Below are 288358 nucleotides of genomic sequence, written 5' to 3'. Positions count from 1 at the left end.
AATCATGTTGAAATACAGAAATAAACACTTTTCCAAAAACAAGCTCTAAATCATGTTGAAATACAGAAATAAACACTTTTCCAAAAACAAGCTCCAAATCATGTTGAAATACAGAAATAAACACTTTCCCAAAAACAAGCCAGAAATCATGTTGAAATACAGAAATAAACACTTTTCCAAAAACAAGCTCCAAATCATGTTGAAATACAGAAATAAACACTTTTCCAAAAACAAGCTCCAAATCATGTTGAAATACAGAAATAAACACTTTTCCAAAAACAAGCTCCAAATCATGTTGAAATACAGAAATAAACACTTTTCCAAAAACAAGCTCCAAATCATGTTGAAATACAGAAATAAACACTTTTCCATAAACAAGCTCTAAATCATTTTTGATGCACTCTAAGTGAATTTTTTTCAGTACTGTTTAAACTGGATGATAGGAACACTGTGGACAGTTTTCAGCAAGTTGCAACATTGAAATACAGAAATAAACACTTTTCCAAAAACAAGTTCTAAATCATGTTGAAATACAGAAATAAACACTTTTCCAAAAACAAGCTCCAAATCATGTTGAAATACAGAAATAAACACTTTTCCAAAAACAAGCCAGAAATCATGTTGAAATACAGCAATAAACACTTTTCCAAAAACAAGCTCCAAATCATGTTGAAATACAGAAATAAACTCTTTTCCATAAACAAGTTCTAAATCATGTTGAAATACAGAAATAAACACTTTTCCAAAAACAAGCTCCAAATCATGTTGAAATACAGAAATAAACACTTTTCCAAAAACAAGCTCGAAATCATGTTGAAATACAGAAATAAACACTTTTCCAAAAACAAGTTCTAAATCATGTTGAAATACAGAAATAAACACTTTTCCAAAAACAAGCTCCAAATCATGTTGAAATACAGAAATAAACACTTTCCCAAAAACAAGCCAGAAATCATGTTGAAATACAGAAATAAACACTTTTCCAAAAACAAGCTCCAAATCATGTTGAAATACAGAAATAAACACTTTTCCATAAACAAGCTCTAAATCATTTTTGATGCACCCTAAGTGAATTTTATTTCAGTACTGTTTAAACTGGATGATAGGAACACTGCGGACAGTTTTCAGCAAGTTGCAACATTGAAATACAGAAATAAACACTTTTCCAAAAACAAGCTCTAAATCATGTTGAAATACAGAAATAAACACTTTTCCAAAAACAAGTTCTAAATCATGTTGAAATACAGAAATAAACACTTTTCCAAAAACAAGCTCCAAATCATGTTGAAATACAGAAATAAACACTTTCCCAAAAACAAGCCAGAAATCATGTTGAAATACAGAAATAAACACTTTTCCAAAAACAAGCTCCAAATCATGTTGAAATACAGAAATCAACACTTTTCCATAAACAAGCTCTAAATCATGTTTGATGCACCCTGGAAGTGATTTTATTTCAGTACTGTTTAAACTGGATGATAGGAACACTGCGGACAGTTTTCAGCAAGTTGCAACATTGAAATACAGAAATAATCTTTTTTCCAAAAACAAGCTCCAAATCATGTTGAAATACAGAAATAAACACTTTTCCAAAAACAAGTTCTAAATCATGTTGAAATACAGAAATAAACACTTTTCCAAAAACAAGCTCCAAATCATGTTGAAATACAGAAATAAACACTTTTCCATAAACAAGCTCTAAATCATTTTTGATGCACTCTAAGTGAATTTTATTTCAGTACTGTTTAAACTGGATGATAGGAACACTGCGGACAGTTTTCAGCAAGTTGCAACATTGAAATACAGAAATAAACACTTTTCCAAAAACAAGTTCTAAATCATGTTGAAATACAGAAATAAACACTTTTCCAAAAACAAGCTCTAAATCATGTTGAAATACAGAAATAAACACTTTTCCAAAAACAAGCTCCAAATCATGTTGAAATACAGAAATAAACACTTTCCCAAAAACAAGCCAGAAATCATGTTGAAATACAGAAATAAACACTTTTCCAAAAACAAGCTCCAAATCATGTTGAAATACAGAAATAAACACTTTTCCATAAACAAGCTCTAAATCATGTTTGATGCACCCTAAGTGATTTTATTTCAGTACTGTTTAAACTGGATGATAGGAACACTGCGGACAGTTTTCAGCAAGTTGCAACATTGAAATACAGAAATAAACATTTTTCCAAAAACAAGCTCCAAATCATGTTGAAATACAGAAATAAACACTTTTCCAAAAACAAGTTCTAAATCATGTTGAAATACAGAAATAAACACTTTTCCAAAAACAAGCTCCAAATCATGTTGAAATACAGAAATAAACACTTTCCCAAAAACAAGCCAGAAATCATGTTGAAATACAGAAATAAACACTTTTCCAAAAACAAGCTCCAAATCATGTTGAAATACAGAAATAAACACTTTTCCAAAAACAAGCTCCAAATCATGTTGAAATACAGAAATAAACACTTTTCCAAAAACAAGCTCCAAATCATGTTGAAATACAGAAATAAACACTTTTCCAAAAACAAGCTCCAAATCATGTTGAAATACAGAAATAAACACTTTTCCATAAACAAGCTCTAAATCATTTTTGATGCACTCTAAGTGAATTTTTTTCAGTATTGTTAAAACTGGATGAGAGGAACACTGTGGACAGCTTTCAGCAAGTTGCAACATTGAAATACAGAAATAAACACTTTTCCAAAAACAAGTTCTAAATCATGTTGAAATACAGAAATAAACACTTTTCCAAAAACAAGCTCCAAATCATGTTGAAATACAGAAATAAACACTTTCCCAAAAACAAGCCAGAAATCATGTTGAAATACAGCAATAAACACTTTTCCAAAAACAAGCTCCAAATCATGTTGAAATACAGAAATAAACTCTTTTCCATAAACAAGCTCTAAATCATTTTTGATGCACCCTAAGTGATTTTATTTCAGTACTGTTTAAACTGGATGATAGGAACACTGCGGACAGTTTTCAGCAAGTTGCAACATTGAAATACAGAAATAAACATTTTTCCAAAAACAAGCTCCAAATCATGTTGAAATACAGAAATAAACACTTTTCCAAAAACAAGTTCTAAATCATGTTGAAATAGAGAAATAAACACTTTTCCAAAAACAAGCTCCAAATCATGTTGAAATACAGAAATCAACACTTTTCCATAAACAAGCTCTAAATAATTTTTGATGCACCCTAAGTGATTTTATTTCAGTACTGTTTAAACTGGATGATAGGAACACTGCGGACAGTTTTCAGCAAGTTGCAACATTGAAATACAGAAATAAACATTTTTCCAAAAACAAGCTCCAAATCATGTTGAAATACAGAAATAAACACTTTTCCAAAAACAAGTTCTAAATCATGTTGAAATACAGAAATAAACACTTTTCCAAAAACAAGCTCCAAATCATGTTGAAATACAGAAATAAACACTTTCCCAAAAACAAGCCAGAAAACATGTTGAAATACAGAAATAAACACTTTTCCAAAAACAAGCTCCAAATCATGTTGAAATACAGAAATAAACACTTTTCCAAAAACAAGCTCCAAATCATGTTGAAATACAGAAATAAACACTTTTCCAAAAACAAGCTCCAAATCATGTTGAAATACAGAAATAAACACTTTTCCATAAACAAGCTCTAAATCATTTTTGATGCACTCTAAGTGAATTTTTTTCAGTACTGTTTAAACTGGATGATAGGAACACTGTGGACAGTTTTCAGCAAGTTGCAACATTGAAATACAGAAATAAACACTTTTCCAAAAACAAGCTCCAAATCATGTTGAAATACAGAAATAAACACTTTTCCAAAAACAAGCTCGAAATCATGTTGAAATACAGCAATAAACACTTTTCCAAAAACAAGCTCTAAATCATGTTGAAATACAGAAATAAACACTTTTCCAAAAACAAGCTCCAAATCATGTTGAAATACAGAAATAAACACTTTTCCAAAAACAAGCTCGAAATCATGTTGAAATACAGAAATAAACACTTTTCCAAAAACAAGCTCCAAATCATGTTGAAATACAGAAATAAACACTTTTCCAAAAACAAGCTCCAAATCATGTTGAAATACAGAAATAAACACTTTTCCATAAACAAGCTCTAAATCATTTTTGATGCACCCTAAGTGATTTTATTTCAGTACTGTTTAAACTGGATGATAGGAACACTGCGGACAGTTTTCAGCAAGTTGCAACATTGAAATACAGAAATAAACATTTTTCCAAAAACAAGCTCCAAATCATGTTGAAATACAGAAATAAACACTTTTCCAAAAACAAGTTCTAAATCATGTTGAAATACAGAAATAAACACTTTTCCAAAAACAAGCTCTAAATCATGTTGAAATACAGAAATAAACACTTTCCCAAAAACAAGCCAGAAATCATGTTGAAATACAGAAATAAACACTTTTCCAAAAACAAGCTCCAAATCATGTTGAAATACAGAAATAAACACTTTTCCATAAACAAGCTCTAAATCATGTTTGATGCACTCTGGAAGTGATTTTATTTCAGTACTGTTTAAACAGGATGATAGGAACACTGTGGACAGTTTTCAGCAAGTTGCAACATTGAAATACAGAAATAAACACTTTTCCAAAAACAAGCTCTAAATCATGTTGAAATACAGAAATAAACACTTTTCCAAAAACAAGCTCCAAATCATGTTGAAATACAGAAATAAACACTTTCCCAAAAACAATCCAGAAATCATGTTGAAATACAGAAATAAACACTTTTCCAAAAACAAGCTCCAAATCATGTTGAAATACAGAAATAAACACTTTTCCATAAACAAGCTCTAAATCATGTTTGATGCACTCTGGAAGTGAATTTTATTTCAGTACTGTTTAAACAGGATGATAGGAACACTGTGGACAGTTTTCAGCAAGTTGCAACATTGAAATACAGAAATAATCTTTTTTCCAAAAACAAGCTCCAAATCATGTTGAAATACAGAAATAAACACTTTTCCAAAAACAAGTTCTAAATCATGTTGAAATACAGAAATAAACACTTTTCCAAAAACAAGCTCCAAATCATGTTGAAATACAGAAATAAACACTTTTCCAAAAACAAGCTCCAAATCATGTTGAAATACAGAAATAAACACTTTTCCAAAAACAAGCTCCAAATCATGTTGAAATACAGAAATAAACACTTTTCCATAAACAAGCTCTAAATCATGTTTGATGCACTCTGGAAGTGAATTTTTTTCAGTACTGTTTAAACAGGATGTTAGGAACACTGTGGACAGTTTTCAGCAAGTTGCAACATTGAAATACAGAAATAAACACTTTTCCAAAAACAAGCTCTAAATCATGTTGAAATACAGAAATAGACACTTTTCCAAAAACAAGTTCTAAATCATGTTGAAATACAGAAATAAACACTTTTCCATAAACAAGCTCTAAATCATGTTTGATGCACCCTGGAAGTGATTTTATTTCAGTACTGTTTAAACAGGATGATAGGAACACTGCGGACAGTTTTCAGCAAGTTGCAACATTGAAATACAGAAATAAACACTTTTCCAAAAACAAGCTCTAAATCATGTTGAAATACAGAAATAAACACTTTTCCAAAAACAAGCTCCAAATCATTTTGAAATACAGAAATAAACACTTTTCCAAAAACAAGCTCCAAATCATGTTGAAATACAGAAATAAACACTTTTCCATAAACAAGCTCTAAATCATGTTTGATGCACTCTGGAAGTTATTTTATTTCAGTACTGTTTAATCAGGATGTTAGGAACACTGTGGACAGTTTTCAGCAAGTTGCAACATTGAAATACAGAAATAAACATTTTTCCAAAAACAAGCTCCAAATCATGTTGAAATACAGAAATAAACACTTTTCCAAAAACAAGCTCAAAATCATGTTGAAATACAGAAATAAACACTTTTCCAAAAACAAGCTCCAAATCATGTTGAAATACAGAAATAAACACTTTTCCAAAAACAAGCTCCAAATCATGTTGAAATACAGAAATAAACACTTTTCCAAAAACAAGCTCCAAATCATGTTGAAATACAGAAATAAACACTTTTCCATAAACAAGCTCTAAATCATGTTTGATGCACTCTGGAAGTTAATTTTTTTTCAGTACTGTTTAATCAGGATGTTAGGAACACTGTGGACAGTTTTCAGCAAGTTGCAACATTGAAATACAGAAATAAACACTTTTCCAAAAACAAGCTCCAAATCATGTTGAAATACAGAAATAAACACTTTTCCAAAAACAAGTTCTAAATCATGTTGAAATACAGAAATAAACACTTTTCCAAAAACAAGCTCTAAATCATTTTTGATGCACCCTGGAAGTGATTTTATTTCAGTACTGTTTAAACAGGATGATAGGAACACTGTGGACAGTTTTCAGCAAGTTGCAACATTGAAATACAGAAATAAACAATTTTCCAAAAACAAGCTCTAAATCATGTTGAAATACAGAAATAAACACTTTTCCAAAAACAAGCTCCAAATCATTTTGAAATACAGAAATAAACACTTTTCCAAAAACAAGCTCCAAATCATGTTGAAATACAGAAATAAACACTTTTCCAAAAACAAGCTCTAAATCATGTTGAAATACAGAAATAAACACTTTTCCAAAAACAAGCTCTAAATCATGTTTGATGCACCCTGGAAGTGATTTTATTTCAGTACTGTTTAATCAGGATGTTAGGAACACTGTGGACAGTTTTCAGCAAGTTGCAACATTGAAATACAGAAATAAACATTTTCCCAAAAACAAGCCAGAAATCATGTTGAAATACAGAAATAAACACTTTTCCAAAAACAAGCTCCAAATCATGTTGAAATACAGAAATAAACACTTTTCCATAAACAAGCTCTAAATCATGTTTGATGCACTCTGGAAGTTATTTTTTTTCAGTACTGTTTAATCAGGATGTTAGGAACACTGTGGACAGTTTTCAGCAAGTTGCAACATTGAAATACAGAAATAAACACTTTTCCAAAAACAAGCTCTAAATCATGTTGAAATACAGAAATAAACACTTTTCCAAAAACAAGCTCCAAATCATGTTGAAATACAGAAATAAACACTTTTCCATAAACAAGCTCTAAATCATGTTTGATGCACTCTGGAAGTTATTTTATTTCAGTACTGTTTAAACAGGATGATAGGAACACTGTGGACAGTTTTCAGCAAGTTGCAACATTGAAATACAGAAATAAACACTTTTCCAAAAACAAGCTCCAAATCATGTTGAAATACAGAAATAACCACTTTTCCAAAAACAAGTTCTAAATCATGTTGAAATACAGAAATAAACACTTTTCCATAAACAAGCTCTAAATCATGTTTGATGCACTCTGGAAGTGAATTTTATTTCAGTACTGTTTAATCAGGATGTTAGGAACACTGTGGACAGTTTTCAGCAAGTTGCAACATTGAAATACAGAAATAAACACTTTTCCAAAAACAAGTTCTAAATCATGTTGAAATACAGAAATAAACACTTTTCCAAAAACAAGCTCCAAATCATTTTGAAATACAGAAATAAACACTTTTCCAAAAACAAGCTCCAAATCATGTTGAAATACAGAAATAAACACTTTTCCATAAACAAGCTCTAAATCATGTTTGATGCACCCTGGAAGTGATTTTATTTCAGTACTGTTTAATCAGGATGATAGGAACACTGCGGACAGTTTTCAGCAAGTTGCAACATTGAAATACAGAAATAAACACTTTTCCAAAAACAAGCTCCAAATCATGTTGAAATACAGAAATAAACACTTTTCCAAAAACAAGTTCTAAATCATGTTGAAATACAGAAATAAACACTTTTCCAAAAACAAGCTCTAAATCATGTTGAAATACAGAAATAAACACTTTCCCAAAAACAAGCCAGAAATAATGTTGAAATACAGAAATAAACACTTTTCCAAAAACAAGCTCCAAATCATGTTGAAATACAGAAATAAACACTTTTCCATAAACAAGCTCTAAATCATGTTTGATGCACCCTGGAAGTGATTTTATTTCAGTACTGTTTAAACTGGATGATAGGAACACTGCGGACAGTTTTCAGCAAGTTGCAACATTGAAATACAGAAATAAACACTTTTCCAAAAACAAGTTCTAAATCATGTTGAAATACAGAAATAAACACTTTTCCAAAAACAAGCTCCAAATCATGTTGAAATACAGAAATAAACACTTTCCCAAAAACAAGCCAGAAATCATGTTGAAATACAGAAATAAACACTTTTCCAACAACAAGCTCCAAATCATGTTGAAATACAGAAATAAACACTTTTCCATAAACAAGCTCTAAATCATGTTTGATGCACCCTGGAAGTGATTTTATTTCAGTACTGTTTAAACAGGATGATAGGAACACTGCGGACAGTTTTCAGCAAGTTGCAACATTGAAATACAGAAATAATTTTTTTTCCAAAAACAAGCTCCAAATCATGTTGAAATACAGAAATAAACACTTTTCCATAAACAAGCTCTAAATCATGTTTGATGCACTCTGGAAGTGATTTTATTTCAGTACTGTTTAAACAGGATGATAGGAACACTGTGGACAGTTTTCAGCAAGTTGCAACATTGAAATACAGAAATAAACACTTTTCCAAAAACAAGCTCCAAATCATGTTGAAATACAGAAATAAACACTTTTCCAAAAACAAGCTCCAAATCATGTTGAAATACAGAAATAAACACTTTTCCATAAACAAGCTCTAAATCATGTTTGATGCACCCTGGAAGTGATTTTATTTCAGTACTGTTTAAACAGGATGATAGGAACACTGCGGACAGTTTTCAGCAAGTTGCAACATTGAAATACAGAAATAAACACTTTTCCAAAAACAAGCTCTAAATCATGTTGAAATACAGAAATAAACACTTTTCCAAAAACAAGCTCCAAATCATGTTGAAATACAGAAATAAACACTTTTCCAAAAACAAGTTCTAAATCATGTTGAAATACAGAAATAAACACTTTTCCAAAAACAAGCTCCAAATCATTTTGAAATACAGAAATAAACACTTTTCCAAAAACAAGCTCCAAATCATGTTGAAATACAGAAATAAACACTTTTCCAAAAACAAGCTCCAAATCATGTTGAAATACAGAAATAAACACTTTTCCATAAACAAGCTCTAAATCATTTTTGATGCACCCTAAGTGATTTTATTTCAGTACTGTTTAACCTGTCTAGGATCAGCGTGGCGCTAGCGGCACACCCCCCCCCCCCCACTGAAAAACCAGTGCCGCGAAATTCAAAAAAAATATTTTTTTAAAATATTTAACTTTCACACATTAAAGTCCAATACAGCTAATGAAAGACACAGATCTTGTGAATCCAGTCAACATTTCCGATTTTTAAAATGTTTTACAGGGAAGACACAATATGTAAAGATGTACATCTATTACCTAAAAACACATTAGCATAATCCACCATCTTTTATTTGTCCACCAACACCAGTAGCCATCACCAATTCGGCTAAACTAAGATATTTATAGCCCCTAACCAACAAAAAAACTCATTAGATGACAGTCTGATAACATATTTATGGTATGGGATAGGTTTTGTTAGAAAAAAGTGCATATTTCAGGTAGATGGCATAGTTTACAATTGCACCCACCATCACAAATGGACTAGAATAATTACAATGAGCAACGTGTTTACCTAACTACTAATCATCAAACATTTCGTAAAAATACACAGCATACACGAATCGAAAGACACAGATCCTGTGAATACAGACAATATTTCAGATTTTCTAAGTGTCTTACAGCGAAAACACAATAAATCGTTATATTAGCTTAGCACATAGCAATTAGCAGCCCAGCATTGATTCTAGCCAAAGTGAGCGATAAAAGTCAACATCGCCAAAAGATATTAATTTTTTCACTAACCTTCTCAGAATTCTTCCGATGACACTCCTGTAACATCACATTACAACATGCATATACAGTTTGATCGAAAATGTTTATATTTAGCCACCAAAATCATGGTTAGACAATGTGAAATGTAGACAAGCTGGTAAAGAAAAAGTCCTTGCGCCACTTAGACAGTGATCTACTCTTATACATAAATACTCATAAACGTGACTAAAAAATATAGGGTGGACAGGGATTGATAGACAATTTAATTCTTAATACAATTGCGTTATTACATTTTTTAATTTATCCTTACTTTTCAATACAGTTTGCGCCAAGCGAAGCTACGTCAAAAAACATGGCGTCCTAAGCCACTAAAATGTTTCGACAGAAACACGATTTATCATAATAAAAATGTCCTACCTTGAGCTGTTCTTCCATCAGTATCTTGGGCAAAGGATCCTTTCTTGGGAGAAATCGTCTTTTGGTGGAAAGCTGTCCTCTTGCCATGTGGAAATGTCAACTGCGTTCGGGATGAACTGAAAAGCGTGCCCAACTTTTCACATCGTTGCAAAAATAAATGTCCCAAAATCGCACTAAACGGATATAAATTGCTATAAAACGCTTTAAATTAACTACCTTATGATGTTTTTAACTCCTATAACGAGTGAAAAGATGACCGGAGAAATATAACAGGCTAAACTAACGCTTGGAACAGGTGCGCGCCGGTGTCCTCTAGGCTCATGACGCAGCTCCCAAAGAATGACTAGCTTCAGGGTTTTTTCATTTGTAGGGCCTGTGAACGCGCAATCGACCCCGTTGGAATCGTCATCACGTAAGGGCATCCAGGGGAAGACGTAAGAAGTGTCCGTATAGTCATAGCAACGACAGTGCCCTTTTAACTGACTTCAGAAGAGTGGCCAACATTTCTCAAATCTGACTCCATGTCAGGGAAATTGCTGTAGAATGGGCTCTGTTCCACTTAGAGACAAAATTTCAACTCCTATAGAAACTATAGACTGTTTTCTATCCAATAATAATAATAATATGCATATTGTACGATCAAGGATTTTGTGGGAAGCCGTTTAAAAAATTAGCCAAATTAGCATAAATAGTCTAAACAGCGCCCCCATCCCCAACAGGTTAAACTGGATGATAGGAACACTGTGGACAGCTTTCAGCAAGTTGCAACATTGAAATACAGAAATAAACACTTTTCCAAAAACAAGTTCTAAATCATGTTGAAATACAGAAATAAACACTTTTCCAAAAACAAGCTCCAAATCATGTTGAAATACAGAAATAAACACTTTCCCAAAAACAAGCCAGAAATCATGTTGAAATACAGCAATAAACACTTTTCCAAAAACAAGCTTCAAATCATGTTGAAATACAGAAATAAACTCTTTTCCATAAACAAGCTCTAAATCATTTTTGATGCACCCTAAGTGATTTTATTTCAGTACTGTTTAAACTGGATGATAGGAACACTGCGGACAGTTTTCAGCAAGTTGCAACATTGAAATACAGAAATAAACATTTTTCCAAAAACAAGCTCCAAATCATGTTGAAATACAGAAATAAACACTTTTCCAAAAACAAGTTCTAAATCATGTTGAAATACAGAAATAAACACTTTTCCAAAAACAAGCTCTAAATCATTTTTGATGCACCCTAAGTGATTTTATTTCAGTACTGTTTAAACTGGATGATAGGAACACTGCGGACAGTTTTCAGCAAGTTGCAACATTGAAATACAGAAATAAACACTTTTCCAAAAACAAGTTCTAAATCATGTTGAAATACAGAAATAAACACTTTTCCAAAAACAAGCTCCAAATCATTTTGAAATACAGAAATAAACACTTTTCCAAAAACAAGCTCCAAATCATGTTGAAATACAGAAATAAACTCTTTTCCATAAACAAGCTCTAAATCATTTTTGATGCACCCTAAGTCATTTTATTTCAGTACTGTTTAAACTGGATGATAGGAACACTGCGGACAGTTTTCAGCAAGTTGCAACATTGAAATACAGAAATAATTTTTTTTCCAAAAACAAGCTCCAAATCATGTTGAAATACTGAAATAAACACTTTTCCAAAAACAAGTTCTAAATCATGTTGAAATACAGAAATAAACACTTTTCCAAAAACAATCTCTAAATCATTTTTGATGCACCCTAAGTGATTTTATTTCAGTACTGTTTAAACTGGATGATAGGAACACTGCGGACAGTTTTCAGCAAGTTGCAACATTGAAATACAGAAATAAACATTTTTCCAAAAACAAGCTCCAAATCATGTTGAAATACAGAAATAAACACTTTTCCAAAAACAAGTTCTAAATCATGTTGAAATACAGAAATAAACACTTTTCCAAAAACAAGCTCTAAATCATGTTGAAATACAGAAATAAACACTTTCCCAAAAACAAGCCAGAAATCATGTTGAAATACAGAAATAAACACTTTTCCAAAAACAAGCTCCAAATCATGTTGAAATACAGAAATAAACTCTTTTCCATAAACAAGCTCTAAATCATTTTTGATGCACCCTAAGTGATTTTATTTCAGTACTGTTTAAACTGGATGATAGGAACACTGCGGACAGTTTTCAGCAAGTTGCAACATTGAAATTCAGAAATAAACACTTTTCCAAAAACAAGTTCTAAATCATGTTGAAATACAGAAATAAACACTTTTCCAAAAACAAGCTCCAAATCATGTTGAAATACAGAAATAAACACTTTCCCAAAAACAAGCCAGAAATCATGTTGAAATACAGAAATAAACACTTTTCCAAAAACAAGCTCCAAATCATGTTGAAATACAGAAATAAACTCTTTTCCATAAACAAGCTCTAAATCATTTTTGATGCACCCTAAGTGATTTTATTTCAGTACTGTTTAAACTGGATGATAGGAACACTGCGGACAGTTTTCAGCAAGTTGCAACATTGAAATACAGAAATAAACACTTTTCCAAAAACAAGTTCTAAATCATGTTGAAATACAGAAATAAACACTTTTCCAAAAACAAGCTCCAAATCATGTTGAAATACAGAAATAAACACTTTCCCAAAAACAAGCCAGAAATCATGTTGAAATACAGAAATAAACTCTTTTCCATAAACAAGCTCTAAATCATTTTTGATGCACCCTAAGTGATTTTATTTCAGTACTGTTTAAACTGGATGATAGGAACACTGCGGACAGTTTTCAGCAAGTTGCAACATTGAAATACAGAAATATTTTTTTTTCCAAAAACAAGCTCCAAATCATGTTGAAATACAGAAATAAACACTTTTCCAAAAACAAGCTCCAAATCATGTTGAAATACAGAAATAAACACTTTTCCAAAAACAAGCTCCAAATCATGTTGAAATACAGAAATCAACACTTTTCCATAAACAAGCTCTAAATAATTTTTGATGCACCCTAAGTGATTTTATTTCAGTAATGTTTAAACTGGATGATAGGAACACTGCGGACAGTTTTCAGCAAGTTGCAACATTGAAATACAGAAATAAACATTTTTCCAAAAACAAGCTCCAAATCATGTTGAAATACAGAAATAAACACTTTTCCAAAAACAAGTTCTAAATCATGTTGAAATACAGAAATAAACACTTTTCCAAAAACAAGCTCCAAATCATGTTGAAATACAGAAATAAACACTTTCGCAAAAACAAGCCAGAAATCATGTTGAAATACAGAAATAAACACTTTTCCAAAAACAAGCTCCAAATCATGTTGAAATACAGAAATAAACACTTTTCCAAAAATAAGCTCCAAATCATTTTGAAATACAGAAATAAACACTTTTCCAAAAACAAGCTCCAAATCATGTTGAAATACAGAAATAAACTCTTTTCCATAAACAAGCTCTAAATCATTTTTGATGCACCCTAAGTGATTTTATTTCAGTACTGTTTAAACTGGATGATAGGAACACTGCGGACAGTTTTCAGCAAGTTGCAACATTGAAATACAGAGATATTTTTTTTTCCAAAAACAAGCTCTAAATCATGTTGAAATACAGAAATAAACTCTTTTCCAAAAACAAGTTCTAAATCATGTTGAAATACAGAAATAAACACTTTTCCAAAAACAAGCTCTAAATCATTTTTGATGCACCCTAAGTGATTTTATTTCAGTACTGTTTAAACTGGATGATAGGAACACTGCGGACAGTTTTCAGCAAGTTGCATCATTGAAATACAGAAATAAACACTTTTCCAAAAACAAGTTCTAAATCATGTGGAAATACAGAAATAAACACTTTTCCAAAAACAAGCTCCAAATCATTTTGAAATACAGAAATAAACACTTTTCCAAAAACAAGCTCAAAATCATGTTGAAATACAGAAATAAACACTTTTCCAAAAACAAGTTCTAAATCATGTTGAAATACAGAAATAAACACTTTTCCAAAAACAAGCTCCAAATCATGTTGAAATACAGAAATAAACACTTTCCCAAAAACAAGCCAGAAATCATGTTGAAATCCAGAAATAAACACTTTTCCAAAAACAAGCTCCAAATCATGTTGAAATACAGAAATAAACACTTTTCCATAAACAAGCTCTAAATCATTTTTGATGCACCCTAAGTGATTTTATTTCAGTACTGTTTAAACTGGATGATAGGAACACTGCGGACAGTTTTCAGCAAGCTGCAAAATTGAAATACAGAAATAAACATTTTTCCAAAAAAAAGCTCCAAATCATGTTGAAATACAGAAATAAACACTTTTCCAAAAACAAGTTCTAAATCATGTTGAAATACAGAAATAAACACTTTTCCAAATGCAAGCTATAAAATCATGTTGAAATACAGAAATAAACACTTTTCCATAAACAAGCTCTAAATCATGTTTGATGCACTCTGTAAGTGATTTTTTCCCCAGTACCTCTAAAGCCTCACAAACCCGGATCCGGGAGCACCCCCATCAAAAAAGCTGACTAGCATAGCCTAGCCTAAAGCCACAGGGATATCATATAATAAAATGTTCATGAAATCACAAGTCCAGACACCAAATGAAAGATACACATCTTGTGATTTCAGCTATCATTTCTGATTTTTAAAATGTTTTACAGGGAAGATACAATATGTAAATCTATTAGCTAACCACGTTAGCAAAACACACCACTTCTTTACTCCACCATTTGTTTTACTCCATTAGTAGCTATCACAAATTCGACCAAATAAAGATATAAATAGCCACTAACCAAGAAACAACTTCATCAGATGACAGTCTGATAACATATTTATTGTATAGCATATGTTTTGTTAGAAAAATGTGCATATTTCAGGTATAAATCATAGTTTACATTTCAGCTACAATCAGAAATTGCACCGAAAGCAGCCATAATATTTACAGACACCAACGTCAAATACCCAATTACTCATCATAAAACATTTCTGAAACATACATATTGTACAGCAATTGAAAGACAGGCATCTTGTGATTCCAGAAAATATTTCAGATTTATTAAATGTTTTACAGCGAAAACAAAATGTAGCGTTATATTAGCGTAGCCAAAATAGCCAGAAACTCTTGGGCGCCGACGACCAGTTCACATGCGCGACAGATATTAGAAATAGCATCATAAAATGTTTTTTACTTTTGGTGATCTTCCGTCAGAATGTTGGACAAGGTGTCCTTTGTCCAGAACAGTCGTTGTTTGGATCTGGAACGGTAAATTTCCCTCTTCATTTAGCATGGGCGCTTGCCAAGTGGCACGGATCTCTCCAACGTCAACAAAGTCAGAGAACGGAAAACGGAAAACTCCCGAAAAAATTTCAATAATCTGATTAAACTATATTGAAAAAACATACTTTACGATGATATGTTCACATGTATCAAATAAAATCCGAACCAAAGATAGTAGTCGTCCATAACGGCAGCTAAACAGAAGGCAATCCCACTGTCCAAATGGCGCTGCCAAGAGTACCGGAAATGAGGGACACGTCATACAAAGAGCTTGTATTCCAATTCAGAACAAGATGAACACAAAATTTCTTCTCTCACAGCCTCTTGACAACCAGGGGAAGGTCTATGAAGTGTACGTAGACTCTTACGTTTTATGCCCATGTATAGGCAGGAAGTTGAACAGAGCATTGATTTCAGACATTCCACTTCCTGGTCAGGAGATGTGCTGCAGAATAAGTTCTGTTTCACTCAGAGAAATAATTCAAACGGTTTTAGAAACTAGAGAGTGTTTTCTATCCAATAGTAATAATAATATGCATATTGTACGAGCAAGAATTGAGTACGAGGCCGTTTGAAATTGGCATCTTTTATCTGGCTACTCAATACTGCCCCTTGCAGCCATAAGAAGTTAAAAGTATTTAAAAGCATTTTAAATATATGCACCTGGTAACCCAAAAATAATACCAGGTTCACGGAAGGGAGGATGAGTACAGACATTTTTTAGAAAAGCTCCATAAATCCCTTAGGCCGGTCCCCATGTACTTGGGGCTGTATAATGGTGTTCACACAGTGGGCACCGGTGTATATAGGACATTTAAAAGCATTTATATTAGTTTTGAACATATGCACCTGGTAAGCCGAAAGTGGGCACATGGAATATTTTCGATAGGAAAAAACAGCCGAAATTCTGAAAAGTTCAACATAGAATATTTTCACACATTTTTTTTTAAACTCCATAAATCCCTCAGGCCGGCCCCCATTGACTTGTGCCCTCAGTATGGTGCTCCCATAGCGGGCACTGATGTATGTAGCCCATCTAAAAGCATTTAAAAGCATTAAAAAAATATGCACCTGGTAACCCAACATAACATAAGGTGACGTCAGTAGGGAGGATGAGTACAGACATTTTTTAGAAAAGCTCCATAAATCCCTTAGGCCGGTCCCCATGTACTTGGGGCTGTAGTATGGTGTTCACACAGTGGGCACCGGTGTATATAGGCCATTTAAAAGCATTTAAATTCGTTGTGAACATATGCACCTGGTGACCCAAAAGTGGGCACATAGAATATTTTCGATAGGTTAAAAACATAGCCGAATTTCTGAAAAGTTCAACATAGAATATTTTCACACCTTTTTTTGGAAAGCTTCATAAATCCCTCAAACCGGCCCCCACTGACTTGGGCCCGTAGTAAGATGTTCCCACGTCGGGCATGTAGGTATGTAGCCCACCTAAAAGCATTTAAATTCGTTCTGAATATATGCACCTGGTAACCCAAAAATATTACCAGGTGCACGGAAGGGAGGATGAGTACAGACATTTTTTAGAGAAGCTCCATAAATCCCTTAGGCCGGTCCCCATGTACTTGGGGCTGTAGTATGGTGTTCACACAGTGGGCACTGGTGTATATAGGCCATTTAAAAGCATTTACATTCGTTTTGAACATATGCACCTGGTAACCCAAAAGTGGGCACATAGAATATTTTCGATAGGAAAAAACATAGCCGATTTTCGGAGATGTTCAACATAGAATATTTTCAGGACCTTTTTTGAAAATCTCCATAAATCCATCAGGCCGGCCCCCACTGACTTGGGCCCGTAATATGATGTTCCCAAAGCGGGCATGGGTGTATGTAGCCCATCTAAAATAATTTAAATTCGTTTTAAATATATGCACCTGGTAACCCAAAAATAATACAGGTGCACGGAAGGGAGTATAAGTACAGACATTTTTTAGAAAAGCTCCATAAATTCATTAGGCCGGTCCCCATGTACTTGGGCCCATAGTATGGTGCTCCCATAGCGGGCATGGGTGTATGCAGCCCATTTAAAAGCAATTACATTCGTTTTGAACATATGCACCTGGTAACCCAAAAGTGGACACATAGAATATTTTCGATAGGAAAAAACATAGCTGAATTTCTGAAAAGTTCAACATAGAATATTTTCAGACCTTTTTTTGGAAAGCTCCATAAATCCCTCAGGCCGGCCCCCACTGACTTGGGCCCGTAGTATACTGCTTCCATGTCGGGCATTGAGGTATGTAGCCCACCTAAAAGCATTTAAAACCATTATAAAAACTATGCACCTGGTAACCCAAAAATAATACCAGGTGCACGGAAGGGAGTATGAGTACAGACATTTTTTAAAAGCACCTTAAATCCCTCAGGCCGGCCCCCACTGACCTGGGCCCGCAGTATGGTTGTTCCATAGCGGGAATTGAGATATGTAGACCATCTAAAAGCATTTAAAACCATTATACAAATATGCACCTGGTAACCCAAAAATAATACCAGGTGCACGGATAGGAGGATGAGTACAGACATTTTTTAAAAGCTCCATAAATCCCTCAGGCCGGCCCCCACTGACTTGGCCCCGTAATATGATGTTCACATGGTGGACATTGAGGTATGTAGATAATTTAAAAGCATTTAAATTCGTTCTGAAAATATGCACCTGGTAACCCAAAAGTGGGCACATAGAATATATTCGAGAGGAAAAAACATAGCCGAATTTCTGAAAAGTTCAACATAGAATATTTTCACACCTTTTTCGAAAAGCTCCATAAATCCCTCAGGCCGGCCCCAACTGACCTGGGTCCGTAGTATGGTTCTTCCGTAGCGGGTATTGAGGTATGTAGCCCACCTAAAAGCATTTAAAACCATTATACAAATATGCACCTGGTAACCCAAAAATAATACCAGGTGCACGGATAGGAGGATGAGTACAGACATTTTTTAAAAGCTCCATAAATCCCTTAGGCCGGTCCCCATGTACTTGGGGCTGTAGAATAGTGTTCACACAGTGGGCACTGGTGTATATAGGCCATTTAAAAGCATTTACATTCGTTTTGAACATATGCACCTGGTAACCCAAAAGTGGGCACATAGAATATTTTCTATAGGAAAAAACATAGCCGATTTTCTGAGATGTTCAACATATAATATTTTCGGACCTTTTTTGAAAATCTCCATAAATCCCTCAGGCCGGCCCCCACTGACTTGGGCCCGTAGTATGATGTTCCCAAAGTGGGCATGGGTGTATGTAGCCCATCTAAAATAATTTAAATTCGTTTTAAATATATGCACCTGGTAACCCAAAAATAATACCAGGTGCACGGATAGGAGGATGAGTACAGACATTTTTTAAAAGCTCCATAAATCCATTAGGCCGGTCCCCATGTACTTGGGCCCATAGTATGGTGCTCCCATAGCGGGCATGGGTGTATGCAGCCCATTTAAAAGCAATTACATTCGTTTTGAACATATGCACCTGGTAACCAAAAAGTGGACACATAGAATATTTTCGATAGGAAAAAACATAGCTGAATTTCTGAAAAGTTCAACATAGAACATTTTCAGACCTTTTTTTGGAAAGCTCCATAAATCCCTCAGGCCGGTCCCCACTGACTTGGGCCCGTAGTATACTGCTTCCATGTCGGACATCGAGGTATGTAGCCCACCTAAAAGCATTTAAAACCATTATAAAAATATGCACCTAGTAACCCAAAAATAATACCAGGTGCACGGATAGGAGGATGAGTACAGACCTTCTTTTGGAAAGCTCCATAAATCCCTCAGGCCGGCCCCCACTGACTTGGGCCCGCAGTATGGTTCTTCCATAGCGGGAATTGAGATATGTAGCCCATCTAAAAGCATTTAAAACCATTATACAAATATGCACCTGGTAACCCAAAAATAATACCAGGTGCACGGATAGGAGGATTAGTACAGACATTTTTTAAAAGCTCCTTAAATCCCTCAGGCCGGCCCCCACTGACTTGGGCCCGCTGTATGGTTGTTCCATAGCGGGAATTGAGATATGTAGCCCATCTAAAAGCATTTAAAACCATTATACAAATATGCACCTGGTAACCCAAAAATAATACCAGGTGCACGGATAGGAGGATGAGTATAGACACTTCTTGCCACTAGGGGGGTGCCATTTCGACATAGCACAAAATCGTACCCAATTTAAACGGCCTCGTACTCAATTCTTACAATATGCATATTATTCTTACTATTGGATAGAAAACACTCTCTAGTTTCTAAAACCGTTTGAATTATGTCTGTGGGTGAAACAGAACTCTTTCTGCAGCGAAATCCATGACAGGAACTGCGAAGGTCTGAAAACTAGGCTCTGCTCTCAGATCAGTTTAAAGCTCTGTATGTATCCCATGGGTCGACATGAACTGCACCCGCCTTCCCCTGGATGTCAGTAACCAATGAGAAGTGGAATGGACTTTCTACGTAGTTCTCAGAGTTTATAAAAGACCAAGGAACGAGGGGACCTATCTTTTCAACGCTCTCCATTACGCAAAGCAAGACCTCAGGATGGCATTTTGAAACGCTCAGTTATCGACGTTAGATATATCCGTCTGTAATTTAATTCGATATAGGTGTTAGAAACATCATAACGTAGTTATTTTAGACCGAGTTATATCAGTTTATGCGAGTATATTGCTATTTTGGGAATTTCCTTAGTATGAGTTTGAGGATTCGGGCATGCTGGGGCCACATAGCTACTGTTAGCTGCTACTTCCGAAGTTGAACACGACGTTTTACAACCAAGCAAAAATTATTTTGGAAAAAGGACCACTTGGCCAAGATTCTGATGGAAGCTCATCCAAAAGTAAGAGCTATTTATGATGTTATTCCGTATTTATGTGGAAAAATGTAAACGGATTTGTCCGCCATTATTGCGGCACTAGTCTGGCTGTAACGCACACTGTATGTCTAGTAACGTTAATTTTAAAAATCTAACTCAGCGGTTGCATTAATAACTAATGCATCTTTCATTTGATGTCCAACCTGTATTTTTTTGTCAATTTTACGATTATTTATTGATTAGACTAGGTGCCTTTCCAAGATGGCGCCGGCCAGAATGCATGACCTGTTGCTTCTAATCACATTGTATAACCACGATTTGTGCTGCTAAATATGCACATTTTCGAACAAAACCTATATGGATTGTGTAATATGATGTTACAGGACTGTCATCTGAAGAATTCTGAGAAGGTTAGTGGAAAATTATTTCATTTTGGTGGTGAATACGTTATCGATATGTTTGGCTGGAATCAATGCTGTGGTCTGGTTTGCTATTGTGGTAAGCTAATATAACGATATATTGTGTTTTCGCTGTAAAACACTTAGAAATTCTGAAATATTGTCTTGATTCACAATATCTGTGTCTTTCATCTGCTGCACGCTGTGTATTTTTAAGAAATGTTTTATGATGAGTAATTAGCTAATACACAATGGTTTCTGTGGTTATTCTAGTCATTTTAGTGAGAGTTGTGATGGGGCTGCAATGGTAAACTATGATTTATACCTGAAATATGCACATTTTTCTAACAAAACATATGCTATACAATAAATATGTTATCAGACTGTCATCTGATGAGGTTGTTTCTTGGTTAGTTTCTATTTATATCTTTATTTGGTCGAATTTGTGATAGCTACTGATGCAGTAAGAAAATGGTGGAGTTTGGGAGTGGTGTCTTTTGCTAACGTGGTTAGCTAATATATTTACATATTTTGTCTTCCCTGTAAAACATTTTACAAATCAGAAATGATGGCTTTATTCACAATATCTGTATCTTTCATTTGGTGTCTTGGACTTGTGATTTCATGAACATTTTATTATATGACATCCCTGTGGCTTTAGGCTAGGCTATGCTAGTCAGCTTTTTTGATGGGGCTGCTCCCGGATCCGGGTTTGTGAGGCGTTAGAGGTTATAATTAACCTGTTGGGGATGGGGGCGCTGTTTAGACTATTTATGCTAATTTGGCTAATTTTTTAAACGGCTTCCCACAAAATCCTTGATCGTACAATATGCATATTATTATTATTATTGGATAGAAAACAGTCTATAGTTTCTATAGGAGTTGAAATTTTGTCTCTAAGTGGAACAGAGCCCATTCTACAGCAATTTCCCTGACATGGAGTCAGATTTGAGAAATGTTGGCCACTCTTCTGAAGTCAGTTATAAGGGCACTGTCGTTGCTATGACTATACGGACACTTCTTACGTCTTCCCCTGGATGCCTTTACGTGATGACGATTCCAACGGGGTCGATTGCGCGTTCACAGGCCCTACAAATGAAAAAACCCTGAAGCTAGTCATTCTTTGGGAGCTGCGTCATGAGCCTAGAGGACACCGGCGCGCACCTGTTCCAAGCGTTAGTTTAGCCTGTTATATTTCTCCGGTCATCTTTTCACTCGTTATAGGTAGTTAATTTAAAGCGTTTTATAGCAATTTATATCCGTTTAGTGCGATTTTGGGACATTTATTTTTGCAACGATGTGAAAAGTTGGGCACGCTTTTCAGTTCATCCCGAACGCAGTTGACATTTCCACATGGCAAGAGGACAGCTTTCCACCAAAAGACGATTTCTCCCAAGAAAGGATCCTTTGCCCAAGATACTGATGGAAGAACAGCTCAAGGTAGGACATTTTTATTATGATAAATCGTGTTTCTGTCGAAACATTTTAGTGGCTTAGGACGCCATGTTTTTTGACGTAGCTTCGCTTGGCGCAAACTGTATTGAAAAGTAAGGATAAATTAAAAAATGTAATAACGCAATTGTATTAAGAATTAAATTGTCTATCAATCCCTGTCCACCCTATATTTTTTAGTCACGTTTATGAGTATTTATGTATAAGAGTAGATCACTGTCTAAGTGGCGCAAGGACTTTTTCTTTACCAGCTTGTCTACATTTCACATTGTCTAACCATGATTTTGGTGGCTAAATATAAACATTTTCGATCAAACTGTATATGCATGTTGTAATGTGATGTTACAGGAGTGTCATCGGAAGAATTCTGAGAAGGTTAGTGAAAAAATTAATATCTTTTGGCGATGTTGACTTTTATCGCTCACTTTGGCTAGAATCAATGCTGGGCTGCTAATTGCTATGTGCTAAGCTAATATAACGATTTATTGTGTTTTCGCTGTAAGACACTTAGAAAATCTGAAATATTGTCTGTATTCACAGGATCTGTGTCTTTCGATTCGTGTATGCTGTGTATTTTTACGAAATGTTTGATGATTAGTAGTTAGGTAAACACGTTGCTCATTGTAATTATTCTAGTCCATTTGTGATGGTGGGTGCAATTGTAAACTATGCCATCTACCTGAAATATGCACTTTTTTCTAACAAAACCTATCCCATACCATAAATATGTTATCAGACTGTCATCTAATGAGTTTTTTTGTTGGTTAGGGGCTATAAATATCTTAGTTTAGCCGAATTGGTGATGGCTACTGGTGTTGGTGGACAAATAAAAGATGGTGGATTATGCTAATGTGTTTTTAGGTAATAGATGTACATCTTTACATATTGTGTCTTCCCTGTAAAACATTTTAAAAATCGGAAATGTTGACTGGATTCACAAGATCTGTGTCTTTCATTAGCTGTATTGGACTTTAATGTGTGAAAGTTAAATATTTTAAAAAAATATTTTTTTTGAATTTCGCGGCACTGGTTTTTCAGTGGGGGGGGGGGGGTGTGCCGCTAGCGCCACGCTGATCCTAGACAGGTTAACTTTCACACATTAACAAGTCCAATAGAGCAAAGGAAAGGTACACATCTTGTGAATCCAGCCAACATGTCCGATTTTTAAAATGTTTTACAGCGACAACAGCACATATATTTATGTTAGCTCACCACCAAATACAAAAAAGGACAGACATTTTTCACAGCACAGGTAGCATGCACAAAGCCAACCTAACTAACCAAGAACCAACCAAACTAACCAAGAAACAACTTCATCAGATGATGTTATACAACATGTTATATAATAAATCTATGTTTTGTTCGAAAAATGTGCATATTTCAGGTATAAATCACAGTTTACATTCCAGCTACAATCAGAAATTGCACCGAAAGCAGCCATAATAATTACAGACACCAACGTCAAATACATAATTACTCATCATAAAACATTTCTGAAAAAGACATAGTGTACAGCAAATGAAAGACAGGCATCTTGTGATTCCAGCCAATATTTCCGATTTATTAAGTGTTTTACAGCGAATACACAATATAGCGTTATATTAGCTTACCACAATAGCCAGAAACACAAGCCATTTCCCAGCAGTAAAAGTTAGCGATCGTAACAAACCAGTAAAAGATATATATAATTTTTGACTAACCTTGATATTCTTCATCAGATGACAGTCCTATAACATCAGGTTATACATACACCTATGTTTTGTTCGAAAATGTGCATATTTAAAGCTGAAATCAGTGGTTATACATTGTGCTATCGTAGCAACTTTTTCCACAACGTCCGGATATTTTTCTGACACTTTTTCTGACACACATATTCTTACCAAATAGCTATTCATAAACATAACTAAAAAATACATGTTGTATAGGAAATGATAGATCCATTAGTTCTTAATGAAATCGCAATGTTAGAATTCTAAAAAATAACTTCATTATGACATCAAGCTTCGGTATAGCTAGAGTACCCAAAAGTTGGGCGCCAACGACTAGTTCACATGTACGACAGATATATGAAATAGCATCATAAAATGTTTCTTACTTTTGCTAATCTTTCATCAGAATGTTGGACAAGGGGTCCTTTGTCGTGAACGATCGTTGTTTGGATTTAGAACGGCCACTTTCCCTCTTGAATTAGCAAGCACACTAGCCAAGTGGCGCGAATCTCTCCATCGTCAACAAAGTCAGAGAACGGAACACAGCAAAACTCCCGAACAAATTTCAATAATCTGATTAAACTATATTGAAAAAACATACTTTACGATGATATGGTCACATGTATCAAATAAAATCAAACCCGGAGATAGTAATTGCCTATAACGGCAGCTAAACAGAAGGCAAATCGAGGTACCTCCTCGCGCTCTCCAGAAAACAGTAAATGGGGGACACGTCATACAAAGAACTTGTATTCCACTTCAGACCAAGATAAACACTCAATTTCTTCTCTCACCGCCTCTTGACATCCGGGGGAAGGTCTATGAAGTGCATGTATACTAATACGTATCATGCCCATTTATAGGCAGGAAGTAGAACAGAGCCTCGATTTCAGACTATCCACTTCCTGGTCAGGAAGTTTGTGCCAAATGAGTTCTGTTTGACTCACAGATATAATTCAAACGGTTTTAGAAACTAGAGAGTGTTTTCTATCCAATAGTAATAATAATATGCATATTGTACGAGCAAGAATTGAGTTATCTGGCTACTCAATACTGCCCCTGCAGCCCAAACAGGTTAAGACCCCAAAGTATTCCGGTAAGGCGGATTGGGAAGCTTTTCATGCTCAGTTTGAACTGTTAGCTCCTTCCAGTCAGCACTGGGGACGCTACGGCGTGTGCTGGAGAGGGTGGCTGCCGCAGGTCTGAAGCTCCACCCCAAGAAGTGCCACTCCATGAGGAGAGGTGTCCTTCTTGGGCCACCGAGTGGGGAAGGAGGGGATCAGCACCATGGAGGACAAGGTAGGGGCTGTCAGAGACTGGCCCACCCCAACCGACCATCATCAGCTGAAGAGCTTTCTGGGCCTGGCCTCGTACTACAGGAGGTTTGTACGGGGCTTTTCAAGCGTTGCTGCTCCCCTGAACCGCCTGCTGCCGAAGGACAAGGCTTTAACTTGGACAGTGGAGTGTGAGGAGGCGTTCAACACCCTCAAACGTGCACTGATCGAGGCCCCCGTGCTCGCACCCCCTGACCTCACCTTGCCCTTTATCCTGGACACAGACGCGAGCAATGTGGGCATGGGTGAGGTGCTGGCCCAGGTGGGGCCAGAGGGGGAGAGAGTGGTGGCGTACTTCAGCAAAACATTTGACAAACATGAGCGCCGCTACTGTGTCACCCGGCGGTAACTCTTGGCTGTTGTGGCTTCCGTCAAACACTTCAAGTACTACCTGGGTGGTCTGCCCTTTACTGTAAGGACTGACCACTCTGCTCTCCAGTGGCTCATATCTTTCAGAGAGCCAGAGGGGCAGGCTGCCCACACTGTGAACGGAGAGAGGGACGGGAGAGAGAGCTGTGTGCAGAGGAGGGGGTCTGTGCCACAGTGTGTCGGGCGAGCGGGCCTGTCTGCTGTGAGCTGTAGACTGTTGATGTGGCTGAATGGGGACAGCAGCAGGGACGGGACACAGACCTACAGCCAGTGCTACAGTGGGTAGAGGCGCAGGTGAGGCCACCATGGGAAGAGGTGACAGCGCTCTCACTCGCGGCCAAAGGGTTGTGGTCAAAGTTTGAGAGACTGCGGCTGGCTGACGGCATAGGCCTCAGGCCATTTTGTGAAATAGTCCATGGCCGTGAGAACCCAGCGGTTTCCACTGTATGTGGTGGGGAACGGCCCAACTACATCCACTCACATCCACTCCCACCATGGGGGGGTGGGGACTGGACACTTTGGGGTCACAAAAACACTGCGCTGTCTCCCTCAGGGCTTCTACTGGGGCCAGCACAAGAGGGATGTGGAGGACTTTTGACGCCGCTGTGACAATTGCACAGCGAGAAAGGGCCCCCCAGGCCGCTCTCATGCTCAGCTCCAACAGTTCCCAGTGGGGGATCCCATGGAGAGGGTGGGAGTGGATGTAGTTGGGCCGTTCCCCACCACATACAGTGGTAACCGCTGGGTACTCACGGCCATGGACTATTTCACAAAATGGCCTGAGGCCTATGCTCTGCCTGACCAGGAGGCAGAGACCATCGTCGACGCCCTGACAGCGGGGATGTTCAGCAGGTTTGGAGCAGCAGAGTCCCTCCACAGCGACCAAGGCAAAAATGTTGAGTCCCGTGTGCTCGCCACCATGTGTGAGAGGCTGGGTATGCACAAGACCTGCACTACTCCTCTCCATCCTCAAAGTGATGGCCTTGTGGAGCGCTTCAACAAAACGCTTGGACAGCAGCTGGCCATCGTCTCTTCCAAACACCAGCGGGACTGGGACAAGCACCTGCCTATGGTCCTCATGGCATGCCGCTCAGCTGTCCAAGACTCCACCTCCTGCATGCCTGCCCTCCTCATGCTGGGGAGAGAGATCCACACCTCTGCGTAGATGGCGTTTGGTCGGCCCCTGCATAGCCCTCATGTTCCCCCGGGGCCGGAGTATGCCCGGAGACTCCAGGACCGCCTGTAGACAGCCCACACCTTCGCCAGAGAGCAGCTGGTGAATACAGGTGTGAGGCAGAAGAGGAACTATGACGTGCACACCCGGGGAAGGCACTTTGTGGCTGGGGAGCTGGTCTGGGTCTACAGCCCCCTAAGGAAAAAAGGCAGATGCCCCAAGTTGGACAGTCACTGGGTGGGACACTGCAGTGTCCTGGAGATGGTAGGGGAGGTTGTTTACCGGGTGCAGCTTCCTCCCAGGGGGAGAAAGGTGGCACTGCACCGGGACAGGTTAGCCCCATACAGAGGGGCCTCTTCTCCCCAAATCCCAGGAAGCCCCACAATTCCCCTCTCTGGCAATGACATTCTCCAGGCACCCACCCCCAGGTGCCGCAGACAAGGCTACAGACAGCCCACTCCCCCTGTCTCCCCCCCTGTGACACCGCGTGGTTCCCCAGAGCCACGGACTGTATTACCCGTTCCCGCTTCCTTGTCCCCCATATCCCTGCCTTCATCCCCTGGTTCCCAGAGGGGCACTCTGCGACCATCACGGCCACGCAGGCAAAGAAGACCTCCGGGTCGCTTCAGAGATTTTGTTTGTTCCCTCTGGGACGAGGGACTTGGTGGTGGGGGGGCTGTGTAGCGACCCGCACAGACAGCTGTGTGTTATGTGTTAGGCTAGTAGGTGGTTGTGGTGTACTGACCAGTACCCAGTGTTCGCGGGGTCCGAAATATGTCAAAAAACCTGCTATCTGCCAACCACGGGAATGCCTGGAATGTTCTGATGCCGGGCATCCTGGCGGTTGGTGGAGTGGCGTGGAGGGGGGTTGGGCAGGGATGGAGCATTGGAAGTTAACCTGTTGAGGATGGGGGCGCTGTTGACACTATTTATGGTAATCTTGTAATTTTTGAAACGGCTTCCTACAAAACTCTTGATCGTACAATATGCATATTATTATTATTATTGGATAGAAAACAGTCTATAGTTTCTATAGGAGTTGAAATTTTGTCTCTAAGTGGAACAGAAGTCATTCTACAGCAATTTCCCTGACATGGAGTCAGATTTCAGAAATTTTGGCCCCTGATCTGGAGTCAGTTAAAAGGGCACAGTTATTGCTATGAGTATACGGACACTGCTTACGTCTTCCCCTGGATGCCTTTACGTGATGACGATTTGAATGGCGTCGATTGCGCGTTCACAGGCACTACAAATTAAAAAACCCTGTAGCTAGGAACTCTTTTCTTGCTGCGTAATGCGCCTGGAGGACATCGACCCGCACTTGTTCCAAGCATTAGTGGAGGGAGTAATATTACTCTGGTCATGTTTCTACTCGTTATGGGAGTTAAAAACATCATAAGGTAGTTAATTTAAAGCGTTTTATAGCAATTTATATCCGTTTAGTGCGATTTTGGGACATTTATTTCTGAAACGCTGTGAATTGCTGGGCACGCTTCCAGTTCATCCCGAACGCAGTTGGCATTTCCACATGGCAAGAGGACAGCTTTCCACCAAAAGACGATTAGACCCAAGAACGGATCCTTTGCCCAAGATACTGATGGAAGAACAGCTCAAAGTAGGACATTTTTATTATGATAAATCGTGTTTCTGTCGAAAAATGTTAGTGGCTTAGGACGCCATGTTTTTTGACGTAGCTTCGCTTGTCTATCATTGTCTATCAATCCCTGTCCACCCTATATTTTTTAGTCACGTTTATGAGTATTTATGTATAAGAGTAGATCACTGTCTAAGTGGCGCACGGACATTTTCTCACCAGCTGGGCTACATTTCACATTGTCTAACCATGATTTTCGTGGCTAAATATAAACATTTTCGATCAAACTCTATATGGATTGTGTAATATGATGTTACAGGAGTGTCATCTGAAGAATTCTGAGAAGGTTAGTGAAAAAATTAATTTATTTTGGCGATGTTGACGTTATCGCTCTCACTTTGGCTAGAATCAATGCTGGGCTGCTATGTGCTATGTGCTATGCTAATATAACGATTTATTGTGTTTTCGCTGTAAGACACTTAGAAAATCTGAAATATTGTCTGTATTCACAGGATCTGTGTCTTTCGATTAGTGTATGCTGTGTATTTTTACGAAATGTTTGATGATTAGTAAGTAGGTAAACACGTTGCTCTATGTAGTTTTTCTAGTCCATTTGTGACGGTGGGTGCAATTGTAACCTATGCCATCTACCTGAAATATGCACTTTTTTCTAACAAAACCTATCCCATACCATAAATATGTTATCAGACTGTCATCTGATTTTTTTCTTGGTTAGGGGCTATAAATATCTTAGTTTAGCCGAATTGGTGATAGCTACTGGTGTTGGTGGACAAATAAAAGATGGTGGATTATGCTAATGTGTTTTTTGGTAATAGATGTACATCTTTACATATTGTGTCTTCCCTGTAAAACATTTTAAAAATCGGACATGTTGGCTGGATTCACAAGATCTGTGTCTTTCATTAGCTGTATTGGACTTTAATGTGTGAAAGTTAAATATTTAAAAAAAAAATTTTTTTTTAATTTCGCGGCACTGGTTTTTCAGTGGGGGTGGGGGGGGATTGCCGCTAGCGGCACCCTCATCCTAGACAGGTTAAGACCAGGTTTAGCCTTTGTTATCCCTCTTACGTCTGGGCTTCACAAGAGAAGGTCACGATTGGCTTGTGGTTATCGTTCATTTATTTGGCATGGGCTACGGTCAAACAGTAGCCTGTGTAAAGTTGGTTTAACTTCTTGTCAATATGGGGGCGCTGTTCCACTTTGTAAAAAATCGTGCCCAAATTAAACTGCCTCGTACTCTATTCTAGATCGTACAATATGCATATTATTATTACTATTGCATAGAAAACACTCTCAAGTTTCTAAAACCATTTTGACTTATATCTGTGAGTAAAATAGAACTCATTTTGCAGCAAACTTCCTAACAGGAAGTGAAAAATCTGAAATCAAGGCTCTATTCCAGGGCCTTCCTATTCAATTGCTTGAAATCTATGGATATACATGCACTTCATACGCCTTCCACTAGATGTCAACAGGCAGTGGGAGGTGGAATGGGGTGTCTAGCTTGATCTGAGGTCGAATAAGAGCTCTTGGAATGACAAATTTCCTTTGTCTACCAAGGCGCGGGAAGGACATCAGCATTGGCTTCTGAAAAGCGTTCGGGTATAGACGGCTGATATCTCCGGCTTCGATTTTATTTGATACGTGTGATAATATCATCGTAAAGTATGTTTTTTCTATATAGTTTTATCAGATTATTCAACGTTTATCGGGAGTTTTGGAGTTTTCCGTTCTCTAGGTTAGGTGAAGATGGACATCTTCACGCCACTTGGCTAGCTAAGGTTGCTAATTCGACAGGAGAAGAGGACATTCTACAACCAAACAACAAATTATTCTGGACAAAGTACTCCTTGTACAAGATTCTGATCGAAGCTCAGCAAAAGTAAGAACCATTTATGATGTTATTTCGTATTTCTGTGGAAAATGTTTGGTCCTATTTTCCTTCCTTTTTGCAGGCGCTGTCTCGCTATAACGTAAGCTGTTTGCTATGGTAAAGTTATTTTTAGAATTCTAACACGGCGATTACATTAACCTGTTTTGGCTGCAGGGGCAGTATTGAGTAGCCGGATAAAAGGTGCCCATTTCAAACGGCCTCGTACTCAATTCTTGCTCGTACAATATGCATATTATTATTACTATTGGATAGAAAATACTCTCTAGTTTCTAAAACCGTTTGAATTATATCTGTGAGTAAAACAGAACTCATTTGGCACAAACTTCCTGACCAGGAAGTGGAAAGTCTGAAATTGAGGCTCTGTTCTGGGTCCTGCCTATAAATGGGCATGATACATATTAGTATAAATGCGCGTCATACACCTTCCCCTGGATGTCAAGAGGCGGTGAGAGAAGAAATGGAGTGTTTATCTTGGTCTGAAGTGGAATAAAAGCTCTTGGAATGACATGTCACCCATTTCCTGTTTTCAGGAAGGCGCGTGGAGGGACCTGGATTTGCCTTATGAAAAGCTTTCGTTATAGGCGACTACTATCTCCGGCTTTGATTTTATTTGATACATGTGACCATATCATCGTAAAGTATGTTTTTTCAATATAGTTTAATCAGATTATTGAAATTTTTTGGGAGTTTTGACGTGTTCCGTTCTCTTCCGTTTGTTGACATGGAGAGATTCGTGCCACTTGGCTAGTGCGCTTGCTAAATCGAGAGGGAAAGTGGCCGTTCTAAATCCAAACAGCGATTGTTCTTGACAAAGGACCCCTTGTCCAACATTCTGATGAAAGATCAGCAAAAGTAGGAAACATTTTATGATGCTATTTCATATATCTGTCGTACATGTGAACTAGTCATTGGCGCCCAGCTTTTGGGTTCTCTCTAGCTATACCGAAGCTGTATGTCGTAATGAAGTTATTTTTAGAATTCTAACACGGCGATTTCGTTAAGAACTAATGGGTCTATCATTTCCTATACAACATGTATTTTTTAGTTATGTTTATGAATAGCTATTTGGTCAGAATATGTGTGTCAGAAAAAGTGTCAGAAAAATATCCGGACTTTGTGGGAAAAATTAGCTACGTTAGCACAATGTATAACCACTGATTTCAGCTCTAAATATGCACATTTTCGAACAAAACATAAGTGTATGTATAACCTGATGTTATAGGACTGTCATCTGATGAAATATATCAAGGTTAGTCAAAAATTATATATCTTTTGCTTGTTTGTTACGATCGCTAACTTTTGCTACTGGGAAATGGCTTGTGTTTCTGGCTATTGTGGTAAGCTAATATAACGCTATATTGTGTTTTCGCTGTAAAACACTTAAGAAATCGGAAATATTGGCTGGAATCACAAGATGCCTGTCTTTCATTTGCTGTACACTATGTATTTTTCAGAAATGTTTTATGATGAGTAATTAGGTATTTGACGTTGGTGTCTGTAATTATTATGGCTGCTTTCGGTGGAATTTCTGATTGTAGCTGCAATGTAAACTATGATTTATACCTGAAATATGCACATTTTTCGAACAAAACATAGATTTATTATATAACATGTTATAAGACTGTCATCTGATGAAGTTGTTTCTTGGTTAGTTTGGTTGGTTCTTGGTTAGTTAGGTTGGCTTTGTGCATGCTACCTGTGATGTGAAAAATGTCTGTCCTTTTTTCTATTTGGTGGTGAGCTAACATAAATATACGTGCTTTTTTCGCTGTAAAACATTTTAAAAATCGGACATGTTGGCTGGATTCACAAGATGTGTACCTTTCATTTGCTGTATTGGACTTGTTAATGTGTGAAAGTTAAATATTTAAAAAATATATATTTTGAATTTGGCGCCCTGCACTTGAGCTGGCTGTTGTCATATTGTGGGCGGCCTCGGGCTTACAGCCAGAAGAAGTTTAGAACTAGTGTATCTTTCATTTGCTGTCCAACATGTATTTTTTAGTAAAGTTTATGATGAGTTCTTTGGTCATATTAGGTGACTGTCCAAAATATTTCCGGATAATTTGGTGAATCGATGCTACATATTCACAACTTATAACCACGGTTTGCAGCTCAAAATATGCACATTTTCGAACAAAACATAAGTGTATTGTGTAACATGATGCTACAAGACTGTCATCTGATGAAGTTGGTCAAGGTTAGTTATTCATTTTATATCTTTTGCTGGTTTTTGCGAATGCTATCTATGCGTTGAATAAATGCGTTTGTGTGTTTGACTATTGTGGTAAGCTAATATAATGCTATATTGTGTTTTCGCTGTAAAACACTTAAAAAATCTGAAATATTGTCTGGATTCACAAGATGTTTATCTTTCATTTGCTGTACACCATGTATTTTTCAATAATGTTTTATTATGAGTAATTAGGTATTTCACGTTGCTCTCTGTAATTATTCTAGCTGCTTTTGTGCTATTTGTGATTGTAGGTGCAATGTAAAACTATGATTTATACCTAATATATGCACATTTTCGAATAAAACATTTATTGTATAACATGTTATAAGACTGTCATCTGATGAAGTAGTTTCTTGGTTAGTGACTAATTATATCTCTATTTGGTCGGTTTTGTGATAGCTACCTATGCGGTAAAAAAATTGTGAAAATATGCGGTTGAGTTTTTTATTGTGCTATTGTGGTTAGCTAATAGAAATACATATTGTGTTTTCGCTGTAAAACATTTTAAAAATTGGAAATGATGGCTGGATTCACAAGAGGTGTATCTTTCATTTTCTGTATTGGACTTGTGATTTCATGATATTTATATGCTAGTATTTACTTGTGGCGCTATGCTAGGCTATGCTAGTCAGCTTTTTACTGATGAGAATGCTCCTGGATCAGGGATGGTGATGAAGTAAGGTTAATATACAATTTGCAAACTCAATCCTCTGTCTGGACAATTGTTATTTTATGATCTAGTCAGGTCATTACAGAATGAATGTGGAAGGGGTGTGTCATTTACCGTCATTCACATCCCACCATTCATTTCCGGAAGTCCTCAAAAAATGAGTGAACTCTTACTCACCTCATTTTGTTATAACATCTTTGGTCAAACAGACGATTACGTGAACCCAGAATGCATTGAATGTCAACTAACATGGCTACACAGCTGGAATTAGCTTAGCTCATCATAATCAGTACAACCTTCAAAAAAGTATTTTACACACTTAATATGTGCCCATTACAATCTGTGCAAGAATCGGAATGCATGATTTGTCACCTAGATTTGAAAACATGTGAATAAAACTGTAAATACACAAATAATTGCCACACAAAACATTTTCTGATTGTGATTTATTGGTACAAGTGACGCGTGCCGGCAGTCAACCACGTACCCTCTCACTCTAAACCATTCAGTGTTGTTGTTTATGTATGTAGCTAGTGAGCTAAGCTGAAGCATTAGCAATGTCTTTCAAAAGGAGACAACAAACAAATATGGAAATTCTGGAGATTTTTTAAAATTCTGACAATGAGTCTGAGTATGAAAGTCAGGAATCAGATTCTGACAGTGACAGTGAAGAGCTGCCCCCCAACCTTGTAGCCATTGAGAACCCTGAATCTGAATTTCCCTTGTCCACTGACAAAGTCCCAGGTCCCTTTGCAGATGCTGGTGGTGATGGAGGCATACCAACAGTGGATGAAGTACAGGAGTTCTGTGGTAGCTGGAAGGCCACCAGTCATTTCACCCCTCCTGGCCCTGCTGTTTGCTTTGACAAGTCCCAGTCTGAAGTCCAACTGCCCTTGCCATTTCCAACTGAGGCAGAGTGCTTCAAGTTGTTTCTGACAGAGGAGCTGGTGGGAGACATAGTAGAGACCAATCACTATGCCTTGGAGCTACAGGATAAGAGAGAGCCAGGGTAGTGTCAAAATACAACATGCCAATACAATACTTCTGACGCATTTAGCATTGTTTTACAGAGCTAATATAATAATGTAACTAGCTACATAAGCACGGTTGAATATAACACCATAAAATGTGAGTAACATGAGTAACGTTTCCTAGCGTGTCCGCAGTTATAAGGAATATACACAAATAGATTATGCTCCATACACACAGTGAGCTACAGTAGAAACGGTATAACACGACACAAACTATTATAACGTAATTAGGCACTTACTTTGATAGAAACGCAGTCTGGATTTGAAGATGGGTGTCTGTAGTGATGCCTCTAGCACTGAGACGCTGTGCGACTTGGGAGTCATAAGGCCAGGGTAGCTTCAAAATACAACACATGCTAATACTTCCCTGACGCAATTAGCATTGTTTTCCAGAGCTAATAGAATTTAGCTAGACACCTAAGCATTGAGTATAACACCATAAATGTTATGAAATGAGTAACGCTACATCGCGTGTCCGCGGTAATAAGGAAAAACATGATGCTACAGTAGAAACGACATAACCCGACATGCAGAAACAATTATAAAGCAATAAGGCACTTTGATAGAAACGCACACATTTCCAAAGTTATTATTGGTAACGAAAACAACTTTGAATGCGATGCAGGCGACAGGTGGAAAATATGAACACGTGTATGCAGGACGGCAGATGAATAAATGTCTGCAGACTTGAACTGCACAAACAATTGAGAAGTGTTTGGGGAATTTTGTCTTGGTCAGACATGTCTAAAAAGTTAATTGGTCCGCAAAAGTAAAAATGACTAATTTTATGTGAATAAATGAGGCGGAACACACCTCATTTCAAACTGTTATTAGAAAATAATTTAAAATTGACAAATATAAACAGGCTGCGTGCTTTGGTTTGAGGGCAGCACGGATGAAATGTACTGTTACATAACAATCACATTCTGGAATGGAGAGAACGTTCTAACATCACGTGCATAAAAAAACTCACGCTGGGGCGACCGTTAGATATATTTGGAACTCACGCATGAAAGGGTTAAATGGTGTAGGAGGAGTGTCTCCTCATGATTTTGGCAGTGCAGCGTCTGCGAGTATCCTAGCCAACGGTTCCGTTTTGGAATATCAGTATTGACACAGAGAGCTGTTAGTGAAGAGCAGGTGAGGGTTTAATTAAATCACTCTCCCTCGAGAACGGTAGACCCAATTTAAAAAGCGTTTCCGTCTTTGAGAAGCAGAGAAGTAGTGGAAAATTTAAACCAAACTATGTTTGTCTGACTGTTTGTTTAGTGGTCAAAACGATATTTAGTTGGAAACTAATGAATTGCCTTGATGCTGACATGATTTACAGACACATGAAAGAGAGGCGATAGGTTACGAAAACGCCTCTAGTTACAGATTGGTAGCCCCGATTGGAAATCCGACTTTGTCTATGAAGAGCAGAGACGCAGGGGAAGATTTTAGCATGCGGTACTAGTCCTCAAAAAAGCTCCGAAAGTGGTCAAAACGACCGTTGTTTGTGAAAGTTTGAAAAACACGTGGTAATGCAGTTACAAAAACAGCTGTACCGTAAGTTCCGTATGGAATATTTTGATTCTGCACACAGCTATGAATAGCATAGAAGTAGACGAATATCCCATAAACTCTAACTTTTTGTCTAACTTGTTGCAGTATTGGTCAAAATGGACACTGTTTGCCAAAATGTTACAGAAGATGATGTTGGTGCTGTTACTTCATTTGCTGTAACTTTCGATGCAAATATAATTTTTCTCTCCAAACTCCAGATTTGAGTAGCAGAGAAGTAGACGAAGCTTTAAAACTTGTCAAATTTTGTCTAAGTGGTTGCAAAGTGGAGTTATTAGCTGATTTGTGTCAAAAGTTGCTTGATTTTACTTACAGAGAATGTCAGTTGGAATTGATGATGTCACAATGGGGCAATTTAGTATCTTGAGAAATTCAATGAAAGCGGATGGGGGACAAAAAGATGATAAGAAAGTGAATAACGGAAAAAGTATAACAGATATAAAAAATTCTATACATACAACTCGGTCGAGACTGTTGCGGAATTGTTGATATTGGAACGGCTTTTCTAGCTTAAATGGTGTAAGAGGAGTGTCTCCTCATGATTTTGGCAGTGCAGCGTCTGCGAGTATCCTAGACAACGGTTCCGTTTTGGAATATCAGTATTGACACAGCGAGCTGTTAGTGAAGAGCAGGTGAGGGTTTAATTAAATCACTCTCCCTCGAGAACGGTAGACCCAATTTAAAAAGCGTTTCCGCCTTTGAGAAGCAGAGAAGTAGTGGAAGATTTTAAGTCAAACTATGTTTGTCTAACTGTTTGTTTAGTGGTCAAAAAGATAGTTAGTTGGAAAGTAATGAATTGCCTTGATGCTGACATGATTTACAGACACATGAAAGAGAGGCGATAGGTTACGAAAACGCCTCTAGTTACAGATTGGTAGCCCCGATTTGAAATCCGACTTTGTCTATGAAGAGCAGAGTCGCAGGGGAAGATTTTAGCATGCGGTACTAGTCCTCAAAAAAGCTCCGAAAGTGGTCAAAACGACCGTTGTTTGTGAAAGTTTGAAAAACAATTGGTAATGCAGTTACAAAAACAGCTGTACCGTAAGTTCCGTATGGAATATTTTGATTCTGCACACAGCTATGAATAGCATAGAAGTAGACGAATATCCCATAAACTCTAACTTTTTGACGAACTTGTTGCAGTATTGGTCAAAATGGACACTGTTTTTCAAAATGTTACAGAAGATGATGTTGGTGCTGTTACTTAATTTGCTGTAACTTTTGATGCAAATATAATTTTTCTCTCCAAACTCCAGATTTGAGTAGCAGAGAAGTAGACGAAGCTGGAGAACTTGACATATTTTGTCTAAGTGGTTGCAAAGTGGAGTTATTAGCTGATTTGTCTCAAAGGTTGCTTGATTTCACTTACAGAGAATGTCAGTTGGAAGTGATGATTTCACAATGGGGCACTTTAGTATCTTGAGAAATTCAATGAAAGCGGATGGGGGACAAAAAGATGATAAGAAAGTGAATAACGGAAAAAGTATAACAAATATCAAAAAATTTATACAAACAACTCGGTCGAGACTGTTGCGGAATTGTTGATATTGGAACGGCTTTTCTAGCTTAAATGCTGTAAGAGGAGTGTCTCCTCATGATTTTGGCAGTGCAGCGTCTGCGAGTATCCTAGCCAACAGTTCCCTTTTGGAATATCAGTATTGACACAGAGAGCTGTTAGTGAAGCGCAGGTGAGGGTTTAATTAAATCACTCTCCCTCGAGAACGGTAGACCCAATTTAAAAAGCGTTTCCGTCTTTGAGAAGTATTGGTCAAAATGGACACTGTTTTTCAAAATGTTACAGAAGATGATGTTGGTGCTGTTACTTAATTTGCTGAAACTTTTGATGCGAATATCATCTTTCTCTCCAAACTCCAGATTTGAGTAGCAGAGAAGTAGACGAAGCTGGAAAACATGACATCTCCAATCCAAAATCAAATTTAGAATCGGCTTCCTATTTTGCAACAAAGCATCCTTCACCCATGCTGCCAAACATACTCTCATAAAACTGACTATCCTACCGATCCTTGACTTCGGTGATGTCATTTATAAAATAGCCTCCAACACTCTACTCAGCAAATTGGATGCAGTCTATCACAGTGCCATCCGTTTTGTCACCAAAGCCCCATATGCTACTGACCAATGCGACCTGCATGCTCTCGTTGGCTGGCCCTCGCTTCATATTCGTCACCAAACCGACTGGCTCCAGGTCATCTTTTGGTCTTTGCTAGGTAAAACTCCGCTTTATCTCAGCTCACTGGTCACCATAGCAGCACCCGTAGCACGTGCTCCAGCAGGTACATCTCACTGGTCACCTCCAAAGCCTTTTCCTTCAGCTGCCTTTTCTTCCAGTTCTCTGCTTCCAATGACTGGAACGAATTGCAAAAATCACTGAAGCTGGAGACTCATATCTCCCTCACTAACTTTAAGCATCAGCTGTCAGAGCAGCTCACAAATCACTGCATTTGTACATAGCCCATCTGTAAACAGCCCATCCAACTACCTCATCCCCATATTGTTAATTATTTATATTTGTTTGTTCCTTTGTACCCCAGTATCTCTACTTGCACATTCATTTTCTGCACATCTATCACTCCAGTGTTTAACTTCTTTTGTATAGGGGGCAGCATTTTCACTTTTGGATGAATTTCGTGCCCATAGTGAACTGCCTCCTACTCTGTCCCACATGTTAATATATGCATATTATTATTACTATTGGATGGAAAACACTCTGAAATTTCTAAAACTGTTTGAATCATGTCTGTGAGTATAACAGAACTCATATGTCAGGCAAAAACCTGAGAAAATATCCAACCAGGAAGTGGGAAATCTGAGGTTTGTAGGTTTGCCTTTCTAGTATACGGTGTCTATGGGGTCATATTGCACTTCCTAAGGCTTCCACTAGATGTCAACAGTCTTTAGAATGTTTCAACCAGGTGTCTGGCAGAGTGCCATGAGCTCACTCAGGCGTGCCCCTGTGATAGGTAGCTGCGTTCCTTTTCGTTTCTAAAGACCGGTGTAACGGCAGCCTTCCTCCTCTTCGTCTGAAGAGGAGGTGTAGCAGGGATCGGACCAAGACGCAGCGTAGTTTGTGCTCAACATATTTAATACAGACGATAAACGTGAACACTTAAAAAATACAAAATAACAAATGTGGCAAACCGATACAGTCCTAGCTGGTGCAGAGAAAACACAAAGACAGGAAACAACCACCCACAAAATCCCAACACAAAACCAGCCACCTAAATATGATTCCCAATCAGAGACAACACAAAACACCAGCCTCTGATTGAGAACCATATTAGGCCAAACATAGAAACAGACAAACTAGACACACAACATAGAATGCCCACCCAGCACACGTCCTGACCAACACTAAAACAAGTAAAACACACAAGAATTACGGTCAGAACGTGACAGTACCCCCCTCCTAAGGTGCGGACTTCGAACGCACCACCTAAAACTGTAGGGGAGGGTCTGGTTGGGCATCTGTCCGCGGTGGCGGCTCCGGCGCTGGACGAGGACACCACTCCACCATTGTCTTTGTCCCCCTCCTTAGCGTCCTTTAACCTGTCTAGGATCAGCGTGGCGCCAGCGGCACCCCCCCCCCCCCCCCACTGAAAAACCAGTGCCGTGAAATTCAAAAAAAAATTTTTTTTTAAATATTTAACTTTCACACATTAAAGTCCAATACAGCTAATGAAAGACACAGATCTTGTGAATCCAGTCAACATGTCCGATTTTTAAAATGTTTTACAGGGAAGACACAATATGTAAAGATGTACATCTATTACCTAAAAACACATTAGCATAATCCACCATCTTTTATTTGTCCACCAACACCAGTAGCCATCACCAATTCGGCTAAACTAAGATATTTATAGCCCCTAACCAACAAAAAAACTCATCAGATGACAGTCTGATAACATATTTATGGTATGGGATAGGTTTTGTTAGAAAAAAGTGCATATTTCAGGTAGATGGCATAGGTTACAATTGCACCCACCGTCACAAATGGAATAGAAAAACTAAGAGCAACGTGTTTACCTACTTACTAATCATCAAACATTTCGTAAAAATACACAGCATACACGAATCGAAAGACACAGATCCTGTGAATACAGACAATATTTCAGATTTTCTAAGTGTCTTACAGCGAAAACACAATAAATCGTTATATTAGCATAGCACATAGCACATAGCAGCCCAGCATTGATTCTAGCCAAAGTGAGCGATAACGTCAACATCGCCAAAAATATATTAATTTTTTCACTAACCTTCTCAGAATTCTTCAGATGACACTCCTGTAACATCATATTACACAATGCATATAGAGTTTGATCGAAAACGTTTATATTTAGCCACCAAAATCATGGTTAGACAATGTGAAATGTAACTCAGCTGGTCAGAATATGTCCTTGCGCCACTTAGACAGTGATCTACTCTTATACATAAATACTCATAAACGTGACTAAAAAATATACGGTGGACAGGGATTGATAGACAATTTAATTCTTAATACAATTGCGGAATTACATTTTTTAATTATCCTTACTTTTCAATACAGTTTGCGCCAAGCGAAGCTACGTCAAAAAACATGGCGTCCTAAGCCACTAAAATGTTTCGACAGAAACACGATTTATCATAATAAAAATGTCCTACCTTGAGCTGTTCTTCCATCAGTATCTTGGGCAAAGGATCCTTTCTTGGGAGTAATCGTCTTTTGGTGGAAAGCTGTCCTCTTGCCATGTGGAAATGCCAACTGCGTTCGGGATGAACTGAAAAGCGTGCCCAACTATTCACATCGTTTCAAAAATAAATGTCCCAAAATCGCACTAAACGGATATAAATTGCTATAAAACGCTTTAAATTAACTACCTTATGATGTTTTTAACTCCTATAACGAGTGAAAAGATGACCGGAGAAATATAACAGGCTAAACTAACGCTTGGAACAGGAGGGGGTCGGTGTCCTCCACGCGCGTTACGCAGCAAGAAAAGACTTGCTAGCTACAGGGTTTTTTCATTTGTAGGGCCTGTGAACGCGCAATCGACCCCATTGGAATCGTCATCACGTAAAGGCATCCAGGGGAAGACGCAAGAAGTGTCTGTATAGTCATAGCAATAACAGTGCCCTTTTAACTGACTTCAGAACAGTGGCCAACATTTCTGAAATCTGACTCCATGTCAGGGAAATTGCTGTAGAATGGGCTCTGTTCCACTTAGAGACAAAATTTCAACTCCTATAGAAACTATAGACTGTTTTCTATTCAATAATAATAATAATATGCATATTGTACGATCAAGGATTTTGTGGGAAGCCGTTTAAAAAATTACCCAATTAGCATAAATAGTCTCAACAGCGCCCCCATCCCCAACAGGTTAACCTTTCACGAGCCTCAACCCCGGATCCGCGAGCACCCCCCACCCCCCCCACACTGATTAGCATCGCTAGCATAGCGTCACAATTAAATAGTAGCATCTAAATATCATTAAATCACAAGTCCAAGACACCTAATGAAAGATACAGATCCTGTGAATAAAGCCACCATTTCAGATTTTTATAATGTTTTACAGGGAAGACACAATATGTAAATCTATTAGCTAAACACGTTAGCAAAAGACACAATTTTTTTACTCCAACAGTTTTTTCCTGCGTCAGTAGCTATCACTAATTCGACTAAATAAAAATATATATAGCCACTAACCAAGAAACAACTTCATAAGATGACAGTCTGATAACATATTTATGGTATAGCATAGTTTTTTTTTGAAAAATGTGCATTTTTCAGGTATAAATCACAGTTCTACATTGCAGCTGCAATCTGAAATAGTGCCGACGCAGCCAGAACAATTACAGAGACCAACGTCATATAACTAATTACTTATCTTAAAACATTTCAGAAAAAATACACAGCGTACAGATATTGAAAGCCCAACATCTGGTGAATCCAAACATTATTTCAGATTTATTAAATGTTTTATAGCGAAAACAAAATGTAGCGCTAAATTAGCATAGCCACGCCAGCCAGAACCAGCTGGGCGCCCACGACCAGTTCACATGCACGACAGATATATGAAATAACATCGTAAATTGGGTCTTACTATTGCTGATCTTTCATCAGAATGTTGATCAAGGTGTCCTTAGTCCTGATGAGTCGTTCAATCCATTCATAATGGCAACTTTCCCTCTTCATTTAGCATAGGTACTGGTCGACTGGCATGGATCTGTCCAAAGTAAAAAAAACTCACAGAACGGAACACGGCAAAACTCCCGAAAAAATTCTAATAATCTGATTAAACTATATTGAAAAAACATACATTACGGTGATATGGTCACATGTATCAAACAAACTTCGAGACGGAGATAGTTTTCATCCGTAACGTCAGCATAACAAAAGACAATGGCACCTCTGAAAACGCGCATCTCAGAAACCGGAAGTTGTCGGTCACGCTAAAGAAATAGGTCTTATTTCACGTCAGTACAAGATAAACAAAAAATTTCTCCTCTGACGTCTTCCAGAAACCCAGAGGAAGAAGAAGGAAGTGTGATTCGGGTCATAGGTGGCGTGACCATATATAGGCAGAGCGTTGAAGCGAGCATACACATCTTGCAATCTTCTTCTGGCTCAGGGAAAGTGCTGTCAAATGACCTGTGTTTCACTCAGAGACGAAATTGAAACGGATTTAGAAACCATAGCTTGTTTTCTATCCAATGGGATATGGTTATATGCATATAGTAACAGCAATAATTGAATAAGAGGCAGTTTAATCTGTAGAGGCAATTATGCTAATGCGAAACAGCACCCCTGTATTCTCAAGAAGTTAATAACTGGTTGATCCTCCTTTGGCAGCAATAACCTCAACCAAATGTTTTCTGTAGTTGCGGACCTGACAACGGTCAGGAGTAATTTTGGACCATTCATCTTGACAAAACTGTTTCAGTTCAGCAATAATCTTAGGATGTCTGGTGTGAACTGCTCTCGAGGTCATGCCATAGCATTTTAAATCGGGTTGAGGTTAGTACTCTGACTGGGCCACTCTCCAGAAGGAGCATTTTCTTCTGTTGAAGCCATTCTGTTGTTGATTTACTTCTGTGTTTTGGGTTGTTGTCCTGTTGCATCACTCAACTTCTGTTGAGCTTCAATTGTCAGACAGATAGCCTTACAGATAGCCTCCTTCAAAATGTCTTGATAAACTTGGGAATTCATTTTTCCATCGATGATAGCAAACTGTCCAGGCCATGAGGTAGCATGGCTGCCCCAAACCATAATGCTACCTCCAGCATACTTTACAGTTGGGATGAGGTTTTGATGTTGGTATGCTGAGCGTGTTTTTCTCCACAAATAGTGTTGTGTTCCTTCCAAACAACTCAACTTTAGTTTAATCTGGCCACAGAATATTTCGCCAGAAGCGCTGTAGAACATCCAGGTGCTCTCTTGCAAACTTCAGACATGCAGTAAAAAAACATTTGGACAGCAGTGGCTTCTTCTGTGGTGTCCTCCCATGAACACCATTCTTGTGTAGTGTTTTACGTGTCGTAGACTCGTCAACAGAGATGTTACCATGTTCCAGAGATTTCTGTAAGTCTTAACCTCTACCGAGCACCTACCCCGGGTCCGGGAGCACCCCCCACCCCCCCCACACTGATTAGCATCGCTAGCATAGCGTCACAATTAAATAGTAGCATCTAAATATCATTAAATCACAAGTCCAAGACACCTAATGAAAGATACAGATCCTGTGAATAAAGCCACCATTTCAGATTTTTATAATGTTTTACAGGGAAGACACAATATGTAAATCTATTAGCTAAACACGTTAGCAAAAGACACAATTTTTTTACTCCAACAGTTTTTTCCTGCGTCAGTAGCTATCACTAATTCGACTAAATAAAAATATATATAGCCACTAACCAAGAAACAACTTCATAAGATGACAGTCTGATAACATATTTATGGTATAGCATAGTTTTTTTTTGAAAAATGTGCATTTTTCAGGTATAAATCACAGTTCTACATTGCAGCTGCAATCTGAAATAGTGCCGACGCAGCCAGAACAATTACAGAGACCAACGTCATATAACTAATTACTTATCTTAAAACATTTCAGAAAAAATACACAGCGTACAGATATTGAAAGCCCAACATCTGGTGAATCCAAACAATATTTCAGATTTATTAAATGTTTTATAGCGAAAACAAAATGTAGCGCTAAATTAGCATAGCCACGCCAGCCAGAACCAGCTGGGCGCCCACGACCAGTTCACATGCACAACAGATATATGAAATAACATCGTAAATTGGGTCTTACTATTGCTGATCTTTCATCAGAATGTTGATCAAGGTGTCCTTAGTCCTGATGAGTCGTTCAATCCATTCATAATGGCAACTTTCCCTCTTCATTTAGCATAGGTACTGGTCGACTGGCATGGATCTGTCCAAAGTAAAAAAAACTCAGACACTCTAGAATTCTTTTTAACCTCATTGAGCATTCTGCGCTGTGCTCTTTGAGTCATCTTTGCAGGACAGCCACTCCTAGGGAGAGCAGCAACAGTGCTGAACTTTTTCCATTTATAGACAATTTGTATTACAGTGGACTGATGAATATCAAGGCTTTTAGAGATATATTTGTAAACCTTTCCAGCGTTATGCAAGTCAACAATTCTTAATCTTAGGCCTTCTGAGATATTTTTTGTTCGAGGCATGGTTCACATCAGGCAATGCTTCTTGTGAATAGCAAACAACATTTTTGTGAGTTTCTTTTATAGGGCAGGGCAGCTCTAACCAACATCTCCAATCTCGTCTCATTGATTGGACTCCATGTTAGCTCTCTCCTGACTCCAATTAGCTTTTGGAAAAGTCCTTAGCGTAGGGGTTCACATACTTTTTCCAACTAACACTGTGAATGTTTCAATTATGTATTCAATATAGACAAGAAAAACACAATAATTTGTGTGTTATTAGTTTAAGCACACAGTGCTTGTCTATTGTTGTGACTAAGATGAAGAACAGATCAAATTATATGACTAATTTATGCAGAAATTCATGTAATTCCAAAGGGTTCACATAATTTTTCTTGCAGCTGCAGGTCCTGGATGGCAGGAAGCTTGGCCCCAGTGATGTACTGGGCCGTACGCACTACCCTCTGTACCGCCGTACGGTCGGAGGCCGAGCAGTTGCCATACCAGGCGGTGATGCAACCGGTCAGGATGCTCTCAATGGTGCAGCTGTAGAATGTTTTGAGAATTTGGGTACCCATGCCAAATCTTTTCAGTCTACTGAGGGGGAAAAGGTGTTGTCGTGCCCTCTTAACTTCTCTGCGCTACGGATCCCTTTTACGGGATCATTTTCCTAAACAACCGCTGAATTGCAGGGCGCAAAATATTACTAAGAATATTTATAATCATGCAATCACAAGTGAAATATACCAAAACACAGCTTAGCTTGTTGTTAATCCACCTATCGAGTCAGATTTTGAAAATATGCTTTATAGCGAAAGAAATCCAAGCTTTTGTGAGTGTATCAATCAATGCTATAACAGCTAGCCCCAAATTAGCATGGTCACAAAAGTCAGAAAAGCAATAAAATGAATCGCTTACCTTTGATAATCTTCGGATGTTTGCACTCACGAGACTCCCAGTTACACAACAAATGTTATTTTTGTTCGATAAATATTACTTTTATAACAAAAAAACGCCATTTGGGTTGCGCGTTATGTTCAGAAAACCAAAGCCTCGTTCCGTTCGACGAAAATTCCAAAAAGTATCCGTAATGGTCGTAGAAACATGTCAAATGTTTTTTATAATCAATCCTCAGGTTGTTTTTAACAAACATACTCGATAATATTTACACCGGACCGTAACCTATTCAATAAGAGAGAAAAAGAAAATGGAGAGCTACCCCTCTCGCGCGCAGGAACTAATCAGAGGACACCTGACTAGTTTAGAAAAATCTAGTTTTGACTAGTTTTGAAAAATCGCTAATTTTTCAAAATAAAAGCCTGACACTATGTCTAAAGCCTGACCACAGCCTGAGGAAGCCATTGGAAAAGGAATCTGGTTGATACCCCTTTAAATGGAAGAAATACGGGCCAGGAAACACAGATAAAAAAATAAAAAAGAATAAGAACTTCAGGGTTAGATTTTCTCAGGTTTTCGCAGAATCAGTTTTGTTATACTCACAGACAATATTTTGACAGTTTTGGAAACTTTGGAGTGTTTTCTATCCTAATCCGGAAATGATATGCATATTCTACGATCTAGACCTGAGAAATAGTCAGTTTACCGTGGGAATGTTATTTTTTTTAAAAAGAATCTGACCCCTAGCGTCAAGAGGTTAACGTGATGTGGACACAAAGGAACTTGAAACTCTCGACCCGCTCCACTACAGCCGATCTAGACCTGAGAAATAATTGGAAATAATAGACCCGATGATAATGGGGGCCTGTTCCTTTTGTCCAGGTGGGAACGGGTATTATGGAGTGAGATCAAGATTGCTTCACCTGTGGATCTGCTGGGGCAGTATGCGAATTGGAGTGGGTTTAGGGTATCTGGGAGGATGCTGTTAACTTCTTCTGGCTGCAGCCCGGTGTCGGTACACTTATGACAACAGCCAGCTCAAGTTCCGGGCGCGAAATTCAAAAGATATTTTTTTAGAAATATTTAACTTTCACACATTAACCTGTTTGGCGTGCAAGCCCGACGTCGGTACACTTATGACAACAGCCAGCTCAAAGTGCAAGGCGCGAAATTCAAAATATATATTTTTTAAATATTTAACTTTCACACATTAATCAGATTATTGAATTTTTTTCGGGAGTTTTGCCGTGTTCCGTTCTCTTCCGTTTGTTGACGATGGAGCGATTCGTGCCACTTGGCAAGTGTGCTTGCTAAATCGAGAGGGAAAAAGGCCGTTCTAAAACCAAACAACGATTGTTCCCGACAAAGGACCCCTTGTACAACATTCTGATGGAAGATCAGCAAAAGTAGGACCCATTCTATGATGTTATTTCACATATCTGTCGTACATGTGAACTAGTCGTTTGCGCCCAGCTTTTGGGTACTCTCTCGCTACACCTAAGCTGGATGTCGTAATGAAGTTATTTTTTGAATTCTAACATGGCAATTGCATTAAGAAGTAGTGTATCTATCATTTCCTATACAACATGTATTTTTTAGTTATGTTTATGAATAGCTATTTGGTCAGAATATGTGTGTCAGAAAAAGTGTCAGAAAAATATCCGGACGTTGTGGGAAAAAGATGCTACGTTAGCACAACGTTAGCACAATGTATAACCACTGATTTCAGCTCTAAATATGCACATTTTCGAACAAAACATAAGTGTATGTATAACCTGATGTTATAGGACTGTCATCTGATGTAGCTTATCAAGGTTAGTCAAAATTACATATCTTGCTGGTTTATTCGCTATCGCTAACGTGCCTATTGCTATCGCTAACGTGCCTTGATGAATGAATGCGGTAGTGTGGTAGGCTATTGTAGTAAGCTAATATAATGCTATATTGTGTTTTCGCTGTAAAACACTTAAAAAATCGGAAATATTGCCTGGATTCACAAGATGTTTTACTTTAATTTGCTGTACACCATCGATTTTTCAGAAATGTTTTATGATGAGTATTTAGGTATTTGACGTTGGTGTCTGTAATTATTCTGTCTGCTTTTGGTGCAATTTCTGATTGTAGCTGCAATGTAAACTATGATTTATACCTGAAATATGCAAATTTTTCGAACAAAACATAGATTTATTGAATAACATGTTATAAGACTGTCATCTGATGAAGTTGTTTGTTGGTTAGTTAGGTTTGCTTTGTGCATGCTACCTGTGCTGTGAAAAATGTCTGTCCTTTTTTGTATTTGGTTGTGAGCTAACATAAATATATGTGGTGTTTTCGCTGTAAAACATTTTAAAAATCGGACATGTTGACTGGGTTCACAAGATGTGTATCTTTCATTTGCTGTATTGGACTTGTTAACTTCTTATGGCTGCAGGGGGCGTATTGAGTAGCGAGATTATATGTGCCCATTTCAAACGGCGTCGTACTCAATTCTTGCTCGTACAATATGCATATTATTATTACAATTGGATAGAAAACACTCTCTAGTTTCTAAAAACGTTTGAATTATTTCTCTGAGTGAAACAGAAATCCTTCTGCAGCACTTTTCCTGACCAGGAAGTGAAATGTCAGAAATCTATGCTCTGTTCAACCTATACAGCCTATACATGGGCGTGTGACGTAGGAGTCTACAAACACTTCCTACGCCTTCCCCTGGTTGTCAAGAAGCGGTGAGAGAATAAATTTTGTGTCTATCTTGGTCAGAGGTGGAATAAAAGGTCTTTGTTTGACGTGACCGTCCATATCCTGTTTCTGGAGCGCGCGAAAGAGGACACGGATATGGCTTCTTTTTAGCTGTCATTATGATAGACGAACATCTCCGTCTTAGATTTAATTTGATACATGTCACCATATCATCGTAACGTATGTATTTTCAATATAGTTTAATCAGATTATTGAAACTTTTTCGGGAGTTTTGCCGTTTTCCGTTTTCTAACTTTGTTGACTTTGGAGTAATCCGTGTCACTTGGCAAGTGCCCATGCTATATGAAGAGGGATATTTGCCGTTCCAGATCAAAACAACGACTATTCTGGACAAAGGACACCTTATCCAACATTCTGACGGAAGACCACCAAAGGTAAGAAACATTTTATGATGTTATTTCTAATATCTGTTGTGCATGTTGACTGGTCGTGGGCGCCCAAGTGTTTCTGGCTATTGTGGCTACGCTAATATCACGCTACATTTTGTTTGCGCTGTAAAACATTTAATAAATCGGAAATATTGTCTAGAATCACAAGATGCCTGTCTTTCAATTGCTGTACACTATGTATTTTTCAGAAATGTTTTATGATGAGTAATTAGGTATTTGACGTTGGTGTCTGTAAATATTATGGCTGCTTTCGGTGCAATTTCTGATTGTAGCTGAAATGTAAACTATGAATTATACCTGAAATATGCAATTTTTTTGAAAAAAAAACATATGCTATACAATAAATATGTTATCAGACTGTCATCTGATGAGGTTGTTTCTTGGTTAGTGGCTATTTTTATCTTTATTTGGCCGAATTTGTGATAGCTACTGATGGAGTCATAAACTGATGGAGTAAGAATATTGGTGTCTTTTGCTAACGTGATTAGCTAATAGATTTACATATTGTGTCTTCCCTGTAAAACATTTTAAAAATCGGATGTTGGCTTGATTCACAAGATGTGCACCTTTCATCTGGTGTCTTGGACTTGTTAATGTGTGAAAGTTAAATATAAAAAAAAAAATATCTTTTGAATTTCGCGCCCTGCACTTGAGCTGGATGTTGTCAGAAGTGTACCGGTGTCGGGCTGCACCCCTAACAGGTTAATGTGTGAAAGTTAAATATTTCAAAAAAATATCTTTTGAATTTCGCGCTCTGCCTTTTCAGTGGAATGTGGGAGGAGTTCCGCTGGCGGAACGCCAGAGCCAGACAGGTTAACTCACAGACAATATTAAGACAGTTTTGGAAAATTTAGAGTGTTTTCTATCCTAATCTGACAATTATATGCATATTCTAGTTTCGGGGGCTAAGAAATAGGCAGTTTCAAATGGGTACGTTTTTTAGCCAAAAACGAAAATACCGCCCCCTAGTCTTAAGAAGTTTTAAGGGAGTATACCACTGTGAGTGAGAAGTGGTGGCCAACCCTATGCTACTCAACCAAGCTAGTTCCCCTCTCACCGCTTTGTGCATGTGTGTGTGCTTGTATGTGTGTGTTAGCGTGTGTGCGCATGTGTGTGATCTTGACTGGTGAAGATCACACACATACAGCCAGCAGTCTTATGTTTGCCTCCCCTCACTCACCATCACATAGCTGTGCTTACTAATCCTGCGCTTATTCATTCTATCTGCTGGAATTTAACTGGTTAATTTGACAAGCCACAAATCATATATTGTTATGGAAATGTGATTGTTGGTTGGATGACTAGGTGAGATCTGTCTGCGTGACAGCAGGTGATGTTGTGGGGGTTAACGGTAGTGGTTTAGGTTGGATAAGGGATAGTAGGGGATAGGAGAAGGACGGGAGCAGAGAGCGAACTGAACTGTCCCTAATTTAGTTAAGCTCTGGGATTTGGGGATTACCTTTGGCCATGAATCTTGTTACGTGTCTGTGCACAGTGAGAGGAGGACAGCAGATGTAGGAAGGTCGGAGTGTGTGTGGCATAATGCAGCCTTGCAGGGAGGTATGCATATGCATATTTAACAGAGCGGGTCTTGTGTGCATGTTAGTATGTGTGTGTGTGTATGTGCATGCATGTGTGTGTGCCAACAGCCAGCCTGTGATGGAGTCAGAGGGATTAGTGATGGACACAGTGGGCATAAGAATGAGAGTTTCACTGTACCTCATCACACTCACGCTATGAACCAAGAGAGGAAGGAGGGACGGAGCGAGGGAGGGAGAACAAGATAGGGGACACGGAAGGGAGGAGAGAGATAGAGTAACTGATGAGAGAAAGGGTTGGTGAGAGGGAGGCAGGGGGTGAGGAGGGAGGCATGGAGGTAGATTTTATTTTATTTAGGATCCCCATTAGCTGAAGCCAATGGAAAAAGCTAGTCTTACTGGCGTCTGACACATAATGAAACAGACATTACAGACAAAAATACTTTACAATGTAACTTACATTTAAAAACATTAACATGTAGACATACCAGATGTGTGTGTGTATCTATCAGTTACACATACTGTACATGTCAGTACATACACACAAAAAGTAGGAGAGAGAGATAGAAAGAGAGCTAGAGGGAGACAGATTGGAAGCCGAGGCAAAGCCTTATCCCTTAGGCTTTGTTTTAAAAGAAGGGACAACACAAGAGTGTTACGACTTCCGCCGAAGTCAGTCCCTCTCCTTGTTCGGGCGGCGTTCGGCGGTCGACATCACCAGTCTTCTAGCCATCGCCGCTCCACCTTTTGTTTTCCATTTGTTTTGTTTTGTTTTTCCGCACACCTGGTTCACATTCCCTCATCTGACTAAATGTATATATCCCTCTGTTCCCCCCATGTCTGTGTGTGGAATTGTTTGTTTGTTATGTGTGGTTTGCATCAGGCTGGTTTGCGCCGGGTATGTGTTTGACCCGTGTGTTTTGTTTATTGTACCGTTTGTTTACTTTGGGCGGTATCGCTGTTTTCCTTGGGAATGAATAAAGTGTGCCTGTTATCACCCATCTCTGCTCTCCTGCACCTGACTTACCTTCAACCAGTTGAGCACATCGTGACAGAATTCCACACCATCTATGGAGACAGCAGGAGCAGGTACCCCTGTTGTAGGGGTCGAGGAGCGCGTCCGGGAGCACACAGCGATGTTCTACCATCTCGGCGCTGTCATGGACCGCGTCGTCCAGACAATGGATTGCTGGGAGAGACAGGGATACCCTCCAGCGCCCTCCCCAGCACAACAGGGGTCTCCACTACTCGGCTCTCCTGCACCCGGTCCCAGTGGGATTCGTCTCGCCCTTCCCGGGGAGTTTGATGGGACGGCGGAACACTGCCAGGGGTTCCTGCTGCAGCTGGAACTGTATCTGGCGACCGTCTACCCGGCTCCTTCGGGACGTGAGAGGGTGTCCACCCTCGTCTCGTGCCTTTCGGGGAAAGCCCTGGAGTGGGCCAACGCAATGTGGGTAGAAGGAGATGCGGCGCTGGACCACTTTAAGGAGTTCACACACCGCTTCCGGGCAGTCTTTGACCACCCACCCGAGGGTAGAGCGGCGGGTGAACGTCTTTTCCACCTGAGGCAGGGGACGAGGTGCGCCCAGGAGTTCGCCTTGTGACTTTCGGACCCTGGCCGTCGGAGCGGGATGTAATGACAGGGCCCTGATCGACCACTATTGCTGCAGCCTGCGCGAGGATGTCCGTTGGGAGTTGGCCTGCAGGGACACCACCCTCACGTTTGATCAGCTGGTGGACCTGTCCATCCGGCTTCTGAAGTCCACCCTACTCACCGAATAACTCTGAATAAGTTAAATTGGCTTTTTTACAGTGAAGACAAACATGAATTTGTATTTTGACTCAACAAGTTTTTATACATTCAGCTTTGTCACGACTCATTTTACATTTACATTTAAGTCATTTAGCAGACGCTCTTATCCAGAGCGACTTACAAATTGGTGCATTCACCTTATGATATCCAGTGGAACAACCACTTTACAATAGTGCATCTAACTCTTTTAAGGGGGGGGGGGTTAGAAGGATTACTTTATCCTATCCTAGGTATTCCTTAAAGAGGTGGGGTTTCAGGTGTCTCCGGAAGGTGGTGATTGACTCCGCTGACCTGGCGTCGTGAGGGAGTTTGTTCCACCATTGGGGTGCAAGAGCAGCGAACAGTTTTGACTGGGCTGAGCGGGAACTGTACTTCCTCAGAGGTAGGGAGGCGAGCAGGCCAGAGGTGGATGAACGCAGTGCCCTTGTTTGGGTGTAGGGCCTGATCAGAGCCTGAAGGTACGGAGGTGCCGTTCCCCTCACAGCTCCGTAGGCAAGCACCATGGTCTTGTAGCGGATGCGAGCTTCAACTGGAAGCCAGTGGAGAGAGCGGAGGAGCGGGGTGACGTGAGAGAACTTGGGAAAGTTGAACACCAGACGGGCTGCGGCGTTCTGGATGAGTTGTAGGGGTTTAATGGCACAGGCAGGGAGCCCAGCCAACAGCGAGTTGCAGTAATCCAGACGGGAGATGACAAGTGCCTGGATTAGGACCTGCGCCGCTTCCTGTGTGAGGCATTGTCGTACTCTGCGGATGTTGTAGAGCATGAACCTACAGGAACGGGTCACCGCCTTGATGTTAGTTGAGAACGACAGGGTGTTGTCCAGGATCACGCCAAGGTTCTTAGCACTCTGGGAGGAGGACACAATGGAGTTGTCAACCGTGATGGCGAGATCATGGAACGGGCAGTCCTTCCCCGGGAGGAAGAGCAGCTCCGTCTTGCCGAGGTTCAGCTTGAGGTGGTGATCCGTCATCCACACTGATATGTCTGCCAGACATGCAGAGATGCGATTCACCTCCTGGTTATCAGACTCCTACCGAAGGTGGCTCCTCTCCCTGTTTGGGTGGCGCTTGGTGGTTGTCGTCACCGGTCTACTAGCTTCCACCGATCCCTTTTCCCTTTTCTGTTTGTTTTGTCTGTTTAGTTTCACCTGTTCCTTGTTGAGCTTGATTAGTTGGGATATTTAAGCCGGTAGGCCCGCCTGCTCTTTGTGCGGGCTTAACTATTTTTCCCACTGTGTTACTGTGTGGCAGTACATATTGTGTTGGGCATTTGTTATTGTGCGCCCGGTATTCTTGGCGAGCGCTTTTTTTACCCTGTGCGTAATAGACGCTATCCTGAACTTTCTGCCTCCTACGCCTGACTCCGCACCCACTACGTTCAGATCGTTACAAGCTTACTGTGAGCAAAGTTTGTTGAGTGAACAAACGTTCCCTCATTAGCTCAATTTATTGTCTTTCTTCTGTCCACCAAACTCACAGAATAATGCTGATTAAGCATTGTAAGAAGGGCTATATAAATACATTTGATTTGATTAAGCAGTTGGTTAAGTTGGCTTTTTTACAGTACAACCCCTGGACCGGACGCTATTTTATCACAGGGCCTTACCTACCAATCTGTCTTTTTAAAGCTGAGTGCCAAGCAAAGGTGCATTGACTCAGTTGACTTACCATGTTTCGGGAAAAATGGTATGACTCAGCAGGGTACACTTTAAAATAAAGGTGCAAGTTGGAACAAAATAAGGTTATTGAGAGTAATTCCATATGGTAACCATTGTAGGGTCTCTAGAAAACCTTGAATGGGATGGTTGTTTGAAGAATCATACAAAAATCCCAAACCAGAAATGTTTCGGCCCGAAAGGACTGCAATTTAATAGCCCTGCTGTAGGGTTTAAGACTTATTTGCATATTTCCCAGGGCACCTTTCCAGTGAATTTTTGTTACTTGTACCATCTATGACTGTGTTTGCTGGTGACAGAAACATGGTTGATGCATTCATTCATTTTCAATCCTGAGGCCTTCAACAAGTGAGACCTAAGTGAATATGCAAAAATTGACCTGCAATAGAGCATGCTGGGGAATATGATAATAATATCAACAGGTTCTTAAATGGGGGAAAGTTCTCCAAGGAACCTTAAGAGCTGAGGAAGAACCATTTAAACAACATTTCATTTTTTTCAGTGGATCGAACTCCCAACCTTCCAGTCTCCGGGCAGACACTCGAAACAAACAAGGCCACTGAGTTGGTTAGCAGCAACCCTAACCCTATCTAGTTTACTTACTTACCCGGATGTTTAGAAATTATGGCATATTAAAATGTTTATTAAACTACTCGAAAGTGATTGCTTTTTTGTCTCCTCTGCCTTTTAGCTGAGCTGCGATGCGATTGGCCAGTGTGCAAGCGCGGCCCCGTCGGGTGGCTGAGGAGAGAGAAGAGCCGCCCCCAGGCCCCGCCCCTCTCTCCACTCATCACTCTGACCACCAATTCAAGAATATGAAGAGCAAGTTCTTCAACGAACTCACCCACATGCCAAGTGAGCCCTGAACACAAACACACACACACACACACACACACACACACACACACACACACACACACACACACACACACACACACACACACACACACACACACACACACACACACACACACACACACACACACACACACACACACACACACACACACAGTCTTGTACAGCTAACCTTGTGGGGACATACAATTCAGTCCCATTCAAAATCCTATTTTCCCTAACCCCTAACCCTAAACCTAACCCTAATCCTAACCCGTACTCTTACCCTAACCCTAACCCTAACCCAAAAACCTAAACTTTATCCTAACCCTAAACCTAACCCTAGCTCCTAACCCTAACCCTACAACTAACCCTAGCTCCTAACCTTAATATTTAACTTAATTCTAACCCTAACACTAATTCTAACCTCGTTTACTATTCTTGTAGGGACTTCTGGTCCCCACAAGAACAGTTAAACACGTCCACACACACACACACACACACACACACACACACACACACACACACACACACACACACACACACACACACACACACACACACACACACACACACACACACACACATCCATCGCTCATTCTGTGTGTGTAATTTCGTTTCACATAATGTCCTCTCATCATTTCTTCTCTTTCATTTCATACCCTGCTTTTCCTACACTTATCACAGATCATAAACTCAAAAGTAAGTTAATATTGTTTTCCCATCGCTTTTGCTCTCCTTTCCATCCCTCCTCACAATAACATGTCAGATATCATTGTTCCATAACATAAGGCTACACGAGGCCATGTTGTGTTATACACTAGGTGTACAAAACATTAAGGACACCTGCTCTTTCCATGACATACACTGACCAGGTGAATCCAGGTGACAGCTGTGATCCCTTTGAATGTTTGTTTTACAAAGTCTTTGTATAATGTATAGTCTGTATTCCCCTGACTGTCTGTAATGTTTGGATACTCTGTTGTATTATCTGTTTTTCTACATTGCATATTTTGGGTTGCTTAAAAAAAAGGGTAAAAAAAATACCTGATCCCTTATTGATGTCACTTGTTAAATCCACTTCAAGCAGTGTAGATTAAGGGGAGGAGACAAGTTAAAGAAGATTTTTTAAGCCTTCAGACAATTGAGAAATGGATTGTGTCTGTATGCCATTCAGAGGGTGAATGGGCAAGACAAAATATTTAAGTGCCTTTGAACAGGGTATTGTAGTAGGAGCCAGGTGCACCGGTTGGTGTCAAGAACTGTAAGACTGCTGGATTTTTCCACGCTTATTAACAGTTTTCCGTATGTATCAACAATGGCCCATCACCCAAAGGACATCCAGCCAATTTGACACAACTTTTGGGAGGCATTGGAGTCAACATGGGCCAGCATCTCCCTGTGGAATGCTTTCGCCACCTTGTAGAGTCCATGCCCTGACGTATTGAAGCTATTCTGAGGGCAAAAGTGGGAGGGTGAAACTCAATATTAGGAAGGTGTCCTTAATGTTTTGTACACTCAGGCCTTATGTAGGGTTATGACATATACACTATGTACAGAATGTTGTATAATAGATAGCATAAGACTACATAAGTAGTATATGTATGTTATATGTATGTTGTCATGTATGTTGTATTATAGATGTCATAAGGCTATATAAGGCCTATGTCTCTCTCTCCCCCAGTGCCCATGTGGGCAATAGGAGCCATAGTGGTGGTGGTGCTGGCTCTGGTGGCCTGTCTAGGTTTCTGTATCTGGAAGAAGAGTATCAACAAGGGCAAGAAGCCCAAGAAAGCACGCGAGAGGAAAGGAGGCCGAGGCAGAAGAAAGAAGGAGGGAGCCGGAGAAGGAGAGGAGGGCAAGGTGAGAGGAGACAGAGGGAGGGAGGGCAATATAGTGTGTGGTGTAATGGGTTCAAGTACCTCATTTGCAACTGGGTTTGAAATTATCTGAAGTGATTTCCAGATGTAGTGTCAGTAACTGTGTGAAGGGAGAGACTAATGCAGTGGATGTGTAATGATACCTGTGATAAATGATTGATTTGATGTTCTCTCTCATTAAGGAAGGAGAGGGTAAGGAAGGAGAGGAGGAGGAAAAAGAGAATTTCGGAAAACTGGAGTTCACCCTGGACTACAACTTCACTGACAACCAGGTGTGTGTGTGTCTGTGTGTCTCTGTGTGTGTGTGCATTCGTGTGCATGCGTTTGTGTGCATTTCTGTCTTGTCCTCCTTGACATTTGACCTCCTTGATGTGAATTGTCTGACTAATAACACGTCTAAAGGCTCTCTGACCTCTGTTCTTTGTCTGCTCAGCTCTCAGCTTTAACCTCTGACCTCTTATTTGTGTCCTCAGTGACCTATGACCTTTTCCTCTTAACGGCTGAGCATTAAGCTGTGACCTTTAGAGGGGACATTTTCTATCCGCTCAACCGCTCTTACATTTAAAAGTCAGTTTAAGTGTACTGCGCTATTATGCAACTTGAATTGGATCCCAGTAAACATTGCATATATGTGACAAATGAAATAATTTGGGGGATGAAGTCCTGTGCTGTTGTTTTGAAGAGTTCCGTTTGTGTTTGGAAAAATCTCAGGTTTAATTTTGCTGCATTTCCGATTGAGACGTAATTTTCAGCATTTATCGTTCCCTTTAAAAGCTGCATTGCAATAGCCCTATATGGATTGAATCCCAGCCGAAATCCGCCTAAATTATCACTGTGTTCAGATCTTACGGACATTGATAAAAATATTTTGACTGCCGTTGCTTACCTCTGACCTTTTCCCCCTCTCTGCCCCCTCTTCCAGCTGATCGTGGGTATCCTGCAGGCTGAAAACCTGCCAGCCATGGACATGGGCGGCACCTCAGACCCCTATGTCAAGGTCTACATGCTGCCAGACAAGAAGAAGAAGTTTGAGACCAAAGTCCAGCGCAAGAATCTCTGCCCCGTGTTCAATGAAACCTTCATCTTCAAGGTCAGTATGGGGTGCTGGAGAATAGACAGTGATAGAGAGATGTGGTATTCATTCATGTGTATATGTAAAATCCTTAGAAAAGCTCTTACAGTACTGAGGTTTATGTAGTCGAGAACACTCTGTCCTGACCGTCTCCTTCCTGTTCTGTGTGTTCGTCCACAGATCCCCTACCAGGAGCTGGGGGGTCAGACTTTGGTCCTACAGGTTTTTGACTTTGATCGCTTTGGTAAACACGACGTGATTGGACAGATCTCCATCCCTATGAACAGTGTGGACCTGGCTCAGCCACTCCACGAATGGAGGGATCTGGTAGGAGGAGAGAAAGAGGAGGTGAGGACGGATGAATACAGTCTGTTTGGGTTTAGGGTGCATGTTTTTTTTTATGTCTACCTGTCTGTGTCTGTCTGTCTTTGCATATCAAACTATATCAAACTGTCTATTTTAATACATCTTTCTATCTTCGTGCCTGTTTGTGTTTGTCTGGTCACAGGTAGAGAAGCTAGGAGACATCTGTATCTCTCTGCGCTACGTCCCCACGGCCGGTAAACTGACCATCAACATCATGGAGGCCAAGCACCTGAAGGCGATGGACTGCGGAGGCTTGTCAGGTGACCTTCTATTAGTTCTTACACTCTCCTAGTCAATACTAGCCATGCTGTGACGTTTCTCTCTTCTAGTCAAAACTAGACATTCTGTGACGGAAAACTCAACTAGTTAATACTAGCCATGCTGTGACATTACGCTATCCTAGCCAATATTAGCCATGCTGTGACCTATTAATGACATCTGGTTGCCTACATTTTGTTGAAGTAATTCAACTTAAACCATTGGGCAGCATTACAGAGTTGCAGACACTACACATGAATCTACTGCACAATCATTTGTCCTCAATGTTCTTCATCCAAGTGGCTCACCCTCTGTTTGACCTCTGTAACTAACTTTCCTCTCTACCCCATGCCTTTTCCTACCAGATCCCTTCGTTAAAGTGGTGCTGCAGCACCAAGGCAAGCGGCTGAAGAAGAAGAAGACAACAGTCAAACAGAACACTCTGAACCCCTACTTCAACGAAAGCTTCAGCTTCGAGATTCCCTTTGGCCAAATACAGGTATGTACAACAAACTTCCCATAAGGAAGACATCTTGGGGTCGTGATAACAGGTTTTCCTGTGGGTTGGGCGACCTGTGTTTGAGGACTCTCCCGGTGTTTCTCTAGAACATTGCACTCTCCTAACATTTCCTGCTGTATGTTGAACAACACTGTACGTGTGGTGGTATTTTGATTTCATCTGACTTTTTTAACTTGATGCTTTTTCCGCTCTTCCCTTTCTTCTTGCAGAAAGTCCAAGTGTTGATCACAGTGTACGATTACGACAAGCTGGGCAGCAACGACGCCATCGGGAAGGTTTGGATCGGCTTCGGTGCTTCAGGGGTGGGCCTTCGCCATTGGTCAGACATGCTGGCCAATCCAAGACGTCCCGTGGCCCAGTGGCACGCCCTGTGTCCTGAGGAGGAGGTGGATGAGGCCCTGAAGAAACCCATCCGCTAAACGTTCACTGACACGTCACTGAACATTCTTGTACATGTTAAAACAAACAACATAAGACCTGAAAACTACACAACAGTGGATAAGCTTCACCCAAAAGACCACAATAGTGCTGATCATGACATTACGCACTACTGACAGTAGAAACTCAAAGAAAGCAAATTTAACTACCACTCAAACACTACAACCCACCTGATATTTCTGATAATTTTTTGGGGGTACTCTCTCCTTCCTTATTATTCTCCATAGAAAATCAAAAGAATGAACTTTTTTTTTGCGTATTAACTAATTCTACTGTATGTTTTAACTTTTGTGTCCATTTTGACCATTTTGATGTTAACCTGTCTAGGATCAGCGTGGCGCTAGCGGCACACCCCCCCCCCCCCCCACTGAAAAACCAGTGCCGCGAAATTCAAAAAAAATATTTTTTTAAAATATTTAACTTTCACACATTAAAGTCCAATACAGCTAATGAAAGACACAGATCTTATGAATCCAGTCAACATTTCCGATTTTTAAAATGTTTTACAGGGAAGACACAATATGTAAAGATGTACATCTATTACCTAAAAACACATTAGCATAATCCACCATCTTTTATTTGTCCACCAACACCAGTAGCCATCACCAATTCGGCTAAACTAAGATATTTATAGCCCCTAACCAACAAAAAAACTCATTAGATGACAGTCTGATAACATATTTATGGTATGGGATAGGTTTTGTTAGAAAAAAGTGCATATTTCAGGTATATGGCATAGTTTACAATTGCACCCACCATCACAAATGGACTAGAATAATTACAATGAGCAACGTGTTTACCTAACTACTAATCATCAAACATTTCGTAAAAATACACAGCATACACGAATCGAAAGACACAGATCCTGTGAATACAGACAATATTTCAGATTTTCTAAGTGTCTTACAGCGAAAACACAATAAATCGTTATATTAGCTTAGCACATAGCAATTAGCAGCCCAGCATTGATTCTAGCCAAAGTGAGCGATAAAAGTCAACATCGCCAAAAGATATTAATTTTTTCACTAACCTTCTCAGAATTCTTCCGATGACACTCCTGTAACATCACATTACAACATGCATATACAGTTTGATCGAAAATGTTTATATTTAGCCACCAAAATCATGGTTAGACAATGTGAAATGTAGACAAGCTGCTAAAGAAAACGTCCTTGCGCCACTTAGACAGTGATCTACTCTTATACATAAATACTCATAAACGTGACTAAAAAATATAGGGTGGACAGGGATTGATAGACAATTTAATTCTTAATACAATTGCGTTATTACATTTTTTAATTTATCCTTACTTTTCAATACAGTTTGCGCCAAGCGAAGCTACGTCAAAAAACATGGCGTCCTAAGCCACTAAAATGTTTCGACAGAAACACGATTTATCATAATAAAAATGTCCTACCTTGAGCTGTTCTTCCATCAGTATCTTGGGCAAAGGATCCTTTCTTGGGAGAAATCGTCTTTTGGTGGAAAGCTGTCCTCTTGCCATGTGGAAATGTCAACTACGTTCGGGATGAACTGAAAAGCGTTCCCAACTTTTCACATCGTTGCAAAAATAAATGTCCCAAAATCGCACTAAACGGATATAAATTGCTATAAAACGCTTTAAATTAACTACTTTGTGATGTTTGTAACTCCTATAACGAGTGAAAAGATGACCGGAGAAATATAACAGGCTAAACTAACGCTTGGAACAGGAGAGGGTCGGTGTCTTCCACGCGCGTTACGCAGCAAGAAAAGACTTGCTAGCTAAAGGTTTTTTTCATTTGTAGGGCCTGTGAACGAGCAATCGAGCCCGTTGGAATCGTCATCACGTAAAGGCATCCAGGGGAAGACGTAAGAAGTGTCCGTATAGTCATAGCAACGACAGTGCCCGTTTAAATGACTTCAGAAAAGTGGCCAACGTTTCTCAAATCTGACTCCATGTCAGGGAAATTGCTGTAGAATGGGCTCTGTTCCACTTAGAGACAAAATTTCAACTCCTATAGAAACTATAGACTGTTTTCTATCCAATAATAATAATAATATGCATATTGTACGATCAAGGATTTTGTGGGAAGCCGTTTAAAAAATTAGCCACATTAGCATAAATAGTCTAAACAGCGCCCCCATCCCCAACAGGTTAAGTTATGAGTATGGCTGACTGTTTTGTGCTTTTTGTGAGCGAGAGAAGGCAGTATTGTGTTTATGAATGTGTGTGCGTGTGTCTGTGCGTGTGTGTTCGTGTTAAACCATAGTACATGAAAGCTTTCTCTGATTTATCTCCTGAATGTAATGTGAGTGGTTGTAAATAACAAAATAAATAATTTCCCAAATTACCAGATGGAAGGTCAGATAGATTTGCAAGCTTAAGTATTTATTTATTTAACCCTTATTACAGATGAGCCCTGAATTACATTCGATCACACCGACAGCGTCATTGCGTTTTGGTACACCAGAATTACATTTATTTCCAATTAAACGCTGTGTTTGCCTTGCAGCATTGCTTTGCAGAGGTAGTTGCAGTGTCGGTGTGGTGCATACGTTGGATTTATCGAACGTATGTGTCAAACTGTATATGTAGACAGCTTGACAGAAATGGTAGCAGATGTTGAATGTTGAACTTTTGTTGCATACATATCCAGATGACGCTGCGTACTATTTTTCGCAAGGAAGCTGTCGGTGTGTTCGAAGCATGAAGCTCACTGAAAAAGAAATGGCATTCAAACTTAAATTTGATCCAATCCCATATCATCATACTATTACTATTTATTTTCTATTTATACAAGTAATCCCACTTAGATCAAAAGAGGGATACCTCACCCAAAATGACAGCATACACATTGGTGGTCATTAAAACAATTTAGAAAGTGTGTTCAGTACTGTATCTTGTAGTATTTTCTATCTTGTTAAAAAAGGGGGGTTGAATTTTCCAAAGTTGTCAAGTTATATTTACAACTTGAGCAGCTGAGCGAAATCTGTGGGATGGCTGGATCATTTCTACGTCCTCTACACCCCCCCCCCCCCCACCCCCCCCCCCCCCCCCCCATGGTCAAACTTTCCAAGCTATAACAAGTGGCAGTTTGGTGACAAGAGTTAAGGCTCTATTCAATCAGTTTTGTGGAAATTCAGTGTTACAGCGTGATTGAAATTTAAAGACAAAGTTATTGCGTTAGCGGAAACCGCATTCACGGTAAATGCTGCATATGTCGGCTCAATCAGAAATGACCTTTACATTTCTATCGCAGAATCTGTTATGCTTCAGTGATACAGATTGAATGGAGCGTGAGTTTATGTGTTCCTCCACACATGTGAGACAGTGTCATTACTGAGCTCACTGCAAGTAGATCAGGCCTATAATTCCCTTCTGCCTGTCTAGTATGTAGTGATGATTACTAGTGTCTGCTGTAATAATGGTTTCTAGTGTCAGGTAATATGTGTGTTGTGTGTTTAAACCAATGAGTGTGTCTAATTAGTGGTTACACATCTCTCCAGCAGATGGCAGCGTTTCCCTAGTTGAGTAATGTGGGAGCAGGATGACGTTGGCCAGTTAGACACTAATACAAGGTCGATTTTGAGTCATTATACTTTCTCCCATGCTCCCAATAAAGTAATAAAAGTGTGTGTGTGTGTGACAATTTCCAGAGGAACATCAAGCTAGCAATCTCAGCGAGTGTACACAATTTTATTATCAATACATTATTATAACTTGTATAATATTACATTACATTATTATAACTTGTATTTTTCAAAAACACATTAGGACATGCAAAAGAAGAGGGTGGCCATAATAAGAGAGGAAAGAGGGAAGAGGGGATGGTGGGATCTCCCTCCTTTCTTGTTCCCTCCAAAGTTGTCTTCTCCCTTTGGCCCTATGAGAGCGGGAGCTTCTTTACTTCCACCGACCGCCAACCTTCCCCCTTTTTTTGGGGGGGGGGGGATCAGCTTAATATTGCGGAAAGAATGTTGCTTCCAATGTAATTGTCTGCATCATTTCCAATCCCCCATATTTTTTGGGGGTAAATATATATCCATTCACATATGCATACATATACACATATATACATACACATACCTACATAGACATACATACTTTTTTTAAAGAGTATACCTTTATTATTATTCCCCGCAAACCCTACCACCGATCCCCCAATTGGAGTAAACTGATAAGCATTTCTGTTTTTACCTTCAATTTATACATCTTATACACATTTTACAGACACAGTCTACTTTATAATAGTTCTCTCTTGTTTGTTCTTAGTCCTTCCTCTATTTCTGTTGTCCATCCAGTTTGATTTCCACTTGTAACTGTGCTATTTCACAATAGCTCTGCACCTATACACATTTCACAGATCCCGTATGCCCTACATTGTTAATCTTGTTATTAGTCCCACCCTTCAGCTCCACTCAACCTTTCCCATCTATCTTCCAACATCATCCATTTCGGATTTTTATTTGCCATATATTTTTCAACTGTGCTGTGATGCTTCACAAAAGATTTGAATCTTCCTATTCTCATAGCTTCCACGGATTGTAAATTAAAAATAAACATTTTTGCTAAAATAATTATTATATTATTGATTGATTGACTATGGCTTTTCAAATGCCCCAGTATTGCTATCTGTAGCGTTAGTTCTACGCAAATGCTGCAATTCTTCAACCATTCCTGGACCTGTGACCAAAAACGAGCTACATGCGGACAATACCAAAATAAATGGTCTAATGACTCTGCCTCCTCACAGCAGAATCTACAGAGCTGAGAAGATTGTATCCCCCATATAAATAACATTCTATTAGTTGCAAGAATTTTGTACAATAATTTAAATTGAAAAATTCCAAGTTTTGAATCCGGCGTTGTTTTGCGTATCAATTCATAAACCATGTGCCATGGAATGGGTACATCGAAAATCTCTTCCCAACTATTTTGCAATTTATATGGCACAGCTGTAAGTTTTTTGGTCCTTAAATGAAATTGGTATATGTTTTTATTTATCACACTTTTCTTTAACCATTTATGTTCTTTAATATAAGGCCGACATACAAGTTCCTTACTTTTATCCCCTTCAACCTGCCTCTTCCATTTTTGTGGTAATGCTGCAATTAATTGGTTGTAATTTTGGGTAGAGCAGACATTTCCATATGTCTGTGTTAGCTGCATGTGTGACATTACTCCACCAGTCCTATTTATGATATCATTCACAAAAATTATACCTTTTTTAAACATTTCTTCGATAAAAACAGTTTTTTTATCAATTACTATATTTGAATTTAACCACAAGATTTGTTGTACTATTTGTTCCGTCCTTTCAGGTGGATTAAACTGAAATTGCAACCAACTTTCTAAGGCTTGTTAAAAAATAAAGATATTTTGGAGATGATTTCCTTTTCAAGCAACCGAAAGTGAGCAGGTGTAATCTGAATAAAGGGAAAAAGGCCCTTCTTGAACATAGGATGAGACATTCGTACCAATCTACTAGAGAACCAGTTTGGATTTAAGTATAACTTTTGTATGACTGATGCCTTTAGTGAGAGGTCTAATGCTTTAATATTTAATAATTTCTGCACTCCAAATTCATATTCGTTATATAAATAGGCCCTTTTAATTTTATCTGGCTTGCCGTTCCAAATGAAATTGAATAATTTTTGTTCATATAATTTAAAAAGCAGGTCACTAGGTGTAGGCAAAACCATAAGCAAATAGGTAAACTGTGATATGATTAAAGAGTTAATCAGGGTGATTTTCCCACAAATAGACAGGTATTTTCCTTTCCATGGTAGCAAGATCTTATCTATTTTTGCTAACTTTCTATAAAGATTTATTGGAGTGAGATCATTTCTTTCTTTTGGGATTTGTATACCGAGTATGTCCACATCACCGTCAGACCATTTAATTGGTAAACTACATGGCAATGTAAAATGTGTATTTTTTAGTGATCCAATACGTAATATGGTACATTTATCATAATTTGGTTTTAATCCAGAGAGGATAGCAAATGTATCTAGATCCTCTAAGAGGCCGTGGAGAGATTCTAGTTGTGGTTTTAAAAGAAAACATGAATCATCAGCGTACAATGACACCTTAGTTTTTAGGCCCTGGATTTCTAATCCCTTAATATTAATGTTTAATCTAATTTTAACAGCTAACATTTCGATGGCAATAATAAATAGATATGCCGATAGTGGACAACCTTGTTTTACTCCTCTAGATAGTTTAAAACTTTGAGATGTAGCCATTATTTACTATTTTACACCTAGGGTTACTATACATAATTTTTACCCATTTTATAAGAGATTCCCCAAAATTGAAATATTCTAGGCATTTATATATAAACTCCAGTCGTACTTTATCAAAAGCCTTTTCAAAATCAGCTATGAAAACCAGGCCTGGTGTCCCCGATATTTCATAGTGTTCCATTGTTTCCAGTACTTGCCTTATATTATCTCCAATGTATCGTCCATGTAAAAAACCTGTCTGATTAGGATGAATAATATCGGACAAAACTTTTTTTATTCTATGCGCCAAGCATTTTGCTAGGATTTTTGCATCACAACACTGAAGTGTAAGAGGTCTCCAATTTTTTAAATGGACTGGATCTTTATATATACCACTTGGGTCCTGTTTCAGTAATAATGATATCACACCTTCTTGTTGCGTGTCTAATAATCTATCATTTATATAGGAGTGGTTAAAACAAGCTAATAATGGTCCTTTGACTATATCAAAAAAAAATTTGTATACTTCCACTGGTATGCCATCCAGTCCTGGAGTTTTCCCATCCTTAAAGGTCCCAATTGCATCAAGTAATTCCTCCTCTGTAATTAGGCCTTCACATGAGTCTTTTTGTACAGATGTTAATTTTACATTATTATTAGGGAAAAAATCCATACAATTAGTTTCAGTTAGTGGAGATGGAGGAGCCTGAAACGAAAATATATTCTTAAAGTACTTTACTTCCTCTTTCAAAATATCATTTGGTGAATCATGCGTGACTCCATCATTTGTAACAAGTTTTAATACGTTTTTTTTGGTAGCATTTCTATATTGACGATTGAAAAAGAATTTGGTGCATTTTTCCCCATATTCCATCCAGTTCGCTTTATTTTTGTAATATATTACACTGGATCTTTCTTGAACAAGTTCCTCCATTTCTTTTTGTTTTTCCTCTAACTTATTCTGTGCCTCTATGGTACCGTTTTTATTGTTATCTAACTGTACTGTTAGTCCTTCAATTTCCTTTGTTAATATGGACTCTTTTGATCGAAATTGCTTTTGTTTTATAGATGAGTACTGAATTGCATGGCCTCTAAAGGCACACTTAAAAGTGTCCCATACAATATGGGGATCTGCTGTACCTATGTTATGTCTAAAAAAGTCAGTTATAAATTCTTCTGTCCTAGTTCTAAACAATTTATCATCTAGTAGGCTTTGATTAAATTTCCAATATCCTCGCCCACGTGGAAATTCTGTAAGAGTAATATATATGCCAATTATGTGATGGTCCGACCGCATTCTGTCCCCTATCAAACACTTTTTAACTTTTGGTGCCAGAGAGAATGATATAAGAAAGTAGTCAAGGTGACTAGCTTGATTAAGCCTCCGCCATGTATATCTCACTAGGTCAGGGTATTTAAGTCTCCATATATCCACTAATTCCAATATATCCATGACATTCCTGATTTCCTTAAGTGCCTGAGGGTGATAGTTTGTAGTGTTATTTCCTTTCCGGTCCATAGAGGTATTTAAGACCGTATTAAAATCTCCCACTATAATAAAAGAGTCTAGTGTTGCTTGTAGAGTTGATACATTCTTATATATATTGTCAAAGAAGCTTGGATCATCATTATTCGGACCGTATAGGTTAATAAGCCATATATGTTTATTGTCCAATAACATATTTAAAATAATCCATCTACCTTGAGGATCTGTTTGGACAAGTTGCACATTTGGATCAAAGTTATTATTAATTAAAACCATCACCCCTTTTGAATTTCTTTGCCCATGGGAGAAATATATTTTGCCCCCCCAGTTCTTTTTCCACAAAACTTCATCTAAAACTGTCGAATGGGTTTCCTGTAAACAGTAGATATTATAATCCTTCTCTTTTAGCCAGGTAAATACTGATCGTCTTTTCTTATTATCTGCTAAGCCATTACAATTGTAACTGGCTATACTTATTTCACCACTTACCATAATGAGACACACCTTTCAATTATTTTTATCAAAATATATGTTTGTAAACGTCCTATTAAAAAGTAACATAATGATTGAGTGTCTATATAGTTGTACCATGACATTTGCATCTCCACTAAGCAAACCTCCAATTGGTCCCCACTATTCCACCCGCCAAAAGCCCCCATCTCGAGTTGGGTTGTCATCCCAATGCCCGGCAGACCACCCCCGACCCCCCCGCATCGCACAGCCCCACAAATTACATGTAACTATAAGTTCCTTGAATTTTCCTTCGCTGGTGCCTTTTCATTATCTGGATAGACACTTGTGGTTTCTAGCTAACGTTACAGCAATCAAAACAGTGGAGCGTGTAGTAAAGCATAACTTTAGTGGTCAAAACCATTCAGACACAGGGGGAGCGTGTTTGCAAAATGCCATCATGTCACGCATTTATACCATTTATGAAATGGTCAAATATATATATTTTTAAATACAGACTAGCTACAAAAATAAGTAAACATTTACAAATGATCCAATCTGATTATAATTTTCTGGTAAAAAAACATACATTTGCACCCCCCATGTAACGGGTGACGCTCTCCTCATCCTCGGAAGAGGTGAGGAGAGAAGGATCTTCAGACCAAAACGCAGGCTCAGGGAAATAAGCCATCTTTATTATAAATTACGATGGCACACGAAACGAAACAAAACACTTTCCAAACTACAAAATAAGAAAACGACGTTGACGCAACCTGAACATAAACTTACATAACTAAACATAAACTTACGTACAGGAAAACAGACGACATCGAAACGAAACGAAACAAACAAACGCTACAGTCCCATGTGGTACGAACAGACATACGGACACAGGAGACAATCACCCACAAACAAACAGTGAGAATGCCCTACCTAAATATGACTCTTAATTAGAGGCAAACGCAAACCACCTGCCTCTAATCAAGAGCCATACCAGGCAAACCAAAACCAACATAGAAACAGATAACATAGAATGCCCACCCAACCTCACGTCCTGACCAACTAACACACAAAAACTAACATAAATAGGTCAGGAACGTGACAGTACCCCCCCCACAAGGTGCGAACTCCGGACGCACCAGCACAAAGTCTAGGGGAGGGTCTGGGTGGGCATCTAACCACGGTGGTGGCTCAGGCTCCGGGCGCGGTTCCCACCCCACCATAATCCATCCTAACTTCCTCCCTCCAAGAATGTCCACCCTCTTTTGACCCCCACAAAATTCCCTTAACAACATATCCAATAGGGACAACACCGGGACAGAGAGATAAATCAAGAAAGAGGGATAGATAAGAATATAGAGATAGATGAAGATAGAGAGGGAGATTAGGATAGAGGGGCAACTCCGGACTGAAAGGCAGCTCCGGACAGAGAGACAGCTCTGGACTGATGGGCAGTTCTGGGTATCCAGCCTTTTCAGGCTGAAGGACAGCTCATGGCTGACTGACGAATCTCGATGCTCATGGCTGGCTGACGGCTCTCGACGCTCATGGCAGGCTGACGGCTCTCGACGCTCATGGCAGGCTGACGGCTCTCGACGCTCATGGCAGGCTGACGGCTCTCGACGCTCATGGCAGGCTGACGGCTCTCGACGCTCATGGCAGGCTGACGGCTCTCGACGCTCATGGCGCTCTGACGGCTCTGGCTGCTCATGGCGCTCTGACGGCTCTGGCTGCTCATGGCTCTCTGACGGCTCTGGCTGCTCATGGCTCGCTGGCGGCTCTGGCTGCTCATGGCTCGCTGGCGGCTCTGGCAGATCCTGTCTGGTTGGCGGCTCTGGCAGATCCTGTCTGGTTGGCGGCTCTGGCAGATCCTGTCTGGTTGGCGGCTCTGGCAGATCCTGTCTGGTTGGCGGCTCTGGCAGATCCTGTCTGGTTGGCGGCTCTGGCAGATCCTGTCTGGCTGACGGCTCTAGCGGCTCCTGTCTGGCTGATGGCTCTAGCGGCTCCTGTCTGGCTGACGGCTCTGTAGGCTCATGGCAGACGGGCGGCTTTGCAGGCTCATGGCAGACGGGCGGCTTTGCAGGCTCATGGCAGACGGATGGCTCAGACGGCGCTGGGGAGACGGATGGCTCAGATGGCGCTGGGGAGACGGATGGCTCAGATGGCGCTGGGGAGACGGATGGCTCAGATGGCGCTGGGGAGACGGATGGCTCAGATGGCGCTGGGGAGACGGATGGCTCTGGCCGGATATGGCGCACTGTAGACCTGGTGCGTGGTGCCAGAACTGGAGGCACCGTGCTAAAGACAAGCACCTTCCTACTAGTGCGGGGAGCAGGGACAGGGCACACTGTATTCTCAAAGCCTACTCTACCCCTGATGCGTGGTACCGGCACTGGTGACGCCGGGCTGAGGACAAGCACATCAGGATTAGTAGGGGGAGAATATACAGTGTGTACAGGGCTCTGGAGACGCACTGGTAGCTTAGTGCGTGGGGCCGGAACTGGAGGCACCGGGCTAGATACACGCACTACAGGGAGAGTGCGTGGAGGAGGAACAGGGCTCAGGATACGCACTGGTAGCCTAGTGCGTAGTGTAGACACTGTAGGTACTAGGCTGGGGCGGGGAGGTGGTGCCGGAAATACCGGACCGTGGAGGCGTACTGGCACTCTTGAGCATTGAGCTTGCCCAACCTTACCTGGTTGAATACTCCCGGTTGCCCGACCAGTGCGGGGAGGTGGAATAACCCGCACCGGGCTATGTAGGCGAACCGGGGAAACCATGCGTAAGGCAGGTGCCATGTATGCCGGCCCGAGGAGACGCACTGGAGACCAGACGCGTTGAGCCGGCCTCATGACACCTGGCTCAATACTCAATCTAGCCCTACCAGTGCGGGGAGGTGGAATAACCCGCACTGGGCTATGCACTCGTACAGGAGACACCGTGCGCTCTACTGCGTAACACGGCGCCTGCCCGTACTCCCGCTCTCCACGGTAAGCCTGGGAAGTGGGCGCAGGTCTCCTACCTGCCCTTGGCCCACCACCTCCTAGCCCCCCCCCAAGAAATTTTTGGGAATTACTTACGGGCTTTTTCGGCTTCCGTGCCAGACGCGTTCCCTCATAGCTCCGGTTCCTCTCTCCGGTAGCCTCCGCTCTCCTCAGTGCCTCCAGCTCAGCTTTGGGACGGCGATTTTCTCCTGCCTTAGCCCAGGGACCTTCTCCATTCATTATTTGCTCCCATGTCCAGAAATCCTTTCTCTCCTGTCCCTTACTCCGTTTAGTTTCCCTTTGCCGCTTGGTCTTAGCTTGGTGGGTGATTCTGTAACGGGTGACGCTCTCCTCATCCTCGGAAGAGGTGAGGAGAGAAGGATCTTCAGACCAAAACGCAGGCTCAGGGAAATAAGCCATCTTTATTATAAATTACGATGGCACACGAAACGAAACAAAACACTTTCCAAACTACAAAATAAGAAAACGACGTTGACGCAACCTGAACATAAACTTACATAACTAAACATAAACTTACGTACAGGAAAACAGACGACATCGAAACGAAACGAAACAAACAAACGCTACAGTCCCATGTGGTACGAACAGACATACGGACACAGGAGACAATCACCCACAAACAAACAGTGAGAATGCCCTACCTAAATATGACTCTTAATTAGAGGCAAACGCAAACCACCTGCCTCTAATCAAGAGCCATACCAGGCAAACCAAAACCAACATAGAAACAGATAACATAGAATGCCCACCCAACCTCACGTCCTGACCAACTAACACACAAAAACTAACATAAATAGGTCAGGAGCGTGACACCCCATTTTAATTTGCTTCATCAGGCAGCCAAAACAAAGGCACAGCCCTCATTGGAGCAGGATCATACAGTCTCAGTCCTCCCCTCTCGGAACAGCCGTGTCATTGAGGCCTCGTAGGTGAGGCAGAACATCTTACGATCCTGGGAGACAAAGATAAAGGGAATATTATCAGTATAATTATCTGAAATTATCAGTATTTTTCTCACTGTTCATGGATGGTAATTACGATAATTTTTTTCAAAGCTTAGCATACAGTACGATATTTTATTATACAGTAATAGCCCATTTCTGTAGTAGCTTACTCTAATTCCATTCCTAGTTGCAAGATAAATTGTGTTCTTGTATTATAACACATTTTATTCAGTTGTAGTAGTCTAATAATGTTAGCAACCTCTTAAACAAACACTTGTGTATTATTTATTTTATTTCACCTTTATTTAACCAGGTAGGCTAGTTGAGAACAAGTTCTCATTTGCAACTGCGACCTGGCCAAGATAAAGCATAGCAGTGTGAACAGACAACAACACAGAGTTACACATGGAGTAAACAATAAACAAGTCAATAACATGGTAGAAAAAAAATAAAAATTAAAATTAAAAAATTATGTAAGAGTAGGAGAGGAATGATTGTTTCCTTGTCAGAAGGAATGCAAGAGACTTTTACTAAAAGTCAATAACACCAGTGGCATGACTTCAACTAGTCCCTGGTCTTTCCAAAAATTCCTAACAGTCTGACATCCTGTTTGAATAGTGAGAGGGGATAGGAGAACTGTGGAAGATACCATGTCAAGTGGTATTAGAAGGGAGCCGGCAGAGAAGGATTCAGAAGGCAAATTTAGCTACTTATCCAAGACTAAAGCACGCATGAAATTCAGTGCTGAAATAAAAATAGATAAATAAGCGGCCAAATAAATCAGCTACAGGTATTTTTTTATGTGCTTGAGATACAGTATGTGTGATGGAGAAAAACGTTATTCTTGGGTAAGTACTCACATCTGCCTTCTGAATGTGTCTTTCAAAGAGTTTAACATTTGCCAGCGGAATCCAAAACTGTATTAGAATAGATAATATTCATAGGGACCAGCAACTTCACTTTGAGTTCCATTATTTTTTTTTAGATGGTCTTTAAGACCGAGCATTCTGTTGCAACTAGTGTGGTCACAAAGACGGCAAGTAACGCCAAGATCGCCCATCAAACTGTGCCTGGAAAAGATATCTTGACAAGATTGAAATACTCGGTTGTAATCCATATCTTGCGCCTTGCACTTAAAATCAGAAACAACAAAAAACACTCCCCCCATACCATAGATGCAGCTAGCTAACAGTGTGACATTACTGACATAGCTACTAGCTACCACTAAGTCAGCTAACGCAACCTTTTCTGACAAACAGCCTGCTTAGCTTGTTTCATTCACCCTAAAGTTGTAGACATGCTGCCCCTAAATTAAATGATCAGAAATCAGCCTGTATATCAGCATGTTTCTCCACAATTGCTACTTTTGATCAGCTGTGCACAGCAGCAGCTCACGGGACGCCACTGCAGTCGCGGCAACAGGCAGCTGCTTCGTGAAAACTCATAATAATGTTAGCTAGATAATAACTTAGCAACAGAAGCTAGCTAGCTTTTGTTGTAAGAATTCAACACTGGGTTAGCTGGTTAGCAGCATCCCTTTTGTTTCATACGAAGTATGACTGGCTGGCTCAGCTAGCTAGCTAGCTTAGCCAACGCTAGTTAGCTAGCTTAGCCAACGCTAGTTAGCTAATGTTGGACAAATCATGCTAGCTTTCGTGATATTGTCAAACTTCATAAATACTGCTCATTGGTGCACAAAACACCTTAGATGTAAAATGGTACAACCAAGATTTCCTCATCAAAAAATGTAATATTATTTTCAGATGTATTGTTTTAGCTTAGATTAATTCAGTGTGTTTTAGGCAATGGACTTCAATGAACGACGGCGTCCTAAAGATGGCGCTGCAACGCTGTGTTACGTCACTTGGAATCTATGATGGGGGCAGCCATAGGGTATTCTCAATGTTGTATATATGTTCTAAGAATGTCCTGCTGTATATATGTTCTAGGGATGTCCTGCTTACCCTGTAGTAAGATAGCTGCAGAGCCAGCTGAATGAAGGACATCCCCTTTAACTCCCCCTGTAGTTAACTCCCCCTCCCCCTGTAGTAAGCTAGCCAGGCACATGCAGGTAGCCTAGTTGTTAGAGCGTTGGACTAGTAACCGAAAGATTGCAAGATTGAATCCCCGAACTGACAAGGTAAAAATCTGCAGTTCTGCCCCTGAACAAGTCAGATAACCCACTGTTCCTAGGCCGTCAATGAAAATAAGAATTTGTTCTTAAGTGACTTGCCTAGTTAAATAAAGGTCAAATAAAAATATAACCCAACCAGTGCACCTGCCCTGTTGCCCTTCTATGAAAAAGTGCCCAGGTGGATTTTAATTTATGAAATATTCTAACATTTTATTTTAGAGTCTCCTTTACATTTTTTACAATTTTAAAATGTAACGAATTGCTAATTTAATTAGCTTGAATCTGAGAAAATACCCCCTCCCCCAAGAGCACCAGCACCCCCAATGGTCTGAGCACAGTCCTGAAGCTAGCTGCAAAGCCAACTGAATGAAGGACATTCCCTTTAACTAACCCTGTAGTAAGCTAGCTGCAGAGCCAACTGAATGAAGGCATCTGGGCTGATCTTCAGCTTCTTGATGCGTCCCTTCCCAAAGTCCCTGAAGGGGAAGACATGACAGTCCACATCCTCAGCTAGGGCCTGTGCCACAGACAGAGAGATGGACACCTGCTCCTGAACCTGAGGAGAGAAAGATGGAGAGATGAGGGGAGGAAAGTGATGGAGAGAGCAGGGGAGGAAAGACATGGAGAGAGAGAGCGAGAGAGGGGGGAGGCACTTAAAAGCTTGTTCATTTTTATGAGTTTATTTCATGAAGACCTCTTTCATAACTACATTTTATCTAGACATATCTTGGTCACTCACTGACCAGATAATCCTTTCAGATCTAGTGTCTAGTTAATCTCTCTCTGTCGAACCGTCTGGTTTCCAAGCGCCTCAGAACGGGACTTGACTGGAAGCCTATGGCAGGAGCGGACGAAACAACGGCAGGTTTTAATTGGCTCATCTCTGTCCATCACCATCTAGCGCAACCCTTAGAACGTCCCCATAAGTGTGCTACATCCGGGGGCCAGTATTGTTTTTGTGTTCGTGTGCAACAAATAGAACTTGGTTATTATTTTCTTTCTCAAAATAAACTGCATATTCTTTCCAATTCACAGCTGCTTTTGTAGTATCTTCTAAGAAGAGTTTGACACTTTTCTCAAACTACCAGTGGCAAGCCATCTCCCACAGAGATGGGTTCAACAATCTCCTCCAGTGCTTTACAAAAGTCGTAGTGTTCTGCATCATTGCCATTGATACGGAAAAGACTGTGATTGTACTTTTTACTGGGATAGTGTTCTGTAGAACCACGACATCATCTACTGCCTTTGATGGCGTGTCCTTACTTTTTCTATTTGAAGACAGTGTACAGTGCATATCATATGTTACAGGACGGATAGCAGAGTTACGCTGGCTAGCTATTAGAATGAACCATATGTTCCTACTACCTCGGGTTACGGGGAATTATTTCCGTGGTGCACCATAAACACTTTTCCGCCTCAATAGTTGTGATTCGCTCTTTTAATTGATTATCATGTCACTCAGTAAATCCCCCAAAGAGGACTGAGAGAGAGAGGAAGAGAGAAAGAAAGACAGCGAGAGATAAAGATAGAAAGAGGATGGAGAGGATGCAGAAAAGCTAAGCCATGCTTTTGTCACTTCTAGATTAGACTTCTCAGGCTGCCTCGATAGAGCACTAAATAAACTTCAGTTAGTGCTAAATACAGCTGTTAGAATCTTGGATTGAACCCCAAAAATGTATCATATGTGAGGGACGGGCTTGATTCGGTCTTATGTAGCAAAATTTGAAAATTTGTTTTTTTAATTGGATAAAAGTAGAGACTCAAGCTAGAAAATGGTATATCATACACTGCAGTTGAGGAACAATGGGAAAGTAGCCCTGCTTTGAAAGTTGATAAACTTGAAACCCCACATTTGAGAAAATGGCCTTTGACTGGTAGACCTACTGGAGAGATCTTCTTTGTCTAAACCATTCACCATCGTTCACACCCTCTTAAGCCTTAGCCCCACCCATCTCTTTAAGGATTCATTTGTGAGACCATGTGCTAAACATAGTGAGTACTGTAGTGTACTAAACAACCAAAGATTTCCAGACTAAAGGCTAGTTTATATTACGTCTATCGACTACAACCCCCAAATTTGATCATATTACACCAGTGCTGGCTTCCTGTTAAGGCTAGGGCGGATTTAAAGGTTTTAGTGCTAACCTACAAAGCATTACATGGACTTGCTCCTACCTATCTCTCTGATTTGGTCCTGTCGTACATACCTACACAAGACGCAGGCCTCCTTATTGTCCCTAGAATTTCTAAGCAAACAGCTGGTGACAAGGCTTTCTCCTATTGAGCTCCATTTTTATGGAACAGTCTGCCTATCTATGTCCTATGATTGAGTGTAGTCTGCCTCACGGGTGCGAAGGTGAACGGCAAGGCACTGGAGTGACGAACCACCCTTGCTGTCTCTGCCTAGCCGGTTCCCCTCTTTCCACTGGGATTCTCTGCCTCTGACCCTATTACAGGTGCTGAGTCACTGGCTTACTAGTGCTCTCCAATGCCATCCCTAGGAGGGGTGTGTCACGTCAGGCATTTTTTCCGCTATACTTGAGTGGGTTGAGTCACTGACGTGATCTTCCTGTCCGGTTTGCGCCCCCTCGAGCTTGTGTGGTGGGGGACACCTTCGTGGGCTTTTCTCATCCTTGTCTCAGGTTAGTAAGTTGGTCTGTTGATATCCCTAAAGTGGTGTGGGGGTTGTGCTTTCTCAAAGTGGGTGGGGTTATATCCTGCCTGGTTGGCCCTGTCTGGGGGTAAAGTCGGACGGGGCCACATTGTCCCCCAACCCCTCCTGTCTCAGTCTACAGTATATCTATCTATATTGCAATAGTCTATTTGCTGGGGGGCTAGGGTCAGACTGACCTATCTCGTGTAATTCTCCTATATTAAGTATGCATCCCCACTCCTCAGGTGCTGACCTGTTGTACCCTCTATAACCACAGATTATTATTTGACCCTGCTGGTCATCTATGAACATTTGAACATCTTGAAGAATGATCTGGCGTTAATGGCCGTGAACTCTTAGAATCTCCACCCAGCACAGCCAGAAGAGGATTGGCCATCCCTCAGTGTCCGGGTGGCCACTTGATTAATTGTTCAGCAGTCTTATGGCTTGGGTGTAGAAGCTGTTATGGAGCCTTTTGGACCAATACGTGGTGTACCGGTACCGCTTGCCGTGCGGTAGCAGAGCGAACAGTCTATGACTTGGGTGACTGGAGTCTTTGTCAATTTTTGGGGGCTTCCTCTGACATGCCTAGTATATAGGTCCTGGATGGCAGGATTTTTAAATTGAACCTTTATATAACTAGGCAAGTCAGTTAAGAACAAATTCTTATGACGGCCTACCCTGGCCAAACCCTAACCCAGACAACGCTGGGCCAATTGTGCGCCGCCCTATGGGACTCCCAATCACAGTCGGTTAGGGTTTAATTGGGAGTAGCCCTGAGATGCAGTGTCTTAGACCGCTGCGCCACTCGGGAGGGTAGGGCATACTGGGCTGTACGTACTACCCTCTGTAGCGCCTTACGGTCGGATGCCGAGCAGTTGCCATACCAGGCGGTGATGCAACCGGTCAGGATGCTCTCAATGGTGGAGCTGTAAAGCTTTTTGAGCATCTGTGGACCCATGCCAAATCATTTCAGTCTCCTGAAGGGGAAAAGGCATTGTCGTGCCCTGTTCACAACTTTCTTGGTTTGTTTGGACCATGATAGTTTGTTGGTGATGTGGACACCAAGGAACTTGAAACTCTCGACCCGCTCCACTACAGCTCCATCGTTGTGAATGGGGGTGTGTTCGGCCCTCTTTTTCCTGTAGTCCACAAATTCAGTATACTGTTAGTTATAATGGATATCACATGATCAGGATTTTTTCTTTTTTAAACCTTAAAGACATTAAACCGGTCTTCTCTTGAGATTAAAGTCTTAATTACAGTATTACTGCAAGATGGGAATTGCCACAACGACGTTCGTTCTTCAAATTGTGTATTTTATTAAAGCACACAAAAAACGTTGGTACTGGCCTACACACAATATCCCATAATGTCGAAGTGGAATTATGTTTTTAGAAATTTTTACAAATTAATAAAAAATGAAAAGCTGAAATATCTTGAGTCAATAAGTATTCAACCCCCTTGTTATGGCAAGCCTAAATAAGTTCAGGAGTAAAATATTGCTTAACAAGTCACATAAGTTGCACGGACTAACTGTGTGCAATAATAGTGTTTAACATGCTTTTTGAATGGCTACCTCATCTCTGTACCCAACGCATACAACTATCTGTAAGGTCCCTCAGTCGAGCAGTGAATTTCAAACACAGATTCAATCACAAAGACCAGGGAGGTTTTCCAATGCCTCGCAAAGAAGGTCACCTATTGGTAGATGGGTAAAAATCAATACACCCAGTCTCTACAAAGATACAGGCGTTCTTCCTAACTCAGTTGCCGGAGAGGAAGAAAACCATTCAAGGATTTCACCATGAAGCCAATGGTGACTTTAAAACGGTTACAGATTTGAATGACTGATAGGAGAAAACTGAAGATGGATGAAAAACATTGTAGTTATTCCACAATACTAACCTAATTGACAAAGGGACAAGAAGGAAGCCTGTACAGATTAAAAATATCCCAAAACACACATCCAGTTTGCAACAAGGCACTAAAATAATACTGAAAAAATTGTGGCAAATCAGTTAACTTTTTGTCCTGAATACAAGGTGTTACGTTTGGGGCAAATCCAATACAACACATTACTGAGCACTACTCCATATATTTTCAATAATAGTGGTGGCTGCATCACATTATGGGTGTGCTTACTGACTAGTTAAATAGTGGTTCAATATTTTTTGTTGTTGTAATTATCATTAAGGACTGGGGAATATTTCAGGAGAAAAAATAAACAGTATGGAGCTAAGCACAGGTAAAAATCCTAGAGGAAAACCTGTTTCAGTCTGCTTTCCACCAGACACTGGGACATGAATTCATCCTTTCAGCTGGACAATAACCTAAAACACAAGGCCAAATCTACACTGGAGTTGCTTACAAAGAAGACAGTGAAGGTTCCTCAGTGGCAAAGTTATAGTTTTGACTTAAATCTATTTGAAAATCTATGTTAAGACCTGAAAATGGTTGTCTAGTAATGATCAAAAAACAATTTGACAGAGCTTGAAGAATTTAGAAAAAAATTATAAGCAAATGTACACAATCCAGGTGTGGAAAGCTCTTAGGAGACTTACACATGTAATCACTGCCAATGGTGCTTCCACAAAGTATTGACTCAGGGATGTGAATACTTATGAAAATTAGATATTTCTGAATTTCATTTTAAATACATTTGCAATAATGTCTAATAACATACTTTCACTTTGTTATTATAGGGTATTGTGTGTAGAAGGGTGAGAAAAAAAAAAAAAAAAAATTGATTTCAGGCAAAATGTGGAATAAGTAAAAGGGTATGAATACTTTCTGAATGCACTGTATCTTGAAAAATATATTCAAGGATAAATTGATTTTATTTTTAAATAAATATTTATCTTTCTGATTTTACAGAAATGTATTTAAAATGATCATTATCATATTTGGAATAGAATGAGTCTCTCTCGACACTACCAATTGTTCCTGCAGTAATGATTCACTATCTTCATCAAATGTTTTTATAATTTATCTGCAGATAATCGCCAAAAAGCCAAACAGTATGCAAATTAGGAAGCCAAATGAAGGGCTTTCTCTCCAATGCGATAGGCTACACTGGCAAGTCCCGACCGACATGGTCTTCATATTGTCACGATCGTCTATAGTAGAGAGTGAGGACCAATGCGCAGCATGTGGAAAATAAGCCATCTTCTTTTATTATTCTACGAAGATGAACATGAAACGAAACACTTTAACAAACTAACAAAATAACAAAACTGACGAACGTGAAGCTACGAATGAACTAGTGCATACATGTGTAACAGGGTTGGTTATGTTTCCACTTGCCTCTAAAGAAATGTGTATTTGATGTTCAAGCATTCTTTTTGGTTAGTTCAATTCTGATGACAATAAGGGGTGTTGTGATTGGCCCCACTTGCAGATAGGGGGAGATCGCGAACGTCAGGTCTTCCCAGTATGAAAATGTGATGCAAGGGGTAGGTCACGTTCTGAATACTGTTTTCTATTTTCTATTTTACAATGTGTACAAGTTTGCTGTACGTTACTGATTTTATACATGTGTGGGTATATGGGACCTGTTAGGGATTGAGGGGTTTTCTGGGATGTGCTTTGGCATATGATTGCTGTAAATAATTGTGTTAGCTAGCATACACCGATGTCATGGTCACATAATCCACGGCTAACACAGTTGTCTTCATGCTACAGATTTTGTCATCGACAGCCATCAACACTGTTAAGCCCTGCACAACTAACGTGCTGTTTCCCATTTAACAACAGGTATTTATACATGTTATATTTTGTATTGTATTTTTGTATTTTGTTCGCCCAGTATGAAAATGTGATGCAAGGGATTTTGTCATCGACAGCCATCAACACTGTTAAGCCCTGCACAACTAACGTGCTGTTTTCCATTTAACAACAGCAGAAATAAATGATGCTCAACTGGGACCACTGGCCGAAGTGATTTATTATTAGAAAACACAACGCATGGAGAGTACACTATCCATCTGTTACACATGCAACATAGAACATCGACATAGACACAGCGACAACACAGCGACAATCACCCACAAACAAACAGTGAGAAACAACCTCCCTATGTATGTCTCTCAATCAGAGGAGAACGAAAACACCTGTCTCTGATTGAGAGCCATTCAAGGTCAATTAACCCTTTAACCCAACATAGAAACACAACACATAGAAATGCCCACCCAGCTCACGCCCTGACCAATAAACACATACAAAACAAGAGAAAACAGGTCAGGAACGTGACACATATCCTAGAAAAATAGAAACAAAATTGTTGGTTTACTTGTCCCGATGCGATTCCATAGACATACACTGAGTGTACAAATCATTAGGAACACATTGCTAATATTTAGATGAGGCTTGGACTCTACAAGGTGTCGAAAGGGATGCTGGCCCATGTTGACTCCAATGCTTCCCACCGGTGTCAAGTTGGTTGGATGTCCTTTGGTTGGTGGACCATTCTTGATACACACGTGAAACAGTTGAGTGTGAAAAACCCAACAGCGCTGCAGTTCTTGACACATTCAAACCGGTTCGCCTGGCTCCTAATACCATACCCTGTTCAAAAGCACAACTATTTTGTCTTGCCCATTCACCCTCTGAATGGCACATACACAATCCATGTCTCGAGGCTTAAAAATCCTTCTTTAACCTGTCTCCTCCCCTTCATCATTGGGCTCCCGAGCGGCACAGCGGTCTAAGGCAATGCATCTCAGCGCTAGAGTCATTGTAAATAAGAATCTGTTCTTAACTTACTTGCCTAGTTAAGTAAAAGGTTAAAAAAAAATCTACACTGATTGAAGTGGATTTAACAGGTGACATCAATAAGGGAGTATAGCTTTCACCTGGATTCACCTGGTCAGTCTATGTCATGGAAAGCACAGGTGTTACTAATGTTTTGTACACTCAGTGTATAACTATGTTGTATGATTTATTAATGGCAAAGGGGTATAAGAGATCGACTTTATTCAGTCAGTTCGACACCTTTTATAAACTAGTCAACACTTGCTGTTTCGTCGTCAATTAAAGCACAGTCAATGGCCACGGCTCCATGGCTGGGAATATGAAACACGCAAAAGAAAATAAATGTGCCAGAAAGCCTAATTATTGTTTAGTGTATTTCGACTCATCGTTACCACTTACATTACATGGGACGTGCAAATTCAATCAGAGAGACGATGAAGAAGCATCATGCTCTCTCCTCCGTGTAAAGAAATTTGACTGCAACCAACCTCAGCACACACAAATCACACATGTACTGGGAGGCAGCACAGACAGCAAACAGTGAAACCAGCAGTGTTTCACCGTCCTCGCTCGCTTTGTAACTGACAGCCGCCTGTCCTACAGATGCCGTATCTTAATTTAATCATCCGGTTATAGCAGAACTTTTCCTGCACAGAAGGAAATGCAAACTTGCACTGTATTCAAGGTTTAAAAAGTTTCTAATTTCCACTTTAAAATGTCAGAATTGTTTTGCCGTAAAGAAAAAATGCATCAACTCCTACAAAAAAAGTAGTATTAATTTTAATCCACATAACAATTCACATTTCCTGTTGCTGCAGGATTATTTTTTTCCTGCTGTGTGGAACTGGCTCAAATTAAGATACAGCATACTGTAACGATACTCTAAATCCTCCTCCTCCTCAGACGAGGAGAGGAGAGAGGGATCTGAAGACCAATGTGCAGCGAGGTATGATGACATGATTTATTTAAGACACGACAAAACAACAAACACGACGTAGACAGAAAACGAACTATACTTGAATAAACTACAAAACAAATAAACGATGAAAACAGACCTGGACACGAACTTACATATAACTTGAAGAACGCACGAACAGGTACACGACTACAAACAAACGCTACAGTCCCGTGTGGCACGAACATACATACAGACACAGGAGACAACCACCCACAAACAAACAGTGTGAAAACACCTACCTTAATATGGCTCTCAATCAGAGGAAATGAAAACCACCTGCCTCTAATTGAGAGCCATATCAGGTCACGATTAAACCAACATAGAAACAGAAAACATAGACTGCCCACCCAAACTCACGTCCTGACCAGCTAACACATACACAAACTAACAGAAAACAGGTCAGGAACGTGACATAACCCCCCCCTCAAGGTGCGTACTCCGAACGCACCACCAAAAGTCTAGGGGAGGGTCTGGGTGGGCATCTGACCACGGTGGTGGCTCCGGCTCCGGACGCTGTCCCAATCCCACCATAGTAAATCCCCGCTTCTGTGTCTTCCTCAAGGTGGCGACCCTCGCCACCGACCTTGGACTGGGAACCCTAGACATGGGTCCCGCTGGATTTAGGGGCCGCCCCGGACTGAGGGACGGCAGCTCCGGACTGAGGGACAACACCGGACTGGCTGGCGGATCCTGGCTGGCTGGCTCTGGCGGATCCTGGCTGGATGACTCTGAAGGCTGGTCCTGGCTGGACGGCTCTGAAGGCTGGTCCTGGCTGGACGGCTCTGAAGGCTGGTCCTGGCTGGACGGCTCTGAAGGCTGGTCCTGGCTGGACGGCTCTGAAGGCTGGTCCTGGCTGGACGGCTCTGAAGGCTGGTCCTGGCTGGACGGCTCTGAAGGCTGATCCGGTCTGGCGGAAGGCTCTGGCTGATCCGGTCTGGCGGAAGGCTCTGGCTGATCCGGTCTGGCGGAAGGCTCTGGCTGATCCGGTCTGGCGGAAGGCTCTGGCTGATCCGGTCTGGCGGAAGGCTCTGGCGGCTCCGGTCTGGCGGACGGCTCTAGCGGCTCCTGTCTGGCGGACGGCTCTGTAGGCTCTTGGCAGACGGGCGGCTCTGTAGGCTCTTGGCAGACGGGCGGCTCTGTAGGCTCTTGGCAGACGGGCGGCTTTGCAGGCTCATGGCAGACGGGCAGCTTTGCAGGCTCATGGCAGACGGGCAGTTCAGGCGCCATTGGGCAGACGGGCAGTTCAGGCGCCGCTGGGCAGACGGGCAGTTCAGGCGCCGCTGGGCAGACGGGCAGTTCAGGCGCCGCTGGGCAGACGGGCAGTTCAGGCGCCGCTGGGCAGACGGGCAGTTCAGGCGCCGCTGGGCAGACGGGCAGTTCAGGCGCCGCTGGGCAGACGGGCAGTTCAGGCACCGCTGGGCAGACGGGCACACCTGTAGGGAGGAGACGGAGAGACAGCCTGGTGCGTGGGGCTGCCACAGGACCCACCAGGCTGGAGAGACCTACAGGAGGCTTGATGTTAAAAGGCACCTGAAGGACCGGGCTGTGGGGGAGCACTGGAGCTCTGGTGCGCAGCCTTGGCACCACTCCCCCAGGCTGGCATACTACTCCAGCCCGTACCCTCCAGAGTGCAGGCACAGGTTGAACCGGGCTGTGGATGAGCACTGGAGATCTAGTGCCTACTACGCGCACTTCTCCCTTAGGCTCCACTCCCACATTTGCCCGGTACGAGCGGAGCGTAGGCATAGGACGCACTGCACCCTCCCAGCGCCCCGGAGACACAGCACGCAGAGCCGGCGCAGGATACCCTGGACCGAAACTGCGTACCGGAGACCAGACGCGCTGAGCAGGCACAATACGCCCCGGCTGGATGCCCACACTCACTTGACACTTTCGGGGGGCTGCCCTATAGCGCACCAGGCTATGGGCACGCACTGGCGACACCGTGCGCTTAACCGCATAACACGGTGCCTGACCAGTGACGCGTTGCTTATAATAAGCACGAGGAGTGCGCTCAGGTCTGCTACCTGGCTTAGCCACACTCCTCTCTAGCCCCCCCCCAAAAAAATTTCTGGGGTTGCCTCTCGTACCTGTCCCGCTGCCGTGCTGAATCCTCATATCGCCGCCGCTCAGCACTCGCTTCCTCCAGCTCAGCTTTGGGGCGGCGATACTCCCCAGCCTGTGCCCAGGGTCCTTCTCCATTCAAGATCTCCTCCCATGTCCATGAATTCTGGGATTTCTGCGGTTGCTTTCGCTGCCCTTTTCCCCGCTGCTTGGTTCTGGTAATTTGGTGGGTGGTTCTGTAACGATACTCTAAATCCTCCTCCTCCTCAGACGAGGAGAGGAGAGAGGGATCTGAAGACCAATGTGCAGCGAGGTATGATGACATGATTTATTTAAGACACGACAAAACAACAAACACGACGTAGACAGAAAACGAACTATACTTGAATAAACTACAAAACAAATAAACGATGAAAACAGACCTGGACACGAACTTACATATAACTTGAAGAACGCACGAACAGGTACACGACTACAAACAAACGCTACAGTCCCGTGTGGCACGAACATACATACAGACACAGGAGACAACCACCCACAAACAAACAGTGTGAAAACACCTACCTTAATATGGCTCTCAATCAGAGGAAATGAAAACCACCTGCCTCTAATTGAGAGCCATATCAGGTCACGATTAAACCAACATAGAAACAGAAAACATAGACTGCCCACCCAAACTCACGTCCTGACCAGCTAACACATACACAAACTAACAGAAAACAGGTCAGGAACGTGACACATACCTATCAATAGATCATTACAAGATGCATATCGTTCATCCTAGCGGGAGAGGGCTCGACTGACTTTTCTTAGTAGCGAATTGAAACTTTTAAATGAAAAATAGCCTAGTTAATTTATGAAGAGGAAAGAAAGTAGTTCAACAAAAACCACCCACGACACCCTGGCCTAAACCTGTTACGTGAGCGGTGTGCTTGAGTGTGCCTGTGTGATAATGGAAACGCCTTCTGTGAGTTTGAGAAGAACCACACAACGTCCTTCCGCTTTGCTTGTCCCCAGAGCTAGTAATAGTTAGAGTATGATAGTTTTAAATGGTGGCCAGGGTTAGTTAGTGGTCCAGAGAAACTGTCACTGACGGTAACTTATCACTGCTGCTACAGGACATAGATAACCTTGAGGACTATATTTAAGAGTATTTTTCCTCAGGCACTTTTCTATTGTGGGCAGCCTGAGGAGTATCTTACAAAGCAGTTACTCAGGGTTTTCTAAAGCTAGTCATCTTCAGTTAGCTTGACATTCCAGTGCAGGCTTCATCTGTACTACAACGGTGGATAGATAGAGTATTGCTTGTCCGACCTGCCGCTAAGTCTAGCCGGTTTAAAACTGCGCGTGCATGTCACACGTGGCTAGTCGAATGCCAAACTCTTCATTGAGACAATGATGAAACATTAATCCACGGTCAATGCCACATTTTCATTTGTGCCGAAATCTTGCAAATTGAGCAGGCTATGGTGTGAAATAGGCTTTTCGAAGTGCCGTCTTTATTTTATTACTCTTAGTTAAATGCTGTCTTTGGTGTGCTTATCAGTGCACAAGCACCTTTTTCCCCACTCCCATCGATAAAATAATACATTTTTGTATTAAGTCATACAATAGTTTTACTGTGCATGGGGTTTCAAATGCATTCTGTCATTACTAAATAATGTGATATGTAATTTAACACAAAACAACTTTTCATTAATAAAATATTGAATCAGTCATCGTCCTCAAATGAAGGGGATAGTGATGCAATCTTAGAGAGGGAGGGAATCTGATTTAATTGGTCCTCAACTCTAAGCTAATAATGAACAGGTGCAAAGTCCCCCAAAACTCCTCAGTCACTAGGCCACCAGGCTGTGTGTGTGGGTGTATATTATGTGTGCAAAATTCTGAGCTCTGTAACTGTCAACCATAGCTGCATATTGAGGTAATTTCCAGGAGTGAAACTCCCCAGCGTTCCCACAGACAGGCAGTTAGCACTGCACTGCTGGGGTATAAGTATGTACAGGAGGTGGAGATATAGGTGGGTGGTGGAGGAGGTAGAGTTTTTTGAGTACTGTATGTGTGAAAGAAAGGGTAATCTCTGTTAAACCAGAAGTACAATCTTTGGTCAGCTGCATGATTAACTGTGTTCATTTCCCTGATTATCTGACTGATGTGGGCCGGTAGAAAGGTGGAATGTGGGCCGGTAGAAAGCGAGAGAGAGAGATGCCACCTCTCAGATGAAGGAAAAGAAATAGATGAAAGACAAAAAGAGAAGGTCTGAAAATGACATTTTGTCCGCCGGTTAATGTCATGCAATAATCACCTTAGAAAACACTGTCCATTTTGTTGTGTTAGGCTTTGAAACAACATCCAAAAGGACCATGTTTTCCACTCAGTTTCAACCTGTTGTTGAACTTCTTTCTTAAAATTGATGAATCACAGTGAGGTGAGTTTTAAAAGCACATACTGTTTTGATGATGTGTTTGATGTGATTTTGGATTGCATTTTTGAATTGATGTCAGAGTGGATAAAGGGACAAGAGTCCTGATTACGAGGCCATTAGTAACCTGACGCTCATTAGGGAGTTGGGTACTACCAACGCGCCGCTCTCTCTCTCCCTCTACAACCACTGTGATTATTATTAGACCCTGCTGGTCATTTATGAACATTTGAACATCTTGGCCATGTACTGTTATAATCTCCACCCGGCACAGCCAGAAGAGGACTGGCCACCCCTCAGAGCCTGGTTTCTCTCTAGGTTTCTTCCTAGGTTCCTGCCTTTCTAGGGAGTTTTTCCTAGCCATCCTGCATCTACATCTGCATTGCTTGCTGTTCGGTATAGCACTTTGTGACTTCTGCTGATGTAAAAAGGGCTTTATAAATACATTTGATTGATTGATTGATAAGAGGAGATTACCGTGACTCAGTCACATAAAATTTTACGGTAATGGCGGTAATACAGTCACTGCAACAGCCATATTTTCACCCAATTGTGGCTCACGGAGGTCATGCTAACACTTTGCATCATACTTTGACTAAACTTAAGCCATAGAATTGGTTCCTCAACATGTATTAATTGTGGTTAACAACGTTCAATGGAGATGAATTCTTGGAATGAAACAGAGCGAGGAACTGATCCAAGCCCTAAAGGAACAGGAGAGAGGGAGCTGGCCAATGTTGTCAGGGTGTTTCAAGTGACACTAAAAAGAGACATGCTCCCCTCCCAAAGGATGTCTGTGGCAGGGTTTCTGTTAGCCGGCAATTTCTGGGTTTTGGCTGATTTAAAAAAAAAAAAAAAAGTTTAAAAAAGTAGCCGGCCAAAATCACAAGCATTTCGCTACACCCGCAATAACATCTGCTAAACACGTGTATGTGACCAATAAAATATGATTTGAAATGACAAATTATGCTTTTTATTCATTGATGAAAAAGCAGTTGATGGAAATACATTTGACCGGTAGCTTGTCGGTCAATAGGTTATTTTGCCTAATTTAGTGGAATTAAATTGGCCTATGTATTTTCGTTAGTACAGAGCCTATTTTGAGCGGGATTTCTCCTGCACCTCAGCTGGTGCACGATTAAAAAGAGATAGTATTTTTTATTTCTCAACTGGTAATTGAAGCGCGCTTCTCATTCATCATTCAAATGCAGGCAACAGGCTATCAGCGGGTCACCCACCACTTTACAATGTGAGCTGGAGGCAGTATGCATTTTGAAAAAACACACTTAATTGTTTGAAACCTGAATGTTTTATCTCATATGAGGTATCTTTCACATTGCTTCAAATTAGCCTATAGGCAAAATCCGACTATGTACTCCAAACGTGGAGGCAATTTAATAGGCGGCGTGTGAGTTTCAAGTTTGGGGAAGCTTACAATTTATCCTACCATTTTTACAGTTCTGAGTACCAGTTATTATTTTCATATGCAGATTTTTGTGGAACAGCTTCATTAAAAAAATGTGTTTCTTAAAACCATGACAAATCTAAAAAGTAAACTTGTGAAAGATTAGTAGCATTTGCCATATGGACACATTGATACACCGTGATCCATTGGCGGCTAAAGAAATGAGCGCATGAAACTCATAGCCAATACAGCAGTAGGCCTATAACTTCCATTTCTCTTTCACACTGAGGATTGGTGATTATCGCGGGGGAGATTGGAAGATTTTTCAAATAGCTTACTCTGAGGAATTATAGTTTTAACTTCTTTGTGATGGGGGCAGCATTTTCACTTTTGGATGAATTTCGTGCCCATAGTGAACTGCCTCCTACTCTGTCCCAGATGCTAATGTAATGTATATTATTATTACTATTGGATATAAAACACTCTGAAGTTTCTAAAACTGTTTGAATTATGTCTGTGAGTATAACAGAACTCATATGGCTGGCAAAAACCTGAGAAGTTCCACTTCCTGTTTGGATTTTTTCTGGGGGTGGCAGATTTTCAACCAAACTCTCATTGAAATTACAGCGAGATATGGATGAGTTTTCACTTCCTACGGCTTCCACTAGATGTCAACAGTCAATAGAAATTGTCTGATGACTCTAATGTGAAGGGGGGCCGAAGGAGACAGAATTAGTCACCACTGCCACGAGCCGACCATGCTTTCACCATGCGCGTGCACATGAGGAGGACCTCCGTTCCACCGCTCATCTGAAGTCAATCTAATTCTCCGGTTGGAACGTTATTCAAGATGTATGTTAAATTCTTGTCAATAGGGGGGGCGCTGTTTTCACTTTGGAAAAAATCGTGCCCAAATTAAACGGCCTCGTACTCTGTTCTAGATCATACAATATGCATATTGTTACTACTATTGGATAGAAAACACTCAGAAGTTTCTAAAACTGTTTGAATTATATCTGTGAATAAAACAGAACTCATTTGGCAGCAAACTTCCATACAGGTATTGAAAAACCTGAAAACGAGGCTCTGTTTCAGGGCCTGCCTATTCAACTGGCTTTTATTTATCGATATGTATGCACTTCATACGCCTTCCACTAGATGTCAACAGGCAGTGGAAGGTTGAATGGGGTGTCTAGCTTGATCTGAGGTCGAATAAGAGCTTTTGGAGTGACAGGTCAGCCATTTTGTCAGTTTTCCTCGGCGCGCGAAGGAGCTCCACATTGTCTTCTGAAAAGTGTTCGGTATACACGGCGAATATCTCCGGCTCGGATTTTATTTGATACATATGAGAAAAACATCATAAAGTAGAATTTTTCAACCGAGTTTGATCAGTTTATTCAACGTTTATTGGGATTTTTGGAATTTTCCGTTCATTGCGCCAAGAGAAGATGTTCACGCCACATGGCTAGCCAAGGTTGCTAATTCGACAGAAGAAATGGACATTCTAAAACCAAACAACGATTTATTCTGGACCAAGGACTCCTTGCATAACATTCTGATGGAAGCTCAGCAAAAGTAAGACACAATTTATGATGTTATTTTGTATTTCTGTGGAATATGTAGAATCCAACAGGGCAGAGAATATGTGAGCGCTGTCTCACAATGCATTTTGTATGTTGTAGCAAAGTTATTTAAAAAAAATCTAACACAGCGGTTGCATTAAGAACCAGTGTATCTTTCATTTGCTGTACAACATGTATTTTTTAGTGAAGTTTATGATGAGTTCTTTGATTAGATTAGGTGACTGTCCAAAATATCTCCGGAGATTTTGGTGAATTGTTGCTACATATTCACAATGTATAACCATGATTTGCAGCTCTAAATATGAACATTTTCGAACAAAACATAAATGTATTGTATAACATGATGTTATAAGACTGTCATCTGATGAAGTTGTCCAAAGGTTACTGATTAATTTGATCTATATTGCTGTTTGTGTGAAATCTATGCTGGCGGTGGAAAAATAGCTGTGTGTGTTTGGCTATTGTGATGAACTAATATAATTCTATATTGTGTTTTTGCTGTAAAACACTTTAAAACAAATCAGAAATATTGGCTGGATTCACAAGATGTTTATCTTTCATTTGCTGTACACCATGTATTTTTCCTAAATGTTTTATGATGAGTATTTATGTATTTCACGTTGCTCTCTGTAATTATTCTGGCTGCTTTGGTGCTATTTGTGATGGTGGCTACAATGTAAAACCAGGACTTGTAGCTATAAATATACACATTTTCGAACAAAACAAATGTATTGTTTAACATGATGTTATACTGTCATCTGATGAAGTTGTTCAAGGTTAGTGATTAATTGTATCTCTATTTGTGGGTTTTGTGATGGCTACCTTTCACCATGCGGTGGAAACATGGTGAAAATATGCCGTTGTGTGTTTGGCTATTGTGGTTAGCTAATTTAAATACATAGTGTTTTCGCTGTAAAACATTTTAAAAATCAGAAATGATGGCTGGATTCACAAGATGTTTATCTTTCATTTGCTGTATTGGACTTGTGATTTCATGAAATTATATTATATGATATCCCTGTCCCGTTAGGCTAGGCTATGCTAGTCAGCTTTTTTGATGAGGATGCTCCCGGATCCGGGATGGGTATGAAGTAAAGGGTAACAACATTCTAAAGATTGATTCAGTACATTGTTTGACATGTTTCTACTGACTGTTACGGAACTTTTGGACATTTCGTCACGTTATAGTGGCCACGCTTTGCGACTTTGGAAATGTTTACCAAACGCGCTAACCAAGTAGCTAATTGGACATAAATAACGGACATTATCGAACAAATCAAGCATTTATTGTGGACCTGGGATTCCTAGGACTGCATTCTGATGAAGTTCATCAAAGGTAAGGAAACATTTATCATGTATTTTCTGGTTTTTGTTGACTCCAAAATGGCGGCTAATTTTATTATATTTCTGAGCGCTGTCTCAGATTATTGCATGGGTTGCTTTTTCCGTAAAGTTTTTTTTAAAATCTGACACAGCGGTTGCATTAACTTCTTTAAACTGCTGCAAGCCCCAAGCAGGGCACAATATGACAACAGCCACTTCAAGCGCAGGGCGCGAAATTCAAAATATATTTTTTTGAAATATTTAACTTTCACGACATTAACAAGTCCAATACGGCATATGAAAAGATAAACATCTTGTGAATCCAGCCAACATGTCCGATTTTTAAAATGTTTTACAGCGAAAACACCTAGTATATTTATGTTAGCTCACCACCAAATACAAAAAAGGACAGACATTTTTCACAGCACAGGTAGCATGCACAAAACCAACCTAACTAACCAAGAACCAACCAAACAAACCAAGAAACAACTCCATCAGATGACAGTCGTATAACATGTTATTCAATAAATCTATGTTTTGTTCGAAAAATGTGCATATTTGAGCTATAAATCAGTTTTACATTGCAACTACCATCACAGCTACCGTCAGAAATAGCACCGAAGCAGCCAGAGTAATTACAGACACCAACGTCAAATACCTAAATACTCATCATAAAACATTTCTGAAAAATACATGGTGTACAGCAATTGAAAGACAGGCATCTTGTGATTCCAGCCAATGTTTCCGATTCTTTAAGTGTTTTACAGCGAAAACACAATATAACATTATATTAGCTTACCACAATAGCCAGAAACACAAGCCATTTACCAGCAGCAAATGTTAGCGATCGTAACAAATCAGCAAAAGATATATCATTTTTGACTAACCTTGATAAGCTTCATCAGATGACAGTCCTATAACATCAGGTTACACATACACTTATGTTTTGTTCGAAAATGTGCATATTTAGCGGCACAAATCGTGGTTATACAATGAGAAAAGTAGCCAAGCTGCCAACAATATGTCTGGAGAAATCTTGGGAGAGGCACCTAATCTAATCAGTAACTAATCCTAAACTTGACAAAAAAATACAGGTTGGACAGCAAATGAAAGATACATTAGTTCTTAACTTCTTATGGCTGCAAGGGGCAGTATTGTGTAGCCAGATAAAAGATGCCCATTTCAAACGGCCTCGTACTCAATTCTTGCTAGTACAATATGCATATTATTATTACTATTGGATAGAAAACGCTCTCTAGTTTCTAAAACCGTTTGAATTATTTCTCTGAGTGAAACAGAACTCATTCTGCAGCACATCGCCTGACCAGGAAGTGGAATGTCAGAAATCGATGCTCTGTTCAACTTCCTGCCTATACATGGGCATAAAACGTAAGAGTCTGCGTACACTTCATAGACCTTCCCCTGGTTGTCAAGAGGCTGTGAGAGAAGAAATTTTGTGTTCATCTTGGTCTGAGGTGGAATTAAAGCTCTTTGTATGACGTGACCGTCCATTTCCTGTTTCTGGAGCGCGCGAAAGGGGACATGGATTTGCCTTCTGTTTAGCTGTCGTTATGGACGACTAACATCTCCGGTTTAGATTTTATTTGATACATGTGACCATATCATCGTAAAGTATGTTTTTTCAATATAGTTTAATCATACTATTGAAATTTTTTCGGGAGTTTTGCCGTGTTCCGTTCTCTGACTTTGTTGACGTTGGAGTGATCCGTGCCACTTGGCAAGTGCCCATGCTAAATCAAGAGGGAAATTTGCCGTTCTAGATCCAAACGACTGTTCTGGACAAAGGAAACCTTGTCCAACATTCTGACGGAAGACCACCAAAAGTAAGAAACATTTTATGATGCTATTTCTAATATCTGTCGCGCATGTGAACTGGTCGTCGGCGCCCAAGTGTTTCTGGCTATTGTGGCTACGCTAATATAACGCTGTATTTTGTTTTCGCTGTAAAACATTTAATAAATCGGAAATATTGTCTGGAATCACAAGATGCCTGTCTTTCAATTGCTGTACACTATGTATTTTTCAGAAATGTTTTATGATGAGTAATTAGGTATTTGACATTGGTGTCTGTAAATATTATGGCTGCTTTCGGTGCAATTTCTGATTGTAGCTGAAATGTAAACTATGATTTATACCTGAAATATGCAAATTTTTGGAACAAAACATATGCTATACAATAAATATGTTATCAGACTGTCATCTGATGAAGTTGTTTCTTGGTTAGTGGCTATTTATATCTTAAATTTGGTCGAATTTGTGATAGCTACTGATGGAGTAATAAACTGTTATAGTAAAAAAAGTGGTGTCTTTTGCTAACATGGTTAGCTAATAGACTTACATATTTTGTCTTCCCTGTAAAACATTTTAAAAATCGGACATGTTGGCTAGATTCACAAGATGTGTACCTTTCATATGCCGTATTGGACTTGTTAATGTGTGAAAGTAAAATATTTAAAAAAAAAATCTTTTGAATTTCGCGTCCTGCACTTTGAGCTGGCTGTTGTCATAAATGTACAGACGTCGGGCTTGCACGCCAAACAGGTTAACCTGTCTAGGATCAGCGTGGCGCTAGCGGCACACCCCCCCCCCCCCCACTGAAAAACCAGTGCCGCGAAATTCAAAAAAAATATTTTTTTAAAATATTTAACTTTCACACATTAAAGTCCAATACAGCTAATGAAAGACACAGATCTTGTGAATCCAGTCAACATTTCCGATTTTTAAAATGTTTTACAGGGAAGACACAATATGTAAAGATGTACATCTATTACCTAAAAACACATTAGCATAATCCACCATCTTTTATTTGTCCACCAACACCAGTAGCCATCACCAATTCGGCTAAACTAAGATATTTATAGCCCCTAACCAACAAAAAAACTCATTAGATGACAGTCTGATAACATATTTATGGTATGGGATAGGTTTTGTTAGAAAAAAGTGCATATTTCAGGTAGATGGCATAGTTTACAATTGCACCCACCATCACAAATGGACTAGAATAATTACAATGAGCAACGTGTTTACCTAACTACTAATCATCAAACATTTCGTAAAAATACACAGCATACACGAATCGAAAGACACAGATCCTGTGAATACAGACAATATTTCAGATTTTCTAAGTGTCTTACAGCGAAAACACAATAAATCGTTATATTAGCTTAGCACATAGCAATTAGCAGCCCAGCATTGATTCTAGCCAAAGTGAGCGATAAAAGTCAACATCGCCAAAAGATATTAATTTTTTCACTAACCTTCTCAGAATTCTTCCGATGACACTCCTGTAACATCACATTACAACATGCATATACAGTTTGATCGAAAATGTTTATATTTAGCCACCAAAATCATGGTTAGACAATGTGAAATGTAGACAAGCTGGTAAAGAAAAAGTCCTTGCGCCACTTAGACAGTGATCTACTCTTATACATAAATACTCATAAACGTGACTAAAAAATATAGGGTGGACAGGGATTGATAGACAATTTAATTCTTAATACAATTGCGTTATTACATTTTTTAATTTATCCTTACTTTTCAATACAGTTTGCGCCAAGCGAAGCTACGTCAAAAAACATGGCGTCCTAAGCCACTAAAATGTTTCGACAGAAACACGATTTATCATAATAAAAATGTCCTACCTTGAGCTGTTCTTCCATCAGTATCTTGGGCAAAGGATCCTTTCTTGGGAGAAATCGTCTTTTGGTGGAAAGCTGTCCTCTTGCCATGTGGAAATGTCAACTGCGTTCGGGATGAACTGAAAGCGTGCCCAACTTTTCACATCGTTGCAAAAATAAATGTCCCAAAATCGCACTAAACGGATATAAATTGCTATAAAACGCTTTAAATTAACTACCTTATGATGTTTTTAACTCCTATAACGAGTGAAAAGATGACCGGAGAAATATAACAGGCTAAACTAACGCTTGGAACAGGTGCGCGCCGGTGTCCTCTAGGCTCATGACGCAGCTCCCAAAGAATGACTAGCTTCAGGGTTTTTTCATTTGTAGGGCCTGTGAACGCGCAATCGACCCCGTTGGAATCGTCATCACGTAAAGGCATCCAGGGGAAGACGTAAGAAGTGTCCGTATAGTCATAGCAACGACAGTGCCCTTATAACTGACTTCAGAAGAGTGGCCAACATTTCTCAAATCTGACTCCATGTCAGGGAAATTGCTGTAGAATGGGCTCTGTTCCACTTAGAGACAAAATTTCAACTCCTATAGAAACTATAGACTGTTTTCTATCCAATAATAATAATAATATGCATATTGTACGATCAAGGATTTTGTGGGAAGCCGTTAAAAAAATTAGCCAAATTAGCATAAATAGTCTAAACAGCGCCCCCATCCCCAACAGGTTAATGCAATCGCTGTGTTAGATTTTTAAAATTAACGTTACTACGACATACAGCGTGCGTTAAAGCGAGACCGCACCGAAATTAATGGCGGAATATGAGTTTTAGCATTTTTCAACAGAACAACGAATTAACATCATAAATAGTTCTTACTTTTTGATGAGCTCCCATCAGAATCTTAGGCAAGTTGTCCTTTTTCCAAAAGAATCGTTGCTCGGTTGTAGATTGTCGCCTTCAACGTTGGAATTAGCAGTAAACATTAGCCATGTGGCAAAGACGTGTCTAACTCACTATAACGCAGCACTAATAAATATCCGAAAATCGCAATATACTGATATAAACTGATATAACGCGGTTTAAAATAACAACATTATGATGTCTTTAACACCTATATCGAATAAAAACACAGCCGGATATATCTAAGGGCTATAACGGGAGCTTTCTAGAACGATATCCAGAGGTCCTTTTTGCGTCATGGCGAAGAGAAGAAAGTAAGGACCCCACGTTGCCAGCCCATTTATAAGCTCTCAGATCTGCCTAGCAACACCATTTCAATTCTCACTATTCGCTGACATCCAGGGGAAGGCGTATGCAGTGCATCTCAACCAATAGAAGACAGGCAAATTAATAAAGGGACCTCAGAACAGCCTGCAGATTTCAGCACTCACATCCTCATAGGAACATTGCTCCAACTCCAGTTCTGTTTTACTCACAGATATAATTCAAACGGTTTTAGAAACTAGAGAGTGGTTTCTATCCAATAGTAATAATAATATGCATATTGTACGAGCAAGAATTGAGTACGAGGCAGTTTAATTTGTGAACGAAATTATTACAAAGTGCCAACAGCACCCCCTATTGAGAAAAGGTTAAAAAACTAAAACGGCAAACAATTGACACAACACAATGAATGGCAAGAACTGGCGAGAGACTCGCCTGTATCGTCACCACACCCCTCCCTTCTTGTCTCAACAAGACACATTATCTTCACACATCGTTTTGCTTTTCACTGACAGCCGGAACTCAATTATCAGCTCGGCCTATTGCAATGCGCGCTGCCCAAATTGTGGGCTTCCCAAATAGGCATGATGTCTATTTGCCTAAGCTAATGATCCTCAATTCCTCTTTGGTCAAGTCAAGCTTTCTGGTGAAGTATTTTGAATGATTTAAATTATTTATATGTACAGTAATTATATAATTTTGGCAAATGTATTTCCATTTACTTCCCTATTTGACCCACCACTATGCCATTACTCTCCTGTTCTAATGCATTACCATAATCTAAATGTGATTTCTGTCGTTCTGAGCACCGTGGGTGGACACCCTTTCCTAATGGAAACCCTGGTCTGAGGATGTGTCAGGGAATGATGCACACACACAGCACTCTCACCTCCACAGGGATGTCCCAGGTGAGTCTCTGAGGGGGTGGAGAGCTGCACCTCTCCCTTACTGTGGCCGTCCTCTGTGTAACCCAGTTGGAAGGCATCTGTGGCCAGGGTGACTAAGGACAAACAGAGCAGCCGTTACACACACATGTAGAGACACACGCAGAGACACACGCAAAGACACACAAGAAACTTAAAATAAGACTCAAAGTTCAGTGGCTTCAACATTCACAAAGAGTTTAGAAAACACAGAAGCTTTACCTGCCAAAAACGAATAACAAACATGTTTATCACTTCTGGCCACTATTTGATTCAGCGAAGCCTGAGAATATCCAGTTTGGATAATAACTGGAACATCCTGATCTTGGCTATCCTCTATTTAACCATAGACACTTTTAGCCACACACACACACAAAAAATCTGCAAGATCAGATTATTCTAAATAAAACCAAGTACTTGATCTCCATTGAGGACAGGTCATTTGGGCTGTCAAGGGGAATTCACCCATCTTTTTAACCTAATTATCTCCAGCACCATACTAGTGTCTACACAATGTGAAAACGGCACATTTCTATGTTCTGTAGCTAAAAAGATAAGAAGAAAAGGTCCTAATAAAGTGCCACTTGATTATGCCTGTGTTTGGCAGATAAACACTGTCGGCCCAAGAGTGCTCTGCATTCAGCCCATTCTTGTACACCACCACAGAGCAGGACTTATCAAACCACACACAAGAAAGAAAAAGAGAGAGAAAGAAAGAGAAAAAAGAGAGAAAAAGAGAGAAAAAGAGAGAGCGAGAAAACGAGAGAGAGAGAGAGAAAAAAAAATATCGATAGAGAGACAAAGAGAAAAAGAGAAAGAGAAAGAAAGCGAGAGAGAGCTATAGAGAGGGAGAGCGAAAGAGAAAGAGATGAGAGAGAAAGAAAGAGAGATAAAAAAAGAGAGTGAGTGAGAGAAAGAAAGAGAGTGAGCGAGAGAGAGAGCGAAAGAGAGCGAGAGCAAAAGAGAGCAAGAGAGAAAGAGAGCAAGAGAGAAAGAGAGAGAGAGAGAGAAAGAACAAGAGAGAAAGGGAGAAAGAGAAAGAGTGAAAGAGAAAGAGTGAAAGAGAACGAGAGAGCGAGAGAAGAGAGAGTGAGAGAAAGAAAGAGAGAAAAAGAGTGAGATAGAGAGAGAAAGAGTGTGAGAGAAAGAGCACGAGAGAGAAAGAGAGAATGAGAAAGTGAGAGAGAGCGAGAAAGAAAGAGAGAAAGGGAAAAAGAAAGAGAGAGAAAGGGAAAAAGAGAAAGATGAAAAGAGAAGAGAGAAAGAGAGTGAAAGCGTGAGAGAGATAGAGAGCGAGAGAAAAAGAGCGAAAGAGAGAACAAGAGAGAGCGAGAGAGCGAGAGAAAGAGAGTGAGAGAGAGCGAGAGAGAAAGATGGAAAAAGAGAGAGAGAGAAAGAGAGAAAGAGGGCGAGATAGGGCGAGAGAGAATGAGAAAGTGAGAGAGAGCGAGAAAGAGTGTGAGAGAAAGAGCACGAGAAAGAGCACGAGAGGGCGAGAGAGAATGAGAAAGTGAGAGAGAGCGAGAAAGAAATAGAGAAAGGGAAAAAGAGAAAGAGAGAGATTAAAAGAGAAGAGAGAAAGAGTGAAAGCGCGAGAGAGAGAGAGAGCGAGAGAAAAAGAGCGAAAGAGAGAACAAGAGCGAGCGAGAGAGAGAGAGAGAGAAAGAGAGCGAGAGAAAGAGAGTGAGAGAAAGAGAGCGAGAGAGAAAGATGGAAAAAGAGAGAGAGAGAAAGAGAGCGAGAGAGAAAGATGGAAAAATAGAGAGAGAGAAAGAGAGAAAGAGGGCGAGATAGGGCGAGAGAGAATGAGAAAGTGAGAGAGAGCGAGAGAGAGCGAGAGAGTGTAGGAGTAAGTGACATATGTAGGTAGATATCACACCAATTAAACAATAGATAGGAGTATACTAGAAAATAGTATAAGAAGGCAGATGTGAGTGCATTTGCCATTCTGGTAAATACAGGAAACTGAGGATTGTAGTAGTGTAGTGAACATTAAAGTAATGGACTACATGTTTACATTGATTATGAGACTGTGGTAATGGAACTCTCCTAAGGGACGTTCTGGCTCTTGTATTTTCTCCATTGTGCTGACAGACTGACTAGACATGTCAGCACCTGGGCACTTGGAAACACTAGATTTATAGTCTACCCATTACACTAAACAAAACATACATGTCAGACAGATAGGCGCTTAAAGGAATTGGACACTAGACACATAGTCTGCTGATTCTTTAAAGAGATACACATGTCAGAGAAATATGTGTTTAGGGCACTTAGACCCACTAGAAATATAGTCTGACCAGTCCATTATGTACATACATGTCAGACACACAGGCACATGAAGAATGTTGACACACTGGGATAGAGGGTCCGGCCACCATTATAAACTGATTGAAGGCAGATGGTGGTGAATGACTTCATAGGGGACGGACAATACTATGTGGGTATAAATATAAAGGACTGGACTTCTGAGAGGTGGGGGTTCCGCGGGGACATGCCAGTTGGCTATACAATTGTAATAAAAAAGCATGTTTGATTTTACAAGTTCTGATAAGCGTTGTATTTGAAATGATTTTCCACGACATATTTGGCGAGCTAGCCAGGAGGGACAGGGACTGAGGAATGGTGTCCAGGGCTGGAGATAGTTTCTTTGGACAATCTTGCAAACACTATGGCCACAACTATAAAAAGGTAAGCTTGTTCTTACATAGTTGAAATGTTTGTATGGATTGCTTCAGAGATCCTGTCTCAGCGAAAGAGGCGCCATGTAAGTCTCTCTTTCAAATTTCCTAAAAAGAAACCAGTAAAAACGAAAGAACTTTTGAATTCAAATAAATTTGCATGTATGTGTAATTTGGGGAATTGTATTAAATATAAATGCATGCGCATGTATAGAGAATGAGTGAATAGGCGATGTGAACTTTGCTTGTGTTAGGTGTTTAGTGGAGCATGCGCTCGTTCTGATTAGACCGTTCGAATGTGTAGCTTAAATGATGTGCTTGTTTGTGCCATCTGGCTGAGATGGCTGGCTATAATGTTGGACAGCTCATACGGTAAAAACAGATAATGTAGGTAGAAAATCCTGTGATACCTCTTCAATAAAATTAGTAGAAGGAATGCTTGGACAGGTTACTTATGAATAATGGCTCTAAAGATAACAGAGAACTGCATAAATAAGTAGTTAGAAAGCCACCGCTCTTTAACCTGTTGGGGATGGGGGCGCTGTTTAGACTATTTATGCTAATGTGGCTAATTTTTTAAACGGCTTCCCACAAAATCCTTGATCGTACAATATGCATATTATTATTATTATTGGATAGAAAACAGTCTATAGTTTCTATAGGAGTTGAAATTTTGTCTCTAAGTGGAACAGAGCCCATTCTACAGCAATTTCCCTGACATGGAGTCAGATTTGAGAAATGTTGGCCACTTTTCTGAAGTCAGTTAAAAGGGCACTGTCGTTGCTATGACTATACGGACACTTCTTACGTCTTCCCCTGGATGCCTTTACGTGATGACGATTCCAACGGGCTCGATTGCTCGTTCACAGGCCCTACAAATGAAAAAACCCTGAAGCTAGTCATTCTTTTGGAGCTGCGTAACGCGCGTGCTGGACACCGACCCGCTCCTGTTCCAAGCGTTAGTTTAGCCTGTTATATTTCTCCGGTCATCTTTTCACTCGTTATAGGAGTTACAAACATCATAAAGTAGTTAATTTAAAGCGTTTTATAGCAATTTATATCCGTTTAGTGCGATTTTGGGACATTTATTTTTGCAACGATGTGAAAAGTTGGGCACGCTTTTCAGTTCATCCCGAACGTAGTTGACATTTCCACATGGCAAGAGGACAGCTTTCCACCAAAAGACGATTTCTCCCAAGAAAGGATCCTTTGCCCAAGATACTGATGGAAGAACAGCTCAAGGTAGGACATTTTTATTATGATAAATCGTGTTTCTGTCGAAACATTTTAGTGGCTTAGGACGCCATGTTTTTTGACGTAGCTTCGCTTGGCGCAAACTGTATTGAAAAGTAAGGATAAATTAAAAAATGTAATAACGCAATTGTATTAAGAATTAAATTGTCTATCAATCCCTGTCCACCCTATATTTTTTAGTCACGTTTATGAGTATTTATGTATAAGAGTAGATCACTGTCTAAGTGGCGCAAGGACAAATTCTGACCAGCTGAGTTACATTTCACATTGTCTAACCATGATTTTGGTGGCTAAATATAAACATTTTCGATCAAACTGTATATGCATGTTGTAATGTGATGTTACAGGAGTGTCATCGGAAGAATTCTGAGAAGGTTAGTGAAAAAATTAATATCTTTTGGCGATGTTGACTTTTATCGCTCACTTTGGCTAGAATCAATGCTGGGCTGCTAATTGCTATGTGCTAAGCTAATATAACGATTTATTGTGTTTTCGCTGTAAGACACTTAGAAAATCTGAAATATTGTCTGTATTCACAGGATCTGTGTCTTTCGATTCGTGTATGCTGTGTATTTTTACGAAATGTTTGATGATTAGTAGTTAGGTAAACACGTTGCTCATTGTAATTATTCTAGTCCATTTGTGATGGTGGGTGCAATTGTAAACTATGCCATCTACCTGAAATATGCACTTTTTTCTAACAAAACCTATCCCATACCATAAATATGTTATCAGACTGTCATCTAATGAGTTTTTTTGTTGGTTAGGGGCTATAAATATCTTAGTTTAGCCGAATTGGTGATGGCTACTGGTGTTGGTGGACAAATAAAAGATGGTGGATTATGCTAATGTGTTTTTAGGTAATAGATGTACATCTTTACATATTGTGTCTTCCCTGTAAAACATTTTAAAAATCGGAAATGTTGACTGGATTCACAAGATCTGTGTCTTTCATTAGCTGTATTGGACTTTAATGTGTGAAAGTTAAATATTTTAAAAATATATTTTTTTTGAATTTCGCGGCACTGGTTTTTCAGTGGGGGGGGGGGGGGGTGTGCCGCTAGCGCCACGCTGATCCTAGACAGGTTAAAAAAGGAACATTTTTAAAGAGGTCTGATTGGGTGGATATTTAGTAAATAAATACTTCATGGATACCGCCCCAGAACGGGGGACTGAACGGATGAATATTTAGAAGGCAGGAAAAACGTTAGCCCGATTGTGCGGCGTTCAACTGCAAAAGTAGCTTATAAATATTAGGTTGTAGGAAAAACGTTTGCCCGATTGTGCGGCGTTCAACTGCAAAAGTAGCTTATACGGTCGAAACATAAATCAGTAGTTAAATAAATATTTCATGGTTAACGCTCTGAAAGGAGGACTGTACGGATGAATATTTAGGACGTTTGCCCGATTGTGCGGCGTTCAAATGCAAAAGAAATCCTGCGAATAAAAAACCGCTCTGTCTAGCTAACAGGGTTTTGTAATTCAGTAGGTCACGCCACAATACTACTCTAATAAAAGAAGAAAAGATCAGTATTGGGGGGTGGGTAGGATATGAAGACAAGCTGATCCGATTAGACAGTAGTCTCTCGTCATATCGTAGAAATCCTATTAGCCTAGGCTTATGTTGAACAAAGGGATTAAGTAAATAAAGAAAGAACTGAGTTGTTTTGAGGTAAAAACAAAGGGATTGAATGAACGGATGAAACATAAAAGGATGAATGATAATGTTGTAAGAAATGAGTAGATCTGTGTAGAGATAGAACATTAGGAAGAAAGAAAGGACAGGTTGGGTTGTGTGTGTGTCTGTGACCAACTGCTGGTAGGAAGAGGCATGTGTAAGCCTCTCTGACAGTTAACTGAGTGTAATTTGAGAAGGAGAGTGCAGTTAACTGCTATTAGGCAGATGGAATGAAATTAAGGAACATCGAAGTAAAATAAGTTATAATCAAGGATAAAAACACTGATGTGATAAAGTAATAAGCGACCATAGTAGAATACTAAAAAAGGTGTTAAAATAAATAACGATAAAAATTGACGTGATAATGTGTTAAAAGAGCCTTGTAAAAATACGATAGGTGTTAAAGGGGTATTAAACTGAGGCACGAATAGTATATAAAAGGAAAGAACGTTTAAAATAAACTGAAATTATACTATAAAGTTAAAAACGAATCTAGGTTAGTTAAGATAAATAGTGATAAATAGTGAAATTCAGGACAGATTAAGGATTCACGAACAGTGTAACAAAGGAAGAGGAAAAAAACAGGCCGTCGATCACTATGTACCCACAGAGACTGCGGTCTAAAAATAGCCTGACGGACAGAGACCAGAATATGAGAGGTTTGTTTCACTAAAACCGTGAATCGGGAATTAAACAGTAAAATGGGATAAAAGACAATGAAATAATAAGAATATAGGGGAGAGGTAAGAAAGTATAGACAAAATAAATTAATAAAGGTAAAAGTAAGACGTTAGATAGAGATCTTAACGGAGCGGGCAGTGGACTGGTGTGACTCAGTTGGTAGAGCATGGTGCTTGCAACGCCAGGGTTGAGGGTTAAATTCCCATGGGGGACCAGGATGAATATGTATGAACTTTCCAATTTGTAAGTCGCTCTGGATAAGAGCATTTGCTAAATGACTTAAATGTAATGTAAATGTAATCATAAAATTGATTAGAATTATAAAATGAATAAAAATAATGATATCTGTAAAGGGAAAAACACAGTGATATTTGAAGTACTGTCCTAGAATAAGACATTAAGTCATCTGTAGTATTCAGAAATAATGTCTGTACTATATAGAGTAGGTTTCGATAAAATAAATTAAGTGATGTGACAAATGAATTATTAATTGGAAAGGGGATTAGCTTTACCTCGGAAAAATAGTAAATAAAAGGTGTATAATACATGTGAGTATTTAGGAAAAATAAATAAATAAACAGTCACATGGGACCAAAATGTGAAGCTCGATTTGCAGGCGTTCTGATGTCAACATTCTATCATCAGAAAATACATTGCGATGGGGTTGTGTGTGTGGTTCCTTTAGTCCTCGCAGACGTGCGGGTGATTGGCAGAACTATTGACAAGATCTAAGAACCAATAAGAAAATAGCTCTCTGTACTGGATATAGGTATATCGGGTATGGGAAAATTAGTGTAATGTGACATTAGAACTTAGTGCGGTAGAAGGAAATGCCGCTATACAAGAGTATATATCCTTGTCAAAATAACAAACAACTAATTGGTTTGAGGTTAGTGAGAATGGAATTTTTTACTTGGCGGTGTATAGTCTCTGAGTGAACAATGAGTGTTTCATAGAGATTACAGTTTATATGTGGTCAAGAAGAAGTATTAGATCACGTTTGACTTGACATCTAGTAGAGTAACGACGGAATTTTAATTGTTAGACATTCTATACCACAATTCTCTGGAACTGTTAAAGACGCTTTAGAATAAAATCTATGGATAAGTAAAATTATTGGTTTGCTGACTAAAAAGTAACATTGTGAATATTAACGATATGTACACTTTCTTTTCCAGAAAGAATAAGGAAAAAAAAAGGGTTTTTTAATCTTCTCTGGTCAAAAATGTCATTGGAGACTGCATTACTGTGGAAAGCAGTTAATTAAAGTCAGCCGCTTTAAAAATAAAAATATCTGGATAAGGCTAAAACATGGAGTTCTGGATGAGTGAGTTCAGTCCTTTTGCTATTATTGGCTTATGGTGCACTAGTGAGTACACCATGTACTGGGAATGAATATGCATTAGTAGATTTATTGGAAGGGTTTTTTTCCAATTCAGTATGCAAAAGGATGGACATGTTTTTGAAAAAGGTATTTAAGTTGCTCCTAAAGAAAGGGTCGAGTGGAAACATATTAATGGTGTCAAAATGCCCTGAATCCTAGGAATTTCCTGTGAAAGACTGATCACCTTTTACTAGAAATTGTTGGAACAGGTGGGATTTACTTATAAAATGTTTAAGACACCAGACTCTATTCAAACTGTATAATTACTTTGAAAATCTATTATGTCCCTGGGAAAATTATGAAGAGTTGTACCCTTAAATTGAATAAGTTATTCAAATAGGTTTATTTTAATTTTAATTTTTGATATAACATGGGTTCATAGGTAAAACTATCAGTTCCTTGGGGTTATGGTCTTTGGGTAAATACACAAATGTGTTTTGTTCATTATGCATATAAAAAGTGTTGAAAGTTATTCCAACGGGTTTATTGGAGTGTGGGTTTGTGAGGGTTTTTGTTGATAAATACATCATCTGTAATTCATCTGAGAGAACACTGGTGGAATAAGGGAGTTATCATAAGAAGGTGACGTCAGAATGCTTTAAGGCATGGGAGAGAATATCACCACAAGTGGGTGTGGAGATCAAACCCACCCTAACCGACTGAACAGTGAGGGACAACTGTGTCTGATGACCTGTGAACTGTATCTAAAAAAAGGACATGCTGAAATGACATTATATTTGTTGGGAGAATAATGACTTAAAGTTATTGGGGTACTGATTTTTTTATCAGGTCATTCATGAGAGAAACTGAGACAAAGGGGGTATTGGGAAAATAGATGGTACTGGTAATAAAAGTGTTTAGTATAAATGTTAATTATTAAAGGGATGTTGTGTATTGAATAGATAAGGTCAAATTTGAGTTAAAGTAAACACTAAGGACTGTTATCCTGAATATTGGGTTGGAAAATGTATTTAAGAAATAACTGTTTAGTTATTTAGATATAGAACTGTTTAAATTTAATAGGCCTAGGGAAGCTCTGGAAACTAATCCTGAGACAAGGTGGTTGACAAAACTTACAGAATATTAGATTAAAGTTTTTTATTTTTTATTTTTTTTGTTTTATAATGTCATTGGAATTGGAATGATAAAATCTAATGTTTAATTGAATAAAAAGATAGTATGTTGTGCGATGATACCCAAGAATGAAGAAGAAAGAGACCAATAATAACAGGGGCATAGAATGAAACAGATGGACGTTTTCTCCAGGTTTAATTACATTACGAATAGTGGAAATTTATTGCAAATGTGTAATTATTATAATTTTTTTTTCTCTTTTTCTCGTTTGGTCAATTTATTTTTGTTTTGAGGAACATAAGGTTGTGTATATGTTCCTGAGGAGGGACTGATACTGATATCAATGATATATAAATTGACTTAAGGATGTTTTAAGTATGTATCAAACAATGGCTGTTATGGGTTAGGGGACTCATAAATGAAGGTAATGGTAGTGAAGGGGTGTTATTTCTAGAAACTATGTATAATAATAGAGATAATTCACAGAAAAGGAAAGACAGCTGACTATTTAAAATATAGGGAAAATTCTAAAGTAAATAGAACAATTCACATATCTAAAGATATGGTAAAAATAATAAGTGGTGGCATTTTGAACACTAGAGCAAAAGTTTAAGAAACTTATTACTTAGTTTTGATAGGATTGGATATTAATCCAACTGGAAGACATTTGACTGATTACATGTTATTATACAGCAGTTGATGTAGGGAACATCATTTGACTATCATTGAATATTTCTGTGGCAGGAGGCCAGGTATTTGAGGCAGAATGGTTACATAGGGCTGTTATTAAAAATTAAGATTTAGTGATTTTGCTAATGTTGTCAGGAAATAACCCATGTGTTAGTGTGTATGTCCTCAGGAAAAAACAGCCAGAAATGGAAGGGCTTGGGCTGCATTCTGGAGACTGAGTGTACATCAAGATACACCAGGCTGGTGGTATACTTCTTACAACACTGCAGTGGTAAAGTTCTTCTTGTCTCTCTTTGGTGGGTGCATAAGTCTCACGAGAAGTAAGGTCCAGCTGAATAATGGGTGAGCTTGAAAACACCATGACAGAGGATGTGGAATCAGAGAGAGAAAGAGAGAGAGACTAGATTCCACTATAGACATACTGGGTTGAGTTTGGAGATTACTTGTTTTATTTTTAATACATCATGTGAAAAAGAATGGATGATAGGATATTATACTCTAAACAAACATGTTAAAGGGATTGATATGAAAGCATATACAGTGTTGAATTAATTCAAGAAGAGAGAATGTTAATTGTAGGTTATGCACATGATTATCAGTTGAAATGGAGTAGATGGGAAACTAAGTAAAAATGACATGATTTGGGAACACCTCTCAGAACCTGTGGCCGAAAGGGGAAGACTGGGTGGAAGCATGAGGAAGCTTTTTAGGGCTTTTATTTTTGTGGAGTCCAGCAGAAAAGTATCCTGGAGGCATAGAGTCAGGTAAAGAGAGAGTGGGAATTGTCATGGTTTCAGATTTCAGTTTGCATGAATATATTTATGCATAACACATAACATTGTCAATGCTGTTATGTTTTGTCTGTTGTTTTCCAAGTCTTATGTTTAGGAAACCAGAAGGAGAGGGGTTCGCCAGCTTCAGCTGGAATGTCTGTTTGTTGTGTGATGAGTGATGGAAGTAAGAGGATGTATGGTGCAATCATAGAACAGAGGCCATAAGTCTCTAAGTATGAATGCTTCACAGAAAGTAGGCAGAAACCTGAACCAGGATGAGAGGTTCTGCGTCTGATGATCCAAGGGGACCAGAAGGACCTCTCCCAGTGATACCAGGAGATCTAGTCCACGTTGGAGGGATCCGGAGGAAGTGGGATCAACCGAGGAGAGATGGACCCTATGAGGTGGCCAAAGCAACAAGAACGGCCGTCCAAGTGAAAAGAAGCCAGACGTGGTACCATCTGAACCGCTGCAGCTGAGTCCCAACAGAGAGAAGGATACAACCACATAGAGATGAGGACACAGAGGATGCTGATTCACCAGGAGGGAGCCTGGAGGGAGCAGGAGCAGCAGAAACGATTGAGACGCCAGGGAGGAGCCAAGAAAACAGCAAATCAAGTGAAAGCCAAAATATGACACGTGCATCGACTAATGCACCCAGAAGAGGAGGAGAGGCCTCACAAGGAACAGAATGAGAACATTTCTTCCCTAAAATTGAAACCCTTCCAGATGGAAGTTAAGTCTGGCCTGAGGAGGGAGCCTCAGGTGAAGAAAGAGGAGGAAAAGTCCCGCAAGCTGAAGAAAATGGGGATTACCCCACAATTGACTTTTAAACTTTTTAATGGCCTCCTTTACAGACAATTGATGTTAGAACAACAAAAGAATAATGACATTGACATAACAGAAGTAACAGTGAATGCTAGTATAGAAACAACAGACTAATGCACAATCAAGATGTATGGTGGGAGCAGGAAGAGAAGAATGGAATCAGCCGAACAATCCAAAAAGACTGACAAGGTTAGAATCTATGTTCCACCTCAATTTATAACAGAAGCAGGAGAACTGAAGTCTATCTCAATCATAAGGATCAAACCCTTATCGGAGATGCCACTCTGTGGATTGACACATCACCAAGCAAAGGGAGAAGTCGTTTGGGACCCGAAAGGATGTGACCTGACATTAATCAAAGAAAAAGACGAGTAGGTGCTCATCATGAATAAGATTAAACCAGTGAAAGGTGAAGACCTACCCCTGCACATGAACAGGAAGAACCTGTGACAACAACAAGGGTGGCGGCTGCTGTGACGACCACAGTAGCTACCACTAGATGACATCGACTGCCCTTACCAAGCAGACCACCGTGCCAACAAAGCAACCTGAGACATCAGTCAGAGTTTTTACTGATATTTGAAACTTTCTGATAAACTCTAATGATCTACCTCAAGATAAGAACATTGAAAAAGCAACAGAATTAGATATATCAGAATCAGAACCACTCAAGGACACCACATGAGAAGAAGTAGTGAAGAAGGAGTGATAGGAATGGGCTAAGTATATGGCAAACAGACACAGAATGGACAATTGTATTTTGTGAAGAAAATCACCTTTGTCTGATCTTTTAATAGTTTCTGAACCAGCATCATTTAAAACCTGTGTAAGTTGGAAAAATGACTATTGTACCAATAGAAAGTATTCTATTCTCTTGTGTGACATAAAATGTAGGATTGCTCTGGGTAAGGACTAGGGGTAAAACTATGTTGAATGAGACCATGCTGGGAGACAATGATTGTGCTGCCTATAACATTAGAACTGGATTAAATGTACCTCAATTAGACAGAGGTACCGTGGTTAAAGGAAAATATGAATGTTTTTACAGACACCACACTGAAGGAATTGATGTAGGAAACACCACTGTAGAATGTGATACTATTTGGGTGTTGGAGAATGTGGGAGTTCGTAAAAGTAATGATAAAGGGTTGATTATGAATAGAAAAGGGTTGTGTGGTCACATAACTCAGGTTGCGCCATCTCTTACTATGTTGAAAAATCAAGACAGAGGTATTGCTGATAGTTTCTGGATGTGTGGAAAAAACTAACTGTTGAATGTATTGCCTGATGGATGGATTGGTCCTTGTGCCTTAGTTAGAGCAATTAAATAGGTTACTATTATTGAATCACTCCATGATGACTATGTTAAACCTAGAGTTAAAGTGGTTTGTGATAAGGATCCTGAGGTATACCTTAATGCAATTGGACTGCTTAGAGGTCTACCTAGGGATTTCAAGGCCAGAGATGAGGTTAAATCAGGATTTGAATCTATATTTCTGTGGATAATACCAAATAAGAACTTAAAGTGGGGATTCATGTTTGCTAGGATGACCATCATGTTGGGAGGAGGGTTGTTGGCTTTGGGTATTGCATTTTGTTGTGTTATACCCCTGGTAAAGTCAATTGTGGTTCAGACAACAGTTAAATAGATGTCTGTAAGGAGAGATGACCCTCCTGTGGTGATTGATCCTGTACCGGGAAGCCCAGGCAATTATACCAATAAGTATGGAAAGCCTTGCAATGCGGTTGGAGGACCTCTTGACTGCCCCTTTGGTAACCCTAACTGTCTCTATGAAGTGATTGGGGGTGGGGGAGGGGGGGTCATGCGTGTCATGGTTTCCATGTATATGTTTAATTACCCAGTTCAGATTAATGTTTACTCATACATGTCCACAAAAATTGTAATTTGCGTCACAATTGCAAGTGGTGTACAAAAATTCATGAGGATGGTCATTATCATCACCTAGAACCTTTTTTCTGTCAAAGTGTCAAAGAGGAGATTGTCTTATATGTAAGGATGAGGACTGTGGTCTTATGTAAAGGGGTTTTAGCATATCTATTTTGCCTAATGCTTTGTGTTCTTTGTAACCTCAGGCAGGGATTCATACTACATGCTCATTGCTTCATCAAAATATAATGGTTGATTATTAGTATTTTTTATTTTAACTAGATCTTTCATTCCTATTTTATGTTATTAATTGGAGATGTTTGGTCTAGTTGGGTTTTGTAAGAATATTATGTTTCAATTGGATCTTTTCTTCCTGTCTGTGTTTATGTATTGGAGATGTTTGGTACAAGTGATTTGTAAGCTTTATTTTGATAATGTTTTAGTCAATTGTTGATATTGATATCTACTCTCTCTTTATGTCATTTTTAGTATGGTTTTTGAGGTTAATTACCCTCAAGAGGAGGGATTATGTAGGAGTAAGTGACATATGTAGGTAGATATCACACCAATTAAACAATAGATAGGAGTATACTAGAAAATAGTATAAGAAGGCAGATGTGAGTGCATTTGCCATTCTGGTAAATACAGGAAACTGAGGATTGTAGTAGTGTAGTGAACATTAAAGTAATGGACTACATGTTTACATTGATTATGAGACTGTGGTAATGGAACTCTCCTAAGGGACGTTCTGGCTCTTGTATTTTCTCCATTGTGCTGACAGACTGACTAGACATGTCAGCACCTGGGCACTTGGAAACACTAGATTTATAGTCTACCCATTACACTAAACAAAACATACATGTCAGACAGATAGGCGCTTAAAGGAATTGGACACTAGACACATAGTCTGCTGATTCTTTAAAGAGATACACATGTCAGAGAAATATGTGTTTAGGGCACTTAGACCCACTAGAAATATAGTCTGACCAGTCCATTATGTACATACATGTCAGACACACAGGCACATGAAGAATGTTGACACACTGGGATAGAGGGTCCGGCCACCATTATAAACTGATTGAAGGCAGATGGTGGTGAATGACTTCATAGGGGACGGACAATACTATGTGGGTATAAATATAAAGGACTGGACTTCTGAGAGGTGGGGGTTCCGCGGGGACATGCCAGTTGGCTATACAATTGTAATAAAAAAGCATGTTTGATTTTACAAGTTCTGATAAGCGTTGTATTTGAAATGATTTTCCACGACAAGAGCGAGAGAAAAAGAGCGAGAGAGAGAGAGGGAGCGAGAAAGAGGGAGCGAGAAAGAGGGAGCGAGAAAGAGGGAGCGAGAAAGAGGGAGCGAGAAAGAGAGAGCGAGAAAGAGAGAGCGAGAAAGAGAGAGCGAGAAAGAGAGAGCGAGAGAGAGAGCGAGAAAGAGAGCGAGAGAGAGAACGAGAAAGAGAGCGAGAGAGAGAGAGAGCGAGAGAGAGAAAGAGAGAGAAAGAGAGAGAGAAAGAGGGGAAAAGACAGTGAGAGAAAGAGAGTGAGATAGGGCGAGAGAAAGAGCGCGAGAGAGAAAGAGCGCGAGAGAGAAAGAGCGCGAGAGAGAAAGAGCGCGAGAGAAAGAGCGCGAGAGAAAGAGCGCGAGAGAAAGAGCGCGAGAGAAAGAGCGCGAGAGAGAAAGAGCGCGAGAGAGAGAGCCAGAGAGAGAGCGAGAAAGAGAGAGAGTGAGAGAAAGAGAGCAAGAGAAAGAGAAAGAGAGAAAAAGAGATTGAAAGAGTGAAAGAGAGTGAGAGAAAGAAAGAGCGAGAGAGAGAGAAAGAGAGAGAAAAAGAAAGGAAAGAGAAAAAGAGAAAAAGAGAAAGAGTGAGAGACAAAGAGCGTGAAAGAGAGTGAGAGAGAACGAGAGTGAGAGAAAGAGAGTGAGAGAGAAAGAGAAAAGGAAAGAAAGAGAAAGAGCGAGAGAGAAAGAGAGAGTGAGAGAGAAAGAGAAAAGGAAAGAGAAAAAGAGAGAGATAAAAAGAGAAAGAGAGTGAAAGAGAGAGTGAAAGAGAGCGAAAGAGAAAGAGAGTGAAAGAGAGCGAGAGAGAGAGAGAAAAGAAAGAGCGAGAGAGAGAGAGAAAAGAAAGAGCGAGAGAGAAAAGAAAGAGCGAGAGAGAAAGAGAGAGAAAGAGAAAGGAAAGAGAAAAAGATAAAAAAGAGAAAGAGTGAGAGAGAAAGAGCGTGAAAGAGAGTGAGAGAGAACGAGAGTGAGAGAAAGAGAGTGAGAGAGAAAGAGAAAAGGAAAGAGAAAAAGAGAGAGATAAAAAGAGAAAGAGAGTGAAAGAGAAAGAGAGTGAAAGAGAGTGAAAGAGAAAGAGAGTGAGAGAGAGTGAGAGAGAGAGAGAAAAGAAAGAGCGAGAGAGAGAGAGAGCGCGAGAGAGATAGAGAGCGCGAGAGAGATAGACAGCGCGAGAGAAAGAGAGAGTGAGAGAGAAAGAGAAAAGGAAAGAGAAAAAGAGAGAGAAAGAGAGTGAAAGAGAGTGAAAGAGAAATAAAGTGAAAGAGAGTGAAAGAGAAAGAGAGTGAAAGAGAGCGAAAGAGAAAGAGAGTGAAAGAGAGCGAGAGAGAAAGAGAGTGAAAGAGAGCTTGAGAGAGAGAGAAAAGAAAGAGCGAGAGAGAGAGAGAAAAGAAAGAGCGAGAGAGAGAGAGAAAAGAAAGAGCGAGAGAGAGAGAGAAAAGAAAGAGCGAGAGAGAGAGAGAAAAGAAAGAGCGAGAGAGAGAGAGAAAAGAAAGAGCGAGATAGAGAGAGAAAAGAAAGAGAGATAGAGAGCGAAAGAGCGAGAGAGATAGAGAGCGAAAGAGCGAGAGAGATAGAGAGCGAAAGAGCGAGAGAGATAGAGAGCGAGAGAGCGAGAGATAGAGAGCGAGAGAGCGAGAGATAGAGAGCGCGAGAGCGATAGAGAGCGCGAGAGCGATAGAGAGCGCGAGAGCGATAGAGAGCGCGAGAGCGATAGAGAGCGCGAGAGCGATAGAGAGCGCGAGAGCGATAGAGAGCGCGAGAGCGATAGAGAGCGCGAGAGCGATAGAGAGCGCGAGAGCGATAGAGCGCGAGAGAGATAGAGCGCGAGAGAGATAGAGCGCGAGAGAGATAGAGAGCGAGAGAGATAGAGAACGAGAGAGATAGAGAGCGAGAGAGATAGAGAGCGAGAGAGATAGAGAGCGAGAGAAAGAGAAAAGGAAAGAGAGAAAGAGAGTGAAAGAGAGTGAGAGAGAAAGCGAAAAGGAAAGAGAAAAAGAGAAAGAGTGAAAGAGAGAGAGTGAAAGAGTGAGAGAAAAGGAAAGAAAGAGAAAGAGCGAGAGAGAGCAAAAGAGAGCAAGAGAGAAAGAGAGCGAGAAAGAGAGAGAGAAAGAAGAAAGAGAAAAGAGAAGAAAGAGAAAAGAGAAAGAGTGGTAGAGAGAGAGAGCGAAAGAGAAAGAGAGACTTTTTGGTCTTTCTTTACTGAAACATTCTCATTTAATTTAAAACTCACCCCCCCTTAAAAATAAAAACCAAAAATATATCCTGTACTGCATACATGTACCATACTCACCTTTCCATCAACCACATGATACAAACCACCATCACAATACCCAAAACAATACCCTCTCCTACAACCGTATATCCAAAACATCTTCCCCAGCTATACAGACAGCCCCCCAACACACCATATCTCCTCAAACATCTCCACACATTTTATCATTTTATAGAACTCAAACTCAACCCTAAGGCGCGCAGAGACCATCCCATTAAACAATAGTAAAGGGTCTATCATCCCACCACCTTTGACCCTGTTCCTCCTTGTTAGCCAAATAGCTAACTTTGCCTGAGCAAACAGAAAATTCAACAAAACACATTTGGCTTTCTCCTTACTCGAATACCTGTATCCCATTATAAACATCCCAACAGCAAAAACCACCTCTCACACAGACATTCCAGCAGAGACATTAATTAATGGCATTAACCTGGTGCACACAGAAAACACATGAATCACAGTTTCTTTCATTTGACAGAAAGGACACCCCAGCCCGATTCCCGGTTCAACCCGTGCCAACCAGCTGTTAGTGGCCAGGGCTCCATGAAGAACCCTCCACTGGAGGTCCCCTGACCTCTTTGGTACTGGGGGTTTGTAGAGCGCCCTCCATCTAAAACCCACCATACTCTCCACCCCACATACCCCCTGCCACTGATGTGCCTTCACTCCTGTTAGGCCTCTAATGTTCCTAACCTTAACGCAGAGGTTGTAGAGGGCTTTTACCTCCCACACCCTCAAACTCCCCCAGGCTCGGAGTGTTAAAATCTAACAAGTCCTCCAGACCCCCTTGCCAGTCTCCAGTCTCTGCCGTCACCTGCAGTGGACGAAACATTGGTGGCCCCTCTCCCTTTGGCCTCTCAAACACCCCCCTTCCCGGCTCAGACAGTGCCTCCTGGACCTCCTCCAGGAATCTCTCCAGCAGCCTAAGAGACGTTATTCCTGTTTGTTGCGCCAAGACCTCCGGGGTTTTCCACCCCTCCTCTCCCAGCAGTCTCAGGTCACCCAGCCTTTGTAAACCCGCTGCCACCAGTTGCCTCTGCAGGGTGGCCGACTGAACCGATCTCAAAGGGATGGCTGGGTTGTGTAAGATAGGCTCCTCCCACACCCACAGCCCAGGCTCCACACCCCCTTCCCATGTGGACCTTAGCAGCTGCCAGGCCCTCAGCATTGCAGAGTAAAAATCTGAGAGACCTGCTGTACTCAGCCTCTCCAGCTTCATGAGGAACAGCTGCCGGTCCAACCCTAATCCGCCAGCTCTCCTCAGTAGCGTGCATGCTGGTTCCCTCCAGCCAACATCAGTATGGTACAGCAGTCTCTGCACCGCCTTTAGCCGGAAAGCAGCCATCCTGCTCTCCAGTTTCACCAGGCCCTGTCCTCCTTCGTGGACGGTCATGTACAACACTGCTGCCTTCAGCCAGTGATGGCCCGACCAAAAGAAGTCCACCAGCTTGTGTTGCAGGTCTGCGAGCAGACCGGCGGGGGGGTTGAGGACAGCCAGTTTATGCCATAGGGAAGATGCCACCAGGTTGTTACCCTCCCTCTATATGACACTTGGAACAGGAGCCACCTCCACCTGTCCAGTCTTGACACCCCTGCCTGTGACAGCCCCTCCCAGTTCTTCCTGACCCACCTCTCCGAGCCCAGGTACACCCCCAACACTTTAAGCCCTTCACAACCCCACTGCAAACCCACTGGAAGCAGAGGGGCCCTATCCCCCCATTCCCCACATAAAATAGCTTTGCCCTTACCCCAGTTTACCTTGGCTGATGAAGCTCCCTCGTACACCTTCAGACTGGTCTCTCGTGCCAACATATCTTGACCATCACAGAAACATCATCTGCATATGCTGACACTGCTATTCCTGTCACCACACTCATGCCTGTCCAGCACACTCCCTGCAGTCTCCTGCGTAAAAGTCCTAAAAAAGGCTCAATGGCTAGCGTGTATAACTGCCCAGATAGACAAGGATGCCCTCTAATGCCCCGTCTCACCCAGACTGGCCTACTGAGCCCCCCTCCCACCTTGACCATACATGACGCCCCAGCATACAACAGCTTCACACAGGTCACAAAACTCTTCCCAAACACAGACATCACATTAAACAGATACTCATGATCCACTCTATCAAAAGCCTTCTCTTGATCTAAAGAGACCAGTCCAAAGTTCACATTAGAACCTCTCGACAAGTCCAACATGTCCCTAATTAAGAGCAAGTTGTCCGTGATTGAGCGTCCCGGTACACAATATGTTTGGTCCTTTGCACTATCGAATCCAGATGGGACTTCAGTCTGTTAGCGAGGACCTTGGCAAATATCTTGTAGTCCGCACAGAGTAATGCCACAGGCCTCCAGTTCTTAAGTTCACACAAGTCCCCTTTTTTGGGCAGGAGAGAGCCGCCCGACGGCAGCTCATCGGCAACTCTCCTACCCCGACGCATTCACGCAACACGCAAAAGAAGTCCTATCCAATTGTTCCCCAGAATATTTTGTAAAACTCCACTGGGAGTCCATCGACTCCCGGTGCACGACCGGGGGACATCTGGGTTACGGCCTCTGCCAGTTCATGTGACAACAGAGGAATGTCCATTTCATCCCTCTGTGCCCAAGAGAGCTTAGGGAGTCCTGCGAACAAGACCTGAGCACACACTTCTGCGCTATACAATTCAGTATAAAACTCCACAGTCCGCTCTTGCATCTCCCCCACCACAGAGGTCACCCGCCCATCAGACAGCCGTAGACAATGCATACCCTTGGCTTCACTGCTCTGTCTTTCCAAACCAAAGAAGACGGAGCTGGGAGCATCCATCTCCTTGAACATGGAGAACCTAGCTCTTACATGGAGAACCTTGCTCCCTTTGCTTTAAACTGGAAAAACTGCCCAGGTGCCTACGTAATTCGGCTATATTAGCCTGGAGGCCTACATTGCCTTGCCCCACCATCTCTCCCTCCATCTCACTAATACACCACTCTAGTTCCCCCAATACTCTCCTAGCCTCTGAGGATGAGAGAGCTGTGTACTGTTGACAGAAAAGCCGAATTTGTACTTTCCCCACATCCCACCATTGACTCAGAGACTCATACAGTTTAGTTCTCCAAACATCCACTAGGTCAAACTGATTAATGATGTCCCTTAACACTCCCACTGACACTGAATGAGGCTCTTCCCCATTTCTGTCTTTTGTAAAATCAATTGTACAGTTCCAGTCCCCTCCGACCACCAGCGTCTCCTCAGGCGCTACCTGTGAGAGTTCTTGTCTAAGACTCCCAACTAGAACCCCTCTTTCTCTCCCTGTGTTAGGCACATACACATTTATAAAGACAAAACCCATGTTGTTAATTTCTGCTTTAACAACAAAAAGCCTACCCTTACACACCTCCTTTGAGGAGCAAATTTTTACAGACAGACCCGGTGCAAAAAGGACTGCCACCCCTGCAATAAGATTTGTCCCATGGCTCAACACACTTGCCCCTTTCCACCAGAGCCCCCAATCGACTTCATTCACCACATCACTATGCGTCTCCTGCAGAAACAACACCTGTACTTTTTTTTGTTTTACATATTCACCCAACACACTCCTCTTTCCCGCATCTCTGGCGCCATTTATATTGAGCGAGCCTACCCGAAGAGTCTCCATAAGAAGTGGGAGAAAAGCCAGCAGAGAAATAGACCAATAGCAAAGCTCAAAAATCCCCAGTGTCAGAAAGAAATTAAACATTTAAACAGTGTCTGAAGGTAAACCTTTACGCACTGTTGTGACCCACTTCCTCAACCTAAACCGTTTCTTGGGTGAGAGGACACCATGCCCCTCATTTCTCATAGCATGTTGTACTGATCTTACAAACTTTCTAGGATCAGAAAAAAAAGCCTCAAGATTAACTTTTTTCCCCTTAGTCTCATTCAGGAACCTTGTCAATTCTCTCAACGTGTACTTAGACCCATCTGCTTGACTGGCTGTCAGCTCCGGGCCCATTGAAGAGGAGTCTGAAAAAAATAACTCCTCTTCCTCAGACTCACTTTCCTCCTCATCTCTATATCCCACCCTGACCACCTGCCCTTTCTCTCTGGTTAGGGCCTCACCCACAGCAACATTTCTATGGTGCCTTTGTCCACACCCTTTTTCCTTTTCCGCTTGACACCCTCCTCCTCCCCCCTTAATCTCTTACACTTCCCCACTATACTCTCCTCATCCACTGGAATAACCTGTGGAATAAATTCCTTCTTTGATGTTGTGTTTTTTTTTCTTCTACTGGGTAAAAACAGTGTATTGTAAGCTAGACCAGCAAAGCTTATGTGAGAGTTGGTACAATACTACAATCTATTTGTGCATACCAGCCCTGACTTCAGATTAAACTGGTGCTTTTTAAAATACTATTTCCACTGTAGTTTGAAACCATTTAAGTATTGGTTTGTATTTTGTGGAAATCCAATCATCATCCTTGATTTACTTGCTTGTTTTAGCATCATCTACACCACCCTCCATAGCATAACTATGCCCAGCCTCAGCTACCCCACCATCTCTATCCTGACTAGACCCAGCATCATCCGCTATACCACCATCCATAGCCTGCCTAGACCCAGCATCATCTACACCACCCTCCATAGCATAACTAGACCCAGCCTCAGCTACCCCACCATCTCTAGCCTGACTAGGCCCAGCCTCATCTATATCACCATCTCTAGCCTGACTAGGCCCAGTCTCTGCATCTCCTTACCCCCTGCACTTTGACCTCGATTTCACCCACTGGCACTTGTACCCTCACATTGTCTACGGCCTTTATGTGGGCAGGCAAAGCTCTTATGCCCCAAATCCCCACACTCAAAACACCATAGACTATCTGTGCTGGCAAACCCTGCATAGAGCCCCTCCCCATGCCTCACTTTAACTTCTTATGGCTGCAAGGGGCAGCACTGAGTAACCTGGAAAGAGGTGGCCATTTCAAACGGCCTCCTACTCAATTCTTGCTCGTACAATATGCATATTATCATTACTATTGGATAGAAAACACTCTCTAGTTTCTTAAACCGTTTGAATTATTTCTCTAAGTTAACCAGAACTCTTTCTGCAGCCCATTTCCTATCCGGAAGTGAGATTTCCAAATGCGAGGTCTTTTTTCAAGAGCTTGTCTATAAAAGGGCATGTCACTTGGGACTATAGAAACACGTCATACGCCTTCCCTTGAGTGTCATGCGGAAGTGAGAGCAGAAATGACTTGAATATCTCGTTCAGGGATTGAATACATCATCTTTGAGTGAGAGGTCCGCCATTATTTTTTGTTTCGAAGGCGCGAAGTTGGACCTGGAATTGCCTCCTGGAAAACCGTCGTTATAGGTGAATATGATATCCGGCTTCGATTTTACTTGATACATGTCACAATATCATCCTAAAGTATGTTTTTTTCAATATAGTTTAATTATATTATTGAAATTTATTCGGGACTTTAGACGTGATGCGTTGGAAGAATTTGTTCAAGAAGGAGAGGTTAGCGCCGCACGGCCAGTGTGCTTGCTAATTCAAGAGGGAAATAGTTCGTTCTGGATCCAAACAAAGAAGGTTCTGGACAATGGACCCCTTTACAACATTCTGATGGAAGATCAACAAAGATAAGGACCCAATTTGGGATGCTATTTCATATATCTGTCGAGCTGTGCTATCGCTACCGATTACTTGGAATCAATGCTGTTGTGTGTTAGCCATTGCAGTAAGCTAATATAACGATATATTGTGTTTTCGCTGTAAAACACTTAAAAAAATCGGAAATATTGTCTGTATTCACAAGATCTTTGTCTTTCATTTTGCTATACACCATATATTTTTCTGAAATGTTTTATGATGAGTAATTAGGTAGTTGACGTTGGTGTCTGTATTTACTCTGGCTACTCCCGTGCTATTTCTGACTGTAGCTATGATGGTAGCATCAATGTAAAACTGATTTATAGCTCAAATATGCAAATTTTTCGAACAAAATATAGATTTATTGTGTAACATGTTATAGGACTGTCATCTGAGGAAGTTGTTTCTAGGTTTGTTTGGTTGGATCTTGGTTAGTTAGGTTGGCTTTGTGCATGCTACCTGTGCTGTGAAAAATGTCTGTCCTCTTTTGTATTTGGTGGTGAACTAACATAAATATACGTGGTGTTTTTGCTGTAAAACATTTTAAAAATTGGACACGTTGGCTGGATTAACAAGATGTTTATCTTTCAAATGCTGTATTGGACTTGTTAATGTGTGAAAGTTAAATATTTAAAAAAAAAATAGATTTTGAATTTCGCGCCCTGCAATTGAGCTGGATGTTGTCATAAGTGTAACGACATCGGGCTTGCAGCCCAACAGGTTAAAGTGCACATTTAGCTGTTGCTCATTGTTGTTCAGAAACATAAACACTTGCCTCCGGAACGAAACAACGTGCTTAACGGCATCTGCCTGAAAGCCTGCTGACAGTACACGAAAACCGCTAGCAAACTTACCAAAACAACTCAGCTCTTTCCTGATTTGATCATCCGTAATAAACGGAGGCAAATTTGCCACTACCATTCTTGTTGAAGGGGTAGAGAGAGGTGAAATTGACACCAACACATCCCTTACAAATATCCCGCTAGCAATTAGCCTACCAACCAAATTAGCTCTTTTCATGAACACAACCACAGCTTTGTTCATTCTAGAAGCAGAATGTATAAATTCAGCTCCTACCTGTTCACCGACCGCGAGCAGAACCTCCTCCACCTTAACTCCGTTCTCAGGAACACACCTGAATCCATGCCATATCGACAGCGTCTCCTCCGCGCTAGGCTGAGAAGCCATCGCGCACACCACACCTTCCAAACCCCAGGAAAGTTACTCTGTCCTCTTCCACCCTAACTTTGAAAAAACTGTGGATACCGCTAAAACAAATATTGCATTAACCGTCCATCATAGAAAATAACATGTAAAGAAAAGAATCAAGAAAGTTAGTTAGGATAGAGCCTTCCACACCAAACACTCAAACTCCAAAAACACCCAGCATGCACTGCGAGAGAGAGAGAAAGAGAAAAGGAAAGAAAGCGAGAGAGAGAGAGCGAGAGAGAGCGAGAGAGAGCGAGAGAGAGCGAGAGAGAGCGAGAGAGAGCGAGAGAGAGCGAGAGAGAGTGAGCGAGAGCGAGAGCGAGAGCGAGAAAAAGAGCGCGAGAGAGAGAGAGCAAAAGAGAGCAAAAGAGAGAGAGAAAGAAGAAAGAAAAGAAAGAGCGAGAGAGAAAAGGAAAGAGTGAGAGAACGAGAGAGAAGAGAGAAAAAGAGAAAGAGAAAGAAAAAGAGAGTGAGAGAGAAAGAGAGTGAAAGAGAGCGAGAGAGAGTGAGCGAGAGCGAGCGAGAGCGAGAGCGAGAAAAAGAGCGAGAGAGAGAGAGAGCAAAAGAGAGCAAAAGAGAGAGAGAAAGAAGAAAGAAAAGAAAGAGCGAGAGAGAAAAGGAAAGAGTGAGAGAACGAGAGAGAAGAGAGAAAAAGAGAAAGAGAAAGAAAAAGAGAGTGAGAGAGAAAGAGAGTGAAAGAGAGAAAGAGAAAGAGAGAGAAAGAGAAAAGGAAAGAAAGAGTGAGAGAGAAAGAGAGAGAGAGAAAGAGCGTGAGAAAGAGCGAGAGAAAGAGTGAGCGAGAGAAAGAGAAATGGAAAGAGAGCGAGAGAGAGTGAGGGAGAAAGAGAAAGGAGAAAGAAAGAGAGAGAGAGTGAGAAAGAGAGTGAGAGGGTGAGAGCGAAAGAGAAAAAGAGAGAAAGAGCGAGAGAGAGCGAAAGGGAGCAAGAGAGAGAGAGAGAGGAAAGATAAGAGAAAGAGAGTGAGAGAGAGAGAGAAGAAAGATAAGAGAAAGAGAGTGAGAGCGAGAGAGAAAAAGAAAGAGAGTGAGAGAGAAAAAGAGAGAGAAAAAGAGAAAGAGAGAAAGAGAGTGAGAGAAAAAGAGAAAGAAAGAGAGAGAGAAAGAGAAAAAAAGAGAAAGAGAAAAAAGAGTGAAAGAGAAAGAAAGAGTGAGAAAGAGCAAGAGTGAAAGAGCAAGAAAAAAAAGAGAAAAAGAAGATAAAGACTGAAAGAAAGACAATGAGAGAGTGAGGAGGAGAAAAGGAGAAAAAGAAAGAGTAAGAGAGAGTAAGAGAAAGAGAAAGAGAGAGAAAGAGAAAATGAGAAAAAGAAAGAGAGAAAAAGAAAGAGTAAGAGAGAGTAAGAGAAAGAGAAAGGGAGAAAAAGAAAGAGAAAGAGAAGATTAAAAAGAAAGAAAGAGAAAGTGGAAGAGAAAATGAGAAAAATAGAGAGAGAGGGAGAAAAGGAGAAAGAGAAAGAAAGAAAAATACAAAAAAAGAGAGAGCGAAAGAGTGAAAGAGAACAAGAGAGAGAAAAAGAGAAAAAAGAGTGAAAGAGAGAGAGAACAAAAGAGTGAAAGAGAAAGAGAATTGAAAGAGAAAGAAAGAAAGAGAGAGAAAGAGAGAAAAAGAAAACAAAAGAAAGAGAGAGAAAAAGAAGATAGACTGAAAGAAAGAGAAAGAGAGCAAGAGAGCAAGAGAGAAAGAGCAAGAGAAAAAGAAAATTAAAGAAAGAGAAAGAGAGAGAAAGAAAGAGCGAGAAAGAGGGGGACAAGCGAGAGAAAGGGGGACAAGAGAGAGAACTAGATCAATTGATCTCTCATTGAGAACATATGGGAACATGTTCGCCTTCTGCAACCCACTCACTGCAGAACAGAGCGCATAGTGATAATGAACACTGTAGAATACTTAACAGTAGTGTGAAAGCGATCCCATGGGACATACCAGGATAAAACATCCCATGATCAGCCTAATTCAACCATGTGGTTGTAACTGTTTCTTGCTCAACAGCTGAACCCTATTAGCAGTCACCACCACGAGCTGAGGATTGGCTAGAGATACAAAGACAATGGCGAGAGGAAGGGTGTGCTGGTAACCATACCCACATCATCAGGAAAGAATGTGAGTTTTTACTCCATGTGTAAAGTTCTACAGAAACAGACGGTGTACCAATAATTGTTCCATGAACAGAGTCGTTTTATGTGTGTGTCGTTTGTGTCGTGTTTAAGTGTGTTTGAAAGAGAGTCCTACTCATGATGATTATTTCTGAGTGCGTGTGTGTGTGTCATGTTTTATTTATTTATTTATTTTACCGTTATTTTACCAGGTAAGTTGACTGAGAACACGTTCTCATTTGCAGCAACGACCTGGGGAATAGTTACAGGGGAGAGGAGGGGGATGAGTGAGCCAATTGTAAACTGGGGATTATTAGGTGACCATGATGGTTTGAGGGCCAGATTGGGAATTTAGCCAGGACACCGGGGTTAACACCCCTACTCTTACGATAAGTGCCATGGGATCTTTAATGACCTCAGAGAGTCAGGACACCCGTTTAACGTCCCATCCGAAAGACGGCACCCTACACAGGGCAGTGTCCCCAATCACTGCCCTGGGGCATTGGGATATTTTTTAGACCAGAGGAAAGAGTGCCTCCTACTGGCCCTCCAACACCACTTCCAGCAGCATCTGGTCTCCCATCCAGGGACTGACCAGGACCAACCCTGCTTAGCTTCAGAAGCAAGCCAGCAGTGGTATGCAGGGTGGTATGCTGCTGGCTCATGAGTGAGAGAGAGAGTCCTACTCATGATTATTTGTCATACTTACCACAATCAAAGCCCGGAAAATCTCTGTTGGTATACACAGCCCATTAACTACATACAGTTTAATTGCCCTTTATCCTAGGATAATGGTTGTTTGTGTAATGAGAGCAGTAGTGGCCAGGTATAGCAGGGTTTGACCCGAGAAGTAACTGATAGTGCTTTAGTTGTTTTATCTATCATAACACACACACACACACACACACACACATACACAGCAAATGGTACACATCGTTTTATGAATTCTCCTTATCGTCTTACTCGTCTTTATTCCTTTTCCCCCCCAGCATCTACTGTATCATCTTCTTTCTAATATATTCCTTTAACAGCTGTTCCTCCTCTCCTCTTTCACTTCATCTCACCTTTAGCCTCACTTGTTCCTCTCCCTCAGTTCAGTTCCCTTCCCTCCATGCATTCTCAACCAACACTCTCCATTTCTCTTTTCCATCTCTCCATTCCCCCTCTCGTTCTCTACTTCTCTTTTGCTTGCTCTTCCTTAAATGTTTAGACCCTTCTCGTCTTCTCTTCCTCTTCGTGACTTCTCCATCTCTCTGTTTACTCCTCTCTACACTCTTCCTTTCCACCACTTTGTTCAAGTTGTGGTCAGAACACTTAAGACTCTTGTAGTCTTTGAGGTAACCAATGGAAGCTCTACTTGTGGTATCCTGCAGACCTGAGTTCAAATACTATTAGAAATAATTTCAAATACTTCAGTTCTGCTTGATTGAGCGAGCTTGGCTCTTTGGACCAATACAATAGACCGGAAAATAGAAACCCAGCCCACCTGGCACTCCAGGCTGGCTAGAGTGAACGGTCAAAGTATTTTAAATATTTCAAATAATATTTGAACCCATGTCTGTTATCCTGCAGTGCTATCCTTGTCTGATGTCTCAAGTCAAAGTCTGCACATCTACAGCCGTCTCAGGCCTTCTAGTAGCCATACATCAGGCCATGCAAAACACTACACTGTCATATTTAGGGGGATATCCAGGTGGTGAAAATGCAGAGAACTGTATATACACCTATGTGTACAAACCTCTATTAGATCTAATAAACCTCACGTAGCAAATATGCCATAGACTTTTTCGTTGACCAAATTCGACACTCTTCTTGACCTCCATACAAAAAAATCCTTACTTGGTGGGCGAAACAATGAAAAAGCGCCACCTGCTGGTGGGAGACAGATTTTCCTCCTCTCTGACAACACCCACTCACATCTACAAACTGACACAGTGCTGTAAATGACAGTTAGACAGAATCTGGTTTGACCAGCCATAGGCTGAAAGTAACCACACCTGGAATGGGGAGCTTTCTCTTTTACATGGAGACTTACATTTCCCTCACTAACATTAAACATTAGCTATCTGAGCAGCTAACCGATCGCTGCAGCTGTACATAGTCCATCTGTAAATAGCCCACCCAATCTACCTACCTCATCCCCATATTGTTTTTATTTACTTTGCTGCTCTTTTGCACACCAGTATCCCTACTTACACACCATCATCTGCTCATCGATCACTCCAGTGTTAATCTGCTAAATTGTAATTAATTTGCTACTATGGCCCATTTATTGCCATACCTCCTCATGCCATTTGCGCACACTGTATACAGACTTTCTTATTTGTCTATTGTGTTATTGACTGTACGCTTGTTTATTCCATGTAACTCTGTGTTGTTGTTTCTGTCGCACTGCTTTGCTTTATCTTGGTCAGGTCGCAGTTGTAAATGAGAACTTGTTCTCAACTAGCATACCTGGTTAAATAAAGGTGAAATAAATAAAAACATAACCCTCTCCACTGGCCTATATTCTCTGTGACCTTTACCCCACTGACTCACCCAGGATGGACACCCAATATGAATGTGATACATACAGTAACAGTATGAATCCCAAATGGCACCCTATTCCCTATTCCAATGTGTTCCTTGAATCGTTAACATTATAAATGTTAATTGAATAATGACGTGCATAACGAGGTCAGCTCAGTACAGCTTGCCTTAGAAAAGGGTATAGTTCTGCACTGCTGGTGGTGTAGTGCAATGTACAGTGGGTATAGAAAGTCACCACCCCCTTTCAAAATGTTCACCTTTTGTTGCCTTACAGACTGAAATGAAAACACATACAATCCAATATTTTCAGGCTTTACTTACACACAGTAACCCACAATATTCAAGTGAATTTATTAATTTTTTACTATGAAAATTAAAAAGTAAAACAGTAAAATACCCTATTTGGATAAGTGAACACCTTCCTGAGTTAATACTTGGTGGAACCACCTTTTCCTTGAATTACAGCCATGAGTCTCTTTGAATATATCTCTACTAACGTTGCACACCTAGACTGTTCAATATTTGCCTATTCTTCCTTGCAGAATTGTTCAAGCTCAGTCAAATTGCATGGCCGCTCATGGACTGCATTCTTCAAATAATTCCACAGAATCTCGATGGGATTTAGGTCGGGGCTCTGACTTGGCCACTCAAGAACATTCACCTTCTTGTCCTTCAACCACTGTATGGTTGCTTTGGCGGTGTGCTTTGGGTCATTGTCATGTTGAACCGTGAACCAGGGTCCCATTTTCAACTTCCTGGCAGAGGGCTGTAGGTTCTCCTCAAGAATCTGTTTTTATTTTGCACTGTCCATTTTCCCTTCTATCCTGACAAGTGCTCCAGTCCCTACTGAAGAGAAACACAGCCACAACAGGATGCTGCCACCGCCGTGCTTTACTGTAGGAATGGTGTTCTTTGGGTGGAAAGATGTATTGGGTTTTCGCCAGACATATCATTTAACATTCAGACTAAAAAGTTACATTTTGGTCTCATCTGACCACAGCACCGTTTGCCACTTGGCCTCAGAATCTACAAATTAGCTTTTTGGCAAAGCTCAAACAAGACTTGGATGTGTTTTTTTTCTTGCCACCCTCCCATGGAGGCCAGATTTGTGGAGCGCTTGAGATATTGTGGTCACATGCACATATGGACAAGTCTTTGCCATAAAGGCCTGAATCTCCTTCAAAGTCACCATTGGCTTCTTGGTACCCTCCTTTCCGCCCATAGTGGATTATTTGCTTTGAATTGCACTACTAAGCAGTGGAGTCCTCTACAAACAACTGTTTTTATTCTGAACTATTCAGAGTCACTACAATTGATCACAGATGGAAGCCAATTAGCCTGATTTGTGATTTGGAAATAAATTCAAATTTTATGTGTTTTCATTTCAGGCTGCAAGGCAAAAAAAAGGTGAACATTTCGAAAGTGGGTGGTGACTTTCTATACCCACTGTATATGTGTACTAGTAGCAGTAGCAGTACTCACAGGTTTGAGCTGCTCACTGTTGACCTTGCGTCGGTAGAGCAGCAGAGCAGTGACGGTGCTGCCGGCCCTCGCTGCCTGGATGGGCGTGGGAGTCACATACAGAAAGTCCTGTATGTGGGAGGGGTCAGAGATGGAGGTAAAAGAGAAAAAAAAAAGAAAGAGAGTGTGAGACAGACACCGAGTCAGAGAGGGAGAGAGACCGAGTCAGAGAGAGAGAGAGTATTTTGTCTTGCCCAATCACCCTCAATGTCACACATGTACATCTCATTTGTCTCAAGGGTTAAAAATCTTTTATTTTCACCCCTTTTTTCTCCCCAATTTTGTGATATTAAATTGGTAGTTACAGTCTTGTCCCATCGCTGCAACTCCCGTACAGACTCGGGAGAGGCGAAGGTCGAGAACCATGCATCCTCCGAAACACAACCTGCACTGCTTCTTGACACGCTGCTCGCTCAGAAGCCAGCCGCACCAATGGGTCAGAGGAAACACCATACAACTGACTGCCGAAGTCAGCGTGCATGCGCCCGGCCCGCCACAAGGAATCGCTAGAGCATGATGGGACAAGGACATCCAGGCCGGCCAAACCCTCCCCTAACCCAGACGACCCTGGGCCAATTGTGCACCGCCTCATGGGTCTCCCGGTCACGGTCTCCTGCGACACAGCCCTGGATCGTACCCGGGTCTGTAGTGACGCCTCAAGCACTGCCATGCAGTACCTTAGACCACTGCGCCACTCGGGATGCCCCAAAAATTCCTGCCTCCTGCCCTTCATCTACACTGATTGAATGGATTTAACAAGTGACATTAATAGGGGATCATAGCTTTCACCTGGATTCACCTGGTCAGTCATGAAAAGCGCAGGTGTTCTTAATGTTTTGTATACCCAGTGTATATCTATAGTGTATCGTGGGAAGAGCAGTACCATGACATAGTAGTTGTTGAACATGATGGGGCCTCGTCCTCTCAGGTAGATGTACTCCTCCCACCAGTCACTCACCTGACAGACAGACAGACACACAGAGAGACAGACACACAGAGAGACAGAGAGAGAGAGAGATTAGAAGTGAAATAATTACAATAAAACAACTATGAGCCTTAGCGAACTGTGTGTGTGTGAACAAACAGTATGTGTGCAGCAGTGAGTCTACTCACATAGTTGGTAGCCCACAGAGCTTTGAGCTTCAGATAGCGCTGCAGCCTGTTCCCCAAGCTGTTCTCAAACTGAGCCAACAACACAGTCATGCGTTCGAACCCTGGACCACTCAGCAACAGACGCACTGACTCCAGGAACTAAGTGAGAGAGACACACCACACACCTCGGTTCAAAACAGTGTACTGTGGTATATTCATTAGTTGTATGCCATAGCAAAACGTATAGCCCTCTTAGCAAAACATTCTGCAACGGAAACCATGTAACAACAGTTTCTATTGGAAAAATTCAGCTAGATCCCTCCCTGTTTCGTTCGGTTTGCCTCTGAATTCTAGTGAATACATGCCAGGTATCAATGTTGCACCCATTCCACTCTGATTCAGTCCATTCTATCCAGGAAAATGCATTTAAAATTAAATTGCTGCAATGACTAAGATAAAATGGATGTTCAATCTTTGCCAGTTTTCATGTGACAACCAGACATTTCAAGTCTTCAAACTTTGTCAGGTTGGTTGTTGATCATTGTTAGACAACCATTGTCAAGCTGATTTAAGTCAAAACTGTAACTATGCCATTCAGGAACATTCAATATCATCTTGGTAAGCAGCTCCAGTGTATATTTTTCGCCTTGTGTTTTAGGTTATTTTCGTGCTGAAAGGTGAATATGTCTCCCAGTAACCACATATCCATCCACAGTTTTTATGCGAGTAAAATCATACTGTATAAAAAAAAATCCCGACAGCTGTGATGGAAACAGGAAGTTTCACAAATTGTATAAAACACTGACACATAATTTGTTCGTTCGAAACGGCGACATCTTTTTGTGTCTGTAAAATGAATTATGCGAGAAATGGCAGTGAATGTGTTGTTTTGCCCCAAACATAATGCTTTGTATTCGACAAAAATGTAATTCCTTTGACACATTTTTTGCAGTATTATTTTAGTGCCTTATTGCAAACAGGATGCATGATTTGGAATATTTTTTATTCTGTACAGGCTTCCTTTTTACTTTGTCACTTAGTATTGTGAAGTAACTACAATGTTGTTGAGCCATCCTCAGTTTTCTCCTATCACATCCATTAAAAGAGAAGAACATCAATTAATCTACTAAAACTACAATCACAGAACAAACAAGGAGGTGGGCAGAGTCAAGCACGAGCTAGCGATAACCTATTGCCGCATTCTAGCATCATCTGCATATTTCCATTAGGGAACGCCTACTCTGAAGTACGTGTGTGCAATAACTCAATACTTCGTTGCTGTACTTAAGTAATGTTTTGGGGTATCTGTACTTTACTATTTCTATTTCCGTTGACTTTTACTTTACTACATAACAAAAGTATACTTTACTCCGATACATCTCCCCTGACACCTTCATTACACGCAACAAAATCAAATCAATCTAAAGCTGGTATCTAAAATAAATGTTTTCTTTTCTCGGAATGAAGGATTCATCCTACCGGATTAAATGTCTTATGTTTACCAAAAGTTTAGGAAAGACTAATGTTAGCGTTCAAGAACTCGCTGTCGAACCTAAAAAAACACATTTGTGGTACGTCTACTGTTAGCATGACAGCTAACCTAGCTAGCCCACATTTGTTAATGCAACAAGCAGTCTTAGTTAATGCTAGAGAATCCTATAGCTAAATAGTTCACTAGCTAGTAACTACCTACTTTAGCTGGCTAAAATGTGCCCTGATTGACTAACTAAACTGACACGAGCTAACTAGCTAGCTTGTTAACAAGCTAGCTAATTGCTAGTTTCCGAATCTGGGCACATTTTAGTCAGCTAACGTTAGTCTAGCCAAATACCTTCTCTAAACACCTGGCCAAGCTAGCTAACTAATGGTAGGTTTCGAATTTTTGCCAACACTCAGTTAGCTAGCCATTTTATTCCTTGTGTTGATAAAGTTACTGTAGACTTAAGTTATTGACGTAACCTACTAGCTAGATCAATTAACAGTTATCATTGTAATATTAAAGTATCCTGCTAAAGTACCCAGTAAATCAAACTTAACTAATGTAGTTTATAGCTTTAAAATTAGGATCCTATACCTTAAGTATTTGGTGATGGTAGTTATCTAGCTAAGTAACTGTTTCTCTTATCCCAGAGAAAGCATGCACAACATCTTAAGAAGTATAGAGAACTGACGGCAAACATGCCCATAAGACTCTCTCCACCATCAAGCACAGCACATTACTGAAGACAGCGTCTCAAAAATCCATTGACAAAGCTGTGGTGAAGTATGTGGTCCAAGGACTCCAACCATTCGTTGTTGTAGAATCGTTCAGAGAGTTTGTCCAGGATCTGCAGCCTAACTCAAAGATCTTATCAAGGCTCCGCTCCAGGATTAATGAAGCCTCCAAGTAAATGAAGAAGAAGGTGACTGAGGCCATGAGGAGTTGACCACATCGCCACCGACTGCTGGTCTGCAAGAAGACAGAGCTTCATTGGTGTTACAGCCCACTGGATAGACCCAGATAGATGCAGATGCTCTGCAGCCCTGGCCTGTAAATGGTTGAGAGGATCGCATCGCACACCTTTGTGTTGGCAAGCGCATTAAATTACAAGCATTCTGAGTTTGAAATCCGGGTTAAGATTGTGAGAACAACAGCTCGAACTTCTTGAAAGCTTTCCAAGTTTTTGGAGTAGATGAAAACAACGAGACAGTGGGTGGTGAAGCAGCTCAGCCAGGACAGGAAGATGGTGACGAGGAATAAGAGGAGAGTGAAGAAGTGTAGTTTGTTGATGTGGCAACGATCCTGAATGAAGATTATGGTTTTGAGTACCAGCTGCTGAAGCACCAGCGCTCTGCTTGCCACCTACTCAACTTAGTATCTACAGTCGATGCCCTGAAAGCAACATTCAATGAGGCTTACAAAAAAGTGTCCCATTCAACATTTGGCAAGTGCCAAGCACTTTGGAACAAATGTGGAAGATCCACACTTCCAGCCGAAACGGTTGAAGATGCTTGCGACCTCCAGCTGCTGCGCCCGAAAGCTACAAGGTGGAACTCTTGGTTCATGGCTGTAGAAAGACTCCTGACGATCGTCGAACACAAAGGAGAGGCAGCCGTCAGAGTTCTCTGCACAGACTGAGGTTCCAATGTAAGTAAGGATTATGTATTATTTTGTCATAATTTAAGGTCTTGAATGTTATCTAAATCTGTTGCAGTGTTCCCTGACCCTTTTCTTGGGGACTAATGGTTTCACATGTTGTAGCCATACACTAGCATTGATCCATTTAGTCAACTGCTCATCCAGCCATTGATTACTGTAGTTCAAATCAGGTGAAATGGTTAGTGGTCCCCTTTTGAACGGGGTTAGGAAACACAGTATTATTATATATTTTTTTTCATAGGTTCAATTCAGCTGAACTCGCCTTCCTCACAGAGTATGCTGCCACCATGAGCCCAGTCGCAACGCCCATCAACATCCTGCAGGCTGAACCAATGTCCAGATGGGGTGGCTACTTCCAACTATCAACCTGCTGATCACAAAACTTGACCGAATCAAGTTGTCCCTGAGGTACTGTAAGCCTCTGGTGGATGCGCTACAACTGGGACTGAAGAAGCGCTTCAGCCACATGTTTCAATACCCTGAACTGATAGCAGCTGCAATCCTTCTCGCCAAATTCAAAACAACGTGAACAAAGGATGACGCCACCATCAGAATGGGTAAGACAGCATGTGGTTAATTAACAGTATTTTATTACTCATAAACCACTGTGTATAGTGTACATTTTGACACTTCATAGATTTATGAACCACTCATTTAAACTACATTCCTGACTTTGTGGTTAAGTCCAATGGGTAGCTTAGTTTATATGGATGGGGATGGATTAACATAGGCTCATAACTACATGATTTCTATTGTAATCTTCCTTGAATTTCAGGAATGGACTACATCATGGATCACGTGGAAGAACCCTTGCTGCAGCTAAGTGATGGCACCAGTTCATCAGATGAGGACTTCTTCTCTGCCATGAAAACGTCTCCAGCACAAGAAAGCTCCAAACAGCTGGACGGATACCTGTTCAGCTGATCATATGGAGTTGCTCAAGTCCTTCCCGGCAGTCTGTAAGCTTTCTCTGAGGTTAAACACCCTTACCTGCATCAGCTGCCTGTGAAAAGCTGTTCAGCATTGCAGGACTTATTTTCTGAGCTCTTGCATCCGTAAGACTTGCCTTTTCAGAAATGCTCAAACCAAATAAAAGGTCTGGCTGTTTATCTTTTTGGATTTACGGCTCTTATGTTTCATACTTTTTTTTTTTTTTTTTTTACTCAAGTAGTATTTTACTTGAGAAATGTTCTATTAAGGTATCTTTACTTTTACACAAGTATGACATGTGAGTATTTTTTCCACCACCGCTCAATTCGCCTTTGCCCTCTTAAACAATGCAAATAAAATAAAATAAAATATGCAACGGGTAAGGTCTACAAAACTTAGTCCATTCTGTTCATACCATATTTCAGTTTTGGGAACAGAAAACTGTACTGAGATCACCGATGAGAAAATATGCAGAATGTCGGCCAAAATCAATCTTGTTCTATATTTTCCAGCTGCCGGCCACTGGGCTTCCACTCACTACCAGGTAGTGAGAGGAAGCCCAGTGGCCGGCAGCTGGAAAATACGCCAAGCGGATGCTTCAGATTTATACGTCCAGTGAAATATTTGTCTCATTGTTCTGTGGTCCAACTGCAAATACCTCTCCTGTTAATGATTTTGCCAATGCATGTACTATTGCCACAACAAATACCATTACCAGCAATTAAAATACCACTATTATTCCATCCATCCATATTTACTACAGAAAAACGAACACCAGTGCTAGAGTGAGAAGTACAAAGAGCGTTTCCACCGTCTTTGGCATAGCATACATACCACCCAGACTTTGGTGGTGGTGGTGATGTGTCCATGCTGCTCGAACATCCAGCGGTGGTAGGAGAGCAGCAGCTTGAGACAGAACCTCAGGGTCAGGATGAGAGATAGCCACAGCAGGGTACTGAACAGCAGCACTGACAGCATGGTCTGGCCCTGAGCCCACAGAGAAAGTCTACTGGTGGGGGAAGAGGAGAGAGAATACATACAATTAATACATTATTGTAGTAGACTGGTTGTCAGTATGGCTGTAAGTCTGAAAGACTAGAAAATATCACTGGATAAAAGAAAAACAAGTAATTATAGGGACCTCTACTGGTCAAATGTAGAAGATTAGAGCCCTGTACTCGCATGAATTTTAAGAACGAGCCCTACCCATGCCAGCCGGTTATTGTCATGAAAAAGACTGCCAGTCTCGTGATAATTGACTGCTAATTAATATAATCACGTTAAGCATCGCCAGACTACCATGCATACAAGCCACTGATGCGCGCCTTTGAAACGTCTACATTATTTTATAAGTCTAGTAAATCAATGTAATATACAACATCACAATAAATCCATTATTTTAGTCAGGTGTAAAGAAACATGATATTAAGAAAATGTATTTCAGAAGAACAGAATATGCGTTGGCTTACTGTATATTATCTGGCTATGCTCCATGCCGTAGGCTGTAGTCGGGTTAATTTAGCTGACAAGATATGCTTGTAAGTTCTGTGCCATTATTTTATATTATATGACTTTATAGTAAGAAGAATAGTTAACATGATCTGAGGTCAGTCAGTCAAAGTGTATAGCATCTACAACACAAAGTAACTATCCCCCCTCCCCCATCTCCCTCCCTCCCCCTACATGCCTCTTTCTTCCTACTCTTCCTCCCTAGTACAGTGTATGATGTAGTTACCTCACAGGCAGAGGTAGTGAGTGATATAGCTAGTTACCTGATGGGCAGGTGCTCCTGGATTTTGGCAATGACTTTTCTGGGCTCCGTTATTTACTTAACAAATAAGGAACACCCAAAATGTGCATATATAAAATTAAGATATTTTAATTAGAATACAGCTGTAGACAGAAGTCAAAGATCAAACATCAGACATACAACTGATGCCTCTCCTGAGTTCTGCCCCGAACAAAAGAAAAACAGCATCTTATGGTATGATCTCATGTCAAACCCTGCATGTGCAGCTAAAAGAACAAGTTATTCTTAACACGAGGTTTCTGAGAACCTGTCTTAGTGGCATGCAAATCTGCCCTTGTTTCAGAGAAACATAGACTGTCGCTCTGTGCCCTCAGTCCCTTTTCTCACCTTCTCTCACAGATACGGGGCTGCGGGTTTTGGCAGAGAGCTAGACACAGACAGAGGCCTCAATATTCAGCTATACAGTGAGCATAAGTACAATGGCACATAAAAAACAAATAACATAATCAATGGTGGGGGTCAATTTGAATCCTTCAGAGGGGTCAGAGCGCGTGTACATGGTGTCCAGGTGTGCTATGACAACAAACAGCCAGGAGGAAGGGCTGGCGGGGTACACCCCTTTGATTAACCTGTTCTGTCACCACAGAAGAAGGCCACAGTATGAATATACTGTATATAGAATATGAAATGGTAGAACTGGTAGAAAATATACAGGTAAAGGTCAGTGTACAAGATACTTAAAGACCAGTAGAAAAACATACAGTGTCAGTATATAAGATATGGTTACCTGAGGAAAAGTAAAGAAAGTAGTAAAAATTTATAACGGTGAAATAGTGAACGACCCATAAAGAAGGTGATATAAAAAATATATATATAGAGAGTGAAAAACAGCATCTTATGGTATATATATATATATACACACACACACACAAAAGTTAGAGGTCACCTAGAAATGTCCTTGTTTTTGAAAGAAAAGCAACAAAAAAAAAGTCAATTAAAATAACATCAAATTGATCAGAAATACAGTGTTGACATTGTTAAATGTTGTAAATGACTTTTGTTGCTGGAAACGGCTGATTTTTTATGGACTATCTACAGTCGTGTCCAAAAGTTTTGAGAATGACACAAATATTAATTTACAAAGTTTGCTGCTTCAGTGTCTTTAGACATTTTTGTCAGATGTAATTATACTTCAGTTTTCCATAGTAACAAGTATTTCATAAGTGTCAAAGGCTTCTATTGACAATTACATGAAGTTGATAGAATGACAAACTGTATCCTGGAAAATTATAAACATTATATTAACAATGCCACTTAATATAATGTTTACATATCCTACATTACTCATCTCATATGTATATGTATATACTGTACTCTATCATCTACTGCATCTTGCCATCTTTATGTAATACATGTATCACTAGCCACTTTAAACTATGCCACTTTATGTTTACATACCCTACATTACTCATCTCATATGTATAGACTGTACGCTATACCATCTACTGCATCTTGCCTATGCCGTTCTGTACCAACACTCATTCATATATCAATCAATCAAGTTTATTTTATATAGCCCTTCGTACATCAGCTAATGTCTCGAAGTGCTGTACAGAGACCCAGCCTAAAACCCCAAACAGCTAGAATGCAGGTGTAGAAGCACGGTGGCTAGGAAAAACTCCCTAGAAAGGCCAAAACATAGGAAGAAACCTAGAGAGGAACCAGGCTATGAGGGGTGGCCAGTCCTCTTCTGGCTGTGCCGGGTGGAGATTATAACAGAACTATGCCAAGATGTTCAAAAATGTTCATAAGTGACAAGCATGGTCAAATAATAATCATGAATAATATTCAGTTGGCTTTTCATAGCCAATCATTAAGAGTTGAAAAACAACAGGTCTGGGACAGGTGGCGGTTCCATAACCGCAGGCAGAACAGCAGCAAGGCCAGGCGGACTGGGGACAGCAAGGAGCCACCACGCCCGGCAGTCCCGACGTATGGTCCCAGGGCTCATGTCCTCCGAGAGAAAGAAAGAGAGAAGGAGAAAATTAGAGAGAGCCAAGATTTTCAAAATGTTCATAAATGACAAGCATGGTCAAATAATAATCAGGAATAAATCTGTTGGCTTTTCATAGCCGATCATTAGGAGTTGAAAACAGCAGGTCTGGGACAGGTAGGGGTTCCGTAACCGCAGGCAGAACCTACATATTCTTTATCCCTTTACACTTGTGTGTATAAGGTAGTAGTTGTGGAATTGTTAGGTTAGATTACTTGTTGGTTATTACTGCATTGTCGGAACTAGAAGCACAAGCATTTCGCTACACTCGCATTAACATCTGCTAACCATGTATACGTGACAAATCAAATTTGATTTGTCATATCTGTTCCGTCCGCAAGGGCCCTTTTCCTTTATGACATAATTTGTAATCAATGTATGATCCATTCTTTTTAGATGTAATTCTGTGTGATTATTTAGGTATTTAGTAAATAAATAATTAAACCAAATTTTGAATTGCTGATTCAACTTGTTAGCCAGGGTTCGTGAAGATAACCAAAAATGTACAACTTTCAGATGAGACTAAATAAGGTGACGATTAAATATTGACTGCTATAGGTAAAGGATTACCAGGTCTTTAAGAGTTTATTTGGAAGATAACAGCTCTAAACATTCTTTCGTGGTGCCCCCACTTTCTAGTTAATTACATTTACATGATTAGCTTAATCAGGTAATATTAATTACAGAGAAATTATTTCATAGAATAGCATGTCATATCACTTAATGCGGCATAGTCAAAAACACGACACGTTACAAGTGGAGACCGACATATCGGGGACGCAACTACGTCCTTCTTATCGAATTCCGAGGCGCATATTGAAGATGTTAGAAGAACTGTCAACATTTCGCTTTCATCAGCCAATAAGATGAGTAGGCCTAATGAACAGCATAACCACTAGCCTATATCAATCTACTATCCCCCATAGTACACAAGTTGACCTATTCTATGGGTCAACTTGTCCTTCTGTTCGAGAAAGAAATGTGATTATGCATGTAATGCTTTAATAAAGGTGAATTTTTATGGTGAAAATTATTTTACAAACTTGAAACTCACGCACCACCTATATATGTCAATTAGGCTCTACACCGGTTGTAAAGCGGATTAATATGCTTCATTTTAAGAAGTTATTTGTCCACTTTAGTTGTGATACGAACCTTGTCAAAACATATAGGACTATTTATTGGCTAGGCTACATGAGGTGTGCAACTATGATTTGAAAAAGTTGCAATAAAAGGCATGCACTCTTTCTTGCCTTTACAAGTGATAAGATTAAATTAAGAATAGTCTGATAGGTGACAATATTATCACTTGTGAATGATACATCATTCACAAGTGATAATATTGTCACCTATCAGACTATTCTTAAATTAATCACGTCTTCACATAGACTACATAATATATGTGTGAAATTAGTTTTGATTTAGAATGAGCCAATTCCATGCACCTATCTCTGCACAGGGCCAGGGGGGGGGGGGGGGGAAATGGAATCTATGCACTTAAATAGCAAATGGAGGACGCTTTTTCCATGGTTCATTTTCATGCCAGCCAGTCAGGCTATACTCCTGTTGTAAAGTGGTTGTTAGGTAATAATGCAAGATACGTTCTGAGCAAATAATGTAAGAAATAACACACGCAAAAATACTGCAAAGTTATCTCGGCACCATTATTATCACACACACACACACATCCCACAACCTCCTTAGCCTCATGCGGCAGATCCTCCTCTTCCAGGAGCCCGGCCAGAGAGATAGATCTGGGACAGGGCCTGGTAGGAAAGGCGCAGGCCAATCCCCTCGGGGGTGATGGTGAACTGGAACGCCACTGCCTGGTGGGCCTCCACCATCTCTATGGAAACAAGACCAGAGTTACATACAATAACCTGCTCTACTTAGTCACATTCACATATTTCACTCTACTAGTAGTCTAGAGTCACAGACTAGTCACACATGCCACCACCTGGTGGGCTTCTACCACCGCTATGGAAACAGGACCAGAGCCACATACAATCATCTATTGAACAGGAAATTACAGTTAGAACTACAGTACCATCACTATAGAAACAGGACCATACAGTTGCATAAAATATTCTACTGATGGACTACCTCAGGGCTCTCCAATCCTGTTCCTGGAGATATACTGTCCTCTAGGTTTTCACTCAAACACTAATCTAGCGCACCTGATTCTAATAATTAGCTGGTTGATAGGTTGAATCAGGTTAATTAGGGGTTGGAGCAAAAACCTAAAGCAGGGAAGCTTGCCAGGAACAAGGTAGGAGAGCCCTGGTCTACATCTTTAAGTTGAAGCCCGACCGGGGTACTGCAGATAATGTTTTTACAAAGCAGGATTCCCCATTATAGTCAATGGGAGTATGGCGGTCTTAGTGGTCAATATTTGTGGATACATATATGTGAAGAAAAAAAAAATCATAACACAATCATTGTACCAATACTTGCTTCTATTTCACCAGAAGTATATATTTGAACTGATTTAAAAATATATATATATATTGCACACAGAAGTATAACATTAATTTGCAGCCTGCAGTACAACTTGAGGTACTCACTGAGCTAGCCTGCAACATAACTTCCTGGAGTAGCTCAAACTGCACATGCAACATTTCCAAAAACTCCTCCATGAAGCAAGATGGTGACAGGCTAAAACTACACATGTTGATGTTCAAATGCGCCACTGAGACTGCACATACGAAACAATGGGGTGACATCATCAATGGCTCCATCCATTCTTTTTACAGTCTATGGGCCTACCACTGAGTCCACTGATAATCCCTGACAATAACGTTCCACAGATGTCTGTGACATTTCAACCATAATACGAATACCTATCCAATAGGGCTGGGACAATACCTGTATCGCGATACTTGTTAGTGTTGTGGCAAGGAAACAAAAAAACAAAGCGGATTTAACTTCTTTAGGAAAACAGCCCTAATGTTGGAAACAAACATTATGTTGTCATCCAGAGTCACATGTATTTATTTTACAAGCTATAGCAGACAATACTCTACATACAGTAGGTTATTAAATGACCAAATAGTTTGGCCTGCTTCATGTTTTCATTTTTGCCATGTAAAAAAGATTGTGATAGTGGTATCGTCACAGCCTATATAGAAGAGAAAGAAAAAACATTGGCATGTCCAATCAAGTGCTCTCTGATTGAATGAAGTTTTGGTAAACGACAATGTGCCACTGTATTAGTCTATTACCAATACGTTCAGCTCTACATAAATAGCCTAGGTAGGTCTACATGACTTCTGTCAATGACTACCTGTCTGTGCAGTTATAGCCTCTGTCATTCCTTACATGGTTGAAATGGAACATTTGCAAATGTCAAAGCTATAAGTGTAGCCTATACTGTAACTGGGCCGTGATAAAAAGATGCACACACACAACAGGGGTAAAGTTCACTGGTACAGCTTGCCACTGTTGTGTGACAGTTCACATCATACCAACATAACTAAACCGATTCCAGTTGTAATAGCTACACACCGACACACACATCCCTGCCATGTGCACACAGGATTTGACGGTTCACTCATACACCCACATTTAAAATAGCACACAGAAGGAATTATAAATATAATTTGTCAGCCTTCAACTTGAGCTACTCAATGAGAGGGCAGCACTGAGCTAGCTTGCAACGTAACTTCCTAGAGTAGCTCAAACTGCACGAGAGAGAATGTGTGTGTGTTGGAATGTGTGTGTTGGAATGCATATTTTGCCCTTCTGATGGGGTTTGCATCTCTCTCTTCCCATCTGTCTCTGTCACAACCAGAGAGAAAGAGACAGTAAGAAGAGTGAGAGAAGAGAGGAAGTAAGAGGAACGAGAGAAAGAGAGAGAGGAAGTAAGAAGAGCAAGAGAGAGAGAGCGAGAGCGCGAGAGAGATTGAGAGGAATGAGGGAGTGGGTGTTTAATCTAGTAAATTACAAAGAATCCATGCACACACACAAAATGTGGAGGTGTGCACACACACAGATGAAATGCATAAAAAATGTGCATGTGACACACAAGTACAGAGAATAACAACACGAGGTATTGTGAGAATGAAGGAGAGGATTGTTATTTAGCATAAGAATCTTCCATGCTTAGGGGAAGACAGCTGCCATACCTCCCGCTCCTCTCAAGTGAAAGACTCCATCTCCTCTCTGCAAGTGAAAGTCTACATGCCTGCCCTGCATCCAAAAAGCCTGAACAGGTTCAAACATTGAATTCTACAGTGTGCAAACAATCCAGATGAGTTACTGCGTTATTAATCTAAATTTGCAAAATAATTGGGAATAGTTTCAGAGAACACTGGTTCAATACTGTGTGTATAGCCCCCCCAGCTATAGCTCTCTAGGTGGGGTCTTGGAAGCCTTACATTGTAAACAGCACTAAATTAAACTATGGAAATACAACTATAAAAGTAGGCTACTTTTCCTGGCAAGGTGGTGAAACAAGTTTCAAGTTACAAATAACCTTTGCACTCAGTAGCCTGCAAACAGGCATCTTGGAAATAAACTACTATGTGGTAAAACGTGTTTGGCGTGATCATCTGGATAAAAGAAAGAAATCTCTCCAGTGTTAAAAATATTCCATTCACAATGCGCTGACTCCAAAACTGTGGGAACATGTGGTGTGCGCGCATAGAGTTGTTTATACTGCATGTTAATTGATAATACATTCAATCAATTAACTGTGTGTAGGTTTGTATTATACAGAATATAAAGTATAGGCCTACTTTCTCCACCTATATCTGATTGCAGTGACATGAATTGTGCAAGAAATTCAAGCGAAGGGAATAATTATTTTAACATTTTGGGCTAAACAGTTGCCCATCCACTTCCTACCTGTGTGTTGGCCTATCAGCAACACCTTTCAGTTGTTATGAGGTGTCTATAGGAAAACTACAGTCCTACTTAGGCCCTAGCCTAATTGTAGCCAATAGTCTACATTTATGCAACATTCCTACAAACTAGGGAAGTATTATGTTTTAGCCAAAAAACAAACTTGTTTCAAACAGTGGTGGAAAAAATACCCAATTGTCATACTTGAGTAAAAGTAAAGATACCTTAATAGAAAATGATTCAAGTGAAAGTCACCCAGTACAATACTACTTGAGTAAAAGTCAAAAAGTATTTTTGGTCACATGGTCTCTCCTATCATTGCTATGCAGACGACACACAATTAATCTTCTCCTTTCCCCCTTCTGATGACCAGGTGGCGAATCGCATCTCTGCATGTCTGGCAGACATATCAGTGTGGATGACGGATCACCACCTCAAGCTGAACCTCGGCAAGACGGAGCTGCTCTTCCTCCCGGGGAAGGACTGCCCGTTCCATGATCTCACCATCACGGTTGACAACTCTATTGTGTCCTCCTCCCAGAGCGCTAAGAACCTTGGCGTGATCCTGGACAACACCCTGTCATTCTCAACTAACATCAAGGCGGTGGCCCGTTCCTGTAGGTTCATGCTCTACAACATCCGCAGAGTACGACCCTGCCTCACACAGGAAGCGGCGCAGGTCCTAATCCAGGCACTTGTCATCTCCCGTCTGGATTACTGCAACTCGCTGTTGGCTGGGCTCCCTGCCTGTGCCATTAAACCCCTACAACTCATCCAGAACGCCGCAGCCCGTCTGGTGTTCAACCTTCCCAAGTTCTCTCACGTCACCCCGCTCCTCCGCTCTCTCCACTGGCTTCCAGTTGAAGCTCGCATCCGCTACAAGACCATGGTGCTTGCCTACGGAGCTGTGAGGGGAACGGCACCTCAGTACCTCCAGGCTCTGATCAGGCCCTACACCCAAACAAGGGCACTGCGTTCATCCACCTCTGGCCTGCTCGCCTCCCTACCACTGAGGAAGTACAGTTCCCGCTCAGCCCAGTCAAAACTGTTCGCTGCTCTGGCCCTCCAATGGTGGAACAAACTCCCTCACGACGCCAGGACAGCGGAGTCAATCACCACCTTCCGGAGACACCTGAAACCCCACCTCTTTAAGGAATACCTAGGATAGGATAAAGTAATCCTTCTGACCCCCCCCCCCCCCCCTTAAAAGATTTAGATGCACTGTTTGTAAAGTGGCTGTTCCACTGGATGTCATAAGGTGAACGCACCAATTTGTAAGTCGCTCTGGATAAGAGCGTCTGCTAAATGACTTAAATGTAAAAAATGTAAATGTATTTGGCTATAAATATACTTAAGTATCCAAAGTAAATGTAATTGTTAAAATGGTTTCAAAAACAATGATTGATAGGCAGCTTAATACATTTCTTGAATTCAACCATTATTGGATTCAAATACACATTTAGATGTGTGAACAGCCCTCCACAATAACCACAATCCGTAAGGTGCAAATAACTAAATGAGAGCAGCACTGTGATTTACATGGACTGTAGCCTACAAAAGCCTATTCCTACGATCCATCAAACACATTTGCTGTGTTTCAAAGTGGTCTCTGATTTGTGGTCAGACTCGCCCAGGTGGAACAAACATCCTTTCTGAAATTAAAAGTAATCTAGTTTTTCAAAAGTATCTGTAAATCTGATTACAATATTTTTACTGGTAATGTAACGGATTACAGTTATCATTTAATTTTTTTGTAACGGATGGTCCGCGTCCCTAGAACGAATGGTGGGTTATTCAATATCGCACATCCATCGCTCGCTACACACAAAAGCACAGCTGCTGGTGCAGCAATGAAATGTGTGTATGGGAAAACATGTATCCAAGCGCACTGAACACTGAAAACCACGCCCAAGGAAAACCACAACGAGAAGCAACAAATTTGATAGAAATACCTGTTAAATCCTGAAATATCTTGTCGTAAAAGCACACCAAATAAGAAGTTAGTCAAACACCTAATCTCTTTCTTTCCTTCAACCACTCCTCTCACTTCCAGTGAAAGTCAGACTGGAGTAGGTGGGCAGCGGCGCCAGAGAGCCACATACATGGATGACTTAACTCACAACCCCGCCTCTTTTTTTGTCACATGGCACGCGGTAAACACCCTTTGCGAGCGCATTTACCAATAGAGTCAATACAGTAAATTATCAATCTCTTTACACATCCAAAAAACAGACCCGGGAGCTGTCGTGTTGCTACACGGTGTAGTCGACATTTGGCGATATACATGTATTTTTTTTAAATACTATTTTTGCTAAAGAAAATTATTCTGTTCAACCATAACAAAATGCAGATGATGTTTGATCACAATTTATGGTCAGTAATCCTAATTAATAGAACAGTAGGAATTGAGGCACCGTTTCTTAACTTCTGATGTAGTTTATTGTTCTTTATTTATCACAGGCAATAATAATCATAATAGTGCACTTTCATTTTTTTTATATAATACAGACATTTCTTATATAATCATCCTCATCATGTTGTTTTCCCCCCACATTACTGTTTTAAATATTTAAGAATTGTTTTGTTCTACTGTGTATGAAGGGGGGGGGATTACAGTTTTACAATCTTGGAATGATCAATAATGATGACAATAATAATATTGTGAGTACAGTGTGAATAAAGAATCAAGATATGGTTTCATACTTACTGTATACAATGGACAGAGACATGGGGAGGGGTGTGATTATATAAGGATGGGGTTGGGTTGAGGTATTTTCATCTGGATGAGAGGGTGGGGGGGTTTAAGAAGAGATAATGAGGGTGTAGGAAGGGGGCAAGGAGGGAGTTGGGGTGGTTGGCGAGAGAAGCGGCCTTTTCGCAGTAAGATTCACCCACAATGGGGTTGAAACATCTCCCCTCATCCCATCGTTTACTTTGAACGGTTATTTACACAGAATGTCTAAGGGTTTCGCTCTAGTTGTGTCTCCAGCCAGCATTTCCCCTAGTTTTTGTTTTCAGGCGAGGCAAGGCGGGGTGTCAAAGCTCTCAGTAACAGCAACGTCCAGGCCCTCTGGCCTCAACAACACCAATTGAAACCAAACTCTTTTAAAACGTGAAGCAACAGAGCTGGGCAGGGAGAAGCCTACCCCACCTATACAAAAGGTAAGGGTAACACGGTCTCTCACTAACTCTGTTTTTTAGCACAGGGTAATGGAAAATGAAAGACTGTGGGGTCGTGGGTCTTGTGTCACATCTATCTCCCATTCAAATGACCCTGACCTCTGACCTAGAATGTGGCGGGGGAGAGGATGAGGGCTCTGAGAGGTCGTGCACATACAATCTCACACAGACACCGGACACACACACTGACAGGTCGAGCAAATATAACAGACATGTACCTCCCTCCGTACGCATCATCTTAAGGCGCTCAAACTAATTCCTGGCTATGCAAAATCTTACTACTACTATTCTGTGCAGGTCGGTGCTGGATTCATAAGCCACCTATATTAATGCAGTAAAAAAAACATTCACTGTCATCATCACCTACGGGGCCACATTGCTTTCGAGTAGTGTCATGCAGCATTTCATTGGAGACTAGCTCGGCTAGCCTGGTTACACATTCACAATAGTTCCTGGAACCATGCTGGAAAGGACAATGTGAAAGGAAAATATCCAAGACAGCACAGTACGGTTCGACACGATAGTAGGAAAATGGGTACATGATTCCTGCCAAAAGCCGTTGAGTGAAGGGTGTGAGCTACAATGAGAGGTGAGCTACTAAAGTCAACAAGCTATAATCATGTTCTTTGCTGTGTGGAAGGGGAGCGAGACAAGCCCCAGGTAAGGAAATCGAGGAAGACTGTCTCCCACTCTTTTCGTATTTCATGGTAAATGGCCGATTCACACCAATTAAGTATACAGTACAGCCGTTATAGACAGAGTATGATAAATAAAGAGTTACAATAACCTACAGTTCTAAGTCTCCTGGCTACAGAATCGCCCTGTTTGCTGTACAAGCAGTTGTGTGCTACGGTAGCAGTGTGTTGACTCCGACTGATATGAAGTGTGATGACAGCTGATGGGAACGTGGTAAAACGTGCAGCGGGGAGTCTTAGTTACTGTGCTGTGGTCACAGCCAAGGAATGGTGAGGCAGGGTGAGACTGATAATAGGGGCTTAATGGCAGTGGCATGAAACAACAAGGTGTCGACTGACGACGGACTAGGGAGGGACTAGTGGAGCGACTAGAACGAAACCTGTGTTTTCTTTTGGTGCTCTGTGCAAGGGGTATGAGGAGGGTCGTAATGAAGGGGTTGGGGGGGCATGGCAGTGGCCAAGGGCGAAGGGATGGTAGGGGGAAACCACTTTATTTGTTTTGTGTCTTTTAGGACAGTGCATTCGAAGTTTAAGGTCCAATTTATAATAGTTTTTTTTTCTCTGAAAGAACAGGAGGGTCCGTGTGTATGTGAATACTGCTTGTGTTCTGCACGTGGTGTTGGGCCCTCAGTCAGTGTTTTATGTGGTGTGTCCATATCTTTGTACGCTTAAGTCAAAACATTCTAGCAGAATATGACAGAGAAGGAATTAGAGATTACTACCCCCACCCTTTCCTGCTCTCCTCTGCTTTCTCAAGTGTCTATAAGGGGAAAAAATGATTTACTTCATGGAAGATTTTCATAATTTTGCCATCCCAGAAATTCCCCAAAGCATCAAATCTATCCATGGTTCATTTCTTAAACTTTGTTTTGTTTTGTTGCTTTAAAATGGGAAATCTTCATTATACCAAACAAAGACAAATAAAATAAAAACACAAAATAAGCTGGAAGGATTTTTGCAGCATTGGTTTCTAAAACATTGAGGAATGAAATGGACAAGGGGTTGTTTTCTGTCTCGCTCTAGAAAAGAGGGTTCAATCTGGTTTCAACTACAGCAGCCATTTTGTCAGTTTCAATGCTGTTCCAATATTCCAACAGAACTTCCCCTCTATTTCTGTCAGCATCTTCCCTTTGCAATATATAAATCAACAAATAAATACATAAATATTAAATAAATCTGTGATATAAATAAAATAAATACTGTCACAATAGTGTTTGTTTTTGACATTCACTTGGTTAGCTTTATCTCCATTTTGTTGGCGGCAAACATCGAACTCATTTGTGCTCAAATCACATAAACAAAAGGAGAAAGGATAAAAAAACGAAATGGATTTCATTATTTTTGTGTGGTCTGTTCCTTTCCTCTCCTGGGAATGAGTGTGCAGCGGTTTCAATGTGTTTCTCTCTGTCATCCTTAAGTCAAAGTCTCCTTCTTCGTTTCTTGAAATGAGCTTTTCCACCTCACCTCCCTCTGCTCTCTTAACATAACAAGTCAGTTTAGGTGTATAGGGCCTTTTCAAAAGCCGCATCATTCAGTGCCCCATGTCGGCCATATTAAGAATGTAAGGGAGGGAGGAGGGAGGGTTGGTTGTTTTCTGTAGAAAACAATAATGGATGTGGAGTGCTTGGTTCAGTCCTCCTGGAATAAACAACTGATGAAGGTAACTTCCTGTGAACTACATCTTCTTCATCTTCCATTGGACTGAAGTGAACTGAGCTCATCATTCAGAGGATCTGCTGAGGGTTCCATTCATAGTATTACTCTAATGATTCTAGTTGTATCGTTCCATTATCTGTTTGAAATCTCTACATATTCCAGATGTCAGTTGTAGTGGGGGCGTTGAGACTTTCTTCCATGCCTTGTCTTATTTTTCTTCAACTTGGGTGATATCTGTAGAGATATCTGTTGCTTAATCCTCATTTAAAGGCAAGACGGTTTTCATAAGTTTGTTTCAATTGCATTTTAGGAATCATACAATTGTGGTGCTTGTTATAGAGAAAAACAGATATTTGTCTTTATTTTGTTCAAATAGCTGTATTGACATCTTTGGAGCTACTTGGATGTAAAGATGCATTTGGACGCTTCATTCTGATTTTGATGCAGTCTTCCTCATCATTATCTTAAATTCTACCATGTTTCTGTTCTCGTAACTTATCGTTAATGAGAATCCAGTGAAAGGACCCAACCTGTTTCCTTGATATCAACTGAATTGACTTGACCCGTAATATTTCACTCTCACTGACCCAAAAAGCGATGTTAAGTAAAACTTAAGTGGATCCACGTCAACTGGGAAACACTGTTATAATTGTTGCTAATATTTCGGAATTTCCACAATGGTTTTCATCTTATTGGTTGTAGACTGGATAACTTACCAAAAAAATATCAATTTTGCCTTTAACCATTCAGAGCCTGCCATTCCCCATATAAGTCTGCCCGCTTATTTTACTGGCTACATATTGTTGTTGACAGCTGCATGATGTGTTGTACTTCAAACATACAATTAGAAATTTTTCTGATCTTGGCTTCTGTTCTGAAGCAAATCTGAGTGACACTGCGTTTTCCTCTCGTCCGCTCTTTTCTTTCTTCTATCTTGGTGGCCAACTATCTTGTTGGGCCCGTTTCAGGTTGAAGCAGTGGTTTGTTATGATGATTGTGGGTCAGGTGGTTTGGTAGATGTGACGGTGGTAGTGGTGATGGTGGTAGTCTGAAGGGGTTTGTCTTTGTTGTCCTCTAGTGTCATCTCTCTCTATCTGCCCTATCTTGTTGATGTCTGTTTCCAGAATGTTCCCTCAGGGCTGGGACTGTGTCCCGTTGGAGGAAAGGAGTCTGGTCTTGTCTTTGCCCGAGCCCCTCCTCTGAAGCACACTCCCACTACCCCCTATCCCTGCGTCACCACGCTCACACCTCTCGCCCCGGTCCCCGCCTCCTTCCGAACGTCGGGAGTTTTGCCGGGTCGGGGTGCTGGGCGGACGCGAGGTCAGCTGCCCATTCTTCTCATCTGGGGAGAAAAATATTTTAAAAACATGAGTTTGATGAAGACAGAGATATAAATAGTGTGTGTGTGTGAGGGGACCCACCAGCCAGTGCCTGCACAGATGGCTGATCATGAGTACTAAGTAGCTGGGCTTGAATCGTTTCCACCACTCTCTTGAACCTGCGACTTGGACCTAAGGAGAAAGAAACACTCAGTCAAGGCATACACTGCTCCGCATCAATATTTTAGATTAATTACCTACATGTATAATGAGTTCTGTTAACCGTCTTGACAGTTTTGTGGTATATGTTGGGGATATATTATATAGGATAAAATCATGCCAAACATTAGTTACCAAACACTGATTACACATTTTTGCCAATAAATGTATCATAGACTAAATTAAACTGTAAAGTAAATCATACCTTCCGCTTAAGTCACATTTTCGCTTGAAAATCCTACTCCCATTTAAATCAAATGCATAACTAAGTGACAATACGTCTTAAGTGAAAGTTAGGATTTGCCCCTTGGTTGGTTGCAAGAACACTTGAAAAAAGCCTTACTGTAACACAAACAAGTTTGGGAACCACTACCTGATATGAGGGTGAAAGTCACACTGTAGATGCCATTTTCCCTCTTTCCTTCCCTCTCGGCTCGTTCCCTTTCTCTGTCCCTCTCTCCCTCAGAGAAGGCAATGTCCACCTGGAACCTAACAGGCTTCTGGAAGACGGAGGGGCCACCAGAGGACTTATACTCTGCTCTGAAGCTGGTCTGGGAGACGACGCTGTGACTCAGGGACGGGATCTGGACAGATGTAATGTAACACAGCATTGGAAACAGCTTTACAAGCGTTCCATCTATGTTTATGTGTTCATGTTTTATGAATGGGGTTGTGTATCTTTGTACCATGGCTGTACAGGCCTTTCACTGAAACCGAGTAGGGGAAGGTACAGAGGAGAGGAGAGTAGGGGAAGGTACAGAGGAGAGGAGAGAGTTGTCAGAGAGAGATAGAGAGGAAGAATGAGTGAGGATTTTCGGATAGACAGAGATACTCACCGACAAGAAAGCATGGACTATATCAGCTTTGATGGAACTAAGCGGTTTGTCTCTAATGACAACAAATATCTGTTCCTCCTTTTCCAGGCTGATGAAGTTCCCAAACCACGACTTCTTGGCCAGCCTACCAGTCAGAAGCAACAGTCATATAGTAATATTTTTTAAGAATCTACATTTCAAATGTTAAATAGAGGTGCTTTTATAAGCATTTATAATGTCTTATTCAAGGAAGTTGATTTAAAGTGTTACCTAAACATGCAGCATAGAAACATGCTACAGGCTAGCAGATAGCATTTTACATGACAGGCAGAACAGTCATTCTGATAGATATAGATAGACTAACTGTGTATGTCTAGGATTATCTACTTACTCTGGGCTTGATTCTGGAGTTAGACTGGACATGTCCTCCGGTGTTGGAACTACAGGAGAACAAAAGGAGAGAGATGGAGAGAAATAAAGGAGAGATGGGGGAGTTTATATATAGAGGGCAAGATAGAAAAATAAGGCGAAAGAGAGAGGGTGGGGAGGGAGAGAGTAGAGTGGAGTGGAGAGGGGGAAGTAGAACTTGATAACACCACTTGATGAGGTTCAGTTTCATTGATTTAAATGACTAATCTGTCTAATTAATTTGAGCACCGTACAGTACACTACGGTCCTTCTGCAATGGTAGAAGAGACTGTGGCTACTTTGAGAACAGAATATGCACATACTAGTAATAATGTTTACATACTGTTTTACACAATTCATATGTATTTACTGTCCTGGCTCATCCTATATACAGTGCTTTCAGAAAGTATTAACACCCCTTGACTTTTTCCACATTTTGTTGTACTACAGCTTGAATTTAAAATGGATTAAATATCTATTTTTTTTACTGGCCTACACACAATACCCCGTAGTGTCAAAGTTAAATTATGTTTAGACATTTTTACAAATGAATACAAAATTAAAAGCTGAAATGTCTTGACTCAAGGAATCAACCCCTTCCTTTTGGCAAGCCTAAATTGTCACACACACTGATGTTACACCTGTCTTTGTGATGGTCTCCACCCCCATCCAGGTGGTCGCCCATCTTCCCCATTATCCACTGTGTATTTATACCTGTGTTCTCTGTTTGTCTGTTGCCAGTTCGTCAAGTCAAACAGTGCGTTTGTTCTCACCTCCTGTTTTTCCCAGTCTCTTTCTCACCATCCTGGTTTTGACCCTTGCCTGTCCTGACTCTGAGCCCGCCTGCCTGACCCCTGAGCCTGCCTGCCGACCTGTACCTTTGCCCCACATCTGGATTATTGACCTCTGCCTACCCTGAGCCTGTCTGTCGTACGGTACCGTTGCTCCACCTCTGGTTTACTGACCCCTGCCAGCCTTGACCTGTCTATTGCCTGCCCCTGTTGGATTATTAAACCATTGTTAATTCGACATTGTCTGCATCTGGGTCTCACCTTCATACCTGATATAAATAAGTTCAGGAGTAAAAATGTGCTTAACTCACATAATAAGTTGCAATGACTCACTCTGTGTGCAACAACAGTGTTTAACATGATTTTTGAATGACAACCTCATCTCTGTACCCTACACATACAGATACATCCCTGGTCTTTGGTTGAATCTGTGTTTGAAATTCACTGCTCGACTGAAAGTCCTTCTTCAGTCGAGCAGTGAATTTCAAACACAGATTCAACCAAAGACCAGGGATGTTTCCCAAGCCTCACAAAGGGCACCTATTGGTAGATGGGTTAAAAAAAGCAGACATAGAATATTCCTTTGAGCATGGTGAAATTATTAATTACACTTTGGATGGTGTATCAATACACCGATTGACTACAAAGATACAGGCATCATTCCATACTCAATTGAAAGATATGAAGGAAATCACTTAGGGGATTTCACCATGAGGCCAATGGTGACTTTAAAACAGTTAGAGTTTAATGGCTGTGATAGGAGAAAACTGGGGATGGATGAACAACGTTACTACACAATACTAACCTAATTGAAGCCTGTACAGAATCTTTTTTAAATTCCAAAATATTTGCAACAAGGAACTAAAGTAATACTACAAAAAGTGTTGTTTGGGGCAAATCCAATATAACACATTACTGAGTACCACTCCATATTTTCAAGCAAATGGGTGGCTGCATCATGTTTATGGGTATGCTTGTAATCATTGAGGACTGGAGAGTTTTTCAGGATAAAAAAAAAAGAAACTGAATGGCACTAAGCACAGGTGAGAACCTAGTTCAGTCTGCTTTCCACCAGACACTGGGAGATGAATTCACCTTTCAGAAGGACAATAACATAAAACAAGGCCAAATCTAAACTGGAGTTGCTTACCAAAAAGACTGTGAATGTTCTTGAGTGGGCGAGTTACAGTCTTGACTTAAATCTGCTTGAAAATCTATGGCAAGACTTGAAAATGGTTGTCTAGCAATGATCAACAATTAATTGGACAGAGCTCGAAGAATTTAGAAAATAATGATAGACAAATGTTGTACAATCCAGGTGTGCAAAGCTATTTAGAGACTTACCCAGAAAGACTCACTTGTAATCACTGCCAAAGGTGATTCTAACACTCATGGGTGTGAATAGTTATTTTAAATTGAATTGAAAAAAATGTCTAAAAGACTTTTTCCACTTTGTCAGTATGTGTTATTATTGGTAGATGAGTGCACAAATAAATACATTTAATACATTTTGAATTCAGGCTGTAACAACAAAATGTGGAATAAGTCAAAGGATATGAATACTTTCTGAAGACACTAACTACTGATGTACACACCTTTCCTATTCATATACTGTCCATACACACCACTATATACTTAAATATTTATATTCATTGCTCGTTCTGAAATTATTATTTTGGGGATTTGTGTGTATTGTTAGGTATACTGCACTGTAACTAATTGATTTGATTGAAAATATGAATCACAATGCATATAATTGTTTATATCATATAATTTACTTTAGATATCAAGGTTTGGCCCAAATCTGTTTTGAGTCCAAATGAAATGAAATACATTGAATTGGCAAATTTGTGAATTGAAATAGAATTGACCTCTCCCCGTGCAGTTTGCCAATAACCCGTCCCACTCTCATACTACAGCTTGCACACACTCCCCCCCTCTCTCTCTCACCCTGCAGTTTGCGTCGGTGGAAGCGTGGCGATCCCAGCAGGTTGTTCTTAAAGGAGTTGAGGCGTGTCCTCCAGTGGGCGGAGCTACTGGCGGCCATCCCCCCGCTGCCTCCAGGGCTGGAGGGCGGGGTTAGGGAGAGGGATCCGCCCCCGCCCACACCCCCGCCGCCTCCCTCCGCCCTCGAGGAGGAGGAGGACGAGGAGGAGGAGGGAGGGGTGGGCGGGGGGTGCTGGGGGTGGTGGACGGGGGTTCCCAGGGGGGTGGGGAGTGGAGACCCCTGAGGGGTGACCTGTGGCACAGGGGCAGAGTTAGGATAGACGTTCTTAGTGACCGACTTAAAGACGGAAGGGGCGGGGAAAAAGAAGCGAGGGATGGGGGAGAGGATGGGTGAGGGGGACGGAGAGGGGGGAGTTTGGAGAGGTAGTGACTTCATGGACTGGAGGGGAGGGCGATCGGAGAGCCCTTTGGAGGGCAGAGTCTGGGTTTTGGGGTCAGGCACGGTCGTCCGTTGTGACGGCCGGGGAGTGGTGGCACTTCCTGGTTTGGGGTCTTTGGAGTGGGTGGTGGAGGCGGAGGTGACTTCTGATTGGCTGAAAGTGAAAACTGGGCTCTGATGCGTGGGAAGAGAAAGGACAGAGGGATGGAGAGGAAGGAAGGAGGGAAGGAAATATGAAGAGAGCAATGGTCATGAGTTATGATTTATGAATATACTATAGACTTCTGATTGTACTTACATTTCTAATTGTAGGGATTTATCAAATGAATATTCTGTTATTCATCTTATGTAAATTTAATAGCATCCATTTTGAATAAAGGTCCAGAGACCCTTTCAATTTGAGGGCTAATATGTGATCTTATCAGTGTGTGCCTCTTCTCTTGTGTGCCTCTATTTGGAATGTGTGTGTGTGTGTGTGTGTGTCTCTAGTGTTCCTCTAGGCCCTTACTATTGGTGTGTGTGAGTGTCTGTTATGGGTAATGGCTCAGAATGGGACAGTATGAGGGTGATGTACAGTCTCAGAAGAACAGTTACAATTACACTTCAGTACAGAGAAACACAATCAAATCACAGTAGTGTAGATGTGCAGTAGCACATTTCAACATGAACAAAAGGTAGTCTGTACAAAAATATACTGATATTACAGGTATGGTGTTTTATAAATTCGTCAGTAGAACCACCTCAATAATAATCAGGTAGTGTAAATGTGTCCATTTGTAAAAGAGTTGGTCAAGCATAGACTTACCCTGGGACTGCTGAGAGGACTTGATGAGAGCCCTGTTGAAGCGCCACTGACTGAACGAGACCTGGAGGACAAAAATCCTAGTATCAGAGAACACTGGTACAGTAACACATAGCATAGTCTCCCTTATGGAAAAACAACATGAATTTCACGTGATCTTATGTGAAGTTAATGAGATGACATGTAGTTTCATTTTATCACGTTGCCACACGTCACAACATTTAAAAGTTTTCCACATGTGAAAGTGCAAATTCGATTTTCACGTTAAAGTTTTTCCACGTGTGAAAATGCAATTCCACATATGGGAGTTTGATTTGATTTTCACAAGTGAACTGTTTACATATGAAAGTGCAAATTTGTTTTTCACATCTGAATCTGCAATTCACATGTGAGGTGAAAACATTTTACTCTTCTCACATGTGAAAGGGTGGTGTTAGCATGTGAACTCTATATTGAATACATGTGAAGAACTGACCTAATGCGCCTCTTATTTTATCCATGTAAAAATGTCAGCTCAATTTCAGCTTGACATTTTTTTTTAAAGGGAAGTAAATAAATGGTATGGGGGTTTTAAGGTAAGTGGTAGGTTGTTGAGCTAAAATGTGTGTCACGGCCCTTCTGCATTGCAGGGGCGGTTCCTCCTGCAGGCAGAGGGTCGTTAGTGATTGGAGCCACCTGGGCTCAGGGTATTGAAACTGCTTCACTAATCACTTTTGTCTCTCTCTCTGCTCCTCCAGGTATGATCCTGTTTTGTTTGTTCCTTTGTAGTGTTACATAGTTTTCACTCAGTCATATTCACACACACAGATTCACGCATCCCTGCACTTTACATACACCCTACATTATGATACTTCCACACCTCATTCTTTGTTTAAAGTTAATAGTTTTGGTTTAGAATAAAGAACCTTTTTGATTGGCCTATACCTGTTATTCGTGTCCCCTCATTTTTGTCACAGGCTATGAGCCGGCCTGTGACGTGTTATAAAAAAAGGGTCACAAATCTTTCATCAATGACAATATGCTTACATTTGACATGTTCACTTAGTACTGACTTTTCAAATCCAATCTTGGGTCATATTGAACTCACAACCTCTGGATTACGCTGATCTTGCTACTGCACCACAGAGTCTGTAGCAGTCTAAGAAGTCACATACACATTCATTACCTATAATACATTTCTGCATATAGAAAACGAGTGTCATCTGCACTGCTATTTTAGTTATAATTTAATCTGACTATTCTCTCATCATTGATATAATTTACTTTTTTCAGCAATTTGAGAGTTTTCTGTAAAGTTGTCTAATGTTGGTGGGGCATATTATTCTGTTTTAATGTTACTACTGAATATAATCGTTTTTCTTGACTGTATTATACAAAGCTGAGATTTACTTTTAAGTCCAAAGTGTAGGAATACATGTGAAATCAGTCATTGACACAGACATGGTGGTGTAACAGGAAGATTGTAATACTGTGACCCACGGGATCGTGAATACAAATCCTAGTTGAGGACCTATTGAAAAATAATTACTGTATAAATAACCATACACAATGTAATCAAGTGTGGAAACCACTGCAGCAATTTTGTGACATCCTATTAACTTTTTGTTTGCAGGTCATCACATAAATTCACATGTGAAACTTCGTGAAATATCACAAAGTGTTCCAAAACCACATGGTTTCACATGTGAAATAGAATTTTGCATGTGAAATCATGTGGAACTTTCACATGTGAAATTATGTTTTTTTCCATGACAACATTGGTACAGTACCACATAGTATGGTCCACTAACAGACTACACAAAGCATGTGTGATATATATATATATATATATATATATATATATATATATATATATATATATATATACACTGCTCAAAAAAATAAAGGGAACACTTGAACAACACAATGTAACTCCAAGTCAATCACACTTCTGTGAAATCAAACTGTCCACTTAGGAAGCAACACTGATTGACAATAAATTTCACATGCTGTTGTGCAAATGGAATAGACAAAAGGTGGAAATTTTAGGCAATTAGCAAGACACCCCCCAAAACAGGAGTGATTCTGCAGGTGGTGACCACAGACCACTTCTCAGTTCCTATGCATCCTGGCTGATGTTTTGGTCACTTTTGAATGCTGGCGGTGCTCTCACTCTAGTGGTAGCATGAGATGGAGTCTACAACCCACACAAGTGACTCAGGTAGTGCAGTTCATCCAGGATGGCACATCATTGCGAACTGTGGCAAAAAGGTTTGCTGTGTCTGTCAGCGTAGTGTCCAGAGCATGCAGGCGCTACCAGGAGACAGGCCAGTACATCAGGAGACGTGAAGGAGGCCGTAGGAGGGCAACAACCCAGCAGCAGGACCGCTACCTCCGCCTTTGTGCAAGGAGGTGCACTGCCAGCACCCTGCAAAATGACCTCCAGCAGGCCACAAATGTGCATGTGTCAGCATATGGTCTCACAAGGGGTCTGAGGATCTCATCTCGGTACCTAATGGCAGTCAGGCTACCTCTGGCGAGCACATGGAGGGCTGTGCGGCCCCACAAAGAAATGCCACCCCACACCATGACTGACCCATCGCCAAACCGGTCATGCTGGAGGATGTTGCAGGCAGCAGAACGTTCTCCACGGCGTCTCCAGACTCTGTCACGTCTGTCACATGTGCTCATGTGCTCAGTGTGAACCTGCTTTCATCTGTGAAGAGCACAGGGCGCCAGTGGCGAATTTGCCAATCTTGGTGTTCTCTGGCAAATGCCAAACGTCCTGCACGGTGTTGGGCACAACCCCCACCTGTGGACGTCGGTAAGCACAACCCCCACCTGTGGACGTCGGGCCCTCATACCACCCTCATGGAGTCTGTTTCTGACCGTTTGAGCAGACACATGCACATTTGTGGCCTGCTGGAGGTCATTTTGCAGGGCGCTGGCAGTGCACCTCCTTGCACAAAGGCGGAGGTAGCGGTCCTGCTGCTGGGTTGTTGCCCTCCTACGGCCTCCTCCACGTCTCCTGATGTACTGGCCTGTCTCCTGGTAGCGCCTGCATGCTCTGGACACTACGCTGACAGACACAGCAAACCTTTTTGCCACAGTTCGCATTGATGTGCCAACCTGGATGAACTGCACTACCTTAGCCACTTGTGTGGGTTGTAGACTCCGTCTCATGCTACCACTAGAGTGAGAGCACCGCCAGCATTCAAAAGTGACCAAAACATCAGCCAGGAAGCATAGGAACTGAGAAGGGATCTGTGGTCACCACCTGCAGAATCACTCCTGTTTTGGTGGGTGTCTTGCTAATTGCCTATAATTTCCACCTTTTGTCTATTCCATTTGCACAACAGCATGTGACATTTATTGTCAATCAGTGTTGCTTCCTAAGTGGACAGTTTGATTTCACAGAAGTGTGATTGACTTGGAGTTACATTGTGTTGTTTAAGTGTTCCCTTTATTTTTTTGAGCAGTGTATATACATACACACACAAAGTGCTGTGAAAAGGTATTTGCCCCCTTCCTGATTTCTTTGCACATTTGTCACACTTAAATGTTTCAGATCAAACAAATTTAAATATTACAAAGATAACTGCCTTTTGTGTTTACTTGGGTTAAGTGATGATTTTATTTATTAAGGGAAAAAAGCTATCCGAACTCTGTGAAAAAGTAATTGCCCCCTAAACCTAATAACTGGTTGTGCCACCCTCAGCAGCAACAACTGCAATCAAGCGTTTGCGATAATTGGCAATGAGTCTTTCACATCGCTGTGGAGGAATTTTGGCCCACTCTTCTTTGCAGAATTGTTTTAATTCAGCCACATTGGAGGGTTTTCGAGCATGAGCCTGCCTTTAAGGTCACGCCACAATATCTCAATCGGATTCAAGTCCGGACTTTGACTAGGCCACTCCAAAACATTCATTTTGTTTTTTAAAGCCATTCAGGAGATGGACTTGCTGGTGGGTTTTGGATCATTGTCCTGCTGCAGAACCCAAGTGCACTTCAGCTTGAGGTCACAAACTGATGGCCGGACATTCTCCTTCAGGATTTTTTGGTATAGAGCAGAATTCATGGTTCCATCAATCACAGAAAGTCATCCAGGTCCTGAAGCAGCCCCAGACATTCACACTACCACCACCATATTTGACTGTTGGTATGATGTTCTTTTTCTGAAATGCTGTGTTACTTTTACGCCAGATGTAACGGTACGCACACCTTCCAAAAAGTTCAACTTTTGTCTCATCAATCCACAGAATATTTTCCAAAAAGTTCATCAAGAAGTTTTTTGCCAAAAGTGAGACTAGGATTTTTGTCCTCCAGGTCTCGTTCAGTCAGTGGAGCTTCAACAGGGCTCTCATCAAGTCCTCTCAGCAGTCCCAGGGTAAGTCACGCTTGGCCAACTGATCTTATCATGCTTGACCAACTCTTTTACAAATGGACACATTTACACTACCTGATTATTATTGAGGTGGTTCTACTGAAGAATTTATAAAATACCATACCTGTAATATCAGTATATTTTTGTACAGACTACCTTTGTTATTTTTGGTCAGCAGTGGTTTTCGCCTTGGAACTGCAGTGGATGCCGTTTTTGCCCAGTCTCTTTCTTATGGTTGAGTCATGAACACTGACCTTAACTGAGGCAAGTGAGGCCTGCAGTTCTTTAGATGATGTTGTGGGTTCTTTCATGACCTCTTGGATGAGTCATCGCTGCGCTTTTGGGGAGATTTTGGTAGGCCGGCCACTCCTGGGACGATTCACCATTTTCTCCATTTGTGGATAATGGCTCTCACCGCGGTTCGCTTGAGTCCCAAAGCTTTAGAAATGGCTTTGTAACCCTTTCCAGACTGATAGATGTCAATTACTTTGTTTCTCATCTGTTCCTGAATTTCTTTGGATCACAGCATGATGTCTTGCTTTTTGAGATCTTTTGGCCTACTTCACTTTGTCAGACAGGTTCTATTTAAGTGATTTCTTGATTCAACAGGTCTGGCAGTAATCAGGCTTGGGTGTGGCTAGTGAAATTGAACTCAGCTTTCCAAAAAACGTGATTAACCACATTAAATTCATGATTAAACAAGGGGGGGGGAAATTACTTTGTCATATAGGGCCATGAAGGTTCGGATAATTTTATTAAGGGAAAAAAGCTATCACTTAACTGCATTTTGTGTTTACTTGGGTTATCTTTGTGTAATATTACAATTTGTTTGATGATCTGAAACATTTAAGTGTTACAAATGTGCAAAAAAATAAGAAATCAGGAAGGGGGCAAATATTTTTTCACAACACTGTATATATGGTGTGCATGTGTGTCTTTATGTGCGACCTGAGTGTGTGTATGTGAGGTTCTTCAAATAGCCACCCTTTGCCTTTGACAGCTTTGCACACTCTTGGCATGCTCTTAACCAGCTTCACTTGGAATGCTTTTCTAACAGTTTTGAAGGAGTCCCTACCTATGCTGAGCACTTGTTGGCTGCTTTTCATTCACTGTGTTGGGTCATTGTCCTGTTGAAAAACAAATGATACTCCCACTAAGCACAAACCAGATCACTGCAGAATGCTGAGGTAGCCATGCTGGTTAAGTGTGCTTTGAATTCAAAATAAATCAGACAGTGTTAACGGCAAAGCACCCCTACACCATAACACCTCCTCCATGCTTACGGTGGGAAATACACATGCGGAGATCATCCGTTCACCCACACCTGGTCTCACAAAGACACGGCGGTTGGAACCAAAAATCTCCAATTTGGACTCCAGACTAAAGGACAAATTTTCACTGGTCCGTTGCTAATGTCCATTGCTCGTGTTTCTTGGCCCATCAAGTCTCTTGTTAATGGTGTCCTTTAGTAGTGGTTTCTTTCCAGCAATCCGACCATGAAGGCTTGCTTCACACAGTCTCCTCTGAACAGTTGATGTTGAGATGTGTCTGTTACTTGAACTCTGTAAAGCATTTATTTGGGCTGCAATTTCTGAGGCAGGTAACTCATGAATTTATCCTCTGCAGCAGAGGTAACTCTGGGTCTTTACATTCCTGTGGCAGTCCTCATGGGAGCCGGTTTCATCATAGCGCTTGATGGTATTTGCGACTTCACTTGAAGGTTCGAAGTTCTTGAAAATGTCCATATTGACTGACCTTCATGTCTTAAAGTAATGGACTGTCGTTTCTCTTTGCTTATTTGAGCTGTTCTTTCCATAATATGGACTTGGTACTTTTACCAAATAGGGGCATCTTCTGTATACCCCCCCTTACCTTGTCACAACACAACTGATTGGCTCAAATGTATTAAGGAAAGAAATTCCACAAATTAACTTTTAATAAAGGCACACCTTTTAATTGAAATGCATTCCTCATGAAGCTGGTTGAGAGAACACCAAGAATGTGCAAAGCTGTCATCAAGGCAAAGGGTGGCTATTTAAAGAATAGTTTTGATGTCTTCACTATTATTCTACAACATAGAAAATAGTAAAAATAAAGAAAAACCCTTGAATGAGTAGGTGTTCTAAAACTTTTGACCGGTAGTGTATCTATGTCTAACCTCTGGCTGTGTGCGGAGGTGTCTAGCGCCCTGCGCGTGGGTGTGGGGGAGCCCTGCTCTGTCACACTCAGCACCTCCAGACTCTTCCTCTCCGGCCGGCACCGGCCATGACGGGTCAGCATGGGAGAGTCCACCCGTTTCCTAGGGGGATCTGCTGGGAGACCTTAGAACGGTTAGAATCCAGGTCTCAGAGGTACACAGAAAGGTTAAAGCACCTCTAACTTATGAATTTGTTGTACATTTTTGTCACAGGACAATTATTTTGAAGTTTACTTGCAGCTCTTTTATTTTGAAACAGAATTGCCAGATGTTGCTTATTGTTGCTAGCTTCACAGATACCTATCAGTAAGTCCGAGTTGGCTAGAAATAGAATGTTCCAAATTATTTCTTAGAATGTTATGTTAGAATAGAATGTTTCTGGGAGTGTTCAGAGCACACGGTGGACACTTCGGGGTAATCAGAGTGTCCAATATGTGTAGGTTAGGAATGTTGTTCCTTTCTAATATATGTTGTCTAAAGGTTTTCTAATGTTGTCTAAAGGTTTTCTTTCTAACCTATATCGTTCCTGGGCGGCAGGTCTTCGTCCTCACAGCTGGGGTAACGCTCTTTCCTGTCCAAGAGGAGGTAGTAGATCATCTTCTCCTGGTTGTCTCTTGGAAAACGAGAGAGAGAGCGATAGAGAGAGAGAGAGCGAGAGATCGTAAGAGACATTCAAGGATTGAAAAAGAGTGTTGCAATATCTAGGGTTAATATCTGACCAGAATATAATTGTTTTATAACAATAACGAAACAATTGTAGTAGTATAGTTACAGCATGAATAGTTCACTCAGAACTAGAGCATAATGTGAATGTGAGAGTTGGAGGGACAACAGTAGAAGGAGAAAGAGCCATTGTTAATATCTTTGGTCATGTTTATGCTTTGCCAGAGTGATGTAACATTTGACGTGCCAAAAAAGCAGATTATATTAGTCAGTCAGTCAAGAGAGAGAGAGAGATTAAAAAGAGGAAGAGGAAGGACCCTGTCCAAAAACTCCACAAAGTCATATTTCCAAAGGTCAGATTACCTTTACTTTATCCTATTCCTACTTCTAATAAAGAGGTGCCAGAGACACTAAGAGAGAGATCAATAGTTCGTTTCCACAGCAACCAGTGAATGGTGACACTACAGGGGCCACATCAAGGGACACTCATCGCAGGTCCCGGGTCAGCTTTCCCCAGTCTCTAAAAGCATCCAAGACAGTACTCACTCCTCACACTGCAGGTCCTGGGTCAGTTTTCCCCGGTCTCTGAAGCAGCCCAGAGAGTGCATGCTGTCCAGTACATCGGGGTCCAGCTCTGTCAGCGACACAATCCTCTTCACACACACACGCCTGGGAGGAGGCTGCTCCGGACACGGCTCGTTACGACCACCACTGACAAGGGAGAAATATGGAAAGGGGGAAAGAGATAGTGTGAAAAGAGAGATAGATCGAGATAGAAAGACAAATGGAGGGGAGAGAGTACAGATGAGTGAAGAGTTCCGTGAACAAGGTCACATACACAAGCAACTCAACTGACTGTTTCTTTTATTCTTCTATTCAGAGAGAAGACAATGATAAGTTTTTTAAATTTAACCTTTATTTAACTAGGCAAGTCAATTAAGAACAAATTCTTATTTACAATGACTGCCTAGGAACAGTAGGTTAACCGCCTTGTTCAGGGGCAGAACGACAGATTTTTACCTTGTCAGCTCAGGGATTTGATCTAGCAACCTTTCGGTTACTGGCCCAATGCTCTAACCACTAGGCTACCTGCCTAGTGTCAGAGAAAACCAGCTGTGGGTGAGAAAGTAGAGAAAATAGAGTAGAATGGGATGAGTGTACTTACAGATACCAGGAGTGTTTTTGTATTGCTTCTAGCTGTAAGAGAACACAGACACAGTCAGTTAGTTACCTAAACAGAACACAGAGTACTCCTACATCTAGTCAGTACCGTGAGTCTCTCCCCCCCACCCTTTTTCCCCCCTCTCCTCCCCTCTCCTGTACCGTGAGTCTCCTGTCAGGGTTGACCTCGATCATGCCTTTGAGCAGGGCCTGGCTCTCCTTCGCCCCATCATCATCCTCCCTCTCTCCATAATCCCCTTCCCTCTCCTCTCTCCCTTCCACCATCCTCACCCTCTATCCCCCTCTCCTTCCCCATACCGTGAGTCTCTTGTCAGGGTTGACCTCAATCATTCCTTTGAGCAGGGCCTGGCAGTCTGGGGGGATGAAGTGGGGCATGTGGAACACCCCACTCTTCACCTTCTCAAGGAGCTGACGCAGGTTGTCATGGTCAAAGGGTAGAGCTCCCTACACACACAGGAAAGGAGAAAGGGGAGTTACAGAGCGAGAGACAGAGGGGAAGAAAGATGGAGAGAGAGGAAGAGGTTCTTACCACCAGCAGTGCAAAGAGGATAACGCCACAGCTCCATACATCTGCCCTGCGACCATCATACTTCTCCCCCTGCAATACAAGAAGACGGCACTACACTCACTTAGAATAAAATATATTCACTGTTCAATCATACAGTATATACACACACATATTGTAGGTGCATGCACCTTGACAATAACAACAGACACTTACCCTGATAACTTCTGGACATGCATAGTGAGGAGATCTGAAATCATTCAGAAGAAAGAAAATAACGTTCTTAACATTCATAAACATACTGTACATCACTAAGGACACCCGCATGCAGGAACACAGTACTCACCCACAGCTGGTCTCTAGCAGGCTGTCCCCCACCTGTAGGGAGGCCATGCCGAAGTCAGCTATGCGGATGTTGTTCTTCTCATCCAGGAGCAGGTTCTCAGGCTTCAGGTCTCTATGACTACACACACACACACGTTAGCGGAACAGGTCTATTCTCTTCTTTCACTTCTTCTTTTACCTCTCAATCTCTCTAGTTTTAAATAGATTGATTTAAAATTGTGGCTGTGTATACAGTTGAAGTCGGAAGTTTACATACACCTTAGCCAAATGTCGATATAGGACTCGTGTTACTGTGGATACAGATACTTTTGTACCTGTTTCCTCCAGCATCTTCACAAGGTCCTTTGCTGTTGTTCTGGGATTGATTTGCACTTTTCCCACCAAAGTACGTTCATATTCTAGGATACAGAATGCGTCTCCTTCCTGGGCGGTATGATGGCTGTGTGGTCCCATGGTGTTTATACTTGCGTACTATTGGAAATTGCTCCCAAGGATGAACCAGACTTGTGGAGGTCTACAATTTTTTTTCTGACGTCTTGGCTGATTTCTTTTGATTTTCCCATGATGTCAAGCAAAGAAGCACTGAGTTTGAAGGTAGGCCTTGAAATACATCCACAGGTACACCTCCGATTGACTCAAATGATGTCACTTAGCCTATCAGAAGCTTCTTTTTCTTGAATTTTCCAAGCTGTTTAAAGGCACAGTCAACTTAGTGTCTGTAAACTTCTGACCCACCTGAATTGTGATACAGTGAATTATAAGTGAAATAATCTGTCTGGAAACAATTGTTGGTAAAATTACTTGTGTCATGCACAAAGTAGATGTCTTAACCGACTTGCCAAAACTATAGTTTGTTGACAAGAAATTTGTGGAGTGTTTGAAAAACGAGTTTTAATGACTCCAACCTAAGTGTATGTAAACTTCCGACTTCAACTGCATATACACTGCTCAAAAAAATAAAGGGAACACTTAAACAACACAATGTAACTCCAAGTCAATCACACTTCTGTGAAATCAAACTGTCCACTTAGGAAGCAACACTGATTGACAATAAATTTCACATGCTGTTGTGCAAATGGAATAGACAAAAGGTGGAAATTATAGGCAATTAGCAAGACACCCCCCAAAACAGGAGTGATTCTGCAGGTGGTGACCACAGACCACTTCTCAGTTCCTATGCTTCCTGGCTGATGTTTTGGTCACTATTGAATGCTGGCGGTGCTCTCACTCTAGTGGTAGCATGAGACGGAGTCTACAACCCACACAATGGCTCAGGTAGTGCAGTTCATCCAGGATGGCACATCAATGCGAACTGTGGCAAAAAGGTTTGCTGTGTCTGTCAGCGTAGTGTCCAGAGCATGCAGGCGCTACCAGGAGACAGGCCAGTACATCAGGAGACGTGGAGGAGGCCGTAGGAGGGAAGCAACCCAGCAGCAGGACCGCTACCTCCGCCTTAGTGCAAGGAGGTGCACTGCCAGAGCCCTGCAAAATTACTTCCAGCAGGCCAATGGGCAAGACAAGATTTAAGCGCTTTTGAACGGGGTATGGTAGTAGGTGCCAAGCGCCCTGGTTTGAGTGTTTCAAGACCTGGAAAGCCTTTCTGGGGTTTTCACGCTCAACAGTTCCCCCTGTGAATCATGAATGGTTCACCACCCAAAGGACATCCAGCCAACTCGAAGCAACTGTGAGAAGCATTGGAGTCAACATGGGCCAACATCCCTGTCGAACGCTTTCGACACCTTGCAGAGTCCATGCCCATACGAATTGAGGCGGTTCTGAGGGAGGTGCAACTCAATAAGAAAGGTGTTCCTAATGTTTGGTATACTCAGTGTTAATCGTTATATAAAGTATATTGCTGTATATACTGCATTGCTGTAGTGTCTGACCATATAGAGTGGCTGTGGCAGAAGTCAAGCGCTGAGATGATCTGTCTGAAGAACTTCCTGGCCTCTTTAGGTGTCAGTCTGCCCTTCTTCACCAGGTAGTCAAATAACTCTCCTCCTGAGACATGCTCCAACACCAGATACCTGGGAGAGGGGGATAGGGAGGGAGGTAGGTAGGGATAGAAAAAAGGGTGGGGATTGAAGGAAGTGGGAGAGAGAATGACAGGGAGGGAGGGAGGGATCAAATGCTGTATGTTCAAGCATATCATAATAACAAACTATATACCCACTGTACATGCTCATACCTTCACTCATGCACTCTGATGTGTACATGCTTGAACATAGTCCTGCATAGGCCTGTTCATATGCTCACACTTTCAGTACAGCACCAATTATCACTCACACACAATCATGCGCGCACACACATACAGTTGAATTCGGAAGTTTACGTACATCTTAGTAAAATACATTTAAACTCAGTTTCACAATTCCTGACATTTAATCCTCATAAAAATTCCCTGTCTTAGGTCCGTTAGGATCTCCACATTATTTTAAGAATTTGAAATGTCAGAATAATAGTAGAGAGAATAATTTATTTCATCATGTATTTCTTTCATCACATTCCCAGTGGGTCAGAAGTTTACATACACTCAATTAGTATTTGGTAGCATTGCCTTTAAATTGTTTAACCTTTCTGGCACAGGCAGTCCGCTAGCGACCCATCTCGACACCATCCGGTGAAATTGCAGAGCACCAAATTCAAAATACAGAAATAGTCATAACAAACATTCATAAAAATACAAGTGTTACACATCGGTTTAAAGATGAACTTCTTGTTAATCCAGCCACTTTGTCAGATTTCAAAAAGGCTTTACGGCGAAAGCATACCATGCGATTATCTGAGGACAGCGCCCTGCTTACAAAAGCATAAACATTTTCCAACCAAATAGAGGAGTCACGACAGTCAGAAATAGCAATAAAATTAATCACTTACATTTGAAGATCTTCATATGGTTGCAGTCACAAGAGTCCCAGCTACACAATACATGTTTGTTATGTTCGATAAAGTCCCTCTTTATATGCCAAAAACTCAGTTTGTTGGCGCGTTTTGTTCAGTAATCAACTGGCTCAAAGGCGGTCAAAATATGCAGACGAATACATCCTCATAGTACCGGTAAAGTTCGTCGAAACATGTCAAACGATGTTAATAATTAATCCTCAGGTTGTCAATTGTCTAAATAATCGATAATATTTCAACCGGACAATAGCGTCTTCAATAGAAAGGAAAAACAACAAAGGGCGAGCACTTGGTCATGCGCGCAAACCAGCACTGCATGATTCTACAGTCCACTGACAGAAAGGTCTCATTCTTCTTCATTTTTCAGAAAACAAGCCTGAAACAACGTCTAAAGACTGTTGACATCTAGTGGAAGCCATAGGAACTGCAATTTTAGAGTGTTTTCTATCCAAATATACCAATTATATGCATATCCGAGCTTCTGGACCTGAGTAACAGGCAGTTTACTTTGGGCACGCTTATCATCCAGACGTCAAAATACTGCCCCCAAGCCAAAAGAAGGGTCAAACGTTTCGGGTAGCCTTCCACAAGCTTCCCACAATAAGTTGGGTGAATTTTGGCTCATTCCTCCTGACCGAGCTGGTGTAACTGAGTCAGGTTTGTAGGCCTCCTTGCTCGCACATGCCTTTTCAGTTCTGCACACAGATTTTCTATGGGATTGAGGTCAGGGCTTTGTGATGGCCACTCCAATACCTGGACTTTGTTGTCCTTAAGCCATTTTGCTACAACTTTGGAAGTGTGCTTGGGGTCATTGTACATTTAGAAGACCCATTTGCGACCAACCTTTAACTTCCTGACTGATGCCTTGAGATGTTGCTTCAATATATCCATATAATTTTCCTTCCACATGATGCCATCTAGTTTGTGAAGTGCACCAGTCCCTCCTGCAGCAAAGCACCCCCACAACATGATGCTGCCACCCCCTGTGCTTCACGGTTGGGATGGTGTTCTTTGGCTTGCAAGCGTCCCCCTTTTTCCTCCAAACATAACAATGGTCATTATGGCCAAACAGTTCTCTTTTTTTTTCATCAGACCAGAGGACATTTCTCCAAAAAGTATGATCTTTTTCCCCATGTGCAGTTGCAAACCGTAGTCTGGCTTTTTCATGGCGGTTTTGGAGCAATGACTTCTTCCTTGCTGAGCGGCCTTTCAGGTTATGTCGATATAGGACTCGTTTTACTGTTTATATAGATACCTTTGTACCCGTTCCTCCAGCATCTTCACAAGGTCCTTTGCTGTTGTTCTGGGATTGATTTGCACTTTTTGCACCAAAGTATGTTCCTCAATAGGAGACAGAACACATCTCCTTCCTTAGCGGTATTACGGTTGCGTGGTCCCATGGTGTTTATACTTGCGTACTATTGTTTGTACAGATGAACGTGGTACCTTCAGGCGTTTGGAAATTGCTCCCAAGGATGAACCAGACTTGTGGAGTTTTTTCTGACATCTTGTCTGATTTCTTTTGATTTTCCCATGATGTCAAGCAAAGAGGCACTGGGTTTGAAGGTAGGCCTTGAAATATATCCACAGGTACACCTCCAATTGACTAAAATTATGTCAATTAGCCTATCAGTAGCTTCTAAAGCCATGTCATCTTTTTCTGGAATTTTCCAAGCTGTTTAAAGGCACAGTCAACTTAGTGTCTGTAAACTTCTGACCACTGGAATTGTGATACAGTGAATTATAAGTGAAATAATCTGTCTGTAAACAATTGTTGGTAAAATTACTTGTGTCATCCACAAAGTAGATGTCCTAACCAACTTGCCAAAACTATAGTTTGTTAACAAGAAATTTGTGGAGTGGTTGAAAAACGATTTTTAATCACTCCAATCTAAGTGTATGTAAACTTCCGACTTCAGCTGTACATGCATGCACGCACTTACGCACATACACACACAGACATACACACAGTATATTATTGAGTTTTAGTACAGTACAAGAGACAGGCAGAAAGAGAGGGAGAAAGAGTGTGTGAGAAAAGAGCATAATATACTTACAGGTATTTGTTATTCTCATAAACATCATGCAGCTTCAGCACATGAGGGTGCTCTATTAGTTTTAGAATAGCTATCTCCCTCTCCACCTGGAGATAGAGAAAGAGAGCAAGAGATAGGGAAAGAGAGAGAGAGAGAGAGGAGATAAAGATAGCAGGAGCAAGAGGGGAAGAGATAGAGAGAGGGAGAGAGAGCGCGAGCGAGAGTGTGTCAGTGAGTGAATGTGACAGAGAGTTTGTATACACACGGTTCATAGCCTATACACACAGTGCATAGCCTATACACACCTCAAATAACCCAGAAGTAGAATACAAAGAAGAACCAAAGAGGAAGAAAAAGCTGATGATATATTGTATATCAATACCTTAATTATTAACGACAGCACGCTGGCTGTCTATATAATGTGCTTCTACAAATGCATATTAGCAGGCTCATGGCTCTCTCTGTAGGCTACTGGACCTTCAGAAGGACAGACTCAGAGAGCGTCTGAGTCCCAATTTGCACCTTACTCCCTATAAAGTGCACTACTTTTGACCAGCGCCCATGCTCTGGTCAGAAGTAACATATGATGTAGGGAATAGGGTGCCATTTGGGACGCAGGCAGCTTCTCTGGGTTCATACCTTCATAAGGACAGACTCAGACAGCTTCTCTCGGTTCACAATCTTTATGGCCACCTTCTGTCCCGTAATACAGTGGACTCCCAGCTTCACCAAACCTGGGAGAGAGAGGGTGGAGGAGGAGATGGGGGGGAGTGAGAGAAATAGAGAGAGACAAAGACCGAGATAGAGAGAGCAAAATAGAGCAGAAAGAAAGAAAAGCTTTGAGTTTGTCTTTTGTTTTAGTTACCTTTATTTTCAACACAGCTCAATTCTCATTCATAACAAGTGAACCAGAACCAGACCATACAGGAGACACAGGTGGAGCATGACCTCACCCATACTATATTGACTTGACTATGCAGAACCTAATGGTCTAATTCAGCGACTGCAGTCTACATCAATCTGTTTACAGTTCAACCAGTTCAATCAACTAAGTCTACACCAGCCTGTTTCCAGCACTGACATCTGATACGACAAGTCTACCACTTACTCACCAAAACCTCTATAATAAACCAAGCAATTTCAGTCTTCTCTATCGATTTAAATTCAAGTAAGCTGGTCACATTACACAGGTCTAAAAAAGTCTACCGAGGGCCAGACTCCCAGACCAGGATTAAGTCTACTCCTAGATTAAAAAGCATGCTCAGTGGAGAAAGTACTGTTTAGTCCAGGAATAGAGAATAGACTTAATCTGGGACTGGTACATCAGCCCTTAATAGATCAGTTCAATCTGCTAGTCCAGTCTCCGCCGTCTAGTAGCCTACTTTACTATGGTGGAGGGTCATTTAAATCCAATATAAAGGTCCGGTTTCCCAGACACAAATTAAACCTAATCCTGGACTAAAAAGCCCTTTCAATAGAGAATGAAGCCCTGGACTAGGCTTAATCTGAACCGGGAAACCACCCTTTATGTTGGAGTTAGTTAGACTTCAGAGCACCAGGAGATAAAAGATAACAATATCTGCCTGACTGTGTCCACAACTGTACTGCATTGTCAATGAGATCCACACCTCAGAACACATGGATTAATTCATTCATAAAGGACATACACACATACACAAACAAGCAGACACATACATACAACTACTCCCACAATAATATTACATGCAACATTATACACATGTAAAACCTGTGACAGCATGCTTCACATTACTGATCACAGATATTTGTCAATATCAATAATATTGGACATATTGGCCCATTCATGTCAGTTGCTACCACTACTGGAACATACAATCAAATACACACAAATATCAATACTGAGGACATAATGTCCAGGTGCACAAAGAGTGGACTCTTTAGATGACCAATTGTATTTCTCGGCCATATACATAAATAGCTATAGATTTGACTATTTTCATCTACCATGCACTAATTTTAGCAGCTTTTTCGCGTGATGATGCGTTTCAAGGGAGCGGTGCAAGTATGCTTACCTGTCTGCCCCTTCCCAAGGGTTTTCTCCAACCGGTAAGGCCCGACGTATTGGGCCGACTGGCCTACGGACAGCTCCTTGCTTGTCATGATGTCCGTGCGTTGAAGGCGAAATTATATGATGATAAGGAGATCAAATCACTATTGTTTTCAATAGGAATTTATAGCTATCGGTCCTCGGGGTAGAACGGCTCCACGGTAATAGCATTACAGACGCCTTGCGATATTGTCACAGGGAGGAATGGAGAGAGCGGTTGTAGTCGTGATGACAATTTCGTGGCCTATCGTCTAGGCTAGGCTACTCCCATGCACTTGCCTTTTTCTATGCGGTTACCGTTATATAAATTCAGTAAACTCCAGCTTATTATCAACGACCGTGAATCAACTAAGCAGGAATTAAATAATGGGATGTTAGAAAGTGGAAGTGAGAAATTCGTAGGGAGATTTTGACAGGTGCATATTTGAGAAGTCCAAAATGATGGCAGTTATTATGAATTACAATTATTATTAACAATATACGAAATAAAAGTGTCCTATTGTTAATATTAGTACAGGCAGATAGATGTAAGGAGCTGCAATAGCCTATCAAAAATTATTGAATCAGATAGGCTCCATGTAACGGCTAGATTGCACACAATTCTGCACCTCATAGCCTACACCCGTTACTGTCATCAGTGATCCTTATAATAACATACTAACGGCATTTGTAGAGAAATCTTATTATCGTAACATATTTTAGTCTCCCTCCACCTCTTGTTGTCCCATTTTGGTATGTAGACTATCTCTGCTCCGTCCTTTAGGCTATATGAATAGAAATATTCCGTTTTAGCCTCAGAGGGGTGGTTTTCCCAATATCCGGTGCACTCTTCGGATTATCCCAGGGCCTGGTATCAGGAAATAGAGGGGAACAGAGCGTCAAAACAGCCACCCTGCTATACACACCCGTTCAGACTAGCCTACACTTCTTTCAATCTGTATTCTCCAGTCAACGTCTGTCAACAATTTCACCTTGCGTTTCTGTTCAGACCAAAATTATCTTTTCTTTCGAGAAATAACCGTTTTCTCTATTATGTAAAATGCTCGATTGGATGGTTGTAATAAATCGTGGTTCTACAAAAAAGAACAATATTTAGCTGGCGTAGTACTCTCCTCCCTCCCTCTCCTTCTATCCCTTGCTCTCTCCCTCCCTCGCCGTCTATGGACATATCACAGCATCCCCGTTCGCGCTTCTGCCGCCGCCTGTTTCAAGATTCATCCTTCACCGGCGTCCTTGTGCAGAAAGATGTAGCTTCAGAAGCGATTCGAAAAATATCTGCTTGTCTGTCGAAGTTCTTTGCATCCACAACCCGTCACGGGATAGCCTCCCTTCTGGCCGCAAAACCGTTTAATTTTTTCTCTCCCCTCTTCCTTCTCCTCATCCGATACGGCAGCATCAGCATCCGGGTTCCGCCCCCCGCTCTCTCCTCCACCCCATCCTTTCCTTGTCTGCCTCTCCTTAAAATATTCTCTCCGTCGACTCCTATCCGCTCACCTACTTCTCTTTTCAAACACACCAACTTTTGGGCTGAGGGGGAAACGCATGAAAATACCCTTTCATCATCTAATGGTATAAAGAAAAGAAGATACACTTGTTGTTGAATGTTCTTGTAGAATAGAATAGTATAGTATAGAATGACAAACCGATTAATTTACTTCCTTTTAATAGTATTTGTACGTCCCTCTTTGATCCATTTCCACGTCTTTCTTATTTCATCCCAGCACAAATGTAATACACGCCTTTACTAGTGTTTAACTAAAAGTATGTTTCTCTTGGTCTAGCCTATTGATTGGTAAAATCAGACAGATATTATTAATCTCACGTCATTTATATGACGTGTCTTGTTTCTCTCATTAGATGCAACAACAGTCGTAGCGAATGGATACCAGTAACCATTAATAATAGGCTAATAGGCCTAGCATGTTGTCACACCATCATGCAGTTCTGCACTTGTACAAAGGGCGGCAGTACTTATTCATGGTCCTGACTTGGCAGAAAGTAACATACAACATGAATTTAATTGCATGATTTAATTAGATTATTTTTGATTGATTTATTGGGCCAATTATTATTATTTGATATGATGGATTTATTGTTATAGTGTCTTGCGTCATCCAGATGCCCAGCCCAAATATGGGCTTACTATACGACACTAAGCTTATTCAGTGTATCGTTTACAGTGTGTGAATGCAATGGTGAAATACATTACATGGACTGACTGCGTCTTTCTATTTCCCAACGCAGTTAAGCCAAAACCACACCCCGTTATTCAGAGAGGGGCGTTCTACTACGCTCCCATTGGCTAGCTAGCGTTGTCTCACTCACTGTCGATCAGCACAGAGACAGTGACCTTCCAAGGTAAGGATGGAAAGTGTAATTTAACAATTAGCTGCCTACCGTAATGCAGGCCTATTATTATCATGTTTGGTAACATTTGCCCATGTATTTATTTCAGAGTTTCAATGAGTTGTAAAATTGTCTCAGAGAACTCTGCTGAATTCCCTCAATTGAAGGTCAGCTAAGTTAACCTAGGCTACTTAACGTTACAAGCTCGGTATTTGAAGTTGTTATATTGTCATTAGTAGTCAATTATCAGGTAAAAGCATATGCTTATTATTAATAATTTCTCAAATATTTATTAGCTAATCATTCAGTCGAATACGCTATACTACAGCCATTGAATCTGTCTTTGAGCGTTAAGGGACGTTAATGGCTAGCTCGGTCCACGACGTTATGTTATTATATTTTTCAATCTTAAAAAACAAGGGCAAATGTTATTAATCAGTGACTGAAATTTCGTGCTACGTGTTATTCACTTCCGGATTTTGGAGATTTGGAGAGCTCTCAAAGCGTTGAAGAACGCTCGCTGAATAACGGGGCGTGGTTTTGGCTTAACTGCGTTGGGGAAAAGAACGACGCGGACTGACTTCTTAAAATGCCTGCCAAGACTAGGGCCTGTATACATTTGAGTGTCTGGGCAGGAGGTGCAAACTTTTTTTTACTGCAGTTCTCTTTCTCTTCATAACCACCAGGGGTCAGACTATATGAACAGGCAGATGACATGAAGGTGTAATTCATGGTTACCAACCAGTTGATCGTGATCCCTGCGCACCAGGTTGACAAAGTGTATCTATTTGGAACCATTTGTCTGAAAACACAAACTCCAGCGGACCAGGAGATCTGTGGAGATCTGCGACCGAGTGCGCCTACTATGCTGGCCAATCGGATAACTCAAATCACCGTGCTTCGAAGACCCGGCAAAGTTTGATATTAGCCAATATGAGATTTCATTACTTTTAAAACCATGACCACAGAGAGACTGTCAAAGAATACAGCAAATAGCTGCTGTTTTTATGAGCAACTTTTGATTCAGCACTGTCAACACTGTTTTTATTCAACACTATTACAAAATATAAAACGGCTTCTCCCTACGTACACTCGCGCTGCAGTTGCAATGAATGAGTAGTCAAGTGTATCGATAGCCTTGCGTTTTTATTATTATTAGCAGCTCGTCGCGTCTATTTTAATATCGAGGAATATTTAACTTTCTCTGGTCATAGGAACAACATGAATTTGTGCTTGAGGAACAAAGGTGCGGCTCAAGTTTCGCCATCAGGTGGAGATGGTGTACCCTCTCTATGGTCAGTCTCGCCGGAGGAAAGGTAGGAGAGAGCAGAAACCCTACCTCCACTGAAACTAATGCCGTGTTCAAAACTGGGAACTCGTAAATCTCACACATCCGACTTAAGTGCGTTCAGGACACCTGGGGACTCGGGAAAAAAACAGATCAGACTGGGAATAAATAGTTTTGAATAGTCATTCAACTCGGAATTTCAAGTCGGAAACTCAGGTATCTTTTCTAGAGCTCCGACTTTCCGACCTGAATATCACTGATGTCATGATTTGACCTTGTTTTTCTACAGAGTTCCCAGTTGTCTTGAAAGCACCATGACCATGATGCAAGGTGCATCAGTCCAGTAAAATAAAAAAGCAATTATTTAAATTTATGCTCAGCTGTGCCTCGCAAGTGCTAGCTTCACCAAATGATATATATTATTATCAAAGCTTGTGTTTGAAATATAATATGGTCTGAGAAGAACAATATCGCTGGTATATTTTGCCAGTACGCTGTGTTAATGTATTAGGTCTACTGCACAAACCTCATTCCTACAGAACTGTTTTTATTAGGTTAATGTTTAAAAAATGTAAGACATGTTTAAAAAAAAATCTGAATGGTAGAGCTAGGCTTGCTTTTTGACTGGGAAAGTAAGCTTGACTCAGAAAAGGTTGGTGACCACTGGGGCAATTGATTGAAGTCTTCTTATCCCGTGTGTATCCACAGACAGTAAAGACAATCCTGTTAGTGTCTTTACTACTAATCCTTCTCAAAGACAGATAGAGTTCAAACACTTCACCAGTCAGGTCAAACAGGTATAGTACTATGTTGGAGGGTACTACTATGTTGTACTACTATGTACCCTAATATGTACCCACACCAAACGCACTGCAACTGCCTCTGCAACGCAATGCTGTAAGGCAAACGCAGCGTTTCGTTGGAAATTAATGTAATTCTGGTGTACCAAAATGCAATGACGCTGTCGGTGTGTTTGAAGCGTAAGATTTCATGGGCTGGCGTCCACTTATGTGCCACTCCTAGTTCTGTTATGTTCACGCTACTGCTACTCTCTGTTTATCACATATGCATAGTCACGTTAACCATACCTACATGTACATACTACCTCAGTCAGCCCGACTAACCGGTGCCTGTATATAGCCTCGAAACTGTATATAGCCTAGCTACTGTTATTTTTCACTGTCTTTTTTTACTGTTGTTTTTATTTCTTTACTTATCTATTGTTCACCTAATACCTTTTTTTTACTTAAAAATTACACTGTTGGTTAGAACCTTAAGCATTTCACTGTAAGGTCTACAACCTGTTGTATTCAGCGTATGTGACAAATAAACTTTGATTTGCTATGTCCCACTGCCCAGCCCCCTTCACACACATAACCTCATTACATGCACACATTGTCCTTGCATGCAGTCCCATCTCTCTCTCTCCCATCAGCTGTCTCATTCCGGAGCTCCAGGAGGTAGATTGAAACTTTCATGTACTCACACATCCTGATTGGCCTTGGAGTCTACTCACACCATAGAAAGTGGGTGTGTCATACCTCCCTGAACCCCACTTAGTTCTACACCCTTTTCCAGAAGTGTACTTGCACTTTTCCCATCATGTTTTTAAAAGCATATGATTGGTGTAAGCATTAGCTGGAGTCAGTTTACACCATTGTTCAATCCATATGAGAAAGAGCAAGGGTACAGTTTGGTAGAAGGGTGGAAAATGGGGATGCAGGCTGTGTCCAGTGCCTAGTTCAGAGTGCGTTCATGGAATCAGTCAGAATTAAGAGTGTATCAATTGCATTTTACAGATTAAGGGTTAACTGCATTAGTCAAATTAAGGGTTTATATCCCATCTCCTGGTCCTTTAAACCCATTACAAAGAGACAGAATAGTCCCAGGTTCAAACACTTTTGGATTAATGAGTTGAATCTTAAAGTAAAAGTGCAAAGAGACGACATCTTAAAATTAGACACATTCACCAGCTTTTGATGGTCTGAGCCCATATTCATAAAGCACCTCAGAGTAGGAGTTCTGATGTAGCATCACGTTCCCCCATTCTCATTCATTAGGCTCTAAAAGGGTAAACTGATCCTAGATCAGCACTTCTGAGAAGCTTTATAAATAGGGGCCCTGGTCTGCAACAGGTCATTAAAGTATCAAACAGATGTAAAAACTCAAAGCCATAACCAAATTCAGAACATGAAACTGCAGAGACGGGCTAGCTGACAACGTCAGGAAAACGATGAGCATGCTTCAATGGGGCAGAAGTCTGTGGATTGTGACTCTGGATGTCAGATAGTTATTGGCTATGACAAGAAGCCTCCATGTGGAGAATCGTCAGTGGGTCGTTTCAGCTAGTTCTTGATACCATGGTCTTGTTTTGAGGAGTTTTAACTGATGTCCCATCTATGCTAATATGGCAAAAAATTTGCTTGCTAGCTAACCAACAACTCTAACAATGTATTTGAGACAAGTGCACATTTATTTATGTTTTCAATAAACATTGGAGACAAAACATAGTTTAGATGTTGTCAACAATCTATGCCAACCCAGTCTGTTTTGTCCCATAGTGTCGCACGCGTTGGTCTTGTTGCTAAACAACCAACCCGTCTATTGAGGTTACAAAACTGTTCAAAGAGCCAAATATGACATTTCACATCACATTCAAAAAGAGAAGCAAAGCAAGAGGCAAAATGTTATACCAATTTCTTTTAGACTTTATTTGTTCCATTTAAATGTATGCATCTCAAGTGGACAATTTACATAAAACCCATAGGCTCTCCGGAATTGTCTACCAATGGATGTACTCAGCCACGGTGGGAGCAGCGCAGGGGTATAAATCGGAAGACACCATTTAAGCTTCAAGGGGGGTTGGGGAGGGAGGTAAGAGGTGGATGGTTTCTGCCAGGCGCCGAACACCGCCAGTATCATTCAGCCCAGTGCTTGTTGTGCAGAAGGGAATGCTGGGAAACGTGGAGGACCCTGTGCGGTGGACCTGGAGAGAGTGAACAAGAGAAAGTGTGCAGAATTAGTTTCGGTCATATTGGCTTAACATCTGCCTCCCTGGCTAGAGTGGATAGACTGGCTGGCACACCATTGGGTTGTTTACACCATAAGCCAGATTCTGCAGGCTATTCAATTCACATTCCATGAGTGAGCCCCAATAGTCAGCTAAGCATTTCATTTGGCATTACAGAGAGTCCATTACTGGACAAAGAAAGTTAGGAGCCTTATCAGGACACATCGCCCCTGCATGTGAACTTACATTTCCTGTGAGTTTAGCTCCTGCTCTCCTCACGACGCCTCCGCTGCATTCTTCAGACAGGCTGCAAATGCCTCCATCAGATCCTTACAGTCACCCCCCTCCTTCACACTGTAGAGAGAACACAACCACATGGTTAGGACCTCTGAGGGAGGGACCTTGGATCCTCTCCTCCAACAATTTGACAGCTATGGAGCCAATAGCGATCTTTCAAGCATGTAGATAGGTTGGCCATCGAGCTCAGCACCAAATGATCCTGGTCAACTAAAGATGTTTTGGTGTCAAACTGTCAGCCTGGAAGTGTCCTAGGCCTACCCTGTCCTAGTATGAGCTTTTCTAAACAATGTTGGCATTCCTCAGATTGAACCAAGTCAGACTGGTCCTACAGACAGACACTGCCCTCATTAAAAGGAGTGAACTGGTTACATAGGTAGAGAGTGTTGGCATACTGGTCACTAGAGGACAGGGAAGGGTGTTGAGGGAGATTATTTCAGGAACTCGGCACCAAACAGCGGGCATACACTGACACAACGCATTAGGGTGATACGGCGAAAGGGAGCGAGGGAAGAGAGGAAGGTGGGGAGAGAGGGATGGGGATAAACCCATCTGTGATGGAAGGTGGGCATCAGGGAGAGTGAGTGATTGCGTAACAACGCAAAACAGATGACGAAAAGGCCGGGTAGGAGGATGATGGTCAGAGACGGCAGGAGGGGATGGATTGACTGATATGACTGTCTGCAACCCCACACTACCTCACCATTCTCCCATTGGTTCCATGCCCCCCCCCCCCCCACGACCCCTTGTCGCTGGGCTGATCTCTATGATGTAACTCACAGCTGGTCTCTGCAGCTTAAAAAGGTTTATGCAGCTGAATGCTACGGGTTTGAAGAAGGGTCGTTTGTGTAGTGTGTGTCGAGTGAGTCACTGAACGCGTAAGAGTGTACGTGTGTGTGGTAGGAAGAGGCATGGGGAGGGTGATGGGGCAGTGATATGGAGGCAGCAGAGATGACCCAACAGCAGCACAGAGGACCTGGCCCTGAGGCTGTGTGGCCAGATAATCCATCCACCATAAACATCCCCTGCTTTTACCACTGAGAGAAAGTGCTTAAAGACATATGACTGGACCAAACCTACAATGAGAAGCAGGGGAGATAAACCCAAAACAGGCAGCCATTTTAATAATCAAATGACATTGAACTGTAATGGAGGGAGGGAAGGGAAAGAGGGATGGATAGAAACACATTCATTCTCCCACTATAAGAGTGACACTGGGTCTGGGTACCCCACAACTGTAGCCTGGGGCCTCGTCAACCAACCAACCAAATTAGGCTTTGTTATGTAATGCTACCTGAACAGAACAGAACTCCCCTGTCTCTCCATCTTCAGCTCCACACAAACAAAAATGGGGGAATCCTTTGTGAATGAACCAAGGGGAGAACATTGGGGGTTTGAATATACTGTACATATAAAATATTAGTTTCAAGTTAACATCTTGGGATTGAGTGATCAACATGCAAGAGTCATCTGCTGCAGAGTGTTACCTCTGGATGTCAGAGAGGTTGCAGGGGCAGCGAACTGGTGACATCACCATGATAGCGGTCACACAACATGAGGGGGGTGGGGGGCATCAGGCACGTTACGGCACCACCACCATGTTGGCATGGCAATGGGCACCGACCACTTTAGGGCGCATCATAGAGCAAGTTAAAGAGGGTAGGGTGGCAAGGGCTGGGTTTGTATGGGAAGAGGATGACCGATTGGGTGGTTGGACTGGTGGAAACACTGCCTTTACAATCAGGAAATTAAGATGTGAATTATTTAGGGCTGTCGGCCGGCCACTAGTTGTGCACAGGTCAGTGGTTTGTTTAACTGCAATTGCTAATAACCCACCCGTAACCGCCCGACTATATGTGATAAAGTGAACATTTGTTTTTGCCCGATTTAGATATGTTTCTGCTTATAAATTCCAACATTTTGGTAGGCTATTTGTTAGTCAACTTGTCTGTAATTAGATACATGCAGCTTCTCTGTCATTATATGTTGACATAGAAGACTAAATAAATCCTTGCTCACCAGAATGTCATAAATCAATAGAATGAATGCTTCAAGCTAGTTGACATTGGTAAAATTCTGTCATCTCTGCATCTTTTGCAGAGCAAAGACATTTAGGGACTGGGAAGAACATGCCATAACCACAGTTTGATCGGTTTCAAGGAAATATACTGATCCAAAATATAAACGCAACAATTTCAAAGATTTTACAGAATTACAGTTCACATGAGGAAATCATTCAATTGAAATGCATTAGGCCCTAATCTATGGATTTCACATGACTGGGAATACATATGCATCTGTTGGTTACAGATACCTAATAAAAAATAAAAAATGGGCCTCATAACAGGACTCAGGATCTCATTGCGGTTTTTTGTGCATTCAAATTGCCAATCGATAAAATGCAAATTGTGTTAGTTGTCTGCAGCTTATGCCTGCCTATACCATAACCCCACCGCCACCATGGGGCACTCTGTTCACAATGTTGACATCAGCAAACCGCTCGCCCACACAACACCATACACATGGTCTGCAGTTGTGGGGCCGGTTGGACGTACTGCCAAATTCATAAAAACGTAGTTTTGGGGGGGGGAATTATGGTAGACATTGGTGGACATTTCTGCAGTCAGCATACCAATTGCACGCTCCCTCAAAACTTGAGACATCTGTCGCATTGTGTGACAAAACTGCACATTTTAGAGTGGCCTTTTTTTGTCCCCAGGGCATGGTGCACCTGCACCTGATCATGCTGTTTAAATCAGCTTCTTGGGACCAACACTAACAATTTACATGTTGCGTTTGTATTTTTGTTCAGTGTAGAAAGCTGTGAAAACAACCCAACATGTTTCTGATAAGATTTCAGTTCGGCTTGGATGCATATTTTATGTGTTTGAAATACTAAATCGGGTTTTATGATGCTGATAAATCCAGCATCTCTACAGACGGTATCTAACACATTCTCTCAAGATGCTAAAATAAATCAATCATATTTCTCCACTCCTGTACCAGAGTCAAAATTTTGACTACATTTGGTGTACCATTTTACTGCAAGAAATGCTTAATTCTGCAGGAGTTAATATTAAAGCTGTGAGAGAGGTTATAGTCCAGATTTCAGTTTCCATTTAACCCATCTGAACAATAGGCTTCAGTTCCCTTGACATGCCATAGGCCTATTTGAAGTCCCCATCTTATGACTGTCAAATTTGTATAGCGCCTCACAATCAAACAGCATCCGCTTTTACCTGCAAAACTGCCTTAAAGGAACTCCTGCTCAATTCTGAGTATCAATAAAGTTTGCAAAACTCAGACAAAAAAAAGCATTGGTTTGGAGTATTAAATATAATATGGTCAACAGTATAATCTGAGTTGAGCTTCAATAGTGAGTGCAAACTGTGTATAGAACGTGTATAACTAGGCTGTCCTAATGGAAAATAAGGGATGCTTTGAAAAGGGAACCAAAGAGAAGGGAACCATCCAGACCAGTATACTAAAGAAAAGAGAGTTGGGACACGGAGCCAATATCATCTAGCTTGTGAATAGCTTTGAAGTTGGTTACTGGGCCTGTCTGAGTAGGAAACTAAGAGCGATCTAAAGTCACTACACTGAAGAGTTCAATGGCATTGGGACACCTGCGAGAGAACAACTATAGAGGGAACTAAGGGCAGGCCTACAATGATAGGGATATCATTCTAGGACCAATACAAACATTGTCAGAGTCTCAAATGGCACCCTTATTCCCTATACTGTGTGCTCACTGGGCTCTGGTCAAAATAAGTGCACTAAATAGGGAATAGGGTGTACTTTGGGACAGAATAATTATCTATGGAGCAGGAGGAGAAGAAAGGAGAAAAATAAAGAACATTACTGCGAATGACTTGGTTGGTTTCCAGTTGGAGCCCTGTTGTAGCTAAGGGGTCTTGAATCGCAGTAACACTGCATTCCATCCAAGTAAACCACATTTTCAGTCAAGCAGAGCAAGCACACACATGTCTACATACAAGCCAGGAGCCAGGGTCTGTTTGGAAGGCTAGGGTGTTGGCTTACAAGTTACACACAGTTAGACTACCAAAGTTACTACAGAACCAAATTTCAAAGTACACAACAGGACCCACACAGGTAGTAGACATCTGTAACATGGTTAATATTAATATTTAAAGCGGCAGTTAGGTATCCAAGTCATACATTGACATGTATAATCTATAAGTCTCAATGTACTGACTAGGAGATACGCGACGCACTGCAGGTAACAGGGGCATCAGTAAGGCACCTACAAAGCACACACAAATACCTTGTCACAGGTTCATATGTCAGTCAACGCAGGTTCTGGAATGTTTAGGCCAGGTCCACAAGCTCAAAGTACGTTCCAGAGGGGTTGTTTGGCCCATTACCAAACTGACCCCTAGACCCTAAGGCATGTGTACTTGTGGATATCCGAGGATAAGACAGGTGTAATTAACAACATGACATTTGTTTGCGTTTGAAGGCGTCAAGGTGGTAACTCCTTCAACTAATCCATGTATTTCTACGTGACATGTTAGGGCAGGCCAAGCCAGCCAAGATGGCCGCAGTCAGGTGTGCATCGTGTAAGGCCGTTTAAAAATATATACCTTTTCAGGTTCCACGGCAAGTCAAAAACATGATCATGAACTATAGCCATGGGACAGGACATGGTATCCTGGAGGTTTACACACCAACCCATGCATGACTATTTAGAATTCAAGAGTGGAGCTATAAATACATCGTCCTGGTATACATTACTCAGTCAGCCCTCTGGTAGAGCTAGCTACGCTGCCTTCAGCAGGTCCATTGTCGTCACGTGGACCATGTTACAGGATACAGTATAATTTGGGTCCATCAATGACAAACCCCAAGGACCATGAGGTTAACAGTAGAACTCTGGCCTTAGGGTTAACGGTACAACCCTTGACTGTAGGGTTAAGAAAGTGTCCTGAAAAGTTGCACCATAACAGCACAGGGCCCTTGACTAAAGTTCAAAGTAGATGTTATTTACTGTGGCATAGACCAAAGAGCTGTACATTGTACAAAACAATTGTGCTTGACCCAAGTGTTGAGAAAGCCTTCATCTAGTTTCTAATGCAACATTGACAAATTATAAAAGTATAAATACTGAGGTAAAGGGCACCTGATGCAAAGTGAACTATGAGAGGCCTACAACGAGTATCAACACTACAGTCCATTCATAAAAAGGTGGCATACAACACTTCGATGACATTCAATTCACCATGGCTCAAGACCGCTATAGGCACCCTGAAAATGTTACTAAAACAAAACTTTACAACCAGCAGCCAACCTAGCCCATCCCTAGCATGTGCTGCAACCTACCACCCCCTAAACCCTGCATCCTTATCTCATCCCTCACACCCATTGGTCTGGACTTATCTGGCCTATACAGCCTGGGACACTCCAGGCCCTAGCCTAGCCTAGCTCCAAACCCTGCAACAACACATCAAAATACAACACCAAGGGTCAAAATGCATCTAGGTTTTGGTGAAATGTCAATGAAGATTGACAGAGTTGAAAACCGCTGAGGGCTAGAGTAGACGCGTTACATCAGCCATCGAACGGGGCTTTGACATTGCACTGTCATTGAGCCCTCACACACAACCCAACCATCCAGGTTTCCTGTTTCTACACATTTCTAGAGATAAAACCCACAACAATCTCACTCTGCACTAATCTTGCAGAGGGAGGACAGAGGGGGGGGGGGGAAAGGTGCACACAGATCGGGACAATGAAGCAGTGAGTTAACGACTTAGCGCTGGCTAACGCTCACTCAACGCTGTCGACACAGCAAGGCCAGAAAAGCTGCGTGGGGACAGGGGCGGGTGGGTGGGGAGCGAGTAGGAGAGAACATGATGTAGGCAAATTCCCTGCCTTCGATCAGGCGTGTGCGAGAGACTGCCGTGCTTTGACCCCAAAACCCCTACGTGCGTACCCCCCATTACACTACAATAGTAACCCCCCCCAACCTGCCAAGACAGTTTAAATTCAGTTACATATAGAAAATTGGAATTTGGATTCTTCTATCATCATACACTGCAATACTCAACTGCTCCACCATTTTATCATGGCGCAACACAAGGATTGCAAACGACATCAACTCATCATGCACCGCTATAGCCTTCCTCCAAGCGACGGGGGGAGGGTAGTCACTTCAATTAAAACAACTCAACACTGAAATCCACTTGGAGACACTGGGAACTTCCAAGTGAAAAGCACTAGAAGCACTGCGGCTGTGCCACGTCCATCCAATGAGTTGGAAGCCATGGATGGGCATCCTGGAGACGTTGGTCCCAGTGGCAATGGCGGACAAAAACTGAGAAAACCACATCCTTCCGTACAGCCACTCACCATTTGTCCAGGTCTGCCTTGATGCTTGCACACGTGGCAGGGACGGGGGCCTCAATAGGAACGGCGGTCTCGGAGTCCGACATGTCTGTAGAGTTGCTGTGCGTGTCAGTGTCTCCTCTGTACGCCTATGGGTTGCGTGTGCCAGAGAGAGAGGAAGAGAGTGAGAAGAGAGCAGAGGAGCGTGTTAGTGGGAGGGGCAAGTGAACACACATGAGGGGAGGGAGGGAGAAAATGTGACAGGACAGAACACATGTGAAAATAAGGGTCAGCTCAGTGACCCAGACAAAGTTCAGTGGGAAAATAAATCAAGTGGAAAGATGTTGAAGTAGAGTGGAGAAGACTAAAAATGACACTTCAAATACCATGAAAAGCCAGGTGGATACCCTTAATGTTCATGTAGGCCTACAACTCATTCACCAACTGAATGTGGCAACCCATACCAACAACCTTCTATACAAGCAACTATGCAAAACTAACATTCTTTTTACACGCACTTCGCTACAGATGCGCACGTTTCGGGGCCCGTGCGCACACATGAAGATGGAGCACTGAGCGCTGCAGAAGGAGAAAAAAAAAGTAAATCCATCAAAGCAAAAGGATCCCCGCATGACCTATGGACGAGTGCCACCTACTGGCCTGTTCAAGAAATGACGCACGCATCCACTGTAGTCATGCGTTAAAAAAATTGCCCCAAATAATGACGGATAACAACGGATAACAAGCAAAGCACGAGTGCTACAACTAGCCTATAGTTAAACTTAAAGCAATTGTTACAAAACAGGTATATTTGAACTACTATTCAGTAGGCCATACAGGTGTTAAACACCAGAAGCGTGTTTAGTCTATGGAACATAATGGGAGTGTTTGATTGGTAAGGCGAAAGCAACCTACCGTAGACGAAAGTCGAGGAGTGAATTCGGGGGAGGTGCATCCGAAAGTGAGACATCAATGTGGTTTTCGAACAGCAAGGCTGAGATCAACATGCCACTTTGCCGTTGTTTATAAAAGTTTTTCTTTATAATGTCGAAATAAACATGGCTCCAACCCGCATATCACACACTCACAAACTAAACACACATGCGTGTTCATTGTACAATCAATGACAGAGAGAGCCTAAAATATCACATTAATTTGTATAAAGGCTATCAACTGTATAGCCTACATGAAGTTGGTTCCTGTTTCAGTCATGTCTTTGGTCACATTTGCGTTGGTCAAACATCCTAATGATTGGTTGAAAAGAGAGCATCCCACAATGCAGTCGATGGCTGCAGGATGAAGATGGCGAAGAGCAACTGCAAAAACATGCAGTCATATCTTCATGACCTTTGATCACATGATTTCTGTATTTTATTCAGTCCACATGTAGGCGCAAATTGGAAATATTTTAACCCCATAATGCAACGCACTTAAAGGCAGTGACAAACAATGGTCCCAGACAAGACAAAGCGATCCTCTCGAACGCGCCCATTTATTCGGCAAAGGCAGTAGTCTGTGAGGCTCCTTAATCCCCCTTGCATGAACAGAACTACAGGATTCTCAAGGGCACGGACATACAACAGACATTCAACAGGTATTCGCCAAAACCAATAACTAATTCACCGTTTGTCACAGAATCATCAAACTAGATATAATTTATCTATAAATGTCTAGCATACTTTTTCAACCTTTGTTTTGACTAGAAATTCCAGTTTTGACTTGATAGAAATACATAAAATCTATAAAATGCCATTTAAAGCAGTATAAATCAATAACTAATTCACAGTTTGTCACAGAAAAATCAAACCAGGTATGATTTATTCTATAAATGTCTAGAATACTTCGTTTTGATGAAAAATTCCAGTTTTGACTTGATAGAAATACAAAACATCTATAAAATGCCAATTAAAGATATATAAATCAATAACGTTTTCACTGATTATGACAGAATCATCAAATTAGGTATGATTTATTCTATAAATATCTAGTATACTTTTACAACCTTTGCATTGAGTAGAAATTCCAATTTTGATTTTGAAAGAAATACATAAAATCTCAAATATTGCATTTAAATTCTAATTCAGTGATTGTCTCAGAAAAAAAGTGAAAATATGCATTTATTTGCAATAACTTTAAAGAAATGTTCATTTCAAGTGCAATTTGTTCTATATGAAGTTAGACAATGTTTACATAAAGTTGTACAATGTTTTCAATATTAAATTGTAATGCCAAATCAATGTTTGCATTTTTAGTGCAACAGTTCCACATTTTAAAGTAGTTACAAGGCACAACAGTCATTTATTTATACGTTTCTAATTTAACAGCTAAGAGGCCCCTTCGAATCATTTTCTAATTTGGCTTTGTTGAAGTCCTTCTTTGTCATCCCCAGACAAGCTGAATGGTACCATCTCTGGCACACAGAGCATTCTATCTTCAGTATTAAAAACATAAAACAGGTTTATGTTTATTTACATGTAAATTACAGTTCTGGAATACCCAAATTCTGTTGCATGCTTTTGCAATTAGGAACATTTAAAAATTTAATTGGGATTGATGTTCAATTGGTAAATTGAAGCACACATAACTGTGGTGTTAATCATGGTTGAGTATTCAGGCAATATAAATCATATTGTAATAAAGGCATACATTTGCAAAAAACGTATGCATTGATAAAAAAAGTATCACACATCAATGTTGTAATATCAAACATTACAATAATGGCAATCTTTGAAATCCAAATCAGTTTTATTGTCACTTGTGCCAGATACAACGTGTGTACCTATTACAGTGAATTGCTGTCATAGTATGTATCTAGTATCTCTCATAGTAGAATAATAAAATAGAGAAATTATTTTAGAACATTAGAGCAATAACTAGGGTTGCGAAGGGCTGGAATTATTCCGGAAATTTTCCATGGGAAGTTAAACCCGGGAATTTGGAAAATTTTGCTTAAATTCATAAAAAAAAAGTTTGCGTATAACAGTGAACCTTTTTTTGTGGGATACACATAAGGCAATTCTAGGTCTTGGGGCATATTTTGGTTAAACTATCCCCAATTCAATGGAATTGCAATCCTCTGCATGCACAGTACATTCTTCCATCACAATTACAGCTGATTCTCAAGATCTTGCACACTAATGAGATGCTATTGAGCCCGCACTACAACACTGTTTGAGCCAAGGACTACATGCTTTCTGGTTAGTTTTGATTACAATACTAGGTGGGGTGAATATATTTTATATGACATACATGATTTTTTGTTAACTAGTAAATAGTAGCCTACAGCAAAGTGTGTTTAAATCATTTCTAACTAGTTAACAATTTCTAGTTAACTAACTAACTAGTTAACAATTTGAGAAGTGTTAATTCACCTGTTTCCATACATGTTTCATTTCAAAACATTTATCTTACAAAGGAGTTGTTTAATCTAACTGCTTAACTATTTATCTGTAAATGGAATTGTATTTGGTATTTTTACTCATTTTTTTCTAATCTTTACAGGAAAATGCCACGGGCACTATCTGATGTGTGGAGACATTTCACTGCAGCTATGTAGAAAGAAAAGCTGTGTACATTTGCAAATACTGTGCCAAATCATATGTGAAGAATGCAACAAAGATGCAGAATCATCTGGCCAAGTGCATAAAGTTCCCCCAGCAACCTCTGACAAAAGTCCATCTACTTCTATTCGAGGTGAAAATTATGAATCAGACACCTTATCGATAGCAACAGCTCATGGTCCTCCTGGAATCAGTTCTCTTTACTCAACGGAGGAACGTAGTCAGAGAAATGCTGATGAATGTCTTACTCGAACTGTGTATTCAACTAGTTCACCTCTGATGCTCACAGGCAAGGTGTATTGGAAGAGATTTCTGAATGTTTTTCATCCAGCATAGACCCCTCCAACCAGACATGCTTTATCTACTCATTTTTTGGATGCAGAGTTCAACAGAGTTCAAGTGAAGGCCAAGCAGACTGTATTGCAATCATCTCTGATGGGTGGTCGAATGTTCGTGGGCAAGGAATAATTAAGTACATCATCTCCACCCCTCGACCAGTATTCTACAAGAGCACAGACATCAGGGACAGATACACCGGTCTCTACATTGCAGATGAGCTGAAGGTAGTCATCAATGACCTTGGACCATAGAAGGTATTTGCACTGGTGACAGACAATGCTGCAAACCTGAAGGCTGCTTGGTCAAAAGTGAAGGAGTCCTACCCTAAAATCACACCCATTGGCTGTGCTACTCATGCATTGAATCTGCTTCTCAAGGACATCATGACACTGAAAACAATGGAAACACTACAAGAGAGCCAAGGAAATGGTTAGGTATGTGAAGGGTCATCAAGTTATAGCAGCAATCTACCTCATCAAGCAAAGTGAGAAGAATAAGAGCACCACATTGAAGCTGCCCAGCAACGCCCATTGTGGTGGTGTTGTCATCATGTTTGACAGTCTCCTGGAGGGGAAGGAGTCTCTCCAAGAAATAGCCATATCAGTCTGCTGATATGGACAGCCCCATCAAGAGGATCCTCCTGGATGATGTATTTTAGGAGAGAGTGGTAAGCAGCCTGAAACTCCTGAAACCTATAGCAGTAGTCATTGCACAGATTGAGGGAGACAATGCCTCTGTAACGGCGTTCCTCCTCCTCTTCATACGAAGAGGAGGAGTAGTGATTCGACCAACGTGCAGCGGGTTGTGCATACATAATAATTTATAAACACAAAGACGAAACACGAAAACAAACACTCGGAAGGATTACAAAATAACACACCGACCTAAACAGACTTAAACTTAAGAACTTACATGTAACACGAAGAACGCACGGACAGGGAAAACAGACTACAAAAAACCGAACAAACATACCGAAACAGTCCCGTGTGGCGCAACATACACAGACACGGAAGACAACCACCCACAACGAACACTGTGAAACAACCTACCTTAATATGACTCTCAATTAGAGGAAACGCCAAACACCTGCTTCTAATTGAGAGCCATACCAGGCAACCCTTAAACCAACATAGGGTCGTGTCTTTGCTATCGTTAAATTGAAGACTTATAGTTTTTATCATATATTCCTGTAATTAGGGCTTACGCTATCACTTGAGTAATAACGTAACTAATTAACTATGAATTCGAGGGCACCAGGGAAAGTTATTAGATTACAAAGTTATAATTTCCCAATATAACCTTTCAAATATTTTCATATCTGATCAATAGTCTTCTAATTAATGATTTATTTACTCTACCTCGTCAGTCTCATTCCAAACGTCGTAAATCGTTGATTATCTGCACGAAGCCAGTCTTCACTATGAGTCATCCATACATCAATTGTCTTAAATCATTTATTTATTACTAACTAATTAATTCACAGAAATGCATAAACAAACAAACAAACTTAAAATAGTTACATGAAATGATGGGAGCAATATACCCTAGTGGGCTGAACCGGCATGGCGGCTGTTAGACAAAGTGAAAGTTGCGTTCGACTAATAATTCACTACAGAGTCCATAACTATAACAATTGACATGCTAATCCTTACACATGAACGCTCACTCATTCGGGAACAATTGCAATCAATATATATATATAGTTACGTTCAGTGTGTGTGTCATCTTGATCGTTGGAGAGAAGTTCGTTTTTGTTGGAGTTATTGTGGAGAGTTCAGAGTGACATTCGTTATAGAATGGATGTTTCAGCGGTTGTCTTTCTTCGCGTTCAATGATACCGAATTCCTAGCTGCAGACTAGAAGTCAATATCAAAGACTTGTTATGATTCGTATAAGAGTTTTAACCACGTGGGATGGTTAAAAGATTCAGCAGTCTGGTCTCAAACCTTGGCCCTCTCGTTATCGAGGTAAGCTGGTCTGCAACCTTTGTCCTCTCGTGATTGAGAGAAACATGGTCTTAATGGTAATTTCTTAGGAGTTGGGTTTTATTCAGATAGCAGAGAGGGGTGGTCCCATGGTCTCTGACCCATACTGGGCTCAGGGCGGTCCTTGGATTTAGTTCAAATCAAAAAGGCATTTGTATTTTTCTTAATTAAACAGTCCAAAATCATATTACACAATTATACAAACAGTATCATACTCACTCATTCATTTTATACAACAAACAGATGTAAACCTCATATCTGAGGTTATTATATAAACAGCGGTATGGTAATGTGGTCCCACAGTCTCTCCTGAGATTCCCACATGGGGACAAATGGACATGTTGTCACGATCGTGTACTGGAGAGAATGAGGACCAAGGCGCAGCTGGATAAGAATACATCTTCTCTTTTAATGAAACGAACAAAGATGAACATGGAACGAAAAAACACTATTACAAACAAACAAAATAACAAAACGACCGTGAAGCTACAAACGTTGTGCATAGACAGACAGGCTACAAACGTTCTGACATAGACAGACAGGCTACAAACGTTCTGACATAGACAATTACCCACAATTAATGAGAGCCTATGGCTACCCTAAATAAGGCTCCCAATCAGAGACAACCGACATCAGCTGTCTCTAATTGGGAACTCATTCAGGTAACCATAGACTCCTCTAGATCACTCACCAACATAGACAACGCTAGACATCTACACTAAACACAAAACCATATTTTACACCCCATAACCCCTTTACCAAATAAACATCCAAAACCAACAAAACATAAACATTACCCATGTCACACCCTGACCTAACTAAAATAATCAAGAAAACAAAGAATAATAAGGCCAGGGCGTGACATAACCCCCCCCTTGAGGCGCGAACTCCGGGCGCACCATACACAGTCTAGGGGAGGGTCTGGGTGGGCTTCCATCCACGGTGGCGGCTCCGGCTCTGGTCGCGGTCCCCACGTCACCACAGTACCTAAAAACCTCCTAGGCTTCCTCCAAACTACCCCCCTCCACCTTAACCCCATTGCATTCAGGGGCAGTTCCGGACTAAGGGGCAGTACCAGGGTAAGAGGCAGTACCAGGGTCAGGGGCAGTACTAGGGTCAGGGACAGTACCAGGGTCAGGGGCAGTACCAGGGTCAGGGGCAGTACCAGGGTAAGGGGCAGCACCAGGGTAAGGGGCAGCTCCAGGGTAGGGGGCAGCTCCGGACTGAGGAATGGCAGCTCCGGACTGAGGGACTGCAGCTCCGGACTGAGGGACTGCAGCTCCGGACTGAGGGACGGCCCATGGCTGGCTGACAGATCTGGCTGCTCATGGCTGGCTAACGGATCTGGCTGCTCATGGCTGGCTAACGGATCTGGCTGCTCATGGCTGGCTGACGGATCTGGCTGCTCATGGCTAGCTGACGGATCTGGCTGCTCATGGCTAGCTGACGGATCTGGCTGCTCATGGCTAGCTGACGGATCTGGCTGCTCATGGCTAGCTGACGGTTCTGGCTGCTCATGGCTAGCTGACGGATCTGGCTGCTCATGGCTAGCTGACGGATCTGGCTGCTCATGGCTAGCTGACGGATCTGGCTGCTCATGGCTAGCTGACGGATCTGGCTGCTCATGGCTAGCTGACGGATCTGGCTGCTCATGGCTAGCTGACGGATCTGGCTGCTCATGGCTGGCTGACTGATCTGGCTGCTCCTGTCTGGTTGGCGGCTCTGGCAGATCCTGTCTGGTTGGCGGCTCTGGCAGATCCTGTCTGACGGACGGCTCTAGCGGCTCCTGTCTGGCTGGCGACTCTAGCGGCTCCTGTCTGGCGGACGGCTCAGTGGGCTCATGGCAGACGGGCGGCTTTGCAGGCTCATGGCAGACGGGCGGCTTTGCAGGCTCATTGCAGACGGATGGCTCAGATGGCGCTGGGGAGACGGATGGCTCAGATGGCGCTGGGGAGACGGATGGCTCAGATGGCGCTGGGGAGACGAGCAGTTCAGTCAATGCTGTGCAGACGGCAGACTCCTGCCGGCTGAGGCGCACTGTAGGCCTGGTGCGTGGTGCCGGGACTGGTGGCACCGGGCTGGGGACACGCATCTCAGGGCTAGTGCGGGGAGCAGCAACAGGACGCACAGGACTCTGGGGACACACAGGAGGCTTGGTGCGTGGTTTAGACACTGGTGGTAAAGGGCTGGAGACACGCACCATATAACTAGTGCGTGGAGGAGGCACTGGTGGTACTGGGTTGGGGCGGGGAGGTGGCGCCGGAAATACCGGACCGTGCAGGCGTACTGGCTCCCTTGAACGCCGAGCCTGCCCAACCTTACCTGGTTCTATGCTCCCCGTCGCCTGACCAGTGCGGGGAGGTGGAATAACCCGCACCGGCCTATGTAGGCGAACCGGGGACACCATGCGTAAGGCTGGTGCCATGTACGCCGGCCCGAGGAGACGCACTGGTGACCAGATGCGTTGGGCCGGCTTCATGACATATGGCTCAACGCTCCGTCTAGCCCGGCCGATACGTGGAGCTGCAATGTACCGAACCGGGCTATGCACGCGTACAGGAGACACCGTGCGCTCTACTGCGTAACACGATGTCTGCCCGTACTCTCGCTCTCCACGGTAAGTACAGGGAGTAGGCGCAGGTTTCCTACCTGACTTCGCCACACTCCCTTTTAGGCCCCCCCCAAGAAATTTTTGGGTTGTACTCACGGGCTTCCAGCCTTGTCTCCGTGCTGCCTCCTCATATCGCCTCCTCTCGGCTTTCGCTGCCTCCAGCTCTTCACGAGGGAGGCGATATTCTCCAGGTTGATCCCACGGCCCCTTACCATCCAGTATCTCCTCCCATGTCCAGAAATCCTTTATGGGTAGGTCCTGTTGCCTTGTTTTCCGCTGCTTGGTCCGATGGTGGGTAATTCTGTCACGATCGTGTACTGGAGAGAATGAGGACCAAGGCGCAGCTGGATAAGAATACATCTTCTCTTTTAATGAAACGAACAAAGATGAACATGGAACGAAAAAACACTATTACAAACAAACAAAATAACAAAACGACCGTGAAGCTACAAACGTTGTGCATAGACAGACAGGCTACAAACGTTCTGACATAGACAGACAGGCTACAAACGTTCTGACATAGACAATTACCCACAATTAATGAGAGCCTATGGCTACCCTAAATAAGGCTCCCAATCAGAGACAACCGACATCAGCTGTCTCTAATTGGGAACTCATTCAGGTAACCATAGACTCCTCTAGATCACTCACCAACATAGACAACGCTAGACATCTACACTAAACACAAAACCATATTTTATACCCCATAACCCCTTTACCAAATAAACATCCAAAACCAACAAAACATAAACATTACCCATGTCACACCCTGACCTAACTAAAATAATCAAGAAAACAAAGAATAATAAGGCCAGGGCGTGACACATGTTAATAGCTAGGATCTTCACCAATCTTTCCTACTTTGGCAGGAACATGAAATATGTTCGTACCTCAAGTTCTGTGGGGTGGAAGAGAATTCCTTTGTCCTGAAAGTTTACCCTCTGTCTTAATACTGTTTGTGGTGGGGAGATTCTCAGGAATTTACGACATCTCTCTGTGATCACCGCATGGGTTGTGGTGGAAAGGGAGAGGCAGGGAGAGGGGGATGGGGTTTGCTATACCCACGCAGGCAACGTCATGACAATAGAAACAGAAAACATAGACTACCCACCCAAATTCACGCCCTGACCAATTAAACACATACCAAAACAACAGAAAACAGGTCAGGAACGTGACAGCCATCCTGTCTGATGTTCAGACTCTGGTTGCAGATGTAAGAGAAGAAATCTGTACTGCCCTGCCCACTTCACTGTTGCTCCAATCAGAGGAAACTGCAGATCTGAAATACATCAAAAAGCGTGAAGACTTCTGCCTGAAGCCCACACATGCCGCAGTATACATGTTGGACACCAAGTATGTTGGCAAGAGCATCCTGTCTGGTGCAGAGATCAACAAGGCCTATAGTGTTATCACTACCATGTCTCGCCACCTTGGCCTGGATGAGGGCAAGGTTCTTGGCAGTCTGGCGAAGTACACTTACAAGCAAGGGCTTTGGGATGGAGATGCAATATGGCAGTCGTGCCAACATATCTCATCAGCCACCTGGTGGAAGGGACTTTGTGGATCTGAGGCTCTTTCCCCTGTTGCCTCCATCATCCTCCAAATCCCACCAACATCAGCCACCTCAGAGCGCAACTGGTCTTTGTTTGGGAACACACACCAAAGCATGCAACAGGCTGACCAATACAAGGGTTGAATAATTGGTGGCCATCCAGGTAAATTTGAGGCTTTTTGAGCCTGACAACAAGCCATCCTCAACAAAGTTGGAAAGTGACAGTGAAGATGAGGTCTCAGAATCGGATGCTCCAGAGGTGTACATTGAGGGGGTACAGGGAGAAGACACGGAAGCCTGAGAGGAAGACAACCAAAGCTTTAGTTTCTAAACTATCATTTTACAGATGTATGTTGAAAACGTTTTAGGGGGATGCGATGGATCATTGGGGATCATTCAATATTCCCTTTCTTTTGTTGTTCAGTGAAATCATCCCATGTGAACAGTCAACTAATTTAATTAAAGTTCAATTCGTAACAAAAAATGTTTTTCTTTTTATTGGAAGGATTTAATAATTTGCAATTTGTCTACTTATGATAAGGTAAAAGGTTTGTGTTTCTGTCTCCATATGATATGGTAAATATATCCAATGCAAAAAAAATCTACATTTAAATGGATATAATATTAATTTGCATATATTTCCATTAATTCTCATATATTCCTGTTAATTCCCATATGTTCCCAATAATTCCCACGGAAAGTTTCCACCTCTGAATATTCCCCAAAATGTTCAACCCTAGCAATAACACAAGGATAACCCTGATAAACAAATTCAAGACAAAGTTTCATATTTCTAAATGTCTTGAAGGATGAAACTACATAAGTTTTCATAGCCTACTGTTATATGACACAAAGACAAACCCAGTTGATCAGATGATCTTCAGTTTTCTCTGGATGATGCAAAGCACACATTGGATTTTTACAAATTATCTTTGAAAGACAGGTTCCTGAAAAAGGGACATTTCTTTTTTTGATGAGTTTACATCAAAGTACATTAAACCTCCCAAAATGTATTTTCCAGTATCAGTATTTCCTTTTTCAGGCTTTCTTCCTGAGGTAATGGATTCAACTGTTCAACACTTACAGCCAAATGTTTATTAATACCCCGGGTATTCCCAGAACACATTCTGGAAGGTCTATAGATAGAGTGGTCACTCTATTAGGTACAACCCCCTTTGCATCTGGAACAGCGTGAATTCAAAACAGTTGATGAAACTGGGAAAGGAGATAGACTGTTCAAATTTTTAAGTCCATTTGGAGTTTATTACAGTCAGTACCAGCTGTGTGTTGGAATTATGAAAAAAACAGTTTTGGAACTTTTCTGAGTTACAAAAGACCATCACAGACCGTGCTGTCATTTTGCACATTCTAAAGTTCAAACAAACAGTAACAGAATACCTGAATACTTCTCTGCATGCTTTAGTGTCTAGCAAGCCAAGACCACTGGACTTGGTGTATGTAGGAGCAATTTATTTTCGTGAATAGGGTGGTGAACCGAATAAAGTGGCAACTGAGTGTAGATATCACAAACAACTCCTTTTGAGCAGTGTCTGTCTGTTATACGTTTGATCAATGGGTATAATGGTAAATCTGATCCCCCAAGGTCCTCATAGGCTCACTTGGATATATAGAGTTGGAGGTAAAGAAACAAATATGAAACTAGGACATTAAAACACTGGCAGAATTCTTTCATCCACATAAAATATTTATTTTAAAGTGTAAATACCCTTCTAAGACCACTGTCTTTCTGGACGTTTTAAAAGGTTTGCAAATTGTTCTTTCTGCAAGGAATGTGAATTGAATGGGATTTTGTAATACCTATGTAGGTGACATAGTTTCTATACTGGTATAATGGGTATAATGTGTGGTAGTTGCACACCTCTCTGCTGAATTATGTATAGCTGATTTGGGCCAGGTGATATTTTTTTTTCATTGTCTTTTGTGAAAAAAACACATTTTCACGTAGGCTTTGTGCTAGCAGTTTAAGAGAGAAAGAGAGCAAATAGCATATGGACAGCCTGGTTGAAGTCCTAGTTTTTAATGGTTAGTGCCAGTAGATTGCAGAGGTGTTCACATACAGTTCAGAGGCAAATCATAATGTATACATTTAGCCTAAAAACCAAACATGTACCGTCTACTTCTTATATTAGTGCTTTTTTGTTATCTACCCTCTGGTATCTTTCAATACCCATGCTAATATATACAGTATATACGTACACTATCGTTCAAAAGTTTGGTGTCACTTAGAAATGTCCTTGTCTTTGAAAGAAAAACACATTTTTGTCAATTAAAATAACATCAAATTGATCCGAAATACAGTGTAGACATTGTTAATGTTGTAAATGACAATAGTAGCTGGACACGGCCCTGGTGCGCAACCAAGCAAGAGGACAAGTACATTAGAGTGTCTAGTTTGAGAAACAGACGCCTCACAAGTCCACAACTGGCAGCTTTATTAAATAGTACCCGCAAACACCAGTCTCGACGTCAACAGTGAAGAGGCGACTCCAGGATGCTGGCCTTCTAGGCAGAGTTCCTCTGTCCAGTGTCCGTGTTCTTTGGCCCATCTTAATCTTTTCTTTTTATTGGCCAGTCTGAGATATGGCTTTTTCTTTACAACTCTGCCTAGAAGGCCAACATCCTGGAGTCGCCTCTTCACTGTTGACGTTGAGACTGGTGTTTTGATTTAAATGTCAATTTATAGATTTTATGTATTTGTATAAAATAAAACCTGGAATTTGTCCTTAAAACAAGCTTGTAAAAGTATGCTAGACATTTATAGAATAGATCATACCTAGTTTGATGTTTCTGTGACAAACGGTGAATTAGTTATTGATTTATACCGCTTTAAATGGCATTTTATTGATTGTATGTATTTCTATCAAGTCAAAACTGGAATTTATACTCAAAACAAAGGTTGTAAAAGTATGCTAGACATTTATAGAATAAATCATATCTAGTTTGATGATTCTGTGAGAAGCGGTGAATTAGTTATTGATTTTTACATTTTTAAATGGCTTTTGGCGAATGTCTATTGAATGTCTGTTGAATGTCCGAATGTGTGAATATAAAACCAATTTACCTCGGTGGACATACAACGGTCATACAAGTCATTACCTTCAAAGGCTACCAGCAGAAGTCAGTGCCATAGTTTAATAACAAACGTTCGGTAACCATATTTTTTTTATAGTACAGTAAAGTACCCAAGCCATTATCTCCCCAACCATAAACGGTTGCAAACACTTATTTAATACTACTTGAGCCTGGCCAAGGTTGCGCAATAAATCCAGATGAGTAGCCTATATCAAAGTAGACTACACATGTGGGAGGGTGACGGAAATTCCATTTGTGTTCAAACTCGGTAGTAAACTTTGTTTAATAAAACTGTGGCTCGAAGGCAAATAATTCAAACACGCTACTTAAATGTTACACTAAGGAGGAAATACAGCTAGAAAGATTATTTTTACACGGGATGTGCGTGCACATTCTGCTAAGCCAAAACCACAATTGTTTTAACAATACACAGGCTAATTGCATTGGCTCCATGTAGGCTACTACTCAATTCGAAACGCATATTTAATACATTTACTGTCAGGCATTGGCATTTTTCCAGCTGTCATTGCGACTGGTCACATCAAACAAAAGACTAATCACAGGAATGTGGCATATGGATAAATGAACAGGCCCATGTGCAGCACAGGTAACTTTTTTGCAACAGTCCATTTAAGAGCATTTTTTAAACCGAATATAGTCAGAAATGCAAAACATTCGCGACTCAAAAAAGAGGAATGCCGAATAAATCTTTAGGGCCTACTTGTGCATATTTCAGTAAAGCAGCTCAAAACCCAAACATTTCCCAACCGTATTACAAGGGGTCTATGACTCGAGTCTGGTAAACGTAGTCTTTTGGACATGGCCTACAGCCATAGGCCTACTACTATACCATGTTTTGTACTTTTTAAGAAAGCATGGACATTTAAGTCCAAGCTCCCAATAAGTGATGCTGCACACATGTAAAAAAGTGGGATACTGAAGAGAAAACCTAAAAACCTTTGTGAGATAGCCCACCGGTGTTCTTATACCATCTTTGCCATTGCCCCTTCAACCAACCCCCTTCCCTCTGTCTCGCCTAGAGAAGCATTAGATGTCCATTAATAGCTCCTATAGATTCACATTCATGAGAAAACACCACGAGAGGCTTAACTCTAGTTCTAATTAAATTACCATTAAATGCCACCCAATTACGTTGTCCTGCAGTGGGACTGGATTTCACCGGAATGAACTGGGACTTCAGTTCGATGCATAACTGGAACACAAATGTACAAAAAGCATTAGGCTTACACTACACATAGCAGCAGTATATGTGCCAGACCCTCTTGACATGAGCGTTACATGTACATAGCTTGTGTTTGAATCAATATACAAAAACTTGGTAGAGTTAGCACATGGCTGTTAAAGTGTATGCCCAGGGCATCTTTACTTTTGCATCAGGCTATAGCTATTCTATCTCATGTTTCCCTATAATGAACTTCATCTGTACATCAAAAGCCTTCTGCATGCCACAATGAGCAACATAGCAAGAGCATGATATAGGCCAGAGACAAAGAGATCATTGTGGCACACAATAAAATTATCCATTGTGAATGTGATGGACAGGGGGGGTGTGTTGCGTTTGAGTCTCTCTCTCTGTGTGTGTGTGTGTGTGTGTGTGTGTGTGTGTGTGTGTGTGTGTGTGTGTGTGTGTGTGTGTGTGTGTGTGTGTGTGTGTGTGTGTGTGTGTGTGTGTGTGTGTGTGTGCATGCGCACTACAGTACGTATAGAGGGCCATAGAGGCCCTGGGGGAGGTAGTGGAATTTCCTTTACACAAACTTAGCAGAGCCAACCCCTTTCACTGGAGAGAGAGAGAGGTTACACCAACCCCTTTTATATGTTACCCTTGCCAATAAAGTACATAAATTGAAATTTAATTGATAGAGGCTCTGCCAACCATTTTAGGTAAGAGAGAGTTGGGGGAAATTAGTGAATAGCAAGGGAGAAGAAAACAAGCATACTAAAGCCAACTCTTTGAGAAAGAAAAGGAGAGAGAGAGAATCTGTGCAGAGGATCTAGGTGTTGCTGTAGGCCCTCCTTGGTTGGGGACAGCACCAGATCATCAGCAAACAGTAGACATTTGACTTCAGATTCTAGTAGGGTGAGGCTGGGTGCTGTTCTAGTGCCCTCGCCAATTTGTTGATATATATGTTGAAGAAGGTGGGGCTTAAGCTGTATCCATGTCTTACCCAATGACCCAGTGGAAATAAATGTGTTTTTTGCCAATTTTAACCACACACTTGTTGTTTGCCATCAATTTGTATAGCAGACCCTAATGCCAAATTGAGTCAAAAGCTTTTTTGAAATCAACAAAGCATGAGAAGACTTTGCCTTTGTTTTTGTCTGTTTTTTTGTCAATTAGGTTGTGCAGGATGAATACGTGGTCTGTTGTACAGTATTTTTGTAAAAAGCCAATTTGACATTTGCTCAGTACATTTTTTCACTGAAAACCTAAATAGGGAAATGTACATGTCTGCTGTTAATGAAAATGCAGAGGATTTTCCCAAGGTTGCTGTTGACGCATATCCCATGGTAGTTATTGGGGTCAAATTTGTCTCCACTTTGTGGATTGGGTTGATCAGTCCTTGGTTCTAAATATTGGGAAAGATGCCAGAGCTAAGGAAGATGTTAAAGAGTTTAAGTATAGCCTATTGGAATTTTTGGTCTGTATAATTGTATCATTTCATTTAGGATACCATCAACACCACACGCCTTTTTGGGTTGGAGGGTTTGTATTTTGTCCTTTAGTTCATTCAATGTACTTGGAGAATACAGTGGCTTCTGGTAGTCTTTAATAGTTGATTCTAAGATTTGTATTTTATCATGTATATGTTTTTGCTGTCTGTTCTTTGTTATAGGGCCAAAAAGATTGGAAAAGTGGTTTATCCATACATCTCCATTTTGGAAAGATAACTCTTCGTGATGTTGTTTGTTTAGTGTTTTCCAATTTTCCAGAAGTCATTAGAGTTTATGGATTCTTAAATTACATTGAGTTGATTTCTGACTTCCTGTTCCTTCTTTGTCCGTAGTGTATTTCTGTATTGTTTTAGTGATTCACCATAGTGAAGGTGTAGGCTCAGGTTTTCTGGGTCTCTATGTCTTTGGTTGTATAGGTTTCTGAATATCTTTCTTAGGTTTTTACATTCTTCATCAAACCCTTTGTCATTTTTGTTACATTTCTTAGGTTTTCTGCTTGAATTTGTTTGATTTGATAGGGAAGCTGAGAGGTCAAATATACTATTTTGGTTTTCTACTGCCAAGTTATTACAGTGAAACATTTTGTCCAGGAAGTTGTCTAAAAGGGACAGAATTTTTTGTTGCCTCATTGTTCTTTCTCTCTCTACCCCCCACTCTTTATCTTTGTTGTCTCTTCACTCTCTCCCTCCCTCCCTCTTCTCCTTTTGTTTTTGTCATATTTGTGGTTTCATCACTGGTTTGCAAAAGATCAGGCAGGCCAACTATTCCTCAGGCTCCTATAGAGATTACATCTACTGTACCTGAGTCTATCATCCATAGCCACACGCCTGGCCAGAACCTACATCCCCATTCCTCTACTGCAAATCACATCAAGCCAGCACAGCACAAATACAGCCACTACAATTCTTGTTTTAGTAACAGTAAGCAGTGAAACATTTGGAGAGAAAAATACAAGAGAGATAGAAAGAGAGAGAGAGAGATTTGGAGGTTTTGTGTTACAGCAGTTGGTAAGGAAAGGTTTGTTAAGAGTGATAGAAAGAGAAAGATAGAGAGATAAACGTTTGGGAGTAGTTCTGTGTTCAAGTAGGGGTTGGTAAAGAAAGGGTTGGTAAGGAAAGAGAGCCAGTGGGAGTTGCTAGTTGCTAGACTCCAGTGGCACCTCTAAAGGGAAATAACTTACATTTAAAGTCAGATGTATAGGTAATACGAGGGGGAGAGGAGGAGTGTTTCATGTGTGTGTGTGTTTTATGTGTGTGTGTGTGTGTTTTATGTGTGTGTTTTATGTGTGTGTTTTATGTGTGTGTGTGTGTGTGTGTGTGTGTGTGTGTGTGTGTGTGTGTGTGTGTGTGTGTGTGTGTGTGTGTGTGTGTGTGTGTGTGTGTGTGTGTGTGTGTGTGTGTGTGTGTGTGTGTGACCAACATGTAAATAAAACACTGAATAGTCTACACTCCACGCACACACCATATTGACACCTGCGCACACACACACACACACATGAAACACTCATTCAAACACACATGCACGCATGTACACACACTGCTACAGATTCATAAGGAGCAACACTCTGGCTTCCCGGCTTTCTAGGAGTTCTCATTTATTCCCCAATAAAGGCAGTGCTATGGTTACCCAGGGAGACCAGAGACCATTTCATGAGGATACAGGAGCCCTTAGGTGAATTGTAGGCCTAATATCAAACATTTAAATTCTTGCCTGGTTCGCTCTCTATCTGGAGAGAAGAGCAGCCTCTGTTGGCTCAACAAGGTATAACAGTCCTGAATAACTCAAGCACAATGCATGTAGCCACATTCTGACTTCTTTTGACACTGGGACACTTTGACACTTTTTTTCTGGGAAAGAGACAAAGAGAAATAGAATTTGTGCCAGTAGGTCGGATTCGAACCCACACAACACAGTATATGTGTGTGCTGAAGGCAGCAGCCCGAATCGCTAGACCACCCTAGGCCACATGTAGATCATGTATGAAGATAATGTATTGATGTCAATGAGTGATTGGGATGAAGATTCTAGACACACGCAAGGACCTCCAGTTAGGATTCTGCACTGGGCGTAGAGCACTGATACACATAGATGGTGGTAGATGGTATATGGTTTCAGTTACAGTCCCAGCTAGCACATTTGGATCCTTGGAAGTTGTGGGAAGTTTTTGGTTTCCCATTGGTTCTGGGAACCATCTCAGTCCAGGCCATGTGGAAAGATGATGTGTGGAATACCAACTTGGTGGCAGTGTGGCCTACCCGAGACTCATTGAAAGTGGTTTATTGTTTTATTTTTTTTATAATAATTTTTTGTTGTATTTTACCCCCTTTTTCTCCCCAATTTCGTGATATCCAATTGCGATCCAATTACGATCTTGTCTCATTGCTGCAACTCCCCAACGGGCTCTGGAGAGGCAAAGGACGAGTCATGTGTCCTTCGAAACATGACCTGCCAAACCACGCTCCTTAACACCCGCCCGCTTAACCCGGAAGCCAGCTGCACCAATGTGTCGGAGGAACACTGTTCAAAGTCAGCCTGCAGGCGCCCGGCCCGCCACAAGAAGTCGCTAGAGCACAATGAGCCAAGTAAAGCCACCCCGGCCAAACCCTCCCCTAACCCGGACGCCGCTGGGCCAATTGTGCGCCGCCCTATAGGACTCTCGGTCACGGCCGGTTGTGACACAGCTTGGGATCAAACCCGGGTCTGTAGTGATGCCTCACTCAGCTCTGCGATGCACTCGGGAAACTCATTGAAAGTGGATTAAGTGAGAGAGAATGGTACAGTGTAATAATGGTATGATGAGAAAGATGGTCATTTAGCAAATGCTGTGAACATTGGTCACAGTGGACAAACTAAAGGGAACAACACTATCAAATAAACATCTAACAACAGGAAAAAGACAAGACATGGTGTTCGCTCAAATCTGGGAATAACACGACAGTTAAAGAGGCTGTACAGCATTTTTGACAGGAACAATTCGTTCCCACCTTGTAGGACGAATAAATTATTTAATTCAAAAATCATATTAATGGAATCTAATTGCCCTTCAACCACCCCCCAGCCCCCCTCTCTTTTTTTCCGACAGCTTTTGTCCAACTCACTATCTCACCTTAAAAAATACCATGGGTATTGATGAGTACATACCTAAGGGACAGACACCCTGAATGTTTCTCATTAGTGATCAGGAGAAAACTAGTTCTGAACAATACGCACAGTCACCAGACTTATGCATTCACAAATGAAAAAGACAATGGCACTATATAAGGGGGACGAGAAGGAACGACAGCCAAAAAGCAGGAGAGGAAGGACAAGAAGATAAGGAGAGAAGAGAAAAGAAAGAAAGATGGCTCGCCGATCCCAGGGTACCAAACTCCACTTAGCAGGTGAGATGAAACGTGTGTGTTTAGTCCGTGTGAGAGTTTTTGATGGAGGCAAGTTGACTAAAGCCAAACCTCTCTCTCTCTCACCTCTAGTTCTGTGTCTAGTTGTGTCCTGTCATGCCATTGGCCTTAGTGACCTAATGGAGAGAGCTTCCCAGCGATCAGACAAGCTTCACTCTCTCAGCACTTCCCTCAACAAGGACCTGGTCAGTAACAACCATCCCAGTTAGCACATTTGGTTGCTTGGAAGTTGTGGGAACGTATGTTTTTGGTTTCACATTGGTTTAGGGAACGAAGCCATGCGTTTCCTGACTGGTAAAACGGAGCGTTTTTTAAACGTTCTGAGAACAGAAGTGAAAATGTTGCCTGTTCTGGGAATGTTTATCTTTAGTTTGCAGGGAGGTTCTGAGAATATTTAACTCTGGTTTATTAAAAGTTTTCCTGGGAGGTTTTATTAAAGCTCTAAGAATGGAAATTATATGTTATTTGGAGGTTTTTGAATAACTTCCTTAACTTTCATTGAATATTTCAATAACACTTTCAGATTATTTTGGGTAAACTTATTTGAACTCTAAGCACAGATGGGACACATGGAAATGCATTTCCTTTGGCATTCATCATGCTACATTTTTTATTTATTTATTTGACACGGCATCAGTGCGGTTCAAACCTATAATCTTCCATCCTCTATTCATGGAATTAGTCCACTGCGCCACCAGGATGGAGCTAATATGCCATGTTTTTTTTTTACACATACAAAATTCAAACAGAATCCATTTCTAAAGGAAACAAGCACTCATTAAGATCAGGTGTGGCCAATTAGTGCGTGCAGCCAACCCACCTGAACATGATTTTAGATAGAACCATGAGGAAACCTGTAGGACACATTATGCTGAAGAACTGAAATTAACGTTCTCTGAACTATTTGAGAATATTCTCAATACCAAACCAGTTGAAGAATGATAGAACATTACAAAAAGTTTTATTAAATGTAACCATGTTGGAACTTTTAGGAAACGTTCTATAAATGTGCTGAGAATGTTCCAAAGCCAAACAACTATCCCGCACCATTCCCAGAAAGTTGTAGGAAGGTTAATAACCATGAACGTGTGCGTATGTGTATCTGTGTGTATACCTGGTCTGTTTGTGTTCAATATGTATGTATTGTTCGTTAAATGAATATGTTCAGAGTATTATGTGTCAGAGTATGTTCAACTTGAGTTAACCTTATTTTAACCACTTTTGTGCCGTTCCACCTCTCTCTCTCAGGACTCTCATTTCCCACCAATGGGACGAGTGATGATGCCACGTCCGTCCATGTGTCACACCTCCTCACTCCAGACACCCAAGGACAAGGAGCAAGCGCTCAGAGTATCGGTCAGTAAAGCTCTGTGCTCTGCTCACTCATCTCTTTCATCTCTCTATTATTTATAATCTCTCCCCCTTCTCTCTTTTCCCAGTCTACCTGCGTGAACACTTCATTGATCAAATCTACAGCCCTGTCCTGCAACAACCTCTAGCCCTTAGGCACAGATCTGAGAGGATTGGAGAGCTGTGAGCAATATGCAGCCAGCAGTCTTAGATTAGTGGAGTCTTGGAGATGAAGGAAAGAAGACAAGGAGAGGAAGCCCCCTAACTCAGATGTACCCTTCCTCTCCTCTCTCTCTGGGTTTGTCTCCTCCCTGTGGTATATACACGTTAGTATTTACCCCGTTCTAAAAAAGCAGTGCATTTAACAACCTGCACAAGGCCTTCCTTGACTAAACCCCCAATCCCTACTCCTACTCCCTTTTTGTCAAGCCTGATTAAGACCTTTGGGTTGGAGCGTTGCACTCAGTAAAACTGCAGGAGCATTCTACAGTGTGCAGGATCAATCGACCTTTCCTTCATGACTTTACCCATTGTGTTCCTCAGGAGAATGAGCTGATCTCCCTGGCTCGCTCCCTCCTTCTGGCCTGGAATGATCCCCTGCTGCTGCTCTCCTCTGAGGCGCCCACTCTGCCACACCCCTCCAATGGTGACATCAGCAGTAAGATCAGGGAACTGCAGGACTACTCCAAGAGCCTGGGAGACGGACTGGACATACTGGTCAACAAGGTGGGTGACTGACAATGTTTATCTGTGTGTGTGTGTTTTCATGTGAAGCATTCCAAATTGTACATGTACTAGTGGTTTTATTTCAACAATTGAACACTGTGTGCAAGGTGACAACCTTTTTGCACTATCTTCTGCTTTTTTTAAATGTCTCCCTTTCTCTTTCTCTATATAGATGGGCCCCTCCTCCCAGTACATTTCTTCAATGCCCTTCAAGGGTGGAGACCTCGGCAATGACAAGACCTCCCGCCTCATCAACTTCCACTTCCTTATGTCCTGCTTCCGCAGGGACTCCCACAAAATCGACAGTTTCCTCAAGGTCCTTCGATGCCGGGCTACCAAAATGCGACCAGAAACATGTTAGGAGAAAATGTCAGCCATTTTGGTTCGGGATTGTTCTATTTTCAAACTGATACAGACAGAGCCAAAATGGGTTAGCCGTTTGAAGGAGAACTCAGGGGATTGGTTTGATTTTGTGACCTCATGACTAATGCTCTCTGTCATCTACATTACCTTTAGACTATTCATAGACTATACATTATATTCAACACCTGTCATCTGAACCACATTTTACCAGTGTAATATACAACTCAAGAGGTTTATGTTCTGTAATGTATTTCATCAACAATATTCAACGTAATATTGGCACTTATAATCATGATCTTCAATGATTTATATAGATAACAAAAAGCATCTCTCCAAGTCATTCTTACTAGATACAGAGGGCTAAGTTGATAGTTGACCAATGACCATCATGATAACATTTGCACATTAGAATACAATTTCTCAAGTCACTTACAGAACTTCCCTTATACTATACACAATGTACTGTTTCACTAAATACCAAATAAAATCTATATTGCATTATAAAACATGAGTACTTGCAGTCCAACCAGAACTGTAGATCACTTTAAAATGTGAAACCGGGTTCAAACTTTCTGCAGGCACTGTGTGTGTACTCAATTACATTGTTATTACTGTACAGTAACATACTGTAGGTACTGTATATGTGTATATATATATATATATATATATATATATATATATATATATATATATATATATATATATACATACATTTGAGAGATGGCCGTGCACAAGCAGGCTTTCAAAACACACAGACCCTCAGAGGCTCTCTCTGTGAGAGAGCAATGCAACAGCGGGGTGTAAACCTGACTCCTCTCCTGGTCGATCTGTAAACCGACACCTGCTAGACATATTTAACAGCTCTGCTCTAGTCAAGCAGGCATGAAGCAAAATCAGAGCGCAACCAAGTAGCCTACCGTGTCAGCGCGAGTTGACATGTCAGACTATGAAGTGTCAGTGCAGCAGCTCAATGATCTGTGTGCCAACGGTGACGGTTACTACAGCATGCCAACACACCATGTTGACGAGGTGTTCCCCAGGATATATGTTGGAAATGCGTGAGTTTCATTTGCTTGAGTTAATGTGTATAAGGTTATTCGATCAACTTTGGTCTTGGCAACACTTATCTGAAGTTAAATATGAGGTATTAGTATTATGATATTAACATGGAGTATAGCCTAAGTGCATCCACTGGCCTCAGTCATATACACTGATTGTACAAAACATTAGGAACACCTGCTCTTTCCATGACATAGACTGACCAGGTTAATCCTGATGAAGGCTATGATCCCTTATTGATGTCACTTGTTAAATACAAAAATAATGATTTTTAAGCCTGGAGACAATTGAGACATTGATTGTGTATATGTGCCATTCAGAGGGTGAATGTGCAAGACAAAAGATTGAGTTACCTTTGAACGGGTTATGGTAGTAGGTGCCAGGCGCACCGGTTTGTGTGTCAAGAACTGCAACGCTGCTGGGTTTTTCACGCTTGACAGATTCCCGTGTGTATCAAGAATGGTCCACCACCCAAATGACACACCCGAATGTCATACTGTATAGCCAACTTGACACCACAGTGGGACGCATTGGAGTAAACATGGGTCAGCATCCCTGTGGAACACTTTTGACACCTTGCCCCAACGAATTGAGGCTGTTATGAGGGCAAAAGGTGGAGCAACTCAATATTAGAAAGGTGTTCCTAATGTTTTGTACGCTCAGTGTAGTTACATCTGATAGCCAATAGGACTACAGCAGCCTATGTTGTGAAAATAATTTGTTTTCATTTTATTTGTTTATTTTATCATCCTGATTTTTAAATTAAACATTTATTGACAAAAGCCATACTGAAACAAAACTGATTATGTAACAGTATAGCTTCCGTCCCTCTCCTCGCCCCTAGGGCTCGAACCAGGGACCCTCTGCACACATCGACAACAACCACCCTCGAAGCATCGATACCCATCGCTCCACAAAAGCCGCGGCCCTTGCAGAGCAAGGGGAACAACTACTTCAAGGTCTCAAAGCGAGTGATGTCCCCGATTGAAACGTTATTAGCGTTATCACCGGCAACAAGGTTGCCTATGGGCACAAACCCACCGTCGCTGGACCAGATAGGACTTGAAAAAAGTGCTCTTCACTGACGAGTCGCGGTTTTGTCTCACCAGGGGTGATGGTCGGATTCGCGTTTATGGTTGAAGGAATGAGCGTTACACCGAGGCCTGTACTCTGGAGCAGGATCGATTTGGAGGTGGAGGGTCCGTCGTCATGGTCTGGGGCGGAGTGTCACAGCATCATCGGACTGAGCTTGTTGTCATTCAAGGCAATCTCAACGCTGTGCGTTACAGGGAAGACATCCTCCTCCCTCATGTGGTACCCTTCCTGCAGGCTCACCCTGACATGACCCTCCAGCATGACAATGCCACCAGCCATACGACTCGTTCTGTGCGTGATTTCAGGAATGTCAGTGTTTGCCAGTGTTTGCCATGGCCAGCGAAGAGCCCAGATCTCAATTCTATTGAGCACCTCTTGGACCTGTTGGATGGAAGGGTGAGGGATAGGGCCATGCCCCCCAGAAATGTCCGGGAACTTGCAGGTGCCTTGGTGTAAGAGTGGGTAACATCTCACAGCAAGAACTGGCAAATCTCGTGCCATGATGAGGATGCACTGCAGTACTTAATGCAGCTGGTGGCCACACCAGTACTGACTGTTACTTCTGTTAGTCACATGTCTGTAGAACTTGTTCAGTTTATGTCTCAGTTGTTGAATCTTATGTTCATACAAATATTTAACCATGTTAAGTTTGCTGAAAATAAATGCAGTTGACAGTGAGAGGATGTTTCTTTTTTTGCTGAGTTTAGAAATTGGAAATTCAACAATGAGTGGTTTGGAAGGAATCAGTGGCTAACTGCAAACTTGCCTGCTGAGCAATCACTCGCCTGCTATTCAGTGGAGTGGGTGTGTGGTCCAAGTCTGGGTTTAAGGGTCTCTTTTCCAAGCTTATAAGGATAAACATTCAACATTGGCCATGCTGTCAATCCAGCACGACTTCTGCCGCGTTCAAAACAACTGGAAACTCGGAACTTGGGAATCTCAGACTTCAGTAAGTTCAAGACAACTGGGAACTCTGAAAAAAAAGAAAACTCAGACTGGGAAAATACGTTTTGAACAGTCATCCAACTCGGAATTCCATGTCGGGAACTCTGGCCTCATTTTAGAGCTCTGACCTGAAGATCAATGACATCATGATCTGACCTTGTTTTTTTCCACCAGAGTTCCCAGTTGTCTTGAAAGCACCATAAATCCAGAGAACGCCAGATTTTTGATAACAACGTTTGATGACAAAATGTTCCCACGAAAGACCGTTGCGCCACCTTCCTGTTGAAGTGACCCCAGCACAACAACGTGATCCAAAATGGTCTTGTATGCTGCTGCATAAATGATGTAATATGCCAGGGAGATATGTATAATGTAGCTAAGAAAGTAATACTAAGTGTATTTTGTGTAGTAAGCTGTTAGCTGGTGGTGCACATGAAGCCTATAGCCTGTTCTAGAGAAATGTAATCATCAAATATTGTAAGAGCTTTCATTGTCTGCTTATATGCCCCCTTTATTTGTCCTACAGTTCTGACTTGGTGTACATGGAGATTACTGTAAGAACGACCCAGGTTCTGAATTCTGTCTCTGTACATTTCAAAAGTGCTGAACAAATAGTTATTGACAACATCCGTCCTAGCTCGCTCATTAACGTCTTAATCGAAATTACGGACTGCCTCTTATCTGCTCGCTGTCCCCTTATGCCATAGTTTGTACATCTCCATTGTCAGTAGACACCATATTTGTCTAAGCAAGTTAGCCATATCAGCTATGTTTTTTTTAAAGGCAGTAAATGAGGCTGGATTAACTGTTTCGCTGCCAGACAAGGCTCTGCTGATAGCCAGGTGTAACGGTGGTAAGGATTCACTCCATGTTGCTGAAAATAAAATTGTTCTCTTGGGTCAGCTTTATGTAGGCCTTTGAGGGTTTGAGGGTACCGTTTGTCACCGTTACAGTGCAATTAATGTATTGTTTAGTGTTGTGTTGTGTATTGGCTTTGCTGGCATGCACCAAAATTCTTATTTTTTAAAGTTTTGCCCCACCAAGATTTACATGCTAAAATGGACACTGGTAATGGCACAGCTAATTACACACCCCTGTACAACTTTATACCACTTAAGAAAGTGTTCACACCCTTGACATTTCCATATTTTGTGTTAGAGCCTGATTTTTTAAAATAGATTCAATTTAGATTTTTGGTCACTATCATTCACACAATAAACCATAATATCAAAGAGTAATTATGTTTTTTTTTAAGTATACAATTTAATAAAAAATGAAAAGCTGAAATAAGTAATAACATAAGTTGAATAGACTCACTATGTGCAATAATATTGTGTTTAGCATGATTTTTGAAGGAGTACTTCATCTCTGTAACCCACACACAATTATCTGTAATGTTTCTCAGTCGGGGCAGTGAATTTCAAACACAGATTCAGTTCTTAGAGACTTATCCAGAAAGACTCACAGCTGTAATGGTTGCCAAGGGTGATCTACAAATTGTTGACTCAGGGGAGTGCATACTTATGTAAATGAAATATTTCTGTATTTCATTTCAAATAAATTAGCAAACATTTAGAAACATGTTTTCACTTTGTCATTATGGGGTATTCTGTGTAGATGGGTGAACAAATGTATGTAAGCCATTTTGAATTCAGGATGTAACAACAAAATGTGAAATAAGTCAAGGGGTATGAATACCTTCTGAAGGCATTGTATATGCCTGTATATAGTACCACTCTATGTTTGTAATGGTTATGACACCTACAGCACTTTGTTTTTTAGTATTGTGGCCATGAACACGATGCGTCTGAAGAAGCTAGGCATCACCCACATTCTGAATGCAGCAGAAGGCAACTCCTTCATGCACGTCAACACCAACGCGGAGTTCTACGCTGGCACAGGCATCACATACCACGGCATGGGCGCCAGTGATACAGACCACTTTGACCTCAGCATCTACTTCGAGGAGGGGGCGAACTTCATCGAGAAGGCCTTGGCACACAAAGATGGGAAGGGTAAGATAAAACCTTTCTGAGACAACGGAAAATGCACACCTGAGAGGTGCAGGCCGACGGAGCAAAACACTTAGAGCGATAGTTAGCCACCTCTTTTTCTTTTAAAGTAAAACAAAGATGGGAAGAGTAAGGTAACAGTTAATTGTTTTGGTGTGAGCCTCTGCATGAGATCAGTGGAACATAATACATTACAGTACATGACCTCATCACACTTAGATTATGAAAATGGGCTTTTGTGGTCTAATGGGATGACTCAGTTTCAACACAGTCACACCAGGGATGGATGCAGTCGACTTCAGAAGAATCAATTCTATTTTAATAGATTTTTGGCATCGTGCATGTAGAAACTGGAAATTGAGTTGAATTCAAATGCAGAATTGTCTCAATTTAGAAATATTAAATGAAATACATTTTGACGCAACATTTTATTCCAGTATTTTATGTAATATTTTATCCTTATTTGTTGCAATATTGTGTCCCGTTCTCTCTGACCTAAAACCCTTCTCCATGTCCCTCAGGTAAAGTGTACGTTCACTGCAGAGAGGGCTACAGCCGCTCCCCAACACTGGTCATCGCCTACCTGATGCTGCGCCACAGGATGGACATTTGGTCCGCCCTGTCCATGGTACGACAGAAGAGAGAGATCGGCCCTAACGACGGCTTCCTGCGCCAGCTGTGTCGTCTCAACGAAATGCTGGCTGCCGAAGGAAAGTTCTGGAACCAATGACGGTTTTCTTTCCCCTATACTCATACTCTATAAGTATGTACAGATAAACAGACATGTGAAAGTGTGTAGGTATTTAGGACACCTGGAAAGTATGTACCTTTAAATGTACACAGATACACACATTCACCGACTGCCATCCTTGTCTTGTAGGCTGGCTCAAGTATGGCTTGTCCTTTGATTTATATTCAGAAAGGCACTGTACACAAGTGCATTTAACCCAACCCCTCTGAATCAGGGAGGAACCCTCACACTCAGGAACAATGTTGCTACCATCCCTACAACTTCCCCTCCGTCTCTCCATCCAATTCCTTCCTTCACACTGCCAGTCTTTTCTAGCCTCTGTGCTGTGGAGCTTGCATCTGCTCGTCAAGGTGATTTCTAGAGAACCATTGAATGGTTATGTTGTCAAGTTTACTTTTCCTTCTGTTCCATTTGAGTGTCTAAATAAGAAATAGTTCTCATTTTGCTGTATCATGTTGTTTTTTTCTTCACATTTATGAGAAACTGTCATGGTTTACATATGGCCTACAGTCTTACTGAGATCATGCTATATTCTTACACACACACACACACACACACACACACACACACACACACACACACACACACACACACACACACACACACACACACACACACACACACACACACACACACACACACACACACACACACACACACACACGGCATGAGGACTAAACTAAGGCCCCTGACCAATCGTTTGTATGACATGCAGTCCTCCCAATCCCATCTGTTCTATAATATTATTTCACATCTTCCCACTGCTGGTAACACAGATCGTGACACACCAAATTAATGATTTATCCAATTCACTTTATTCACTGTTTTTTACGGTCTACGATGTAAACACTGCCAGAATGTGAAGTATATTTAATTACTTTTTAGTTAGTAGAGATTTATGTAGTATAAATATGGTTAACCTACAGTACCAGTCAAAAGTTTGGACTCACCTACTCATTCAATGGTTTTTCTTTATTTTTTATATTTTCTATGTTGTAGAATAATAGTGAAGACATCAAAACTATGAAATAACAAATATGGAATCATGTAGTAACCAAAAAAGTGTTAAACAAATCTAAATATAGTTTATATTTGAGATTCTTCAAAGTAGCCACCCTTTGCCTTGATGACAGTTTTGCACACTCTTGGCATTCTCTCAACCAGCTTCACCTGGAATGCTTTTCCAACAGTCTTGAAGGAGTTCCCACATATGCTGAGCACTTTTTGGCTGCATTCTCTTCACTCTACGGGCCAACTCATCCCGAACAATCTCAATTGGGTTGAGGTCAGGTGATTGTGGAGGCCAGGTCATCTGATGCAGCACTCCATCACTCTTCTTCTTGGTCAAATAGCTCTTACACAGCGTGGAGGTGTGTTGGGTCATTGTCCTGTAGAAAAACAAATGATAGTCCCACTAAACACAAACCAGATGGGATGGCATATAGCTGCAGAAGGCTGTGGTAGCCATGCTGATTAAATGTGCCTTGAATTGTAAATAAATCACTGACAGTGTCACACCTCCTCCTCCATGCTTCACGGTGGGAACCACACATGCAGAGATCATCTGTTCACCTACTCCGCGTCCCACAAAAACACGGCAGCTGGAACCAAAAATCTCAAATTTGGACTCATCAGACCAAAAAGGCAAATTTACACCGGTCTAATGTCCATTGCTAGTGTTTCTTGGCCCAAGCAAGTCTCTTCTTCTTATTGGTGTCCTTTAGTAGTGGTTTCTTTGCAGCAATTCGACCATTGAAGGCCTGATTCACACAGTCTCCTCTGAACAGTTGATGTTGAGATGTGTCTGTTACTTGAACTCTGTGAAGCATATATTTGGGCAGCAATTTCTGAGGCTGGTAACTCTAATTAAATTATCCTCTGCAGCAGAGGTAACTATGGGTCTTCCTTTCCTGTGGCGGTCCTCATGAGAGCCAGTTTCATCATCGCGCTTGATGGTTTTTACGACTGCACTTGAAGAAACTTTCAAAGTTCTTGAAATGTTCTGCATTGACTGACCTTCATGTCTTAAAGCAATGATGGACTGTCATTTCTCTTTGCTTATTTGATCTGTTCTTGACATAATATGGACTTGGTATTTTACCAAATAGGGCTATCTTCTGTATACCACCCCTATCTTGTCACAACACAACTGATTGGCTCAAACGCATTAAGGAGGAAAGACATTCCACAAATGAACTTTTAACAAGGTACACCTGTTCATTTAAATGCATTTCAGGTGACTACCTCATGAAGCTGGTTGAGAGAATGCCAAGCGTGTGCAAAGCTGTCAAGGCAAAGGGTGGCTACTGTTTAACACTTTTTTGGTTACTACATTATTCCATATGTGTTATTTCATAGTTTTGATGTCTTCACTATTATTCTGGAAGTCTTCTGGAAGTCTTCCGGCTAGCTTGGAAAGACAGTACCGAAGAGCCCTCACTGCTGCTCGATCATCCTATTTTTCCAACTTAATTGAGGAAAATAAGAACAATCTGAAATTTATTTTTGATAATGTCGCAAAACTAACTTAAAAGCAACATTCCCCAAGTGAGGATGGCTTTCACTTCAGCAGTAATAAATTCATGAACTTCTTTGAGGAAAAGATCATGATCATTAGAAAGCAAATTACAGACTCCTCTTTAAATCTGTGTATTCCTCCAAAGCTCAGCTGTCCTGAGTCTGTACAACTCTGCCAGGACCTAGGATCAAGTGAGACACTCAAGTGTTTTAGTACTATATCTCTTGACACAATGATGAAAATAATCATGGCCTCTAAACCTTCAAGCTGCATACTGGACCCTATTCCAACTAAACTACTGAAAGAGCTGCTTCCTGTGCTTGACCCTCCTATGTTGAACATAATAAACGTCTCTCTATCCACCGGATGTGTACCAAACTCACTAAAAGTGGCAGTAATAAAACCTCTCTTGAAAAAGCCAAACCTTGACCCAGAAAATATAAAAAACTATCGGCCTATATCGAATCTTCCATTCCTCTCAAATATTTTTGAAAAAGCTGTTGCGAAGCAACTCACTGCCTTCCTGAAGACAAACAATGTATACGAAATGCTTCAGTCTGGTTTTAGACCCCATCATAGCACTGAGACTGCACTTGTGAAGGTGGTAAATGACCTTTTATTGGCGTCAGACCGACGCTCTGCATCTGTCCTCGTGCTCCTAGACCTTAGTGCTGCCTTTGATACCATCGATCACCACATTCTTTTGGAGAGATTGGAAACCCAAATTGGTCTACACGGACAAGTTCTGGCCTGGTTTAGATCTTATCTGTCGGAAAGTTTGTCTCTGTGAATGGTTTGTCCTCTGACAAATCAACTGTACATTTCAGTGTTCCTCAAGGTTCCGTTTTAGGACCACTATTGTTTTCACTATATATTTTACCTCTTGGGGATGTCATTCGAAAACATAATGCTAACTTTCACTGCTATGCGGATGACACACAGCTGTACATTTCAATGAAACATGGTGAAGCCCCAAAATTGCCCTCGCTAGAAGCCTGTGTTTCAGACATAAGGAAGTGGATGGCTGAAAACTTTCTACTTTTAAACTCAAACTGCTTGTTCTAGGTCCCAAGAAACAAAGAGATCTTCTGCTGAATCTGACAATTAATCTTGATGGTTGTAAAGTCGTCTCAAATAAAACTGTGAAGGACCTCGGCGTTACTCTGGACCCTGATCTCTCTTTTGACGAACATATCAAGACTGTTTCAAGGACAGCTTTTTTCCATCTACGTAACATTGCAAAAATCAGAAACTTTCTGTCCAAAAATGATGCAGAAAAGTTAATCCATGCTTTTTTTACTTCTAGGTTGGACTACTGCAATGCTCTACTTTCCGGCTACCCGGATAAAGCACTAAATAAACTTCAGTTAGTGCTAAACACGGCTGCTAGAATCCTGACTAGAACCCCAAAATGTTATCATATTACTCCAGTGCTAGCCTCCCTACACTGGCTTCCTGTTAAGGTAAGGGCTGATTTTAAGGTTTTACTGCTAACCTACAAAGCATTACATGGGCTTGCTCCTACCTATCTTTCCGATTTGGTCCTGCCGTACATACCTACACGTTCGCTACGGTCACAAGACGCAGGCCTCCTAATTGTCCCTAGAATTTCTAAGCAAACAGCTGGAGGCAGAGCTTTCTCCTATAGATCTCCATTTTTATGGAATGGTCTGCCTACCCATGTGAGAGACGCAGACTCGGTCTCAACTTTTAAGTCTTTACTGAAGTCTCATCTCTTCAGTGGGTCATATGATTGAGTGTAGTCTGCCCAGGAGTGTGAAGGTGAACAGAAAGGCTCTGGAGCAACGAACCGCCCTTGCTGTCTCTACCTGGCCGGTTCCCCTCTCTCCACTGGGATTCTCTGCCTCTAACCCTATTACAGGGGCTGAGTCACTGGCTTACTGGTGCTCTTTCATGCCGTCCCTAAGAGGGGTGCGTCACTTGAGTGGGTTGAGTTACTGACGTGATCTTCCTGTCTGGGTTGGCGCCCCCCCTTGGGTTGCGCCGTGGCGGAAATCTTTGTGGGCTATACTCGGCCTTGTCTCAGGATGGTAAGTTGGTGGTTGGTGGTATCCCTCTAGTGGTGTGGGGGCTGTGCTTTGGCAAAGTGGGTGGGGTTATATCCTTCCTGTTTGGCCCTGTCCGGGGGTATCATCGGATGGGGCCACAGTGTCTCCTGACCCCTCCGGTCTCAGCCTCCAGGATTTATGCTGCAGTAATTTATGTGTCGGGGGGCTAGAGTCAGTTTGTTATATCTGGAGTACTTCTCCTGTCTTATCCGGTGTCCTGTGTGAATTTAAGTATGCTCTCTCTAATTCTCTCTTTCTTTCTCTCCTAGGACCTGAGCCCTAGGACCATGCCTCAGGACTACCTGGCATGATGACTCCTTGCTGTCCCCAGTCCACCTGGCCGTACTGCTGCTCCAGTTTCAACTGTTCTGCCTGCGGCTATGGAACCCTGACCTGTTCACCGGACGTGCTACCTGTCAGACCTGCTGTTTTCAACTCTCTAGAGACAGCAGGAGCGGTAGAGATACTCTTAATGATCGGCTATGAAAAGCCAACTGACATTTACTCCTGAGGTGCGGACTTGCTGCACCCTCGACAACTACTGTGATTATTATTATTTGACCATGCTGGTCATTTATGAACATTTGAACATCTTGGCCATGTTCTGTTATAATCTCCACCCGGCACAGCCAGAAGAAGAGTGGCCACCCCTCATAGCCTGGTTCTTCTCTATGTTTCTTCCTAGGTTTTGGCCTTTCTAGGGAGTTTTTCCGAGCCACCGTGCTTCTTCACCTGCATTGCTTGCTGTTTGGGGTTTTAGGCTGGGTTTCGGTACAGCACTTTGAGATATTAGCTGAGATATTAGCTGATGTACGAAGGGCTATATAAATACATTTGATTTGATTCTACAATGTAGAAAATAGTAAAAATAAAGAAAAACCCTTGAATGAGTAGGTGTCCAAACTTTTGATTGGTACTGTATGTACTGTATATTAAATGTGCAATTTTGATGTTTGTTTTATTGTATGTAGACTAAGAAATATGATTCAAGTAAAACAGAAATGCATTTTATTTGTATCTGCACATCATTGACATGTTTATCTCTATTACTGAATCATTATGCAAAGTAAGTTCTGTGTACGTATCGGTTCTCGTTGGCACAGAAGCTCACCTTTTACGGACAAAACACTGGTCGATGCACTTGATCTCAAATAACACCTGTGATTGTTATTGCTCTTTTCATGATACAGGCCAATAGGGCTCTGGTCAACAGAATAGGGTGCCATGTGGGACTAGCCTAATGATGAGCTTTATTGTTGTCACCTGTCAAGTATTTTCCAAACATTGCAGATGAAAGGGAGGAGACGAGCAGAGGGCAGTAAGTAAGTAAAATAACTAGTTTGGGACATTCATCAGTTTGTCCTGGTGAGAGTGCTGTGGTACAATGGTAAAAGAGCAGCTGCACATTATATTTCAGATTTAATAATTTGCATGAACTGAACATAGTGAAACTGTTATTTAGCTGTTTAAAAAAAAAGAAGAAACCAGAAAGTACAGATAGTATTTCTTATTTAGTTTTGTTGTTATTTTTTCAAATTGTATTTCTTCAGTGAATACCAGGTATACTGACACTATTGAAACAGTTGTGTAGAGATTCTGCTATTGACCAGCAGGGGGATTGAGTCCACTATAACCTTTATGTGAGCAGCAATATATCAGGCTGGACAACATTTGGTGTTCTCTGTCTGTGTCAACTGGTCTGGGGCTGGCTCTGCTGATATTCCTGTAATGCCTGCATACCGTTAGGAATGGGGTAGGATGGGGGTAACTGGACCTGTATTCACAAAGCGTCTCAGAGTAGGAGTGCTGATCTAGGATAAGTTTAGCCTTTTAGATAAGAATAATACAAATTATTACTTGAAAGTGGGAACTGATCCTAGATCAGCTCTCTTACTCTGAGACACTGTGAATACGAGCAAAACAGCTCCCCTCTGTCTCTCTACAGGTAGGCCATCTATCTGATGCTGTCTGGTCCCAACGAGTATGACATTGTTGTTGCCCGTAGCATTGAAGTCAAGGGAAGCCAGCAAGCATTTAGCCTCCTTTGATTAAAAGGGTATAACATTCTTTGCCAATCAGCGTTGAGCTAAACTGAGCAAGTTCAAAGGTGAATGGTCATGGCGCACCAACAAAAAAGTGTCAAGGGAAATCAGCTTGGATTTTTGCATCACTGCACTCAAATCCCATTGAGAGCATACGTAATTGACAGAAAAACTTGAATTGTTGCATCTCGTTGTGTTGTCCTCCAATGGCTAGCTAAGTAGCTAGCTAAAACTGGCCCTATCCTAAATTAGCCATGGATGGAGATAGGGTTTGGAATTGTGGTTTTACTTAATTCTCCATACTGGCAAATGATTATAACGGCAATTCTGATCCAAACATTAATTCATACATTGTTGTGCCCCTGGCCTGAGAGGATGAAAGTTCAATACGTAGCTATATGTAGAAGGCTAATGTTAACTACTAATGTTGCACATGAATGGAAGTTAGGATAGCGAGCAAGCATTTTAGCCAGGTAGCCTAGGACAACAAAAAAGTATATTGTGTACTGTATGCCAGAAAGAGTGATAGATCGTTTCTAGACCGTTTCGCCAACATGAAAGAGAGGAGGATGCCATTGGTGTTTCTCTACAGGTAGGTTGAGTTAACATGTTTTTCTACTTGCGCGCACACACACGCACAGCTAACCTTGTGGGGACACACAATTCAGTCCCATTCAAAATCCTATTTTCCCTAACCCAAAAACATAACCCCAACCCTTAACCCTAGCTTATTACCCTAAAATGAACCCTAGCTCCTAACATCAATTCTAACCTTAACACTAAACCCCTTAGAAATAGCATTTGACCTTGACTAACAAAAATGTCCCCAGTTGGTCAAATTCTTGTTAGTTTACAATTCTTGTGGGGATGGCTGGTCCCCACAAGAATAGTTAAACATATCCATGTTGATTGGAATACATTTTTTTTGCTACCTTTTAGTTGTCACTGTATTAGACTAAGCAAAGGTGATTTGATGATGCTGAACTGTTGAAGTTGAAATGGTGCAGGAATAGTGGAGGCAGCTCCTGTTTTCTTTGTGACTTGCGGTAACTCTCTGTAGTTCTAAATCAATTTGTTTAGTGGTCTGAAAATGTCAGAAACATTAACTTGCTTGACCATGCTGTAGGTCATGTAACTGTCTGTTACTGTACCTGCAATATGATTTGTGGACTTCACTGGACAGAGGTTGCTATCTGGCTTTGTGATAAAACAAAGGTGTGGTTGAATTAATTCTGCCACTGTGTTTTCTTATTGTCTCGACCTTTAGACCTACAGTATATATCACGGTTGCAAGGCATATGAATTAACAGATTATAGAGCAAACAACACAGTTATCACAACACATAGGTTGTAATATTGCTCAGCTTCCCCAGTGATTTTACCCACGCACCCCTACTGCTTATGTAACACTGTTTTGCATGAGTGTGTGTAGAGGGGGTTGGGCGGTATTGTTGTATATACTATATGACGTGTGGACGGCAGGCTATTTAGATTCACAGAGTGAAGAAACTCATGCTTGAATTAACCTGTACCCAGGCACGTGCTCAAACATTGTATTGATGACATAGACACTTCACATTACTCACACGCTACAGTCTCATATACAGTATCTGCAAGGTTTCAAATGTGGGTTTAAGCAATAAGTAGTGTCCTTTTTTAATGTAATGCAATTTGATGAGAATGTGTATGTGAGAGTGAAAGTGTGTGTGTGTGTGCTATTTTTGTGCCTTTCTGGGGTGCTGCAAGCACTCTCCTGAGCAGAAAAATCTGTAACGGATGTCTGAGTGAGTCTGTCAGCCTGTGTGTGTGTTACTCTGTGAACTCAGAGATGTTTGCAACCTGTCTGACCCGGAGGGAGCAGCTCTGTTATGAAGCTCTGACAGTCTATCTGTTGCACAGTGAACAAGGGTGGGAAAGACAGGCTGGGATTGGTGGAGAGGAAGACTGCCTTTATGATGTCATCTCCTCCACAACAATCTAAATCAACCTCACATGGAGTTCATGGTACTGTGCTTATTCAGGTTCAAGTTCAAAACAGACCCTGTAACAAGACAGATAAAGACAGAAAGACAGTATGTATTTATTAGATACATATATTGCGAGTAGACTAGCAACAACAACCATACAAATATTTTCTTTTAAAACAATGAACAGAAATCTCAAAACCACATTTTACAATTGCGCTGGTTGATTGTTTGGACCAGTCAGCCCAACAGATATCGGACATAACACCATCCGTCAATATAATATATGCAACGTGAACAGAACACTGGCTTGAGCAGCAGGTGACAGGAATCACAGTGCATTTCCGGAATTGTCTCGTGTGTGTTTGTGTCGTAGTAGTACACTGTTTGTACAATTCCATTATATATACTTTTTTACATTTTATTCTGACAAAACCCCTGAAAGTTAATATTTGATTAAGAACCTTGGCACAACATAGCCACATGGGTTAACAACAGTAACGTTTATATAACTTTTATACTTGTAGGACCTAGGCTGAGAACCTGATGATGACTGCATGAGGTTGTGTTTTTCTGGGGGAGACACACATTGAGGCTTGCATCCGGTGCTTTCACTTGAGCTAAAATTGCAGTTTTATAAGAGAAGAAGTGTCAACAAGCGGCCATCAAAATGGGGAAAAAAAGACAAGAAGAACCTCTACTGTGCATCAACTTGCATAGTTATAATATATGCTTTTTCTCAAGCAATAATACCATATGAAGAGATTATCTGTCCAAACTTTATGATTTGTTGGCTATCTTGCATGTATCAAAAGCCCAGTTAAGTGGCAGATATGGTGTAGTGGTAACACCCCCCACTCTCAACACACGCTGGAGACCTGGGTTCAACCCCGAGTTGTCTGTTCCAACTTCCTCCCTTCTCCACCTCTGTATCACCTTGTCACTTCTAAACTCTTGAAATAAATCTTAAAAATAAGCTAAGTTAAACAAACTGAGGGGTGCTGAATCTATAACCTGACAACCTGCGGTCGCATTCACTATCAATACCTTTTTCTAAGGGAAAACCAAAATGAGAACTCTTATTCGAAAGGTCATTCTAGTAGGCTACTTCGACTTCGAAACAGTTTCTCACATTTTGTGCCTTCATTAGGAACATGACCATAGCCGCGGGAAGTAGGTGCAGCACCAACTGGTAAATTGCCAAGATTAAATCATTATTAAACGTGCCAAAATTAAATAATTAGTCCTGTTTGTACATATGCCTAAATAAATAAAATAATTCAAAATACTACACCAGAGAGGATAATGTAGCCACTGAGGATTAATACAATCTTTTACAAAATAGCTGTGAATTGTTTTAATCACAAGTGTGGGCCACACAGCCTGCAATTTGGGCAGCTGGCTTAATTTCAAACAGCTGATTGTGGAGTTGTGGCTGTCAGTAAACAGCAGCTAAAATTGGCCTTATATTTCAAAATACAATTGCTGGAAAAACACAGTTTTGAAGTCAAATGGCTATGGCTGAAAAGAAAAAGACCCTAATCTGTCTGTAGTTAGGCTACCAAATCTCCCAAAATTGAGTGACCAGCGGAGCGCATCTGCCATCCACGGTGAGCAAACATATTCCCAGAATCCCAGCCCCCTTCACTCACAGACTCTGTGCTGTAGTATAACATTAGTATAACATTATAAAAAAATGTTATACTATATAACCACCAGGCCAGATAGACATAATATTGTACAATCTGCATCTCCCCTCTTTCCGTAGGCTCAAACAGTTGTGAATTAAATTAATTTATTAGGCTGCACTGCAGTGACTACTGTTACCGACTTTAGGCCTACTCATCACATTAGTAATTGTATCTTCAACCACCTCCCACAAACACAGAATTCTATAGCCTCCGTTCACCACTCTACATAACATTGAGTCAGACCTGAGCAAATTTGTTAACACCTCTACACAGTTTGTCTCATTGGAAATTTCAGATGTTTCTCTTTTTTACCAGAACCAATATGGTGTATAAAAGTGTTTCCGCAATCCCGGTCCTTGAGTTGAGTATAGAAACGTTACTATCCCACCCATCTCCAATCAGACATGCTCTACACCATTCAACTGGTGGGAAGAGCAGATAAGTGTTCAACTGAAACCTCAAGAGGGTCATTTGCTTGTCAGCAATATTTGGGCAATACTCTTGCCTTGCCAACCCAAAGACCAGGATTGAGAAACACAGGAGTAGTTATTGGACTTTTCCCTCTGCCTATACTGTGTTCGCTCCCAGCTAACCCACAATCTCCCATTCTATATACTGTACTTGACTAATGATTACCACTGGAAATTGACAGGAAATGGATGAGTTTCCACCATACTGCTTTCATTTATATGGTCCTTTCAGACCAGTGTTCATGACGGTAAGTTGAGACAAGAGAAAGCACACCGCTTAAGATTGTTTGGACATAGTTCAATGGCTGATTTCATAAAAATAATTGTCTCAGGAGCAGGTTGCGGAAGGGAAACGTACCCAAGTAAGAAACTGAACGTTAACAACGTTTGACGTAAGTAAGTCTAACTTTTTAACAATACAAATAAAAAGAGCTCTGCGATGAAACCATCTCTCGATGTATGTTTTTTTTGTCATAACCTATGAAACATCTAACAAAAATAATCGATCAGTGAGTGTCTGAGCACAAGAAACACTATCGCATTCTGCAGAGCAGCAATGTCTGTATGATTTGTCTAGCGTTATGGGTTAGGGTTAGCATGCCTCCAGACCGGTTTGTGCAGTCTTTCCAATTTGCCGTGATAATGACCATAGGAGTTACAAGACAGCCTAATCTGGGACCAGGCTTGGTTAGACAGTGATGAGGGACATAAACAAGAGTTGTGACATAGATCTTGTTGAGCTCCATTCAATACTGAGCCAGGACAGAACCATCCTAATACACACTATGTGGAGGGAACCTCCCCTAAACATCTCCTGATCCTGTGAGTCTATCCTGAGCCTATTAGAGGAAGTGGTTGTGAGAAACTACACTTCAGAGCGAATGTCAAAAGCCTCAAATACCGCTTGAATTTAAGATGGTGTCATTTTATTTACAGTTCCTGTCAAGAAGCTTCACACAAACAATGTGAGCGTACGATACAGCGGCTGGCTATCCATGCATGCGAACCACAACTCCTTTTCATTCTGTTTCCACTTCATTGTCTGAGGTATGAATAGTTGTTTAAATCTCTCTTTTTTGGTTTCTGTTTTGTAATTTTTATAGCTCATTTCTTTTTTTACAGTAATACTTTTTCTTAAAAAACGTTTACATTTAGACAGACAGACGGCAAATTCATGGGGTGACGTTTCCACCAAGTTGTCATGTAAAGTCAGTTTTACTTTAACCCATCTATAGATCAAGGTTAAGATTGGTTAGAGCAGAACCCAGGTCAGTGAGTTAAGGGGGTCTTCCACCTTGAGCGAACAATACAAACCAGCTGAGATCAAAGTGAAGTTTCATGAAGAGCTAGTCAGCGTCAGAAATAGGGGGCCATTTAAGACTGCACAGATGTTCAGAAAGTGTCTAGAGCTGTTTGTTTTACACAGTAAAGCATCATATCAGACAAGCTCTGACATCACAGACATTAACTGAGCAATTCAATAAAATGCTAAACAACAAACAACAATAATCATAACAAAAAAAAACTCAACATAATTATCCAAGTCGTCTTTTCTTTCCCTCCGTTTCTGAGCTTTGTCCTAACAGAGTCTCTTTTTCAAAAAATGTAAAATACTTTATTGAGATCAATCTGTCACCCAAAAAGTATTTCAACCCGGAAGTGTGACATCATCCAATATCCATCCATCCAGTTCACAAATATGCAGAACGACACTTATTAGTGTACAACATTTTCAGTCTGGGACTTCTCTATTTCATTTCTCTAGTTCAACCGATCGCTGCCCGCACCCGCCCGCCCGTCTAGCATCACTACTCTGGACGGTTCTGACTTAGGTATTTGTAGTTGTCCACATATTCTAGGTGTCTGGGTAGACTGTAAACTCTCCTTCCACACTCGCATTAAGCATCTCCAATCCCAAATTAAATCTAGAATCGGCTTCCTATTTCGCAACAAAGCATCCTTCACCCATGCTGCCAAACATACCATGGTAAAACTGACTATCCTACCAATCCTTGACTTCGGCGATGTCATTTGCAAAATAGCCTCCAACAATTTACTCAGCAAATTGGATGCAGTCTATCACAGTGCCATCCGTTTTGTCACCAAAGCCCCATATACTACCCACCACTGCGACCTGTATGCTCTCGTTGGCTGGCCCTCGCTTCATATTCATCACCAAACCCACTGGCTCCAGGTCATCTATAAGTCATTGCTAGGTAAAGTCCCGCCTTATCTCAGCTCACTGGTCACCATAGCAGCACCCACCCGTAGCACACGCTCCAGCAGGTATATTTCACTGGTCATCCCCAAAGCCTTTCCTTCCAGTTCTCTGCTGCCAATGACTGGAAGCAATTGCGAACATTACTGAAGCTTGAGTCTTACATCTCCATCACTAACTTGAAGCATCAGCTGTCAGAGCAGCTTACTGATCATTGCACCTGCCCATCTGTGAATAGCCCACCCAACTACCTCATCCCCATATTGTTATTATTTTTTTTGCTCCTTTGCACCCCAGTATCTCTACTTGCACATTCCTCTTCTGCACATCCATCACTCCAGTGTTTAATTGCAAAATTGTAATTATTTCGCCACTTTGGCCTATATTGCCTTACCTCCCTAATCTTACTACATTTGCACGCACTGTATATATATTTTTCTATTGTGTCATTGACTGTACGTTTGTTTATCCCATGTGTAACTCTGTGTTGTTTGTGTCGCACTGCTTTGCTTTATCTTGGCCAGGTCGCAGTTGTAAATGAGAACTTGTTCTCAACTGGTCTACCTGGTTAAATAAAGGTGAAATATTATTATAATATTTTTTTTACATTCCTCATGACGACATATCATTCATATACCTGGGATTTCCTTTCCTCTCTAAGTGCTGCTTTTGCTTGGGGTTCGATTGGATGTTCAGAGGGGAGCAAGACAGCCATGTTGTGGGGAGGAAGGAGTTATGGGGAGGTTAAAGCGAGTGAGTGCAAAGCATGAGATTGTCTTAAAGGGGAGGGGGGAGATTGGGGCTAGTTTCCTGGACCCAGATTAAGCCTAGTTCTGTACTAAGAAGCGTGTTCGATGGAGATTCTCCATTTAAAGAAGTTAATTTGTGTCCGGGAAGAAATGTGTTAAGTTCTAGAATGTAGGTGATATTCCTGGTTTAGTAGTGTGGTTAGTTAAGGTGGTGCAATAGAAACAATGTGGAGAATGGGAGAATGTGGGGGTAGCGTGGAAGGACATACCTAAGATAACATTTGTCGGTTGATTGTATCCACACTGTCCTGGCACGAGGATGGCCAGCGAGAGCCTGAGGATCCATCAGCTGTGCTGGTGTGATTGATGGTGTCTGAAGGCAGTGTGATCTGCGGTGCTGGTGAGTCTGATTCTGTGTGAGATTGTCAGTAGTCTGGGGACCATTGGCTGTGTGGAAAAGCTCCCCTTTCTTCTACATGTTGTTAATCACGATCCCTCTGGGGAACATTTCCATGTCGTTCCCAGCTAAAGCCAACCCTATTCTACACCTTATCCAAACCAACCGTCTGGTCAAAGCCTGGCTCATTCACAGTGATAAAGAGTTGATTATCATTATGCTGCATATCTTTTATGTATCCTTTATTTAAGCATTAAAGTCACATTGAGATCGGCATCTCTTTTTCAAGTGAGCCATATCACATCTCTGCGTATGTGTTTGAATGACATCCTATTTTCTAGGTTCCTTTAAATCCCCTTGTGGTAATACTGAGAGAGAGTGTGTGTGTGTGTGTGTGTGTGTGTGTGTGTGTGTGTCTGTGTGTTTAGTGACAGAATGTTAGGCACCGTGCTGAAGCTAGGGATTAGGGTAAGACTGCAGGAGAAGGGAGGTATAGCAACAGAAGGCATATACAGGGAAAATACAGGGGGAGGCATCACTTTAGTGCAAAACAAATACCCATCAATGGCTTTGAAGGAGAGGGGAGGGGGACATGTAGCGAAAGCTCATAGCTGGCTGGGTGTAGGATTGGATGTGTGGGGAGGACAATCAAAGAGTCATCTCAAAGGCTTTGTGGCTCTCTGGGGCAACCACTTTTTACACTTTAGGAGAAAGGGGGTTGCTACTGTGAATGATGCTGTATAAAGTACATTATGTGACAGGTTGCATCGGCTAGGACTCTTGGTCTTGTCTTGTCTCTGGACCTGCCACATTGAGAACCAGGGTATCCATCCACAGGTGAATACAGCTGAACTGAGTTAAAGATTGGAGTCTTTTTCGTGTTTTCTTACCACAATAACAACGCTTTGGCCTGGCCCATCCATTGAGCTCATTTGGCTTCCAAGGTGTACTGTCTGTCTTTTCCTTCGAAATAAAGTTTCCTTTGAGTTTTGTCATCAGACAGAGAATATTTATACCACCAGTGGGTTTGTTGTTTGTCCTGTCTTGAACATACATAGAGGAATCCAGTATGAGACTTGGTCCTGTGTGATAAAATACTTCAAAAAGAAAAAAGTGTAAAAGATCTGCGGCCTCTCACATTTCAGGGGTCATAGAACCATACTGAACGGTGTAGTAGGGGACCAAACAGGTCTATATTGGCAACTGTGGAAGTGTATTTGTTTTGCACTCAGAGGGGCAGCTGCTCTGACATGAGAGGCGAGGTAGAATCTGTCAGTGACACCCCCCCGGTCCCTCAACCAATCCCACATCAGAGGGGGCGGGAGTCCTGTGTGATGGGCAGGGCAACATAGAGGAGACACACACAGTCTGCAACCAGGAAGTGCAGTGCAGCCCAAAAGGAAGATGTAGTGGAGGTTTGGGATGGGTGGAATGACACAACCTAGGTGAGGATCAACTGTCATACGAGGTAAAAGAACAGCAAACTATTGTATTGTGTGTGTACACGCAGAGAGAGGTATGTATAGGAGAGGTACACATATACACAGGTAGACAGTTATGTTTACTGTATATATGTGTATTCAGCTTGACAGGTATGTATATTTATATATGCATACGGGTTGAGAGAGGTATGTATGTGCATGCAGGTAGACCGGTGTACTGTATACATGCAGTAAGATAGGTATACAGTACTTGTATGTGTGAGGGTAAAGGGTTGCGTATATACATGCGGGTACACTTGCACTATTGCACAACAAATTGGATATTGTTTGCATTCATAAATAGGTATGTGTGTTTGCATTGTCATAAAGGGAGGTATATGTGTAACTATGTGTAAATGAGGTAGGTTCACGAGTACACGTCTTGGCTAGGAGGAGTTTGGGCTGCACATCAGTGGTGGAAGGGAAGAGTCCAAAAGAGAGAAGTGTGGGGGTACACTTGGTAACTGTCCCAGTGGAGGCTGGTGAGGAGGCCGGTGAAGAGGGGAGCTGGTTGTAGGGTGGAGCCCCCTGATGGAAGCTCAATTGTGGGACAAAATAAAGTAAGCTATCTGCCCTCCTCGAGTGATCGGCAGCTCTGAAAAGCTATGTCAGTCCATGTACTGTATGAATATGTTTTTCTATAGTAGTGTGTGTGTGTTAGGTGAATGTAGATGTACATCAGTAGCTGTCTGTGTGAGGTTTGATTTTGTAAAATTGTGTGATTGTAAGTGTGTATGTTTGTGTCAACCATCTGCCTCTCAGAGTGATTGCCTTCCACTAACACAGAGCTCCACCAGTACCAGTACTCCAACCAGATTTCGGGGGTTTGGGTTTGCATACATGTGCACCAGGTGTATAACAACACAGGAGCAGAACTTCGCTCAGGGCTGTTAGCTTCCCTGTTAGATAGAGACGCACAGCGCGGCCATAGACCATTAACTCAGAAGGGGGGTGCAGCCAGAGAACCCCAACTCAGAGAGAGGTCCTGCAGCCAGAGAACCTCACTTCAGAGGGGGGCCCCACAACCCAACTCAATGTGGGGCCCAGCAGCCATAAGTGCCCCAAGTGCGGCCAGGAGGGGACAGAAATAAATCATCAAAACGGCTATGCAAAAGAAAGCCTTTTTGTTTTTCTCTGTGACTTTTTTCTTGGTGACTATCCGTGTTGCTGGTGGTGATACTGTGTTTCACAAAATGAGGAAAGAGTCCAATTTTTACTCCTTTTCTTTCCCCCTCATAATTCCCCCCTCTCTCTTCTATCTCTTCCAGGTCAAAAGTCAGGGGTCAGTTCATACTTCCTGGTCCTCGAAGACCTCCAGGAAGAGCGGAGGGAAGAGTTCGTTGGGACACTCCACCTTCATGTGGAGGAAGCGGCTGGCGTGGCACGCCCCGATCATCCTCAGGTCTGTCACCTTCATCAGCAGCTTGGGCCAGAAGTGGGGAATGTTGTGCTTGCGGTGGTTGATGTAGTGCTCGAAGGCAAGCAGGTACGTCTCCTGGCACTTCTCGATCTTTTCTACCGACGTCAGGCCCGAACGATCTGAGAGGATCGCAAAATACATACCTTTAAAGACCAATAATAATAATAATAGAGAAATGGTAGAGATATTGAAGCTTGTTCATAAAATGTTACAAACATAGGGAGACCTTCAGTGTGTTCATACAGCTGTTCTTTGTTCATAAAGTGGTTATGTCTGTTCTTAAAGTGGTTATGTCTGTTCATGAAGTGGTTATGATCCTCTGATGTCCTTCCATTGATTGACTGTTTTATCTGTTAATAAAGCAGTTGCGTTTGTTCATAGAGCTGATGTCTGTTCAAATCACTAATGTCTTTTCATAGCTATTATGTATGTTCATAGAGTTGTTATAACCTTTCACAGCCTCCTGGCTCCTCACCTGAGCTCATGAGGAGCACCGCCTGCAGCAGGGCCACCTCCGAGTCGTCCAGGTTAAACTGTGCCAGACTCTTGCCCAAATCAAAGATGGCGTCCGACACCACGCCCAGCCCGCCATTCTTCAGCTGCTCCCTCTTCACCGCCATCTCGCCGCTCAGGGTAAGTGTCTCGCTCTCTGGGTCGTAGCGCACAGCGGCACGAAGCGACATGATCTCCATACAGCAGCCTTTCAATAGGATGATCTGGTCCTCACAAGGCAGCTGGATGGAGGTGAGGAGAGGGAGACTGTTAGAGTGTACACGTCATAAACACAATCAGGTCATCCCATGGCAGTGAGGGGCCTGAGAGGAAACCTATAGTCAGCTGAAGTAGAAAGCACTTAAGGTCAAGACACACACACACCCACACCCACACCCACACCCACACCCACACCCCCACACACACACACACACACACACACACACACACACACACACACACACACACACACACACACACACACACACACACTCTGCAGGTCTCACAAGGTAACTATAGGGCATATGTACATTATACACACAGCCTGGGACCAAACAGAGAGATCATGTTACTAAATATCCAGTTGTTCTAGCAGCTACCATTACCACAACAATTAGCGACATTATTCCTCTGCTGGCCAGTGAGACAGTTATTTATAAATGATAGTCCAGCTACAGACTACATAACTGGTGAATCACAACCTTTCGGGACTGTCTGTCAGGGACTGTGGATGAAGGTGAGTACTGTGTGTGTGTGTGTGTGTGTGTGTGTGTGTGTGTGTGTGTGTGTGTGTGTGTGTGTGTGTGTGTGTGTGTGTGTGTGTGTGTGTGTGTGTGTGTGTGTGTGTGTGTGTCTGTGTGTTTAGTGACAGAATGTTAGGCACCGTGCTGAAGTTAGGGATTAGGGTAAGACTGCAGGAGAAGGGAGGTATAGCAACAGAAGGCATATACAGGGAAAATACAGGGGGAGACATCACTTTAGTGCAAAACAAATACCCATCAATGGCTTTGAAGGAGAGGGGAGCATTATGTCCTCATTATAGAGCAGTATGAGTCATATAGAGGCGGCAGTGGTGAATATACAATATAACAAGTGTAATAACGCACGCACGTAGGAATGAACAGACAGACACACCATAACAAACAGTTCTGCTGAAGGAGGAGAAAGAGGAGGAGGTAATCACAGTCAAGTGTGTGTTGATGAGCCCCATTAGAGACTCACAGGGCCAAATGAGGACACAGGACGGAGACCAATACACACAGGAACTTACACAAAAACACACAGGCACACACTACACAAAGCGCTTTAAACCCACCTCTGAGAACATGGTAAGTTTTTTGGCAAAGTCGACGACGCGTGTGATGGCGGGGGTGATGATCTTGGTGAACTCGCTGAAGGCCTCCAGGTCTACCTTGTCTCCGTCTGGGGTGGGAGCCCCGGGGGACTGACCTATGTCCTCAGGCTGGGGACACAAAGATGGCGTCTAATGAATTGTCCCACTGGGCAATCTCCCTCAACAACTTTAAAAATCTGCTATCCGTGCAGCTAACCGATCGCTGCAGCTGTACATAGTCCATCTGTAAACTACCCACCCAATTTACCTACCTCACCCCCCATACTGCTTTTATTTATTTACTTTTCTGCTCTTTTGCACACCAGTATCTCTTCTTGCACATGTTCATCTGATGATTTATCACTCCAGTGTTAATCTGCTAAATTGTAATTATTCGATTTATTGCCTACCTCATGCCTTTTGCACACATTGTATATAGATTCTCTTTTTTCTACCATGTTATTGACTTGTTTATTGTTTACTCCATGTGTAACTCTGTGTTGTCTGTTCACACTGCTATGCTTTATCTTGGCCAGGTCGCAGTTGCAAATGAGAACTTGTTCTCAACTAGCCTACCTGGTTAAATAAAGGTGAAATAAAAATAAAATAAAAAAACGCAGATCAATCAACCTTCTGGTTTGATATTTCGGTTGTCACCAGATCTGGGTTCAAATTTATGCTCATTTAAGTATTTTGTATTTATATACTTATTTTCATTGCATTTAAATATTTTCAAATAATGTGGCAGAAATAAACTACTTCTATTTGAAGTATTTGAAACTATTTTTAAATGATTTCCTATAAATAGCCTACTAATTGAAACAATTTGTAAATAGTTGTTTCCAAATACATTATTTCAAAAACCCCTAGGACCTAACAGACCTGGGTTCAAATGCATGGAGTATTTAAAAATGTGTACTTGAAAATAAATGTGTGTGTATTTGAGTACTTTCCAAGAGTATTTCCAAATACATTCCAATATTCCACTACTTTTATTTTCAAATATACAGTACCAGTCAAAAGTTTGGACACACCTACTCATTCAAGGGTTTTTCTTTATTTTTAATATTTTCTACATTGTAGAATAATAGTGAATACATCAAAACTATGAAAACAACACATATGGAATCATGTAGTAACCCAATATTTTTTTTAAAAATAAAAAAATATTTTACAGCTTTGAACACTCTTGGCATTCTCTCAACCAGATTCATGAAGTAGTCACCTGGAATGCATTCTAATTAACAGGTGTTCCTTGTTAAAAGTTAATTTGTGGAATTTCTTTCCTCAATGGGTTTGAGACAATCAGTTGTGTTGTGACAAGGTCAGGGTGGTATACAGAAAATAGCCCTATTTGGTAAAAGACCAAGTCCATATTATAGCAAGGACAACTCAAATATACAAAGAGAAAAGACAGTCCATCATTACTTTAAGACATGAAGGTCAGTAAATGCGGAAAATTTCAAGAACTTTGTCGATAAAACCATCCAGCGTTATGATGAAACTGGCTCTCATGAGGATCGCCACAGGAAAGGAAGACCCAGAGTTACCTCTGCTGCAGAGGATAAGTTAATTAGAGTTAGCAGCCTCAGAAATTGCAGCCCAAATAAATGCCTCACAGAGTTCAAGTAATAGACATCTCAACATCAACTGTTCAGAGGAGACTGCGTGAATCAGGCCTTCATGGTCGAATTTCTGCAAAGAAACCACTACTAAAGGACACACATAATAAGAAGAGACTTGCTAGGGCCAAGAAACACGAGCAATGGACATTAGACCAATGGAAATCTGTCCTTTGGTTTGATGAGCCCAAATGTGAGATTTTTGGTTCCAACCGCCGTGTCTTTGTGAGACGCAGAGTAGGTGAACGGATGATCTCCGCACGTGTGGTTTCACAGTGCAGCCTGTTTGTGTGTGTGCGCGTGTGCGTGTGTGTGAGTTGATGTATTGAGTGAGTGAGTGAAACGATGTACTGAGTGAGTGAGTGAAACGATGTACTGAGTGAGTGAGTGAAACGATGTATTGAGTGAGTGAGTGAAACGATGTACTGAGTGAGTGAGTGAAACGATGTACTGAGTGAGTGAGTGAAACGATGTACTGAGTGAGTGAGTGAAACGATGTACTGAGTGAGTGAGGTGATGTACTGAGTGAGTGAGGTGATGTACTGAGTAATTGAGTGCGTGAGATTGGTTTCGAGGCTGTTGTTATCAACACCTCAGATATGCACTGGATCAATCCATTCTGAGCAGATCCACGTCAACTTTACATTGAACAATAAAACCATTTTAACATAGCCTCTGCGTGCTATGTCTTCTTCGCCTGGTTGCCAGGCAACAACTGTTTGGACCTAAGCGCCAAGGCAACCATCGTTAAGGAGACACGTGTGTATGGGGGAAGTACTTTCCTCTCAGAGGGGGCTACGTAGAATTGGTTGCTTAGGCAACAGGGCAGATTCAGTAAGTTCTTTTCTGAATGGCATTCCTACTGTTAGTACGAAGCACTGTCTCCCCACAGGAGGTGGCATTCCTATGTATGTCACAAGCAGTCCTCAACCAATCATTGCAGATGACATAAAACAACTATCTGACATAAAACAATAAGTAAGGAGATGTGACTTGTGCAATTCAGCCAGTGAGTCAAACCTCCATTCACGAATTGGTGAATGGACCATTATTTTATAAAGATTTTTAATTTACTGAGAAACCGAGACACCCACAAATCTACCTGTTGTTGATTAGCTTAACTTAGTCTCGCTTAGCCCTAGCCTATCCTATTTTAGCCTATAGCCTAGCCAACTTTAGATTAGCATAGCATTAGCCTAGCATCTCACCAGGAACTTGCGTTTCTGTTTCCAGTGGGAGCCCTGCGCGTTGGTGTGGTGGTGGGCCTCTGTCACATGGCGGATCAGCTCCCACTCCGAGCTGTCGGGCTCCGGACGTGTCTGTAGAGTCTTCACGATCTCGTCCTTCTTCCTCTTCTCCCGGTTCTCCTCAATCAGACGACGCTTGGCTACCCGCTTAGAGTCATCCAGCACCACTAAGGACACAGAGTTGTTTTGTGAACCTACTGTATTTCAGTGCTAAATGTAGAAGTAATGGAAATGTAAAGCAGTGAGAAGGTAGGTGTGATATATTGTGAAATATATGGTTGACACTTATGGTCCCACACTCATCGAGTGTGACACTCACGGTCCATGGCCATGCCAACTGCAATGCACTTCCTGAAGCGACACAGTTGGCACTGGTTCCTTGTGATCTTGTCGATGATGCAGCAGCCATCGTACTTACAGGAGTAAGCCGGGTGAAGGTTCTTCTGGATTGTGCGCCTGAAGAAACCCTGTGGACATTGCTTGCATCAACTTAGTTATTTCAAAGTACGTTATCAACATAATGACGTTATATCAACCACTTTGGTAGTTTGTTATCTTAGGGGCTAAGTTTAGAAAAATACAATTGGTTCTGCAATGTTGAAAATCCTATAACAAGGTGTGGATACCAAAGTTTATTTTTCAATTTCAACTTATTTATCGAAGAAATAGGGAATTCTTTAAGAAAAGTGCAAGGGTAAAAATATACGGTATTTGGATGCAACTGTATATATTTTTTAAATGTCACTAATATAATATATCAATAATTTTTTAATAATTGTCGATAAGTTAAATTAAATTATTAATATACACAGTTTGTGAATTAACACTTCCTCCTTTAATGCATATACAAAGTAAAATCAGGTTATTTCCTAGTAGTCACCGTGGAATGCTTAGGTCATATAAAATGTAACCAAACCAGTCCTTGAAGTCCTACAGGCAAGTCATGGGCCATGTCTCTCACCTTGCAGCCCTCGCAGGTGATGCAGCGGTAATGGTAGCCAGTGGCCTTGTCTCCACATACCACACACGGCTCATCCTTCTCCAAGTAGCTGGGGATGTATCCTGGGACAGAGAGGCTCAGTGCTGAGGGAGAGATGGAGAGGAGGAGGAGAGATGAATTGGAGGAGAAAGAAAGAGGAGGAAAGAGGGAGAAGAGGAGGAAAGAGGGAGAAGGAGGAAGAAGAGGGAGTACAGGAGGAGGAAGAGGAGAAGAGAGGCAGCAAAGGAGGAGGAAAAACAAAGTGGAGGAGAAAGGAAGAAGAGGGAGTACATGAGGAAGAGGAGAGGGAGGGAGCGGAGGAGAGGAAGAAGAGGAGAAGAGAGAAGTGTTAGCACGGAAGCAACAAAAGCACATGTACAGGAGAAGTGTGTATGTGTGTGTTTGATTAGGTCTGTCTGTGTCTCGTGTGGGCACACACACACACACACACCACACACACACACACACACACACACACACACACACACACACACACACACACACACACACACACACACACACACACACACACACACACCCTGACCTAATAGCACTCCAGGGGAAATCCTAAAGTCACTCACCACCTAAAGTATTCAGAGTAGAGAAACACATTTACCGTGTGGCGGTGCCAAGACTACACAGCTGAAACATATTTATTCCTGACAATTCTAACTTGGAATCCCTTCTTTTCGAACAATCTACTTAAAATAAATGGTTTCTCTCTCCAACTCATCTCCTGAAACGCGTGCCCGCATCTGAGTCGAAAATACTGAAAGCAATTCTTTGGCATATTCTACACATACTGTAATACACCATATGGTTTAAGTAGAGAAAAATGATTTCACTGACCAGCTAGGAATTCTGTCGTGTGTTTAAAACTCACCCCTCATAAAAATACTTTATAGAAGGGTATCCAAAGCATGTGGCTGAGTGGCTAGAGAGTAAGTGCTTAGCATAACTAAATGATACAAAAATGTGTAAATGAGCATCGACTTGTCATTAACTGAGGAATAGTGGCCAATGGCTTGTAAATGAACTTACCAGACATGCTCTTCAACGAACATGTGCTGTTCTTTCTCTTCCTTTTTGGTCCATTGGGCCACCTGGGTGGGGAGTTCACTTTTTAATTCAAACATACAACCAGCACCTTAAAAAATAACATTCCAAAATACAAGCCACCACCCACCAACCAATCACCAACCGCCCTGTAACCAAAAACCCCCAAAACACGATCAAAACAAGACAACTACAAAGCATGGCAGCCATACAAATCTCTTCACAAGCTGATTACCATTTCATTGACAGGACAAACTACCTCCCATCCCCCAAACAACATATTCTTCTGAAAATCCCCCAATGTCATTCAGTTACTAGGTTTACAGTAAGAGAGAGAGAGAGAGGGAGACATTAGAAACAGAGGGGGGAGCTAGAAAGAGAAATATGTGCAATTGAATCACAAAATTCATCAGACAAAGGTAGTTTCTGCTTAGAAAATGGAGGTTTCCTAGCACACACCACACACATTACCATACCCAATGTTACAAGACATCTATTTGGGTATTTCTGTTTTATTTTAACATCAAAGTCATTGACGTGTGCTGCTGCTCCCTTTAGGAGGAACTGTTTTCTTTCGCCAGGTCAAGCAGGCTGACCAGTGCACTCACGCTTCCTTTCACTTCACTTGTCAGATTAGGCTAGTTTCATAAGGACAGAGCTCTTTCTCTGTCCTGGACAGATCCCTGTATCTTTCTCTATCCATATCCTCTCTGACATGGTCAATATAATACACAGTCACTCCCTAACAACACCATTAGTTTTTGGCTCTTTCATTCACTCAGCCTCAAGGGTTCTGTGGTTATGTGGAGAGAGACGTGCCAGGACATTCACTTAACCATGCTCGTGCACACACACACATGTACAGGCGTCACAAGGAGACTAATTCCCTTGACACCATCATTCATCCATGTATGACAGTTTTACAGATCAACCTCCGTCAAGTATCCCTAAATTGTGCTTCATCTAAATGACTGGTCTATCTTTATATAACATCAAGTTACAGTTTAAGTGAGAGTTTTGATTGGCTTAGCACATTGCCTTCAATGTGAGTTCAGTGATTCTCCATCGTCTCTCCTCCTCTATACCCCTCTCCGTCCTCTCTACCTGTCCCTTCTCTACCCATTTCTCCATTCAATCTCTCCCGGTTCCCTCTCTCCCCTTCTCCATCAGAGATATGTTATTCCCAAAATGGTTTATCCTCCTCTTCAAATGTGAAACTTGGCATTGGCTGTCATATGCTCACACGCACACACACCTGTTGATGCAGTAGGGTTGCAGAATATGCATGGCTGCAGTCTGTATATCCCCCTGAGAGATCTGAATAGTATATCCTTCCAGAGCGATCCTCTCGGTACAGTATCTGGGATGCTGTGATGTTGGCTGGGTGCTTCAGCTCTCACTACTCTCTCTCTCACACTCCCTCCCACTTGCTTTCCCTTTCCTTTTCTGGAAGGGAGTAGTTGCTTTGCTTTCACTCTCCCAACCTCTCTCCCTCTTTCCATCTCTCTCTCTATCCATCCCTCTCTCGCTCATGCTTTCATCTGTTGACCCCTTCCCCCTGATGACAGCCAATTAGTTATAACTAGGAATGCACCTATATGAAACGTTTGGCCGATACCCATAACCGATATTTAAAATATGTCCCCATTACCAGTAAAACATAATCAAAACCTATTTCTTTCACTTACTTGCTGTGCTGTTTCATTGTTCAGTCTCAACCAGGATTTCATCATACATGTCAAGCAGTGAAGTTTCAGCTCTGTGCGCACTGTCACTGTGTCCGTTTCCATCTTGTCCGGCTGTCTAACATTTCACGTAAACCCTGTTTGTCTGCATCAAAGTAGCGGTCCTTGTACCTAGCATCGAGCATGGGGGCGACACAGTAGAGGCTCAGAGAGATGCCACCGAATCGCTAGTTCACAACCTCTAGTAGAGTACTTTTATAAGTAAACTCGACGGTCTGTGTTGGCATTTTTGTTGAGCAGTCGTTTCAATGCCATGACAGTCAGTTGTTTGAATAGAGCTAGGATTGTTCATGTTTTCAAGTTTCAAACATGTTCTCAAATGCCATTGAAATGTCAGCAGCGGTATGATAACCAGCACATTCTTGAGCATGAAATACGGCTTTCCTCAGTAGGAAATTCTCATCGACCCACTGTGCTGTCAGACTCAATGCTCATGGGGCTGACATCGCTGGTCCAAATATCAGTCGTGAAGCTAATAGCAGTGACGCCCATAGCAAGTAGCTCATGGATGTGAGTTTCAACAATACTGTGTAACTCCGGTAGGGCAACATCTGAAAAATAGCGCACTTGGTAGTGTGTACCGGTGCTCTACCAGTCAGCGAAAGCCAACATCACAAACGACAGAGAACGGTTGATTGTCAAGGGCAATGAATTCCATTATCTTGGTGTTAATGGATTTCGCCTTTGAGTTGTCTCGCTGAAATTTTCTTATTCTTATTCTTATTCTTTCAAATGACTGCTCGACTTGTTAACTGCTTGATCCACACAGCAGACATTGTGGGCTAGGTTAGGAATGCTTTGTTGCGCGTGTAGCGCTATATTTTACGTGGCGTCATTACGTCATCTACCTACATTATATAGCTATGCACGTCAGCTTTGACATCGGTTTTGCACATCGGCGTTAAACTAGACACCGGGCCGATGCCGATGTTGGCATTTTAGCTAATATCATCCGATTCCGATATGCTTACCGATATATCATGCATCCCTAGTGATAACTATCACCTCATGTGACAGAGCTTTAGAAGAAACCTCTGCCTCTCTCTGTTCCATCCTTCCCTTCTCAAAATCCCTCCGTCCTCCCCCTCAGAATTACTTGATCTTTAATCCCAAATCACAGAGGCTTTGCTTATGTAATCATGGAGATTGTAGAATACAATAGGACCCACAGCTACCATGTTGTGACATTTTTATGTAACACCTGGTAAGCATTCCAATGATTGTCTTTGAATGGTGTTACAAAGGAAAATAAAATAGGTAAATGTGTTTGATTGATCAATAATATAAATATGTGTTTTATCAATTGCTCTTAGTGCTCAGTGTTTTGAAATTCACTGCCGGTGTTGAATTTAGAGAAAGCACAAACTGAAACACAAGCAGTTTTTTATATATACACTGAACAGAAATATAAACGTAATGTGTGACAATTTAAGATTTTACTGAATTACAGTTCATATAAGGAAATCAGTCAATTTAAATAAACCAGTCAGTATCTGGTGTGACCATCATTTGCCTCATGCAGCACGACACGTCTCCTTTGCATAGAGCTAGTTGACTAGTTGACGTTGGAGGCGGCTTATGGTAGAGAAATTAACATAAAATTATCTGGCAGCAGCTCTGGTAGACATTCATACAGTTAGCATGCTAATTGCATGATCACTCAAAACTTGTGGCATTATGTTGTATGACAAAACTGCACATTTTACTGGCCTTTTTTTGTCCCCAGCACAAGGTGCACCTCTGTAATGATCATGCTGTTTAATAAGCTTCTTGAAATTCCACACCTGTCAGGTGGATGGATTCTTTTGTCAAAAGAAAAATTCTCACCAACAGGAATCTAAACAAATTTGCGGACAACATTTGAGAGAAATAAGCTTTTTGCTGCGTAGATTTTGGGAATCTTTAATTCAGCTCATGAAACCTGGGACCAACACTTTAAATGTTGCATTTATATTTTTGTTCAGTGTGTATATACAGTACCAGTCAAAAGTTTGGACACACCTACTAATTCAAGTTTTTTTCTACATACATTTTCTGCATTGTAGAATAATATTGAAGACTTCAAAACTATGAAATAACACATATGGAATCATGTAGTAACCAAAAAAAGTGTTAAACAAATCAAAATATGTTATATTTTAGATTCCTCAAAGTAGACGCCCTTTGCCTTGACAGCTTTGCAAAGTGAAAACATGTTTTTAGAAATGTTTGCAAATGTAATGAAAACGAAATACATAAATATCTAATTTACGTAAGTATTCACACCAGAGTCAATACTTTGTAAAAGCACATTTGGCAGCGATTACAGCTGTGAGTCTTTCTGGGTAAGTCTAAGAGTTTTCTACGCCTGGATTGTGCAACATTTGCCGATTATTATTTTCAAAAGTCTTCAAGCTCTGTCAAATTGGTTGTTGATCATTGCTAGACAACCATTTTCAGGTCTTGCCATAGATTTTCAAGTAGATTTAAGTCAAAACTGTAACTCGGTCACTCAGGAACATTCACTGTCTTCTTGGCAATCAACTCCAGTGTAGATTTGGCCTTGTGTTTTAGGTTGGTGTCCTGCTGAAAAGTCAATTCATCTCCTAGTGTCTGGTGGAAAGCAGACTGAACCAGCTTTTTCTCTAGGATTTTGCCTGTAGGATTTTGCCTTAGCTTCATTCACTTTCTTTTTTTATCCTGAAAACATCTCAGGTCCTTTTACCTTTTCTCAATAGGGGGGGGGGGGGGGGGGGGGGGCGCTGTTCTCACTTTGTAAAAAATCGTTCCCAAATTAAACTGCCTCGTACTCAATTCTTGCTCGTAAAATATGCATATTATTATTACTATTGGATAGAAAACACTCTCTAGTTTCTAAAACCGTTTGAATTATATCTGCGAGTAAAACAGAACTCATTTTGCAGCAAACTTCCTGTCAGGAAGTGAGAAATCTGAAATCGAGGGCTCTGTTCCAGGGTCAGTTTATTAACCTGTCTAGGATCAGCGTGCCGCTAGCGGCACACCCCCCCCCCCCCCCCACTGAAAAACCAGTGCCGCGAAATTCAAAAAAAATATTTTTTTTAAATATTTAACTTTCACACATTAAAGTCCAATACAGCTAATGAAAGACACAGATCTTGTGAATCCAGTCAACATGTCCGATTTTTAAAATGTTTTACAGGGAAGACACAATATGTAAAGATGTACATCTATTACCTAAAAACACATTAGCATAATCCACCATCTTTTATTTGTCCACCAACACCAGTAGCCATCACCAATTCGGCTAAACTAAGATATTTATAGCCCCTAACCAACAAAAAAACTCATCAGATGACAGTCTGATAACATATTTATGGTATGGGATAGGTTTTGTTAGAAAAAAGTGCATATTTCAGGTAGATGGCATAGGTTACAATTGCACCCACCGTCACAAATGGACTAGAAAAACTACATTGAGCAACGTGTTTACCTACTTACTAATCATCAAACATTTCGTAAAAATACACAGCATACACGAATCGAAAGACACAGATCCTGTGAATACAGACAATATTTCAGATTTTCTAAGTGTCTTACAGCGAAAACACAATAAATCGTTATATTAGCATAGCACATAGCACATAGCAGCCCAGCATTGATTCTAGCCAAAGTGGGCGATAACGTCAACATCGCCAAAAATATATTAATTTTTTCACTAACCTTCTCAGAATTCTTCAGATGACACTCCTGTAACATCATATTACACAATCCATATAGAGTTTGATCGAAAATGTTTATATTTAGCCACCAAAATCATGGTTAGACAAAAAATGTCCTTGCGCCACTTAGACAGTGATCTACTCTTATACATAAATACTCATAAACGTGACTAAAAAATATAGGGTGGACAGGGATTGATAGACAATTTAATTCTTAATACAATTGCGGAATTACATTTTTTAATTTATCCTTACTTTTCAATACAGTTTGCGCCAAGCGAAGCTACGTCAAAAAACATGGCGCCACTAAAATGTTTCGACAGAAACACGATTTATCATAATAAAAATGTCCTACTTTGACCTGTTCTTCCATCAGTATCTTGGGCAAAGGATCCTTTATTGGGAGTAATCGTCTTTTGGTGGAAAGCTGTCCTCTTACCATGTGGAAATGCCAACTGCGTTCGGGATGAACTGAAAGCGTGCCCAGCTATTCACAGCGTTAAAGAAATAAATGTCCCAAAATCGCACTAAACGGATATAAATTGCTATAAAACGCTTTAAATTAACTACCTTATGATGTTTTTAACTCCCATAACGAGTAGAAACATGACCCGAGTAATATTACCCCCTTCACTAATGCTTGGAACAGGTGCGGGCCGGTGTCCTCTAGGCGCATGACGCAGCTCCAAAAGAATGACTAGCCTCAGGGTTTTTTCATTTGTAGTGCCTGTGAACGCGCAATCGACCCCATTGAAATCGTCATCACGTAAAGGCATCCAGGGGAAGACGTAAGCAGTGTCTGTATAGTCATAGCAATAACAGTGCCCTTTTAACTGACTTCAGAACAGTGGCCAACATTTCTGAAATCTGACTCCATGTCAGGGAAATTGCTGTAGAATGGGCTCTGTTCCACTTAGAGACAAAATTTCAACTCCTATAGAAACTATAGACTGTTTTCTATCCAATAATAATAATAATATGCATATTGTACGATCAAGGATTTTGTGGGAAGCCGTTTCAAAAATTACCCAATTAGCATAAATAGTCTCAACAGCGCCCCCATCCTCAACAGGTTTTGCATGGATTCTATGGGTCTAGATGCACTGCATACGCCTTCCCCTAGATGTCAGTAGGCAGTGAGAATTGGAATGGGGTGTCTAGCTAGATCTGAGGCCCGAACAAGAGCTCTTGGAACCGTGGGTGTAGTCTTTTAACCGTTCGTCTTGGCGCGAGACAGACCTCAGGATTGCGTTCTGAAAAGCTGTCGTTATAGGCGTTAGATATATCCGGCTCTGATTTTATTCGATATATGTGTTAAAAACATCATCAACTAGTTATATTAAACCGACTTATATCAGTTTATTCCGATTTTCGGGATTTTCTTTGTGATGCGTTCTGGGGATTTGGACACTTCTGTGCCGCATGGCTAGCGTTGGCTAGCGTTCTACAGATGAAGACGACATTCTACAACCGAACAACGATTATTCTGGACAAAGGACAACTTGTACAAGATTCTGATGGAAGCTCATCAAATAGTAGGAACGATTCATGATGTTTTTTCGTATTTCTGTCGAAAATGTTTAGACGTAATTTGGGCGCTGATTGTGGGCGCTGTATCGCTATAACGTAAGCTGTAAGTCGTACTAAAGTTAATTTTAAAAATCTAACACAGCGGTTGCATTAAGAACTAGTGTATCTTTAATTTGCTGTCCAACATGTATTTTTTAGTAAAGCTTATGATTAGTTATTTGATTAGAGTAGGTGCCTCCAAGATTTCTCCGGACAATATTTCTGCATTTTCACTACGTATTCACATTGTTCAACCACGATTTGTGCCGCTAAATATGCACATTTTCGAACAAACTATATATGTATTGTGTAATATAATGTTATAGGACTGTCATCTGATGAAGTTTGAGAAGGTTAGTGGAAAAATTATTATCTTTTGCTGGTTTATTCGCTATCGCTAACGTGCCTTGATGAATGAATGCGGTAGTGTGGTAGGCTATTGTAGTAAGCTAATATAATGCTATATTGTGTTTTCGCTGTAAAACACTTAAAAAATCTGAAATATTGGCTGGATTCACAAGATGTTTCTCTTTCATTTGCTGTACACCGTGTATTTTTCATAAATGTTTTATGATGAGTATTTAGGTATTTCACGTTGGTTTCTGTAGTTATTCTAGCTGCTTTGGTGAGACTACTGCAATGTAAAACTATGATTTATACCTGAAATATGCAAATTTTTCGAACAAAACATATGCTATATAATAAATATGTTATCAGACTGTCATCTGATGAAGTTGTTTCTTGGTTAGTGACTATTTATATCTTTATTTGGTCGAATTTGTGATAGCTACCTATGCAGTAAAAAAATGGTGAAAATATGCGGTTGGGTCTTTTGCTATCGTGGTTAGCTAATAGAAATACATATTGTGTTTTCCCTGTAAAACATTTTAAAAATCAGAAAAAATGATGGCTGGATTCACAAGATGTGTATCTTTCATCTGGTGTCTTGGACTTGTGATTTCATGATATTTAGATGCTAGTATTTACTCGTGGCGCTATGCTAGGCTATGCTAGTCAGCTTTTTTAATGATGAGGGTGCTCCCGGATCCGGGATTGTGACCAAGTAGATTACAAGCATACCCATAACAAGATGCAGCTAACACTACGCTTGGAAAAGTTATTTACCACCCTGCATACCACTGCTGGCTTGCTTCTGAAGCTAAGCAGGGTTGGTCCTGGTCAGTCCCTGGATGGGAGACCAGATGCTGCTGGAAGTGGTGTTGGAGGGCCAGTAGGAGGCACTCTTTCCTCTGGTCTAAAAAATATCCCAATGCCCCAGAGCAGTGATTGGGGACACTGCCCTGTGTAGGGTGCCGTCTTTCGGATGGGACGTTAAACGGGTGTCCTGACTGTCTGAGGTCATTAAAGATCCCATGGCACTTATCGTAAGAGTAGGGGTGTTAACCCCGGTGTCCTGGCTAAATTCCCAATCTGGCCCTCAAACCATCATGGTCACCTAATAATCCCCAGTTTACAATTGGCTCATTCATCCCCCTCCTCTCCCCTGTAACTATTCCCCAGGTCGTTGCTGCAAATGAGAATTTGTTCTCAGTCAACTTACCTGGTAAAATAACGGTAAAATAAAATAAAAATTCCTTTGCCACATTTTTTGCAGCATTACTTTAGGGCCTTGTTGCAAACAGGATGCATGTTTTGGAATATTTTAATTTTGTACAGGTTTCCTTGTTTTCACTGTCAATTAGGTTAGTATTGTTGAGTAACTACAATGTTGTTGATCCATCTTCAGTTTTCTCCTATCACAGACATTAAACTATGTAACTGTTTTAAATTCACCATTGGCCTCACGGTGAAATCCCTGAGTGGTTTCCTTCCTCACCAGCAACTGAGTTAGAAAGGATTCCTGTATCTTTGTTGTGACTGGTTGTAGTGATACACCATGCAAAGTGTAATTAATATTACCATGCTCAAGGGAATATTCAACTTCTGCTCTTACTTTTTTTTGTATCTACCAATAGGTATTTGTGGTTGAATCTGCTTGAAATTCACTGCTCGACAGAGACCTTACAGATATTTTATGTGTGGGTTACAGAGATGAAGTAGTTATGCAAAAATCATGTTAAACACTATTACTGCACACAGAGTGAGTTTATGCAACTTATTATGTGATTTGTTAAGCACATTAACACCTTTACTCCTGTACTTATTTAGGCTTGCCATAACAAAGGGGTTGAACACTTGACATTTCAGCTTTTGATATTTTATTAATTTGTAAACATTTTGAAAAACGTAAGTCCACTTTTCCATCATGGGGTATTTTTTTTATTCAGGCTGTAGTATAACAAAATGTGGAAAAAGTACAGGGGTGTGAATACTTTTAGGCACTGTATATACAGTACACACTATACAGTGTATTCGTAAAGTAATCAGACACCTTGACTTTTTCAACATTTTGTTACATTACAGCCTTAAATTGTTTTTATTCCATCAATCTACACACAATACCCACAATGACAGAGCAAACACTTTTTTTTAGAAATGATCCAGATTTATTAAGAATAAAAACTGAAATATCATATTTACATAAGTATTCAGACCCTTTACGCCGTACTTTGTTGAAGCACCTTTGGCAGAGATTAAAAACTTTGTGTATTCTTGGGTATGACGCTACAAGCTTGTCACACCTGTATTTAGGGAGTTTCTCCCATTCTTGTCTGCAGATCCTCTCAAGCTCTTTCCGGTTGGATATGGAGTGTTGTTGCATAGCTATTTTCAAATCTCTCCAGAGATGAGAGATTGGGTCTGAGCTCTGGCTTGGCAACTCAAGGACATTGACTTGTCCCGAAGCCACTCCTGTGTTGTTTTGGCTGTGTGTTTAGGGTAGTTGTCCTTTTGGAAGGTGAACCTTCACCCCAGTCTGAGGTCCTGAGCACTCCGGAGCAGGTTTTCATCAAGGATATCTCTGTACTTTGCGTCGTTCATCTTTCCCTTGATCCTGACTAGTCTCCCAGTCCCTGCTGTTGAAAAACATCCCCATAGCATGATGCTGCCACCACCATGCTTCACCGTTGGGTGAATCTGAATACTCTGTATGTGGGGTGTATGTGGGGTGTCCACATACAAAAGTATGTGGACACCCCTTCAAATTAGTGGATTTGGCTATTTCAGCCACACCCGTTGCTCCATAGACAAACATTGGTAGTAGAATGGCTTTACTGAAGAGCTCAGTGAATTTCAATTTGGCATAGTCATAGGATGCCTGCTTTCCAACAAGTCAGTTCATCAAATGTCTGCCCTGTTAGTGCCGTTATTGTGAAGTGGAAACGTCTAGGAGCAACAACGGCTCAACCGCGAAGTGGTTGGCCACACAAGCGTACAGAGTGCTGAAGCACATAAAAATCATCTGTCTTTGGTTATAAAAATCACTACAGAGGCCCAAACTGCCTCTGGAAGCAACGTCAGCACAATAACTGTTTGTTAGGAGCTTCATGAAATGTGTTGCCGAGCAGCCGCTCACAAGCCTAAGATCACCATGCGCAATGACAAGCTTCCGTTGGAGTGGTGTAAAGCTCGCCACGATTGGAAACACGTTCTCTGGAGTGATGAATCACGCTTCACCATCTGGACGAATCTGGGTTTGGCCAGGAGAACGCTACTTGCCAAAATGCATAGTGCCAACTGTAAAGTTTGGTGGAAGAGGAATAATGGTCTGGGGCGGTTTTCCATGGTTCGGGCTAGGTTCCTTAGTTCCAGTGAAGGGAAATCTTCACACTACAGCATACAATGACATTCTAGACGATTCTGTACTTCCAACTTTGTGGCAACAGTTTGGGGAAGGCCATTTCCTGTTTCAGCATGACAATGCCCCCGTGCACAAAGCGAGGTCCATACAGAAATGGTTTGTCGAGATCGGTGTGGAAAAACTTGATTGGCCTGCACAGAGCCCTGACCTCAACCCCATGGAATACCTTTGGGATGAAATGAAATGCCGACTGCGAACCAGGCCTAATCGCCCAACATCAGTGCCCGACCTCACTAATGCTCTTGTGGCTGAATGGAAGCAACTCTGCAGCAATGTTCCAACATCTAGTGGAAAGCCTTCCCAGAAGAGTGGAGGCTGTTATAGCAGCAAATGGGGGACCAATTCCATATTAATGCCCATGATTTTGGAATAAGATGTTCAGAGAGGAAGAGGAGGAGGCCGTAGGAGGGCAACAACCCAGCAGCAGGACCGCTACCTCCGCCTTTGTGGAAGGAGGTGCACTGCCAGAGCCCTGCAAAATGACCTCCAGCAGGCCACAAATGTGCATGTGTGCGGTCCTGCTGCTGGGTTGTTGCCCTCCTACGGCCTCCTCCACGTCTCCTAATGTACTGGCCTGTCTCCTGGTAGTGCCTCCATGCTCTGGACACTACGCTGACAGACACAGCAAACCTTTTTGCCACAGCTCGCATTGATGTGCCATCCTGGATGAACTGCACTACCTGAGCCACTTGTGTGGGTTGTAGACTCCGTCTCATGCTACCACTAGAGTGAGAGCACCGCCAGCATTCAAAAGTGACCAAAACATCAGCCAGGAAGCATAGGAACTGAGAAGTGACCTGTGGTCACCACCTACAGAATCACTCCTTTTTTGGGGATGTCTTGCTAATTGCCTATAATTTCCCCCTTTTGTCTATTCCATTTGCACAACAGCATGTGAAATTTATTGTCAACCAGTGTTGCTTCCTAAGTGGACAGTTTGATTTCACAGAAGTGTGATTGACTTGGAGTTACATTGTGTTGTTTAAGTGTTCCCTTTATTTTTTTGAGGAGTGTATAACATGTTTTTCAAATTTGTAACATATTGTAGGTTTCGCAAATTCGTAACATAATGTACAGTACAATACGAATTGTAATTCGTAACATATCATACGAAATGGGTGATGGACTTCCACAAATTAATACATACCACATAATTTTTACACATTATACTATACTATACACAATATACTAAATGGAGTATGTCGGATTTAAGTACAGAATAATATGAAATGCTCTGAGATCAGGTTGGGGAACAACAGAAATAGAGAGAAATGTTGTTAAATCTTATCTACAGTCATCTCTGGGGACATGCTGTATGTGTACACACGTCGTGTGCATCAAGTTAAACACTGACCCCATTTTACAGGACACGTAAGATCAGTCAAGGAAGGCGAGTACTGAGAAATTAAATTATTTTTACTTCACTTATCTAGATAATGTATTATTGAATATTCTTAACAATTATCTAAAGCAGGGCTCTTCAACCCTGTTCCTTGGAGAGCTACCGTCCTGCAGATTTTTGCTCCAACCCTAATCTAGTGCATATGATTATAATAATTAGCGGGTTGATAAACTTAATCAGGTTATTTACAATTGAGGTTGGAGCAAAAACATACAGGAGAGTAGCTCTTCAAGAACAGAGTTGGAGAGCCCTGATCTAAAGTGATACTGAAAAAGATCAATGCATTAAGTTAATATCAATATCCACTTGTACCTGAAGTTAATGAATAATAAAGGTTTTAATTTGAAACAGCTTGAGGACTCTTTGGTTCCGCTGTTGATCTTCAGAGTGAGGCCCCTGAATATATTTGTATTCATAAATGCTTCCTTTTTCACACTCCTTTTTAAATTAAAGCTGGTAAGTGAAATGATGTGGTGGGCGCCAAACTTCCCTGAGAATGTTCAGACGCTGCTCTCTAGAGTTAATCCTAATGCGCACACACACAGTAGCGGCATCACTGTGATTGCCCCAGGGCTCCGTGTGTGTGTGTGAGACCAAAGAGCTGAGTGACTTGCATGCATGAGGCAGCTCACACAAGGACACATGCATGTGCACAGACATCCTCCGCACACACACACACACACACACACACACACACACACACACACACACAGCGACATGCACACAGATGCACACACCCACACATCGAAACATAAATAGCGACACACCAGAGACAATCCCCTGCTGGCGTCACATATTGATGTGTCCTGAGTTGTCCTCTGCTTTCCTGCCGTTCCATCTGACCCCCCCTAATCCTACACTCTGTTATGTTAATCCCTGCACAGTGGACACACACACATGAACGAATGCACACATAAACAAAGAAACATACTCACACACCATACACCTCCACCACATCCTCTGTAGCATAGGCATTTATCCATACATCCCTTCATTAACATATAAAATACAGTACATTCGACACAAACAGATTTTAAATATAATGTGTGTATTTCTCTACCGCGGTCTGTGCTCATTTAAAAATGTGACTCCAATTTACTGGATAAATTCAGCATCTGCACATTTAATGAGAAGGAAGGCGCTATGCATGTGAGGGCACGTGTTGGGCAGAAGGCAGTGCTTCTCTACAACTCACTCTACATTCCTCCCCTCATTTTTACATTGTGTTTACTGTAGATCTATTGAGTGTGTGTGAGCGTCCAAGCCAGTGTATGTGTGTGTGTGTGTGTGTGTGTGTGTGTGTGTGTGTGTGTGTGTGTGTGTGTGTGTGTGTGTGTGTGTGTGTGTGTGTGTGTAACTGGATATATAAATCTGGATCTCCAGATTTATATATTAAATTACATTATATAACTTCTCTCTCTTCCTCTCTACATATGACACACTGTTATGCAATCCTCAGAGGCAGCGTTAAAACATATTTTGGGATGAACTAAGTGCTGTATTGTGTATCTGAAATGTTACGACGTTGTTGTTACAAACCCACACACAGAAATCCCCTTCGTACACACCAGGGAACTGGGAGGAACATGGACTGACCGTTTCTCATCTCCCTCTGATGAGTTGGGGTCCTCGACGTTGGAAATGGGCTCCATTCACCTCAATTCCATCCAGCGGCCAATGAGCGGAGACTGAGGGCGGGCCCCAACCTCACTAGCCTGCTCAGCATTCACAGTTTTCTCCGTCAAACGACGGCCATCGAAGGATGGCAGCGGTGACCCGTTCCCTGGAGATGGTTGTGTGGAACATCAGTGGGGCAGGCCCACCCCCAGTTCTAGAGGCTTGCTGCACGTGATGTGCTGAGAAAAGGAGACCCCTCTGGAACCTGTGAGGGGACAAACAGAGAAATTAGAAAATGTTTGAACCATGTTGAAGATTAGCAGAGATGAACAGATACATAAAATATACAACATATAGTAAGACATAAATGCATTATGAGACCACTGGTAACCTTTATGAATTTATAATAGCTGTTATATCTAAAAGGTATATTAATAGCTGTTGATCAATTTTACTGAAATCATTCAACTGAAAGTATTTTGGCATTTAAATGTTTTGGAGAGCAATAAATAATTCATGACAGTTTTGTTGTTTTTGTCCACTCTAGTTAAATATACTGAACAAAAATATAAACACAACATGTAAAGAGTTGGGGCCATGTTTCATGAGCTGAAATAAAAGATCCCAGAATTTTTCCAAACTCACAAAAAGCTTATTTCTCTCACATTTTTGTAAAAAAAAATTTGTTTACATCCCTGTTAGTGAACATTTCTCATTTACATTTACATTTAAGTCATTTAGCAGACGCTCTTATCCAGAGCGACTTACACATTGGTGCATTCACCTTAAGATATCCAGTGGAACAGCCACTTTACAATAGTAAATTTACAATAGTCATTTGCCATGATAATCCATCCACCTGACAGGTGTGGTATATTAAGCTGATTAAACAGCATGATCCTTCTTACACAGGTGCACCTTGTGCTGGCTGGGGATAAAAAAAGGCGACTAAAAAGTGCAGTTTTGTCACACAACACAATGCCAGAGGTCTCAAGTTGAGGGAACGTGCAATTGGAATGCTGACTGTAGGAATGTCCCCCAGAGCTGTTGACAGAGAATTTAATGTTAATTTCTCTACCATAAGCTGCCTCCCAACGTTGTTTTAGAGAATTTGGCTGTATGTCCATCCGGCCTCACAACCACATACCATGTGTATCCACTCCAGCCCAGGACCTCCACATCCGGCTTCTTTACCTGTGTGATCTTCTGAGACCAGACACCCAGACAGCTGATGAAACTGGGGAGTATTTCTGTCTCTAATAAAGCCCTTTTGTGGGGAAAAACTCATTCCGACTGGCTGGGCCTGGCTCCCCAGTGGGTGGGCCTATGCCCTCTCAGGCCACCCATGGCTGCACCCCTGCACAGTCATGACATCCATAGATTAGGGCCTAATGAATTTATTTCAATTGACTGATTTCCTTTTTTGAACTGTAACTCAGTAAAATCGTTGAAATTGTTGCATTTTGTGTTTAAGCAATAAGGCCCGAGGGAGTGTGGTATATGGCCAATATACCACGGCTAAGGGCTGTTCTTAAGCACAATGCGACGCGGAGTGCTAGGACACTGCCCTTAGCTGTATATCACAAACGCCCGAGGTGCCTCATTGCTATTATAAACTGATTACCAAATGTAATTAGACCAATAAAAATACATGTTTTGTCATACCTATGGTATAAGGTCTGATATACAACACTCTATCAGTGGTCTACAACTGCTCTTAAACGCTAGTAAAACCAAATGCATGCTTTTCAACCGTTCGCTGCCCACACCCCCCCGCCCGATTAGCGGTGGACAACTACAAATACCTAGTTGTCTGGCTAGACTGTAAACTCTCCTTCCAGACTCATAGTAAACATCTCCAATCCAAAATTACATCTAGAATCGGCTTCCTATTTTGCAACAAAGCCTCCTTCACTCATGCCGCCAAACATACCCTCGTAAAACTGACTATCCTACCGATCCTCGACTTCGGCGATGTCATTTGCAAAATAGCTTCCAATAGTCTACACAGCAAACTGGATGCAGTCTATCACAGTGGCATACGTTTAGTTACGAAAGCCCCTTATAAACACCCACCACTGCGACCTGTATGCTCTAGTCGGCTGGCCCACGCTACATATTCGTCACCAGACCCACTGGCTCCAGGTCATCTATAAGTCGATGCTAGGTAAAGCTCCGCCTTATCTCAGCTCACTGGTCACGATAACAACATCCAACCATAGCACACGCTCCAGCAGGTAAATGTCACTGGCCATCCCCAAAGCCAACATGTCCTTTCCTTCCAGTTCTCTGCTGCCAATGACTGGAACGAATTGCAAAAATTGCTGAAGCTGGAGACTTATATATTTCCCTCATTAACTTTAAACATCAGCTATCTGAGCAGCTAACCGATCGCTGCAGCTGTACATAGCCCATCTGTAAAAAGCCCACCAAATCTACTTACCTCATCCCCATATTGTTTTTATTTACTTTTATGCACACCATTATTTCTACTTGCACATCATCATCTGCTCATCTATCACTCCAGTGTTAATTTGCTATATTTTAACTACTTCGCTACTATGGCCTATTTATTGCCTTACCTCCTCACGCCATTTGCACACACTGTATATAGATTTTTTCTTTCTATTGTGTTATTGACTGTACGCTTGTTTATTCCATGTGTAACTCTGTGTTGTTTGTGTCGCACTGCTTTGCTTTATCTTGGCCAGGTCGCAGTTGTAAATGAGAACTTGTTCTCAACTGGCCTACCTGGTTAAATAAAAAGGCGAAATAAAAAAATTCAAAAAATAAATATACCACGGCTTTCAGCTATTCAGCATTCAGGGCTTGAACCACCCAGTTTATATTGATATTTTTGTTCAGTATAACTCAGCTACCAGGAGGTGTGACTAAAAGCTGGTGACACAGTGCAGATTGTGTGTGTATGAGAATGTTCTAGAAACAGACCATTTGTCTAAGAAACCTATCCTTTGAGCTTTTGTGAGCGGCTAGCCCATGGCTAATTCTGGATTTATAATACTTGTCTGCAAAAGGCCACAATTCCGAGTTTGTGTTGCAGCCCAACAGCAGTCCCTCCACTTGGTTTACATTCATAGATGGACTGATAGCCCATGAGATCAATATGATAATACAAATATTTCAAAACTATACATTGTTTCACCACAAATTGAAATGACAAAAAAAAGAGTACAATTTGCTTATATTTTGGGTTATGATAAGGTAAAACAGTTGAACTAAGCTCATGAAGCTGTTATAAGTTATATTCTTCAAGAATCAATGGGTTTGTATCTTCAACTGAAATGACCATTGAGCAGCAGTAAATATTCCAGATTGCCCCTTTAATCTATGTTAAGTGCGTGTCCTGCTTTTGTTGTGTGTGTAAACTGCATACACAGTCACAATCAGACTTGTGTCATCTAGGATCAAGGGGTAGAATGAAGGAATAGTGCAACATCCCAATTCGACTCAACATACAATGGATCCATTGCTGATCAATGCATTAGTCAAACACTGAAGCTAATGTTTAGTGACCTATACCTAATTTAATCAATGCTTTGAAATAGATGAAGCATCTGTATGGAAAAAGGGGTGTGGCAAAACAGGTTCATAGAGTACACAGTATACTGGACAAAACACACACACATATATATATATATTATATATATATATATTATATATATATATATTATATATTATATATATATATATTTATTATATATATATATATTATATATATATATATATATATATATATATATATATTATATATATATATATATATATATATATATATATTATATATATATATATATATATATATATATTATATATATATATATAATAAATATATATATATATATATATATATATATATATATATATATATATATATATATATATATATATATATATATATATATATATATATATATATATAGAATAGAGTAAATATCTACTGTATCATTGTTGCAATGCGAGTACTAGTCAGGACAGCCTGCACAGTTCCATTAAACATAGAGAGAGAAAACCGACTGTTTCCCTCAGTAATCACTTCACTTCTGTTGCACTGGAGAAGGTGGAAAGTTAAGTTCCTCGGCGTACACATCACGGACAAACTGAATTGGTCCACCCACATAGACAGCGTGGTGAAGGCGGCGCAGCAGCGCCTCTTCAACCTCAAGAGGCTGAAGAAATTCGGCTTGTCACCAAAAGCACTCACAAACTTTTACAGATGCACAATCGAGAGCATCCTGTCGGGCTGTATAACCGCCTGGTACGGCAACTGCCCCGCCCACAACCGTAAGGCTCTCCAGAGGGTAGTGAGGTCTGCACAACGCATCACCGGGGGCAAACTACCTGCACTCCAGGACACCTACACCACCCGATGTCACAGGAAGGCCATAAAGATCATCAAGGACAACAACCACCCAAGCCACTGCCTGTTCACCCCGCTATCATCCAGAAGGCGAGGTCAGTACAGGTGCATCAAAGCAGGGACCGAGAGACTGAAAAACAGCTTCTATCTCAAGGCCATCCGACTGTTAAACAGCCACCACTAACATTGAGTGGCTGCTGCCATACATGTAAAAAATGTATCACTAGCCACTTTAAACAATGCCACTTAATATAATGTTTACATACCCTACATTACGCATCTCATATGTATATACTGTACTCTATACCACCTACTGCATTTTGCCATCTTTATGTAATACATTTATCACTAGCCACTTTAAACAATGCCACTTAATATAACGTTTACATACCCTACATTACTCATCTCAAATGTATATACTGTACACGATACCATCTACTGCATCTTGCCTATGCCGTTCTGTACCATCACTCATTCATATATCTTATGTACATATTCTTCATCCCATTACACTTGTGTGTATAAGGTAGCTGTTGTGAAATTGTTAGGTTAGATTACTCGTTGGTTATTACTGCATTGTCGGAACTAGAAGCACCAGCATTTCGCTACACTCGCATTAACATCTGCTAACCATGTGTATGTGACAAATAAAATTTGATTTGATGATTTTGATTTGACTTCTGTTGCTAGATGGCGCGTGTGATTTCAGGTCAGACCTTTTTCACGCTCTATAGCACATGATGTAAAGCACTACTGGGATACGGACACACACACGGACACACATACAGTTGAAGTCTCAGTCATTAAAACTCATTTTCATTTTTCAACCAATCCACAAATTTCTTGTTAACAAACTATAGTTTGGCAAGTCGGTTAGGACATCTACTTTGTGCATGACAAGTAATTTTTACAACAATTGTTTCACTTATAATTTACTGTATCACAATTCCAGTGGGTCAGAAGTTTACATACACTAAGTTGACTGTGCCTTTAAACAGCTTGGAAAATTCCAGAAAAAGATGTCATGGCTTTAGAACTTCTGATAGGCTAATTGACAACATTTGAGTCAATTGGAGGTGTATCTGTGGATGTATTTCAAGGCCTACCTTCAAACTCAGTTCCTCTTTGCTTGACATCATGGGAGAATCAAAAGAAAATCACCCAAGACCTCAGAAAAAAAATTGTAGACCTCCACAAGTCTGGTTCATCCTTGGGAGCAATTTCCAAACGCCTGAAGGTACCACGTTCATCTGTACAGACAATAGTATAAACACCATGGGACCACACAGCCATCATACCGCTCAGGAAGGAGACGCGTTCGGTCTCCTAGAGATGAACGTACTTTGGTGCGAAAAGTCCAAATCAATCCCAAAACAGCAAAGGACCTTGTGAAGATGCTGGAGGAAACAGGTACAGAAGTATCTATGTACACAGTAAAACAAGTCCTATATCGACAACATAAAAGGCCGCTCAACAAGGAAGAAGCCACTGCTCCAAAACTCCCATAAAAAAGCCAGACTATGGTTTGCAACTGCATATAGGGACAAAGATCGTACTTTTTGGAGAAATGTCCTCTGGTCTGATGAAACAAAAATAAAACCTTTTGGCCATAATGACCATTGTTATGTTTGGAGGAAAAAGGGGGAGGCTTGAAAGCCGAAGAACACCATCCCAACCGGGAAGCACGGGGGTGGCAGCATCATGTTGTGGGGGTGCATTGCTGCAGGAGAGACTGGTGCACTTCACAAAATCGATGGCTTCATGAGGCAGGAAAATTATGTGGATATATTGAAGCAACATATCAAGACATCAGTCAGGAAGTTAAAGCTTGGACGCAAATGGGTCTTCCAATTGGACAATTACCCCAAGCATACTTCCAAAGTTGTGGCAAAATGGCTTAAGGACAACAAAGTCAAGGTATTGGAGTGACCATCACAAAGCCCTGACCTCAATCCCATAGAAAATTTGTGGGCAGAACTGAAAAAGCCTTTGCGAGCAATGAGGCCTACAAACCTGACTCAGTTACACCAGCTATGTCATGAGGAATGGGCCAAAATTCACCCAACTTATTGTGGGACGCTTGGGGAGGCTACCCGAAACGTTTGACCCAAGTTAAACAATTTAAAGGCAATGCTACCAAATACTAATCGAGTGTATGTAAACTTCTGACCCACTGGGAATGTGATGAAAGAAATAAAAGCTGAAATAAATTACTCTACTATTATTCTGACATTTCACATTCTTAAAATAAAGTGGTGATCCTAACTGACCTAAGACAGGGAATTGTTACCAGGATTAAATGTCAGGAATTGTGAAAAACTGAGTTTAAATGTATTTGCTAAGGTGTATGTAAACTTCCGAATTCAACTGTATACTGACACACACACACACACACACACACACACACACACACACACACACACCGACCGCAAAATGCAATTTGCGGGAAAACACCATTCTAAACAGCTCACCTGATGCGAGCGGTTCCATATGTGACAGAGATGAGTTTCTCCGTTAGAAACGTAGAAAGAGGGGGAATCTAAAGATGCAACAACTATGATGGGTTGCTAATATGACTAGGATTGTGACTTTGGCTTCTGGACAATGGAAAAAAGAACAGGAGAGAAATGCTGGTTTCAATGGTATAGATATGAAGTCTTTAAAAAATAATTGCCTCCATGGTCGGATTTTGCCGATACACTGAAGCAAGGTAAGACATGCCTCATAATATGAAGTAAAACGTTCAGGTTTCAAACAATTAAGTATATGTTTTCAAAATGCGTAGCCTACTGCCTCCAGCTCACATTGCAAAGTGGTGGGAGACACGCTGATAGCCTGCCTACCGTTGCCTATGCAATTAGATGGCAAATGGGAGGCGTGCTTAAATTACCAATTGAGAAATTAAAATGTGTTTTTATTTAGAATTGTTGCACAATGACTGGGTTTATAAAACACGTTTCACTCTAGCAGCAATGAGCTGAGGAGCTGCAGCAGCATCTCTAGCGCTGTCTGAGGTGATATTCTGCTCAAAATAGGCTCTCTCTGTATGTTATGCATGTGTGATAAATAAGATACATGAAGACTAATGAAAATACACATGCGCCAATCTAATTCCACATATTATGCAAATGGACCTATAGACCGATAAGTTTGACAGACAAATGTATTTCCATCGACTGGTATTTCCATCAGTGAATAAAAATAACTTTTTTTCCAATGGGATTATTTTTTCTCACGGTCAATTTGGACGCCTGTTGATTTATAATACCTGCGGGCGGGCGGGTTTAAGGTCATGAAATATTGTGTGGATGAAGGACAGGTGGGTGTCAGGCGGGTTGAATAAAAATAAAACAATTAAAAATCCATAAATGTATAAGTCTTATGCAATTCATATAGGCTACATTGAGGTTTTTCTTTCATTATTTTTATCTGGCATTCGTGTGTAGCCTAAGCATTAGGGCCTAATTGTAGCAGTGTAATTGCCAAATGCTGTTGGGAACTTGGGTAGCTCAAAAATCCAAAAAGACAATACAAGTAAGTTGTGTCTAGTAAAATGTTTATGCCGGGTGCCAGGACTCTCCATTTAGAGACATCAGTATCAAGACCGCCTGTCAGTCTGGACGTTATCACATCATCTTGCAAGTCTCCAAGTGCTGGCTCCATAGATGCATCTGTGAACACATACACAGTCACTTTTCTATTACCGATGGCAGTTAGGATAGGTGATACCTGACAAACAAACAGTTTGAACAGTTCAGACTAAACCTACCAAAATCTGGTCCCCCCGTCGACGACCGTTGGTGAGCGGGCAAGAGGTGAGGCTGGAGGTAAGGTCTTTGCCAGCGCCCCATTGATGAGCATGGCAGTGTAGATCAACTCCTGGCCCTTCATCAAAGATACTGGTTGGTAACACACAAACACAGAGCACTGATTACATTATAAATGGTGGTTATGATTAGCATGGTGGAACTAACCTAATCAATGCATTCACCTTTCTATTTCACTTCAGATATCATGATAGAATGGTAAACAGAGCGATCAGGCTGCTTCCACCTTGCTAGGTTATGAAAGTGAATTGGGACAAAACATGCAAGGGTCCCCATGCTTGTGTTCTCTACTGTGTGTTTTATGTTCGACTGCTAACTGAACATTTCATTTCAGTTTTGAAGCTCATTTTCTGCAATTTTCTGCCACAGGAAAGGAAAACCCAGACTTACCTCTGCTGCAGAGGATAAGTGAATGAGAGTTAACTGCACCTCAGATTGCAGCCAAATTAATGATTCAAAGTTCAAGTAACAGACACATCTCAACAGCAAATGTTCAGAGGAGACTGCGTGAATAAGGCCTTCGTGGTCAAATTGTTGCAAAGAAACCACTACTAAAGGACACCAATATGAAGAAGAGGCTTGATTGGGCCAAGAAACAAGAGCAATGGACATTAGACCCGTGGAAATCTGTCCTTTGGTCTGATGAGTCCAAATTTGAGATCTTTGGGATGAGTTGGACCACAGAGTGAAGGAAAAGCAGCCAACAAGTGCTCAGCATAAGTGGCAACTCTTTCAAGACGGTTGGAAAAGCATTCCTCATGAAGCTGGTTGAGAGAGTGCCAAGAATGTGCAAAGCTGTCAAGGCAAAGGGTGGATATTTTGAAGAAGCTCAAATATATTTTGATTTGTTTAACACTTTAATGGTTACTACATGATTCCATATGTGTAATTTCACAGTTTTGATGTCTTCACTATTATTCTACAATAAATACAAAAATTGTAAAGCTAAAGAAAAACCCTTGAATAAGTAGGTGTGTCCAAACTTTTGACTGGTATTGTACATCAGCTATTGTGAAATCCCAATTAAATTAAAACAGATAATACAATCTCTTGAAGACATGACATAAATCTGTACTTACATCCAACCCAAATTATATTTTAATGTATTGTCCCCCACTAAAATCAGTTATACATTTGGGTAAAAAATCTGTTTGGGCAAAATCCTGTTCATAGTTAGACAAATAAGATCCTCCTACAGAAATTCCTGATGAATGCTGCCTTATCAATGTTACAGCCTAATAAACCTAGTGCTAAATTGCTTATGACCAACTTAGGTGAATAATGTAGCTTATGGATCAGAGCTCATGCAAGTGGTGGATTAAATCACTAGTATCACATGCTGACAAAAGGAATCATTCTGCGACAAGATTGACAGCAAATTGTTTTGTACAAAACAGCCCTACAAGTTGCCATGCTGCTCTTTTGAAAATGTTGTTCATAAACTTAGCTCAACATAGAACAAACATGCCTGCCAAGTGTCATAACCCTCCTGTGATGATCTCAAGGATCATGTTACAGTGGGTCCGCTCTACAGCGTGGGTAGTCTGCTGTTTTATGGCGGTCATACAATACGCTGCCTCTTAAGCTCTGTAGTGTTCGAGGTTGGAATGTAAACTGTGGAACACAGAGAGACCCTTGGACATCAAAAGTTTGAATAATTCATATTTTTGACAACGTGGGAGTGGTCCGTGGACACCTAAGGGACAGTCATGACGAAGTTGTTTCATTTGGTGACCTCATGAAAGACAGGAGACCCACATTACTGTATCTCTGTTTGTGTACATTTTTCAATTATCAGATTTACATCTAGACGTTGGATAAAATGAATGAGTAAATATGAAACTATTTGTGAAAATATGTAATGTGATGTTAACCTTCTAAACGAGGGTATGGATTTTCATATAAAGTTTAACTAGTCAATGGGCACACCCCCGTGAGCCAGACAGTACATCAGGCATCATGGAACTGCCCTTTTCTACTCCAGAGTATAAAACCACCCGTGATGAAATTTACAATTCATGCCAAAGAGACACACGGTAAGCCGGACGTCACGAATGGTTAAGAAGACTAGAAAACATGCAGCTGATGCTACATGTGAAATGGTTAAGAACTACAACTCTATAGGCCAGTAGACCAGACAGCGTGTAGTGTTGGCTACACGGCTCAACTCTGAGACTAGACTATCGATCACTACAGAATAAGAGCAAATCCTAGACGTAGAATTACTAGTTTGCAGCTGGAAATTACATAAGTCTTGTATGAGAATACCGACAACCGCGGAAGCATCTGTCCTATGCAATTAACATATGTACGCCGGGCGTAACCATTACAACTGGCACTATACAGAGCTGCTGAGAAAGCAGAAACTTCGGAAGACATTGTGACTTCTGGGGAAGTTAACCAGAGACTCTCTGATGAACTGACTCTCTGATGAACTGACAAGCAGACGGACTGACGATTCCAACGGAGAAGACAACAAAGACATATGAGCGTAAATATATACGTTGCTATTATTTTTGAATGAGTGGCCGTTCATATGCTAAGGATTAGCATTTCAATTCATATAATTACCAACTGTGTGTAGTAAATACATTTGGTCTTTCCCGCTTTTTATCTGTCCCCACCCCTTGCCATTGTCTACCAATCCCTTATACCGGTTTAGCCCACTAGGGACTTATCAATGCATTGTGTTAGTAGCCAATAACTATATTGTTTATTTATTTCTTTCTGTGATTTGATTAGCTGGTTAGGAAATAAATAATTAAGCCAATTTGTATATTGTTGATTCATGAGTTAGGCTAGGGTTCGTGTAGATATCCAAGGGTTTTCTCAGTAATGAGAACTGATGAGGTAATAATAATAATACCTTAATACAAGACTACTCGATAAGATATGAAAATACCTGAAGAGTCGATTCGGGAAAGAGGGACTCTAAACATTTTCCTGTGGTGCCCGACTTCCTAGTTAAAGTTTACATGATTAGTTTAATCACGTAATAATAAAGAGAGAATTGATTTGATAAAATAACAGTCTTCACATTTACTGATAGTCACAGACACGACACTAGTCTGCCATGGCTGCCGACTACACTATCATCGCGAGGGGCATTTCTTTGCAAACGTGCATCCAATCGCCTTGGTCCTGAACCCTTACTAAACCAATCACAAGCTTCAATCTGCTGTGATTCACAGTGCGGTGGCAGGAAACTTATGTATCACCCAGATGAAGATACTGCAGTTACAATGCTTGTGATGTAGAATTGCAGGTGCATATGCACAGATTTCAAAATAAGGCACAGTTGAAAAGTCAACGCACTGGATTAATTACAAAATAAAAGCAGTACTTTTTTCAATGCGTGATAAATAAGAGGTGTGGCTTATGAGCGTGAGAAGAATTGCAAGGTCTCACACCCAATGTGTGAGAGTTGGCAGCACCGCCTCTGTCATCAGGGCAGTAACTCGGTCCAAGCTAATTCTACTGTAGGTCGTCATTTCATACCACAAAGTCATACAGGGCGCCTATTTCTACAATTAGCTTTTAAACCTTGATCCTAACCACACTACTAACCTTTAACCTTATGCCTAACCTTAAATTAAAACCAAAAAGCTCCTTTTTGTTTTCATGACTGTTTACGATATAGCCAAATTGTGGGTGTGGTAACTAGTGGAAACCTTAATTCTATGCGTTACAGATGTAGACTGACTGTAGCTCCAGATTGTTACGGTTTGTTGCTTCTAGTTCAGTGTATTAGTCAGACTCAAACATGATTTAACTGCCTCCATAGCTGCATCCATTATCTTGTTTTGCCCTAAGCAATACAGAATACACTTGTATAAGCTACAAACTAACTTGCAAATCCAACTTGTAGGCTAACATTAGCTATCTAACGGCGACAGGTAGGGGCGGCAGATAGCTTAGTGGTTAGAGTGTTGGACTAGTAACCGGAAGGTTGCAAGATCAAATCCCCGTAAAAATCGGTCATTCTACCCCTGAACAAGGCAGTTAACCCACTGTTCATAGGCCGTTATTGAAAATAATAATTTGTTCTTAACTGACTTGCCTAGTTAAATAAAAGTTTTAAAAATAAATCTAGCCAACATTAGCTATCCTGTAGCTAGCTAGCCTACCTCACTAGTATTATCAAATGATAATGTTATATATACAAGTGTATTGCCCAGATGCTGCTGGTTGAGTTACAACCTAACTAAGTTGTAATGAGGTAGCTAGCATTAGCTATGCTAACATTAGCTAAAACGTTAGCTAGCCTGCCACACTAGGTAATGTAAAAAATAAATCTAGCCAACCCTGCCTCACACAGGAAGCGGCGCAGGTCCTAATCCAGGCACTTGTCATCTCCCGTCTGGATTACTGCAACTCGCTGTTGGCTGGGCTCCCTGCCTGTGCCATCAAACCCCTACAACTCATCCAGAACGCCGCAGCCCGTCTGGTGTTCAACCTTCCCAAGTTCTCTCACGTCACCCCGCTCCTCCGCTCTCTCCACTGGCTTCCAGTTGAAGCTCGCATCCGCTACAAGACCATGGTACTTGCCTACGGAGCTGTGAGGGGAACGGCACCTCAGTACCTTCAGGCTCTGATCAGGCCCTACACCCAAACAAGGGCACTGCGTTCATCCACCTCTGGCCTGCTCGCCTCCCTACCACTGAGGAAGTACAGTTCCCGCTCAGCCCAGTCAAAACTGTTCGCTGCTCTGGCACCCCAATGGTGGAACAAACTCCCTCACGACGCCAGGACAGCGGAGTCAATCACCACCTTCCGGAGACACCTGAAACCCCACCTATTCAAGGAATACCTAGGATAGGATAAAGCAATCCTTCTGCCCCCCCCCCCCCCCCCTTAAAAGATTTAGATGCACTATTGTAAAGTGGCTGCTCCACTGGATGTCATTAGGTGAATGCACCAATTTGTAAGTCGCTCTGGATAAGAGCGTCTGCTAAATGACTTAAATGTAAATGTAAATTAGCTATCCTGTAGCTAGCTAGCCTACCCCACTAGTATTATCAAATGATAATGTTACATAAACAGCAGTATTTGGACAATACACTTGTATGAGTTACGACTTAACTAAGTTGTAATGAGGTAGCTAGCACTAGCTACGCTAACATTAGCTAAAACGTTATCTAGCCTGCCACACTAGGTAATGTTAGCTAGCCTGTAAATGGGATGATATTTTCATGTTGCACATCTTTTAGTTGCCTCAATAAATTATTTCTATATATTTTATATGAATTTCTAAACTTAAGAGTTGGTTTGAGTTAAGTCATAGAAAATGAGCTATTGACCTTGTCCTATGTACATGGTGTAATACTGATTGTCCCTAACTAGCCCCATATGGATATCAAGTGTCTAACCAAATTGACCATGGGTATTAATATCTGGTTGCATGCAGCTGTGCTCCAAATTGATGATTACTTGGGTGCTGCCAGCTGTGGGCAGGAATCAAATACATTTACATTTTAGTCATTTAGCAGACGCTCTTATCCAGAGCGACTTACAGTAGAGTGCATACATTTTACATACTGAGACAAGGATATCCCTACTGGCCAAACCCTCCCTAACCCGGACGACGCTATGCCAATTGTGCGTCGCCCCACGGACCTCCCGGTTGCGGCCGGCTGCGACAGAGCCTGGGCGCGAACCCAGAGACTCTGGTGGCACAGCTAGCACTGCGATGCAGTGCCCTTGACCACTGCGCCACCCGGGAGGTCAAATAAACTCAACCCACAGAAAACTATTGCAGTACTCTTCATTCTGTGACATACCATTTTTTACTATCATCTTGAAATGTTCAGTTACAGACGAGACTGACTTTATAACTATCAAAATAATCAATAGTGTGGTTAGGGTTAGTGGTTCTCCCTTTATTGCAACTTTTTCACTATGTTTGAGTAGTGTCAAATTTACTGCCTAGTAAGGAATTCAATTAAAATATGCAATACAAAGTGTGTGAGTATTTGTTGTCTATCTGACATACTGTACGTTGTAACACATGGTCGCTGAATGTTTGGGAAAAATAGGATACAAATTTGTAATTTGAACCACTTCTGTAGAATGACCCAGAATACATTTTTTTCAGCTAGCTTGCGTTGGCTGTGTGTAGGTCTACTAGCATCAGCATAACAAATAGCTGTCGTCTAGGCTAGCTGCACAAAGCCAATGGACTATGGAGGACTTCAGCTATACTGGATAACTGCCCCATGTCGTCTTATACCTTCACTCCTTCTTTCCCCTTTCTCGTCAATCTCTCCTTTATTCTCTCTTTTTGCACTCTCCTTTCACTACCACTTATTTTCCTACAATAGCCTTTCTGGCTATTGTTTGTTTATCTCAATTTTTTTATTTAATTAATGCCTAGCCTTTACATGTCTCTCTTCTGTGCACATTTCTTGCTCCTCTCAATTACTATGCTGGGATTCATTGCAGAGAATTAGGCAGGGAATCAGCCTACTAAGTATTACTGAGGCACAATTTTCATACATTTTCTGGCTGCTGATCTGACTTGATTAATAATTTTTTGTTTTATCTCCTGCTTAATTGCATTCTCTCTGTGTGTCTTACTCTACAGCTCTCTCCCTCTATATATAGCATTGGTCTGTCTCTTGTTTGAGTAGCTCTATATTTCTCTCACTCCAATATTGTACTCTGTCTTACCGTGTAGCGCTCCCTCTCTTTGGTTATTGCTTAATGGAATGGTCTTTGAACAGGGCACCTAAACCTCGCTCTAATACGCATGCATCATTCTAGCGAAACTGACATTTGACCCAAACATTCTCAAGTGTCATTTTTCAAGAAATTTCCTCTTGGATCACTGAGATTAGGATCTGTACTTATCTATTTCATAATAATTATTTGATTAGACATTATGCATTGTACCCCAAATACACACAAAAAATGGTAATTTTCCAAGTTTTCCATGTCCTCAAAAATAATAAACAAATCAGTTTCTAATATATATATTTTTACATGCTATTCAGGCCAAAGAGTTCAATATTAGTGTCAACATACCAGATAATCTTGTTTCTCATGACCTGAGAGTCCTTCTGGTGCCTTTTGGCAAACTCCAAGTAGGCTGTCATGTGCCTTTTACTGAGCAGTGGCTTCTGTCTGGCCACTTTATCATAAGGGTCTGATTGGTGGAGTGCTGCAGAGATGGTTGTCTTTCTGGAAGGTTCTCCCATCTCCACAGAGGAACTTGGAGCTCAGTCAGAATGACCATTGGGTTCTTGGTCACTTCCCTGACCAAGGCCCTTCTCTCCCAATTGCTCCGTTTGGCCAGAGGGCCAGCTCTATAGGAAGAGTCTTGGCGGTTCCAAACTTCTTCCATTTAAGAATGATGGAGGCCACTATTCTTGGGGACCTTCAATGCTGCAGACATTTTTTGGTACCCTTCTCCAGATCTGTGCCTCGCCACAATCCTTTCTCGGAGCTCTACGGTCAATTCCTTCAACCTCATGGCTTGGTTTTTTGCTCTGACATGCACTGTCAACTGTGGGACCTTATTTAGATAGGTTTGTGCCTTTCCAAATCAATTGAGTTTACCACACCAATAAAGTTGTAGGTACATCTCAAGGATGATCAATGGAAATAGGATGCACCTGAGCTCAATTTCAAGTCTCATAGTAAAAGGTCTAAATAAGGTATTTGTGATCATTTTTTTTATGCATGTGCAAACATTTTGAGAAATCTGTTTGAATACTTTCCAAATGCACTGTATACCCTCTAATATATCAATGGCAAGCTTACATTAACAGCTAGCCATTCGACATTGCTGGAATGTTCAAGTCAACAGAACCTTGACCTTTGACCTCTAGCGTACATAAAGAATTGCCTGTATAAATCGCTTAAAAAAAAGGAAACCCGATACGTTAATCTTTGTTTGACAAGTGGTTCTGAAAGGTCATGAAATTAACTTTCAAATTATATATAATATAACCAACTTTGCAAGCACCAGCTACAACTAGTGTTTAAAAATAGGCCATAAGGTACTATTAACATTAGAATGCTTGAAGCTTAGCCACAGAATTCTATGTAGTGGGGCAGATATGTGGTACAATCCAAAAACATTTCACACACACAGCTAGAACAGGGTTTTAAAAAGATTTATAGATACAGGGCCATCACATGATTCACGTACAGTTGAAGTCAGAAGTTTACATACACTTAGGTTGGAGTCATGAAAACTTGTTTTCAACCACTCCACAAATTTCTTGTTAACAAACTATAGTTTGGCAAGTCGGTTAGGACATCTACTTTGTGCATGACACAAGTAATTTTACAAACAATTATTTACAGACAGATTATTTCACTTAAAATTCACTCTATCACAATTCCAGTGGGTCAGAAGTACACAGACACAAATTCCAGAAAATTATGGCATTGCTTTAGAAGCTTCTGATAGGGCTAATTGACATAATTTGAGTCAATTGGAGGTGTACCTGTGGATGTATTTCAAGGCCTACCTTCAAACTCAGTGCCTCTTTGCTTGGCATCATGGGAAAATCAAAAGAACTCAGCCATGACCTCAGAGAAAAAAATTGTAGACCTCCACAAGTCTGGTTCATCCTTGGAAGCAATTTCCAAATGCCTGAAGGTACCACGTTCATCTGTACAAACAATAGTACGCAAGCATAAACACCATGTGACCACGCAGCCATCATACCAATCAGGAAGGAGACGCGTTCGGTCTCCTAGAGATGAAAGTACTTTGGTGCGAAAAGTGCAAATCAATCCCAGAACAACAGCAAAGAACCTTGTGAAGATGCTGGAGGAAACAGGTACAAAAGTATCTATATCCACAGTAAAACGAGTCCTATATTGACATAACCTGAAAGGCCGCTCAGCAAGGAAGAAGCCACTGCTCCAAAACCACCATAAAAAAGCCAGACTACGGTTTGCAACTGCACATGGGGACAAAGATCGTACTTTTTGGAGAAATGTCCTCTGGTCTGATGAAACAAAAATAGAACTGTTCGGCCATAATGACCATCGTTATGTTTGGAGGAAAAAGGGGGAGCCTTGCAAGCTGAAGAACACCATCCCAACCGTGAAGCACGGGGTGGCAGCATCATGTTGTGGGGGTGCATTGCTGCAGGAAGGACTAGTGCACTTCACAAACTAGATGGCTTCATGAGGGAGAAAAATGATGTGGATATATTGAAGCAATATCTCAAGACATCAGTCAGGAAGTTAAATCTTGGACACAAATGGGTCTTCCAATTGGACAATGACCCCAAGCATTCTTCCAAAGTTGTGGCAAAATGGCTTAAGGACAACAAAGTTAAGGTATTGGAGTGGCCATCACAAAGCCCTGACCTCAATCCCATAGAACATTTGTGGGCAGAACTGAAAAAGCCTTTGCGAGCAACGAGGCCTACAAACCTGACTCAGTTACACCAGCTCTGTCAGGAGGAATGGGCCAAAATTCACCCAACTTTTTGTGGGAAGCTTGTGGAAGGCTACCCGAAACGTTTGACCCAAGTTAAACAATTTAAAGTCAATGCTACCAAATACTATGTAAACTTCTGACCCACTGAGAAAGTGATGAAAGCTGAAATAAATCATTCTCTCTACTATTATTCTGACATTTAACATTATTAAAATAAAATGCTGATCCTTTACTGACCTAAGACAATGGACTTTTACTAGGATTAAATGTTATGAATTGTGAAAAACTGAGTTTAAATGTATTTGGCTAAGGTGTATGTCAACTCCCGACTTCAACTGTATTAAGCCTCACATAAGCCTTTTTTCAATATGGCCACCAAACAACTTTTGGGCTCCTGAGTGGCGCAGCGGTCTAAGGCACTGCATCCCAGTGCTAGTGGCGTCACTACAGAACCTGGTTCGATCCCGGGCTGTATCATAGGTGCGTCCCGTAGGTGCGGCGTACAATTGGCCCAGCGTCGTCCTGGTTGCGCCGGCGTAGGCTGTCATTGTAAATGAGAATTTGTTCTTAAAATGACTTGCCTAGTTAAATAAAAGTAAAAAAAATCATTTTTTTTACTCTTAGGGTCTTAGATAAATTTCACATTACCATACCTGTATGAAATATAATTTTTGTATACCCAATAATATCTTAAAATCTTCATAGTGATGTAGAATACACAACCAAATGAGCCAGCTGTGCAGATATAAAGATTAGTCACAGATTTGTAAGAATGTGCCCAAAAAAGCTGTCTGAATCACTGATTTATGCAGGTGGCAATCAATAATTGCAATATTTAATCTCCAAACTAGTCAAATGGATATGTACAAGTGAATAGTCATGGATGTGAGCTGACTAAATTATATACGTTATCTTATTAACGGTTACTGGTTGCTCAGCTCGGATAAGATCTCTTTGTACAAAACCATCTAAAACAAATGCGGAGGCTTTGGTCCCTGGTGGGGAAAGGAAAAGAAAGGGAGATAAGTCGCTCTGGATAAGAGCGTCTGTCTTATGACTAAAATGTAAATGTTAAATGAGATGAGGAGAATGAGGCGGCGGGGTGGACGAGAAGCAGAAGGAGAGGAAGGGATCTTTATTGTAAAAGCGCCAGATCCACGGCCTCCTAAGCGAGGATCAAGGGAGGGTAGAGGGCATGGAACCACTGTCATATCTCATCAATACTCTACAAAAGATGAAGTTCTACTTTCATCGTATTTTTTTTCATGCTTCTCTTTCTTCTCTATAGCTAGAAGGCAGTCATGTTCCATATGTTGAGCAATATTAGAGGGGGGGGGGGGGGTGGTAATGTAAAGCTTTATGTGGTGCAGCCACACTCTGCTCATGGTGGGAAGTCTGTTGCTTAAGCACCAGCTATATTTGGAGGATGATGGAGGCAACAGGGGAAAGAGCCTCAGATCCGCAAAGTCCCTTCCACCAGGTGGCTAATGAGATATGTTGGCACGACTGCCATATTGCATCTCCATCCCAAAGCCCTTGCTTGGAAGTGTACTTCGCCAGACTGCCAAGAACCTTGCCCTCATCCAGGCCAAGGTGGCGAGACCTGGTAGTGATAACACTATAGGCCTTGTTGATCTCTGCACCAGACAGGATGCTCTTTCCAACATACTTGGTGTCCAACATGTATACTGCGGCATGTATGGGCTTCAGGCAGAAGTCTTCACACTTTTTGATGTATTTCAGAACTGCAGTTTCCTCTGATTGGAGCAACAGTGAAGTGGGCAGGGCAGTACAGATTTCTTCTCTTACATCTGCAAGCAGAGTCTGAACACCAGACAGGATGACACTGTCTCCCTCAATCCGTGCAATGGCTACTGCTATAGGTTTCAGGAGTTTCAGGCTGCTTACCACTCTCTCCCAAAATACATTCCAGGAGGATCCTCTTGATGGGGCTGTCCATATCGGCAGACTGTGATATGGCCATTTCTTGGAGACTCCTATCACTCCAGGAGACTGTCGAACATGATGACAGGAGGACCATGAGCTGTTGCTATCGATAAGGCGTCTGATTCATCATTTTCACCTCGAAAAGAAGTAGATGGACTTTTGTCAGAGGTTGCTTGTTGTGAGCGCTGAGGGAACTTTACGCACTTGGCCAGATGATTCTGCATCTTTGTTGCATTCTTCACATATGATTTGGCACAGTATTTACAAATGTACACAGCTTTTCCTTCTACATTAGCTGCAGTGAAATGTCCCCACACATCAGATAGTGCACACTGTGGCACAATTAGAAAAACATTTGTAAAAAAAAAAAAAAAAAAAAAAAAAAAACGAATACAATTCCATGTACAAATAAATAGTTAAGCAGTTAGATTAAACAACTCATTTGTAAGATAAATGTTTTAAAATGAAACATGTACGGAAACAGGTGAAATAACACTCCTCAGTTAGCAGGCTCAAGCAAGCTAAAACCCACATGGTAGCAAAAACTAACTAGCAGAAATTGTTAACAAGTTAGAAATGATTTAAACACACTGTTGTAGGCTACTATTTACTAGTTAACAAAAAATCATGTCATATAAAATATATTCACTCCACCCAGTATTGTAATCAAAACTTACCAGAAAGCATGTAGTCCTTGGCTCAGACAGTATAGTAGTGTGTGCTCAATAGGATCTCATTAGTGTGCAAGATCTTGAGAACCAGCTATACATGTGCTGGAAGAATGCACTGTGCATGCAGAGGTTTGCCACAATACCTAGAATTGCCTGCCTTATGTGTATCCCACAAAAAAGGTTCACTGTTATAAGCTAACTTTTTTGATGAATTTAAGCAAAATTCCCCAAATTCCAGGGCTTAACTTCCCATGGAACATTTCTGGGAAAATTACAGAAACCCTTTGCAACCCTAGCTACTACTACCAGGTGCTTCTGCTGCCCTCACAGGTACACACTTGCTTCCAGTTAAGAAGTGTGCATGTGTGTGATTGTGTGTGTGTTGTGTGTGCATACCCGCATGCACTTGCATGTGTGCGTTTGTTGAGCCACAAGTGGGAAGTCTAGTGTTAATGCTGATGAGCATACTCATCACAGAGCAACCAATGGGTTGGTTCGGCGGCTAGTCAGTCCACTCAGCCTGCATGCCTGGCAGCTTTTATGAATAGGGCATGCCCAAAACCCCTACCTGGCTGCGTCACCACCCAAACACACAGCACAGGGAATCCTCTTCCCCTAGCTGGGGCGGCAAGTAGCCTAGTGGTTAGAACGTTGGGCCAGTAATCGAAAGGTTGCTGTATCGAATCCCCGAGCTGACAAGGTAAAAATGTCGTTCTGCCCCTTAACAAGGCAGTTGGCCTACCTGGGAACAGTGGGTTGTCATTGTAAATAAGAATTTGTTTTTAACTGACTTGCCTAGCTAAATAAAGGTTACATGAAAAAAATTGAAAGCTGCAACCGGAGTGTCTGTCTGTGTGTGTGTGATTGAGAGGGAGAGAGTGTGACAAAGCACTCAGGTAAGAGTAGGAGCACAATGCGAGAGTGCTATACTCACACACACACACACACACACACACACACACACACACACACACACACACACACACACACACACACACACACACACACACACACACACACACACACACACACACACACACACACACACACACACACACACACACACACACACAGTTCCCTTTGCAGTGAGGCTGACTGAATTTCCATTCCAGTGTTCATAGTACACCATAAAACATTAGAACATTCCATATACACCAACAAGAGATAGAGATCAATGGTGCTGCTGAGAAGGGAAATAAAACCTCTCACTCCCCCCCTCTTGTGAAAAAGGAAGCTTGACTGTTGAACGTGCTGTGAATCACAACAGATACGGTTGTTACTGTAATGAATGCTAATATACTGTTTTTACTATAAATGAATGCTACAGAGCATACAGATGAATTTGCGTCCCAAATGGATGAATTTGCGTCCCAAATGGCACCCTATTCCCTTTATAGTGCACTACTTTTGATCAAGGCCCATAGAGCACTATAGTAGTGCACTATATAGGAAATTGGGTGCCATTTGGGATGCAGGTAGTGTCTACAGTAGATACATGTATTGTTCTCCAGGGGGAGGTGACTGGGAGAGGAAGGGCAGGGGTTGTGGTGTGGTGGAGGGTCTCTGGTTTCCTTATAGACATAATCTTGCATGACCGCAAACATTGTACTTCAAAATGCGAGGCATCACTGGTCTGTTATAGGGCCCCTGTAAAACCGAGCCCCCCTACACAATCAATGGACATGAAAGACCCTGAGTGTACACGGTGATTGCAAAGGCAATACTGGCAGGAATATGGGGATAGGTTTGTGGGGGGAAGCAGAGAGCACACCAAACCTCAGAGCTAACATGCAAATGTGCGGAAACACTAACGGTGAATAAAAAATAAAAAAAATCTTGCTCTCTCTCTCTCAGGTCTCGGAAAAAACACAACACTCAGTCAAACTTGACCCATACACACCTCTAACAACCAACCCCCACAGTCCAGTTCTAAAGTGTTAACATGTGAGCCTAACCATGTCTAAGATTCTCTACTTCACTTTGACGGTCTTCCACATCTCATCCGCACAGATAGGCAGAGGTTTAATGTGTGTGTGTGTGTGTGTGTGTGTTTGTAGGGGAGTATTCAACAACTTGTTGTGTTCGTTTATTAAGGTTGAGGCATTCCAAATGGGTTAACGTTGAAGCCCCAGAATACAGGCCGGCATCACGCCTCCCGCTGTCACTGTGTCGGAACGGTAACAAGCTGCAATCAGTGGGTCATCCTTACAGAGAACAGACAATATATTAATTCTCACTAATAAATACTGGTAGAAAATAAGGACAGGTTAGTAGATAGGCCTCTGTATCTTTATCAGTGGTGGAAAAAGTACCCAATTATCATACTTGAGTAAAAGTAAAGATACCTTAATAGAAAATGAAAGTCACCCTGTAAAATACTACTTGACTAAAAGTATTTGGTTTTACATGTACTTAAGTATATTTTAGCAATTACATTTACTTTTCATTCTTACGTATCAAAAGCATACATCATTTCAAATTCCTTATATTAAGCAAACCATATGGCCGATTATCTTAATTTACTGATAGCCAGGGGGACACTCCAACACACTCAACACAACTCGTGAGTCCACCAGATCAGAAGCAGTAGGATGACCAGGGATGTTCTCCTGATAAGTGCGTGAATTGGACCATTCCTGTCCTGCTAAGCCTTCAAAATGTAACGATTATTTTTTGGGTGTCAGGGAAAATGTACGGAGTAAAAAGTACATAATTTTCTTTCGGAATGGAGTGAAGTAAAAGTAAAAGTAGTCAAAAATATAAATTGTGAAGTAAAGTACAGATACTCCAAAAAACTACTTAAGTAGTTCTTTAAAGTATATTTACAGCACTGATCTTTATCAATCAATCCAACTTTATTATAAAGCTGAGACATTAGTAGGGGCATTTACGAAAGGTAAAAAAGCGTCACTGGTCGCATTGGTTATTGTTTTTGTAATTTTTATGAAAAGGAGACGAGCATCCAGCGACATAATAAAAAAAGATTGTAGTAAATACGCTGCTGTTCTATTGTTTGTTTTTTTACCTTAAATTTAACTAGGCAAGTCAGTTAAGAACAAATTCTTATTTATAATGACGGCCTACCCCAGCCAAATCCTAACCCTGACAACGCTTGGCCAATTGTGCGCCGCCCTATGGGACTCCCAATCACGGCCGGTTGTGATACAGCCTGGAATCGAAACAGAGCCTGTAGTGACGCTTCTAGCACTGAGATGCAGTGCCTTAGAATGTTGCGCCACTCGGGAGCTGTTCTATTGTACGTGCAATGATGTACAACAGTGTTGGTTGTTTAGCTTAAAGTAATATCTTTGTTGTAGTAATGTCGCAAACCGAAGTGGCAGTTTCACCCCAACCGATTCCGACTTCAGGAAAGGCATTGCCAATTTTGTATGTGTTGGGGGGTTCTGCATGTCATTAAAATTGTGAAATACACATCAACAAATGGACATCAATGGCAGATTTCCTAACTTGAAGCTGAAGTTTATCATGTGTGATGGGTATGAAACTGAGGCTTTCAGGGAATAGAAGCCAGACCGGTTGGCTGGTGCTAGGCAGACCAGGCCTGCTATTAAAATATGGGCTGTTCTCAGACTTGATATACTGTACATGCTGGTTTCTGACTTGATATAGTGTGTGGGTGTAAATTCTTGTTCGCCATGCATCCATCAGTCTGTCTGACAAGTCGACAGAGCCTTGAAGCCTGACACGTGAGGCTAACATTTGCTGGACTTTATGGCTCCGTAAAGGGATAATTCACTACAGAATCAAAGATCTTTCAGACTTTTTAGGATCTCAAACGCCGAGATGAGTTCCACACCATCTGTTGTGTATATCCAGCTATAATCCTCAATCCCAAATAAATGGGAAAGATAGACACCATTTAATTTCTTATATTTTTTCCCCCTTTATTTAACGGCTTGGGGGCAGTATTTCGACGTCTGGATGAGAAGCGTGCCCAAAGTAATGTATATGCATATAATTGGTAGATTTGGATAGAAAACACTCTAAAGTTTCCAAAACTGTTAAAATAACGTCTGAGTATAACAGAACTGATATGGCAGGCAAAAACCTGAGGAAAATCCATCCAAGAAGTGGGATTTTTTTGATGTGGGTATTTTCAATTGAATGCCTATAGAGTATCTAATGGGTTAGGACCCAGATTGCAGTTCCTATGGCTTCCACTAGATGTCAACAGTCTTTAGACATTGTTTCAGATTTGTTTTCTGAAAAATGAAGAAGGAGAACTTTCTCTTAGTGGACTGTAGAATCGGCCAAATGAGGTGTTGGCTTTGGGGATGACCAGTGAAATATACCTGCTGCAGGACGTACTATGGGTGAGTGCTGCTTATGGTGACCAGTGAGCTGAGATAAGGCGGGGCTTTATCTAGCAAAGACTTACAGATGACCTGGAGCCAGTGGGTTTGGCGACGAATACGTAGCGAGGGCCAGCCAACGAGAGCATACAGGTCGCAGTGGTGGGAATTATGACATAAGATATACAGCCTCATCTACACAACAGATGGCATGGGTCATGCCATGAACTCATCTCGAACATTTCACCCCTTTCAGGGCCTCAGCAACAACGTCAACAATAAACATTAATTTTGGAGTGAACTGTTACTTTAAATCAGGAATCTGACTGACTACAGGCCAAATGTTGTAATGGAGCATGAAGGTTTACATTAACTATACTGTAGGTCTATCTGTGGAACAATCCAGTGCTCGTGACCGCGGCCACGACCAGGGCTAGAGCAGTCAGTATTATTCCAGAGCAGTGGTGTGGTGGGCGGAATGTTCCGCAGGGTTCCGGAGTGGGTTTGGCCTGGAACTCCCCAGCAGCAGCAGCAGTAGAGCAGTAGGCCCTAGGTGGGATTTATGAAGTGTTGAGAATGTTAAGCTCTCAAACCCCGATGCAGGCCTGGCCATCTGGGAGCAGTCTACACCTCGCTGGTGCCTCCATGATGCCTCGCCCTCCATCACTCCCTCCATCCACCCCAAAAACACTCAGTGTATCTAATGTACAGGGAGGGAGCCTGGGTAGGGTAGGAGACGGGATGTTAAGGAGTTGAAGACCATGCCCTCTTTCACGAGCCACAAGGCCCTCCACAAATATCTCCATCTGGCCCAGGCAGGCTGTCACATTCCTTCCCCAGAACACCCGACCCAACTCTACCCAATAGAGACTGGACTGTTATATTCGGTACTTGTCAAATATGTCTCAAGCGATTGAGAGGATCAAGTCTATCAGCACAGCCCATTTAGAGCGCGAAGAGCAAAGCTTGATCCACTTACTCATTCATTGCCAGAGCTGTATGGGCTGCATTTTCTCCCCAGTCCCCATGCATGCTGCACAGAAGTTGACACACTTGAATAATGCAACACGGCATGTAAAAATGTAGAAACGGTTCATTACTGTTTTCACAAAACAATGTCCATACAGGCTAGAACACATTACAATGCAAGAAGATTCCGGTAGTTAATTGTAGGCCAACTTTCCTTCTCTTTAAAGTTTCCAATAAAATAAGTCCTAAATGGAAGGGATTGTTTGTCATCTGTAGCCCCTTGAAATCAGCTAAAACAAGCTCAATAAAAAAAAAATGCATGCTGCTGCTATTGAATAATATGAACTATAAAGACACGACAGCACTGACCTGTACTGTAAAGTATTGTGAATAGACCTAGGCTACCTTTTGATTTACTCCGTTTATCAACAGAATCTTACCATTCAAATAAATGATTAGCATTATGCTGTTTTGTAGTTAGATTGGTAAAACTAAAAGTAACATTTATTGTATAATTGACTCAATTAATGCATACATGGCTGTCTCAATAATTGACAGAAACATTTTCAAATGGAATGAAAGAGCAGTAGCTGAGTTTGTCTGGATCAAGTGCCATTCTGTGACTTTGGCTAATGAACCTTCTTTTTTTGTGTGGTATCGTTTTGGTATTAATAGTGCGATACTAAACCTGGTGTCGGTATCCAAGTCAAAATTGTGGTATCGTGACAACACTAGTTGTAGGGCTATAGGCAAGCGTCATTGATTCTCCAGCCGACCTGCTTGTCGTCTCTGACTGGTAACATATTGATCTGTATGATGAAAGCATCTACCTTTACCTCAGTTTGCACTCTGTAGTCTGGACACACGCTGAGCTTCAGCAGGCACAGACACACAAACACAGAGACAGACACAGACACTTTGACGATACCAGTATCACAAAAGAAAATCCATGCCAAAAAATGTAAACACGAAGCAGACCAAACTCTTTGGTCCTTCAAAAACCTGCTGCCTGTAAAATAAATACATGTGACTCTGGATGACAACATGTTTGTTTCCAACATTAGGGACGTTTTCCAAAAAAAAGTTACATCCGCTTTGTGTTACGTTTCCTTGCCATGATACTAACAAGTATCATAATACTGGTATAGTCCCGGCCCTAACACATGCACACAGACAGACGGACACAAACGCGCACACAGATGCGAGCACACACAGACGCACGCATGCTAGCACGCACACAAACACATAGCTTTCCACAAGTTCCCGTAAGGTGAACTCTCCATGGCAGGAGCCTCTCTGATTGGTCGGCCTGGGGTTCTGGTTTCTGATCCTAGTCTTAGACTATGACGCACAACAGTCAAACATCAACTCCGAGGTGTGTCAACACCAAATGTGCCAGATTGGTGTCAGCAGTGGGATATAGCCATAGCCCCACAGACAAACAATCCGGAGTGCACTAGCACAGTCATGTTAAAAGGCATACAGAAAAGGGCTCGAACAAAGGACCAGGTCGAGTATTCATAAAGAGTGCTGATCTAGGATCAGTTGAACCTTTTAGAGATCATAATGAATAGGATTATATGGAAAAGGAGGATCTGATCCTCCATCAGCACTCCTACTAAGAGATGCTTTATGAACACGGGCCCTGTTCAGTTGGATCAGTCACTTCGATCTCGGCCAGTCTAGCTCCCTCCTCCACTTTGATTCACTCTCCCAGAAACCCTCACGCCACCTGGCCGGTCAAGGAGGATTAGCCAATCAAAGGGTCAGAGGTACACGGAGCTTCCAGTGGATTAGCGGCACAGCCAGACAACACACAAGAGGCAGTGGACTGATTTACACAGGTTACTCATGTTAGGAAATAAGTTAGTCGACCGCGTTTTGAGAAACTCCTTGACTCAAGAGCACCCTAACTCTATACCATAAGCCTTGAGATAACCTTGCCCTTATTCCTCAAATTCCATGTGCAGATACGAATATAAAAGAACTGAAGCTCTGAGCTATCCAACCAGGCCCCATTCTTACTAGTCCTGTTGTTTCACCCACTGCATCATAAGGCAGAGAGAAAGGGCCAAGTGGGAAGGAACCAGAGAACTCACCTGTGGATTGTTCTGATCACCCTCGCGCTGCTGGATCTTACTGTTCTTCTTACAGCCCTTTCCTCGTGGCGAGCTATTATTGACCGATGATGCAACCCAGGCTCCCTTATTAGTCCATCTCAGCCCCTAATGCAGCGCGCTACTCTTAAGTTCCCCAAACCATTCAGGCCTGCCACTGTGCTGTTTAATGTAACTGACTGACCCCCAAGCATGCAGCTTTCTGGTTTTGACTGCCTCCCAGACGTGCCATTTTCCTGGGTCTGAAGATGTGATGCTGCCACACAGGCAAACTGTTTTCAGGCTCTCTCCGTGTTGGTTTTTGGCAGCAACCCACTAGCTCGACTAGCCCTGGGTCTCAAAGCCTCTGAGACGTGCACCACCTCTCTGTCCTTGTCTACCTCCCGAAAAGGTGCTCTCCAGTGGATCAGTCTGCCTCACCTGTAAGACACACACAGATCAGAAGGGTTTGACATAAACACAGAGAAGCCGATTGAGTACGAAACACCTTCAAACTCACAGGGTAGACTATCAGAGGACTGGTTTCCGGAAGACAGATTAAGCCTAGCATTTATCATCCAATCCCTGTCTGCTCTAGCAGCCGCTGGTTTGAAATCCGATAAATGAATAGTTGTTGCTCAAAGGAACACACATATTCACCCACACGACACACAGTTGAAGTCGGAAGTTTACATACACTTAGGTTGGAGTCATTGAAATTCGTTTTTCAACCACTCCACAAATTTCTTGTTAACAAACTATAGTTTTGGCAAGTTGGTTAGGACATCTACTTTGTGCATGACACAAGTAATTTTACCAACAATTGTTTACAGACAGATTATTTCACTTGTAATTTACTGTATCACAATTCCAGTGGGCCAGAAGTTTACATACAGTCAAGTGCCTTTAAACAGATTGGAAAATTCCAGAAAATGACGGCATTGCTTTAGAATCTTCTGATAGGCTAATTAGGCTAATTGACATAATTTGAGTCAATTGGAGGTGTACCTGAAGGTACCACGTTCATCTGTACACACAACAGTACGCAAGTATAAACACCATGGGACCACGCAGCCATCATACCGCTCAGGAAGGAGACGCGTTCGGTCTCCTAGAGATGAAAGTACTTTGGTGCGAAAAGTGCAAATCATTCCCAGCACAACAGCAAAGGACCTTGTGAAGATGCTAAAGAAGCGTGGAGGAAACCAAAGTACAAAAGTATCTATATCCACAGTAAAACGAGTCCTATATTGACATAACCTGAAAGGCCGCTCAGCAAGGAAGAAGCCACTGCTCCAATACCACCATTAAAAAGCCAGACTGAGTTTGGAACTGCACATGGGAACAAAGATTGTACTTTTTAGAGAAATGTCCTCTGGTCTGATGAAAAAAAAAAATAGAACTGTTTGGCCATAATGACCATCGTTATGCTTGGGTCTGGTGACGAATATGAAGCAAGGGCCAGCCAACAAGAGCATACAGGTCGCAGTGGTGGGTAGTATATGGGGCTTTGGTGACAAAACAGATGGCACTGTGATAGCAAATTGGATGCAGTCTGAGTAAATATTGCTGTTACATTGCACAACCTTCAATGTTATGTCATAATTATGTAGAATTCTGGCAAATTAGTTTGCAACGAGCCAGGCGGCCGAAACTGTTGCATATAACCTGACTCTGCGTGCAATGAGCGCAAGAGAAGTGACACAATTTCCCTAGATAATATTGCCTGCTAACATGAATTTCTTTTAACTAAATATGCAGGTTTAAAAATGATACTTCTGTGTATTGATTTTAAGAAAGGCATTGATGTTTATGGTTAGGTACATTCGTGCAACGATTGTGCTTTTTTCACAAATGCGCTTTTGTTAAATCATCCCCCGTTTGGCAAAGTTGGCTGTCTTTGAAAGGAAGAAATGGTCTCCACACAGTTCGCAACGAGCCAGGCGGCCCAAACTGCTGCATATAACCTCACTCTGTTGCACAGAACACAAGAGAAGTGACACAATTTCCCTAGTTAAAATAAATTCATGTTAGCAGGCAATATTAACTAAATATGCAGGTTTAAAAATATATACTTGTGTATTGATTTTAAGAAAGGCGTTGATGTTTATGGTTAGATACAGCTTTTTTGGCAAATGCGCTTGTTAAATCCCCCATTAAGGCGAAGTAGCCTGTGATTCAATGATAAATTAACAGGCACCGCATCGATTATATGCAACGCAGGACAAGCTAGATAAACTAGTAATATCATCAACCATGTGTAGTTAACTAGTGATTATGTTAAGATTAATTGTTTTTTATGAGATAAGTTTAATGCTAGCTAGCACCTTACCGTGGCTCCTTGCTGCACTCGCATAACACGTAGTCAGCCTGCCACGCAGTCTCCTCGTGGAGTGCAATGTAATCGGCCATAATCGGTGTCCAAAAATGCATATTACCGATTGTTATGAAAACTTGAAATCAGCCCTTATTAAATCGTCCATTCCGATTAATCAGTCAACCTCTAATCTTGACCACCAAAGTCCATTTGATGTCACAAAGCTGTCCAGTATATCATCTCCTGTTGTCCTGGTTTCCAGTGGTTTGCAGAAGAGGATGTCTTCCTTAATTGACCCCCCATAAACGTAACGGACATATACCAGGAGCTGTGCCATCCAGCTGTAACCCATAGAATTCACTGGCTTGTATGCGAAGCAGTAATTGTTTCAACATCTCCTGCCATGTCACTGATGCGTCGTGAAACAGTGTTGTTTGATGAAGGCATCATCTGTATATATTTTTTGTCATTTTCCCCCAGCATTGTCCCCGCCATATCCGTGGCAGCAGGAAGAATTAAGTCCTCCACAATAGCATGTGCCTTGCTTGTCCTAGCCACTTGGTAGGTCACCATATAAGATGCTTCTTTCCCCTTCTTAATGGTATCTGTTGCTTTTATACATGTCTTACTACTAGAAAGTCATCTTAATTCTCGCTCAAAAAACTTGCATAGCCTATTTCTGAAATTGCCATGTTTTGTTTCTAAATGTCTGCGCAAGAGTGAAGGTTTCATCGAGTTGTGAGATAGTACTTTTGCACATATAACACACTGTGGCTGAGGAAAAGGCACTACTCCCAATATAAGTGAACCCCAAATCAATGTGCTCATATTTGCGCCTCTTCGATGGTCCAACGTCCCTGTCTGCTGTTCGGTGCTTTCCTGGGTAAGGGGGCAGTAGCTATTCGGCTGTATCAGATTCACAACTGTCAGTGTCCATGCAGGCTGGGCTAACAAAAAATGTAGAATTACTGATGCTAGCATTGGATGTGCTCGTGGAAGCAGAACAACTTGTGTCGTCGACAGGTGCAGGTATAGTACTGCTGGTAGTAGCAGTACTACCAGTAGAGCTGGTATGTGTCTATGGACGCTTTACTTTTTAAAATCATTTATAAATTTTCGAGCAAACGGAATGAGCAGCAGCTACATTTGGCTACATACAGACCGTTTATGGAAATCCCGCGAGAGAGTAACGGTTAATGTGATTGGATGGTAATTATTTGACTAGGCTACCTGTATTTGACATTGTGTTGTTATTTCGCTGAACACGAGATGGTTTAATTTTATTTTTGGCAGTGAAGAGGCTACTCAGACGAGAAAAATACCTCACCCAAATGTATAGCCCAGATGGAAAATATATTATTTTTTTTAGGCTGGGGGGGATACCTGTACTAGGCTACACGCTGCATAGAAATCATTTGAATGATTATGTCTTGTTTGTTAAGCTCGGCTTCAGAAAACGTAACCAGAAAATAAAAATCAACATTAAAATGACCCAAACATGGCATCAAAAATAATTTGTGTGTGTGTGCTGCCTGATGCATATGTGCATCTCAGAGTTACATCACTGTGACAGCAGCAAGGCAGAGAGAGCCGAGGGCCTGTGTGGGAACAGCTTCAGGAGGAGGCCTATACTAAGTCAGCCATTTGGGACAGATGGGCCCACTAATCCTACACAAGAGGAGAGAAGAGCCATGAAGCTACACCACTGAGCCCTCTAGCGCAGTGACAGCCAGGCTCAGCTGTACCAAGCCCTGTGGAGAACAGAGGCATAGCTACAGATGCTGTATCTTAAATTTGATCATCCTGTAGTTTTGGGATTTTTCCTGCCAAACAAAAAATGCAAACTTGTAGTGTACTGAAGGTTAAAAAATATGCATACGAACACACAGGTGTGATCATTCTACAGTGGTCCCTGCAGTCATTAGAAAGTCTAGTTATGATTGACACAACAGCCAGCATTTGAGCTGGGCACCTTTTTCCACAGAAACATTTTGCACAAACAGTCTTTACAACGTTATGTCCTCAATGAGAGTCAGCTTATTTTTTGATGCAATGTTCAGACATTCACAGAAGTAGCAACAGCATAACACAATTCTCATTCAAATCGGGAAATGTAGGCTACATTAGTCCTAGCGCTAACTGAGTAAAGAGTGAGCCAACACAAGCCATCATATTTAGCCCCTCGTCTCCCTCATCCCTCTCAAAACAGTATGTTGCTAGCATGCAAAACTGTCATTAAATATCTGGGATGAAAGATGTCGAGTTCCAATTGTTGGCAAGTTTTATTCAATACTGTGTTTGTGTGGTTTTTGAAAGTAAAGAATAAAGAGGATTTATTAGTCATTATAATAAAATCAGGATATAGCAATAATACAATGAAGTAACATAATAACTGAAGAGCTCCGCAAGGGCTCCACAAAGGCTCCACAAGGGTGCAGGGCAGAGCTACGCTAAACATACTAAATTGATACACAGGCCAATCCAATAGTCATGATAAGGCCAGGGCAGCTTCAAAAGGATACAACACAAGCTAATACTTATTTTACGCCATATGGCATTGTTCTACAGAACTAATAGAAACATTTAACAACATAAGCACAATTGAGTATAAACCATTATGAAATCAGTACCTTGCGTGTCGACGGTTATAAGGGAAGACATTATGCTCCATACATAAATATGGTGGGCTACAATAGAAAATTACATAAAATGATATACAAACTGTATTATGATCAGCTAATAAGGCACTTTAATAAGAATGCACACAGTAATTATTTGTAAGGAAAACAACAATGAAGACAAATTTCCAAATAATATAACAAATTTTAAATTAACAAAAAGGTACAGAAAGATCCGTGCGAAGGCCAAATTACAGAGGAAGAACCTTTTGAGGCTATTAAATCCTTTCAGTCTGGAAAAACCCCAGGGCTTGATGGCATACCGGTAGAGGTATATCAAGTATTTTTTTATATACTAAAAGCTCCATTGTTAGATTGTTAGATTTTAACTACTCCTATAGAAATGGTAGTCTGTCAGGTACCCAGAAGGAAGGTCTGATTTCTCTATTATTAAAACAAGACCCAGATGGCAAATATAAAAGACCCGGTCTATCTAAAAAACTGGAGGCCCCTTACACTTCAATGTTGTGATGCAAAAATACTAGCAAAATGCATAGCACTCAGAATTTAAAGGGTTCTACCAGGTATTGTTCATCCTGATCAGACAGGTTTTTTACATGGACGATACATTGGAGATAATATACGACAACTACTAGAAATAATAGAAAATCAGGAAACATAAGAAGCCAGGAATGGTATTTATAGCGGATTTTGAAAAAGCATTTGATAAAGTAAGACTGAATTTTATTTATAAATGCTTGGATTTTTTCAATTTCAGTAATTCTCTTATAAAATGGGTAAAAATAATGTATAGCAACCCCAGGTGTAAAATAGTAAATAACGGCTACTTCTCAGAGAGTTTTGAATTGTCAAGAGGAGTTAAACAAGGGTGTTCGCTGTCACCATATCTATTCGTTATGGCCATCGAAATGCTAGCTATTAAAATGATATCCAATAACAACATTAGAGGATTAGAAATCCAAGGCTTAAAAACAAAGGTGTCCATGTACCCATGTAAGTTTTATGTTAAGTCCGCAAGCTAGATCCCTGCAATGTCTCATTAAAGATCTAGATAACTTTTCTGTACTCTCTGGACAAACCTAATTATGATAAGTGTACAATATTACGTATTGGATCCTTAAAAAATACAACTTTTACATTACCTTGCAGCTTACCTATAAAATGGGCTGATGGTGAAGTAGACATACTCGGTATTCATATCACAAAAGATATAAATAAGCTCTCCACAATGAATTTCAATAGAAAAATTGTAAAAATAGACAAGATCCTGCAACCATGGAGAGGTAAATACCTGTCTATTTATGGAAAAATTGCCCTGATTAACTCCTTAGTCATATCTCAATTTACTCACTTACTTATGGGGTTGCCTACTCCTGATGATTTGTTTTTCAAATCATATGAGCAAAAAATATTTGCTTTATATGGGAAGCTAAACCAGACAGAATAAAATGAGCCTATCTATATAATGAATATGAATTGGGTAGGTTGAGATTATTAAATATAAAAGCACTAAACCTCTCTCCAAAAACTTCACTCATTCAAAAGTTTTATTTGAACCCTAAATGGTTCTCAAGTAGATTAATAAGAAAAGCTCATCCATTGTTTAAAAATTGCCTTTTTGCCTTTGTGCAGATTGACATATCTCATTTTCAATGAATTGAAAATTATACTTTTTTCAAAGTATCTGTCTTTCTCAAACAAGCATTGCAGAGCTGGCTACAATTTCAATTTCATCCCCCTGAAAAGATAGAACAAATAGTACAACAAATATTATCGCTGAACTCAAATGTGCTGGTTGATAAAATACCTGTACTTATGGGAAAGATGTTTGAAAAGGGTATTTTGTTCTTAAATGATATTGTAAATTGGAATGGTAGAGTGATGTCCTTCATGGAGATATCAGAATTGTATGGGAAGGTCTGCTCAATCCAAGAGTACAACCAATTGATTACAGCATTACCCCTAAAATGGAGGAGGCGGGTGGCAGCGGGAGGAGATAGGGAACTGGTCTGTCTGCCCAATATTAAGGACCAAAACTGGCAGAGGAATAAAAAATGGAATAAATAGGAAAGTATACCAGTTTCATTTGAGGACCAGGATGTTGACAAATGTGCCATACAGATTGGAAAATAGTTAGGAAGACATTTTTTATGTACCGATTCCATGGTACAGGGTGTATGAGTTGATATATAAAACAACGCAAGATTCAAGACTTCGCGCTTTTCAGATAAAATTATTATATCGAATTCTTGCCACCAACAAAATGTTGAATATTTGGGGCATAAAATCCTCGAAGCTCTGCAGATTTTGTTGTGAGGAATCAATAGACCATTTATTTTGGTATTGCCCTCAGGTAGCCTGTTTCTGGTCTCAGGTTCAGGAATGGCTGAAAATGCATAGCATTGATCTAAAATTGACCGTAGAAATAGTACTGTCAGGAGATCTGGAGAGACCGGGTCAATCAATTGCTAATATACTAATACTCTTAGTAAAACTATTTATCTTCAACACGCAATCTGTAGATTCTATTCGATTAGATAGATTGAAATTGTACGTTAAACATCATAGCGTAGTTGAAAGATATGTGTTGCACAGAAACACGAAGTGGGTGGCCAGCAGAGATAGATGGGATGGGCTGAGGGAAGCTGAGGGTTGGAATGTGGAATTGGATACAAGTGGGAGTGGAGTTGCTGTTTGAGAGAGAGAAGGATGGTCAAAAGATTTTTAAAAAGTACAAATAAAACATTATAAAAAGTACATTTGAATGACACTAAGTGGCAGTGTTTTTACAACTAATGCCGGTTTGCCTGATGCTGATGCCGTGCAGGTGTTTGTACACATGCATATACACACACTCTCATTCAAATAAACACATACAAGAACACACACATACAGTGGGGCAAAAAAGTATTTAGTCAGCCACCAATTGTGCAAGTTCTCCCACTTAAAAAGATGAGAGGCCTGTAATTTTCATCATAGGTACACTTCAACTATGACAGACAAAATGAGAAAGAAAAATCCAGAAAATCACATTGTAGGATTTTTTACGAATTTATTTGCAAATTATGGTGGAAAATAAGTATTTGGTCAATAACAAAAGTTTATCTCAATACTTTGTTGGCAATGACAGAGGTCAAACGTTTTCTGTAAGTCTTCACAAGGTTTTCACACACTGTTGCTGGTATTTTGGCCCATTCCTCCATGCAGATCTCCTCTAGAGCAGTGATGTTTTGGGGCTGTTGCTGGGCAACACGGACTTTCAACTCCTTCCAAAGATTTTCTATGGAGTTGAGAACTGGAGACTGGCAAGGCCACTCCAGGACCTTGAAATGCTTCTTACAAAGCCACTCCTTCGTTGCCTGGGCGGTGTGTTTGGGATCATTGTCATGCTGAAAGACCCAGCCACGTTTCATCTTCAATGCTCTTGCTGATGCAAGGAGGTTTTCACTCAAAATCTCACAATACATGGCCCCATTCATTCTTTCCTTTACACGGATCAGTCGTCCTGGTCCCTTTGCAGAAAAACAGCCCCAAAGCATGATGTTTCCACCCCCATGCTTCACAGTAGGTATGGTGTTCTTTGGATGCAACTCAGCATTCTTTGTCCTCCAAACACGACGAGTTGAGTTTTTACCAAAAAGTTATACCCGTCGTCCCGTGTGGCTAAGTTGGTAGAGCATGGCGCTTGCAACGCCAGGGTTGTGGGTTCAATTCCCACGGGGGGACCAGGGTTCAATTCCCACGGGGGGACCAGGATGAATATGTATGAACTTTCCAATTTGTAAGTCGCTCTGGATAAGAGCGTCTGCTAAATGACTTAAATGTTATATTTTGGTTTCATTTGACCATATGACATTCTCCCAATCTCCTTCTAGATCATCCAAATGCTCTCTAGCAAACTTCAGACGGGCCTGGACATGTACTGGCTTAAGCGGGGGACACGTCTGGCACTGCAGGATTTGAGCCCCTGGCGGCGTAGTGTGTTACTGATGGTAGGCTTTGTTACTTTGGTCCCAGCTCTCTGCAGGTCATTCACTAGTTCCCCCCGTGTGGTTCTGGGATTTTTGCTCACCGTTCTTGTGATCATTTTGACCCCACGGGGTGAGATCTTGCGTGGAGCCCCAGATCGAGGGAGATTATCAGTGGTCTTGTATGTCTTCCATTTCCTAATAATTGCTCCCACAGCTGATTTCTTCAAACCAAGCTGCTTACCTATTGCAGATGCAGTCTTCCCAGCCTGGTGCAGGTCTACAATTTTGTTTCTGGTGTCCTTTGACAGCTCTTTGGTCTTGGCCATAGTGGAGTTTGGAGTGTGACTGTTTGAGGTTGTGGACAGGTGTCTTTTATACTGATAACAAGTTCAAACAGGTGCCATTAACACAGGTAACGAGTGGAGGACAGAGGAGCCTCTTAAAGAAGAAGTTACAGGTCTGTGAGAGACAGAAATCTTGCTTGTTTGTAGGTGACCAAATACTTATTTTCCACCATAATTTGTAAATAGATTCATAAAAAATCCTACCATGTGATTTTCTTTCTCATTTTGTCTGTCATAGTTGAAGTGTACCTATGATGAAAATTACAGGCCTCTCTCATCTTTTTAAGTGGGAGAACATGCACAATTGGTGGCTGACTAAATACTTTTTTGCCCAACTGTACATGTAATAGTGCCAGGCATGCACACAAACATATAAAGTAGGCATTGCTGTTATGAGTTCAGTTGTCCTTGATGTCCTTTGTTTTAAATGCATTTCTTTGCATTGTTGTTTGCTGTTTTCTTCCATCTTCTTTTTTTCTCTTTAGTTCCTTCTCTTGGTTGTTGGTGCATTGGGGAGTTCTTGGGGGTGGGGAATGGAAATAATTGTTGTTGTTTTTTTCCGGGGGGGGGGGGGGACTGTGGGAGGGGTCTCGAATGGTTGAGGGACAGCTATTGGGGAACTGTGGGGGGATCTTGGAGGGTTCGGGTTTCACAAAATTGTGATCATGAAAAAGGAAACTATGACATATATTGTATATCACTATCATGCACACGCACTCTCACACAAGGATGGTTCTGTTGCAGAAAGACTGATACATGTTTGATAGTGTCTTGATGCTGTATTGTTTGTCCTTCATGTTCTAATACTTTAATGTTACCCCTTAATTTGTGTTTTTTGTAATAAATAATTATAAATAAATAAAAAATGTAAAAGACAACGCAGGCGCCAGCCGGAAAATGCATCCGGGGGAAAAAAGTTTAGCCAGGTGCTGTTCTGACTGGAGGAAACACTGGGGGAGTGCTTGAGTTCGCATCGAAGAGAGAAGTTTGTCCGGCACATCTAGATATTCCTCATGTTAAATTTGCATAGCATGCCGCAAACATAAATTGTCTGCCACATTGAAATGTGCTACTTCTATGTGAATTACTGAGGTGGAATGCACCTAATTTCAAACGGTTTTTAAAAAATCATATAAAAATGACAAGTTGAAACATTACCTGTAGATAATTAGCAGGCATTTTGTCTTGGATTGAGGGCAGCACGGGTTAACTCTCCTGTTGCGTAACAATAAATTCATAGCGAATTCTGAGATCACGCACATAAGAAAACTCACATGGTGAGACTGACGCATACAACCCATACAAAAAAAATGCACATGAATTATAATCCACAAAATAATTAAAATGTCCTCCTGCTGCAGGAGTATTTTCCTGCTGTGAAAAACTGGGTCAAATTAAGCTACGGCATATGTACACAGACTTGGCCCTATGGAGATAACATGGGAGTGAGTAAGTTGCCATATGGCTGGGTGCGATATGGTCAAAATATCATATAATGGTATTTCAAAACAATTGGACGGTATGACAGTATTTATGTTTTTAAATAATAAAAGTTCAAAATAACATTTGCTTTATGAGTAGTGCGTGACCCTAGGGAGGGTCACATTCTAAGTGATTTCAATGGGTCTTTCTCCATTCTGATTGTGTTATACTGTTCAATTCAACCCAAAAAATGTTTTTGCATTTTCATCCATTTCTGCATTTCCTGCACTCATTTGAGATCATTTCCACACTGCCACATAGGGCTGCACAAATTGGGCAAACAACCTAGGCCTTATTTTCTACCAAACGTTGCAATTACGATTTGACTCATGATTTCGAGCAAAACACCTGAGTGAACTGTTGGAATCATGTAAATAAAACTATTATTCTAATTCCATACTTAGAATATAATAGTGGGCACTTTGAATACAGTGTTTGACATGACAAATGCCAGGGAGGAGTTATTATTTAATCTTTATTTAACTAGGCAAGTCAGTTAAGAACAAATTCTTATTTACAATGACGGCCTACCCCGGCCAAACCCGGACAATGCTGGGCCAATTGTGCGCCACCCTATGGGACTCCCAATCACAGCCGGATGTGGTACAGCCTGGATTCGAACCAGGGACTGTAGTGACTCCTTTTGCACTGAGATGCAGAGCCTCAGACCACTGCACCACTCAGGAGCCCTTATTGTGACAGGGTAGGAACGAAAGTGTTGACAAATGTTTCCTAGTGGACCCTATAATCTTTGGCTACATTGAATGTTATATCATGAAGCTAACATATTCTTGCTTCTCGTATTCAGCTTTGATTTAGGTCTGTGTGGAAAGCGGCATGGAGAGAGAGAGCGCGGAGAGAGATGACTCAAGTAGCGAAGTAAGCTATAGAAATGGGTGTTACACACAGCGTATCACCTTTAACAAACCAAACATTCAAATACCGTTATAGAAGGTAAACTAAAAACCCAAACCGGTCCGTGAATCAATACCGGTATATCGTAAAATACAGTATACCGCCCAGCCCTAGGTTGCCACATCTGCCCATGCTGCAGAGCTGTCTGCCGAAATCACTATTTTAGTAGTTCTAAGGCATACTTTCAAGTCTGCTACAACTATCAATTGCGTATTAGAGCTATACTTCCCGAACTGTCTCTATCCCTCTCATTGCTGTGTTGTGTACATTCCTCTCTCATGCGGCCTGTGTGTAGTGCCGGGAAAAATAGGAGCATAGGATTCTGGTCATTGTAGTTAATTACCAAATGTTCTACGCTGAACTAGGTTGACTATTTGCCTATTGAAAACTACAACATCCCACAGTTCGTTCTTGATTTGTGATGTGTTCTTGATTGTGTCTCTCGTGCTTAATAGGATTTCTCTCTAGAGAAACGGTGCATTGAGCTCACCAAAAAAAATACTAAATTGAAATCAGGTGATTGAACAGCTATTTAAAATAAATAAACAACATTTTACAAACTTGTTGTTAGATGGTTCCTCACCCTGAAAGTAGTCCATGGGCCAGGAGAAACTAATCCATGGTTCAGTATTCTTTACACAGCCTTTACAAACTTCAGCTTATATTTAGCCACACTAGCTAAAAATCTATGGAATGGGGGCATGTGAGCATGTTTTTACATTTTTTATGGACACTTTTAAAGGTGAAATATGCAGAAATCGCTCTGCCATTTCCTGGTTTTGCTCAAATTTGAATAGTTTTCCTAATTTCAATGTGACAAAACAAGCAATGTATAGTGTAGATAATCATTGTACCATCTAAACCGATGTGAAATGTCTTTTCAAAAACCACAAATACTGTATTTTCAGCTGTTTGAAGCTGTTGTACAAAACCAAAAGTAAAAGACACAAAAACAGAAATAGTGCTCACAGAACAGATCTACAGCTTCTTAGGACTAGCTTTCAATAAGAATGACAGATCTATAACTCGCATATCAATGTGAATTTGGTCGAGTCGCACAAAAATTTACATATTGCAGCTTAAAGTAACATCAAACCAAATATAGAGTTGATTTCAGGTCATTTGGACATGCTTACATGCCTCCATCACTTCCATTGATTTTTAGCTAGAGGTGGCAAAACTTATTTGAAGTTTGTAATGGCTGTTTAAAGCGAACCGAACTATGGATTACAATTTCCCCTGGCCCATAGACTACTTTCAGGGTGAGGAACCATCTAACATCAAGTCGTAAAATAGTGTTACACCGTATCCAAACCGGCCGCGCGCGTGCACCATCGTGCGCAAATTGATTTTGTCCCCCCCAAACGCGATCACGACGCGCAGGTTGAAATATCAAAACAAACTCTGAACCAATTATATTAATTTGGTCGAAAAGGTCAAAAAGCATTAAACATTTATGGAAATTTAGCTAGCTAGCTTGCAGTTGCTAGCTAATTCGTCCTATTTAGCTAGCTTGCTGTTGCTAGCTAATTTGTCCTGGGATATAAACGTTGAGTTGTTATTATACCTGAAGATTCTCTACTCCGACAATTAATCCACACATAAAACCAAATCGTTTCTAGTCATCTCTCCTCCCAGGCTTTTTCTTTTTTAGACTTTATATAGCGATTGGCATCTAACTTACATAGTTACCATGACGACCGACCAAACTCAGTTCATCTTTCAATCACCCACGTGGGTATAACCAATGAGGAGATGGCACGTGGGTATCTGCTTCTATAAACCAATAAGGAGATGAGAGAGGCAGGACTTGCACCGCGTTCAGCGTCACAAATAAAAGTGACTTCTATTTTAGCGCTTGGCAATGCATACGCTCGTTGGCGCACGAGCAGTGTGGGTGCAATAATTGAATAACGTATTTTTAAAGTGATTTTGCAACGCTCACACATGTGACGCGAGCGGTGTGGTCAGCATGTTAGGTTCTAATTATCAGAGTAAGAACTCGACGAACACTATGAAAGCTTAAACCAAGTTTATTCTTTCCAAAAGATCAAACAGCTGAACAGACAAAAACATGTTTACAAGGGAGCTGGTATTTGTACCCCCCTTTGGGTGGAGTCTCCTCCTTCTCGCTAAACATTGTATCTTTATTGCTAGGCAGGAAACTAAGTGATACGGGCAATAAACTTTTCTTTCTCCCTTAACGTGACCTAACCTTGACCCCCTTCATCACTAATCCATGGCTCTCTCCCCTTATCAATTCCTGCCATATGTGATCGCTTTCCCTACACTCAGTACATTCCAAGCTTAATTGCACCCACCATATACCTTCCCCTTACAGATAACCATTAACCTCTGGTGTAGCCCCTCGGCTATGGCACCCATCAGGTCTCTATTATAACTAATGATTAATAACATTTCAAGTTCAGAAATCCAAACCCATCAACAGTGAACTACTCCTTTAACTCTGATGACCTGGCTTGAATCTATATAAGCAGGGCAAGCCGAGCAGAGAGGGGAAAACAGGGTTTACCCAATCATGAGATTTCTTCCACTCCAATTTTTCTCCATGCAAAACAGATTTGGGGATCAATTGTCTCTGTCTTCACCCTGTACATGAGAAGCTGGAAAGCATTGGATCTGTGTAAGCATGAGCTAATTGGAGTTTATTTCACCATGCTTCTTTCACCAGCCCTTCTATTTTAACTCCATGAGGAG

At 41.2% G+C, this 288358-nt stretch overlaps 6 protein-coding genes and 1 long non-coding RNA gene across 18 annotated transcripts in view; 3 read left to right on the top strand and 4 right to left on the bottom strand.

The window, feature by feature from the left end:
* Positions 1-54347: 54347 nt before the first annotated feature.
* On the top strand, positions 54348-59286 carry LOC129855740 (synaptotagmin-2-like). The gene is made up of 8 exons (XM_055923724.1): positions 54348-54501; positions 56165-56343; positions 56543-56632; positions 57283-57450; positions 57613-57780; positions 57941-58058; positions 58422-58555; positions 58786-59286. Exons 1-8 carry the CDS (start codon positions 54348-54350, stop codon positions 58993-58995), a joined length of 1221 nt encoding a protein of 406 aa, XP_055779699.1. The 3' UTR covers positions 58996-59286.
* An 11258-nt stretch (positions 59287-70544) lies between these two features.
* Positions 70545-141601, bottom strand: LOC129855742 (carnitine O-palmitoyltransferase 1, liver isoform-like). Of its 2 annotated transcripts, XM_055923725.1 has the most exons (9): positions 141432-141599; positions 136334-136483; positions 131669-134598; positions 126787-126924; positions 126557-126631; positions 125635-125742; positions 96172-96282; positions 73632-73796; positions 70545-71114 (listed from the first exon to the last, which is right to left on the bottom strand). In XM_055923725.1, exons 3-9 carry the CDS (start codon positions 131870-131872, stop codon positions 71037-71039), a joined length of 879 nt encoding a protein of 292 aa, XP_055779700.1. In that variant the 5' UTR covers positions 131873-134598; positions 136334-136483; positions 141432-141599; the 3' UTR covers positions 70545-71036. The 2 variants fall into 2 exon arrangements, with proteins under 2 accessions (XP_055779700.1, XP_055779701.1); XM_055923726.1 differs by lacking the exon at positions 73632-73796 and having other exon boundaries at positions 141432-141601.
* Positions 141602-141895: 294 nt separating this feature from the next.
* On the bottom strand, positions 141896-169444 carry LOC129855738 (serine/threonine-protein kinase BRSK2-like). Of its 6 annotated transcripts, none has more exons than XM_055923718.1 (19): positions 167994-169444; positions 166582-166676; positions 165964-166049; positions 162892-163032; positions 161007-161123; positions 160877-160910; positions 160685-160753; positions 160453-160599; positions 160139-160170; positions 159520-159684; positions 158826-158923; positions 158272-158434; positions 151754-151814; positions 150513-151122; positions 147755-147803; positions 147385-147508; positions 146922-147132; positions 146432-146521; positions 141896-146352 (listed from the first exon to the last, which is right to left on the bottom strand). In XM_055923718.1, exons 1-19 carry the CDS (start codon positions 168079-168081, stop codon positions 146144-146146), a joined length of 2589 nt encoding a protein of 862 aa, XP_055779693.1. In that variant the 5' UTR covers positions 168082-169444; the 3' UTR covers positions 141896-146143. The 6 variants fall into 6 exon arrangements, with proteins under 6 accessions (XP_055779693.1, XP_055779694.1, XP_055779695.1 ...); XM_055923719.1 differs by having other exon boundaries at positions 158272-158425; XM_055923720.1 differs by having other exon boundaries at positions 158272-158422.
* Positions 169445-174347: 4903 nt separating this feature from the next.
* Positions 174348-181506, bottom strand: LOC129855739 (uncharacterized). The gene is made up of 3 exons (XR_008759555.1): positions 181339-181506; positions 174919-175026; positions 174348-174648 (listed from the first exon to the last, which is right to left on the bottom strand). It is a non-coding gene; the product is annotated as an uncharacterized LOC129855739 (long non-coding RNA).
* An 18933-nt stretch (positions 181507-200439) lies between these two features.
* On the top strand, positions 200440-203491 carry LOC129855737 (prolactin-2). Its single transcript, XM_055923717.1, has 5 exons — positions 200440-200528; positions 200619-200731; positions 201795-201902; positions 202440-202622; positions 202795-203491. The coding sequence occupies exons 1-5, from the start codon at positions 200489-200491 to the stop codon at positions 202981-202983; spliced, it is 633 nt and encodes a 210-aa protein (XP_055779692.1). The 5' UTR covers positions 200440-200488; the 3' UTR covers positions 202984-203491.
* Positions 203492-203899: 408 nt separating this feature from the next.
* LOC129855736 (dual specificity protein phosphatase 3-like) lies at positions 203900-209287 on the top strand. The gene is made up of 3 exons (XM_055923715.1): positions 203900-204043; positions 207867-208099; positions 208618-209287. Exons 1-3 carry the CDS (start codon positions 203922-203924, stop codon positions 208824-208826), a joined length of 564 nt encoding a protein of 187 aa, XP_055779690.1. The 5' UTR covers positions 203900-203921; the 3' UTR covers positions 208827-209287.
* An 8245-nt stretch (positions 209288-217532) lies between these two features.
* Positions 217533-288358, bottom strand: part of LOC129855734 (thyroid hormone receptor alpha-like) — a 76614-nt gene continuing 5788 nt past the window's right edge. Inside the window, exons 2-12 of one of the 6 annotated variants that reach the window (XM_055923709.1) lie at positions 273976-274413; positions 254516-254645; positions 253218-254417; positions 246348-246633; positions 232581-232642; positions 231522-231643; positions 230880-231027; positions 230522-230727; positions 227674-227820; positions 226342-226600; positions 217533-225985 (exon numbers count right to left, since the gene is read on the bottom strand). In XM_055923709.1, the coding sequence (XP_055779684.1) occupies positions 225735-225985; positions 226342-226600; positions 227674-227820; positions 230522-230727; positions 230880-231027; positions 231522-231643; positions 232581-232642; positions 246348-246403 (1251 nt within the window). In that variant the 5' untranslated portion in view covers positions 246404-246633; positions 253218-254417; positions 254516-254645; positions 273976-274413 and the 3' untranslated portion in view covers positions 217533-225734. Of the gene's footprint in view, positions 225986-226341; positions 226601-227673; positions 227821-230521; positions 230728-230879; positions 231028-231521; positions 231644-232580; positions 232643-233850; positions 235786-246347; positions 250000-253217; positions 254418-254515; positions 254646-273975; positions 274414-288358 lie in introns of those variants that run through there. The other 5 variants (XM_055923710.1, XM_055923711.1, XM_055923713.1 and 2 more) reach the window with 5 other exon arrangements.

The sequence above is a fragment of the Salvelinus fontinalis genome, chromosome 5 (genome assembly GCF_029448725.1).
Source record: "Salvelinus fontinalis isolate EN_2023a chromosome 5, ASM2944872v1, whole genome shotgun sequence".
In the NCBI taxonomy this organism is placed as follows: Eukaryota; Metazoa; Chordata; class Actinopteri; order Salmoniformes; family Salmonidae; genus Salvelinus; species Salvelinus fontinalis.
The sequence above is the reverse complement of the archived record's forward strand: the minus strand, read 5'-3'. Positions and strand labels throughout refer to the sequence as shown.

Bases quoted from the DNA above. Each gene is read 5' to 3' on its own strand.
- LOC129855738 (XM_055923718.1), bottom strand. From the start codon at position 168,081: ATGACAAGCAAGGAGCTGTCCGTAGGCCAGTCGGCCCAATACGTCGGG. The intron at 163,033-165,963 runs GTAAGTATATTA...CCCCTCTCCCAG, and splicing joins TATGAGAATAACAAATACCT to GTATCTGGTGTTGGAGCATG. The intron at 146,522-146,921 runs GTAGTGGTTCCC...CTTTCTCCTTAG, and splicing joins GACTTTCACCCTCATATCAG to GTCCAAGTCGCAGGTTCAAG.
- LOC129855737 (XM_055923717.1), top strand. From the start codon at position 200,489: ATGGCTCGCCGATCCCAGGGTACCAAACTCCACTTAGCAG. The intron at 200,529-200,618 runs GTGAGATGAAAC...TCTCACCTCTAG, and splicing joins TACCAAACTCCACTTAGCAG to TTCTGTGTCTAGTTGTGTCC. The intron at 201,903-202,439 runs GTCAGTAAAGCT...TGTGTTCCTCAG, and splicing joins AGCAAGCGCTCAGAGTATCG to GAGAATGAGCTGATCTCCCT.
- LOC129855742 (XM_055923725.1), bottom strand. From the start codon at position 131,872: ATGTATTCTCTCTCCTCTTCCCCCACCAGTAGACTTTCTCTGTGGGCT. The intron at 96,283-125,634 runs GTGAGTACTGCT...GTTTGTCCTTAG, and splicing joins ACAGTGAGCAGCTCAAACCT to TCACCCTGGCCACAGATGCC. The intron at 73,797-96,171 runs GTGAGAGTGCTG...TTCTCTCCTCAG, and splicing joins CCTGGGACATCCCTGTGGAG to GTTCAGGAGCAGGTGTCCAT.
- LOC129855740 (XM_055923724.1), top strand. From the start codon at position 54,348: ATGCGATTGGCCAGTGTGCAAGCGCGGCCCCGTCGGGTGGCTGAGGAG. The intron at 56,633-57,282 runs GTGTGTGTGTGT...CCCCTCTTCCAG, and splicing joins ACAACTTCACTGACAACCAG to CTGATCGTGGGTATCCTGCA. The intron at 57,451-57,612 runs GTCAGTATGGGG...GTTCGTCCACAG, and splicing joins ATGAAACCTTCATCTTCAAG to ATCCCCTACCAGGAGCTGGG.
- LOC129855736 (XM_055923715.1), top strand. From the start codon at position 203,922: ATGTCAGACTATGAAGTGTCAGTGCAGCAGCTCAATGATCTGTGTGCC. The intron at 204,044-207,866 runs GTGAGTTTCATT...TTTGTTTTTTAG, and splicing joins AGGATATATGTTGGAAATGC to TATTGTGGCCATGAACACGA. The intron at 208,100-208,617 runs GTAAGATAAAAC...CATGTCCCTCAG, and splicing joins GGCACACAAAGATGGGAAGG to GTAAAGTGTACGTTCACTGC.